The sequence below is a fragment of the Oncorhynchus clarkii genome, chromosome 12 (genome assembly GCF_045791955.1).
Source record: "Oncorhynchus clarkii lewisi isolate Uvic-CL-2024 chromosome 12, UVic_Ocla_1.0, whole genome shotgun sequence".
NCBI lineage: Eukaryota > Metazoa > Chordata > Actinopteri > Salmoniformes > Salmonidae > Oncorhynchus > Oncorhynchus clarkii.
In genome coordinates this window covers 4,798,102-5,086,459 of record NC_092158.1, presented here as the reverse complement: position 1 = coordinate 5,086,459, position 288,358 = coordinate 4,798,102, and the positions used below count along the sequence as shown (strand labels likewise).

Here is a 288,358-nt window from a genome sequence, read left to right as displayed (position 1 = left end):
CTGATGAGAAGGTGAGGTAATGACTGATGAGAAGGTGAGGTAATGACTGATGAGAAGGTTAGGTAATGGCTGATGAGAAGGTTAGGTAATGACTGATGAGAAGGTTAGGTAATGACTGATGAGAAGGTGAGGTAATGACTGATGAGAAGGTTAGGTAATGACTGATGAGAAGGTTAGGTAATGACTGATGAAAAGGTGAGGTAATGACTGATGAGAAGGTTAGGTAATGACTGATGAGAAGGTTAGGTAATGACTGATGAGAAGGTGAGGTAATGACTGATGAAAAGGTTAGGTAATGACTGATGAAAAGGTTAGGTAAAGACTGAGGTGGATTGCCCACATTGAGCGATACATCATCTACATGCATAGGCACAAGACATTTACCAAAAGTATGTGGACACCTGCTCGTCCTACATCTCATTCCAAAATCATGGCCATTAATATGGAGTTGGTCCCCCCCTTTGCTGATATAACAGCCTCCACTCTTCTGGGAAGGCTTTCCACTAGATGTTGTAACATTGCTGCGGGGACTTGCTTCCATTCAGCCATAGGAGCATTAGTGAAGTCGGGCACCTATGTTGGGCGATTAGGCATGGCTCACAGTCGGTGTTCCAATTCATTGATGAGGTTGAGGTCAGGGCTCTGTACAGGCCGGTCAAGTTCTTCCACATCGATCTCAACAAATTTCTGTATGTACTTCACTTTGTTGGATGCACAGAATCGTTGAGAATGTCATTGAATGCTGTAGCGTTAAGATTTCCCTTCACTGGAACTAAGGGGCCTAGTCCAAACCATGAAAAACAGCCCCAGACCATTTTTCCTCCTCTACCAAATTTTACAGTTGGCACTACGCATTGGGGCAGGTAGCGTTCTCTTGGCATCTGCCAAACCCAGATTCGTCCAGATGGTAAAGCTTGTGTGCGGCTGCTCGGCCATGAAAACCCCTTTCATGACGCTCCAGATGAACAGTTATTGTGCTGACGTTGCTTCCTGTGGCAGTTTGGAACTCGGTAGTGAGTGTTGCGACCCAGGAAAGACAATGTTTACTCAGTCATTGGCCTTGTTCTGTGAGCTTCTGTGGCCTTCTGTGGCCTACCACTTTGCGGCTGAGCCGTTGTTGCTCCTAGACGTTTCCACTTCATAACAACAGCACTTACAGTTGACCAGGAAGGTGGCTCTAGCAGGATCGAAATTTGACAAATTGACTTGTTGGAAAGGTGCTTTCCTAAGACAGTGCCACTCTGAATGTCACTGAACTCTTCAGTAAGGACATTCTACTGCCAATGTTTGTCTATGGAGATTGCATGGCTGTGTGCTCGATTTAATACACTTGTCAGAAAACAGTGTGGCCGAAATGGACGAATCACCTAATTTGAAGATGTGTCCACATATTGCTGTATATGTAGTGTAGGTGATGGTCTGTGCCAAGTACAGTAATGGGATGATGATGATGTGACTGTCGGACCGCTTGCACACGTTTGGGTTGTTTATTTAAGTTCCATCAGAGTAATAGCGAGTAATATGGGGTAATAAGGAGTAATAGAGAGTAATAGGAGGTAATAGGGAGTAATAGGGGGTAATAGGGAGTAATAGGAGGTAATAGGAGGTAATAGGGGGTAATAGGGAGTAATAGGGGGTAATAGGGAGTAATAGGGGGTAATAGGGGGTAATAGGGGGTAATAGGGAGTAATAGGGGGTAATAGGGGGTAATAGGGAGTAATAGGAGGTAATAGGGGGTAATAGGGGGTAATAGGGAGTAATAGGGGGTAATAGGGGGTAATAGGGAGTAATAGGAGGTAATAGGGGGTAATAGGGGGTAATAGGGAGTAATAGGGGGTAATATGGGGTAATAGGCAGTAATAGGGGGTAATAGGGGGTAATAGGGGGTAATAGGGGGTAATAGGGAGTAATAGGGAGTAATAGGGGGTAATAGGGGGTAATAGGGAGTAATAGGGGGTAATAGGGAGTAATAGGAGGTAATAGGGAGTAATAGGGGGTAATAGGGGGTAATAGGGGGTAATAGGGAGTAATAGGGGGTAATAGGGAGTAATATGGGGTAATAGGGGGTAATAGGGAGTAATAGGAGGTAATAGGGAGTAATAGGGGGTAATAGGGGGTAATAGGGGGTAATAGGGGGTAATAGGGAGTAATAGGGGGTAATAAGTGGTAATAGGGAGTAATAGGGGGTAATAGGCAGTAATAGGCAGTAATATGGGGTAATAGGGGGTAATAGGGAGTAATAGGGGGTAATAGGGGGTAATAGGGAGTAATAGGGGGTAATAGGCAGTAATAGGCAGTAATAGGGGGTAATAGGGGGTAATAGGGAGTAATAGGGGGTAATAGGGGGTAATAGGGAGTAATATGGGGTAATAGGCAGTAATAGGGGGTAATAGGGCAGTAATAGGGAGTAATAAGGAGTAATAGGCAGTAATAGGCAGTAATAGGCAGTAATAGGGGGTAATAGGGCAGTAATAGGCAGTAATAGGGGGTAACAGGCAGTAATAGGGGGTAATAGGGGGTAATAGGCAGTAATAGGGGTAATAGGGGGTAATAGGGGGTAATAGGCAGTAATAGGGAGTAATAGGGGTAATAGGGCAGTAATAGGCAGTAATAGGGGGTCATAGGGGTATTAGGGGTAATAGGGCAGTAATAGGCAGTAATAGGGGGTAATAGGGGGTAATAGGCAGTAATAGGGGGTAATAGGGGTAATAGGGGTAATAGGGCAGTAATAGGCAGTAATAAGGGGCAATAGGGTTGTAATAGACAGTAATAGGGGGTAATAGGGGTAATAGGGCAGTAATAGGCAGTAATAGGGGGTAATAGGGGGTAATAGGCAGTAATAGGGGGTAATAGGGAGTAATAGGGGTAATAGGGGTAATAGGGCAGTAATAGGCAGTAATAGGGGGTAATAGGGGTAATAGGGGTAATAGGGCAGTAATAGGCAGTAATATGGGGTAACAGACAGTAATAGGGGGTAATAGGGGGAAATAGGCAGTAATAGGGGTAATAGGGGGTAATAGGGGGTAATAGGCAGTAATAGGGGGTAATAGGCAGTAATTGGGGGAAATAGGGAGTAATTGTGGGCAATAGGCAGTAATAGGGGGTAATAGGGGTATAGGCAGTAATAGGGGGTAAGAGGGGGTAAGAGGCAGTAATAGGGGGTGATAGAAAAGACATTCATGAGAAACGTGTAGGAGTAGAGGTGACATTCATGATAAACGTGTAGGAGAGCAAGGATATATTATATTTAGCTAATGTAATGAGCCAGTATTATATTTAGCTAATGTAATGAGCCAGTACTGGCTTACGCTAATGAAATTAGCCTGTTTGTAAAGCTATGTATGTAGATAGGAAGCTTTCTGCTGTTTATAATCATTTTTTAATAGCTGTTTTAATTTCACTATTAATACACCCATGCATGGTCCTGCCTGCCTCTGCTGCTGATGAGGGCCTTGGGTCCATTTGATTTCATTACAGCAGTTTACAGTACAGTCAGAACCGTGAACTGTTTGATAACATGGAGGTGGATCTTTCATATATAATGGGGATAGTTTGTTTGAACTGGTCCTGTGGCCCTTGTTAATGTCAACGGCATCATGATCTTTACCCAGTACCAGGACATTTTTTAGCCCAAATCCTGGTTGCCTCTGCCAGGAGGCTGAAACGTGGCCTCTAGTGAATCTTTCAGGAAGACAATTACCCAAAGCACACATCAAAATCTACAAAGAAATGGTTAATTGGCCACAAAATGAACATTTTGTAATGGCCATCTCAGTCTCCGGACTTGAAACCTGTTGAAAACCAGCAGTCCATAGCACAGATGAAGGATCTGGAAGGATTCTAGATGGAGGAATGATCTATGATCCCTCCCAATGTGTACTCCAGCTCGTTATACTCGCAAGGTGAGGTATTAAAAGGTATTGAAAATAAGGGTTGTCAATAACTTTGACCCCTACGTTTTTTAGATTTGTATTTATTACTTGTTATATATCAACTCTCTTTCTCCCGCACAATTATATCAGTATAAAATAATACAATTTCCCAAATGTTTTGTGAATACACTATACAGTGCATTGGGAAAGGATTCCGATTTGTCCCGAAGCCACTCCTGCGTTGTCTTGGCTCTGTATTTAGGGTCGTTGTTCTGTTGCAAGGTGAACCTTCGCCCCCAGTCTGAGGTCCTGAGCGCTCTGGAGCAGGTTTTCATCAAGGATCTCTCTCTGTACTTTAATCCGTTTATCTTTCCCTCGATCCTGACTAGTCTCCCAGCCCCCTGCCGCTGAAAAACATCCCCACAGCATGATGCTGCCACCACCATGCTTCACTGTAGGGATGGTGCTTAGGTCCCCTCCAGATGTGACTCTTGGTATTCAGGCCAAAGAGTTCAATATTCGTTTTATCAGACCAGAGAATCTTGTTTCTCATGGTCTGAGAGTCCTTTAGGTGCCTTTTGGCAAACTCCAAGTGGGCTGTCATGCCTTTTACTGAGGAGTGGCTTCCGTCTGGCCACTCTACCAGAAAGGCCTGATTGTTGGAGTGCTACAGAGATGGTTGTCCTTCTGGAAGGTTCTTCCATCTCCACAGAGGAACTCTGGAACTCTGGAGCACTGACCAAGGCCCTTCTCCCCCGATTGCTCAGTTTGACCAGGCGGCCGGCTCTAGGAAGAGTCTTGGTGGTTCCAAACTTCTTCTATTTTAGAATGATGGAGGCCACTGTGTTCTTGGGGACCTTCAATGCTGCAGAAAGGTTTTGGTACCCTTCCCCAGATCTGTGCCTCGACACAATCCTGTCTTCCAGACACAAACGAGAGAACACCTCACTCTGACCATTTTACTCTCCCTAGCAGAGCTGGTTAGGCTGTTTTCATGTTATCCAGAGCGTTGGTGACTGTAACTGCTGGCTTTTCTTTTGCCGACATTTACTGACACCGGCCATATTCAGCAGGTGTTGAGCGTTCGTAAATTCGTCAGTTATTCTGCGCTCTTGCAACCTCAGACCTATAGTGTTCTGAAAACGGAGTAGATAGCCAGAATGAATTCACGAGTGCACCCTTAAATCCATTTTAGAATAAGGCTGTAATGTAACAAGAAACGTGTGAGAAAAAAGAAAGGGTCTGAATACTTTCCGAATGCCCTGTGTGGCAGTATTTTTAAGTTTTATTTTATACAGTTATTTTTTTTAGCTCCTCTTTTATCAAACAGTGTCAATAATTTCAGATCCAACTGTACATTGTGTATTTTAATAAACTGCCAGAAACTTCCTTTGTACCCAATTGCTCGGTAGATAATAGTTTATAAAAAAGGATGAAAAATCTATTTCATCCAGAGCGATAACATCCAAAAAAATATTCCCGCTGATGAAGCATGCAGACTACTGGAAGAACTGCAGAGAAAGAACATTTTTACCCCCCCCCCCAAAAAAAAACGTCTGGCTTCATTAATTACACAGTAGCGCTTTAAAAGTTGTGTTAGTGTTTGTATCCACAATCAATAACCTGAGATGTTGTGTTCTCTCTCTCCATTAACTTCCTCAATTCAGCCATTCTTCTCCAATCGTACTTTTAAACGTCCCGCTTATACATGACACTAGTAACTGAACAAAACAAAGCCTCTGACTGAGTGTGTCTGATTGTATCTAGATAACAAAGTAGAACCTTTTAAATGAAGATGCTTTTTTCCTAAAACCTCCAACGGGAGAACAGGCGATCTCTAAAGAAGGCCCAAAAAGATTTTCGATTATTTCAGTCACCCGAGCAACGTATTGATCACTCTGTTACCATCTGGCAAGCGGTATTGGAGTATCGGGTCTCGGACCGACAGGCTCCGTTGCAAATCAAATCAAGTTGATTGGTTAGCAGATGTTATAGTGGGTGCAGCGAAATGCTTATGTTATTGGCTCCTGAAAACGCAGTAAAATGTCAATCAAGTACCCAATTAATGATAAAAAAACAACAGAATTATAGAAACGTTGGAATAAATCGAATTGACAACACAAATAGCATTAATCCACATAGCACTGTAACATTAATCCACATAGCACAGTAACATTAATCCCTTTAGCACTGTAACATTAATCCACATAGCACTGTAACATTAATCCACATAGCACTGTAACGTTAATCCACATAGCACTGTAACGTTAATCCACATAGCACTGTAACGTTAATCCACACAGCACAGTAACATTAATCCACATAGCACTGTAACATTAATCCACATAGCACTGTAACTTTAATCCACATAGCACTGTAACATTAATCCCCATAGCACAGTAACGTTAATCCACATAGCACTGTAACGTTAATCCACATAGCACAGTAACATTAATCCACATAGCACAGTAACGTTAATCCACATAGCACAGTAACATTAATCCACATAGCACTGTAACGTTAATCCACATAGCACAGTAACATTAATCCACATAGCACTGTAACGTTAATCCACATAGCACAGTAACATTAATCCACATAGCACTGTAACATTAATCCACATAGCACTGTAACATTAATCCACATAGCACTGTAACTTTAATCCACATAGCACAGTAACATTAATCCACATAGCACTGTAACGTTAATCCACATAGCACAGTAACATTAATCCACATAGCACTGTAATGTTAATCCACATAGCACAGTAACATTAATCCACATAGCACTGTAACATTAATCCACATAGCACTGTAACGTTAATCCACATAGCACAGTAACATTAATCCACATAGCACAGTAACATTAATCCCCATAGCACTGTAACATTAATCCACATAGCACTGTAGCATTAATCCACATAGCACTGTAATGCTAATCCACATAGCACTGTAACATTAATCCACATAGCACTGTAATGTTAATCCACATAGCACTGTAACATTTATCCACATAGCACTGTAACGTTAATCCACATAGCACAGCATATTAATCCACATAGCACTGTAACATTAATCCACATAGCACTGTAACTTTAATCCACATAGCACTGTAATGTTAATCCACATAGCACTGTAACATTAATCCACATAGCACTGTAATGTTAATCCACATAGCACTGTAACATTAATCCACATAGCACTGTAACGTTAATCCACATAGCACAGCAACATTAATCCACATAGCACTGTAACATTAATCCACATAGCACTGTAACTTTAATCCACATAGCACTGTAACATTAATCCACATAGCACTGTAACTTTAATCCACATAGCACAGTAACATTAATCCACATAGCACTGTAACGTTAATCCACATAGCACAGTAACATTAATCCACATAGCACTGTAATGTTAATCCACATAGCACAGTAACATTAATCCACATAGCACTGTAACATTAATCCACATAGCACTGTAACGTTAATCCACATAGCACAGTAACATTAATCCACATAGCACAGTAACATTAATCCCCATAGCACTGTAACATTAATCCACATAGCACTGTAGCATTAATCCACATAGCACTGTAATGCTAATCCACATAGCACTGTAACATTAATCCACATAGCACTGTAATGTTAATCCACATAGCACTGTAACATTTATCCACATAGCACTGTAACGTTAATCCACATAGCACAGCATATTAATCCACATAGCACTGTAACATTAATCCACATAGCACTGTAACTTTAATCCACATAGCACTGTAATGTTAATCCACATAGCACTGTAACATTAATCCACATAGCACTGTAATGTTAATCCACATAGCACTGTAACATTAATCCACATAGCACTGTAACGTTAATCCACATAGCACAGCAACATTAATCCACATAGCACTGTAACATTAATCCACATAGCACTGTAACTTTAATCCACATAGCACTGTAATGTTAATTCACATAGCACTGTAACATTAATCCACATAGCACTGTAATGTTAATCCACATAGCACTGTAACATTAATCCACATAGCACTGTAATGTTAATCCACATAGCACTGTAACTTTAATCCACATAGCACTGTAATGTTAATTCACATAGCACTGTAACATTAATCCACATAGCACTGTAACATTAATCCACATAGCACTGTAATGTTAATTCACATAGCACTGTAACATTAATCCACATAGCACATAACCAATCACTACCCTGGGGCATGAGTTTATTTTGTTTTAGAGCAGAGGAAAGACTGGCCCTCCAACACCACTTCCAGCAGCATCTGGTCTCTCATCTAGGGACCGACCAGGACCAACCCTGCATAGCTTCAGAAGCAAGCCAGCAGTGGTATCCAGGGTGGTATGCTGCTGGCTCTTTAAAAGCTGTTCAACAGTCTGATGGTGATAGAAGCTGTTCAACAGTCTGGTGGTGATAGAAGCTGTTCAACAGTCTGATGGTGATAGAAGCTGTTCAACAGTCTGATGGTGATAGAAGCTGTTTAACAGTCTGATGGTGATAGAAGCTGTTCAACAGTCTGATGGTAATAGAAGCTGTTCAACAGTCTGATGGTCTGGTAATAGAAGCTGTTCAACAGTCTGATGGTGATAGAAGCTGTTCAACAGTCTGATGGTGATAGAAGCTGTTCAACAGTCTGATGGTGATAGAAGCTGTTCAACAGTCTGGTGGTGATAGAAGCTGTTCAACAGTCTGATGGTAATAGAAGCTGTTCAACAGTCTGATGGTAATAGAAGCTGTTCAACAGTCTGATGGTGATAGAAGCTGTTCAACAGTCTGATGGTGATAGAAGCTGTTCAACAGTCTGATGGTGATAGAAGCTGTTCAACAGTCTGATGGTAATAGAAGCTGTTCAACAGTCTGATGGTAATAGAAGCTGTTCAACAGTCTGATGGTGATAGAAGCTGTTCAACAGTCTGATGGTAATAGAAGCTGTTCAACAGTCTGATGGTGATAGAAGCTGTTCAACAGTCTGATGGTCTGGTAATAGAAGCTGTTCAACAGTCTGATGGTCTGGTGATAGAAGCTGTTCAACAGTCTGATGGTAATAGAAGCTGTTCAACAGTCTGATGGTAATAGAAGCTGTTCAACAGTCTGATGGTAATAGAAGCTGTTCAACAGTCTGATGGTCTGGTAATAGAAGCTGTTCAACAGTCTGATGGTAATAGAAGCTGTTTAACAGTCTGATGGTAATAGAAGCTGTTCAACAGTCTGATGGTCTTGTGATAGAAGCTGTTTTTAAGTCTCTCTGTCTTGTCTCTGATGCACCTGTACTGTCTTGGTTTTCAGATGGTAGCCGTGTGAACAGACCCTCTCTGCTGAGGTTCCTTCGAAGTGGGTTGGGGTGCTCTCTTCTTCTGTCTCCTGTAGTCCACGATCAGCTCCTTCGTTTTGTTGAGGGAGAGGCTATTTTCCTGGCACCAGTCTGCCGGGGCTTTCACCTCCTCCCTGTGGGCTGTCTCGTTATTGTTGTCGATCAGTAGTGGTGTGCAGTTCACGAGCGAATCATTCTTTTTAAGTATTATTTTTACTGACCAGAGTAATGATTTTTTTTTAAAGTGATGATTTGTTTTTCTGAGTGACTCGTTAATTTTAGTTGATCGTTTGACCTGCTAGTACAGAATAATTAATACTTGCTCCTCCAGATTAGCGATGCATCTGCAGGAAGCAGATTAAAGCGTGATTGAAGCAGTGTAAACTCAGTACAGTGGCTAGTGAAAGTATTCACCCCCCTTGGCATTTTTCCTTATTAAAACCTTATTAAAACCTGGAATTAAAATGGATTTTTCGGGGGTTTGTATCATTTGATTTACACAACATGCCTACCACTTTGAAGATGCAAAATATTTTTTGTTGTGAAACAAACAAGAAATAAGACAAAAAACAGAATACTTGAGCGTACTTAACTATTCACCCCCCCAAAAGTCAATACTTTGTAGAGACACATTTTGCAGCAATTACAGCTGCAAGTTTCTTGGGGTATGTCTCTATAAGCTTGGCACATCTAGCCACTGGGATTTTTGCCCATTCTTCTTGGCAAAACTGCTCCAGGTCCTTCAAGTTGGATGAGTTTCGCTGGTGTACAACAATCATAGCACAGATTTTCCTTGATGACCAAAAAGCTACATTTTAGTCTCATCTGACCAGAGTACCTTCTTCCATATGTTGGGGGGAGTCTCCCACATGCCTTTTGGCGAACACCAAAGGTGTTTGCTTATTTTTTTCTTTAAGCAATGGGTCTTTCTGGCCACTCTTCCATAAAGCCCTGCTCCTTGGAATGTAGACAGATACTCCAATCTTCGCTGTGGAGCTTTGCAGCTCCTTCAGGGTTATCTTTGGTCTCTTTGTTGCCTCTCTGTTGCCTCCTTGCCTGGTCTGTGAGTTTTGGTGGGGGCGGTCCTATCTTGGCAAGTTTGCTGGGGTGCCATATTCTTTCCATTTTGTTCAAAGTTTCTGATATTTGTTTATAACCAAACACTGATCTGTACTTCTCCACACTTTTGTCGCTGACCTGCACACAGGTGGACTTTACTTAACTAATTATGTGACTTTAGTGGGTGAATACATATGCACGCACCACTTTTATGTTGAAAATATTACATGAAATCCAAATAAAAATCCATTTAAAATCCAGGTTGTAATGCAAAAAAAAAGGAAAAATGCCAAGAGGGGTGAATTATTTTGCAAGGCACTGTATACTTAAAATTAAGGTACAAAATAAAATAAAAAATATCTATATTGGTCCATTTTTAAGATAGTTCTCAGTTACAATGACTATGGCGCTCCAGTAGGTGGCGGTAATGCACCATACTGTTGGATGCCAACCACTGATAAACCCCACAGAAAAAGACATAGGGACAACAACGGTAGCTAGCTACAACAACGGTAAATAGTGTCTTTCGGACCATGCCTGTCAGCACTGTTTTTCATTAGTTCTGTTAACGAGGGCAAGGGCAGTTTTCCGGCAGGCGTTTAGGACACTGGGTGCTAGCTAGTTAGCAAGCTAGGACTCTGGTACAGAGCAGGCGGGAGCGAAGGACACTGTGTGCTAGCTTGTTAACTAGTTACCCAGGAGGACTCTGGTACAGAGCAGGCGGGAGGCGGGGGTAACACTGGTTTCTTGCTAGCTAGGACGCTGGTACAGAGCAGGTGGGAGGCGGGGGTAACACTGGTTTCTTGCTAGCTAGGACTCCGATACAGAGCAGGCGGGAGTGAAGGACACTGTGTGCTAGCTTGTTACTAGTTAACTAGGAGGACTCTGGTACAGAGCAGGTGGGAGGCGGGGGTAACACTGGTTTCTTGCTAGCTAGGACTCCGATACAGAGCAGGCGGGAGTGAAGGACACTGTGTGCTAGCTTGTTACTAGTTAACTAGGAGGACTCTGGTACAGAGCAGGTGGGAGGCGGGGGTAACACTGGTTTCTTGCTAGCTAGGACTCCGATACAGAGCAGGCGGGAGTGAAGGACACTGTGTGCTAGCTTGTTACTAGTTAACTAGGAGGACTCTGGTACAGAGCAGGTGAGAGGCGGGGGTAACACTGGTTTCTTGCTAGCTAGGAGGGTAACACTGGTTTCTTGCTAGCTAGGACACCGGTAGACGAAGTTCTTCAACCCTGAAAAAAAGTCAGATAATACTTGTATTTCCTCTTTGACTCACATTTTAAATCACATAAAGCTGGGTTTCCCCCCAAAGTTTTATGAGCAAAATAAATCAAATATATATCGATTTTCTTTTGTGATTTTGTTTGAACGAGTCTAAACGAGACAAACTTCCCATTACCAGTGTTCAGGTCTACCACTGTCGTGTAGTCAGCAAACCTGATGATTGAGTTGGAGTTGTACGCAGTCCAGGTTACAGCTTCTATTACCAGTCCATCAGACTGCTGAAAAGCTGAACCTAGCTATCTCTGTGTTTGTAAATTATGTCTGAGTGTTGGAGTGTGCCCCTGGCTCTCCGTCAATAAAACAAATAAGAAAATGGTGCCGTCTACTTAGCTTAATGTAAGGAATAAGAAATGGTTTATACTATAACTTTTAAGTACATTTTAGCTATCCCATTTACTTTTGTTACATTAATATATTTAAAACCATTTTCTATTAAAGTATCTTTACTTCTACTCAAGTATGGCAATTGAGTTATTTTTCCACCACTACTTTTTATACCTGCTGTAAACCGTGTGAGAAATACACTTGATTTGGTTTAATGGTTTAATCAATGCTTATTCCACTACAGTGGCAAGTCTTCTGAATAAGATACGGCTCAATGCTCCCCAGACCTGACGTAGTTTTTACCCAGAATGCTCCCCAGACCTGACATAGTATTTTCCCAGAATGCTCCCCAGACCTGACATAGTTTTTACCCAGAATGCTCCCCAGACCTGATATAGTTTTTACCCAGAATGCTCCCCAGACCTGACATAGTATTTTCTGGCAAGTTCATTTCTGTATTAGAATGTGACTGTATATTGTTGCTGAATTGTCAGGTACGTCGAGAGACGACGACTGTAGTCTGCCCCATCAGGAGCATCACACCTTAAACAGATCAGTGTGTGTGCGTGTGTGTGTGTGTGTGTGTGTGCGTGTGTGTGTGTGTGCGTGCGTGCGTGCGTGTGTGTGTGTGAGTGTGTGTGAGTGTGTGTGTGTGCGTGCGTGTATCGTGGATATTAACCATGAATTCCCAAACAGAGCTGCTATTTCCAGACAGTAATCACCATTGAACAGCATACGTGTAAAGCCAGCCCTATCTAATGAGCTTTCAAGCAGCAAAGAGAACATCTTTATAAAGTCTAAATTATTCCACTATTGTACAAAAACGGAGGTAATTGCTTTTGACAGGTCTTGAATAACACCCTTGTCAGGATGAAATGTGTCAGTCCAGGTGTGCATCCCAAATGGTACCTTATTCCTTTTATAGCGCACTATTTTTCTATCAGGGCCCATGGGTCTCTGTTCAAAATAGTGCACTATATTCTTTCAGCTCCATTTACAGAGATCTCTCTTTCATCCAGAGCCTATATCCAGGTACATCTACAGAGATTACATTTTTTATTTAACTAGGCCAAGTCAGTTAAGAACAAATTCTTATTTACAATGACGGCCTAACCCCCGGCCAAACCCTCCCCTAACCCGGAAGGTGCAGGGACAATTCGCGCGCCGCCCTATGGGACCTTGTGATACAGCCCGGCATCGAACCCGGGTCTGTAGTGAAGCCTTTAGGACTGAGATGCAGTGCCTCAGACCGCTGCGTCACTCGGAAGTCCCTCTCTTTCTCTGTCCTCTGTCCCCTCTTCGTTTATAAAAGAAGAATGTTGTTCCCTCTGTCAGCGTTAACATGAAAGGCAGCGATGGTCAGAGAGGGAAATTAAATGCTGATTCTTTCTGTCTAAATGAAGGGAAAATTGCACACTGAGTCACATGTATAAAACATTATGAAAATGCAACGGTGCCTCTGAACAGTAGCACTTCTTAAAGCATCGTTACACTGTAGCTATTTACCATAAATTCTCTTCAGAGGAAAATGCCACAGAACCTTTGAAAGGAAACAGGAAGACCGGTTGGCTGTGTCATTACCTGATCCTTTAATAAACAAGGGGTCTCCTCAGCCTATAGCCAAGCCTATCACCTCTCGCTGGTGATATTGAGGCTTTGTATTAGCAGGCAGGTCTCATAAGAAGCAGCAAACAATGTTGTACTGAGAGCTAGGAGGGTTGGGGCTGTATGTTAGGAGGGTTGGGGCTGTATGGTTAGGAGGGTTGGGGCTGTATGGTTAGGAGGGTTGGGACTGTATGGTTAGGAGGGTTGGGGCTGTATGTTTAGGAGGGTTGGAGCTGTGTGGTTAGGAGGGTTGGGGCTGTATGGTTAGGAGGGTTGGGGCTGTATGGTTAGGAGGGTTGGGGCTGTATGGTTGGAGGGTTGGGGCTGTATGGTTAGGAGGATTGGGGTTGTATGATTAGGAGGGTTGGGGCTGAATGGTTAGGAGGGTTGGGGCTGTATGGTTAGGAGGTTTGGGGCTGAATGGTTAGGAAGGTTGGGGCTGTATGGTTAGGAGGGTTGGGGCTGTATGGTTGGAGAGTTGGAGCTGTAAGGTTAGGAGGGTTGGGGCTGTAAGGTTTGAAGGGTTGGGGCTGTAAGGTTAGGAGGGTTGGAGCTGTGTGGTTGGAGGGTTGGAGCTGCAAGGTTAGGAGGGTTGGGACTGTATGGTTAGGAGGGTTGGGGCTGTATGGTTAGGAGGGTTGGAGCTGTATGGTTAGGAGGTTTTTGGCTGTATGGTTAGGAGGGTTGGGGCTGTATGGTTAGGAGGGTTGGGGCTGAATGGTTAGGAGGGTTGGGGCTGTGTGGTTAGGAGGGTTGGAGCTGTATGGTTAGGAGGGTTGGAGCTGTATGGTTGGAGGGTTGGAGCTGTATGGTTAGGAGGGTTGGAGCTGTATGTTTAGGAGGGTTGGGGATGTATGGTTGGAGGGTTGGAGCTGTATGGTTGGAGGGTTGGAGCTGTATGGTTGGAGGGTTGGAGCTGTATGGTTAGGAGGGTTGGAGCTGTAGGTTTAGGAGGGTTGGAGCTGTATGGTTGGAGGTTTGGCGCTGTATGGTTAGTAGGGTTGGAGCTGTATGGTTGGAGGGTTGGAGCTGTAGGTTTAGGAGGGTTGGAGCTGTATGGTTGGAGGGTTGGAGCTGTATGGTTAGGAGGGTTGGGGCTGTATGGTTGGAGGGTTGGAGCTGTATGGTTAGGAGGGTTGGAGCTGTATGGTTAGGAGGGTTGGGGCTGTATGGTTGGAGGGTTGTGACTGAATGGTTAGGAGGGTTGGGGCTGTATGGTTAGGAGGGTTGGGGCTGTATACATGGGGCTATATGGCTGTGAGGGTTGGGTTTATTTTGTTGGAGGGTTGGGGCTGTGTGGTTAGGAGGGTTGGGGCTGAATGGTTAGGAGGGTTGGGGCTGAATGGTTAGGAGGGTTGGGGCTGTATGGCTGTATGAATGGGGCTGTATAGTTGGGGGTTTGTGGCTGAGGCTGTAGGGCTGTAGGGCTGGGGAAGGATGGCTGTATGGTTGGGGCTGTATGGACAGGGATGTATTGTTGTGGCTGTATGGTTGGGGCTGTATAATTGGGGCTGTATGGCTATGTGGTTGGGGCTGTATAGTTGGGGCTGTATGGCTGTGTGGTTGGGGCTGTATAGTTGGGGCTGTATGGCTGTGTGGTTGGGGCTGTATAGTTGGGGCTGTATGGCTGTGTGCTTGGGGCTGTATGGCTGTGTGGTTGGGGCTGTATAGTTGGGACTGTATGGCTGTGTAGTTGGGGCTGTATGGCTGTGTGGTTGGGGCTGTATGGCTTTAAGGCTGTGTAGTTGGGGCTGTATAGTTGGGGCTGTATGGCTGTATGGCTGTGCGGTTGGGGCTGTATAGTTGGGGCTGTATGGCTGTAAGGCTGTGTGGTTGGGGCTGTATAGTTGGGGCTGTATGGCTGTGTGGTTGGGGCTGTATAGTTGGGGCTGTATGGCTGTGTGGTTGGGGCTGTATAGTTGGGGCTGTATGGCTGTGTGGTTGGGGCTGTATAGTTGGGGCTGTATGGCTGTGTAGTTAGGGCTGTATGGCTGTGTGGTTGGGGCTGTATAGTTGGGACTGTATGGCTGTGTAGTTGGGGCTGTATGGCTGTGTGGTTGGGGCTGTATGGCTGTAAGGCTATGTGGTTGGGGCTGTATTGTTGGGACTGTATGGCTGTATTGCTGTGTGGTTGGGGCTGTATAGTTGGGGCTGTATGGCTGTGTGGTTGGGGCTGTATAGTTGGGGCTGTATGGCTGTGTGGTTGGGGCTGTATAGTTGGGGCTGTATGGCTGTGTGGTTGGGGCTGTATAGTTGGGGCTGTATGGCTGTGTGGTTGGGGCTGTATAGTTGGGGCTGTATGGCTGTGTGGTTGGGGCTGTATAGTTGGGGCTGTATGGCTGTGTGGTTGGGGCTGTATAGTTGGGACTGTATGGCTGTGTAGTTGGGGCTGTATGGCTGTGTGGTTGGGGCTGTATGGCTGTAAGGCTGTGTGGTTGGGGCTGTATAGTTGGGGCTGTATGGCTGTATGGCTGTGCGGTTGGGGCTGTATAGTTGGGGCTGTATGGCTGTAAGGCTGTGTGGTTGGGGCTGTATTGTTGGGACTGTATGGCTGTATTGCTGTGTGGTTGGGGCTGTATAGTTGTGGCTGTATGGCTGTGTGGTTGTGGCTGTATGGCTGTGTGGTTGGGGCTGTATAGTTGGGGCTGTATGGCTGTGTAGTTGGGGCTGTATGGCTGTGTGGTTGGGGCTGTATGGCTGTAAGGCTGTGTGGTTGGGGCTGTATAGTTGGGGCTGTATAGTTGGGGCTGTATGGCTGAAAGGCTGTGTGGTTGGGACTGTAATAAAATGCTTACGTTACTAGCTCTCTAGCTGTTATATCTGCTCCTGCCACGCTCTCTCTACTGCTCATCCTTTGTCTCCTTGACCTGCTGCCACTCCACCAGTACCCTCTCCCTCTGTGTGTGTGCGTGTGTGTGTGTGCGTGTGTGTGTGTGTGTGTGTGTGTGTGTGTGTGTGTGTGTGTGTGTGTGTGTGTGTGCGATTGTGTTGGCAGAGACAGGTGTGCTAGAATCAGAGCAGATCCCCACCAGCTGCAACCTGTTCCATAATCAAGAACTCTACAAATACTCAGCCCTGCCACTTCCACGCTGCCAGATCGTAGCCTCTGCTCAGTCTGTCTTGCGTCATGCATAGATCCTGTTTTCATGTTGTGCCCAGTTTTCCTTGCCTGCCGCTGTTTTTTCTCCGCTACAGTTCCTTCAGCTCAGCTTCAGTCAGAGTCCTGAACTTAACCCGATAAAAATGCTATGGCATTTTATTTTTATTTCACCTTTATTTAACCAGGTTGGCCAGTTGAGAACAAGTTCTCATTTACAACTGCGACCTGGCCAAGATAAAGAAAAGCAGTTTGACACAAACAACAACACAGAGTTACACATGGAATAAACAAACATACAGTCAATAGCACAATAGAAAAGTCTATATACAGTGCATATGCAATAAATAGGCCGTAGTGGTGAAGAAATGACAATTTATAAATTAAACACTGGAGTGATAGATGTGCAGAAGATGAATGTGTAAGTAGAGATACTGGGGTGCAAAGGAGCAAAAAATAAGTAATAACAATATGGGGATGAGGTATTTGGATGGGCTGTTTACAGATGGGCTATATACAGGTGCAATGATCTGTAAGCTGCGTACAGGCAATAACACAATAGTTATCGTGACCAGTGAGCTGAGATAAGGTGGGGCTTTACCTAGCATAGACTTATAGATGACCTGGAGCCAGTGGGTCTGGCGACGAATATGTAGCGAGGGCCAGCCGACTAGAGCGTACAGGTCGCAGTGGTGGGTGGTATAAGGGGCTTTGGTGACAAAAAGGATGGCACTGTAATAGACTGCACCCAGTTTGCTGAGTAGAGTATTTAAAGCAATTTTGTAGATGACATCGCCAAAGTCGAGGATCGGTAGGATAGTCAGTTTTACTAGTGTAAGTTTGGCGGCGTGAGTGAAGGAGGCTTTATTGCAAAATAGAAAGCCAATTCTAGATTTGATTTTGGATTGGAGATGTTTAATATGAGTCTGGAGGGTGAGTTTACAGTCTAGCCAGACATCTAGGTATTTGTAGTTGTCCACATATTCTAGATCAGAACCGTCCAGGGTGGTGGTGCTAGTTGGGCGGGCGGGTGCGGGCAGCGAACGGTTGAAAAGCATGCATTTGGTTTTACTCGCGTTTAAGAGCAGTTGGAGGCCACGGAAGGAGTGTTGTATGACAATGAAAGCTGTTTGGAGGTTAGTTAACACAGCGTCTGAAGAAGGGCCAGATGTATACAGAATGGTGTCGTCTGCGTAGAGGTGGATCAGGGAATCACCCGCAGCAAGAGCGACATCATTGATATGTAAACAGAGAAAAGATTCGAACCCGAGAATTGAACCCTGTGGTACCCCCATAGAGACTGCCAGAGGTCTGGACAGGCCCTCCGATTTGACACACTGAACTCTGTCTGCGAAATAGTTGGTGAACCAGGCGAGGCAGTCATTCGAGAAACCAAGGCTATTGAGTCTGCCGAAAAGAATACTGCGATTGACAGAGTCGAAAGCCTTGGCCAGGTCGATGAAGACGGGTGCACAGTACTGTCTTTTATCAATGGCAGTTATGATATCGTTTAGTACCTAAATAGATGGGGAGAAGTCTGTCCGTAATAAAGAGATGCACTGCTTTTATGATACCTTACTCCACAAAGTAAGTTCTGCAGGATCTAGTTTTATCTGATCTTGATTATTGTCCAGTCATCTAGTCCAGTGCTGCAAGGAAAGACCTAGTTAAACTGCAGCTGGTCCAGAACAGAGCGGCACATTTTGGTCTTCATTGTAATCAGAGGGCTGATATAAATACTATGCTGCCCAGTCTCTCATGGCTCAGAGTTGATGAGAGACTGACTGCATCACATGTGTTGAAAATCCCAGATTGAATTCCACCTTCATTCATCTTTGCTTTGTTTAGAAACAGGAGGAGAGCTCCTATCTTTTGTTTGCATAATCAACTTACACACAGCTCTGACACACACTCACCCCACCAGACATGCCATCAAGGGTCTTTTCATAGTCCCCAATTCCAGAACAAATTCGAGAAAGCGTACAGTATTATATAGAGCCATTACAGCATGAAACTCCGTTCCATCATCATATTGTTCAGATGAACAACAAACCTGGTTTCAGAAAACAGATAAAGCAACACCACACGGCACAACGCCTCTCCCCTATTTGACCTAGATAGTTTGTGTGTATGCATTGGTATTGATATGTAAGCTACTACCATTTTTTCAAATACATTTATTTTATTTTTTATTTTATTTCACCTTTATTTAACCAGGTAGGCTAGTTGAGAACACCTTTATTTAACCAGGTTGGCAAGTTGAGAACAAGTTCTCATTTACAACTGCGACCTGGCCAAGATAAAGCAAAGCAGTTCGACACAAACAACAACACAGAGTTACACATGGAGTAAAACAAACATACAGTCAATAACACCGTAGAGAAAACAAATCTATATACATTGTGTGCAAATGAGGTAAGATTAAGGGAGGTAAGGCAATAAATAGGTCGTAGCGGCGAAATAACTACAATTTAGCAATTAACCACTGGAGTAACTATTGATGTTGAGCTGTTCTTGTCTATTAATGTTCTTTATTATTTAATTCTGTATTATGTTTTGTGTATTAATGTTCTGTATTATGTCATGTTTCATGTTTAGTGTGGAACCCCAGGAAGAGTAGCTGCTACTTTCACAACATAGCTAACGAGGATCCTAGTAAAATATAAAATACCAAAAATACAGTATAACCTTGTTCTATACTGTTATTAAATGTACTATCAAAGGCTCATTAAGATTTTTTCAATTAGCCACCGTCACCTAATTAATTATAACCATAATATGTAGCACCATAACAGTCAGCTAAATTAGACAACACTGGGCCGTATGATGGTAGGCTGCCTGCCTCTGTCTGCTTATCACACAGTCAAGTCGCACTGGTGCCTTCGATCCGAACCCATGTAAATACCTAATCAATGACCGCTGGCGGCCGGGGGGAAACCTGAGATGAATACAAAACACATGGTTGCCAGCCTCCTTCTGAGCCATTGCTTGGCCATGTGAATCCGATGCCATTAAATATGGGCTTACATTTTGATTTCATAACGGCTTTATATTCGTTTAGACTTCAGTGATTGACTTCTGTTTGTTGTTGTCGTGGATGAATTAATGAAGCGTTTATCAAATCAAGTGTACGGTGTATTGGATCCAGGCCCTGCTAGTCTACTAACTAGGATGAATAATAGCCTACAGTCAACGTGCAACCTGAAGAGGAAAATAAACATTTGGGCTAATGGAGTTTGTGGTCGTGTGGAGCATTTCAAACATTTTCCTTTCACGTACAAAATGTGGAGTAGGTTCGTGTTGATCGACAGGAAAAACAAGGGTACATTTTATCCCTTTTTAGGTTGAATTCTACGGCAGCCGACTGTGCGTGTGGACTTTCACTACTTTCACTGCGAGCTGTCTCTCTCGCCAGGCAGCATATGCCCACATTTTTTATTATTTTTTTCACCTTTATTTAACCAGGTATTTATATATATATATATAACTCTAACCCTTTATTTAACCAGGTATTTATATATATATATATATATAACTCTAACCCTTTATTTAACCAGGTAGACCAGTTGAGAACACCTTTATTTAAACAGGTAGACTAGTTGAGAACAAGTTCTCATTTACAACTGGCCAAGATAAAGCAAAGCAGTTCAACACAAACAACAACACAGAGTTACACATGGAATAAACAAACGTACAGTCAATAACACAATAGAAAAGTCTATATACAGGGTGTGCAAATGAGGTAAGGAGGTAAGCAATAAATAGGCCATAGTGGCTAAGAAATGACAATGTATCAATTAAACACTGGAGTGATAGATGTGCAGAAGATGAATGTGCAAGTAGAGATACTGGGGCGCAAAGGAGCAAAAAAATAAATAACAATATGGGGATGAGGTATTTGGGTGGGCTGTTTACAGATGGGCTGTGTACAGGTGCAATGATCTGTAAGATGCTCTGACAGCTGATGCTTAAAGTTAGTGAGGGAGACATGAGTCTCCAGCTTCAGGCATTTTAGCAATTCGTTCCAGTCATTGGCAGCAGATAACTGGAAGGAAAGGGGGCCAAAGTAGGAATTGGCTTTGGGGATGACCAGTGAGATATACCTGCTGGAGAGCGTGCTATGGGGGGGGGGCTGCTATGGTGACCAGTGAGCTGAGATAAGGTGGGGCTTTACCTAGCAAAGACTTATAGATGACCTGGAGCCAGTGGGTTTGGCGATGAAAATGAAGCGAGGGCCAGCCAACGAGAGCATACAGGTCGCAGTGGTGGGTAGTATACGGGGCTTTGGTGACAAAACGGATGGCACTGTGATAGACTACATCCAATTTGCTGAGTAGAGTGTTGGAGGCTATTTTGTAAATTGAGAAGCCTTTTTGTCCTACACTTGGCACTCTGGTACCGCTTGCCATGCGGTAGTAGAGAGAACAGTCTATGACTGGGGTCTATGACTGGGGTCTTTGACAATTTCTAGAGCCTTCCTCGGACACCGCCTGGTGTAGAGGTCCTGGATGGCAGGCAGCTCAGCCCCAGTGATGTACTGGGCCATACGCACTACCCTCTGTAGTGCCTTGCGGTCAGAGACCGAGCAATTGCCGTACCAGGCAGTGATGCAACAAGTCAGGATGCTCTCGATGTAGAAGCTGTAGAACCTTTTGAGGATTTAAGGACCCATGCCAAATCTTTTTAGTTTCCTGAGGGGGAATAGGCTTTGTCGTGCCCTCTTCATGACTGTCTTGGTGTGTTTGGACCATTCTAGTTTGTTGTTGATGTGGATGTAACGGATGTGAAATAGCTAGCTAGTTAGCGGTGGTGCGCACTAAATAGCGTTTCAATCGGTGACGTCACTTGCTCTGAGACCTTGAAGTAGTGGTTCCCCTTGCTCTGCAAGGGCCGTGGCTTTTGTGGAGTGATGGGTAACGATGCTTCGTGGGTGACTGTTGATGATGTGTGCAGAGGGTCCCTGGTTCGCGCCCAGGTATGGGCGAGGGGACGGTCTAAAGTTATACTGTTACATGGACACCAAGGAACTTGAAGCTCTCAACCTGCTCCACTACAGCCCCGTCGATGAGAATGGGGGCGTGCTCGGTCCTCCTTTTCCTGTAGTCCACAATAATCTCCTTAGTCTTGGTTACGTTGAGGGATAGGTTGTTATTCTGGCGTGGGTGAACAGGGAGTACAGGTGCTGTGGGCAGCTGGGAGGAGGAGATCCTATTCTACATGGACTTTACAGAACTTTTTGGAGTTTGTCCTCCAGGATGCAAATCTCTGTTTGAAAAAGCCTTTGCTTTCCTAACTGCCTGTGTATATTAGTTCCTAACCTCCCTGAATAGTTGCATATCGTGGGGGCAATTTGATGCTAATGCAGTACGCCACAGGGTGTTTTGTGCTGGTCAAGGGCAGTCAGGTCTGGAGTAAACCAAATCTGAACGGGCACGTGCCCTTGTGCCCTCGATGGGCATGAAGCCTCAGGGTCCTTGTAAAAAGTAGTGCACAACATAGAGATCTTAGCCCCGGACAAATGTAGCACAGTATAGGGTGCTATTTGGGACTCATGGCCAAGGGAAGCCAGGCACCCCCCCCAAAAAAAAATAATAATAATAATATTAATTTTCCTTCAATTCCCAAGAGGCTGAATGTAATTTCACAGGAGAAAGCGAAACAGCAACCATCTGTCTCTCTATGTGTAGGCCATCTATCTGATGCTGTCTGGTCCAAACGAGTAGGACATTGTTGCCGCCCATAGCATTGAAGCCAGCGAGCATCTGGTATAAAACAAAAATTGCCAATCAGCGTTGAGCTAAACTGAGCAAGCTCAACTGTGAATGTTCCTGGCGCACCAAAAACAAGAGTCAAGGTGAAGTCAGCTAGGATTTGGCATCACTCCTGAGAGAATACGTCATTGACTGAAAAACTTGAATTGTTGCATGTCATTGTGTTAGCCAAGGATAGAGATAGGAATTTGGACTTGCTTTTACTTAATTCTCCGTACTGGCCAATGATTATAACGATGATTCTGATCCAACCATTGATTTATACATTGTTGTGCCCCTGGCCTGAGAGGATGGAAGTTTAATATGTAGCTAGATGTAGAAGGCTAATGTTAAACTAGCTAACGTTGCCCATGAATGGAAGTTAGGCTAGCGAGCAAGCATTTTAGCCAGGTAGCCTGGGACATCAAAAACTAAAAGCTTGTACTGTATGACAGAGTCATAGACCGTTTAGTCAACATGAAAGAGAGGAGGAAGGCATTGACGTTTCTCTAGGGTGAGTCAACATGTTTTTCTGCTTGGATGAATGCACACGCACACACGCACACACACACACACACACACACACACACACACACACACACACACACACACACACACACACACACACACACACACACAGAAACCAGAACTATTGACAGCCACATCATTAGCTTATGTTGATTGGACTAAATTGTTTTTGGAATCTTTTAGTTGTATTAGACTAAACAAGTGATGTTGAAATGTTGAAGTTGAAATGGTGCTGGAATAGTGGAGGAGCTCCTGTTGTCTTTGGGTCATGAGTTAACTCTCTGTGGTTATAAATCAATAGTTGTTTAGTGGTCTGAAAATGTTGGAAACACAAACTTTCTTGACCCCTGCAGCAGGTCATGTAGCTGTTTGTTATATTCAATATTTGCTTTGTGGACTTCATCAGACAGATTGTTGTTCTCTGGTTTTGTAATGAAACAAAGGTGTGGTTGAATTTATTCTACCACTGTGTCTGTCTTCTTGTCTCTGCTTTTAGGCCTCTATATCACGGTGGCAAGGCATATGAACTGAGAGGTTAAAGAGCAAACACACTTATCACAACACATCGGTTGTAATAGGTCCCCAGTGATTTTACCCACGCACTGCTACTGGTCCAAAGTAGCGCACAATGTAGGGAACAGTGTGCTATTTGGGACACAAGCACATGCCATTTTTCTTTGGTTTAACTGCACTTAGACCTACGTAAATGTGCCCTGACTCGCCGTTATCACGACTCCACTCGTTCCACATACAGTAGCATTCAGAAAGTATTCAGACCTCTTGACTTTTATAGTATATTACTATATATATATATGTATAGTATCTATTATATAGTATTTTGACTTTTTCCAAGTTGTTGTTACGTTCCAGCTTTATTCTAAACTTGATTAAATAGTTTTTTCCCCCCTCATCAAATTTACACAATTACACAATAACTCATAATGACAATGCAAAAAACAGGTTTGCAAATGTATTAAAAATGAAAAACTGCGATATCAACGTAGCTCCTCATATTTCTACTACTGTACATTGTATTTACACACCACATATTTATAACATACTGGATCTTTGACATACAGTTGAAGTCGGATGTTTACATAAACCTTACGCAAGTACATTTAAACTCTGTTTTTCACAATTTCAATTAATCGTAGTAATAATTCCCTGTTTTAGGTCAGTTAGGTATTCAGCTACTGTGTACTCTCTGTTTAGGGCCAAATAGCATTCTAGTTTGCTTGCTTTCTCTTCCTCCAGCATCTTCACAAGGTCCTTTGCTGTTGCTCTGGAATTGACTTGCACTTCTGGGATTGACTTGCACATCTCTAGGAGACAGAACGTGTCTCCATACTGAGCGGTTTGACAATTGCGTGGTCCCATGGTGTATATACTTGGGTACTGTTGCTTGTACAGATGAACGTGGTACCTTCAGGTGTTTGGAAATTGCTCCCAAGGATGAACCAGACTTGTGGAGGTTTATAATTTTGTTCTGAGCTCTTGGCTGAATTATTTTGATTTTCCAATAATGTCAAGCAAAGAGGCACTGAGTTTGAAGGTAGGCCTTGAAATATATCCACAGGTGCACCTCCAATTGTCTCAAATGATGTCAATTAACCTATCAGAAGCTTCTAAAGCCATGACATAATTTTCTGTAATTTTCCAAGCTGTTTAAAGGCACAGTCAACTTAGTGTATGTAAACTTCTAACCCACTGGAATTATGATACAGTGTGATACAATTATAGGTGAAATAATCTGTCTGTAAACAATTGTTGTAAAAATGACTTGTGTCATGCACAAAGCAGATGTCCTAACCAACTTGCCAAAACAATAGTTTGTTATCAAGAAATGTGTGGAGTGGTTGAAAAACGAGTTTTAATGACTCCAACCTAAGTGTTTGTAAACCCCCGACATCAACTGTACATAAGCATTCAGACCCTTTATTCAGTAATGTGTTGAAGCACCTTAGTGAGTACAGCCTCGAGTCGTCTTAGGTGTGACGCTACAAGCTTGGCACACCTGTATTTGGGGAGTTTCTCCCATTATTCCCTGCTGATCCTCTCAAGCTCTGTCAGGTTGGATGGGGAGCGTCGCTGCACAGATATTTTCAGCTTTTTCCAGAGATGTTCAATCGGGTTCGAGTCCGGGCTCTGGCTGGACAACTCAAGGACATTCAGAGACTTGTCCCGAAGCCACTCCTGCGTTTCTTGGCTTGGTGCTTAGGGTCGCTGTCCTGTTGGTTTCGTCCCAGTCTGAAGTCCTGAGCTCTCTGGAGCAGGTTTTCTTCATGAATCTATCTGTACTTTGCTCCGCTCATCTTTCCCTCGATCCTGACTAGTCTCCTAGTCCCTAAAAATCCCCACAGCATCCCCACAGCATGATGCTGCCACCACCATGCTTCACCGTAGAGATGGTACCATGTCAGAGTGACCATCTGGTGCTCCTTCACCTCCTTGACCAAGGTCCATCTTCACGATTGCTCAGTTTGGCCGTGGGGCCAGTTCAAGGAAGAATCTTGGTGGTTCCAAACTTCTTCAATTTAAGAATGATGGAAGCCAGTGTGTTCTTGGGGACCTTCAATGCTGCAGATAAGAGGGCAGCATTTTGGGGGGGTCTTGCCTAAGGCTGCATATTGTCCTGGACTGGGCCTGATCAGCTTTGAATTATACCAAACTATACCAAATAATATTTGCACATTATAGGCCTCAGATACAGAATAACTTTATCTACAGTGTCCCCTATCCAGGTTTTGCAACACCTTGGGCTCGTGCGGTGGATGAGATCTTCGTGGGCTATACACAGCATTGTCTCAGGGTAGTAAGTCGGTGGTCTGTTGATATCCCTCTAGGGTTGTGGGGGCTGTGCTTTGGCAAAGTGGGTGGAGTAATATCCTGCCTGGTTGTCCCTGTCCGGGGGTATCGTCGGACATGGCCACAGTGTCCCCCGTGTCTCAGTCTCCAGTATCTATGCGGCAATAGTCTATGTGCCGGGGGGCTAAGGTCAGTCTGTCCTATCTGGTGCAATTATTCTGTCTTATCTGGTGTCCTGTGGGAATTTACAGTAAGTCTGCTCCCTCTAATTCTCTCTCTCTCTCTCTCTTTCTCTCCCCTCCCGGAGGACCTGAGCCCTAGAACCATTCCTCAGGACTACCTGTTCACGTCCCCCTGTTCACCTGGTCGTGCTGCTGATCCAGTTTCAACATTTCTGCCTATGGCTAAGGAACCCTGACCTGTTCACCGGATATACTAACTTGTTTCAGACCTGCTGTTTTCGACCCTCTCTCTGTCTCTCTTTCTCTCTTTCTCTCTCTCTCCCGCACCTGCTGTCTCAACCTCTGAATGCTCGACTATGAAAAGCCAACTGACATTTACTCTTGAGCGGCTGACCTGTTGCACCCTCTACAACCACTGTGATTATTATTTGACCCTGCTGGTCATCTATAAACGTTTTAACATATTGAAGAACGATCTGGTCTTATTAGGCATGTACTCTTATAATCTCTACCAGGCACAGCCAGAAGAGGACTGGCCACCACTCAGAGCCAGCTCCTCTCTAGATTTATTCTCTTGTTTATCTTAGCCTCCGCGCTTCTACATCTGCAGTGCTTGGTCTTTGGGGATTTAGGCTGCGTTTCTGTATAAGCACTTTGTGACATCTGCTGATGTAAAAAGGGGTATATAAATAAATTAGATTTGATTTGATACTGCTGTTGAATAAATAATGGTCAGAAACATCTATCCCTTTTTTAAAGGAAAACCAATTTATTGATTTACAGAAATGAATACATGTATAAAAGAAAGTCCACATATCAAACAATTTGTTTCCGGAAGTGTCTATAGCGCTCTACACCCCCAACGCACATAGAGGGTAGCTGCTGGAGCACCAAACTAAACCCCCTACGCATCTAGAGGGTAGCTGCTGGAGCACCAAACTACACCCCCTATGCATCTAGCGGGTAGCTGCTGGAGCACCAAACTACACCCCCTACGCATCTAGAGGGTAGCTGCTGGAGCGTCAAACTACACCCCCTACGCACCTAGCGGGTAGCTGCTGGAGCACCAAACTACACCCCCTACGCATCTAGCGGGTAGCTGCTGGAGCTTCAAACTACACCCCCTATGCATCTAGAGGGTAGCTGCTGGAGAACCAAACTACACCCCCTATGCATCTAGCGGGTAGCTGCTGGAGCACCAAACTACACCCCCTACGCATCTAGAGGGTAGCTGCTGGAGCGTCAAACTACACCCCCTATGCATCTAGCGGGTAGCTGCTGGAGCGTCAAACTACACCCCCTACGCACCTAGCGGGTAGCTGCTGGAGCACCAAACTACACCCCCTACGCATCTAGCGGGTAGCTGCTGGAGCATCATAGGACAGTAGGCAAGAGGAGAGGAGATGTAGAACGTTTAATAGACAGACATAGTTAGCAAAACAATTACATCATATTACATTATTACACAAACTACATATCTACAAACTACATATCTACAAAATATACAACAGTATGACAATGTATGTGTGTGTAGAGTGCGAGCGTTTCTGTGTGTCTCTTCACAGTCCCCGCTGTTCCAGTGTATTTTATCTGTTTTTTTTTAATGGAATTGAGTTCCATGTAGTCATGGCTCTATGCAGTACTGTGGAATAGAGTTCCATTTAGTCATGTCTCTATGTAGTACTGTGGAATAGAGTTCCATGTAGTCATGGCTCTATATAGTACTGTGGAATAGAGTTCCATGTAGTCATGGCTCTATGTAGTGCTGTGGAATAGAGTTCCATGTAGTCATGGCTCTATGTAGTACTGTGGAATAGAGTTCCATGTAGTCATGGCTCTATGTAGTACTGTGGAATAGACTTCCATGTAGTCATGGCTCTATGTAGTACTGTGGAATAGAGTTCCATGTAGTCATGGCTCTATGTAGTACTGTGGAATAGAGTTCCATGTAGTCATGGCTCTATGAAGTACTGTGGAATAGAGTTCCATGTAGTCATGGCTCTATGTAGTACTGTGGAATAGAGTTCCATGTAATCATGGCTCTATGTAGTACTGTGGAATAGAGTTCCATGTAGTCATGGCTCTATGTAGTACTGTGGAATAGAGTTCCATGTAGTCATGGCTCTATGTAGTACTGTGGAATAGAGTTCCATGTAGTCATGGCTCTATGAAGTACTGTGGAATAGAGTTCCATTTAGTCATGGCTCTATGTAGTACTGTGGAATAGAGTTCCATGTAGTCATGGCTCTATGTAGTACTGTGGAATAGAGTTCCATGTAGTCATGGCTCTATGTAGTACTGTGGAATAGACTTCCATGTAGTCATGGCTCTATGTAGTACTGTGGAATAGAGTTCCATGTAGTCATGGCTCTATGTAGTACTGTGGAATAGAGTTCCATGTAATCATGGCTCTATGTAGTACTGTGGAATAGAGTTCCATGTAGTCATGGCTCTATGTAGTACTGTGGAATAGAGTTCCATGTAGTCATGGCTCTATGTAGTACTGTGGAATAGAGTTCCATGTAGTCATGGCTCTATGAAGTACTGTGGAATAGAGTTCCATTTAGTCATGGCTCTATGTAGTACTGTGGAATAGAGTTCCATGTAGTCAGGCTCTATGTAGTAATGTGGAACAGAGTTCCATGTAGTCATGGCTCTATGAAGTACTGTGCACCTCCCATAGTCTGTTCTGGACTTGAGGATTGTGAAGAGACCTTTGGTGGCATGTCTTGTGGGATAGGCATGGGTGTCCGAGCTGTGTGCTAGTAGTTTAAACAGGCTGCTCGGTGCATTCAGCTTGTCAACACAAAAACAAGTAATGATGAAGTCAATCTCTCCTACACTTCGAGCCATGAGAGATTGACATGCATATTATTAATATTAGCTCTCTGTGTACTTTAAGGGCCAGCTGTGCTGCCCTGTTCTGAGCCAATTGTAACTTTCCTAAATCCCTCTTTGTGGTACCTTACCAGACGACTGGACAGTAGTCAAGGTGAGACAAAACTAGGCCCTGTAGGACCGGCCTTGTTTATAGTGTTGTTAAGAAGGCAGAGTAACGCATTATTATGGACAGATTTCTCCCCAACTCAAATACAATCAAATGTTGTTTGTCACATGCGCCGAATACAACAAGTGTAGACCTTACAGTGAAATACTTACTTATTTGTCCCAAATAAAATGCTTTTGGTTTTTGAAATATTTAGGACTAATTTATTCCTTGCCACCCACTCTGAAACTAACTGCAGCTCTTTGTTGAGTGTTGCAGTCATTTCAGTCGCTGTAGTTGCTGACGTGTTTAGTGTTGAGTCATCCGCATACATAGACACTCTGGCTTTACTCAAAGTCAGTGGTATGTCGTTACTTAATAAGATTGGAAAAAGTAAGGGGCCTAGACAGCTGCCCTGGGGAATTCCTGATTCTACCTGTATTATGTTGGAGAGGCTTCCATTAAAGAACACCCTCTGTCTTCTGTTAGACAGGTAACTCTTTATCCACAATATAGCAGGGGGTGTAAAACCATTACACATGGTTTTCCAGCAGCAGACTATGATCGATAATGTCAAAAGCCACATTGAAGTCCAACAAAACAGCCCCCACAACCTTTCCATCATCAATTTCTATCAGCCAATCATCAGACATTTGTGTACATGTAAGCATGCCTAAAGTCTGTTGTCAATTTGTTTTCTGTAAAAGGGCATTGTATCTGGTCAAACCCAATTATTTCCAATTTTTGGAACTTTGGTTTTCATAGACACGCCTACTATGTTGTGATCACTGCTTCCAATGGATCTGGATATGATGCTTTTCAAGCTAATTTCTGCAGCATTAGAAAAAGATGTGATCAATACATGTTGATGATTTCATTCCTGTGCTTTTCGTAACTGATAACCTGAACCAGGTTTTGACAAATAGTTTATTTTCTTCATCCAAAAATGTCAGTTACACATTTATTCAAATGACCGTCACAGCCCCAGTTGGGATTGTAGTTTCACTGTGTGCCAGCTGTGGTCCATACATTTAACTGAGAACCCTAAGGGGAAGCGGTATGACCTGGAACTATTCTTACGAATCCCACTGTAAAGATCAATGTATATTAGGACTGTGTGTGTGTGTGTGTGTAGGCCGATACACACACAATACAATGCCTTCGGAAAGTATTCACATCCTTGTCTTATTACACATTTTGTTACAACCTGAATTCAATATGGATTAAAAAAATAAACACATCTACACACGTTACCCCCATAATGACAAATTGAAAGCATGTTTTTAGACATTTTTGCTCATTTACATAAGTATTCACACCCCTGAGTCAATACATTTTAGAATCACCTTTGACAGTGATTACAGTGATTACAGTGATTACAGTGATTACAGTCTCTCTACAGTCTCTCTAAGAGCACACATGGATTGTAGAATATTTGTCCATTATTCTTTTCAAAATTCTTTGAGCTCTGTCAAATTGGTTGTTGATCATTGATAGACAACCTTTTTCAAGTCTTGCCATATATTTTCAAGCAGATTTAAGTCAAAACTATAACTCGGCCAATTAGGAACATCCATGGTCTTCTTGGTAAACAACTCCCGTGTAGATTTGGCCTTGTGTTTTAGGTTATTGTCCTGCTGAAAGTTGAATTGGTCTCCCAGTGTCTGTTGGAGAGTAGACTGAACCAGGTTTTCCTCTAGGATTCTGTCTGTGGTTAGCTCATTACATTTCTTTTTTTATCCTGAAAAACTCCAGTCCTTATCGAGTACTAGCATACCCATAACATGATGCAGTCACATTATGCTTGAAAATATGAAATGCTACTCATTAATTTGTTGTATTGTATTTTCCCCAAACATAACACTTTGTATTTAGGACAAAAAGTGAATTGCCTTTCCGCATTTCTTTCAGTTTTACTTTAGTGTCTTGTTGCAAACAGGAAGCATGTTTTGGAACATTTTTAATTCTGTACAGACTTCTTTCTTTTCACTCTGTCATTTCGGTTCGTATTGTGGAGTAACTACACTGTTGTTGATCCATCCTCAGTTTTCTCCTATCACAGCCAATAAACTCTATAACTGATTTTAAAGTCAACATTGACCTCATGGTGAAATCCCTGAGCGGTTTCCTTCCTCTCCAGCAACTGAGTTAGGAAGGACGCCTGTATCTTTGTAGTGACTGGGTGTATTGATACACCATACAAAGTTTAATTAATAACTTCACCATGCTCAAAGGGATATTCAATATCTACTTTTTTATTTTTAATCATCTGCCAATAAGTGCCCTTGTTTGCGAGGTATTCGGAAAACCTCCCTGGTCTTTGTGGTTGAATCTGTGTTTGAAAATCACTGCTCGACTGAGGGACCTTCCAGATAGTGACAGGTAGTCATTCAAAAATCAACTTAAAATCATTAATTTATTAACATTTATTTATTCAGAGTAGCCCAATTGAGACCAGTGTCTCAGTCCCAATGATTCCCTGAGTACAGTTGTTCTCACAAAAGGAAGCACAATTTACATTACAATTAAAACAAGAATAATAAAAACATCCACAAGGTGCAACCTCAGCATCACAATTTCAAAAAATAAACCATAAATCGAAACAATGACAATCCTCAATTAATTAATTCATCACCAGAGCCCTAATCAACATGCAAATAATTTTGTAGGTTATTCCAACAATGGGGGGGGGCACTAAAACTAAAGAAAGATTTACCTTAATTGGTCGAAATCAGAGGGTCTCAAAAGTTAACCAATCCTGAGAGCGGGTTTGGTTGCTCATTCTTTTAAACTTCAACAACAAAGTTGGAAGCTTGTGTAGTAGATGCTTTGTAAACAAAAAGAGAATAATTAAATGTTTTATAGGACTTTAATGAGGACCAGCCAACCTTTTGATACAAGATGCAGTGGTGAATTTTAAGATTATGATTTATTTTTTGGGGGATATTCTGCAACGTTGTTTGCCGGCAGCCCACTAAATATTTCCATTGATTGGAGGATTGGAGGCACCAATAGCCTGTGTAAAGTCTGTCTCAATAGACTACTAGTTGTAAAGTCTGTTTCAATAGACTACTAGTTGTAAAGTCTGTCTCAGTAGACTACCAATGTGACTGATCTGTATAAAAGTGGAAAGTGTCCAGACGACTTTGACCTGGTTGACCAGTAGACTAGGCGTGAATGTTCTGAAAGCTTATCATCTGAATATTGTCAGTGGGACAAAAGTCTTGCGGAATCTATGAGATTGTGTCCTACGAACAGCATCACCGCTCGATCAAATGTTCAGATTGAGATTTTAGGCCACTTCACAAAAACAGTACTTACAGTTGACCAGGGCAGAAATATCACAAACTGACTTGTTGGAAAGGTGGCATCCTATGACGGTGCCAAGTTGAAAGTCACTGAGCTCTTCAGTAAGGCCATTCTACTGCCAATGTTTGTCTATGGAGATTGCATGGCTGTGTGCTCAGTTTTATACACCTGTCAACAACGGGTGTGGCTGAAAAAGCCGAATCCACTAATTTGAAGACATGTCCACATACGTTTGTATTAATAGTGTATGTTTTGCCAATAATACATTATGGTCAATAAAATCAATGGCTGCACTGAAATCTAACAGTACAGCTCCCACAATCTTCTTATTATCAATTTCTTTCAACCAATCATCAGTCATTTGTGTCACTGCAGTACGTGTAGTGTGGCCTTCTCTATAAGCATGCTGAAAGTCCGAGAGAAATACCATTGTATCTGGTCAAACACCATTTTTTTCTCAGAAGTTTAAGCTAAGGGATGGCAGCAAGCTGATTGGTCGGCTGTTAGAACCAGGAAAAGGCCCTTTACCATTCTTAGGTAGCGGAATGACAGAACCTCCAGGTCTGAGGAAAAACACTCTTCTCCACGCTCAGATTTAAAAGAGGGGTAACATGAACCTCTACCATCCTCAGTAGCTTTTCATCTAGGTCATCAATACCAGGTGCCTTCTTATTATTGACGGAACACTAGTCACTTTAATATTGTTTACATACTGCTTTTGTCACGTTCTGACCTTTATTTCCTTTGTTTTGTATTTATTTAGTATGGTCAGGGCGTGAGTTGGGTGGGCAGTCTATGTTTGTTTTTCTATGTTTTGGGGCATTTCTATGTTTCGGCCTAGTATGGTTCTCAATCAGAGGCAGGTGTCATTAGTTGTCTCTGATTGAGAATCATCCTTAGGTAGCCTGGGTTGCACTGTTTGTTTGTGGGTGATTGTCTATGTTAGTGGCTTGTGTCAGCACAGGTCTCATTTTGTAGCTTCACGGTCGAAATTGGTTTATTGTTTTTGTTACTCTTTTGTATAGTGTTCAGTCTTTCTTTATTAAAGATTTACCATGGACACTTACCACGCCGCATATTGGTCCTCTGATCCTTTTCGCCTCTCCTCTTCGGATGAAGAGGAGGACAACTGTGACAGAATCACCCACCAACCAAGGACCAAGCGGCGTGGTAAAAGACAGCGACGACAGCAGCAGCAGCAGCAACAACAGCGGCCAGCATCACAGGACTCCTGGACATGGGAGGAGATACTGAACGGAGAGGGACCCTGGGCACAGGCTGGGGAATATCGCCGCCCAAAGCAGAGCTGGAGGCAGCGAAAGCTGAGCGGCGGCGATATGAGGAGGCAGTGCGACAGGTACGAGAGGCAGCCCCAAATGTTTTTTGGCGGGGGCACACGAGGGGTGGAGCTAAGCCAGGTAGCAGACCTTCGCTCACTCCTCATGCTTATTATAAGCAGCGCGTTACGGAGTCTCCCGCCTGTCCGGAGCCTCCCGCCTGTCCGGCGCCGCTGCCGAGCCTCCCGCCTGTCCGGCGCCGCTGCCGGAGCCGCCCCTCTGCCTAGAGCAGCTGCCCCTCTGTCCCGAGCAGCTGCCCCACCTCTGTCCCGAGCAGCTGCCCCACCTCTGTCCCGAGCAGCTGCCCCACCTCTGTCCCGAGCAGCTGCCCCACCTATCAACAAGGCAGGTCCTACAGGCCCTAGTTTCTACCTTCTTAACAACACTATCAACAAGGCAGGTCCTACAGGCCCTAGTTTCTACCTTCTAAACAACACTATCAACAAGGCAGGTCCTACAGGCCCTAGTTTCTACCTTCTTAACAACACTATCAACAAGACAGGTCCTACAGGCCCTAGTTTCTACCTTCTTAACAACACTATCAACAAGGCAGGTCCTACAGGCCCTAGTTTCTACCTTCTTAACAACACTATCAACAAGGCAGGTCCTACAGGCCCTAGTTTCTACCTTCTTAACAACACTATCAACAAGGCAGGCCGTACAGGCCCTAGTTTCTACCTTCTTAACAACACTATCAACAAGACAGGTCCTACAGGCCCTAGTTTCTACCTTCTTAACAACACTATCAACAAGGCAGGTCCTACAGGCCCTAGTTTCTACCTTCTTAACAGCACTATCAACAAGGCAGGTCCTACAGGCCCTAGTTTCTACCTTCTTAACAACACTATCAACAAGGCAGGTCCTACAGGCCCTAGTTTCTACCTTCTTAACAACACTATCAACAAGGCAGGTCCTACAGGCCCTAGTTTCTACCTTCTTAACAACACTATCAACAAGGCAGGTCCTACAGGCCCTAGTTTCTACCTTCTTAACAACACTATCAACAAGGCAGGTCCTACAGGCCCTAGTTTCTACCTTCTTAACAACACTATCAACAAGGCAGGTCCTACAGGCCCTAGTTTCTACCTTCTTAACAACACTATCAACAAGGCAGTTTCTACAGGCCCTAGTTTCTACCTTCTCAACAACACTATCAACAAGGCAGTTTCTACAGGCCCTAGTTTCTACCTTCTTAACAACACTATCAACAAGGCAGGTCCTACAGGCCCTAGTTTCTACCTTCTTAACAACACTATCAACAAGGCAGGTCCTACAGGCCCTAGTTTCTACCTTCTCAACAACACTATCAACAAGACAGGTCCTACAGGCCCTAGTTTCTACCTTCTTAACAACACTATCAACAAGGCAGGTCCTACAGGCCCTAGTTTCTACCTTCTTAACAACACTATCAACAAGGCAGGTCCTACAGGCCCTAGTTTCTACCTTCTTAACAGCACTATCAACAAGGCAGGTCCTACAGGCCCTAGTTTCTACCTTCTAAACAACACTATCAACAAGGCAGGTCCTACAGGCCCTAGTTTCTACCTTCTTAACAACACTATCAACAAGGCAGGTCCTACAGGCCCTAGTTTCTACCTTCTTAACAACACTATCACCAAGGCAGGTCCTACAGGCCCTAGTTTCTACCTTCTTAACAACACTATCAACAAGGCAGGTCCTACAGGCCCTAGTTTCTACCTTCTTAACAACACTATCAACAAGGCAGGTCCTACAGGCCCTAGTTTCTACCTTCTTAACAACACTATCAACAAGGCAGGTCCTACAGGCCCTAGTTTCTACCTTCTTAACAACACTATCAACAAGGCAGGTCCTACAGGCCCTAGTTTCTACCTTCTTAACAACACTATCAACAAGGCAGGTCCTACAGGCCCTAGTTTCTACCTTCTTAACAACACTATCAACAAGGCAGTTTCTACAGGCCCTAGTTTCTACCTTCTCAACAACACTATCAACAAGGCAGTTTCTACAGGCCCTAGTTTCTACCTTCTTAACAACACTATCAACAAGGCAGGTCCTACAGGCCCTAGTTTCTACCTTCTTAACAACACTATCAACAAGGCAGGTCCTACAGGCCCTAGTTTCTACCTTCTCAACAACACTATCAACAAGACAGGTCCTACAGGCCCTAGTTTCTACCTTCTTAACAACACTATCAACAAGGCAGGTCCTACAGGCCCTAGTTTCTACCTTCTTAACAACACTATCAACAAGGCAGGTCCTACAGGCCCTAGTTTCTACCTTCTTAACAACACTATCAACAAGGCAGGTCCTACAGGCCCTAGTTTCTACCTTCTAAACAACACTATCAACAAGCCAGGTCCTACAGGCCCTAGTTTCTACCTTCTTAACAACACTATCAACAAGGCAGGTCCTACAGGCCCTAGTTTCTACCTTCTTAACAACACTATCAACAAGACAGGTCCTACAGGCCCTAGTTTCTACCTTCTTAACAACACTATCAACAAGGCAGGTCCTACAGGCCATAGTTTCTACCTTCTTAACAACACTATCAACAAGACAGGTCCTACAGGCCCTAGTTTCTACCTTCTTAACAACACTATCAACAAGGCAGGTCCTACAGGCCCTAGTTTCTACCTTCTTAACAACACTATCACCAAGGCAGGTCCTACAGGCCCTAGTTTCTACCTTCTTAACAACACTATCAACAAGGCAGGTCCTACAGGCCCTAGTTTCTACCTTCTTAACAACACTATCAACAAGGCAGGTCCTACAGGCCCTAGTTTCTACCTTCTTAACAACACTATCAACAAGGCAGGTCCTACAGGCCCTAGTTTCTACCTTCTTAACAACACTATCAACAAGGCAGGTCCTACAGGCCCTAGTTTCTACCTTCTTAACAACACTATCAACAAGGCAGGTCCTACAGGCCCTAGTTTCTACCTTCTTAACAACACTATCAACAAGGCAGTTTCTACAGGCCCTAGTTTCTACCTTCTCAACAACACTATCAACAAGGCAGTTTCTACAGGCCCTAGTTTCTACCTTCTTAACAACACTATCAACAAGGCAGGTCCTACAGGCCCTAGTTTCTACCTTCTTAACAACACTATCAACAAGGCAGGTCCTACAGGCCCTAGTTTCTACCTTCTCAACAACACTATCAACAAGACAGGTCCTACAGGCCCTAGTTTCTACCTTCTTAACAACACTATCAACAAGGCAGGTCCTACAGGCCCTAGTTTCTACCTTCTTAACAACACTATCAACAAGGCAGATCCTACAGGCCCTAGTTTCTACCTTCTTAACAACACTATCAACAAGGCAGGTCCTACAGGCCCTAGTTTCTACCTTCTAAACAACACTATCAACAAGCCAGGTCCTACAGGCCCTAGTTTCTACCTTCTTAACAACACTATCAACAAGGCAGGTCCTACAGGCCCTAGTTTCTACCTTCTTAACAACACTATCAACAAGACAGGTCCTACAGGCCCTAGTTTCTACCTTCTTAACAACACTATCAACAAGGCAGGTCCTACAGGCCATAGTTTCTACCTTCTTAACAACACTATCAACAAGACAGGTCCTACAGGCCCTAGTTTCTACCTTCTTAACAACACTATCAACAAGGCAGGTCCTACAGGCCCTAGTTTCTACCTTCTTAACAACACTATCACCAAGGCAGGTCCTACAGGCCCTAGTTTCTACCTTCTTAACAACACTGTCAACAAGGCAGGTCCTACAGGCCCTAGTTTTGTCGCACCTTGACTACTGTTCAGTTGTGTGGTCAGGTGCCACAAAAAAAGGACTTAGAAAAATTGCAATTGGCTCAGAACAGGGCAGTATGGCTGGCCCTTGGATGTACACAGAGAGCTAATATTATATTAATAATATGCATGTCAATCTCTCCTGGCTCAGAGTGGAGGAGAGATTGACTTCATCACTACTTTTATTTATGAGAGGTATTGTTGAATGCACCGAGCTGTCTGTCTAAACTACCGAGCTGTCTGTCTAAACTACAGCCTGTCTAAACTACAGGCACACAGCTCAGACACCCATGCATACCCCACAAGACATGCCACAAGAGGTCTCTTCACAGTCCCGAAGTCCAGAACAGACTATGGGAGGCTCACAGTACTACATAGAGCCATGACTACATGGAACTCTATTCCACAGTACTACATAGAGCCATGACCACATGGAACTCTATTCCACAGTACTACATAGAGCCATGACTACATGGAACTCTATTCCACAGTAGTACATAGAGCCATGACTACATGGAACTCTATTCCACAGTACTACATAGAGCCATGACTACATGGAACTCTATTCCACAGTACTACATAGAGCCATGACTACATGGAACTCTATTCCACAGTACTACATAGAGACATGACTAAATGGAACTCTATTCCACAGTAGTACATAGAGCCATGACTACATGGAACTCTATTCCACAGTACTACATAGAGCCATGACTACATGGAACTCTATTCCACAGTACTACATAGAGCCATGACTACATGGAACTCTATTCCACAGTACTACATAGAGCCATGACTACATGGAACTCTATTCCACAGTAATACATAGAGCCATGACTACATGGAACTCTATTCTACAGTACTTCATAGAGCCATGACTACATGGAACTCTATTCCACAGTACTACATAGAGCCATGACTACATGGAACTCTATTCCACAGTACTACATAGAGACATGACTAAATGGAACTCTATTCCACAGTACTACATAGAGCCATGACTACATGGAACTCTATTCCACAGTACTACATAGAGACATGACTAAATGGAACTCTATTCCACAGTACTACATAGAGCCATGACTACATGGAACTCTATTCCACAGTACTACATAGAGCCATGACTACATGGAACTCTATTCCACAGTACTACATAGAGACATGACTAAATGGAACTCTATTCCACAGTACTACATAGAGCCATGACTACATGGAACTCTATTCCACAGTACTACATAGAGACATGACTAAATGGAACTCTATTCTACAGTACTACATAGAGCCATGATTACATGGAACTCTATTCCACAGTACTACATAGAGCCATGACTACATGGAACTCCATTCCACATCAAGTAACTGATGCAGAGGTAAAATTAGATTTAAAAAACAGAAGAAAGAAAAATACCTCATGGAACAGCGGGGACTGTGAAGCAACACAAACATTGGCACAGACACATGCATGCACACACACACGCACGCACACACAGACACACGCACGCACACACAGACACACACACGCACGCACACACAGACACACACACGCACGCACACACAGACACACGCACGCACACACAGACACACACACGCACGCACACACAGATACACACACACACACACACAGACACACACACACACACACACACACACACAATACATACACATGGATTTAGTACTGTAGATGTGTGGTAGTAGTGGACTAGGGGCCTGAGGGCACACAGTGTGTTGTGAAATCTGTGAATGTATTGTAATGTTTTAAAATGGTATAAACTGCCTTAATTTTGCTGGACCCCTGGAAGAGTAGCTGCTGCTTTGGCTATTGGGGATCCATAATATATGCAAATACAAATGCCTCTTATAGGACACATCACTGCACTCTATGCTCTTCTGTAAACTGGTCATCTCTGTATATCCCCGTCTCAAGACCCACTGGTTGATACTCATTTATTAAACCCTCTTAGGCCTCACTCCCCCTTATCTGAGATATCTACTGCAGCCCTCATCCTCCACATACAACACCCGTTCTGCCAATCTCATTCTGTTAAAGGTCCCCAAAGCACACACATCCCTGGGTCGCTCGTCTTTTCAGTTCCCTGCAGCTAGCGACTGGAACGAGCTGCAACAAACACTCAAGCTGGACAGTTTTATCTCCATCTCTACATTCAAAGACTCAATCATGGACACTCTTACTGACAGTTGTGGCTGATTTGTCTCTACCTTCTTGCCCATTGTCGTGTTGTCTGTGCCCAATAACGTTTGTACCATGTTTTGTGCTTCTACCATGTTGTGTTGCTACCATGTTGTGTTGCTACCATGTTGTGTTGCTACCATGTTGTGTTGCTACCATGTTGTGTTGCTACCATGTTGTGTTTGCACCATGTTGGGCTGCTACCATGTTGTGCTGCTGCCATGTTGTGTTGCTACCATGTTGTGCTGCTACCATGTTGTGCTGCTACCATGTTGTGCTGCTGCCATGTTGTGCTGCTGCCATGTTGTGTTGCTACCATGTTGTGTTGCTACCATGTTGTGCTGCTACCATGTTGTGTTGCTACCATGTTGTTGTCATGTTTTGTTGCTACCATGTTGTGTCGCTACCATCTTGTTGTCATGTTTTGTTGCTACCATGCCATGTTGTCATGTGTTGCTGCCATGCTATGTTGTTGTCTTTAGGTCTCTCTTTATGTAGTGTTGTCTCTCTTGTCACGATGTTTGTTTTGTCCTATATTTCTATTTAATTTTAATCCCAGCCTCCGGTCCCCACAGGAGGCCTTTTGGTAGACCTGTCATAGTAAATCAGAATGAGTTCTTTAACTGACTTGTCTAGTTAAATAAAAGTTCAAGGACTCCCAAGACCACTGGTCATATCCCTGGTTCCCTGGGGGTGAGGACTCCCAGGACCACTGGTCATATCCCTGGTTCCCTGGGGGTGAGGACTCCCAGGACCACTGGTTGCCTTCATTTAGGTCATTGATGACATGAATGACCTGCTATTGATTGGTTGTGTAGTCGTGTTGTGAAACACCATTCTAAGCTATAGGCCTGAAGGGACTCTCAAATAACCGAGCTATTATCAGAGTATTCAGATGCTTGTCTTTGCTAAAGCATGGACACAGACACAGATATGGTGGGTTCAAAATATTATTTGAAATCATTTAAAAACCTTTAAATATGTACAGTGGGGAGAACAAGTATTTGATACACTGCCGATTTTGCAGGTTTTCCTACTTACAAAGCATGTAGAGGTCTATTTTTTTTATCATAGGTACATTTCAACTGTGAGAGACGGAATCTAAAACAGAAATCCAGAAAATCACATTGTATGATTTTTAAGTAATTAATTCACAGCCTAGATGTCTATACCCCCTAACAGCCCACATGTCGGTACCCCCTAACAGCCCAGATGTCGGTACCCCCTAACAGCCCAGATGTCAGTACCCCCTAACAGCCCCAGATGTCTATACCCCCTAACAGCCCAGATGTCGGTACCCCCTAACAGCCCAGATGTCTATACCCCCTAACAGCCTAGATGTCGGTACCCCCTAACAGCCCTAGATGTCTATACCCCCTAACAGCCTAGATGTCTATACCCCCTAACAGCCTAGATGTCGGTACCCCCTAACAGCCCAGATGTCGGTACCCCCTAACAGCCCTAGATGTCGGTACCCCCTAACAGCCCTAGATGTCTATACCCCCTAACAGCCTAGATGTCTATACCCCCTAACAGCCTAGATGTCGGTACCCCCTAACAGCCCAGATGTCTATACCCCCTAACAGCCCAGATGTCGGTACCCCCTAACAGCCCTAGATGTCTATACCCCCTAACAGCCCAGATGTCTATACCCCCTAACAGCCCAGATGTCTATACCCCCTAACAGCCTAGATGTCGGTACCCCCTAACAGCCCAGATGTCTATACCCCCTAACAGCCTAGATGTCTATACCCCCTAACAGCCTAGATGTCTATACCCCCTAACAGCCCCAGATGTCGGTACCCCCTAACAGCCTAGATGTCTATACCCCCTAACAGCCTAGATGTCGGTACCCCCTAACAGCCCAGATGTCTATACCCCCTAACAGCCCCAGATGTCGGTACCCCCTAACAGCCTAGATGTCTTTACCCCCTAACAGCCCCAGATGTCGGTACCCCATAACAGCCCCAGATGTCTGTACCCCCTAACAGCCTAGATGTCTATACCCCCTAACAGCCTAGATGTCTATACCCCCTAACAGCCTAGATGTCGGTACCCCCTAACAGCCCAGATGTCGGTACCCCCTAACAGCCCCAGATGTCTATACCCCCTAACAGCCCAGATGTCGGTACCCCCTAACAGCCCAGATGTCTATACCCCCTAACAGCCCCAGATGTCGGTACCCCCTAACAGCCTAGATGTCTTTACCCCCTAACAGCCCCAGATGTCGGTACCCCATAACAGCCCCAGATGTCGGTACCCCCTAACAGCCTAGATGTCTATACCCCCTAACAGCCTAGATGTCTGTATCCCCTAACAGCCTAGATGTCGGTACCCCCTAACAGCCCAGATGTCTATACCCCCTAACAGCCTAGATGTCGGTACCCCCTAACAGCCCTAGATGTCTATACCCCCTAACAGCCTAGATGTCTATACCCCCTAACAGCCTAGATGTCGGTACCCCCTAACAGCCCAGATGTCTATACCCCCTAACAGCCTAGATGTCGGTACCCCCTAACAGCCCTAGATGTCTATACCCCCTAACAGCCTAGATGTCTATACCCCCTAACAGCCTAGATGTCGGTACCCCCTAACAGCCCAGATGTCTATACCCCCTAACAGCCCAGATGTCGGTACCCCCTAACAGCCCTAGATGTCTATACCCCCTAACAGCCCAGATGTCTATACCCCCTAACAGCCCAGATGTCTATACCCCCTAACAGCCCAGATGTCTATACCCCCTAACAGCCTAGATGTCTATACCCCCTAACAGCCTAGATGTCTATACCCCCTAACAGCCCCAGATGTCGGTACCCCCTAACAGCCTAGATGTCTATACCCCCTAACAGCCTAGATGTCGGTACCCCCTAACAGCCCAGATGTCTATACCCCCTAACAGCCCCAGATGTCGGTACATCTGGGCTGTTAGGGGGTACCGACATCTGGGCTGTTAGGGGGTATAGACATCTAGGCTGTTAGGGGGTACCGACATCTGGGGCTGTTAGGGGGTATAGACATCTGGGCTGTTAGGGGGTACCGACATCTGGGCTGTTAGGGGGTACCGACATCTGGGGCTGTTAGGGGTATAGACATCTGGGGCTGTTAGGGGGTACCGACATCTGGGGCTGTTAGGGGTATAGACATCTGGGGCTGTTAGGGGGTATAGACCTCTGGGGCTGTTAGGGGGTATAGACATCTGGGGCTGTTAGGGGGTATAGACATCTAGGCTGTTAGGGGGTATAGACATCTGGGCTGTTAGGGGGTATAGACATCTGGGCTGTTAGGGGGTATAGACATCTGGGGCTGTTAGGGGGTAAAAACATCTGGGCTGTTAGGGGGTATAGACATCTGGGCTGTTAGGGGGTATAGACATCTGGGGCTGTTAGGGGGTATAGACATCTGGGCTGTTAGGGGGTATAGACATCTGGGGCTGTTAGGGGGTATAGACATCTGGGGCTTTTAGGGGGTATAGACATCTAGGCTGTTAGGGGGTATAGACATCTAGGCTGTTAGGGGGTAAAGACATCTGGGGCTGTTAGGGGGTACAGACAACTGGGCTGTTAGGGGATACCGACATCTGGGGCTGTTAGGGGGTACCGACATCTGGGGCTGTTAGGGGGTACCGACATCTGGGGCTGTTAGGGGGTATTGTTGTCTGTACCCCCTAACAGCCCCAGATGTCTTTACCCCCTAACAGCCTAGATGTCTATACCCCCTAACAGCCTAGATGTCTATACCCCCTAAAAGCCCCAGATGTCTATACCCCCTAACAGCCCCAGATGTCTATACCCCCTAACAGCCCAGATGTCTATACCCCCTAACAGCCCCAGATGTCTATACCCCCTAACAGCCCAGATGTCTATACCCCCTAACAGCCCAGATGTTTTTACCCCCTAACAGCCCCAGATGTCTATACCCCCTAACAGCCCATATGTCGGTACCCCTTAACAGCCTAGATGTCTATACCCCCTAACAGCCCAGATGTCTATACCCCCTAACAGCCCAGATGTCTGTACCCCCTAACAGCCCCAGATGTCTAAACCCCTAACAGCCTAGATGTCTATACCCCCTAACAGCCCCAGATGTCTTTACCCCCTAACAGCCCCAGATGTCTTTACCCCCTAACAGCCCCAGATGTCTATACCCCCTAACAGCCCAGATGTCTATACCCCCTAACAGCCCAGATGTCTATACCCCCTAACAGCCCAGATGTCTATACCCCCTAACAGCCCATATGTCTATACCCCCTAACAGCCCAGATGTCTATACCCCCTAACAGCCCAGATGTCTATATCCCCTAACAGCCCATATGTCTATACCCCCTAACAGCCCAGATGTCGGTACCCCCTAACAGCCCAGATGTTTTTACCCACTAACAGCCCAGATGTTTTTACCCCCTAACAGCCCAGATGTCTATACCCCCTAACAGCCTATATGTCGGTACCCCTTAACAGCCCATATGTCTATACCCCCTAACAGCCCAGATGTCTATACCCCCTAACAGCCCAGATGTCTATACCCCCTAACAGCCCAGATGTCTATACCCCCTAACAGCCCCAGATGTCTTTACCCCCTAACAGCCCCAGATGTCTATACCCCCTAACAGCCCAGATGTCTGTACCCCCTAACAGCCCAGTTGTCTGTACCCCCTAACAGCCCAGTTGTCTGTACCCCCTAACAGCCCCAGATGTCGGTACCCCTTAACAGCCCCAGATGTCGGTACCCCCTAACAGCCCAGATGTCGGTACCCCCTAACAGCCCAGATGTTTTTACCCCCTAACAGCCCAGATGTTTTTACCCCCTAACAGCCTAGATGTCGGTAACCCCTAACAGCCCAGATGTCTATACCCCCTAACAGCCTAGATGTCTATACCCCCTAACAGCCCAGATGTCTATACCCCCTAACAGCCCAGATGTCGGTACCCCTTAACAGCCTAGATGTCGGTACCCCCTAACAGCAAAGATGTCTATACCCCCTAACAGCCCAGATGTCTATACCCCCTAACAGCCCAGTTGTCTGTACCCCCTAACAGCCCCAGTTGTCTGTACCCCCTAACAGCCCCAGTTGTCTGTACCCCCTAACAGCCCCAGATGTCTATACCCCCTATCAGCCCCAGATGTCTATACCCCCTATCAGCCCCAGATGTCTATACCCCCTAACAGCCCCAGATGTCGGTACCCCCTAACAGCCCCAGATGTCGGTACCCCCTAACAGCCCCAGATGTCGGTATCCCCTAACAGCCCAGTTGTCTGTACCCCCTAACAGCCCCAGATGTCTTTACCCCCTAACAGCCTAGATGTCTATACCCCCTAACAGCCTAGATGTCTATACCCCCTAAAAGCCCCAGATGTCTATACCCCCTAACAGCCCCAGATGTCTATACCCCCTAACAGCCCAGATGTCTATACCCCCTAACAGCCCCAGATGTCTATACCCCCTAACCGCCCAGATGTCTATACCCCCTAACAGCCCAGATGTCTATACCCCCTAACAGCCCCAGATGTCTATACCCCCTAACAGCCCAGATGTCTATACCCCCTAACAGCCCAGATGTCTATACCCCCTAACAGCCTAGATGTCTATACCCCCTAACAGCCCCAGATGTCTATACCCCCTAACAGCCCCAGATGTCTATACCCCCTAACAGCCCCAGATGTCTATACCCCTAACAGCCCCAGATGTCGGTACCCCCTAACAGCCCCGATGTCGGTACCCCCTAACAGCCCCAGATGTCGGTACCCCCTAACAGCCCAGATGTCGGTACCCCCTAACAGCCCAGATGTCTATACCCCCTAACAGCCCCAGATGTCGGTACCCCCTAACAGCCTAGATGTCTATACCCCCTAACAGCCCCAGATGTCGGTACCCCCTAACAGCCCCAGATGTCTATACCCCCTAACAGCCCCAGATGTCTATACCCCCTAACAGCCCCAGATGTCTATACCCCTAACAGCCCCAGATGTCTATACCCCCTAACAGCCCCAGATGTCTATACCCCCTAACAGCCCCAGATGTCTATACCCCTAACAGCCCCAGATGTCGGTACCCCCTAACAGCCCCGATGTCGGTACCCCCTAACAGCCCCAGATGTCGGTACCCCCTAACAGCCCAGATGTCGGTACCCCCTAACAGCCCAGATGTCTATACCCCCTAACAGCCCCAGATGTCGGTACCCCCTAACAGCCTAGATGTCTATACCCCCTAACAGCCCCAGATGTCGGTACCCCCTAACAGCCTAGATGTCTATACCCCCTAACAGCCCCAGATGTCTATACCCCCTAACAGCCCCAGATGTCGGTACCCCCTAACAGCCCCAGATGTCGGTACCCCCTAACAGCCCCAGATGTCGGTACCCCCTAACAGCCCCAGATGTCGGTACCCCCTAACAGCCCCAGATGTCGGTACCCCCTAACAGCCCCAGATGTATATACCCCCTAACAGCCCCGATGTCGGTACCCCCTAACAGCCCAGATGTTTTTACCCACTAACAGCCCAGATGTTTTTACCCCCTAACAGCCCAGATGTCTATACCCCCTAACAGCCTATATGTCGGTACCCCTTAACAGCCTAGATGTCTATACCCCCTAACAGCCCAGATGTCTATACCCCCTAACAGCCCAGATGTCTGTACCCCCTAACAGCCCCAGATGTCTAAACCCCTAACAGCCTAGATGTCTATACCCCCTAACAGCCCCAGATGTCTTTACCCCCTAACAGCCCCAGATGTCTATACCCCCTAACAGCCTAGATGTCTATACCCCCTAACAGCCTAGATGTCTATACCCCCTAACAGCCCCAGATGTCTATACCCCCTAACAGCCTAGATGTCTATACCCCCTAACAGCCTAGATGTCTATACCCCCTAACAGCCCCAGTTGTCTATACCCCCTAACAGCCCCAGTTGTCTATACCCCCTAACAGCCCCAGTTGTCTATACCCCCTAACAGCCCCAGTTGTCTATACCCCCTAACAGCCCAGATGTCTATACCCCCTAACAGCCCCAGATGTCTATACCCCCTAACAGCCCAGATGTCTATACCCCCTAACAGCCCAGATGTCTGTACCCCCTAACAGCCCAGATGTCGGTACCCCTTAACAGCCCCAGATGTATATACCCCCTAACAGCCCAGATGTCGGTACCCCTTAACAGCCCCAGATGTCGGTACCCCCTAACAGCCCAGATGTCGGTACCCCCTAACAGCCCAGATGTTTTTACCCCCTAACAGCCCAGATGTTTTTACCCCCTAACAGCCTAGATGTCGGTAACCCCTAACAGCCCAGATGTCTATACCCCCTAACAGCCTAGATGTCTATACCCCCTAACAGCCCAGATGTCTATACCCCCTAACAGCCCAGATGTCGGTACCCCTTAACAGCCTAGATGTCGGTACACCCTAACAGCAAAGATGTCTATACCCCCTAACAGCCCAGATGTCTATACCCCCTAACAGCCCAGTTGTCTGTACCCCCTAACAGCCCCAGATGTCTATACCCCCTAACAGCCCAGATGTCTATACCCCCTAACAGCCCCAGATGTCTATACCCCCTAACAGCCCAGATGTTTTTACCCCCTAACAGCCCCAGATGTCTATACCCCCTAACAGCCTAGATGTCTATACCCCCTAACAGCCCCAGATGTCTATACCCCCTAACAGCCCCAGATGTCTATACCCCCTAACAGCCCCAGATGTCTATACCCCCTAACAGCCCCAGATGTCTATACCCCCTAACAGCCCCAGATGTCTATACCCCCTAACAGCCCCAGATGTCTATACCCCCTAACAGCCCCAGATGTCTATACCCCCTAACAGCCCCAGATGTCTGTACCCCCTAACAGCCCCAGATGTCTGTACCCCCTAACAGCCCCGATGTCGGTACCCCCTAACAGCCCCGATGTCGGTACCCCCTAACAGCCCAGATGTCGGTACCCCCTAACAGCCCAGATGTCGGTACCCCCTAACAGCCCAGATGTCTATACCCCCTAACAGCCCCAGATGTCTATACCCCCTAACAGCCCCAGATGTCGGTACCCCCTAACAGCCCCAGATGTCGGTACCCCCTAACAGCCTAGATGTCTATACCCCCTAACAGCCCCAGATGTCTATACCCCCTAACAGCCCCAGATGTCGGTACCCCCTAACAGCCCCAGATGTCGGTACCCCCTAACAGCCCCAGATGTCGGTACCCCCTAACAGCCCCAGATGTCGGTACCCCCTAACAGCCCCAGATGTCGGTACCCCCTAACAGCCCCAGATGTATATACCCCCTAACAGCCCCGATGTCGGTACCCCCTAACAGCCCAGATGTTTTTACCCACTAACAGCCCAGATGTTTTTACCCCCTAACAGCCCAGATGTCTATACCCCCTAACAGCCTATATGTCGGTACCCCTTAACAGCCTAGATGTCTATACCCCCTAACAGCCCAGATGTCTATACCCCCTAACAGCCCAGTTGTCTGTACCCCCTAACAGCCCCAGATGTCTATACCCCCTAACAGCCCCAGATGTCTATACCCCCTAACAGCCCAGATGTCTATACCCCCTAACAGCCCAGATGTCTATACCCCCTAACAGCCCAGATGTCTATACCCCCTAACAGCCCAGATGTCTATACCCCCTAACAGCCCAGATGTCTATACCCCCTAACAGCCCATATGTCTATACCCCCTAACAGCCCAGATGTCTATACCCCCTAACAGCCCCAGATGTCTATACCCCCTAACAGCCCCAGATGTCTATACCCCCTAACAGCCCAGATGTCTATACCCCCTAACAGCCCAGATGTCTATACCCCCTAACAGCCCAGATGTTTTTACCCCCTAACAGCCCCAGATGTCTATACCCCCTAACAGCCCCAGATGTCTTTACCCCCTAACAGCCCCAGATGTCTATACCCCCTAACAGCCCAGATGTCTGTACCCCCTAACAGCCCAGTTGTCTGTACCCCCTAACAGCCCAGATGTCGGTACCCCTTAACAGCCCCAGATGTCGGTACCCCTTAACAGCCCAGATGTCGGTACCCCTTAACAGCCCCAGATGTCGGTACCCCCTAACAGCCCAGATGTCGGTACCCCCTAACAGCCAAGATGTTTTTACCCCCTAACAGCCTAGATGTTTTTACCCCCTAACAGCCTAGATGTCGGTAACCCCTAACAGCCTAGATGTCTATACCCCCTAACAGCCAAGATGTTTTTACGCCCTAACAGCCTAGATGTTTTTACCCCCTAACAGCCTAGATGTCGGTAACCCCTAACAGCCTAGATGTCTATACCCCCTAACAGCCCAGATGTCTATACCCCCTAACAGCCTAGATGTCTATACCCCCTAACAGCCCAGATGTCTATACCCCCTAACAGCCCAGATGTTTTTACCCCCTAACAGCCTAGATGTCGGTACCCCTTAACAGCCTAGATGTCGGTACCCCCTAACAGCAAAGATGTCTATACCCCCTAACAGCCCAGATGTCTATACCCCCTAACAGCCCAGTTGTCTGTACCCCTTAACAGCCCCAGATGTCTATACACCCTAACAGCCTAGATGTCTATACCCCCTAACAGCCTAGATGTCTATACCCCCTAAAAGCCCCAGATGTCTATACCCCCTAACAGCCCCAGATGTCTATACCCCCTAACAGCCCAGATGTTTTTACCCCCTAACAGCCCCAGATGTCTATACCCCCTAAAAGCCCAGATGTCTATACCCCCTAACAGCCCAGATGTTTTTACCCCTAACAGCCCATATGTCTATACCCCCTAACAGCCCAGATGTCTATACCCCCTAACAGCCCAGATGTTTTTACCCCCTAACAGCCCCAGATGTCTATACCCCCTAACAGCCCCAGATGTCTATACCCCCTAAAATCCCCAGATGTCTATACCCCCTAACAGCCCCAGATGCCTGTACCCCCTAACAGCCCCAGATGTCTGTACCCCCTAACAGCCCCAGATGTCGGTACCCCCTAACAGCCCCAGATGTCGGTACCCCCTAACAGCCCCAGATGTCGGTACCCCCTAACAGCCTAGATGCCGGTACCCCCTAACAGCCTAGATGTCGGTACCCCCTAACAGCCAAGATGTTTTTACCCCCTAACAGCCTAGATGTTTTTACCCCCTAACAGCCTAGATGTCGGTAACCCCTAACAGCCTAGATGTCTATACCCCCTAACAGCCCAGATGTCTATACCCCCTAACAGCCCAGATGTCTATACCCCCTAACAGCCTAGATGTCTATACCCCCTAACAGCCCAGATGTTTTTACCCCCTAACAGCCTAGATGTCGGTACCCCTTAACAGCCTAGATGTCGGTACCCCCTAACAGCAAAGATGTCTATACCCCCTAACAGCCCAGATGTCTATACCCCCTAACAGCCCAGTTGTCTATACCCCCTAACAGCCCCAGATGTCTATACACCCTAACAGCCTAGATGTCTATACCCCCTAACAGCCTAGATGTCTATACCCCCTAAAAGCCCCAGATGTCTATACCCCCTAACAGCCCCAGATGTCTATACCCCCTAACAGCCCCAGATGTCTATACCCCCTAACAGCCCCAGATGTCTATACCCCCTAAAAGCCCAGATGTCTATACCCCCTAACAGCCCAGATGTTTTTACCCCTAACAGCCCATATGTCTATACCCCCTAACAGCCCAGATGTCTATACCCCCTAACAGCCCAGATGTTTTTACCCCCTAACAGCCCCAGATGTCTATACCCCCTAACAGCCCCAGATGTCTATACCCCCTAAAATCCCCAGATGTCTATACCCCCTAACAGCCCCAGATGCCTATACCCCCTAACAGCCCCAGATGTCTGTACCCCCTAACAGCCCCAGATGTCTGTACCCCCTAACAGCCCCAGATGTCGGTACCCCCTAACAGCCCCAGATGTCGGTACCCCCTAACAGCCTAGATGCCGGTACCCCCTAACAGCCTAGATGCCGGTACCCCCTAACAGCCTAGATGCCGGTACCCCCTAACAGCCTAGATGCCGGTACCCCCTAACAGCCTAGATGCCGGTACCCCCTAACAGCCTAGATGCCGGTACCCCCTAACAGCCCCAGATGTCTTTACCCCCTAACAGCCCCAGATGTCTTTACCCCCTAACAGCCCCAGATGTCTATACCCCCTAACAGCCCCAGATGTCGGTACCCCCTAACAGCCCCAGATGTCGGTACCCCCTAACAGCCCCAGATGTCGGTACCCCCTAACAGCCCCAGATGTCGGTACCCCCTAACAGCCCCGATGTCTATACCCCCTAACAGCCCAGATGTTTTTACCCCCTAACAGCCCAGATGTTTTTACCCCCTAACAGCCCAGATGTTTTTACCCCCTAACAGCCCAGATGTTTTTACCCCCTAACAGCCTAGATGTCGGTACCCCTTAACAGCCTAGATGTCTATACCCCCTAACAGCCCAGATGTCTATACCCCCTAACAGCCCAGTTGTCTGTACCCCCTAACAGCCCCAGATGTCTATACCCCCTAACAGCCTAGATGTCTATACCCCCTAACAGCCTAGATGTCTATACCCCCTAAAAGCCCCAGATGTCTATACCCCCTAAAAGCCCCAGATGTCTATACCCCCTAACAGCCCCAGATGTCTATACCCCCTAACAGCCCCAGATGTCTATACCCCCTAACAGCCCAGATGTTTTTACCCCCTAACAGCCCCAGATGTCTATACCCCCTAACAGCCCATATGTCTATACCCCCTAACAGCCCATATGTCTATACCCCCTAACAGCCCAGATGTCTATACCCCCTAACAGCCCAGATGTTTTTACCCCCTAACAGCCCCAGATGTCTATACCCCCTAACAGCCCCAGATGTCTATACCCCCTAACAGCCCCAGATGTCTATACCCCCTAACAGCCCCAGATGTCTATACCCCCTAACAGCCCCAGATGTCTGTACCCCCTAACAGCCCCAGATGTCGGTACCCCCTAACAGCCCCAGATGTCGGTACCCCCTAACAGCCCCGATGTCTATACCCCCTAACAGCCCAGATGTTTTTACCCCCTAACAGCCCAGATGTTTTTACCCCCTAACAGCCCAGATGTTTTTACCCCCTAACAGCCCAGATGTTTTTACCCCCTAACAGCCTAGATGTCGGTACCCCTTAACAGCCTAGATGTCTATACCCCCTAACAGCCCAGATGTCTATACCCCCTAACAGCCCAGTTGTCTGTACCCCCTAACAGCCCCAGATGTCTATACCCCCTAACAGCCTAGATGTCTATACCCCCTAACAGCCTAGATGTCTATACCCCCTAAAAGCCCCAGATGTCTATACCCCCTAAAAGCCCCAGATGTCTATACCCCCTAACAGCCCCAGATGTCTATACCCCCTAACAGCCCAGATGTTTTTACCCCCTAACAGCCCCAGATGTCTATACCCCCTAACAGCCCATATGTCTATACCCCCTAACAGCCCATATGTCTATACCCCCTAACAGCCCAGATGTCTATACCCCCTAACAGCCCAGATGTTTTTACCCCCTAACAGCCCCAGATGTCTATACCCCCTAACAGCCCCAGATGTCTATACCCCCTAACAGCCCCAGATGTCTATACCCCCTAACAGCCCCAGATGTCTATACCCCTAACAGCCCCAGATGTCTGTACCCCCTAACAGCCCCAGATGTCGGTACCCCCTAACAGCCCCAGATGTCGGTACCCCCTAACAGCCCCAGATGTCGGTACCCCCTAACAGCCCCAGATGTCGGTACCCCCTAACAGCCCCAGATGTCGGTACCCCCTAACAGCCCCAGATGTCGGTACCCCCTAACAGCCTAGATGCCGGTACCCCCTAACAGCCTAGATGCCGGTACCCCCTAACAGCCTAGATGCCGGTACCCCCTAACAGCCCCAGATGTCGGTACCCCCTAACAGCCCCAGATGTCTATACCCCCTAACAGCCCCAGATGTCGGTACCCCCTAACAGCCCCAGATGTCGGTACCCCCTAACAGCCCCAGATGTCGGTACCCCCTAACAGCCCCAGATGTCTGTACCCCCTAACAGCCCCAGATGTCTATACCCCCTAACAGCCCCAGATGTTTTTACCCCCTAACAGCCCCAGATGTCTATACCCCCTAACAGCCCAGATGTCTTTACCCCCTAACAGCCCCAGATGTCGGTACCCCCTAACAGCCTAGATGTCACTACCACCTCTCTCTTCAACGTACCGTAGCCAATCTGTCTGAGAGAGATGGTAGGTGGTGTTATCGCAGAGACGAAGCATCAAAGCTAGAGTCAGCCAAAAGTTAATTTCTCAGAAGGATATTTTTAATTCATCTAGCTGGAGTCTTGTCAAACATCTTAAAGAATGTATGATTATAGTAGAGATGGTGGCGGAAGAAATGAGGGAGACCAGACCAAGCCGTACAGTACTGGAGAAGTTTGACTGGATCTGAGTGATCTCATCATCACAGAAAAGACTTGGGATCTCTCTCTCGATCTCGATCTCGATCTCTCTCTCTCTCTCTCTCTCTCTCTCTCTCTCTCTCTCTCTTTCTCTCTTTCTCTCTTTCTCTCTCTCTCGACTGCAGTAGTGACAGAACAACGTTCAGGGAGTTCATATCTAGGATCAGGTCCATATAATCATATATACACTTTATGAATACATGCTCCTGTGACCATGCAGATTGCAGTGGTGAGGGATCGCAGCGGTCAGCTCGGTGATTATGGCCAGACGTCACACCGAGTGTCACCCTGGATATCCCCACCTAATATTGTCTGTCACAACGTGGCGAATACTGTAAGTGTCACATGTGTTTGTCATGAATTTAGCAGCAACAAATTCCAGTTGGAAGAATCTTGAGGACAATCAATTAGCAGTAGTCTCTTCTCCATTCCTGTCCTGACAGGAGTGATCAATCAACACGCTACACCCCTGCATCACCTCGTAGGCTTGGTAGTCAACGCAGCCCGCCACGCCATTACACCCTAGCTAGGCTGCTACATAGTTAGACAGTTACACCCTAGCTAGGCTGCTACATCATTAGACAGTTACACCCCTAGCTAGGCTGCTACATCATTACACAGTTACACCCTAGCTAGGCTGCTACATAGTTAGACAGTTACACCCTAGCTAGGCTGCTACATCATTAGACAGTTACACCCTAGCTAGGCTGCTACATCATTAGACAGTTACACCCTAGCTAGGCTGCTACATAGTTAGACAGGTACACCCTAGCTAGGCTGCTACATAGTTAGACAGGTACACCCTAGCTAGGCTGCTACATCATTACAAGGTTAAACCCCTAGCTAGGCTGCTACATCATTAGACAGTTACACCCTAGCTAGGCTGCTACATAGTTAGACAGTTACACCCTAGCTAGGCTGCTACATCATTAGGCAGTTACACCCCAGCTAGGCTGCTACATAGTTAGACAGTTACACCTTAGCTAGGCTGCTACATCATTAGACAGTTACACCCTAGCTAGGCTGCTACATCATTAGACAGTTACACCCTAGCTAGGCTGCTACATAGTTACACAGTTACACCCTAGCTAGGCTGCTACATCATTCGACAGTTACACCCTAGCTAGGCTGCTACATCATTAGACAGTTACACCCTAGCTAGGCTGCTACATAGTTACACAGTTACACCCTAGCTAGGCTGCTACATCATTAGACAGTTACACCCTAGCTAGGCTGCTACATCATTAGACAGTTACACCCTAGCTAGGCTGCTACATAGTTACACAGTTACACCTTAGCTAGGCTGCTACATCATTAGACAGTTACACCCTAGCTAGGCTGCTACATCATTAGGCAGTTACACACTAGCTAGGCTGCTACATCATTAGACAGTACACCTTAGCTAGGCTGCTACATCATTACACAGTTACACCCTAGCTAGGCTGCTACATAGTTACACAGTTACACACTAGCTAGGCTGCTACATCATTAGACAGTTACACCCTAGCTAGGCTGCTACATCATTCGACAGTACACCTTAGCTAGGCTGCTACATCATTAGACAGGTACATAGTTACATACATAGTTAGACAGTACCACACCAGACACTACCACACCAGACACTATACCACACCAGACACTACCATACCAGACATTACCAGACTAGACAATACCACACCAGACACTACCATACCAGACATTACCAGACTAGACAATACCACACCAGACACTACCACACCAGACACTATACCACACCAGACACTATACCACACCAGACACTATACCACACCAGACACTATACCACACCAGACACTACCACACCAGACACTATACCACCAGACACTATACCACACCAGACACTATACCACACCAGACACTAGCATACCAGACACTAGCATACCAGACACTACCATACCAGACACTACCATACCAGACACTACCATACCAGACACTACCACACCAGACACTATACCACACCAGACACTACCATACCAGACATTACCAGACTAGACAATACCACACCAGACACTACCATACCAGACATTACCAGACTAGACAATACCACACCAGACACTACCACACCAGACACTATACCACACCAGACACTATACCACACCAGACACTATACCACACCAGACACTATACCACACCAGACACTATACCACACCAGACACTACCACACCAGACACTATACCACCAGACACTATACCACACCAGACACTATACCACACCAGACACTAGCATACCAGACACTAGCATACCAGACACTAGCATACCAGACACTACCATACCAGACACTACCATACCAGACACTACCATACCAGACACTACCATACCAGACACTACCATACCAGACACTACCATACCAGACACTACCATACCAGACACTACCATACCAGACACTACCATACCAGACACTACCATACCAGACACTACCATACCAGACAGAGCACACCAGAAAATATCTCACCAGAAATTCCGTACATTTTCATACACTTGTCAAGAAAACACCTGATTTTCTTTACTGCCTCCGATCTGCTGGACTCGCTGAACACAAATTATTAGTTTGTAAATGATGTATTGGGGTAGGCCTCCCCACTCCGCTCTCCACTCCTCCTCCCCTGGGACTCAGAGAGAGCCATGGATCCAATCTAAATGCTGGATCATTCCCAAGGGCAGCCAGCCATTGAGTGGTTTGCACGCACACACACACACAAACACACACACAGGGGGAAAGCCATGCAGAAATGCATCACTATTTATGAAAATACAATTTCTGTATGGGTCTATGGGCCGGGTGTAAATTATGTAATATATGTTGTTTGCTTTCTATTTCTTTCTGTCCAGATGACAGGTTTGGTGTTTTAATGTTTCCTGTCTTTTGGTTGATAGGTGAGCAGCAGATGAGATGCTGACCGAGAGGGGGAAGATAGTAGAGAGTGAGAGACGGAACGAAAGGAGAGACCGATTGGAGAGAGAGAGAGTGTGTGAGAGAGAGAGAGAGAGAGATATAGACACTAAGGGTGAAATGTCAGTGCATGTTGATGGTGGTGAGGAGATTTAAAGCTCAGCAACGACTTCCCAGTGTCCTCACATGTCATTCTTAACAGATTGATGCGCTAGCTGGACACTAACGTGAGGTACGTGACATCCTAATGGTGATATCTCCCTCCATTTACACCATCTATATCAATTACACTTTCTATGCTTTGTAATGTTATCGGATGCCCCATGCATTCCATATTTCACAATGGATGGTCATTATTATACTGTAGGTGTTGCCTACGGCTGATATGAGACAACTTGTTCTGTAGCTACCTGGCTGGTACAAAATGGTGTCTAAAGTTTACCTGGCTGGGATTAAATGGTGCCTAGAGGTTACCTGGCTGGTATTAAATGGTGCCTAGAGGTTACTTGGCTGGGATTAAATGGTGCTGAGAGGTTACCTGGCTGGGATTAAATGGTGCCCAGAGGTTACCTGGCTGGGATTAAATGGTCTCTAAAGGTTACCTGGCTGGGATTAAATGGTGCCTAGAGGTTACCTGGCTGGGATTAAATGGTGCCTAGAGGTTTGAAACCCCCAAACAACTCAGTATTTCTTATGTTGTTACCGTGTAATTATATTTTGATCATAATTGACCTTCCAGCACAAAACTATCATAACAGAGCTATCATAAGAAAGCTATCATAACAAAGGTATAATACCAAATATATCATAACAGAGCTATCATCAGAAAGCTATCATAACAAAGGTATAATACCAAATCTATCATAACAGAGCTATCATAGTGTTGCTTTACCCTGCTGTACATCCTGTAAAAGCCATGTGGGGTGACTGCAGTCAACGGTTTGATTATGTGGTAATGACGCCATCTAGCATGGCTAGACTCACAAAGGATTAGGAAGTAAAACTGAACAGCAAACAAGAGGAAAGCCTTGGTTCTTCCACATGTTCCTATTATCAAAATATATGTAAATATAGTCAAATATAGTGTCACAATTTACATCGAGTAGGGGTACTATTCTCTGCCTTATCTCCTAAGTTTTGCCTTACTCAGTATGGACCAATCATCACCCACTCAATATATGTAACACATTGAAAACGGTTGTAATTGTGAAGTCCAATGACACACCCAAACACCAGTATTTAGAAATACCTCCGTGTCTCCGGGGCAGGAAACTTTTTCAAGAGTGGTCTAAACAAGGAATTCATAAACTTTCGGACATCATGAATGATGAAGGTTTATTATCCTTTCATGACCTAAAAAAAAAAATATATGTATAATTTACCTGGTTCGTAATTGTTTATTTATTTTCAGTTAAGAACCGCTATGCTCACTTATGGAGTACCGTGGAGTCAACCACTCCCACTCCATCTACTTACTGAGTCGTTAGGTAATCAGAACAGAAGTAGAGGTTTTGTATCCAATCTATATAAAAAACTACTAGAAGCCCTCCATAAACCAATGGGAATAGTTACTGTATGGAATATAGATATTAAAGACTACCAATAGAATACAGATTGGAAAAGATTCTGGAACAATATCTCAATGTCCTCTCAAAATGTGAATCATCAACTAATAAACCACATATGTTATTTGACGCCTTTGAAACGCTGTCAATTTAAACTTGCTCCTATTCCAAATTGTCTGTTGTGTTCTCAAATAAATATTGGAACCCACAGGGCATTCAGAAAGTATTCAGACCGATTTTTCCCACATTGTTACATTACAGCCTTATTCTAAAAAGAAATCATCAATCTACACAGAATACTCCATAATAACAAAGCAAAAACAGGTTTTTTGAATAGTTTTCAAAAACAGAAATATCTTATTTACATAAGTATTCTGACCCTTTGCTATGAGAATCAAAATGGAGCTCAGCTTTATCCTGTTTCCATTGATCATCTTTGAGATGTTTCTACAACTTGATTGGAGTCCACCTGTGGTAAATTACATTGATTGGACATGATTTGGAAAGGCACACACCTGTCTATGACAGTGCATGTCAGAGCAAAAATCAAACCATGAGGTCAAAGGAATTGTCCGTAGAGCTCCGAGAGAGGATAGTAACGAGGCACATCTGGGGAAGGGTACCAAAAAAATTCTGCAGCATTGAAGGTCCCCAAGAACACAGTGGCCTCCATCATTCTTATATGGAATAAGTTTGGAACCACCAAGACTCTTCCTAGAGCTGGCCACGAGCTGGCCAATGAGCAATCGGGGGAGAAGGGCCTTGATCAGGGAGGTGACCATGAACCCGATGGTCACTCTGACAGAGCTCCAGAGTTCCTCTGTGGAGATGGGAGAACAATCCAGAAGGACAGCCAGACGGAAGCCACTCCTCAGTAAAAGCCACATGACAGCCCGCTTAGAGTTTGCCAAAAGGCACCTAAAGGACTCTCAGACCATGATAAACAAGATTCTCTGGTCTGATGAAATAAAGATTGAACTCTTTGGCCTGAATGCCAAGTGTCACGTCTGGAGAAAACCTGGCACCATCTCTACGGTGAAGCATGGTGGTGGCAGCATCGTGCTGTGGAGATGTTTTTCAGCAGAGGGGGCTGGGAGACTAGTCAGGATCGAGGAAAGATGAGCGGAGCCAAGAACAGAGAGATCCTTGATGAAAACCTGCTCCAGAGCGCTCAGGACCTCAGACTGGGGTGAAGGTTCACCTTCTAAAAGGACAACGACCCAAAGCACGCAGCCAAGACAACGCAGGAGTGGCTTCGGGACAATTCTCGGAATGTCTTTGAGTGGCCCAGCCAGAGCACGCACTTGAACCCGATCAAACATCTCTGGAGAGACCTGAAAATAGCTTTGTAGCAACTCTCCCCACCCAACCTGTCAGAGATTGAGAGGATCTGCAGAGAAGAATGGTAGAAACTCCCTAAATACAGGTGTGTCAAGCTTGTAGCATCGTATCCAAGAAGACATCGTGGCTGTAATCTCTGCCAAAGGTGCTACAACAAGGTACTGAGTAAAGGGTCTGAATACTTATGTAAATGTCATATTTCAGTTTTTGCTTTGACATTATGGGGTATTGTGATGTCATTATGGGGTATTGTGATGTCATTATGGGGTATTGTGATGTCATTATGGGGCATTGTGATGTCATTATGGGGTATTGTGATGTCATTATGGGGTATTGTGTGTAGATTGATAGGGGGGAAAACAACGTAATAAATTACATTTATTGTAAATGTAATATTTCAGTTTTCATTTTAACACATTTGCAAAAATCTGTTTTTGCTTTGTCATTATGTGGTATTGTGTGTAGATATATATTTTTATCAATCTACTAAGGCTGTAATGTAACAACATGTGGAAAAAGTCAAGATGTTTTAAATACTATCCGAATGCACTGTATATAGATGATTTTAAAAAAGATGGATTCCCGAAGCTGGTCCTTTGATATGTTGATAATTTATCACACACGCGCGCTGCACACTTGTAGCCTATGCATAATCTGAGAGAGCGCACAGCCCTCAAACAACTAGTTGTTCTGTGGAGTTAAGACCGAAGGTTGGTAGTGGTAGGAAAGATGTTCTTAGTTAAGATCTTCCAGTAAATGCTAAGGTAAGAATGGGTATGCAAATCAGGTATTTAAAAAAAGTTCATAGTCTTGGTTTGAATATATGCGTCATCATGGAATAGTCAATTTTATTCATCAGACTAGGCTCTTTGGTCCTTGAAAAGTCACTGAAGTGACATTTTGGATGGATTTTTTTTTTATATAGGCGATTACAACAATTAAACATAAAATGTAGGTCCTTGAAAATTACATATAAGTGTTTGAAAAAAGTCCTTGAAGTCCTTGAATTTGACTTGCCAATGTCTGTATGAACCCTGTAGAGGCTATTTGCTAAGCCTGCAAATGAAAGATCAAATATCCTGCTATTGAAAGTATGCAAGCATCATTACTTTGCTGTCAGATCTTGACCAAGGACAGTATTTTTGTCCATTTGGGTGAGTAGCTTTCAGTTGGCACTGGCCTGGTGTGCCATTGGTAAATTTACGGGAATGTCGAGCCCTGCTTTGTGAGGTGTAAAGGCTTGATAACTAACAACGACGAGACGGCCTACAGGGAGGAGGTGAGGGCCCTCGGAGTGTGGTGTCAGGAAAATAACCTCACACTCAACGTCAACAAAACAAAGGAGATGATCATGGACTTCAGGAAACAGCAGAGGGAGCAGCACCCTATCCACATCGACGGGACAGTAGTGGAGAAGGTGGAAAGTTTTAAGTTCCTCAGCGTACACATCACTGATGATCTGAAATGCTCCACCCACACAGACAGCGCGGTGAAGAAGGCGTAACAGTGCCTCTTCAACCTCAGGAGGCTGAAGAAATTTGGCTTGTCACCAAAAACACTCAAACTTTTTCAGATGCACATTTGAGAGCATCTTGTCAGGCTGCATCACCGCCTGGTACGGCAACTGCTCCGCCCACAACCACAAGGCTCTCCAGAGGGTGGTGCGGTCTGCACAACGCATCACCGTGGGCAAACTACCTGCCCTCCAGGACACCTACACCACCAGATGTCACAGGAAGGCCAAAAAGATCATCAAGGACAACAACCACCTGAGCCCCTGTCTGTTCACCCCGCTATCATCCAGAAGGTGAGGTCAGTACAGGTGCATCAAAGATGGGACCGAGAGACTGAAAAACAGTTTCTATCTCAAGGCTCCCAACATACTGACTCAAATCTCTAGCCACTTTATTAATAATTGAATGTAATAAATGTATCACTAGTCACTTTAAACAATGCCACTTTATATAATTTATACATACCCTGAATTACTAATCTCATATGTATATACTGTACTCTATACCATCTACTGCATCTTGTCTATGCCGTTCGGCCATCGCTCATCCATATATTTATATGTACATATTCTTATTCATTCCTTTACATTGTGTGTATAAGGTAGTTGTTGGGGAATTGTTAGATTACTTGTTAGATATTACTGCACGGTCTGAACTAGAAGCACAAGCATTTCACTACACTCACATCTGCTAACCATGTGAATGTGACAAATAAAATGTGATTTTCCTTTTGAGATCATAATTATTACAATTTATATGGACCTGATCCTAGATCACCACACCTACTCTGAGATGCTTTGGGACCACCCTGGTGTAACGATTGTCTTTGGGTGAAAGAGAGGAGGACCAAAATGCAGCATGATGATAATCCATTATTTAATGGGATACTTAAACACCGAACAAAAACAACAAACCGACAGAAAGGCCCGAAGACGAAACAGTCCCGTAATGTGAACACTAACACATAGGAACACTGGTAACAGGAAAAAAAAAAAATAATCACCCACAGAATATGGCTGCCTAAATATGGTTCTCAATCAGAGACAACGATAGACAGCTGCCTCTAATTGAGAACCAATCTAGGCAACCATAGACGTACAAAAACACCTAGATAGAAAAACAGCCCCATAAACATACAAAAAAAACCTAGACAAGACAAAAAACACATACATCACCCATGTCACACCTTGACCTAACCAAAATAACAAAGAAATCAAAGAATACCAAGGTCAGGGTGTGACACCTAGAGAATGCCTTCAGATCAAGGTTATCATAGTCAACTTCAACTGAAACTAAAAAATGAACAAATCATGAAAATAATATTTAGTAAACTGAAATAAAATAATAAACCAACTTGTTTGGAAAACGAAAACAATTTCATGAAGCTCCCAACGAACAGTTATTGGACAGAGGCAGTTTGGAACTCGGTAGTGAGCGTTGCAACCGAGGAGAGACAATCTTTATGCGCTATGTGCTTCAGCACTCGGCGGTCCCGTTCTGTGAGTTTGTGTGGTTTACCACTTCACGGCGGAGCCATTGTTGCTCCTAAACGTATCCACTTCACAATAACAGCACTTACAGTTGACCGGGGCAGCTCTAGATGGGCAGAAATTTGACGAACTGACTTGTTGGAAAGATGGCATCCTATGACGGTGCCACTCCGAACGTCACTGAACTCTTCAGTAAGGTCATTCTACTGCCAATGTTTGTCTATGGAGATCGCATGGCTGTGTGCTCAATTTTATACACCTGTCAGCAATGGGTGTGACTGAAACATACTTGGTAAGTATTGTGAGGCTGGAATGTGATGTATTGTAATCCATCCATAACTGTTTTCTAATTGGCTCCTGTATTAGATCAATAATTTCTGGGTAGAAGATCCGTCAGAGCTGCCATGATTTCTTATTATAATAATTTATTTGAATATGAGTTATGAATAGTCTCATCAATAAAGTTTACAGTCTAATGTACTGACGGTGCATTGTGTCTGCTTCTTCAACCGCAAGACCAACAACCCCACCGCCTTACAATATCAAAAACAGAAGTGACATAATGAGGTTAGGGTGATGAAAACTTCAGCAGTGTGGCTCATTAGTTCCTCACACAGTAGAAAAGTTAGAAAAGTTAGAACAAGAAAGTATTTTAGATGAATAGTGAGACAAATTGAAAACATTGACATCAACATATTGAACCATTTAGTCCAGGGGTCTTCAACCATTTAAAGTGTGATCACTACTTTTAAATGATGAAACATGTTGTGTTATAATCTCCACCCGGCACAGCCAGAAGAGGACTGGCCATCCCACATATGCTGTCTCTAATTCTCTCTTTCTTTCTCTCTCTCGGAGGGCCTGAGCCCTAGGACCATGCCCCAGGAATACCTGACATGATGACTCCTTGCTGTCCCCAGTCCACCTGACCGTGCTGCTGCTCCAGTTTCAACTGTTCTGCCTTATTATTATTCGACCATGCTGGTCATTTATGAACATTTGAACATCTTGACCATGTTCTGTTATAATCTCCATCCGGCACAACCAGAAGAGGACTGGCCACCCCTCATAGCCTGGTTCCTCTCTAGGTTTCTTCCTAGGTTTTGGCCTTTCTAGGGAGTTTTTCCTAGCCACCGTGCTTCTACACCTGCATTGCTTGCTGTTTGGGGTTTTAGGCTGGGTTTCTGTACAGCACTTTGAGATATCAGCTGATGTACGAAGGGCTATATAAATAAGTTTGATTTGATTTGTGAGCAAATGAAACTTTTTTTTCCTACACTCCACGAAAAAAGGGTTTGGGGGAAAAAAAAAGGCGTTTTCGGCTGTCCCCATAGGAGAACCCTTTTTGGTTCCAGGTAGAAGCCTCTTTGGTTCGAGGAAGAACTGTTTTGGGTTCCATGTAGAACCCTCTGTGTAAAAGGTTCTACGTGGAACTAAAAAGGATTCTACTTGGAACCAAAAGGGTTCTTCAAAGGGTTCTCCTATGGGGACAGCCAAATAACATTTTTAGGTTCTAGAGAACACCTTTTTTTCTAAGGAGTGTAGCTTTCAAATAGGCCCTTTGTATTTTCCCAAATTCTTGCTTATCTTGGTTTTATTTGTTCCTGGTTTTTCACTCTCAAAATTAGAATTATTCTGCAAACGATGTGAACGCAACCAATAATATTTGATTTGATTTGATTAGCTGTCGAAGTGCTTTATAGGCAGATGGTCCTGGGGGTGAGCTCTGATCCTGACAGGCTGATCAGATTCAGTAGCAGCATCAGAGGCTGATGAATCATGATGCTGCCTTGTAGGCTGTTTCACAGGTGTGTCTCCTTGCAGAAAGCCTATAGGCAGCATCCTGACTTAATAGCTCTGAGGCTGCTATTGAATGTGACCAGCCTCTGAGTCTGCTGCTATTGAATGTGACCAGCCTCTGAGTCTGCTGCTATTGAATGTGACCAGCCTCTGAGTCTGCTGCTATTGAATGTGACCAGCCTCTGAGTCTGCTGCTATTGAATGTGACCAGCCTCTGAGTCTGCTGCTATTGAATGTGATCTAACTCTGAGGCTGCTATTGAATCTGACCAAACTCTGAGGCTGCTATTGAATCTGACCAAACTCTGAGGCTGCTAATTGAATGAATTGAATTGAATTGAATTGAATGAAGCCTGTCAGAATGGAGCACGCCACTCTTGATCATATGCATAATGCATTGACTTCTAATCTGCCTGCAAGGAGCTTTGCCTATGAAACAGCCTACAATGCAGAATATATAACAAGACTACCTAGCTCGCGAGCTCGCTCACTCACAAGACTTGCCAAGTTACCTGCATTGTTACTTGCATGCAATCGGCTGGTGGCCTTGGGGGTGACACACGGCCTGGGAGAGGCACACAGCCTGGGTGACAGGCCTGCCTATCAGGCATTGTTCAGGGCATAAATGCACCACGAGGGCTTGGCTGCCCCACCAGCTCTTAGCTCAAGGTAAGGGACGTTTAGCTCGATAACATTCAAACTTCTAAACTGATAATGAGCTTCAAACACAAATGGAAGCATGATGTCAGCGAGAAATGTACCATCCCTTTAGTGTAGCAATCAATAAAAACGTACCTGCTGATCCACCGTGGGCTCGGCCCACCTCAGCCATGCTGTCAATCTGTCATCAATACGTCACCTCCTATTTATAGAGTTCATCTCGTAATCTCGACAAAAAAAAAAAAAAAATTCTTATGTCGTCATCATGAGATTAATCAAATGTGATCTCAACGTTAACGAGGGAATATATTTTTTTTATTCTAAATGTCCTTCCTGGACTTCCGTAGTTTCAGAACATTAAATATGAATGATATTCATGTGTTGAAGAGAGGTGGTAGTAGAATTTTGGGGTGTGATAGAGAGGGGGAAAAAGGGCTTCGTGAAAGTAGTGACACAGAAGATCTAACTTAGAACTTCTACGCAGGGCTTCTGGAATGTTCCACAAAGAACGAGAGCAAGGTAGAACAAGACAGCAAGAGCCACACAGCAACATCCAGGATGCATCACATCCAGCCGTGAGTCCCATAGGGGCGGCGCACAACCGTTTGGCCGGGGTAGGCCGTCATTGTAAAATAAGAATTTGTTCTTAACCGACTTGCCCAGTTAAATAAAGGTTAAATTTAAACATTTTAAAAACAAATTGACACAGTCACTCTCTGGTCATGGAGATAACAATAAAGATGTGATGTAAAGACCACCAGCAGCTCAGATGGAGAGCTCCCAAATGGCACCTTATTCCCTATATAGTGCACTACTTGAGACCAGAACCCTATGGAACCATATTCCCTATATATAGTCCACGACTTTAGACCAGCACCCTATGGAACACTATTCCCTATATAGTGCACTACTTTAGACCAGACCCCTATGGAACCCTATTCCCTATATAGTGCACTACTTTAGACCAGACCCCTATGGAACCCTATTCCCTATATAGTGCACTACTTTAGACCAGAGCCCTATGGAACCCTATTCCCTATATAGTGCACTACTTTAGACTAGACCCTATGGAACCCTATTCCTTATATAGTGCACTACTTTAGACCAGAGCCCTATGGAACCCTATTCCCTATATAGTGCACTACTTTAGACCAGAGCCCTATGGAACCCTATTCCCTTTATAGTGCACTACTTTAGACTAGACCCCTATGGGTCCAAGTCAAAAAAAGGTGCACTATATAGGGATTTGGGTGCCATTTGGGACAAATTCAAAATAATGACCTTGTGTCCTCCACCAGAATCAGCTAGTCTCTCTGTTACCGAATTGCTAACTTCTCCTGGAACAGTGGTGGGAGTCAGGGAGGGCCCCCTCACACACACACACACTCAAACACACAGAGAATACTGTGTCATTTCATTGTAACTAGTAAAGTACAGAGGTAGAGACTCCCTCAGGAGTGTGTTCACCAGAAGATTGGTGTTTTGTTATCAACAGCACGGTGTCTGGGGACCTGCTGCTGTATTACACTCTAATTATTAAGCAGACCCAGTCCAGGACACTCAGACCCAGAACCATTCAGACCCAGAACCATTCATACCCAGCACCTCTAAGACCCAGAACCATTCAGACCCAGCACCATTCAGACCCAGTCCAGCACCATTCATACCCAGCACCATTCAGACCCAGCACCATTCAGACCCAGTCCAGCGTCACTCAGACCCAGAACCATTCAAACCCAGACCCAGCACCACTCAGACCCAGAACCATTCAGACACAGTCCAGAGCCACTCAGACCCAGAACCATTCAGACCCAGACCCAGCACCACTCAGACCCAGAACCATTCAGACCCAGCGCCACTCAGACACAGAACCATTCAGACCCAGTCCAGCGCCACTCAGACACACAACCATTCAGACCCAGCACTACTCAGACCCAGTTCAGCACCACTCAAACCCCGAACAATTCAGACTCAGCATCACACAGCCCCAGAACCATTCAGACCCAGTCCAGCACCACTCAAACCCAGACTCAGCACCACTCAGACACAGTCCAGCACCACCCAGACCAGAACAATTTGGACTCAGCATCACTCAGAACCAGAACCATTCAGACCCGGTCCAGCACCACTCAGACCCAGTCCAGCACCATTCAGACCCAGTCCAGCACCACTCAGACCCAGTCCAGCACCACTCAGACCCAGTCCAGCTCCATTCAGACCCAGTCGAGCACCACCCATACCCAGCCCAGCACCACTCAGACCCAGAACAGCACCACTCAGACCCAGTCCAGCACCACTCATACCCAGCACCACTCAGACCCAGTCCAACACCACTCAGCCCCAGTCCAGCTCCACTCAGACCCAGTCCAGCACCACTCAGACCCAGTCCAGCACCTTTCAGACCCAGTCCAACACCACTCAGACCCAGTCCAGCACCACTCAGACCCAGTCCGGCACCCCTCAGACCCAGTCCAGCACCACTCAGACCCAGTCCAGCACCACTCAGACCCAGCACCACTCAGACCCAGTCCAACACCACTCAGCCCCAGTCCAGCTCCATTCAGACCCAGTCCAACACCACTCAGACCCAGTCCAGCACCACTCAGACCCAGACCCAGTCCAACACCACTCAGACCCAGTCCAGCACCTTTCAGACCCAGTCCAACACCACTCAGACCCAGTCCATCACCACTCAGACCCAGTCCGGCACCACTCAGACCAAGTCCAGCTCCATTCAGACCAAGTCCAGCTCCATTCAGACCCAGTCCAGCACCACTCAGACCCAGACCAGCACAACGCAGACCCAGTCCAGCACCACTCAGACCCAGTCCAGCACCACTCAGACCCAGTCCAGCACCACCCAGACCCAGTCCAGCACGACCCAGACCCAGTCCAACATCACTCAGACCCAGTCCAACACCACTCAGACCCAGTCCAGCACCATCCAGACTCAGACTCAATCCAACACCACTCAGACCCAGTCCAGCACCACTTAGACCCAGTCCAGCACCACTCAGACCCAGTCCAACATCACTCAGACCCAGTCCAACACCACTCAGACCCAGTCCAGCACCACTCAGACCCAGTCCAGCAACACTCAGACCCAGTGCAGCTCCATTCAGACCCAGTCCAGCACCATTCAGACCCAGTCCAGCACCATTCAGACCCAGTCCAGCACCACTCAGACCCAGTCCAGCACCACTCAGACCCAGTCCAGCTCCATTCAGACCCAGTGCAGCACCACTCACTGTAAACAGTTAGACCCCCTTATAGCTACAGTGGGGCAAAAAAGTATTTAGTCAGCCACCAATTGTGCATGTTCTCCCACTTAAAAAGATGAGAGGCCTGTAATTTCCATCATAGGTACACTTCAACTATGATAGACAAAATGAGAGAAAAAATCCAGAAAATCACACTGTAGGATTTTTTAGGAATTTATTTGCAAATTGTGGTGTAAAATAAGTATTTGGTCACCTACAAACAAGCAAGATTTCTGGCTCTCACAGACCTGTAACTTTGTCTTTAAGAGGCTCCTCTGTCCTCCACTCGTTACCTGTATTAATGGCATCTGTTTTAACTTGTTATCAGTATAAAAGACACCTGTCCACAACCTCAAACAGTCACACTACAAACTCCACTATGGCCAAGACCAAAGAGCTGTCAAAGGACACCAGAAACAAAATTGTAGACCTGCACCAGGCTGGGAAGACTGAATCTGCAATAGGTAAGCAGCTTGGCTTGAAGAAATCAACTGTGGGAGCAATTATTAGGAAATGGAAGACATACAAGACCACTGATAATCTCTCTCGATCTGGGGCTCCACGCAAGATCTCACACCGTGGGGTCAAAATTATCATAATAACGATGAGCAAAAATCCCAGAACCACACGAGGGGATCTAGTGAATGACCTGCAGAGAGCTGGGACCAAAGTAACAAAGCCAACCATGAGTAACACACTACGCCGCCAGGGACTCAAATCCTGCAGTGCCAGACGTGTCCCCCTGCTTAAGCCGGTACAAGTCCAGGCCCATCTGAAGTTTGCTAGAGAGCATTTGGATGATCCAGAAGAAGATTGGGAGAATGTCATATGGTCAGATGAAACCAACTTTTTGGTAAAAACTCACCTCGTCGTGTTTGGATGACAAAGAATGCTGAGTTGCATCCAAAGAACACCATACCTACTGTGAAGCATGGGGGTGGAAACATCATGCTTTGGGTCTATTTTTCTGCAAAGGGACCAGGACGACTGATCCATGTAAAGGAAAGAATGAATGTGGCCATGTATCGTGAGATTTTGAGTGAAAACCTCCTTCCATCAGCAAGGGCATTGAAGATGAAATGTGGCTGGGTCTTTCAGCATGACAATGATCCCAAACACACCGCCCAGGCAACGAAGGAGTGCATTTCAAGCATTTCAAGGTCCTGGAGTGGCCTAGCCAGTCTTCCGATCTCAACCCCATAGAAATTCTTTGGAGGGAGTTGAAAGTCCGTGTTACCCAGCAACAGCCCCAAAACATCACTGCTCTAGAGGAGATCTGCATGGAGGAATGGGCCAAAATACCAGCAACAGTGTGTGAAAACCTTGTGAAGACTTACAGAAAACGTTTGACCTCTGTCATTGCCAACAAAGGGTATATAACAAAGTATTGAGATAAACTTTTGTTATTGACCAAATACTTATTTTCCACCATAATTTGCAAATAAATTCATTAAAAATCCTACAATGTGATTTTCTGGATTTTTTTTCTTCTCATTTTGTCTGTCATAGTTGAAGTGTACCTATGATGAAAAGTACAGGCCTCTCTCATCTTTTTAAGTGGGAGAACTTGCACAATTGGTGGCTGACTAAATACTTTTTTGCCCCACTGTAGCTGACCACCTATTTGCATTGCAAGTTAAGTTAGGGTTATACATTTTTTTTCAAAAAAGTAACATAAAAGTAAAATACACATGTTGTTGGACACGCTATATATTGTAAAATTTGACTGCACGACAGATCACACACACTTAAACAACACAATGTAACTCCAAGTCAATCACACTTCTGTGAAATCAAACTGTCCACTTGGGAAGCAACACTGAATGACAATAAATTTCGCATGCTGTTGTGCAAATGGAATAGACAACAGGTGGAAATTATAGGCAATTAGCTAGACACCCCCAATAAAGGAGTGGTTCTGCAGGTGGTGACCACAGACCACTTCTCAGTTCCTATGCTTCCTGGCTGATGTTTTGGTCACTTTTGAATGCTGGCGGTGCTTTCTCTCTAGTGGTAGCATGAGACGGAGTCTACAACCCACATAAGTGGCTCAGGTAGTGCAGCTCATCCAGGATGGCACATCAATGAGAGCTGTGGCAAGAAGGTTTGCTATGTCTGTCAGCGTAGTGTCCAGAGCATGGAGGCACTACCAGGAGACAGGCCAGTACATCAGGAGACGTGGAGGAGGCCGTAGGAGGGCAACAACCCAGCAGCAGGACCGCTACCTCCGCCTTTGTGCAAGGAGGAGCAGGAGGAGCACTGCCAGAGCCCTGCAAAATGACCTCAAGCAGGCCACAAATGTGCATGTGTCTGCTCAAACGGTCAGAAACAGACTCCATGAGGGTGGTATGAGGGCCCGACGTCCACAGGTGGGGGGTTGTGCTTACAGCCCAACACTGTGCAGGACGTTTGGCATTTGCCAGAGAACACCAAGATTGGCAAATTCGCCACTGGCGCCCTGTGCTCTTCACAGATGAAAGCAGGTTCACACTGAGCACATGCGACAGATGTGACAGAGTCTGGATACGCCGTGGAGAACGTTCTGCTGCCTGCAAAATCCTCCAGCATGACCGGTTTGGCCGTGGGTCAGTCATGGTGTGGGGTGGCATTTCTTTGGGGGGCCACATAGCCCTCCATGTGCTTGCCAGAGGTACCTGACTGCCATTAGGTACCGAGATGAGATCCTCAGACCCCTTGTGAGTACATATGCTGGTGCGGTTGGCCCTGGGTTCCTCCTAATGCAAGACAATGCTAGACCTCATGTGGCTGGAGTGTGTCAGCAGTTCCTGCAAGAGGAAGGCATTGATGCTATGGACTGGCCCGCCCGTTCCCCAGACCTGAATCCAATTGAGCACATCTGGGACATCATGTCTCGCTCCATCCACCAACAGACTGTCCAGGAGTTGGCGGATGCTTTAGTCCAGGTCTGGGAGGAAATCCCTCAGGAGACCATCCGCCACCTCATCAGGAGCATGCCCAGGCGTTGTAGGGAGGTCATACAGGCACGTGGAGGCCACACACACTACTGAGCCTCATTTTGACTTGTTTTAAAGGACATTACATTACATTACAAAGGACATTACATTACGTTACAAAGTGTGGTTTTCCACTTTAATTTTGAGTGTGACTCCAAATCCAGACCTCCATGGGTTGATACATTTGATTTCCATTGATAATTCTTGTGTGATTTTGTTGTCAGCACATTCAACTATGTAAAGAAAAAAAGTATTTAATAAGAATATTTCATTCATTCAGATCTAGGATGTGTTATTTTAGTGTTCCCTTTATTTTTTTGAGCAGTGTATTTCTTAAACGCTGTTGATTAATATGCCGATAAAACGAGGTGATACGCGATATATTTGAGATCAGATATCTCTGATTTGATTTGAGAATCACGCTAAGGGTGTTTAGTTTCCCTGTATATCAAGAGAGCACTCGACACTGGTGTCATCTCATATTTCCTCCATTAACCAGCGTGACCTGTGTGACCTTGACAACAGGTAGCTATGGGGGCACTGACTATACATCTTCCTAATTAGCCACAGCCCTGTCTGAGGGGTCCTCTGTGTCCTACACGTGTGTGTGTGTGTGTGTGTGTGTGTGTGTGTGTGTGTGTGTGTGTGTGTGTGCGCGCGTGTGCGTGCATGTACGCGTGCGCGTGCGTGTGCGTGTGTGTGGTCACCAGGTGAGAGTCTGAGAGGAAAAAAAACATGTGAATTGTTTTCACTTTAGCAGACACACTAAATCACGATGTGTCCTAAGAGGATACTATACAGTATGTATAGTACTGGGCTTCACCCAGTCCATCTCACTTCATTAAGTAAAAACCTTTACAATTCAGCGAGTTGCAGATTCAGGTAGTTTTCAGCTAGGTTTAAAAAGTCTGAATTCCTAACTGACACCGGCCAGTATGTCCTCAGTAACCTAAACCATTATGTGTCCCAGAATGGCCCCCTATTCCCTACGTAGTGCACTACTTTTGACCAGAGCCCTATGGAACCCTATTCCCTACGTAGTGCACTACTTTTGACCAGAGCCCTATGGAACCCTATTCCCTACGTAGTGCACTACTTTTGACCAGAGCCCTATGAGCCCTGTTTAAAAGTAGTGCACTACGTAGAGAATAAGGTGTCATTTGAGACACAACGTTATTACTTTAAGCCCCCCCTAGGGATTGGGGTTGATTTTTGATTTCCTACGTATGAGAGCATTTTAATCTCTTCTCTTTCCAGGAACTCATCTTTTCCTGCTCCTTGATCTTGAATATTCTCCCTCGCTTTAAAAAAATCAACAACAACAAAAAGTGTTTAGTAACATGTTCTCAGAACCCATATTTATAGTCAGAATAATGATGTAACCGACATTGTACTGATCACTCATGGCAGCTAGGTTACGACAACTGACATATGCTAGTCATAAAATAGAGCTGTTTTGTTTTGGCCAGCTAGACGGTGCAGTATGGAGACTTATATGTAGAACAGACAGTAGACTATCGGACCACCATTTTATTACATTTGCAATCGCAACAAATCATCTGCTCAGACCCCAACCAAGAAAAATCAGAAGTCGTGCTCTAAATTCTCTGACAACCCAAAGATTCCTCGATGCCCTTCCAGACTCACTAAGCCTGCCCAAGGACATCAGAGGACAAGAATCAGTTAACCACCTAACTGAGGAACTCAATTTAACCTTGCTCAATACCCTAGATGCAATTGCAACACTAAAAACTAAAAACATTTGTCATAAGAAACTTGCTCCCTGGTATCCAAAAATACCCGAGCTCTGAAGCAAGCTTCCAGAAAATTGGAACGGAAATGGCGCCACACCAAACTGGAAGTCTTCTGACTAGCTTGGAAAGACAGTACCGTGCTGTATCGAAGAGCCCTCACTGCTGCTCGATCATCCTATTTTTCCAACTTAATTGAGAAAAATAAGAACAATCCAAAATGAATTTCTGATACTGTCGCAAAGCTAACTAAAAAGCAGCATTCCCCAAGAGAGCATGGCTTTCACTTCAGCAGTAATACATTTATGAAATTCTTTGAGGAAAAGGTCATGATTATTAGCTATTTGGAAGCAAATTGTCTGCACAACTCTGCCAGGACCTAGGATCAAGGGAGACACTCAAGTGTTTTAGTACTTTATCTCTTGACACAATGATGAAAATAATCATGGCCTCTAAACCTTCAAGCTGCATACTGGACCCTATTCCAACTAAACTACTGAAAGAGCTGCTTCCTGTGCTGCTTCCTGTGCTTGGCCCTCCTATGTTGAACATAATAAACGGCTCTCTATCCACCGGATGTGTACCAAACTCACTAAAAGTGGCAGTAATAAAGCCTCTCTTGAAAAAGCCAAACCTTGACCCAGAAAATATAAAAAACTATCGGCCTATATCGAATCTTCCATTCCTCTCAAAAAAATATGAAAAAAGCTGTTGCGCAGCAACTCACTGCCTTCCTGAAGACAAACAATGTATGTTTTCACTATATATTTTACCTCTTGGGGATGTCATTCGAAAACATAATGTTAACTTTCACTGCTATGCGGATGAAACACAGCTGTACATTTTGATAAAACATGGTGAAACCCCAAAATTGCCCTCACTAGAAGCCTGTGTTTCAGACATAAGGAAGTGGATGGCTGCAAACGTTCTACTTTTAAACTCAGACAAAACAGAGATGCTTGTTCTAGGTCCCAAGAAACAAAGAGATCTTCTGTTGAATCTGACAATTAATCTTGATGGATGTAGAGTCGCCTCAAATAAAACTGTGAAGGACCTCGGCGTTACTCTGGGCCCTGATCCCTCATTTGACAAACATATCAAGACTGTTTCAAGGACAGCTTTTTTCCAGTTACGTAACATTCGCAAATCAGACATTTTCTGTCCAAAAATGATGCAGAAAAATTTGTCCATGCTTTTGTTACTTCTAGGTTAGACTACTGCAATGCTCTACTTTCCGGCTACCCGGATAAAGCACTAAATAAACTTCAGTTAGTGCTTAATACGGCTGCTAGAATCCTGACCAGAACCCCAAAATTGTATCATATTACTCCAGTGCCTCCCTACACTGGCATCCTGTTAAGGCAAGGGCTGATTTCAAGGTTTTACTGCTAACCTACAAAGCATTACATGGGCTTGCTCCTACCTATCTTTCCGATTTGGTCCTGCCGTACATACTTACACGTACGCTATGGTCACAACACGTACCTATGGTCACAACACGCAGGCCTCCTAATTGTCCCTAGCATTTCTAAGCAAACAGCTGGAGGCAGGGCTTTCTCCTATAGAGCTCCATTTTATTGGAATGGTCTGCCTACACATGTGAGAGACTCAGACTCAGTCTCAACCTTTAAGTCTTTATTGAAACTCATCTCTTCAGTAGGTCTTATGATTGAGTGTAGTCTGGCTCAGGAGTGGGAAGGTGAACGGAAAGGCTCTGGAGCAACGAACCACCCTTGCTGTCTCTGCCTGGCCGGTTCCCCTCTCTCCACTGGGATTCTCTGCCTCTAACCCTATTACAGGGGCTGAGTCACTGGCTTACTGGGGCTCTCTCATGCCGTCCCTGGAGGGGTGCGTCATTTGAGTGGGTTGAGTCACTGATGTGACTCGTCCTAGGGACAGCATGAAAGAGCACCAGTAAGCCAGTGACTCAGCCCCTGTAATCACCTTTATTTAACCAGGTAGGCCAGTTGAGATCAGGTTCTCATTTACAACTGCGACCTGGCCAAGATAAAGCAAAGCAGTGCGACACAAACAACAACACAGAGTTACACATGGAATAAACAAACGTACAGTCAATAACACAAAAGGAAAAAAAAATATATATACATTGTGTGCAAATGAGGTAAGATTAGGGAGGTAAGGCAAGAAATAGGCCGTAGTGGCGAAGTAATTACAATTTAGCAATTAAACACTGGAGTGATGTATGTGCAGAAGATTATTATATATTTGTTTAAATAACAGTATGGGGATGAGGTAGTTGGAAGTGCTATTTACAGATGAGCTATGTACAGGTGCAGTGATCTGTGAGCTGCTCTGACGGCTGATGCTTAAAGTTAGTGAGGGAGATATGAGTCTCCAGCTTCAGTGATTTTTGCAATTCGTTCCAGTCATGGGCAGCAGAGAACTGGAAGGAAAGATGACCAAAGGAGGAATAGGCTTTGGGGGTGACCAGTGAAATATACCTGCTGGAGCGCGTGCTACGGGTGGGTGCTGCTATGGTGACCAGTGATCCGAGATAAGGCGGAGCTTTACCTTGCAAAGACTTATAGATGACCTGGAGCCAGTGGGTTTGACGACGAGTATGCCAACGAGAGCATACAGGTCGCAGTGGCGGTTGGTATATGGTGATAGACTGCATCCAATTTGCCGACTAGAGTGTTTGAGGCTATTTTATAGATGACATCGCCGAAGTCGAGGATCGGTGGGATAGTCAGTTTTACGAGGGTATGTTTGGCAGCATGAGTGAAGGATGCTTTGTTGCGATATAGGAAGCTGATTCTAGATTTAATTTTGGATTGGAGATGCTTAATGTGAGTCTGGAAGGAGAGTGTACAGTCTAACCAGACACCTAGGTATTTGTAATTGTCCACATATAAGTCAGAACCTTCCAGAGTAGTGATGCTGGATGGGTGGGCAGGTGTGGGCAGCGATTGGTTGAAGAGCATGCATTTATTTTTACTTGTATTTAAGAGCAGTTGGAGGCCACGGAAGGAGTGTTGTATGGCATTGAAGCTCGTCTGGAGGTTAGTTACACAGTGTCCAAAGAATGGCCAGAACTATACAGAATGGTGTCGTCTGTGTAGAGGTCGATCAGAGAATCACCAGCAGCAAGAGCGACATCATTGATGTATACAGAGAAAAGAGTCGCCCCAAGAATTGAACCGTGTGGCACCCCCATAGAGACTGCCAGAGGTCCGGACAACAGGCCCTCCGATTTGACACACTGAACTCTGTCTGAGAAGTAGTTGGTGAACCAGGCGAGGCAGTCGTTTGAGAAACCAAGGCTGTTGAGTCTGCCGATAAGAATGTGGTGATTGAAAGAGTCTAAAGCCTTGGCCAGGTCGATGAATAAGGCTGCACAGTATTGTCTTTTATCGATGGTGGTTATGATATCATTTAGGACCTTGAGCTTGACTGAGGTGCACCCATGACCAGCTCGGAAACTGGATTGCATAGCAGAGAAGGTACGGTGGGATTCGAAATGGTCGGTGATCTGTTTGTTAACTTGGCCTTCAAAGACATTAGAAAGGCAGGATAGAATGATATAGTTCTGTAACAGTTTGGGTCTAGAGTGTCTCCCCCTTTGAAGAGGGGGATGACCGCTGCAGCTTTCCAATCTTTGGGGATCTGAGATGATACGAAAGAGAGGTTGAACAGGCTGGTAATAGGGTTTGCGACAATTACAGTGGATAATTACATTGGATAATTTTAGAAAGAGAGGGTCCAGGTTGTCTAGCCCAGCTGATTTGTAGAGGTCCAGATTTTGCAACTCTTTCAGAACATCAGCTATCTCGATTTGGGAGAAGGAGAAATGGGGGAGGTTTGGGCAAGTTGCTGTGGGGGGTGCAGGACTGATGACCGGGGTAGGGGTAGCCAGGTGGAAAGCATGGAGAAAAATGCTTCTGGAAATTCTCGATTATCGTGGATTTATCAGTGGTGACAGTGTTTCCTAGCCTCAGTGCAGTTCCTGGTTCTATTTTTTTTTTTAAATTGGAGCGGGTGTAGTATAGTAGTACAAAGCAACGAGGCGACTCCGGGATGCTGCCCAACAGTGAAGAGGCGACTCCGGGATGCAGCCCTTCTAGGCAGAGTTCCTCTGTCAAGTCTCAACATCAACAGTGAAGAGGTGACTCCGGGATGCAGCCCTTCTAGGCAGAGTTCCTCTGTCAAGTCTCAACGTCAACAGTGAAGAGGCGACTCCGGGATGCTGCCCTTCTAGACAGAGTTGCTCTGTCCAGTGTCTGTGTTCTTTTACCCATCTTAATCTTTTATTTTTGTTGGCCAGTCTGAGATATGGCTTTTTCTTTTCAACTCTGACTAGAAGGGCAGCATCCCGGCGTCGCCTCTTCACTGTTGACGTTGAGACTGGTGTTTTGCGGGTGACAATTAAAACTTCTTAGGGCTGAAATCCCGTTAACGGGATGATATGACAACAGCCAGTGAAAGTGCAGGGCACCAAATTCAAAACAACAGAAATCTCATAATTAAAATTTGTCAAACATACAGGTATCTTGTACCATTTTAAAGGTAATGTTGTTGTTAATCACACCACAGTGTCCGATTTCGCATATGCTTTACACCAAAAGCACCACAAATGATTATGTTAGCTCACCACTAAGCCACAGAAAAACACAGCCATTTTTCCAGCCAAAGATTTTCCAGCCAGAGTCACAAAAACCACAAATAGAGATAAAAATGAATCACTATCCTTTGATGATCTTCATCAGATGACACTCATAGGAGTTCATGTTACACAATACATGTATGTTTTGTTTGATAAAGTTCATATTTATATCAAAATCTGAGTTTACATTGGCGCGTTACATTCACTAGTTCCAAAAAACATCCAGTGATTTTGCATAGCCACATCGATTCAACAGAAATACTCATCATAAATGTAGATGATAATATAAATTATACACATGGAATTATAGATATATCTCTCCTTAATGCAACCGCTGTGTCAGATTTTGTAAAAACTTTACGGAAAAAGCAAACCATGCAATAATCTGAGACGGCGCTCAGAAAAATAATAAAATTAGCCGCCATGTTGGAGTCAACAGAAACCAGAAATTACATGATAAATATTCCCTTACCTTTGATGATATTTATAAGTATTGCACTCCCAGGAATCCCAGGTCCACAATAAATGTATGTTTTGTTCGATAATGTCCGTTATTTATGTCCAAATACCTCCGTTTGTTAGCGCGTTTGGAATACATATCCAAACACTTGTTCTGGTCGAGCGTTACTTTGGACAAAAACTTCAAAAAGTTACATTACAGGTCGAAGAAACATTTCAAACTGAGTACAGAATCAATCATTAGGATGTTTTTATCATATATCTTCAATAAAGTTCCAACCGGAGAATTCCTTTGTGTCTTGAGGAGCAACTGAACGCAAGTGGATATCATGTGGAATGCGCATGACCAGGAAATGGCTGACTGCCAGACACATGGCTCATTCTGCTCTTATTCAGTCCCACAACACAGTAGAAGCCTCATTCAAATTTCTATAGACGGTTGACATCTAGTGGAAGCCCTAGGAAGTGCAACTTCATTCATATCTCAATGGGATTTCAATTGGAACTGTGTTGAAAATCTAACAACCTCAGATTTCTCATTTCCTATTTGGATTTCTTCTCAGGTTTTTGCCTGCCATATGAGTTATGTTATACTCACAGACATCATTCAAACAGTTTTAGAAAATTCAGAGTGTTTTCTATCCAATATTAATAATAATATGCATATATTAGCAACTGTTACTGAGGAGCAGTCCGTTTACTCTGGGCACCTTATTCATTCAAGCTACTCAATACTGCCCCCCAGCCATAAGACGTTTTAATGAAGCTGCCAGTTGTGGACTTGTGAGGTGTCTGTTTCTCAAACTACACACTAATGTACTGTACAACTAATGTAGTTGTGCACTGGGGCCTCCCACTCCTCTTTCTATTCTGGTTAGAGCCAGTTTGCGCTGTTCTGTGAAGGGAGTAGTACACAGCGTTGTACGAGGTCTTCCGTTTCTTTGGCCATTTCTCGCATGGAATAGCGAATAAAACACGTACACAAAACACAGGGTTGAAACCCAAACAAAAGAGCGAGGAGTACCTTGAATAAATACACAAGCGCACAATGATTAATTGCCTACTGTCTGTAAACTGTTAGTGTCTTAACGACCGTTCCACAGGTGCATGTTCATTAATTGTCTATGGTTCATTGAACAAGCATGGGAAACATTGTTGAAACCCTTTACAATGAAGATCTGTGAAGTTATTTGGATTTTTACGAATTATCTTTGAAAGACACAGTCCTGAAAAGGGGTTTCTTTTTTTTGCTGAGTTTATATAGAAATACCGTATATATGTGGAATAGACAGTGTAGTATGTAGACCTATTGTGAAGTAGTGTTACTTGTTGCCAAATTGTCCTTTCACGAGTAAAAAACGAATATCCAAGAGTTGGCGCAGAGAAGAGTTAACAAAAACCTCTGAGTTTGAGAGAAATTGGAGCTGGCACTACAACATACTTTCCGTCCTACCGATTCTGACCTCCACCTGTGGGCAAAACAGTTCTGCACTGCTATCAGACCGGACCGCCAACATCTGGAAATCTCACTTAGAATTTTACCCGTGAAAAGAAAACAACCTAGTTTCATTATCAGAAGGTTATGTAAACGGCAGCCTGTGAGACTATGTCTGTCTTGGATGCTCTTAAAGGTCGGCTCCAGACCCTCAGGCTGTCTGTGTTATTCACAGGGTTTCCCAGGGTTAAACTGGGATTAACAAGGTTTCCCAGGGTTAAACTGGGATTAACAAGGTTTCCCAGGGTTAAACTGGGATTAACAAGGTTTCCCAGGGTTAAACTGGGATTAACAAGGTTTCCCAGGGTTTCCTAGGGTTAAACTGGGATTAACTAGGTTTCCCAGGGTTTCCCAGGGTTAAACTGGGATTAACAAGGTTTCCCAGGGTTTCCTAGGGTTAAACTGGGATTAACAAAGTTTCCCAGGGTTTCCTAGGGTTAAACTGGAATTAACAAGGTTTCCCAGGGTTTCCTAGGGTTAAACTGGGATTACTAGGTTTCCTAGGGTTGAACTGGGTTTAACAAGGTTTCCTAGGGTTAAACTGGGATTAACAAGGTTTCCTAGGGTTTCCTAGGGTTAAACTGGGATTAACAAGGTTTCCCAGGGTTTCCTAGGGTTAAACTGGGATTAACAAGGTTTCCTAGGGTTAAACTGGGATTAACAAGGTTTCCTATGGTTAAACTGGGATTAACAAGGTTTCCCAGGGTTTCCTAGGGTTAAACTGGGATTAACAAGGTTTCCTAGGGTTTCCTAGGGTTAAACTGGGATTAACAAAGTTTCCCAGGGTTTCCTAGGGTTAAACTGGGATTAACAAGGTTTCCTAGGGTTAAACTGGGATTAACAAGGTTTCCTAGGGTTAAACTGGGATTAACAAGGTTTCCCAGGGTTTTCTAGGGTTAAACTGGTATTAACTAGGTTTCCCAGGGTTTCCCAGGGTTAAACTGGGATTAACTAGGTTTCCCAGGGTTTCCCAGGGTTAAACTGGGATTAACAAGGTTTCCCAGGGTTTCATAGGGTTAAACTGGGATTAACAAGGTTTCCCAGGGTTTCCTAGGGTTAAACTGGAATTAACAAGGTTTCCCAGGGTTTCCTAGGGTTAAACTGGGATTACAAGGTTTCCTAGGGTTAAACTGGGTTAAACTGGGATTAACAAGGTTTCCCAGGGTTTCCTAGGGTTAAACTGGGATTAACAAGGTTTCCTAGGGTTAAACTGGGATTAACAAGGTTTCCTATGGTTAAACTGGGATTGACAAGGTTTCCTAGGGTTAAACTGGGATTAACAAGGTTTCCTAGGGTTTCCTAGGGTTAAACTGGGATGAACAAGGTTTCCTAGGGTTTCCTAGGGTTAAACTGGGATTAACAAGGTATCCCAGGGTTTCCCAGGGTTAAACTGGGATTAACAAGGTTTCCAAGGGTTCCCCAGGGTTAAACTGGGATTAACATGGTTTCCTAGGGTTTCCTAGGGTTTCTCATTAAGTGTATTAATTATTGAAAGCACCGCTAATTTCTCAATATCCGCATTTCAATTTTTGATTTCGGTAATGTCCTTACTTTGCCTTCCTTTTGAAAGCTTTGAGAGATCAAGGTTTTAATAAAGAAGAACAGAAATGGTAAAAATAAGCATGGAGGAATTACGTTGTGTTTGGGCCAGAAACATCTTTCGTTAAAGTCTAACACAGCTTGACAAGCCAACAACCCCCAAGGCTAGCCATGAAGTCAACACAAAACAGGAACATGAATTTGTTATAGAGTCTACTAAATCCATGATGCATCTGTAATCTGAAATGGCACTCTATTCCATATATAGTGCACTACAATGACACATCAGACTTCAGACAGGAAGAGGTAGAGAGATGACTGAATGTTATAGTGATACACAGAACAGCGTTAGTGACATGGTCAATCCAAAACAAGACCGTGTTAGTTATTTTAGACAGTAGGTGCTGTACGTGCTCAGAATGTCTGGTGATGTGCAGAGAAAACCAATAAGCTGTTTGTTTGCACCTTGCACACCCCAGGAGGTTGGTGGCACCTTAATTAGGGAGGACGGGCTCATAGTAATGGCTGGAACGGAATAAATGGAATGGTATCGAACTCATCAAACACATTGGTTTCCATGGTTTCCATGGTTTCCATGTGTTTGATGCCGTTCCGTTCACTCCATTCCAGCCATTATTATGAGCCCGTCCTCCCCTCAACTTCCTCCTGTGACAGGCACATGCGTGAACACACACACACACACACACACACACACAGATGCACACACACAGACAATGAAAACTGCAATTTCCAAAATCTCAAAAGTACACAATGCCAAACTGCTCTCCGATATCAATAATTTAATCTGTTTGGTTGGAGTGAAAATTGATTCTTAAATGGAACCCTATTCCCTATATAGTGCACTACTTTAGACCAGAACCTTATGGCACCCTATTCCCTATATAGTGCACTACTTTAGACCAGAGCCTTATTCCCTATATGGTGCACTACTTTAGACCAGAGCCCTATTCCCTATATAGTGCACTACTTTAGACCAGAACCCTATGGCACCCTATTCCCTATATAGTGCACTACTTTAGACCAGAGCCCTATGGCACCCTATTCCCTATATATAATGCACTACTTTAAACCAGAGCCCTATGGCACCCTATTCCCTATATATAATGCACTACTTTAAACCAGAGCCCTATGGCACCCTATTCCCTATATAATGCACTACTTTTGACCAGAAGTATATAGGCCCAGGTCAAAAGTATTGCCCTATATTCACCTTATGATGCCCCGCCCACTTTCCTGATGACACGTGATTGTTTTCCTTCTTCTGGCCCATTCGCAAAACAAGCAAAACGTTGTTAAATTATTGAATAACGTTCACCGAATTTTAAAGACATGTTCATTCTTTGTTGAGGAAAATTATTGAAAAAATTTTAACGTTTGTTTTCAGGTAGTACAAGCACTCGGTAGCAATATTAGTTAGCATTAGCATTCTCATAGAGAATAACTGGTGTTGTTAGCTAGATAGCAAAATAAACTGCATCTAATGGTTATTATCCATACAGGCTGTATCCCTTTCCAATCAAAGATCAATGTTTTAAATGATTTTAGACACAGAATACCAATGACCAAAGAAAGAAACCGTGCTTTAATGTTTTTTGCAGATAATATTAGGAAATGTGCAATCTTTTGTTTTGCAAAAGCTAACTAGCTAAGCTAACGGTCTTCCTCTACGAGAATTCCTTAAGCTAACAAACGTCGCTACCGACTGCTTATACCGCCTGAAAACTAGTTTTCATCAACATACAATGTTGGAATCTTTCAAATTCTGTGCACACTATCTAATAGATTTGATTAAATAAATTAATTTTTATTGACGTTTTGTTTGTTTGTGAATGGCCCTGATGGAGGAAAACAATTGCAACAAATTGGATGTGCCCTTGTCGCCAGGCATCATAAGGTGAGTAGGGAATAGGGTGTAATTTGGGACGTATCCAGGGCTCTCTGAACGCAGTATCACATTAGTGGAAACCAAGACTATTCTCAAGGCAGACCTAGATATATACACCGAGTGTAGAAAACATTAAGGTCACCTTCCTAATATTGAGTTGCACCCCGTTTTGCCCTCGGAACAGCCTCAATTCGTCAGAGCATGGACACTACAAGGTGTCGAAAGCGTTCAACAGGGATGCTGGTCCATTTTGACTCCAATGCTTCCCACAGTTGTGTCAAGTTGGCTGGATGTCCTTTGGGTGGTGGACCATCAGTCTATGTCATGGAAATAACATATGTTTTTAATGTTTTGTACAGTCAGTGTATTAAGTTATAGTCGCGTCAGGGAACATTTTTGCATTTTAGGCAACCCTAACCTTAACCTGATTATCCTAACTTGTCAAGTTAATACTCCTGCCACATTACTTCTCCTAACCTGCTCCGAAAAAGTCACTTCTGCTCGTCAACACCGACAGACCTGCCTTGAGAACAGTCTTGGGTTCCACTAATGCGATTTAGCTCTCTGAACACCGGAGATCATTTATATCTGTTTCTGATGCTAAATACCGACCCCACTACATGCACAGGGAAATCATGTGTGTTATTATCACAGCTGTATACATACTACCCCAACGAAACACCAAGGCAGCACTCAGAAAACTGTACAAGAACATTAGCTAGAAAATAATTCTCTCACTTTTTATTGTCGCGGTAGATTTTAACCAAGCAAATTGAAAACTCAACTCATGAGGGAGCCACCAACACAGAGAATAGTGAGGCGTTGGACAGAGGCAGACTGTAATTTCATTAGGGATGCAAAAAGACCATACGAACTCAAACTTAAATCGTTATTGGACAATTCACCGAGTGTACAAAACATTAAGAACACCTGATCTTTCCATGACATAGACTGACCAGGTGAATCCAGGTGAAAGCTATGATCCCTTATTGATGTCACCTGTTAAATCCACTTCAGTGTAGATGAGGAGCCCACCCACGGCTGCAGTCATGTCATGTGAAATCACTAGATTTTTTTTTTAACCTTTATTTAACTAGGCAAGTCAGTTATTAAAGAATAAATTCTTATTTTCAATGATGGCCTAGTGGGGTTAAACCGCCTGTTCAGGGGCAGAACGACAGATTTGTCAGCTTTGGGATTTGAACTTGCAACCTTTCGGTTACTAGTCCAACGCTCTAACCATTAGGCTACCCTGCGCCCCCAGATTAGGGCCTAATGAATTTATTTTAAAATGACTAATATCCTTCTATGAACTGTAACTCATTAAAATCATTGCATGTCGCGTTCTATATTTTTGTTCAGTGTACTATTCCTAATAGTGCACAATTGAAACACTTGTCCCCCAATCCCCCCACTTCCCTTATTCTTATAAACGGTACCTTCCTGTGTTATACTGATGCTAAAATTTTTATTCAATTCTACTGAGACATTTACGTTGGTATTCTTATATTTGACTATTTCTTATTGTTGTCATCGTCGAGAAGGAACCTGGAAGTAAGTGTGACAGTTTTGCTTCCGTCCCTGTCCTCAGCCCTACCTGGGCTCGAACCATGGACCCTCTGCACACGTAGACAACTGACACTCACGAAAGCATCGTTACCCATCGCTGCACAAAATCCTCGGGCCCTTGCAGAGCAAAGGGGGGAACGACTACTTCAAGGTCTCAGAGCGAGTGACGTCACCGATTGAAACGCTATTAGCGCGCACCACCGCTAACTAGCTAGCTATTTCACATCGGTTACATAAGCGTTTCATTAGACAGATATGACTAATAAAACTTGAAACTTTAAAAACTGAACCTCTTATTAATTTCCTGCTTTATACAGCTCTAATCCTCTCTGGCAATCGGACAACAGAGCAGAACTAATAGACATTGCATTCTGGGCACACAAACACTTCCTCACTAGAGGCCAGTTTAACACGTACTCTGCGGCAAGAGTCATTTAATTAACATTAAAGGAATATGTGTTACTGACGATTGATCTACTGAAATATAGACAGTGTAAGACATTGAAGGGTAGTGTAAAGAAACACCGGACTGACTGAACGAACTCTATCTGTAAAAGCTATTCTTGGCAAGGTTAGAGGTCAGAAGACATCCTAATTGTCAAGCAGATAGTAACTGAGTGGTGAATACATTGTATTATACATACACCTTAATTCATATCTGTCAGATCAGTTTCAAATGCATAACTAATTCTTCATAGCACATGTTTCCGATAGCTGCATATGTTGGTCCTCTATTCTAGGCAGCTTCCCACGTTACAGAGTCGATAGCACAGACTTTGTCGTTAATGATGCTGGTTAGGATCAGAGCCATATGCCGCTGTGGTGGTTTAGATGTAAGAAGAATTTCTGACTTTTAGATTTACTCAGTCAAGCCAGAGAAATTAGCTGATAGTTTCTGATTTAATCTGAGATGTTTATTATACATATGAACATAATCTAACATGGATTACTGGATTACTGTGTTGGGATTATGACACGTCATAGTAGCGTCATAGTAGTCCGTTGATCGATCGTTTATAAAAAAACAATTTTAAAGATTGCTTCTTTTCTTTGCATGTGTTATTATAGTACATGATCAAGCCAACTAATATTGTGGAATCAAAAATAAATCAACTTTGTTTGCGACCAACAACATGACATATCCATTTTAGACTGAAGACGTCAAAAAAAATATAAGGTTGATGTTTATATGAACCCCTTCTAAACAGAGCTTATTTATCACTTTCTTGTAGGTATATCCCTTTAAACATACAGTGCCTTGCGAAAGTATTCGGCCCCCTTGAACTTTGCGACCTTTTGCCACATTTCAGGCTTCAAACATAAAGATATAAAACTGTATTTTTTGTGAAGAATCAACAACAAGTGGGACACAATCATGAAGTGGAAGGACATTTATTGGATATTTCAAACTTTTTTAACAAATCAAAAACTGAAAAATTGTGTGTGCAAAATTATTCAGCCCCCTTAAGTTAATACTTTGTAGCGCCACCTTTTGCTGCGATTACAGCTGTAAGTCGCTTGGGGTATGTCTCTATCAGTTTTGCACATCGAGAGACTGACATTTTTTCCCATTCCTCCTTGCAAAACAGCTCGAGCTCAGTGAGGTTGGATGGAGAGCATTTGTGAACAGCAGTTTTCAGTTCTTTCCACAGATTCTCGATTGGATTCAGGTCTGGACTTTGACTTGGCCATTCTAACACCTGGATATGTTTATTTTTGAACCATTCCATTGTAGATTTTGCTTTATGTTTTGGATCATTGTCTTGATGGAAGACAAATCTCCGTCCCAGTCTCAGGTCTTTTGCAGACTCCATCAGGTTTTCTTCCAGAATGGTCCTGTATTTGGCTCCATCCATCTTCCCATCAATTTAACCATCTTCCCTGTCCCTGCTGAAGAAAAGCAGGCCCAAACCATGATGCTGCCACCACCATGTTTGACAGTGGGGATGGTGTGTTCAGCTGTGTTGCTTTTACGCCAAACATAACGTTTTGCATTGTTGCCAAAAAGTTCAATTTTGGTTTCATCTGACCAGAGCACCTTCTTCCACATGTTTGGTGTGTCTCCCAGGTGGCTTGTGGCAAACTTTAAACAACACTTTTTATGGATATCTTTAAGAAATGGCTTTCTTCTTGCCACTCTTCCATAAAGGCCAGATTTGTGCAATATACGACTGATTGTTGTCCTATGGACAGAGTCTCCCACCTCAGCTGTAGATCTCTGCAGTTCATCCAGAGTGATCATGGGCCTCTTGGCTGCATCTCTGATCAGTCTTCTCCTTGTATGAGCTGAAAGTTTAAAGGGACGGCCAGGTCTTGGTAGATTTGCAGTGGTCTGATACTCCTTCCATTTCAATATTATCGCTTGCACAGTGCTCCTTGGGATGTTTAAAGCTTGGGAAATCTTTTTGTATCCAAATCCGGCTTTAAACTTCTTCACAACAGTATCTCGGACCTGCCTGGTGTGTTCCTTGTTCTTCATGATGCTCTCTGCGCTTTTAATGGACCTCTGAGACTATCACAGTGCAGGTGCATTTATACGGAGACTTGATTACACACAGGTGGATTGTATTTATCATCATTAGTCATTTAGGTCAACATTGGATCATTCAGAGATCCTCACTGAACTTCTGGAGAGAGTTTGCTGCACTGAAAGTAAAGGGGCTGAATAATTTTGCACGCCCAATTTTTCAGTTTTTGATTTGTTAAAAAAGTTTGAAATATCCAATAAATGTCGTTCCACTTCATGATTGTGTCCCACTTGTTGTTGATTCTTCACAAAAAAATACAGTTTTATATCTTTATGTTTGAAGCCTGAAATGTGGCAAGAGGTCGCAAAGTTCATGGGGGCCGAATACTTTCGCAAGGCACTGTATCAGTGGGTAACTGGCAGACTGGGAGGGATGGGGAGAGTTGTTAAACCATGGGGGCTGTTTACATTTAAAGTTAGGGAGGGAGGTGTTAAACAATGGTGTTAATGAATTTCCAGACCAAAAAAAAAAAAGCAGAGAACCGTTCACCCAATACCTCTATTTTGAGTACAGGGTGTGTGAAAATGCATTCTTTAGTTGTCTTTAAATTGACCATGTTTTTTTTAACCCCCTGCACCTTTCAGATATACCAAAAAAGCAGGTGACAAAAAGAAGCAGGCATGGCAAAATTAGTGGGATTTTTGTGATCGATAGATCTACAGATGTCTGTGTATGGAAAGGGTAATATGTATGATTGAAGCCGGGGAGGATGCAGGAAGGATCCAAACACAGGCCCTCATCCCCATCGTTCGCAAGAGAAAGAAACAGCGATTTCGCGGAAGGAGATCGGGGTGCCTTGTGAGGATCAGGCAACAAGTGGCTAATCTGTCTTTGCCATCCGTACTGTCAGCTAACGTTCAATCGCTGAAAAATACATTTACGAACTAAAAGCACGTATATCCTACCAACGAGACATTAAAAACTGTAATGACTTATGTTTCACCAAGTCGTGGCTGAATGACGACATTAATAACAAACAGCTGGTGGGTTATACACTCTATCGGCAGGATAGACCAGCAAACTCTGCTAAGACATGGGGGTGGAGGCCTAAGTATATTTGTAAACAACAGCTAGTGCACGATATCTAAGGAAGTCTCGAGGTTTTGCTCACCTGAGGTGAAGTATCTCATGATAAGCTGTAGACCACATTATCTACCCAGAGAGTTTTCATCTGAATTTTTAGTAGATACATACCACCGCAGACCGATGATGACACTAAGACCGCACTCAATGAGCTGTTTAAGGCCATAAGCAAACAGGAAAACGCTCATCCAGAGGCGGCGCTCCTAGTGGCCGGGGACTTTAATGTAGGGAAACAAATCAGTTTTACCAAATTTCTATCAGCATGTTGAATGTGCAACCAGAGGGGAAAAAAACTCTAGACCACTTTTACTCCACACACAGAGACGTGTATAAAGTTCTCCCTCGCCCTCCATTTAGCAAATCTGACCATAATTATATCCTCCTGATTCCTGTATACAAGTAAAAAATTTAAGCAGGAAACACCAGTGTATCCGTCTATAAAAAAGTGGTCAGATGAAGCAGATGCTAAACTACACAACTGTTTTGCTATCACAGACTGGAGCATGTTCCTCCGATGGCATTGAGAAGTACACCACCACATCAGTCAATGGCTTCATCAATAAGTGCATCGATGATGTCGTCCCCACAGTGACTCTACGTACATACCCCAACAGGAAGCCATGGATTACAGGCAACATTCGCACTGAGCTAAAGGCTAGAGCTGCCGCTTTCAAGGAGCGGGACTCTAACCCAGAAGCTTATAAGAAATCCCGCAATGCCCTGCGATGAACCATCAAACAGGCAAAGCGTCAATACAGGACTAAGATCGAATCGTACTACACCGGCTCTGACGCTCGTCAGATGTGGCAGGGCTTGCAAACTATTACAGACTACAAAGGGAAGCACAGCCGCGAGCTGCCCAGTGACACAAGAATACCAGACAAGCTAAATTACTTCTATGCTCGCTTCAAGGCAAATAACACTGAAACATACATGAGAGCATCAGCTGTTCTGGACGACTGTGTGATCACACTCTCCGCAGCCGCTGTGAGTAAGACCTTTAAACAGGTCAACATTCACAAGGCCGCTGGGCCAGATGGATTACCAGGATGTGTACTCCAGGAACGCACTGACCAACTGGCAAGTGTCTTCACTGACATTTTCAACCTCTCCCTGTCTGAGTCTGTAATACCAACATGTTTCATGGGGTGTGTGCTCAGTCCCTTCCTGTGCTCCCTGTTCTCTCATGACTGCACGGCCAGGCACGACTCCACCACCATCATTAAGTTTGCCGATGACACAACAGTGGTAGACCTGATCACCGACAACGATGAGACAGCCTATAGGGAGGTCAGAGACCTGACCGTGTGGTGCAAAGACAACAACCTCTCCTTCAAAGTGATCAAGACAAAGGAGATGATTGTGGACTACAGGATAAAGAGGGCCGAACAGGTCCCCAGTCTCATCAATGGGGCTCTAGTAGAGCAGGTTGAGAGTTTCAAGTTCCTTGGCGTCCACATCTCCAACAAACTAACATGGTCCATGCACACCAAGACAGTCATGAAGAGGGCACGACAAAACCTATTCCACCTCAGGAGACAGGAGAAAATATTTGGCATGGGTCCTCAGATCCTCAAAAGGTTTTACATCTGCACCATCGAGACCATCCTGACGGGTTGCATCACTGCCTGGTATGCTCAGCCACCGACTGCAATGCACTACAGAGGATAGTGCGTACAGCCCAGTACATCAGCGAGGACAAGCTTCCTGCCATCCAGGACCTTTATACCATGCGGTGTCAGAGGAAAGCCCTGAAAATTGTCAAAGATTCCAGCCACCCTAGTCATAGACTGTTCTCTCCGCTCTCTCAAGCGGTACCGGAGAGCCAAGTCTAGGTCCAAGAGGCTTCTAACAACTTCTACCCCCAAGCCAAAAGACTCCTGAATATCTAATCAAATGGCTACCCAGAATATTTGCATTGCCCCCGACAACCTCCCACCTTCTTATACACTGCTGCTACTCTCTGTTATTATCTATGCATTGTCACTTTAATAACTCTACCTACATATACATATTACCTCAATTACTTCAACACCGGTACACCCTGTATATAGCCTCCACATTGACTCTGTACCGGTACCCCCTGTATATAGCCTCCACATTGACTCTGTACCGGTACCCCCTGTATATAGCCTCCACATTGACTCTGTACCGGTACCCCCTGTATATAGCCTCCACATTGACTCTGTACCGGTACCCCCTGTATATAGCCTCCACATTGACTCTGTACCGGTACCCCCTGTATATAGCCTCCACATTGACTCTGTACCGGTACACCCTGTATATAGCCTCCACATTGACTCTGTACCGGTACCCCCTGTATATAGCCTCCACATTGACTCTGTACCGGTACCCCCTGTATATAGCCTCCACATTGACTCTGTACCGGTACCCCCTGTATATAGCCTCCACATTGACTCTGTACCGGTACCCCCTGTATATAGCCTCCACATTGACTCTGTACCGGTACCCCCTGTATATAGCCTCCACATTGACTCTGTACCGGTACACCCTGTATATAGCCTCCACATTGACTCTGTACCGGTGCCCCCTGTATATAGCCTCCACATTGACTCTGTACCGGTACCCCCTGTATATAGCCTCCACATTGACTCTGTACCGGTACCCCCTGTATATAGCCTCCACATTGACTCTGTACCGGTACACCCTGTATATAGCCTCCACATTGACTCTGTACCGGTGCCCCCTGTATATAGCCTCCACATTGACTCTGTACCGGTGCCCCCTGTATATAGCCTCCACATTGACTCTGTACCGTAACACCCTGTATATTGTCTCACTGTTGTTATTTACTGCTCCTTTTTAAATATTTGTAAATCTTATCTCTTACTTTTTTGGTATTTTCTTAAAACTGCATTGTTGGTTAAGGATTTCACTACACCTGTTGTATTCGTCGCATGTGACAAATCAAATTTGATTTATAGTGCCTGTAGTAATGACTGTATAATGTCTCTATGATGTTTAATAACTGTATAATAATGACTGTATGTCTGTTTAAAGTCTGTATAATGTCGATATAATGACTCTATGTCTGTATAAAGTTTGTATGATGACTGTAGAATGACTGCATGTCTGAATAATGAATGTATAATGTCTATATAATGGCTTCATAATGTGGTAATATAATGTCTGTATAATGTCTATATAATGTCTTCATAATTTGGTAATATAATGTCTGTATAATGTCTGTATAATGTCTATAATAATGTTGTAATATAATGTCTGTATAATGTCTGTATAATGTCTATAATAATGTTGTAATATAATGTCTGTATAATGTCTGTATAATGTCTATAATAATGTTGTAATATAATGTCTGTATAATGTCTGTATAATGTCTATAATAATGTTGTAATATAATGTCTGTATAATGTCTGTATAATGTCTATAATAATGTTGTAATATAATGTCTGTATAATGTCTGTATAATGTCTATAATAATGTTGTAATATAATGTCTGTATAATGTCTGTATAATGTCTATAATAATGTTGTAATATAATGTCTGTATAATGTCTGTATAATGTCTATAATAATGTTGTAATATAATGTCTGTATAATGTCTGTATAATGTCTATAATAATGTTGTAATATAATGTCTGTATAATGTCTGTATAATGTCTATAATAATGTTGTAATATAATGTCTGTATAATGTCTGTATAATGTCTATAATAATGTTGTAATATAATGTCTGTATAATGTCTGTATAATGTCTATAATAATGTTGTAATATAATGTCTGTATAATGTCTGTATGTTATCTGTATAATGTCTATTTAATTCATCCTCCTTCCTCTAATTAAACATCTCCGACTGGCACATGACATCTCTTCTCACGTTTCTTTTTGGAAAATGTACATCAAGAAACCCCCTTTGACCGTTGTTCTGCGCGCCTGCTGATAACACGGTACAGTGGACTCCAGTGAGTTGTTCTGCGCGCCTGCTGATAACTCGGTACAGTGGACTCCTGTGAGTTGTTCTGCGTGCCTGCAGATAACACGGTACAGTGGACTCCGGTGAGTTGTTCTGCGCGCCTGCTGATAACACGGTACAGTGGACTCCGGTGAGTTGTTCTGCGCGCCTGCTGATAACCCGGTACAGTGGACTCCGGTGAGTTGTTCTGCGCTCCTGCTGATAACACAGTACAGTGGACTCCGGTGAGTTGTTCTGCACGCCTGCTGATAACGCGGTACAGTGGACTCCGGTGAGTTGTTCTACGCGCCTGCTGATAACACGGTACAGTGGACTCCGTGATAACACGGTACAGTGGACTCCGGTGAGTTGTGTTCTGCGCGCCTGCTGATAACACTGTACAGTGGACTCCGGTGAGTTGTTCTGCGCGCCTGCTGATAACACGGTACAGTGGACTCCGGTGAGTTGTTCTATGCGCCTGCTGATAACACGGTACAGTGGACTCCGGTGAGTTGTTCTGCGCGCCTGCTGATAACGCGGTACAGTGGACTCCGGTGAGTTGTTCTGCGCTCCTGCTGATAACACGGTACAGTGGACTCCGGTGAGTTGTTCTGCGCGCCTGCTGATAACGCGGTACAGTGGACTCCGGTGAGTTGTTCTGCGCGCCTGCTGATAACGCGGTACAGTGGACTCCGGTGAGTTGTTCTGCGCGCCTGCTGATAACACGGTACAGTGGACTCCGGTGAGTTGTTCTGCGCTCCTGCTTATAACACGGTACAGTGGACTCCGGTGAGTTGTTCTGCGCGCCTGCTGATAACGCGGTACAGTGGACTCCGGTGAGTTGTTCTGCGCGCCTGCTGATAACACGGTACAGTGGACTCCGGTGAGTTGTTCTATGCGCCTGCTGATAACACGGTACAGTGGACTCCGGTGAGTTGTTCTGCGCGCCTGCTGATAACGCGGTACAGTGGACTCCGGTGAGTTGCTCTGCGCTCCTGCTGATAACACGGTACAGTGGACTCCGGTGAGTTGTTCTGCGCGCCTGCTGATAACGCGGTACAGTGGACTCCGGTGAGTTGTTCTGCGCGCCTGCTGATAACACGGTACAGTGGACTCCGGTGAGTTGTTCTGCGCTCCTGCTGATAACACGGTACAGTGGACTCCGGTGAGTTGTTCTGCGCGCCTGCTGATAACGCGGTACAGTGGACTCAGGTGAGTTGTTCTGCGTGCCTGCTGATAACGCGGTACAGTGGACTCCGGTGAGTTGTTCTGCGCTCCTGCTGATAACACGGTACAGTGGACTCCGGTGAGTTGTTCTGCGCTCCTGCTGATAACACGGTACAGTGGACTCCGGTGAGTTGTTCTGCGCTCCTGCTGATAACACGGTACAGTGGACTCCGGTGAGTTGTTCTGCGCTCCTGCTGATAACACGGTACAGTGGACTCCGGTGAGTTGTTCTGCGCTCCTGCTGATAACACGGTACAGTGGACTCCGGTGAGTTGTTCTGCGCTCCTGCTGATAACGCGGTACAGTGGACTCCGGTGAGTTGTTCTGCGCTCCTGCTGATAACACGGTACAGTGGACTCCGGTGAGTTGTTCTGCTCTCCTGCTGATAACGCGGTACAGTGGACTCCGGTGAGTTGTTCTGCGCTCCTGCTGATAACGCGGTACAGTGGACTCCGGTGAGTTGTTCTGCGCGCCTGCTGATAACGCGGTACAGTGGACTCCGGTGAGTTGTTCTGCGCGCCTGCTGATAACACGGTACAGTGGACTCCGGTGAGTTGTTCTACGCGCCTGCTGATAACACGGTACAGTGGACTCCGGTGAGTTGTTCTGCGCGCCTGCTGATAACACGGTACAGTGGACTCCGGTGAGTTGTTCTGCGCTCCTGCTGATAACACGGTACAGTGGACTCCGGGGAGTTGTTCTGCGCGCCTGCTGATAACGCGGTACAGTGGACTCCGGTGAGTTGTTCTGCGCGCCTGCTGATAACGCGGTACAGTGGACTCCGGTGAGTTGTTCTGCGCGCCTGCTGATAACGCGGTACAGTGGACTCCGGTGAGTTGTTCTGCGCGCCTGCTGATAACACGGTACAGTGGACTCCGGTGAGTTGTTCTGCGCGCCTGCTGATAACGCGGTACAGTGGACTCCGGTGAGTTGTTCTGCACGCCTGCTGATAACGCGGTACAGTGGACTCCGGTGAGTTGTTCTGCGCGCCTGCTGATAACACGGTACAGTGGACTCCGGTGAGTTGTTCTGCGCGCCTGCTGATAACACGGTACAGTGGACTCCGGTGAGTTGTTCTACGCGCCTGCTGATAACACGGTACAGTGGACTCCGGTGAGTTGTTCTACGCGCCTGCTGATAACGCGGTACAGTGGACTCCGGTGAGTTGTTCTGCGCGCCTGCTGATAACGCGGTACAGTGGACTCCGGTGAGTTGTTCTGCGCGCCTGCTGATAACACGGTACAGTGGACTCCGGTGAGTTGTTCTACGCGCCTGCTGATAACACGGTACAGTGGACTCCGGTGAGTTGTTCTGCGCGCCTGCTGATAACGCGGTACAGTGGACTCCGGTGAGTTGTTCTGCGCGCCTGCTGATAACTCGGTACAGTGGACTCCGGTGAGTTGTTCTGCGCGCCTGCTGATAACGCGGTACAGTGGACTCCGGTGAGTTGTTCTGCGCGCCTGCTGATAACACGGTACAGTGGACTCCGGTGAGTTGTTCTGCGCGCCTGCTGATAACGCGGTACAGTGGACTCCGGTGAGTTGTTCTGCGCGCCTGCTGATAACGCGGTACAGTGGACTCCGGTGAGTTGTTCTACGCGCCTGCTGATAACGCGGTACAGTGGACTCCGGTGAGTTGTTCTGCGCGCCTGCTGATAACACGGTACAGTGGACTCCGGTGAGTTGTTCTGCGCGCTGCTGATAACACGGTACAGTGGACTCCGGTGAGTTGTTCTGCGCGCCTGCTGATAACGCGGTACAGTGGACTCCGGTGAGTTGTTCTGCGCGCCTGCTGATAACACGGTACAGTGGACTCCGGTGAGTTGTTCTGCGCGCCTGCTGATAACACGGTACAGTGGACTCCGGTGAGTTGTTCTGCGCGCCTGCTGATAACACGGTACAGTGGACTCCGGTGAGTTGTTCTGCGCGCCTGCTGATAACACGGTACAGTGGACTCCGGTGAGTTGTTCTGCGCGCCTGCTGATAACACGGTACAGTGGGCTCCGGTGAGTTGTTCTGCGCGCCTGCTGATAACACGGTACAGTGGACTCCGGTGAGTTGTTCTGCGCGCCTGCTGATAACGCGGTACAGTGGACTCCGGTGAGTTGTTCTGCGCGCCTGCTGATAACGCGGTACAGTGGACTCCGGTGAGTTGTTCTGCGCGCCTGCTGATAACACGGTACAGTGGACTCCGGTGAGTTGTTCTGCGCGCCTGCTGATAACACGGTACAGTGGACTCCGGTGAGTTGTTCTGCGCGCCTGCTGATAACGCGGTACAGTGGACTCCGGTGAGTTGTTCTGCGCGCCTGCTGATAACGGTACAGTGTACAGTGGGACTCCGGTGAGTTGTTCTGCGCGCCTGCTGATAACGCGGTACAGTGGACTCCGGTGAGTGGACTCTCCGGTGAGTTGTTCTGCGCGCCTGCTGATAACGCGGTACAGTGGACTCCGGTGAGTTGTTCTGCGCGCCTGCTGATAACACGGTACAGTGGACTCCGGTGAGTTGTTCTGCGCGCCTGCTGATAACACGGTACAGTGGACTCCGGTGAGTTGTTCTGCGCGCCTGCTGATAACGCGGTACAGTGGACTCCGGTGAGTTGTTCTGCATAACGCCTGCTGATAACGCGGTACAGTGGACTCCGGTGAGTTGTTCTGCGCGCCTGCTGATAACACGGTACAGTGGACTCCGGTGAGTTGTTCTGCGCGCCTGCTGATAACGCGGTACAGTGGACTCCGGTGAGTTGTTCTGCGCGCCTGCTGATAACACGGTACAGTGGACTCCGGTGAGTTGTTCTGCGCGCCTGCTGATAACACGGTACAGTGGACTCCGGTGAGTTGTTCTGCGCGCCTGCTGATAACACGGTACAGTGGACTCCGGTGAGTTGTTCTGCGCGCCTGCTGATAACTACGGTACAGTGGACTCCGGTGAGTTGTTCTGCGCGCCTGCTGATAACGCGGTACAGTGGACTCCGGTGAGTTGTTCTGCGCGCCTGCTGATAACACGGTACAGTGGACTCCGGTGAGTTGTTCTGCGCGCCTGCTGATAACGCGGTACAGTGGACTCCGGTGAGTTGTTCTGCGCGCCTGCTGATAACGCGGTACAGTGGACTCCGGTGAGTTGTTCTGCGCGCCTGCTGATAACGCGGTACAGTGGACTCCGGTGAGTTGTTCTGCGCGCCTGCTGATAACGCGGTACAGTGGACTCCGGTGAGTTGTTCTGCGCGCCTGCTGATAACACGGTACAGTGGACTCCGGTGAGTTGTTCTGCGCGCCTGCTGATAACGCGGTACAGTGGACTCCGGTGAGTTGTTCTGCGCGCCTGCTGATAACACGGTACAGTGGACTCCGGTGAGTTGTTCTGCGCGCCTGCTGATAACACGGTACAGTGGACTCCGGTGAGTTGTTCTGCGCGCCTGCTGATAACGCGGTACAGTGGACTCCGGTGAGTTGTTCTGCGCGCCTGCTGATAACGCGGTACAGTGGACTCCGGTGAGTTGTTCTGCGCGCCTGCTGATAACGCGGTACAGTGGACTCCGGTGAGTTGTTCTGCGCGCCTGCTGATAACACGGTACAGTGGACTCCGGTGAGTTGTTCTGCGCGCCTGCGCGCCTGCTGATAACACGGTACAGTGGACTCCGGTGAGTTGTTCTGCGCGCCTGCTGATAACGCGGTACAGTGGACTCCGGTGAGTTGTTCTGCGCGCCTGCTGATAACGCGGTACAGTGGACTCCGGTGAGTTGTTCTGCGCGCCTGCTGATAACACGGTACAGTGGACTCCGGTGAGTTGTTCTGCGCGCCTGCTGATAACGCGGTACAGTGGACTCCGGTGAGTTGTTCTGCGCGCCTGCTGATAACACGGTACAGTGGACTCCGGTGAGTTGTTCTGCGCGCCTGCTGATAACACGGTACAGTGGACTCCGGTGAGTTGTTCTGCGCGCCTGCTGATAACACGGTACAGTGGACTCCGGTGAGTTGTTCTGCGCGCCTGCTGATAACGCGGTACAGTGGACTCCGGTGAGTTGTTCTGCGCGCCTGCTGATAACGCGGTACAGTGGACTCCGGTGAGTTGTTCTGCGCGCCTGCTGATAACGCGGTACAGTGGACTCCGGTGAGTTGTTCTGCGCGCCTGCTGATAACGCGGTACAGTGGACTCCGGTGAGTTGTTCTGCGCGCCTGCTGATAACACGGTACAGTGGACTCCGGTGAGTTGTTCTGCGCGCCTGCTGATAACGCGGTACAGTGGACTCCGGTGAGTTGTTCTGCGCGCCTGCTGATAACGCGGTACAGTGGACTCCGGTGAGTTGTTCTGCGCGCCTGCTGATAACGCGGTACAGTGGACTCCGGTGAGTTGTTCTGCGCTCCTGCTGATAACACGGTACAGTGGACTCCGGTGAGTTGTTCTGCGTGCCTGCTGATAACACGGTACAGTGGACTCCGGTGAGTTGTTCTGCGCGCCTGCTGATAACACGGTACAGTGGACTCCGGTGAGTTGTTCTACGCGCCTGCTGATAACACGGTACAGTGGACTCCGGTGAGTTGTTCTGCGCGCCTGCTGATAACGCGGTACAGTGGACTCCGGTGAGTTGTTCTACGCGCCTGCTGATAACGCGGTACAGTGGACTCCGGTGAGTTGTTCTGCGCGCCTGCTGATAACGCGGTACAGTGGACTCCGGTGAGTTGTTCTGCGCGCCTGCTGATAACGCGGTACAGTGGACTCCGGTGAGTTGTTCTGCGCGCCTGCTGATAACACGGTACAGTGGACTCCGGTGAGTTGTTCTGCGCGCCTGCTGATAACACGGTACAGTGGACTCCGGTGAGTTGTTCTGCGCGCCTGCTGATAACACGGTACAGTGGACTCCGGTGAGTTGTTCTACGCGCCTGCTGATAACACGGTACAGTGGACTCCGGTGAGTTGTTCTGCGCGCCTGCTGATAACGCGGTACAGTGGACTCCGGTGAGTTGTTCTGCGCGCCTGCTGATAACGCGGTACAGTGGACTCCGGTGAGTTGTTCTGCGCGCCTGCTGATAACGCGGTACAGTGGACTCCGGTGAGTTGTTCTGCGCGCCTGCTGATAACACGGTACAGTGGACTCCGGTGAGTTGTTCTGCGCGCCTGCTGATAACGCGGTACAGTGGACTCCGGTGAGTTGTTCTGCGCGCCTGCTGATAACACGGTACAGTGGACTCCGGTGAGTTGTTCTGCGCGCCTGCTGATAACGCGGTACAGTGGACTCCGGTGAGTTGTTCTGCGCGCCTGCTGATAACGCGGTACAGTGGACTCCGGTGAGTTGTTCTGCGCGCCTGCTGATAACGCGGTACAGTGGACTCCGGTGAGTTGTTCTGCGCGCCTGCTGATAACGCGGTACAGTGGACTCCGGTGAGTTGTTCTGCGCGCCTGCTGATAACACGGTACAGTGGACTCCGGACTGCGCGCCTGCTGATAACGGTGAGGTGAGTTGTTCTGCGCGCCTGCTGATAACGCGGTACAGTGGACTCCGGTGAGTTGTTCTGCGCGCCTGCTGATAACGCGGTACAGTGGACTCCGGTGAGTTGTTCTGCGCGCCTGCTGATAACGCGGTACAGTGGACTCCGGTGAGTTGTTCTGCGCGCCTGCTGATAACGCGGTACAGTGGACTCCGGTGAGTTGTTCTGCGCGCCTGCTGATAACACGGTACAGTGGACTCCGGTGAGTTGTTCTGCGCGCCTGCTGATAACGCGGTACAGTGGACTCCGGTGAGTTGTTCTGCGCGCCTGCTGATAACACGGTACAGTGGACTCCGGTGAGTTGTTCTGCGCGCCTGCTGATAACGCGGTACAGTGGACTCCGGTGAGTTGTTCTGCGCGCCTGCTGATAACGCGGTACAGTGGACTCCGGTGAGTTGTTCTGCGCGCCTGCTGATAACGCGGTACAGTGGACTCCGGTGAGTTGTTCTGCGCGCCTGCTGATAACGCGGTACAGTGGACTCCGGTGAGTTGTTCTGCGCGCCTGCTGATAACGCGGTACAGTGGACTCCGGTGAGTTGTTCTGCGCGCCTGCTGATAACGCGGTACAGTGGACTCCGGTGAGTTGTTCTGCGCGCCTGCTGATAACACGGTACAGTGGACTCCGGTGAGTTGTTCTGCGCGCCTGCTGATAACACGGTACAGTGGACTCCGGTGAGTTGTTCTGCGCGCCTGCTGATAACACGGTACAGTGGACTCCGGTGAGTTGTTCTGCGCGCCTGCTGATAACGCGGTACAGTGGACTCCGGTGAGTTGTTCTGCGCGCCTGCTGATAACGCGGTACAGTGGACTCCGGTGAGTTGTTCTGCGCGCCTGCTGATAACGCGGTACAGTGGACTCCGGTGAGTTGTTCTGCGCGCCTGCTGATAACGCGGTACAGTGGACTCCGGTGAGTTGTTCTGCGCGCCTGCTGATAACACGGTACAGTGGACTCCGGTGAGTTGTTCTGCGCGCCTGCTGATAACGCGGTACAGTGGACTCCGGTGAGTTGTTCTGCGCGCCTGCTGATAACACGGTACAGTGGACTCCGGTGAGTTGTTCTGCGCGCCTGCTGATAACGCGGTACAGTGGACTCCGGTGAGTTGTTCTGCGCGCCTGCTGATAACGCGGTACAGTGGACTCCGGTGAGTTGTTCTGCGCGCCTGCTGATAACGCGGTACAGTGGACTCCGGTGAGTTGTTCTGCGCGCCTGCTGATAACACGGTACAGTGGACTCCGGTGAGTTGTTCTGCGCGCCTGCTGATAACGCGGTACAGTGGACTCCGGTGAGTTGTTCTACAGTGGACGCGCCTGCTGATAACACGGTACAGTGGACTCCGGTGAGTTGTTCTGCGCGCCTGCTGATAACGCGGTACAGTGGACTCCGGTGAGTTGTTCTGCGCGCCTGCTGATAACGCGGTACAGTGGACTCCGGTGAGTTGTTCTGCGCGCCTGCTGATAACGCGGTACAGTGGACTCCGGTGAGTTGTTCTGCGCGCCTGCTGATAACACGGTACAGTGGACTCCGGTGAGTTGTTCTGCGCGCCTGCTGATAACGCGGTACAGTGGACTCCGGTGAGTTGTTCTGCGCGCCTGCTGATAACACGGTACAGTGGACTCCGGTGAGTTGTTCTGCGCGCCTGCTGATAACACGGTACAGTGGACTCCGGTGAGTTGTTCTGCGCGCCTGCTGATAACACGGTACAGTGGACTCCGGTGAGTTGTTCTGCGCGCCTGCTGATAACACGGTACAGTGGACTCCGGTGAGTTGTTCTGCGCGCCTGCTGATAACACGGTACAGTGGACTCCGGTGAGTTGTTCTGCGCGCCTGCTGATAACACGGTACAGTGGACTCCGGTGAGTTGTTCTGCGCGCCTGCTGATAACACGGTACAGTGGACTCCGGTGAGTTGTTCTGCGCGCCTGCTGATAACACGGTACAGTGGACTCCGGTGAGTTGTTCTGCGCTCCTGCTGATAACACGGTACAGTGGACTCCGGTGAGTTGTTCTGCGCGCCTGCTGATAACGCGGTACGGTACAGTGGACTCCGGTGAGTTGTTCTGCGCGCCTGCTGATAACACGGTACAGTGGACTCCGGTGAGTTGTTCTGCGCGCCTGCTGATAACACGGTACAGTGGACTCCGGTGAGTTGTTCTGCGCGCCTGCTGATAACACGGTACAGTGGACTCCGGTGAGTTGTTCTGCGCGCCTGCTGATAACGCGGTACAGTGGACTCCGGTGAGTTGTTCTGCGCGCCTGCTGATAACACGGTACAGTGGACTCCGGTGAGTTGTTCTGCGCGCCTGCTGATAACGCGGTACAGTGGACTCCGGTGAGTTGTTCTGCGCGCCTGCTGATAACACGGTACAGTGGACTCCGGTGAGTTGTTCTGCGCGCCTGCTGATAACGCGGTACAGTGGACTCCGGTGAGTTGTTCTGCGGTACGCCTGCTGATAACACGGTACAGTGGACTCCGGTGAGTTGTTCTGCGCGCCTGCTGATAACACGGTACAGTGGACTCCGGTGAGTTGTTCTGCGCGCCTGCTGATAACACGGTACAGTGGACTCCGGTGAGTTGTTCTGCGCGCCTGCTGATAACACGGTACAGTGGACTCCGGTGAGTTGTTCTGCGCGCCTGCTGATAACACGGTACAGTGGACTCCGGTGAGTTGTTCTGCGCGCCTGCTGATAACACGGTACAGTGGACTCCGGTGAGTTGTTCTGCGCGCCTGCTGATAACACGGTACAGTGGACTCCGGTGAGTTGTTCTGCGCGCCTGCTGATAACACGGTACAGTGGACTCCGGTGAGTTGTTCTGCGCGCCTGCTGATAACACGGTACAGTGGACTCCGGTGAGTTGTTCTGCGCGCCTGCTGATAACACGGTACAGTGGACTCCGGTGAGTTGTTCTGCGCGCCTGCTGATAACACGGTACAGTGGACTCCGGTGAGTTGTTCTGCGCGCCTGCTGATAACACGGTACAGTGGACTCCGGTGAGTTGTTCTGCGCGCCTGCTGATAACGCGGTACAGTGGACTCCGGTGAGTTGTTCTGCGCGCCTGCTGATAACGCGGTACAGTGGACTCCGGTGAGTTGTTCTGCGCGCCTGCTGATAACACGGTACAGTGGACTCCGGTGAGTTGTTCTGCGCGCCTGCTGATAACGCGGTACAGTGGACTCCGGTGAGTTGTTCTGCGCGCCTGCTGATAACACGGTACAGTGGACTCCGGTGAGTTGTTCTGCGCGCCTGCTGATAACACGGTACAGTGGACTCCGGTGAGTTGTTCTGCGCGCCTGCTGATAACACGGTACAGTGGACTCCGGTGAGTTGTTCTGCGCGCCTGCTGATAACGCGGTACAGTGGACTCCGGTGAGTTGTTCTGCGCGCCTGCTGATAACACGGTACAGTGGACTCCGGTGAGTTGTTCTGCGCGCCTGCTGATAACACGGTACAGTGGACTCCGGTGAGTTGTTCTGCGCGCCTGCTGATAACACGGTACAGTGGACTCCGGTGAGTTGTTCTGCGCGCCTGCTGATAACACGGTACAGTGGACTCCGGTGAGTTGTTCTGCGCGCCTGCTGATAACGCGGTACAGTGGACTCCGGTGAGTTGTTCTGCGCGCCTGCTGATAACGCGGTACAGTGGACTCCGGTGAGTTGTTCTGCGCGCCTGCTGATAACACGGTACAGTGGACTCCGGTGAGTTGTTCTGCGCGCCTGCTGATAACACGGTACAGTGGACTCCGGTGAGTTGTTCTGCGCGCCTGCTGATAACACGGTACAGTGGACTCCGGTGAGTTGTTCTGCGCGCCTGCTGATAACGCGGTACAGTGGACTCCGGTGAGTTGTTCTGCGCGCCTGCTGATAACGCGGTACAGTGGACTCCGGTGAGTTGTTCTGCGCGCCTGCTGATAACGCGGTACAGTGGACTCCGGTGAGTTGTTCTGCGCGCCTGCTGATAACACGGTACAGTGGACTCCGGTGAGTTGTTCTGCGGTACAGTGGACTCTGAGTTGTTCTGATAACGCGGTACAGTGGACTCCGGTGAGTTGTTCTGCGCGCGCCTGCTGATAACGCGGTACAGTGGACTCCGGTGAGTTGTTCTGCGCGCCTGCTGATAACACGGTACAGTGGACTCCGGTGAGTTGTTCTGCGCGCCTGCTGATAACGCGGTACAGTGGACTCCGGTGAGTTGTTCTGCGCGCCTGCTGATAACACGGTACAGTGGACTCCGGTGAGTTGTTCTGCGCGCCTGCTGATAACACGGTACAGTGGACTCCGGTGAGTTGTTCTGCGCGCCTGCTGATAACACGGTACAGTGGACTCCGGTGAGTTGTTCTGCGCGCCTGCTGATAACACGGTACAGTGGACTCCGGTGAGTTGTTCTGCGCGCCTGCTGATAACGCGGTACAGTGGACTCCGGTGAGTTGTTCTGCGCGCCTGCTGATAACGCGGTACAGTGGACTCCGGTGAGTTGTTCTGCGCGCCTGCTGATAACGCGGTACAGTGGACTCCGGTGAGTTGTTCTGCGCGCCTGCTGATAACACGGTACAGTGGACTCCGGTGAGTTGTTCTGCGCGCCTGCTGATAACGCGGTACAGTGGACTCCGGTGAGTTGTTCTGCGCGCCTGCTGATAACGCGGTACAGTGGACTCCGGTGAGTTGTTCTGCGCGCCTGCTGATAACGCGGTACAGTGGACTCCGGTGAGTTGTTCTGCGCGCCTGCTGATAACACGGTACAGTGGACTCCGGTGAGTTGTTCTGCGCGCCTGCTGATAACACGGTACAGTGGACTCCGGTGAGTTGTTCTGCGCGCCTGCTGATAACACGGTACAGTGGACTCCGGTGAGTTGTTCTGCGCGCCTGCTGATAACACGGTACAGTGGACTCCGGTGAGTTGTTCTGCGCGCCTGCTGATAACGCGGTACAGTGGACTCCGGTGAGTTGTTCTGCGCGCCTGCTGATAACGCGGTACAGTGGACTCCGGTGAGTTGTTCTGCGCGCCTGCTGATAACGCGGTACAGTGGACTCCGGTGAGTTGTTCTGCGCGCCTGCTGATAACGCGGTACAGTGGACTCCGGTGAGTTGTTCTGCGCGCCTGCTGATAACACGGTACAGTGGACTCCGGTGAGTTGTTCTGCGCGCCTGCTGATAACACGGTACAGTGGACTCCGGTGAGTTGTTCTGCGCGCCTGCTGATAACACGGTACAGTGGACTCCGGTGAGTTGTTCTGCGCGCCTGCTGATAACACGGTACAGTGGACTCCGGTGAGTTGTTCTGCGCGCCTGCTGATAACGCGGTACAGTGGACTCCGGTGAGTTGTTCTGCGCGCCTGCTGATAACGCGGTACAGTGGACTCCGGTGAGTTGTTCTGCGCGCCTGCTGATAACGCGGTACAGTGGACTCCGGTGAGTTGTTCTGCGCGCCTGCTGATAACACGGTACAGTGGACTCCGGTGAGTTGTTCTATAACGCGCCTGCTGATAACACGGTACAGTGGACTCCGGTGAGTTGTTCTGCGCGCCTGCTGATAACGCGGTACAGTGGACCTGCTGATAACACGGTACAGTGGACTCCGGTGAGTTGTTCTGCGCGCCTGCTGATAACGCGGTACAGTGGACTCCGGTGAGTTGTTCTGTGCGCCTGCTGATAACGCGGTACAGTGGACTCCGGTGAGTTGTTCTGCTGATAACGCGGTACAGTGGACTCCGGTGAGTTGTTCTGCGCGCCTGCTGATAACACGGTACAGTGGACTCCGGTGAGTTGTTCTGCGCGCCTGCTGATAACACGGTACAGTGGACTCCGGTGAGTTGTTCTGCGCGCCTGCTGATAACACGGTACAGTGGACTCCGGTGAGTTGTTCTGCGCGCCTGCTGATAACGCGGTACAGTGGACTCCGGTGAGTTGTTCTGCGCGCCTGCTGATAACGCGGTACAGTGGACTCCGGTGAGTTGTTCTGCGCGCCTGCTGATAACACGGTACAGTGGACTCCGGTGAGTTGTTCTGCGCGCCTGCTGATAACGCGGTACAGTGGACTCCGGTGAGTTGTTCTGCGCGCCTGCTGATAACACGGTACAGTGGACTCCGGTGAGTTGTTCTGCGCGCCTGCTGATAACACGGTACAGTGGACTCCGGTGAGTTGTTCTGCGCGCCTGCTGATAACACGGTACAGTGGACTCCGGTGAGTTGTTCTGCGCGCCTGCTGATAACGCGGTACAGTGGACTCCGGTGAGTTGTTCTGCGCGCCTGCTGATAACGCGGTACAGTGGACTCCGGTGAGTTGTTCTGCGCGCCTGCTGATAACGCGGTACAGTGGACTCCGGTGAGTTGTTCTGCGCGCCTGCTGATAACGCGGTACAGTGGACTCCGGTGAGTTGTTCTGCGCGCCTGCTGATAACACGGTACAGTGGACTCCGGTGAGTTGTTCTGCGCGCCTGCTGATAACGCGGTACAGTGGACTCCGGTGAGTTGTTCTGCGCGCCTGCTGATAACGCGGTACAGTGGACTCCGGTGAGTTGTTCTGCGCGCCTGCTGATAACACGGTACAGTGGACTCCGGTGAGTTGTTCTGCGCGCCTGCTGATAACACGGTACAGTGGACTCCGGTGAGTTGTTCTGCGCGCCTGCTGATAACACGGTACAGTGGACTCCGGTGAGTTGTTCTGCGCGCCTGCTGATAACGCGGTACAGTGGACTCCGGTGAGTTGTTCTGCGCGCCTGCTGATAACGCGGTACAGTGGACTCCGGTGAGTTGTTCTGCGCGCCTGCTGATAACGCGGTACAGTGGACTCCGGTGAGTTGTTCTGCGCGCCTGCTGGTACAGTGGAACTGCGCGCCTGCTGATAACGGTACAGTGGACTCCGGTGAGTTGTTCTGCGCGCCTGCTGATAACGCGGTACAGTGGACTCCGGTGAGTTGTTCTGCGCGCCTGCTGATAACACGGTACAGTGGACTCCGGTGAGTTGTTCTGCGCGCCTGCTGATAACGCGGTACAGTGGACTCCGGTGAGTTGTTCTGCGCGCCTGCTGATAACGCGGTACAGTGGACTCCGGTGAGTTGTTCTGCGCGCCTGCTGATAACACGGTACAGTGGACTCCGGTGAGTTGTTCTGCGCGCCTGCTGATAACACGGTACAGTGGACTCCGGTGAGTTGTTCTGCGCGCCTGCTGATAACGCGGTACAGTGGACTCCGGTGAGTTGTTCTGCGCGCCTGCTGATAACGCGGTACAGTGGACTCCGGTGAGTTGTTCTGCGCGCCTGCTGATAACGCGGTACAGTGGACTCCGGTGAGTTGTTCTGCGCGCCTGCTGATAACGCGGTACAGTGGACTCCGGTGAGTTGTTCTGCGCGCCTGCTGATAACGCGGTACAGTGGACTCCGGTGAGTTGTTCTGCGCGCCTGCTGATAACGCGGTACAGTGGACTCCGGTGAGTTGTTCTGCGCGCCTGCTGATAACACGGTACAGTGGACTCCGGTGAGTTGTTCTGCGCGCCTGCTGATAACGCGGTACAGTGGACTCCGGTGAGTTGTTCTGCGCGCCTGCTGATAACACGGTACAGTGGACTCCGGTGAGTTGTTCTGCGCGCCTGCTGATAACACGGTACAGTGGACTCCGGTGAGTTGTTCTGCGCGCCTGCTGATAACGGTACAGTGGACTCCGGTGAGTTGTTCTGCGCGCCTGCTGATAACACGGTACAGTGGACTCCGGTGAGTTGTTCTGCGCGCCTGCTGATAACGCGGTACAGTGGACTCCGGTGAGTTGTTCTGCGCGCCTGCTGATAACACGGTACAGTGGACTCCGGTGAGTTGTTCTGCGCGCCTGCTGATAACGCGGTACAGTGGACTCCGGTGAGTTGTTCTGCGCGCCTGCTGATAACACGGTACAGTGGACTCCGGTGAGTTGTTCTGCGCGCCTGCTGATAACGCGGTACAGTGGACTCCGGTGAGTTGTTCTGCGCGCCTGCTGATAACACGGTACAGTGGACTCCGGTGAGTTGTTCTGCGCGCCTGCTGATAACACGGTACAGTGGACTCCGGTGAGTTGTTCTGCGCGCCTGCTGATAACGCGGTACAGTGGACTCCGGTGAGTTGTTCTGCGCGCCTGCTGATAACACGGTACAGTGGACTCCGGTGAGTTGTTCTGCGCGCCTGCTGATAACGCGGTACAGTGGACTCCGGTGAGTTGTTCTGCGCGCCTGCTGATAACACGGTACAGTGGACTCCGGTGAGTTGTTCTGCGCGCCTGCTGATAACGCGGTACAGTGGACTCCGGTGAGTTGTTCTGCGCGCCTGCTGATAACACGGTACAGTGGACTCCGGTGAGTTGTTCTGCGCGCCTGCTGATAACGCGGTACAGTGGACTCCGGTGAGTTGTTCTGCGCGCCTGCTGATAACACGGTACAGTGGACTCCGGTGAGTTGTTCTGCGCGCCTGCTGATAACGCGGTACAGTGGACTCCGGTGAGTTGTTCTGCGCGCCTGCTGATAACGCGGTACAGTGGACTCCGGTGAGTTGTTCTGCGCGCCTGCTGATAACACGGTACAGTGGACTCCGGTGAGTTGTTCTGCGCGCCTGCTGATAACACGGTACAGTGGACTCCGGTGAGTTGTTCTGCGCGCCTGCTGATAACACGGTACAGTGGACTCCGGTGAGTTGTTCTGCGCGCCTGCTGATAACGCGGTACAGTGGACTCCGGTGAGTTGTTCTGCGCGCCTGCTGATAACACGGTACAGTGGACTCCGGTGAGTTGTTCTGCGCGCCTGCTGATAACACGGTACAGTGGACTCCGGTGAGTTGTTCTGCGCGCCTGCTGATAACACGGTACAGTGGACTCCGGTGAGTTGTTCTGCGCGCCTGCTGATAACACGGTACAGTGGACTCCGGTGAGTTGTTCTGCGCGCCTGCTGATAACACGGTACAGTGGACTCCGGTGAGTTGTTCTGCGCGCCTGCTGATAACACGGTACAGTGGACTCCGGTGAGTTGTTCTGCGCGCCTGCTGATAACGCGGTACAGTGGACTCCGGTGAGTTGTTCTGCGCGCCTGCTGATAACACGGTACAGTGGACTCCGGTGAGTTGTTCTGCGCGCCTGCTGATAACGCGGTACAGTGGACTCCGGTGAGTTGTTCTGCGCGCCTGCTGATAACACGGTACAGTGGACTCCGGTGAGTTGTTCTGCGCGCCTGCTGATAACGCGGTACAGTGGACTCCGGTGAGTTGTTCTGCGCGCCTGCTGATAACACGGTACAGTGGACTCCGGTGAGTTGTTCTGCGCGCCTGCTGATAACACGGTACAGTGGACTCCGGTGAGTTGTTCTGCGCGCCTGCTGATAACACGGTACAGTGGACTCCGGTGAGTTGTTCTGCGCGCCTGCTGATAACACGGTACAGTGGACTCCGGTGAGTTGTTCTGCGCGCCTGCTGATAACACGGTACAGTGGACTCCGGTGAGTTGTTCTGCGCGCCTGCTGATAACACGGTACAGTGGACTCCGGTGAGTTGTTCTGCGCGCCTGCTGATAACACGGTACAGTGGACTCCGGTGAGTTGTTCTGCGCGCCTGCTGATAACACGGTACAGTGGACTCCGGTGAGTTGTTCTGCGCGCCTGCTGATAACACGGTACAGTGGACTCCGGTGAGTTGTTCTGCGCGCCTGCTGATAACACGGTACAGTGGACTCCGGTGAGTTGTTCTGCGCGCCTGCTGATAACACGGTACAGTGGACTCCGGTGAGTTGTTCTGCGCGCCTGCTGATAACGCGGTACAGTGGACTCCGGTGAGTTGTTCTGCGCGCCTGCTGATAACACGGTACAGTGGACTCCGGTGAGTTGTTCTGCGCGCCTGCTGATAACACGGTACAGTGGACTCCGGTGAGTTGTTCTGCGCGCCTGCTGATAACACGGTACAGTGGACTCCGGTGAGTTGTTCTGCGCGCCTGCTGATAACATAACGGTACAGTGGACTCCGGTGAGTTGTTCTGCGCGCCTGCTGATAACACGGTACAGTGGACTCCGGTGAGTTGTTCTGCGCGCCTGCTGATAACACGGTACAGTGGACTCCGGTGAGTTGTTCTGCGCGCCTGCTGATAACACGGTACAGTGGACTCCGGTGAGTTGTTCTGCGCGCCTGCTGATAACACGGTACAGTGGACTCCGGTGAGTTGTTCTGCGCGCCTGCTGATAACACGGTACAGTGGACTCCGGTGAGTTGTTCTGCGCGCCTGCTGATAACACGGTACAGTGGACTCCGGTGAGTTGTTCTGCGCGCCTGCTGATAACACGGTACAGTGGACTCCGGTGAGTTGTTCTGCGCGCCTGCTGATAACGCGGTACAGTGGACTCCGGTGAGTTGTTCTGCGCGCCTGCTGATAACGCGGTACAGTGGACTCCGGTGAGTTGTTCTGCGCGCCTGCTGATAACACGGTACAGTGGACTCCGGTGAGTTGTTCTGCGCGCCTGCTGATAACACGGTACAGTGGACTCCGGTGAGTTGTTCTGCGCGCCTGCTGATAACACGGTACAGTGGACTCCGGTGAGTTGTTCTGCGCGCCTGCTGATAACACGGTACAGTGGACTCCGGTGAGTTGTTCTGCGCGCCTGCTGATAACACGGTACAGTGGACTCCGGTGAGTTGTTCTGCGCGCCTGCTGATAACGCGGTACAGTGGACTCCGGTGAGTTGTTCTGCGCGCCTGCTGATAACACGGTACAGTGGACTCCGGTGAGTTGTTCTGCGCGCCTGCTGATAACACGGTACAGTGGACTCCGGTGAGTTGTTCTGCGCGCCTGCTGATAACACGGTACAGTGGACTCCGGTGAGTTGTTCTGCGCGCCTGCTGATAACGCGGTACAGTGGACTCCGGTGAGTTGTTCTGCGCGCCTGCTGATAACGCGGTACAGTGGACTCCGGTGAGTTGTTCTGCGCGCCTGCTGATAACGCGGTACAGTGGACTCCGGTGAGTTGTTCTGCGCGCCTGCTGATAACACGGTACAGTGGACTCCGGTGAGTTGTTCTGCGCGCCTGCTGATAACACGGTACAGTGGACTCCGGTGAGTTGTTCTGCGCGCCTGCTGATAACGCGGTACAGTGGACTCCGGTGAGTTGTTCTGCGCGCCTGCTGATAACACGGTACAGTGGACTCCGGTGAGTTGTTCTGCGCGCCTGCTGATAACACGGTACAGTGGACTCCGGTGAGTTGTTCTGCGCGCCTGCTGATAACACGGTACAGTGGACTCCGGTGAGTTGTTCTGCGCGCCTGCTGATAACACGGTACAGTGGACTCCGGTGAGTTGTTCTGCGCGCCTGCTGATAACACGGTACAGTGGACTCCGGTGAGTTGTTCTGCGCGCCTGCTGATAACGCGGTACAGTGGACTCCGGTGAGTTGTTCTGCGCGCCTGCTGATAACACGGTACAGTGGACTCCGGTGAGTTGTTCTGCGCGCCTGCTGATAACACGGTACAGTGGACTCCGGTGAGTTGTTCTGCGCGCCTGCTGATAACGCGGTACAGTGGACTCCGGTGAGTTGTTCTGCGCGCCTGCTGATAACACGGTACAGTGGACTCCGGTGAGTTGTTCTGCGCGCCTGCTGATAACGCGGTACAGTGGACTCCGGTGAGTTGTTCTGCGCGCCTGCTGATAACGCGGTACAGTGGACTCCGGTGAGTTGTTCTGCGCGCCTGCTGATAACACGGTACAGTGGACTCCGGTGAGTTGTTCTGCGCGCCTGCTGATAACACGGTACAGTGGACTCCGGTGAGTTGTTCTGCGCGCCTGCTGATAACGCGGTACAGTGGACTCCGGTGAGTTGTTCTGCGCGCCTGCTGATAACACGGTACAGTGGACTCCGGTGAGTTGTTCTGCGCGCCTGCTGATAACACGGTACAGTGGACTCCGGTGAGTTGTTCTGCGCGCCTGCTGATAACACGGTACAGTGGACTCCGGTGAGTTGTTCTGCGCGCCTGCTGATAACGCGGTACAGTGGACTCCGGTGAGTTGTTCTGCGCGCCTGCTGATAACACGGTACAGTGGACTCCGGTGAGTTGTTCTGCGCGCCTGCTGATAACACGGTACAGTGGACTCCGGTGAGTTGTTCTGCGCGCCTGCTGATAACACGGTACAGTGGACTCCGGTGAGTTGTTCTGCGCGCCTGCTGATAACGCGGTACAGTGGACTCCGGTGAGTTGTTCTGCGCGCCTGCTGATAACGCGGTACAGTGGACTCCGGTGAGTTGTTCTGCGCGCCTGCTGATAACACGGTACAGTGGACTCCGGTGAGTTGTTCTGCGCGCCTGCTGATAACGCGGTACAGTGGACTCCGGTGAGTTGTTCTGCGCGCCTGCTGATAACACGGTACAGTGGACTCCGGTGAGTTGTTCTGCGCGCCTGCTGATAACGCGGTACAGTGGACTCCGGTGAGTTGTTCTGCGCGCCTGCTGATAACACGGTACAGTGGACTCCGGTGAGTTGTTCTGCGCGCCTGCTGATAACACGGTACAGTGGACTCCGGTGAGTTGTTCTGCGCGCCTGCTGATAACACGGTACAGTGGACTCCGGTGAGTTGTTCTGCGCGCCTGCTGATAACACGGTACAGTGGACTCCGGTGAGTTGTTCTGCGCGCCTGCTGATAACGCGGTACAGTGGACTCCGGTGAGTTGTTCTGCGCGCCTGCTGATAACGCGGTACAGTGGACTCCGGTGAGTTGTTCTGCGCGCCTGCTGATAACGCGGTACAGTGGACTCCGGTGAGTTGTTCTGCGCGCCTGCTGATAACACGGTACAGTGGACTCCGGTGAGTTGTTCTGCGCGCCTGCTGATAACACGGTACAGTGGACTCCGGTGAGTTGTTCTGCGCGCCTGCTGATAACGCGGTACAGTGGACTCCGGTGAGTTGTTCTGCGCGCCTGCTGATAACGCGGTACAGTGGACTCCGGTGAGTTGTTCTGCGCGCCTGCTGATAACGCGGTACAGTGGACTCCGGTGAGTTGTTCTGCGCGCCTGCTGATAACACGGTACAGTGGACTCCGGTGAGTTGTTCTGCGCGCCTGCTGATAACGCGGTACAGTGGACTCCGGTGAGTTGTTCTGCGCGCCTGCTGATAACACGGTACGGTATAACACAGTGGACTCCGGTGAGTTGTTCTGCGCGCCTGCTGATAACGCGGTACAGTGGACTCCGGTGAGTTGTTCTGCGCGCCTGCTGATAACGCGGTACAGTGGACTCCGGTGAGTTGTTCTGCGCGCCTGCTGATAACACGGTACAGTGGACTCCGGTGAGTTGTTCTGCGCGCCTGCTGATAACGCGGTACAGTGGACTCCGGTGAGTTGTTCTGCGCGCCTGCTGATAACACGGTACAGTGGACTCCGGTGAGTTGTTCTGCGCGCCTGCTGATAACGCGGTACAGTGGACTCCGGTGAGTTGTTCTGCGCGCCTGCTGATAACGCGGTACAGTGGACTCCGGTGAGTTGTTCTGCGCGCCTGCTGATAACGCGGTACAGTGGACTCCGGTGAGTTGTTCTGCGCGCCTGCTGATAACACGGTACAGTGGACTCCGGTGAGTTGTTCTGCGCGCCTGCTGATAACACGGTACAGTGGACTCCGGTGAGTTGTTCTGCGCGCCTGCTGATAACGCGGTACAGTGGACTCCGGTGAGTTGTTCTGCGCGCCTGCTGATAACGCGGTACAGTGGACTCCGGTGAGTTGTTCTGCGCGCCTGCTGATAACACGGTACAGTGGACTCCGGTGAGTTGTTCTGCGCGCCTGCTGATAACGCGGTACAGTGGACTCCGGTGAGTTGTTCTGCGCGCCTGCTGATAACACGGTACAGTGGACTCCGGTGAGTTGTTCTGCGCGCCTGCTGATAACGCGGTACAGTGGACTCCGGTGAGTTGTTCTGCGCGCCTGCTGATAACGCGGTACAGTGGACTCCGGTGAGTTGTTCTGCGCGCCTGCTGATAACGCGGTACAGTGGACTCCGGTGAGTTGTTCTGCGCGCCTGCTGATAACACGGTACAGTGGACTCCGGTGAGTTGTTCTGCGCGCCTGCTGATAACACGGTACAGTGGACTCCGGTGAGTTGTTCTGCGCGCCTGCTGATAACGCGGTACAGTGGACTCCGGTGAGTTGTTCTGCGCGCCTGCTGATAACACGGTACAGTGGACTCCGGTGAGTTGTTCTGCGCGCCTGCTGATAACACGGTACAGTGGACTCCGGTGAGTTGTTCTGCGCGCCTGCTGATAACACGGTACAGTGGACTCCGGTGAGTTGTTCTGCGCGCCTGCTGATAACGCGGTACAGTGGACTCCGGTGAGTTGTTCTGCGCGCCTGCTGATAACGCGGTACAGTGGACTCCGGTGAGTTGTTCTGCGCGCCTGCTGATAACACGGTACAGTGGACTCCGGTGAGTTGTTCTACGCGCCTGCTGATAACACGGTACAGTGGACTCCGGTGAGTTGTTCTGCGCGCCTGCTGATAACACGGTACAGTGGACTCCGGTGAGTTGTTCTGCGCGCCTGCTGATAACACGGTACAGTGGACTCCGGTGAGTTGTTCTGCGCGCCTGCTGATAACACGGTACAGTGGACTCCGGTGAGTTGTTCTGCGCGCCTGCTGATAACGCGGTACAGTGGACTCCGGTGAGTTGTTCTGCGCGCCTGCTGATAACACGGTACAGTGGACTCCGGTGAGTTGTTCTGCGCGCCTGCTGATAACACGGTACAGTGGACTCCGGTGAGTTGTTCTGCGCGCCTGCTGATAACGCGGTACAGTGGACTCCGGTGAGTTGTTCTGCGCGCCTGCTGATAACACGGTACAGTGGACTCCGGTGAGTTGTTCTGCGCGCCTGCTGATAACGCGGTACAGTGGACTCCGGTGAGTTGTTCTGCGCGCCTGCTGATAACGCGGTACAGTGGACTCCGGTGAGTTGTTCTGCGCGCCTGCTGATAACGCGGTACAGTGGACTCCGGTGAGTTGTTCTGCGCGCCTGCTGATAACACGGTACAGTGGACTCCGGTGAGTTGTTCTGCGCGCCTGCTGATAACACGGTACAGTGGACTCCGGTGAGTTGTTCTGCGCGCCTGCTGATAACACGGTACAGTGGACTCCGGTGAGTTGTTCTGCGCGCCTGCTGATAACACGGTACAGTGGACTCCGGTGAGTTGTTCTGCGCGCCTGCTGATAACGCGGTACAGTGGACTCCGGTGAGTTGTTCTGCGCGCCTGCTGATAACGCGGTACAGTGGACTCCGGTGAGTTGTTCTGCGCGCCTGCTGATAACGCGGTACAGTGGACTCCGGTGAGTTGTTCTGCGCGCCTGCTGATAACACGGTACAGTGGACTCCGGTGAGTTGTTCTACGCGCCTGCTGATAACGCGGTACAGTGGACTCCGGTGAGTTGTTCTGCGCGCCTGCTGATAACACGGTACAGTGGACTCCGGTGAGTTGTTCTGCGCGCCTGCTGATAACGCGGTACAGTGGACTCCGGTGAGTTGTTCTGCGCGCCTGCTGATAACACGGTACAGTGGACTCCGGTGAGTTGTTCTGCGCGCCTGCTGATAACGCGGTACAGTGGACTCCGGTGAGTTGTTCTGCGCGCCTGCTGATAACACGGTACAGTGGACTCCGGTGAGTTGTTCTGCGCGCCTGCTGATAACGCGGTACAGTGGACTCCGGTGAGTTGTTCTGCGCGCCTGCTGATAACGCGGTACAGTGGACTCCGGTGAGTTGTTCTGCGCGCCTGCTGATAACGCGGTACAGTGGACTCCGGTGAGTTGTTCTGCGCGCCTGCTGATAACGCGGTACAGTGGACTCCGGTGAGTTGTTCTGCGCGCCTGCTGATAACGCGGTACAGTGGACTCCGGTGAGTTGTTCTGCGCGCCTGCTGATAACGCGGTACAGTGGACTCCGGTGAGTTGTTCTGCGCGCCTGCTGATAACGCGGTACAGTGGACTCCGGTGAGTTGTTCTGCGGGTACAGTGGACTCCGGTGATAACACGGTACAGTGGACTCCGGTGAGTTGTTCTGCGCGCCTGCTGATAACACGGTACAGTGGACTCCGGTGAGTTGTTCTGCGCGCCTGCTGATAACACGGTACAGTGGACTCCGGTGAGTTGTTCTGCGCGCCTGCTGATAACGCGGTACAGTGGACTCCGGTGAGTTGTTCTGCGCGCCTGCTGATAACACGGTACAGTGGACTCCGGTGAGTTGTTCTGCGCGCCTGCTGATAACGCGGTACAGTGGACTCCGGTGAGTTGTTCTGCGCGCCTGCTGATAACACGGTACAGTGGACTCCGGTGAGTTGTTCTGCGCGCCTGCTGATAACGCGGTACAGTGGACTCCGGTGAGTTGTTCTGCGCGCCTGCTGATAACACGGTACAGTGGACTCCGGTGAGTTGTTCTACGCGCCTGCTGATAACACGGTACAGTGGACTCCGGTGAGTTGTTCTGCGCGCCTGCTGATAACACGGTACAGTGGACTCCGGTGAGTTGTTCTGCGCGCCTGCTGATAACACGGTACAGTGGACTCCGGTGAGTTGTTCTGCGCGCCTGCTGATAACGCGGTACAGTGGACTCCGGTGAGTTGTTCTGCGCGCCTGCTGATAACGCGGTACAGTGGACTCCGGTGAGTTGTTCTGCGCGCCTGCTGATAACGCGGTACAGTGGACTCCGGTGAGTTGTTCTGCGCGCCTGCTGATAACACGGTACAGTGGACTCCGGTGAGTTGTTCTGCGCGCCTGCTGATAACGCGGTACAGTGGACTCCGGTGAGTTGTTCTGCGCGCCTGCTGATAACACGGTACAGTGGACTCCGGTGAGTTGTTCTACGCGCCTGCTGATAACGCGGTACAGTGGACTCCGGTGAGTTGTTCTGCGCGCCTGCTGATAACACGGTACAGTGGACTCCGGTGAGTTGTTCTGCGCGCCTGCTGATAACACGGTACAGTGGACTCCGGTGAGTTGTTCTGCGCGCCTGCTGATAACGCGGTACAGTGGACTCCGGTGAGTTGTTCTGCGCGCCTGCTGATAACACGGTACAGTGGACTCCGGTGAGTTGTTCTGCGCGCCTGCTGATAACACGGTACAGTGGACTCCGGTGAGTTGTTCTGCGCGCCTGCTGATAACACGGTACAGTGGACTCCGGTGAGTTGTTCTGCGCGCCTGCTGATAACGCGGTACAGTGGACTCCGGTGAGTTGTTCTGCGCGCCTGCTGATAACACGGTACAGTGGACTCCGGTGAGTTGTTCTGCGCGCCTGCTGATAACACGGTACAGTGGACTCCGGTGAGTTGTTCTGCGCGCCTGCTGATAACACGGTACAGTGGACTCCGGTGAGTTGTTCTGCGCGCCTGCTGATAACACGGTACAGTGGACTCCGGTGAGTTGTTCTGCGCGCCTGCTGATAACACGGTACAGTGGACTCCGGTGAGTTGTTCTGCGCGCCTGCTGATAACACGGTACAGTGGACTCCGGTGAGTTGTTCTGCGCGCCTGCTGATAACGCGGTACAGTGGACTCCGGTGAGTTGTTCTGCGCGCCTGCTGATAACACGGTACAGTGGACTCCGGTGAGTTGTTCTGCGCGCCTGCTGATAACACGGTACAGTGGACTCCGGTGAGTTGTTCTGCGCGCCTGCTGATAACACGGTACAGTGGACTCCGGTGAGTTGTTCTGCGCGCCTGCTGATAACGCGGTACAGTGGACTCCGGTGAGTTGTTCTGCGCGCCTGCTGATAACACGGTACAGTGGACTCCGGTGAGTTGTTCTGCGCGCCTGCTGATAACACGGTACAGTGGACTCCGGTGAGTTGTTCTGCGCGCCTGCTGATAACACGGTACAGTGGACTCCGGTGAGTTGTTCTGCGCGCCTGCTGATAACACGGTACAGTGGACTCCGGTGAGTTGTTCTGCGCGCCTGCTGATAACACGGTACAGTGGACTCCGGTGAGTTGTTCTGCGCGCCTGCTGATAACACGGTACAGTGGACTCCGGTGAGTTGTTCTGCGCTCCTGCTGATAACACGGTACAGTGGACTCCGGTGAGTTGTTCTGCGCGCCTGCTGATAACACGGTACAGTGGACTCCGGTGAGTTGTTCTGCGCGCCTGCTGATAACACGGTACAGTGGACTCCGGTGAGTTGTTCTGCGCGCCTGCTGATAACACGGTACAGTGGACTCCGGTGAGTTGTTCTGCGCTCCTGCTGATAACACGGTACAGTGGACTCCGGTGAGTTGTTCTGCGCGCCTGCTGATAACACGGTACAGTGGACTCCGGTGAGTTGTTCTGCGCGCCTGCTGATAACACGGTACAGTGGACTCCGGTGAGTTGTTCTGCGCGCCTGCTGATAACACGGTACAGTGGACTCCGGTGAGTTGTTCTGCGCTCCTGCTGATAACACGGTACAGTGGACTCCGGTGAGTTGTTCTGCGCGCCTGCTGATAACACGGTACAGTGGACTCCGGTGAGTTGTTCTGCGCGCCTGCTGATAACACGGTACAGTGGACTCCGGTGAGTTGTTCTGCGCGCCTGCTGATAACACGGTACAGTGGACTCCGGTGAGTTGTTCTGCGCGCCTGCTGATAACACGGTACAGTGGACTCCGGTGAGTTGTTCTGCGCGCCTGCTGATAACACGGTACAGTGGACTCCGGTGAGTTGTTCTGCGCTCCTGCTGATAACACGGTACAGTGGACTCCGGTGAGTTGTTCTGCGCGCCTGCTGATAACACGGTACAGTGGACTCCGGTGAGTTGTTCTGCGCGCCTGCTGATAACACGGTACAGTGGACTCCGGTGAGTTGTTCTGCGCGCCTGCTGATAACACGGTACAGTGGACTCCGGTGAGTTGTTCTGCGCTCCTGCTGATAACACGGTACAGTGGACTCCGGTGAGTTGTTCTGCGCGCCTGCTGATAACACGGTACAGTGGACTCCGGTGAGTTGTTCTGCGCTCCTGCTGATAACACGGTTCAGTGGACTCCGGTGAGTTGTTCTACGCGCCTGCTGATAACACGGTACAGTGGACTCCGGTGAGTTGTTCTGCGCGCCTGCTGATAACACGGTACAGTGGACTCCGGTGAGTTGTTCTGCGCGCCTGCTGATAACACGGTACAGTGGACTCCGGTGAGTTGTTCTGCGCGCCTGCTGATAACACGGTACAGTGGACTCCGCCTGCTGATAACACGGTACAGTGGACTCCGGTGAGTTGTTCTGCGCGCCTGCTGATAACACGGTACAGTGGACTCCGGTGAGTTGTTCTGCGCGCCTGCCTGCTGATAACACGGTACAGTGGACTCCGGTGAGTTGTTCTGCGCGCCTGCTGATAACGCGGTACAGTGGACTCCGGTGAGTTGTTCTGCGCGCCTGCTGATAACACGGTACAGTGGACTCCGGTGAGTTGTTCTGCGCGCCTGCTGATAACACGGTACAGTGGACTCCGGTGAGTTGTTCTGCGCGCCTGCTGATAACACGGTACAGTGGACTCCGGTGAGTTGTTCTGCGCGCCTGCTGATAACACGGTACAGTGGACTCCGGTGAGTTGTTCTGCGCTCCTGCTGATAACACGGTACAGTGGACTCCGGTGAGTTGTTCTGCGCGCCTGCTGATAACACGGTACAGTGGACTCCGGTGAGTTGTTCTGCGCGCCTGCTGATAACACGGTACAGTGGACTCCGGTGAGTTGTTCTGCGCGCCTGCTGATAACACGGTACAGTGGACTCCGGTGAGTTGTTCTGCGCGCCTGCTGATAACACGGTACAGTGGACTCCGGTGAGTTGTTCTGCGCCTGATAACACGGTGCTGATAACACGGTACAGTGGACTCCGGTGAGTTGTTCTGCGCGCCTGCTGATAACACGGTACAGTGGACTCCGGTGAGTTGTTCTGCGCGCCTGCTGATAACACGGTACAGTGGACTCCGGTGAGTTGTTCTGCGCGCCTGCTGATAACGCGGTACAGTGGACTCCGGTGAGTTGTTCTGCGCGCCTGCTGATAACACGGTACAGTGGACTCCGGTGAGTTGTTCTGCGCGCCTGCTGATAACACGGTACAGTGGACTCCGGTGAGTTGTTCTGCGCGCCTGCTGATAACACGGTACAGTGGACTCCGGTGAGTTGTTCTGCGCGCCTGCTGATAACACGGTACAGTGGACTCCGGTGAGTTGTTCTGCGCGCCTGCTGATAACACGGTACAGTGGACTCCGGTGAGTTGTTCTGCGCGCCTGCTGATAACACGGTACAGTGGACTCCGGTGAGTTGTTCTGCGCGCCTGCTGATAACACGGTACAGTGGACTCCGGTGAGTTGTTCTGCGCGCCTGCTGATAACACGGTACAGTGGACTCCGGTGAGTTGTTCTGCGCGCCTGCTGATAACACGGTACAGTGGACTCCGGTGAGTTGTTCTGCGCGCCTGCTGATAACACGGTACAGTGGACTCCGGTGAGTTGTTCTGCGCGCCTGCTGATAACACGGTACAGTGGACTCCGGTGAGTTGTTCTGCGCGCCTGCTGATAACACGGTACAGTGGACTCCGGTGAGTTGTTCTGCGCGCCTGCTGATAACACGGTACAGTGGACTCCGGTGAGTTGTTCTGCGCTCCTGCTGATAACACGGTACAGTGGACTCCGGTGAGTTGTTCTGCGCGCCTGCTGATAACACGGTACAGTGGACTCCGGTGAGTTGTTCTGCGCGCCTGCTGATAACACGGTACAGTGGACTCCGGTGAGTTGTTCTGCGCGCCTGCTGATAACACGGTACAGTGGACTCCGGTGAGTTGTTCTGCGCGCCTGCTGATAACACGGTACAGTGGACTCCGGTGAGTTGTTCTGCGCTCCTGCTGATAACACGGTACAGTGGACTCCGGTGAGTTGTTCTGCGCGCCTGCTGATAACACGGTACAGTGGACTCCGGTGAGTTGTTCTGCGCGCCTGCTGATAACACGGTACAGTGGACTCCGGTGAGTTGTTCTGCGCGCCTGCTGATAACACGGTACAGTGGACTCCGGTGAGTTGTTCTGCGCGCCTGCTGATAACACGGTACAGTGGACTCCGGTGAGTTGTTCTGCGCGCCTGCTGATAACACGGTACAGTGGACTCCGGTGAGTTGTTCTGCGCGCCTGCTGATAACACGGTACAGTGGACTCCGGTGAGTTGTTCTGCGCGCCTGCTGATAACACGGTACAGTGGACTCCGGTGAGTTGTTCTGCGCGCCTGCTGATAACACGGTACAGTGGACTCCGGTGAGTTGTTCTGCGCGCCTGCTGATAACACGGTACAGTGGACTCCGGTGAGTTGTTCTGCGCGCCTGCTGATAACACGGTACAGTGGACTCCGGTGAGTTGTTCTGCGCGCCTGCTGATAACACGGTACAGTGGACTCCGGTGTTCTGCGCGCCTGCTGATAACACGGTACAGTGGACTCTGAGTTGTTCTGCGCCCTGCTGATAACACGGTACAGTGGACTCCGGTGAGTTGTTCTGCGCGCCTGCTGATAACACGGTACAGTGGACTCCGGTGAGTTGTTCTGCGCGCCTGCTGATAACACGGTACAGTGGACTCCGGTGAGTTGTTCTGCGCGCCTGCTGATAACACGGTACAGTGGACTCCGGTGAGTTGTTCTGCGCGCCTGCTGATAACACGGTACAGTGGACTCCGGTGAGTTGTTCTGCGCGCCTGCTGATAACACGGTACAGTGGACTCCGGTGAGTTGTTCTGCGCGCCTGCTGATAACACGGTACAGTGGACTCCGGTGAGTTGTTCTGCGCGCCTGCTGATAACACGGTACAGTGGACTCCGGTGAGTTGTTCTGCGCGCCTGCTGATAACACGGTACAGTGGACTCCGGTGAGTTGTTCTGCGCGCCTGCTGATAACACGGTACAGTGGACTCCGGTGAGTTGTTCTGCGCGCCTGCTGATAACACGGTACAGTGGACTCCGGTGAGTTGTTCTGCGCGCCTGCTGATAACGCGGTACAGTGGACTCCGGTGAGTTGTTCTGCGCGCCTGCTGATAACACGGTACAGTGGACTCCGGGGAGTTGTTCTGCGCTCCTGCTGATAACACGGTTCAGTGGACTCCGGTGAGTTGTTCTACGCGCCTGCTGATAACACGGTACAGTGGACTCCGGTGAGTTGTTCTGCGCGCCTGCTGATAACACGGTACAGTGGACTCCGGTGAGTTGTTCTGCGCGCCTGCTGATAACACGGTACAGTGGACTCCGGTGAGTTGTTCTGCGCGCCTGCTGATAACACGGTACAGTGGACTCCGGTGAGTTGTTCTGCGCGCCTGCTGATAACACGGTACAGTGGACTCCGGTGAGTTGTTCTGCGCGCCTGCTGATAACACGGTACAGTGGACTCCGGTGAGTTGTTCTGCGCGCCTGCTGATAACACGGTACAGTGGACTCCGGTGAGTTGTTCTGCACGCCTGCTGATAACGCGGTACAGTGGACTCCGGTGAGTTGTTCTGCGCGCCTGCTGATAACACGGTACAGTGGACTCCGGTGAGTTGTTCTGCGCGCCTGCTGATAACACGGTACAGTGGACTCCGGGGAGTTGTTCTGCGCGCCTGCTGATAACACGGTACAGTGGACTCCGGTGAGTTGTTCTGCGCGCCTGCTGATAACACGGTACAGTGGACTCCGGTGAGTTGTTCTGCGCGCCTGCTGATAACGCGGTACAGTGGACTCCGGTGAGTTGTTCTGCGCGCCTGCTGATAACACGGTACAGTGGACTCCGGTGAGTTGTTCTGCGCGCCTGCTGATAACACGGTACAGTGGACTCCGGTGAGTTGTTCTGCGCGCCTGCTGATAACACGGTACAGTGGACTCCGGTGAGTTGTTCTGCGCGCCTGCTGATAACACGGTACAGTGGACTCCGGTAAGTTGTTCTGCGCGCCTGCTGATAACACGGTACAGTGGACTCCGGTGAGTTGTTCTGCGCTCCTGCTGATAACACGGTACAGTGGACTCCGGTGAGTTGTTCTGCGCGCCTGCTGATAACGCGGTACAGTGGACTCCGGTGAGTTGTTCTTCGCGCCTGCTGATAACACGGTACAGTGGACTCCGGTGAGTTGTTCTGCGCGCCTGCTGATAACACGGTACAGTGGACTCCGGTGAGTTGTTCTGCGCTCCTGCTGATAACACGGTACAGTGGACTCCGGTGAGTTGTTCTGCGCGCCTTCCTTTGAGTTGTTCTGCGCTCCTGCTGATAACGAGGTACAGTGGACTCCGGTGAGTTGTTCTGCGAGCCTGCTGATAACACGGTACACTGGACTCCGGGGAGTTGTTCTGCGCGCCTGCTGATAACACGGTACAGTGGACTCCGGTGAGTTGTTCTGCGCTCCTGCTGATAACACGGTACAGTGGACTCCGGTGAGTTGTTCTGCGCGCCTGCTGATAACACGGTACAGTGGACTCCGGTGAGTTGTTCTGCGCGCCTGCTGATAACACGGTACAGTGGACTCCGGTGAGTTGTTCTGCGCGCCTGCTGATAACGCGGTACAGTGGACTCCGGTGAGTTGTTCTGCGCGCCTGCTGATAACACGGTACAGTGGACTCCGGTGAGTTGTTCTGCGCGCCTGCTGATAACACGGTACAGTGGACTCCGGTGAGTTGTTCTGCGCTCCTGCTGATAACACGGTACAGTGGACTCCGGTGAGTTGTTCTGCGCGCCTGCTGATAACGCGGTACAGTGGACTCCGGTGAGTTGTTGCCTGCTGATAACACGGTACAGTGGACTCCGGTGAGTTGTTGCCTGCTGATAACACGGTACAGTGGACTCCGGTGAGTTGTTCTGCGCTCCTGCTCATAACACGGTACAGTGGACTCCGGTGAGTTGTTCTGCGCGCCTGCTGATAACACGGTACAGTGGACTCCGGTGAGTTGTTCTGCGCTCCTGCTGATAACACGGTACAGTGGACTCCGGTGAGGTGTTCTGCGCTCCTGCTGATAACACGGTACAGTGGACTCCGGTGAGTTGTTCTGCGCGCCTGCTGATAACACGGTACAGTGGACTCCGGTGAGTTGTTCTGCGCGCCTGCTGATAACACGGTACAGTGGACTCCGGTGAGTTGTTCTGCACGCCTGCTGATAACGCGGTACAGTGGACTCCGGTGAGTTGTTCTGCGCGCCTGCTGATAACACGGTACAGTGGACTCCGGTGAGTTGTTCTGCGCGCCTGCTGATAACACGGTACAGTGGACTCCGGGGAGTTGTTCTGCGCGCCTGCTGATAACACGGTACAGTGGACTCCGGTGAGTTGTTCTGCGCGCCTGCTGATAACACGGTACAGTGGACTCCGGTGAGTTGTTCTGCGCGCCTGCTGATAACGCGGTACAGTGGACTCCGGTGAGTTGTTCTGCGCGCCTGCTGATAACACGGTACAGTGGACTCCGGGGAGTTGTTCTGCGCGCCTGCTGATAACACGGTACAGTGGACTCCGGTGAGTTGTTCTGCGCGCCTGCTGATAACACGGTACAGTGGACTCCGGTGAGTTGTTCTGCGCGCCTGCTGATAACACGGTACAGTGGACTCCGGTAAGTTGTTCTGCGCGCCTGCTGATAACACGGTACAGTGGACTCCGGTGAGTTGTTCTGCGCTCCTGCTGATAACACGGTACAGTGGACTCCGGTGAGTTGTTCTGCGCTCCTGCTGATAACACGGTACAGTGGACTCCGGTGAGTTGTTCTGCGCGCCTGCTGATAACGCGGTACAGTGGACTCCGGTGAGTTGTTCTTCGCGCCTGCTGATAACACGGTACAGTGGACTCCGGTGAGTTGTTCTGCGCGCCTGCTGATAACACGGTACAGTGGACTCCGGTGAGTTGTTCTGCGCTCCTGCTGATAACACGGTACAGTGGACTCCGGTGAGTTGTTCTGCGCTCCTGCTGATAACACGGTACAGTGGACTCCGGTGAGTTGTTCTGCGCGCCTGCTGATAACACGGTACAGTGGACTCCGGTGAGTTGTTCTGCGCTCCTGCTGATAACACGGTACAGTGGACTCCGGTGAGTTGTTCTGCGCTCCTGCTGATAACACGGTACAGTGGACTCCGGTGAGTTGTTCTGCGCGCCTGCTGATAACGCGGTACAGTGGACTCCGGTGAGTTGTTCTTCGCGCCTGCTGATAACACGGTACAGTGGACTCCGGTGAGTTGTTCTGCGCGCCTGCTGATAACACGGTACAGTGGACTCCGGTGAGTTGTTCTGCGCTCCTGCTGATAACACGGTACAGTGGACTCCGGTGAGTTGTTCTGCGCTCCTGCTGATAACACGGTACAGTGGACTCCGGTGAGTTGTTCTGCGCGCCTGCTGATAACACGGTACAGTGGACACCGGTGAGTTGTTCTGCGCGCCTGCTGATAACACGGTACAGTGGACTCCGGTGAGTTGTTCTGCGCTCCTGCTGATAACACGGTACAGTGGACTCCGGTGAGTTGTTCTGCGCGCCTGCTGATAACACGGTACAGTGGACTCCGGTGAGTTGTTCTGCGCTCCTGCTGATAACACGGTACAGTGGACTCCGGTGAGTTGTTCTGCGCGCCTGCTGATAACACGGTACAGTGGACTCCGGTGAGTTGTTCTACGCGCCTGCTGATAACACGGTACAGTGGACTCCGGTGAGTTGTTCTGCGCGCCTGCTGATAACACGGTACAGTGGACTCCGGTGAGTTGTTCTGCGCGCCTGCTGATAACACGGTACAGTGGACTCCGGTGAGTTGTTCTGCGCTCCTGCTGATAACACGGTACAGTGGACTCCGGTGAGTTGTTCTGCGCTCCTGCTGATAACACGGTACAGTGGACTCCGGTGAGTTGTTCTGCGCTCCTGCTGATAACGAGGTACAGTGGACTCCGGTGAGTTGTTCTGCGAGCCTGCTGATAACACGGTACAGTGGACTCCGGGGAGTTGTTCTGCGCGCCTGCTGATAACACGGTACAGTGGACTCCGGTGAGTTGTTCTGCGCTCCTGCTGATAACACGGTACAGTGGACTCCGGTGAGTTGTTCTACGCGCCTGCTGATAACACGGTACAGTGGACTCCGGTGAGTTGTTCTGCGCGCCTGCTGATAACACGGTACAGTGGACTCCGGTGAGTTGTTCTGCGCGCCTGCTGATAACACGGTACAGTGGACTCCGGTGAGTTGTTCTATGCGCCTGCTGATAACACGGTACAGTGGACTCCGGTGAGTTGTTCTGCGCGCCTGCTGATAACACGGTACAGTGGACTCCGGTGAGTTGTTCTGCGCTCCTGCTGATAACACGGTACAGTGGACTCCGGTGAGTTGTTCTGCGCGCCTGCTGATAACGCGGTACAGTGGACTCCGGTGAGTTGTTGCCTGCTGATAACACGGTACAGTGGACTCCGGTGAGTTGTTGCCTGCTGATAACACGGTACAGTGGACTCCGGTGAGTTGTTCTGCGCTCCTGCTCATAACACGGTACAGTGGACTCCGGTGAGTTGTTCTGCGCGCCTGCTGATAACGCGGTACAGTGGACTCCGGTGAGTTGTTCTGCGCTCCTGCTGATAACACGGTACAGTGGACTCCGGTGAGTTGTTCTGCGCGCCTGCTGATAACGCGGTACAGTGGACTCCGGTGAGTTGTTCTGCGCTCCTGCTGATAACACGATACAGTGGACTCCGGTGAGTTGTTCTGCGCTCCTGCTGATAACACGGTACAGTGGACTCCGGTGAGTTGTTCCGCCTGCTGATAACACGGTACAGTGGACTCCGGTGAGTTGTTCTGCGCGCCTGCTGATAACACGGTACAGTGGACTCCGGTGAGTTGTTCTGCGCGCCTGCTGATAACACGGTACAGTGGACTCCGGTGAGTTGTTCTGCGCGCCTGCTGATAACACGGTACAGTGGACTCCGGTGAGTTGTTCTGCGCGCCTGCTGATAACGCGGTACAGTGGACTCCGGTGAGTTGTTCTGCGCGCCTGCTGATAACACGGTACAGTGGACTCCGGTGAGTTGTTCTGCGCGCCTGCTGATAACACGGTACAGTGGACTCCGGTGAGTTGTTCTGCGCGCCTGCTGATAACACGGTACAGTGGACTCCGGTGAGTTGTTCTGCGCGCCTGCTGATAACACGGTACAGTGGACTCCGGTGAGTTGTTCTGCGCGCCTGCTGATAACACGGTACAGTGGACTCCGGTGAGTTGTTCTGCGCGCCTGCTGATAACACGGTACAGTGGACTCCGGTGAGTTGTTCTGCGCTCCTGCTGATAACACGGTACAGTGGACTCCGGTGAGTTGTTCTGCGCTCCTGCTGATAACACGGTACAGTGGACTCCGGTGAGTTGTTCTGCGCTCCTGCTGATAACACGGTACAGTGGACTCCGGTGAGTTGTTCTGCGCGCCTGCTGATAACGCGGTACAGTGGACTCCGGTGAGTTGTTCTGCGCGCCTGCTGATAACACGGTACAGTGGACTCCGGTGAGTTGTTCTGCGCGCCTGCTGATAACGCGGTACAGTGGACTCCGGTGAGTTGTTCTGCGCGCCTGCTGATAACACGGTACAGTGGACTCCGGTGAGTTGTTCTGCGCGCCTGCTGATAACACGGTACAGTGGACGCGCGCCTGCTGATAACACGGTACAGTGGACTCCGGTGAGTTGTTCTACGCGCCTGCTGATAACACGGTACAGTGGACTCCGGTGAGTTGTTCTGCGCGCCTGCTGATAACACGGTACAGTGGACTCCGGTGAGTTGTTCTGCGCGCCTGCTGATAACACGGTACAGTGGACTCCGGTGAGTTGTTCTGCACGCCTGCTGATAACACGGTACAGTGGACTCCGGTGAGTTGTTCTGCGCGCCTGCTGATAACACGGTACAGTGGACTCCGGGGATAGAAACACACTGCTCCCTGTTGGTGACAGACGGCATTTAAAGAGTTTCATTGAGACGGCTTGTAGACTCGTAGGTTTAGTGGTGTGTCCATAGGAAAGATCCAGCCTTATTAGTCGTGTTGGTTTCCCGTACGGTGGGATTTCACGCACAGATTGGTATTTTGTAAAGACCTTCATCCACATCCAATCAAATCAAATCAAATTGCATTTGTCACATGGGCCGTCACATTTCACCTAACAGTGAAACGCTTCCTTTACTTACAAGCCCTGAACCAACAATGCAGTTTTAAGAAAAAAATACCTAAAAAATATAAAAGTAACAAATCATTAAAGAGCAGCAGTAAAATAACAATAGCGAGCCTATATACAGGGTATTACGGTACAGAGTCAATGTGGAGGCTATATACAGGGTATTACGGTACAGAGTCAATGTGGAGGCTATATACAGGGTATTACGGTACAGAGTCAATGTGGAGGCTATATACAGGGTATTACGGTACAGAGTCAATGTGGAGGCTATATACAGGGTATTACGGTACAGAGTCAATGTGGAGGCTATATACAGGGTATTACGGTACAGAGTCAATGTGGAGGCTTTATACAGGGTGTTACGGTACAGAGTCAATGTGGAGGCTATATACAGGGTATTACGGTACAGAGTCAATGTGGAGGCTTTATACAGGGTGTTACGGTACAGAGTCAATGTGGAGGCTATATACAGGGGGTACCGGTACAGAGTCAAAGTGGAGGCTATATACAGGGGGTACCGGTACAGAGTCAATGTGGAGGCTATATACAGGGGGTACCGGTACAGAGTCAATGTGGAGGCTATATACAGGGGGTACCGGTACAGAGTCAATGTGGAGGCTATATACAGGGGGTACCGGTACAGAGTCAATGTGGAGGCTTTATACAGGGTGTTACGGTACAGAGTCAATGTGGAGGCTATATACAGGGTATTACGGTACAGAGTCAATGTGGAGGCTATATACAGGGTGTACCGGTACAGAGTCAATGTGGAGGCTATATACAGGGGGTACCGGTACAGAGTCAATGTGGAGGCTATATACAGGGGGTACCGGTACAGAGTCAATGTGGAGGCTATATACAGGGGGTACCGGTACAGAGGCAATGTGGAGGATATATACAGGGGGTACCGGTACATAGGCAATGTGGAGGCTATATACAGGGGGTACCGGTACAGAGTCAATGTGGAGGCTATATACAGGGGGTACCGGTACAGAGTCAATGTGGAGGCTATATACAGGGGGTAACGGTACAGAGTCAATGTGGAGGCTATATACAGGGGGTACCGGTACAGAGTCAATGTGGAGGCTATATACAGGGGGTACCGGTACATAGGCAATGTGGAGGCTATATACAGGGGGTACCGGTACATAGGCAATGTGGAGGCTATATACAGGGGGTACCGGTACAGAGTCAATGTGGAGGCTATATACAGGGGGTACCGGCACATAGGCAATGTGGAGGCTATATACAGGGGGTACCGGTACATAGGCAATGTGGAGGCTATATACAGGGGGTACCGGTACAGAGTCAATGTGGAGGCTATATACAGGGGGTACCGGTACAGAGTCAATGTGGAGGCTATATACAGGGGGTACCGGTACAGAGTCAATGTGGAGGCTTTATACAGGGTGTTACGGTACAGAGTCAATGTGGAGGCTATATACAGGGTATTACGGTACAGAGTCAATGTGGAGGCTATATACAGGGTGTACCGGTACAGAGTCAATGTGGAGGCTATATACAGGGGGTACTGGTACAGAGTCAATGTGGAGGCTATATACAGGGGGTACCGGTACAGAGTCAATGTGGAGGCTATATACAGGGGGTACCGGTACAGAGGCAATGTGGAGGCTATATACAGGGGGTACCGGTACATAGGCAATGTGGAGGCTATATACAAGGGGTACCGGTACATAGGCAATGTGGAGGCTATATACAGGGGGTACCGGTACAGAGTCAATGTGGAGGCTATATACAGGGGGTACCGGTACAGAGTCAATGTGGAGGCTATATACAGGGGGTACCGGTACAGAGTCAATGTGGAGGCTATATACAGGGGGTACCGGTACATAGGCAATGTGGAGGCTATATACAGGGGGTACCGGTACAGAGTCAATGTGGAGGCTATATACAGGGGGTACCGGTACATAGGCAATGTGGAGGCTATATACAGGGGGTACCGGTACATAGGCAATGTGGAGGCTATATACAGGGGGTACCGGTACAGAGTCAATGTGGAGGCTATATACAGGGGGTACCGGTACATAGGCAATGTGGAGGCTATATACAGGGGGTACCGGTACAGAGTCAATGTGGAGGCTATATACAGGGGGTACCGGTACATAGGCAATGTGGAGGCTATATACAGGGGGTACCGGTACATAGGCAATGTGGAGGCTATATACAGGGGGTACCGGTACAGAGTCAATGTGGAGGCTATATACAGGGGGTACCGGTACATAGGCAATGTGGAGGCTATATACATGGTGTTACGGTACAGAGGCAATGTGGAGGCTATATACAGGGGGTACCGGTACAGAGGCAATGTGGGGAGGCATCGATTTAGTCGAGGCAATAGAGGGAATATGTACATGTACTAGGTAGAGTTATTATAGGGACTATGCATAGATAATAACAGAGAGTAGCAGCAGCGGAGGAGGAAGAGGAGGGGTTGGGGGGCGGGGGGGGGGGCAATGCAAATAGTCTGGGTAGCCATTTGATTAGATGTTCAGGAGTCTTATGGCTTGGGGGTGGAAACTGTTTAGAAGCCTCTTGGACCTGGCGCTCCGGTACCGCTTGCCGTGCGGTAGCAGAGAGAACAGTCTGTGACTCGGGGCATCGGTACCGCTTGCCGTGTGGTAGCAGAGAGAACAGTCTGTGACTCGGGGCATCGGTACCGCTTGCCGTGTGGTAGCAGAGAGAACAGTCTGTGACTAGGGGCATCGGTACCGCTTGCCGTGTGGTAGCAGAGAGAACAGTCTGTGACTCGGGGCATCGGTACCGCTTGCCGTGTGGTAGCAGAGAGAACAGTCTGTGACTAGGGGCATCGGTACCGCTTGCCGTGTGGTAGCAGAGAGAACAGTCTGTGACTCGGGGCATCGGTACCGCTTGCCGTGCGGTAGCAGAGAGAACAGTCTGTGACTAGGGGCATCGGTACCGCTTGCCGTGTGGTAGCAGAGAGAACAGTCTGTGACTCGGGGCATCGGTACCGCTTGCCGTGTGGTAGCAGAGAGAACAGTCTGTGACTAGGGGCATCGGTACCGCTTGCCGTGTGGTAGCAGAGAGAACAGTCTGTGACTAGTGGCATCGGTACCGCTTGCCGTGTGGTAGCAGAGAGAACAGTCTGTGACTAGGGGCATCGGTACCGCTTGCCGTGTGGTAGCAGAGAGAACAGTCTGTGACTCGGGGCATCGGTACCGCTTGCCGTGTGGTAGCAGAGAGAACAGTCTGTGACTAGGGGCATCGGTACCGCTTGCCGTGTGGTAGCAGAGAGAACAGTCTGTGACTCGGGGCATCGGTACCGCTTGCCGTGTGGTAGCAGAGAGAACAGTCTGTGACTCGGGGCATCGGTACCGCTTGCCGTGTGGTAGCAGAGAGAACAGTCTGTGACTCGGGGCATCGGTACCGCTTGCCGTGTGGTAGCAGAGAGAACAGTCTGTGACTAGGGGCATCGGTACCGCTTGCCGTGTGGTAGCAGAGAGAACAGTCTGTGACTAGGGGCATCGGTACCGCTTGCCGTGTGGTAGCAGAGAGAACAGTCTGTGACTAGGGGCATCGGTACCGCTTGCCGTGTGGTAGCAGAGAGAACAGTCTGTGACTCGGGGCATCGGTACCGCTTGCCGTGTGGTAGCAGAGAGAACAGTCTGTGACTAGGGGCATCGGTACCGCTTGCCGTGTGGTAGCAGAGAGAACAGTCTGTGACTAGGGTGCAACGTGGGTCCGTACCTCCTTAGTACAGTGTACAAATCATCATCTAGTCATCTAAGGACAATGGAGATGCAGTGTGTCCTCCATTGACAAAGACAGGTAGGCATGATTGACACTGCCTGACTGAAAGTTATTTTTAAAGGGATCATTCATTTAAGTCGTAAGAGCTACATGCACCTTTTTAACCTCGATACACAAGGTTTACCACGGAATATGACGAGAACACGTGTCAAGTGTTGATTTAAACATGAGCTCTACTCCAGGATTGGTTTGTTTCTTAATAATCTGACAATCCCAAATGGCACCCTATTCACTATTTAAAAAAGGGTGTTATTTAGAGCCTTAAAGGATTCTTTGGTTGTCCCCTTTTGGTTCCAGGTTAAACCCTTTTGGTTCCAGGTTAAACCCTTTTGGTTCCAGGTTAAACCCTTTAGGTTCCAGGTTAAACCCTTTTGGTTCCAGGTTAAACCCTTTTGGTTCCAGGTAGAACCCTTTAGGGGTCCATGTGGAACCCTTTCCACAGAACCAATGGGGACAGCCAAAAAAACATTTTGGAACCCTTTTTTCTTAGAGTTTAGTGCACTACTTTGAAAAGGGCCCTTTGAAGAGAGCCACATGGGCCCAGGTCAAAACTAGTGCACTATGTAGGGAATCGGGTGACATTTGAGACAAGGTCAGGGTGTTGAAGTTGACCTTGAGACAGCTCAACCCATGTTACTACCTACAGCTGAATCATCAGAGGTTTGATTCTTTAAAAACATTTGGATAACTACGTGTAGGCCTAACAGAGATGGTTTGGTGAACCTTGCCTGAGACTGAAGACCTGTGTTAGCTCCCCCATGCTAGTTCTTTAGCCTGAAGACTTGTGTTAGCTCTCCATGCTAGTTCTTTAGCCTGAAGACTTGTGTTAGCTCCCCCATGCTAGTTCTTTAGCCTGAAGACTTGTGTTAGCTCCCCATGCTAGTTCTTTAGCCTGAAGACTTGTGTTAGCTCCCCCATGCTAGTTCTTTAGCCTGAAGACTTGTGTTAGCTCCCCCATGCTAGTTCTTTAGCCTGAAGACGTGTGTTAGCTCCCCCATGCTAGTTATTTAGCCTGAAAACTTGTGTTAGCTCTCCATGCTAGTTCTTTAGCCTGAAGACTTGTGTTAGCTCCCCCATGCTAGTTCTTTAGCCTGAAGACTTGTGTTAGCTCACCCATGCTAGTTATTTAGCCTGAAGACTTGTGTTAGCTTTCCATGCTAGTTATTTAGCCTGAAGACTTGTGTTAGCTCCCCCATGCTAGTTCTTTAGCCTGAAGACTTGTGTTAGCTCCCCATGTTCGTTCTAATACAGTCTTATGGATCACAATAGATCAGGTTCGAACCCAGTCAGTAACATACAAATAAGAAATGTCAGCATTTGGTTCACAAACACACCTCATTGGTGAATACAATGCCTGAAGGAATCTACACTATGCAGTGAGTCCCCAAGCTAATACAATTACACACCATTGATTCAAAGACCTTACAGGAAGATCGAGTCGACCTAGTGGTCCTAATTATGTATTTTACAAGCTAATACATTTCCACACCATCGGTACCAAGGCCCTATTCCCACTACGAGAGATGAAGGACAGTCTGAGGAGGGGAATGGAAGCATGGGCAGATAGTAGCTTATATATATAGCTTTAATAATTTATATTTTATTTATTTATTTATCAGATCATTAACTTTTAGTAGCAGTCGCTCCCTCTGCTGGTTTACTTTAGATCGTTAACGAAACAACGAAACAATCTCACACTCAAACATTTGAATTTAAAATCATCATTAATATTTCACAAAAAGTCATTCAAAGCGGTTGTTAAAAATATTTATCAAACATGAAGAGGAATTGCTTCATTTAGGCTAACATTATTTAACATCAAAGTCATTTCCTGTAAAAAGCCCAATATGAGTGTATGTGTGTGTGTGTGTTAGTGGGCGCACCCATGAATGGTAGAGATTGAGGGGTTGTCTGAATGAGTGATAGAGATTGAGGGGTTGTCTGAATCAATGATAGAGATTGAGGGGTTGTCTGAATCAATGATAGAGATTGAGGGGTTGTCTGAATCAATGATAAAGATTGAAGTGTTGTCTGAATGAATGATAGAGATTGAGGGGTTGTCTGAATCAATGATAGAGATTGAAGGGTTGTCTGAATGAATGATAGAGATTGAAGGGTTGTCTGAATGAATGATAGAGATTGAAGGGTTGTCTGAATCAATGATAGAGATTGAAGGGTTGTCTGACTGAATGATAGAGATTGAGGGGTTGTCTGAATGAGTGATAGAGATTGAAGGGTTGTCTGAATGAATGATAGAGATTGAGGGGTTGTCTGAATGAATGATAGAGATTGAGGGGTTGTCTGAATCAATGATAGAGATTGAGGGGTTGTCTGAATGAATGATAGAGATTGAGGGGTTGTCTGAATGAATGATAGAGATTGAGGGGTTGTCTGAATGAATGATAGAGATTGAAGGGTTGTCTGAATGAATGATAGAGATTGAAGGGTTGTCTGACTGAATGATAGAGATTGAGGGGTTGTCTGAATGAGTGATAGAGATTGAAGGGTTGTCTGAATGAATGATAGAGATTGAGGGGTTGTCTGAATGAATGATAGAGATTGAGGGGTTGTCTGAATCAATGATAGAGATTGAGGGGTTGTCTGAATCAATGATAGAGATTGAGGGGTTGTCTGAATCAATGATAGAGATTGAGGGGTTGTCTGAATGAATGATAGGGGTTGAGGGGTTGTCTGAGTGTGTGATGTTTTCACAGTTCCCAGGCCATCTACATCTCCAACTGTGAAACAGACCGCTCTCCCTGGACTCATGAAACACACCGCTCAACCCTACTGCCTTCCCTTTCCATCAACCCTACCCCCTTCTCCATCAACCCTATTCCCTTCCCCTTCAACCCTACTCCCTTCTCCTTCAACCATACTCCCTTCTCCTTCAACCCTACTCCCTTCTCCTTCAACTCTACCCCTGTCTCCTTCAACCCTACTCCCTTCTCCTTCAACCATACTCCCTTCTCCTTCAACCCTACTCCCTTCTCCTTCAACTCTACTCCCGTCTCCTTCAACCCTACTCTCTTCTCCTTCAACTCTACTCCCGTCTCCTTCAACCCTACTCCCTTCTCCTTCAACCCTACTCCCTTCCCCTTCAACCCTACTCCCTTCCCCTTAAACCCTACTCTCTTCTCCTTCAACCCTATTCCCTTCTCCTTCAACCTTATTCCCTTCTCCTTCAACCCTATTCCCTTCTCCTTCAACACTACTCCCTTCTCCTTCAACCCTATTCCCTTCTCCTTCAACACTACTCCCTTCTCCTTCAACCTTATTCCCTTCTCCTTCAACCCTATTCCCTTCTCCTTCAACCATACTCCCTTCTCCTTCAACTCTACTCCCTTCTCCTTCAACTCTACTCCCTTCTCCTTCAACCCTACTCCCTTCCCCTTCAACCCTACTCCCTTCTCCTTCAACCATACTCCCTTCTCCTTCAACTCTACTCCCTTCTCCTTCAACCCTACTCCCTTCCCCTTCAACCCTACTCCCTTCTCCTTCAACCCTACTCCCTTCTCCTTCAACACTACTCCCTTCTCCTTCAACCTTATTCCCTTCTCCTTCAACCCTATTCCCTTCTCCTTCAACCATACTCCCTTCTCCTTCAACCCTACTCCCTTCCCCTTCAACCCTACTCCCTTCTCCTTCAACCATACTCCCTTCCCCTTCAACCCTACTCCCTTCCCCTTCAACCCTACTCCCTTCTCCTTCAACCCTACTCCCTCCCCCTTCAACCCTATTCCCTTCTCCTTCAACCCTATTCCCTTCTCCTTCAACACTACTCCCTTCTCCTTCAACACTACTCCCTTCTCCTTCAACCCTTTTCCTTCAACACTACTCCCTTCTCCTTCAACACTACTCCCCGCTGCCTCTTCAACCATATTTCAACTCTACTCCCTTCTCCTTCAACTCTACTCCCTGGCTCAGTGTTCTGTCACTCATTGGGACACTACGTCACCGCAAAATCTACGGGGAGAGCTTGAAAATTCAAGCCCCTTGGGTGCTGCCATAGATTTACATTATAAATGCCCATCCAAGAAGGCCCAAGGTCATTGGCCACAGATAAAATGATGTCATGATTTCAATGATGTCATGATTTGACCTTGTTTTTTCACAGTTGTCTTGAAAGCACCCTAAATCCAGAGAATGCCAGAGTTTGATGACAAAATTTGCCCAAAAATGACCGCCACACTACCATCCTGTTCAAGTGACACAACACAACAATGGTGAGTCCAAAAATGTCTTGTATGCTGCTACATAAATGATGTACTATGCCAGGGCAATGACTACTTTGAAGAATCTCAAATATAAAATATATTTTGATTTGTTTAACACTTTTTTAGTTACGACATGATTCCATATGTGTTATTTAATAGTTTGGATGCCTTCACTATTATTCTACAATGTAGAAATGGTAGTGCACATGTAGCCTATAGTCTGTTTTCGAGAAATATCATCATTGAATATTGAAAGAGCTTTCATTGTCTGCTTATATGCCCCCTTTATTTATCCTACGGTTCTGACTAGGTGTATAGGGAGAATACTGTAAGAATGGCCCGTGTTCTGAATTCTGTCGCTGTAAATTTCTAAAGTGCTTAACAAATAATTGGATTGACTACGTCCGTCCTAGCTCTCTCATTAATGTCTTAATCGAAATGATCAATTCCCTCTTGTCCACTCGTTGTCCCCTTATGCCGTAGTTTGTACATCTCAATTGTCAGTAGAAAAACCACATTTGTTTAAATAAGTCAGCGATATCAGCTATGTTTTTTTTTTAAGGCAGTAAATGAGGCTGAATGAACTATTTCACTGCCAGACAAGGCTCCACTGATAGCCAGGTGTAGCAGTGATAAGGTGTTGGGACTCTGCGTTGAGACTATGCTGTTGGGACAGCTTTTTATAGGCAGAGCTTGAGAGGATCTGCAGAGAAGAATGGGAGAAATTCCCCAAATACAGGTGTGCCAAGTTTGTAGCATCATACCCAAGAAGACTGGAGGCTGTAATCACTGCCAAAGGTGCTTCAACAAAGTACTGAGTAAAGGGCCTGAATACTTATGTAAATCTGATATTTATATTTTTAGATATATTTTTTAGAAGAAGGCTGAAACGTAACAAAATGTGGGAAAAGTCAAGGGGTCTGAATACTTTCTGAATGCACTGTACAGTTACTGTCAGCTGGCGTTCTAAAGCCAGTTACTGTCAGCTGGCGTTCTAAATCCTAGTGTTTGCTTTCCTCTTTAACTACAGTGGAAATTCCACTGAAAACCTAAACATGGCAGGAGCAGGACTATGATGTAAGGGGCCAAAACGTGTGCGGTTGTGGGTGAAGAGGGGGTGAAGAGGATGCCAGGATGACAAAACCACATAGATATAACCAACCAAACAGCATCAAACAGAGGATACTTTGTTGTTTTTTTTTAATTAGAAATACATTTCGTATTTATACTTTTTCATTTGCATTTATTTTTATTTAACTTTTATTTAACTACTTGTGGTATTTAAAGTGTACAATAGATACTAATTTCATTTTATATAGTTTTTATTATCATACATATTTAAAAATATATATATATTTTTTTTCTTTTTTTCATTTTAAGGAAGCTTAGTTAAATTATATGAGTAGTGGTGTACTGTTAAGGAATAGGTTAGGTAGTTTAGTCAGCACACTACAGCTCACTACCACTTCCGCTCCATTCCCCCAGGGGGCAGCAGGAACCTTGTCCAAGTGCTGAGCCTGGTTGATAAGGAGAAAGGTGCTGCCAATTATGGTGATGAACAGTCAATGTCCCAGCTGGCAGAGCGGTCAGGTGGCTGGGTTTGTTTGGTGGCCATGAGGCCTATTGTTTGCATCTGAGTATTTAGTTTGGGCCTCTTTGTATTTTCCCTTTATGGACATATTTATGTTTCCTCACCAGCTGAAAATAATCTGATTGGACTGGCTGACCCAGAGGTCAAGAAGGAGCTGGCCCATTGTTTAAGGTAAGGTCACCCACCGTCTGATGGATACATACAGTATATTCAACATTTAGTTGCACACACTTACTTCCTACATTTATGTACACATCCAATCAGGTTCCAGACCATGTAGCTGGGCTGCAGACCCCTAGACAGAACGAGTCAGGTTACAGACCATGTAGCTAGGACCCCTAGACATAACGAGTCAGGTTACAGACCATGTAGCTAGGACCCCTAGACATAATGAGTCAGGTTACAGACCATGTAGCTAGGACCCCTAGACATAATGAGTCAGGTTACAGACCATGTAGCTAGGACCACTAGACAGAACGAGTCAGGTTACAGACCATGTAGCTAGGACCCCTAGACATAATGAGTCAGGTTACAGACCATGTAGCTAGGACCCCTAGACATAATGAGTCAGGTTACAGACCATGTAGCTAGGACCCCTAGACAGCCAGGTTACAGACCATGTAGCTAGGACCCCTAGACATAACGAGTCAGGTTACAGACCATGTAGCTAGGACCCCTAGACATAATGAGTCAGGTTACAGACCATATAGCTAGGACCCCTAGACATAATGAGTCAGGTTACAGACCATGTAGCTAGGACCCCTAGACATAATGAGTCAGGTTACAGACCATGTAGCTAGGACACCTAGACAGTCAGGTTACAGACCATGTAGCTAGGACCCCTAGACATAACGAGTCAGGTTACAGACCATGTAGCTAGGACCCCTAGACATAATGAGTCAGGTTACAGACCATGTAGCTAGGACCCCTAGACATAATGAGTCAGGTTACAGACCATGTAGCTAGGACCCCTAGACATAACGAGTCAGGTTACAGACCATGTAGCTAGGACCCCTAGACATAATGAGTCAGGTTACAGACCATGTAGCTAGGACCCCTAGACATAATGAGTCAGGTTACAGACCATGTAGCTAGGACCCCTAGACATAATGAGTTAGGTTACAGACCATGTAGCTAGGACCCCTAGACATAATGAGTCAGTTTACAGACCATGTAGCTAGGACCCCTAGACATAATGACTCAGGTTACAGACCATGTAGCTTGGATCATTAGACATAATGAGTCAGGTTACAGACCATGTAGCTAGGACCCCTAGACATAATGAGTCAGGTTACAGACCATGTAGCTAGGACCCCTAGACAGTCAGGTTACAGACCATGTAGCTAGGTCCCCTAGACATAATGAGTCAGGTTACAGACCATGTAGCTAGGACCCCTAGACATAACGAGTCAGGTTACAGATCATGTAGCTAGGACCCCTAGACATAACGAGTCAGGTTACAGACCATGTAGCTAGGACCCCTAGACATAATGAGTGTAGCAGATACTAATAAGAATTCCCAGTTACACTTTACAATAAGGAACCCCCTGAGACAGTTATTGGTGGTGGTAACTGACCAGTTTCTACATCAATTTTTGGACTTATAAATAAATTGGTAGATACCGATTGATTCGTGAAGAATATAACTTATAAAGGAGCTTAGTTCAATTGTTGTACTCCATCAGAACACAACATATAATCTTGTTTTACTCCAATGTTTGGAAACAACATAAATGTAAACACTGTATAGCCTCAAAACATATCATGGATACTGGAGTGATGGAGGTAGATATGTACAGGGGGAAGGAGACAGGGATACTGGAGTGATGGAGGTAGATATGTATATGGGGAAGGAGACAGGGATACTGGGGGGATGGAGGTAGATATGTACAGGGGGAAGGAGACAGGGATACTGGAGTGATGGAGGTAGATATGTATAGGGGTAAGGAGACAGGGATACTGGAGTGATGGAGGTAGATATGTATAGGGGTAAGGTGACGACTATATACAGGGTCAGTTCCATATTAACAATGCACACACACACCCCCCTCCAGTTTCCTGTAGTCCACGATCAGTTCCTTGGTCTTACTGACGTTGAGCGCGAGGTTGTTGATCCAGCACCACACGGCCAGGTCTCTGGCCTCCTCCCTGTAGGCTGTCTCATCGGTGATCAGGCCTCCCACCGTAGTGTCGTCAGAAAACTTGACCTTGATGGTGTTGGAGTCGTGCTTGGCCACGTCGTGGGTGAACAGGGACTACAGGAGGGGACTGAGCACACACCCTTGAGGGGACCCCGTATTGAGGATCAGCGTGACAGAGGTGATGTTACCTACCCTCACCACCTGGGGAGCGGCCCCATCAGGAAGTCCAGGATCCAGTTGCAGAGGGAGGTGTTCAGTCCCAGGGTTCTAAGCTTGGTGACAAGCTTGGAGGTGACAATGCTGTTGAACGCTGAGATGTACTCAATGAACAGCATTCTAACATAGGTATTCCTCTTATCTAGGTGGGTGAGGGCAGTGTAGAGCGCAATTGAGAATGTGTCATCTATGGATCTGTTGGGGCGGTATGTAAATTGGACTGGGTCTAGGGTGTCTAGGATGGTGGAGTCGATGTGTGCCATAACCACTCTCTCAAAGCACTTCATGATGACAGATGTGAGTACTACAGGGTGGTAGTCATTGTGACAGGAAGCCTCAGAGTTTTTGGGAAACAGGAAATGATGGGGGTCATCATGGCGATTACAGACTGGAACCAGGAGAGGTTGAAAATAGCCGTTAATATGCCTGTCAGCTGTTCTACGCATGCTCTGAGAAAGCCCCCTGGAATACCGTCTGGCCTCGCGGCCTTGCGAGTGTTGACCGTGCTCACGTCGACCTTGGAGAGCGAGATCACCCGGCCCTCTGGGTCGGTGATGGCCACCCACACCGGCACGTAGTTGTTGTTGTCGAAGCGTGCATAAAATCTGCGGTACTTGTTCCTGTACTCAGCCGTAGCCTCAGGATTGTCTGCGATAGCCCTGTCCTTTAGTTTAGTGTCAACCTCTGTGCCAACCTTTTGATCAGCAAAATCTTTGATTCTGGTGACCATTTCTCAACAGAGCGAGTCACGGGTACTTCCTATTCGAGCTTCTGGTTGTAAACAGGAAGCAGAAGTAGGCAGTCATGATCTTATTTGATCTGATTTGCCGACCTTCTATGAGGACAGGAACTTCCAGGGTCGTTCCTATGAGTGCAACAGCAACTACAATGAAATGAGTTCCTACTTGAGCAGGTGCATATCCTGCAGGATTGAGAGCGGCTGTTGTATGATCTACGACCGAAACAAGTACATTAGGAAACCAGAACTTCATGAGGAGGGGCAAGTACCCTGACTAGTACTTTAAAATGAGTGACTGCATCTGGTCCCTCTTCCTGATCCTCATGTACAGAGGATATGAGGAGAGAGAGGACATTCGGAGGTCAGAAAGTATGAGATGATGGACGACTGTGACTCCATCTTGGATCGTTACCGCATGAAAAACTGCATGTCCTGCAGCGTGATGGATGGCCACTGGCTGATATATGAGCAACCATACATCAGAGGCAGGATTAGGCCTGGAGAGTACAGGAACTTGGGAACATGGGCATGGGAATGGGCATGGGAATGGGCACGGGAATGGGCATGGGCATGGGAATGGGAATGGGCATGGGCATGGACATGGGAATGGGCATGGACATGGGCACGGGAATGGGCATGGGAATGGGAATGGACATGGGAATGGGAATGGGAATGGACATGGGAATGGGCATGTGCATGGACATGGGCATGGGAATGGGCATGTGCATGGACATGGACATGGGAATGGACATGGGAATGGGAATGGGCATGTGCATGGACATGGACATGGGCATGGGAATGGGAATGGGCACGGGAATGGACATGGACATGGGCATGGGCATGGGCATGGGCATGGGCATGGGAATGGGCATGGGAATGGACATGGACATGGGCAAGGGAATGGGAATGGACATGGGCATGGGCATGGGCATGGGAATGGGAATGGGAATGGGCATGTGCATGGACATGGACATGGGCATGGGCATGGGAATGGGAATGGGCATGGACATGGGAATGGACATGGACATGGGCATGGGAATGGGCATGGACATGGGCACGGGAATGGGCATGGACATGGGCACGGGAATGGGCATGGGAATGGGAATGGGCATGGGCATGGGAATGGACATGGACATGGGCATGGGCATGGGAATGGGCATGTGCATGGACATGGACATGGGCATGGGCATGGGAATGGGAATGGGAATGGGCATGGACATGGACATGGGCATGTAGACCTTACAATGAAATGCATACTTAAGTCCTTAACCAACAGTACTTTAAGGAGTTAAGAAAAAATAAATAAAAATAAGTGTTAAGTGAAAAAAAAAAAAAGGATTTTTTTTTTTTTTAAAGTAACAAATAATTAAACAGCTGCAGTAAAATAACAAGCGAGGCTATATACAGGGTATTACGGTACAGAGTCAATGTGGAGGCTATATACAGGGTGTTACGGTACAGAGTCAATGTGGAGGCTATATACAGGGTGTTACGGTACAGAGTCAATGTGGAGGCTATATACAGGGTATTACGGTACAGAGTCAATGTGGAGGCTATATACAGGGGGTACCGGTACAGAGTCAATGTGGAGGCTATATACATGGTGTACCGGTACAGAGTCAATGTGGAGGCTATATACAGGGTATTACGGTACAGAGTCAATGTGGAGGCTATATACAGGGTATTACGGTACAGAGTCAATGTGGAGACTATATACAGGGTGTTACGGTACAGAGTCAATGTGGAGGCTATATACAGGGTATTACGGTACAGAGTCAATGTGGAGGCTATATACAGGGTGTTACGGTACAGAGTCAATGTGGAGGCTATATACAGGGTATTACGGTACAGAGTCAATGTGGAGGCTATATACAGGGTATTACGGTACAGAGTCAATGTGGAGGCTATATACAGGGTGTTACGGTACAGAGTCAATGTGGAGGCTATATACAGGGTATTACGGTACAGAGTCAATGTGGAGGCTATATACAGGGGGTACCGGTACAGAGTCAATGTGGAGGCTATATACAGGGTGTACCGGTACAGAGTCAATGTGGAGGCTATATACAGGGTGTTACGGTGCAGAGTCAATGTGGAGGCTATATACAGGGTGTTACGGTACAGAGTCAATGTGGAGACTATATACAGGGTATTACGGTACAGAGTCAATGTGGAGGCTATATACAGGGTATTACGGTACAGAGTCAATGTGGAGGCTATATACAGGGTATTACGGTACAGAGTCAATGTGGAGGCTATATACAGGGTATTACGGTACAGAGTCAATGTGGAGGCTATATACAGGGTATTACGGTACAGAGTCAATGTGGAGGCTATATACAGGGTATTACGGTACAGAGTCAATGTGGAGGCTATATACAGGGTATTACGGTACAGAGTCAATGTGGAGGCTATATACAGGGTATTACGGTACAGAGTCAATGTGGAGGCTATATACAGGGTATTACGGTACAGAGTCAATGTGGAGGCTATATACAGGGTATTACGGTACAGAGTCAGTGTGGAGGCTATATACAGGGGGTACCGGTACAGAGTCAGTGTGGAGGCTATATACAGGGTATTACGGTACAGAGTCAATGTGGAGGCTATATACAGGGTGTTACGGTACAGAGTCAATGTGGAGGCTATATACCGGGGGTACCGGTACAGAGTCAATGTGGAGGCTATATACAGGGTGTACCGGTACAGAGTCAATGTGGAGGCTATATACAGGGTGTACCGGTACAGAGTCAATGTGGAGGCTATATACAGGGGGTACCGGTACAGAGTCAATGTGGAGGCTATATACAGGGTGTACCGGTACAGAGTCAATGTGGAGGCTATATACAGGGGGTACCGGTACAGAGTCAATGTGGAGGCTATATACATGGTGTACCGGTACAGAGTCAATGTGGAGGCTATATACAGGGTATTACGGTACAGAGTCAATGTGGAGGCTATATACAGGGTATTACGGTACAGAGTCAATGTGGAGACTATATACAGGGTGTTACGGTACAGAGTCAATGTGGAGGCTATATACAGGGTATTACGGTACAGAGTCAATGTGGAGGCTATATACAGGGTGTTACGGTACAGAGTCAATGTGGAGGCTATATACAGGGTATTACGGTACAGAGTCAATGTGGAGGCTATATACAGGGTATTACGGTACAGAGTCAATGTGGAGGCTATATACAGGGTGTTACGGTACAGAGTCAATGTGGAGGCTATATACAGGGTATTACGGTACAGAGTCAATGTGGAGGCTATATACAGGGGGTACCGGTACAGAGTCAATGTGGAGGCTATATACAGGGTGTACCGGTACAGAGTCAATGTGGAGGCTATATACAGGGTGTTACGGTGCAGAGTCAATGTGGAGGCTATATACAGGGTGTTACGGTACAGAGTCAATGTGGAGACTATATACAGGGTATTACGGTACAGAGTCAATGTGGAGGCTATATACAGGGTATTACGGTACAGAGTCAATGTGGAGGCTATATACAGGGTATTACGGTACAGAGTCAATGTGGAGGCTATATACAGGGTGTTACGGTACAGAGTCAATGTGGAGGCTATATACAGGGTATTACGGTACAGAGTCAATGTGGAGGCTATATACAGGGTATTACGGTACAGAGTCAATGTGGAGGCTATATACAGGGGGTACCGGTACAGAGTCAGTGTGGAGGCTATATACAGGGTATTACGGTACAGAGTCAATGTGGAGGCTATATACAGGGTGTTACGGTACAGAGTCAATGTGGAGGCTATATACAGGGTATTACGGTACAGAGTCAGTGTGGAGGCTATATACCGGGGGTACCGGTACAGAGTCAATGTGGAGGCTATATACAGGGTGTACCGGTACAGAGTTAATGTGGAGGCTATATACAGGGGGTACCGGTACAGAGTCAATGTGGAGGCTATATACAGGGTGTACCGTTACAGAGTCAATGTGGAGGCTATATACAGGGTGTACCGGTACAGAGTCAATGTGGAGGCTATATACCGGGGGTACCGGTACAGAGTCAATGTGGAGGCTATATACAGGGTGTACCGGTACAGAGTCAATGTGGAGGCTATATACAGGGTGTACCAGTACAGAGTCAATGTGGAGGCTATATACAGGGGGTACCGGTACAGAGTCAATGTGGAGGCTATATACAGGGTGTACCGGTACAGAGTCAATGTGGAGGCTATATACAGGGTATTACGGTACAGAGTCAATGTGGAGGCTATATACAGGGTATTACGGTACAGAGTCAATGTGGAGGCTATATACAGGGTGTACCGGTACAGAGTCAATGTGGAGGCTATATACAGGGTGTTACGGTACAGAGTCAATGTGGAGGCTATATACAGGGTATTACGGTACAGAGTCAATGTGGAGGCTATATACAGGGTGTACCGGTACAGAGTCAGTGTGGAGGCTATATACAGGGTATTACGGTACAGAGTCAGTGTGGAGGCTATATACAGGGTATTACGGTACAGAGTCAGTGTGGAGGCTATATACCGGGTGTTACGGTACAGAGTCAATGTGAAGGCTATATACAGGGGGTACTGGTACAGAGTCAATGTGGAGACTATATACAGGGGGTACCGGTACAGAGTCAATGTGGAGGCTATATACAGGGTATTACGGTACAGAGTCAATGTGGAGACTATATACAGGGTGTTACGGTACAGAGTCAATGTGCAGGTAGTTGAGGTAATATGTACATGTAGGTAGAGTTAAAGTGACTATGCATAGATTATAAACAGAGATTAGCATCAGCGTAAAAGATGAGTCTGGGTTGCCATTTGATTCGCTGTTCAGGACTCTAATGGCTTGGGGGTGGAAGCTGTTAAGAAGCCAATCAATGACAGATATCAAGGCTTTGTTGACATATGACATAACTAGGCAAAACTCTCTTGACTTTAAAAAAAAATCATACTCTACCAATCTACTTTATCACAAAACAAGGTTAACTTTAGGACATATTTCCAGGTGTAAGAATCATTTGGGAAGAAAATGAATCTCTTTCAGAGACTGTTTTCAACCACTAGAGGGTGCTCCTACAGGTTCTATGGGTAATGGTCAGGGAGAAGTAGCTATTATAATCACTAATTTGGACCTTCAGGCAGGGTTGGGATCAATTCCATTTAAATTCCAGTCAATTCATGAAGTAAACCAAATTCCTAATTGAAAAATGTTGAAGGTAATTGGAATTTCAGTGCACTTCCTGAATAGATTGGAATTTAAACGGGATTCACCCCAAGCCTCCCTTTAGTAGTTGAGTGGATGGGAAATAGCGTTTAAAAAAAATAGTACTTTTTTTTTTTCATCACTAAAATAACGTATATTTCTATAGTTTTATACACGTTCAAATAAGCTTGTTTAAATCAATGAAAAATGTCAAAACACATTACCATTGAGTAGGCCTGCACACTAAAGCCCATTGTCTTGTCTATTGCCTAGTATTGCCAGACAACACAACAACTTATAGAACTATCGATTCCATTGTGTGTTGTGTCAGATTTATTTGCCAACAAACCAACTGTCTTCGTCTTTACTCAATATTTTCATTAACATTTTAACAGACGTATGTCTCTTTACTTTAGCCCTTATCAACACGTAGGCTATTAACTGAGCGTTGCGTTTAAGGGCAGGAAGAATGAATGAGAGCCCAACGGTGCCCTTGGCGGGTTTATTCTAATGGTAATAGCTGTTGGTTTGTAGGACATTATGGAACTACAGGAAATCCAACACCCGTCTGCCCTCCTCAATGGCTCCTCCGCTAATAGTCAACACAGCCCATTATCCTTACATGCCCACTCAATAAGGGACAATCAGTGACTTAACATTAGAATGAAAAAGCGTGTGATATTTCAAAATGTTTTCACAACAGGTTATCTGTCTACCTTAAATAGTAATCTACTAGTAATACAATTTGCTATTATAAAAGTTGTGGTATTTTTCTTATTGGTTCATATTTAAACATTTTGACTTAATAAAGTTTGTTTTGTTTGCTTGCCCTATTCTTAGTGTTCATTAATTGGTAGTCTACCGCTCTCACCCCTGCTGCTGTGAGGGCTCAACCACTCTCACACCTGCCACTGAGGGCTCAACCACTCTCACTCCTGCCGCTGAGGGCTCAACCACTCTCACTCCTGCCGCTGTGAGGGCTCAACCACTCTCACTCCTGCCGCTGTGAGGGCTCAACCACTCTCACTCCTGCCGCTGTGAGGGCTCAACCACTCTCACTCCTGCCGCTGTGAGGGCTCAACCACTCTCACTCTTGCCGCTGTGAGGGCACTGGAAAAGCCGAATCTTGTCGACTCCTGATAAAGTCCTGAGGAGCATATCAGACCATAGTCGGATTCTACTTTTGCAGTGAATGAGTGTACTACTCACTCCACGAACCGCGAAGGGGGGGGGGGTTAGATGTTAAATCAGATTATTGCACAGTGGGGAGGGGTGGAGGAGTGGAGAGAGAGGGTGGGGGCAGGGGGGTAGGTAGTGCCCCATGCATGAGCCTAACATAGAGATGCTTACACACTCCAGCAACACTGTGAGAGAAATGAGGGGAGTCTGGAGTTATGGAAACAAGGAGGACACGATAGAGAACGTTTCTTCGAGGATTTGGGAACGGTTGATGGCGCTTGGAATTGGACAGCCAATTCAGGAGAAAGTGTCGCTACGTTCGAATTCCGAACAGCACCGGTGAAATCATTTCTTTCTGCGGGCCTGTGTTTGGAAGTAGATAACAGCGGAGTAGTAACAACATCGCGGCGAGGAATTCCACCGCTCATTCCGGGAACCTGAGGACGCACGAAGTTTAGTTTAGAACCTGTTGCTTGCGTGCAATTTGGATACAAATTTACTGACTGTGCACAATCTGCTCGGTTCTAAGTGTGGCCTATCAAAGACTGGAAAGTTAGATTTGATTTCATCTCATTGAGGATTGTAGCCTAGCCTACTATCGCGGAGCAAGTTGTAAGCTTCCATCAAGGGCCATGCATGGCACCTTATTATCAAATATGAGGGAGAGGGAAAGTGTCAGATTCAAGACAACAGCATGAAGACATAGACACAAAATAACGTCAATGCTTTTACACAAGTGGGAAAAAAACATCACTCAAAGTATTGAATGCAATTTCACTCAAACATGAGTTCTTCCTGCGGCAGAAAGGTAGATAGGCTATATGTCGGCGTGTTTGATTTATTATTTCAATGGAACTGAAATTCGGAAAATAATTTTAAGTAATTTTCCCCAGGAAAGAATTGTTGTTGGGTAGCTTCATCTTGCGACACGTTGTAAAAATAGCGTGCACGTTGGGAGTTACGATGCTGGTCTCTTGGGTCACATTTATTCAAGCGTTCCTAATACTGCTGGTGAAAGGAGCCGACCAATGGAGCCTCCGGGAGTCCTCTAACTGCGAGCTAAAAAGGAAAGTAAGTCCGCTAATATCACGTCCAATTGAATATAATTCATGACTTAGCCAACATCTAAGTAAATTAGGCTTTTTTCATCATTTTTAAAATCTCCAATGGCACTGGGATTTGAGTATCTGAATGTCCACTGTTTAGTTTTAGCCTATACATATGTTAGCCTAAATGATTATTTCTTCACTTTTTATTTACAAAATGTGTTGTTCTAGGCTACTTCATTCATCCGCGAGTGTAGCCTAATCCACAAATAGGTGTAAACCTCAAAAGAATAGGTCTAGGTGTTTTCCTGTAAAGTTTCTCCGTCCTCTAAGAGAATTTCGGATGTTTATTGTGTGAGTCTAGTGCGCTGTGAAGTGTTCTGCTGATAAGACATTATCAGTCCATTACCGAGCATCAAATGGCCTATCGCGCGTAGAATCAAAAGTCTCGGTCAATTTAAATAGCTCCATGTTCACACTGTCTATTTGCAGTGGATGAAAACTAGTAGTCGTTTTTGTTTATTGCAAGTCTGTTTTTAGACCAGCCAGCTATTCAAATTGTTTGTTTGTCCATGTCTTTGTTTAACTTTAGTGACATATTTTGTGAATGACATAAAACAAACACACAGACAGACAGAGAGAGAGAGACAGAGGCAGGCAGGCAGGCAAGCACGCACACACACACACACACACACATGCATATTATGGACATAAGGTTTTGGGTTGACCAAAAATCATGAATTTGGTTTTATAGCCTGGTAATAATACTACAAATTCACTCATGTCTTCTTTCCTCTTTTCCGCATCGGTAGCAAAGTGATCTGAACTCTTTCCTGTGGACCATCAAACGTAACCCTCCGTCCTACTTCTACGGCACGATCCACGTCCCTTACACGCGCGTCTGGGACTTTATCCCAGAGAACTCCAAGAAGGCTTTCCAGGAGAGTAACATGGTTTACTTGGAGCTGGACCTGACTGACCCCTACACCATCTCAGCCCTGACCAGCTGCCAGCTCCTCCCCCAGGGGGGAACCCTACAGGACGTTCTACCCAGAGACATCTACAGACGCCTCAAGAGGCACTTGGAGTACGTCAAGCTCATGATGCCGTTCTGGATGACTCCTGACCAGAGGGGTAAAGGCCTCTACGCTGACTACCTGTTTAATGCGATAGCGGGGAACTGGGAGAGGAAGAGGCCTGTGTGGGTGATGTTGATGGTGAACTCGTTGACGGAGGCGGACATTAAGACGAGGGGGGTCCCGGTGTTGGATCTGTACCTGGCCCAGGAGGCAGAGAGGATGAGGAAGAGAACAGGAGCTGTGGAGAAGGTGGAGGAGCAGTGTCACCCGCTCAACGGTCTCAACTTCTCTCAGGTGAGTCCATCGCAAATGGCACCCTATTGCCTATATAGTGCACTACTTTAGACCAGAGCCCTATGGAACCCTATTCCCTATATAGTGCACTACTTTATACCAGAGCCCTATGGAACACTATTCCCTATATAGTGCACTACTTTATACCAGAACCCTATGGGACCCTATTGCCTATATAGTGCACTACTTTATACCAGAGCCCTATGGGACCCTATTGCCTATATAGTGCACTACTTTAGACCAGAGCCCTATGGAAGGAACCCTATTCCCTATATAGTGCACTACTTTATACCAGAGCCCTATGGAAACCTATTCCCTATATAGTGCACTACTTTAGACCAGAGCCCTATGGAACCCTATTGCCTATATAGTGCACTACTTTAGACCAGAGCCCTATGGAACCCTATTGCCTATATAGTGCACTACTTTAGACCAGTGACCATCCTAATCTATTAGATATGATTTTAAACCTTCCCAATTTCGCATAAATCAAGAACAATGTTTGGATTTCAAGAAAGACCTAAAAATCAAATGACATTTTATTCGTCACATGTTTCCTAAACAACAGGTCCTAACAGGGAAATGCTGACTGACAGGTCCTTTTTCAACAATGTAGAGTTAAAGTTTAAATGTTAAACTTGACACATGGAATAAATGCACAGAGAATAACGAATAACAATAAATCAAATCAAATCAAACCAAATTTTATTTGTCACATACACATGGTTAGCAGATGTTAATGCGAGTGTAGCGAAATGCTTGTGCTTCTAGTTCCGACAATGCAGTAATAACCAACAAGTAATCTAACTAACAATTCCAAAACTACTGTCTTATACACAGTGTGAGGGGATAAGGAATATGTACATAAGGATATATGAATAAGTGATGGTACAGAGCAGCATAGGCAGGATACAGTAGATGGTATCGAGTACAGTATATACATATGAGATGAGTATGTAAACAAAGTGGCATAGTTAAAGTGGCTAGTGATACATGTATTACATAAGGATGCAGTCGATGATATAGAGTACAGTATATACGTATGCATATGAGATGAATAATGTAGGGTAAGTAACATTATATAAGGTAGCATTGTTTAAAGTGGCTAGTGATATATTTACATCATTTCCCATCAATTCCCATTATTAAAGTGGTTGGAGTTGAGTCAGTGTGTTGGCAGCAGCCACTCAATGTTAGTGGTGGCTGTTTAACAGTCTGATGGCCTTGAGATAGAAGCTGTTTTTCAGTCTCTCGGTCCCAGCTTTGATGCACCTGTACTGACCTCGCCTTCTGGATGATAGCGGGGTGAACAGGCAGTGGCTCGGGTGGTTGATGTCCTTGATGATCTTTATGGCCTTCCTGTAACATCGGGTGGTGTAGGTGTCCTGGAGGGCAGGTAGTTTGCCCCCGGTGATGCGTTGTGCAGACCTCACTACCCTCTGGAGAGCCTTACGGTTGTGGGCGGAGCAGTTGCCGTACCAGGCGGTGATACAGCCCGCCAGGATGCTCTCGATTGTGCATCTGTAGAAGTTTGTGAGTGCTTTTGGTGACAAACCGAATTTCTTCAGCCTCCTGAGGTTGAAGAGGCGCTGCTGCGCCTTCTTCACGATGCTGTCTGTGTGAGTGGACCAATTCAGTTTGTCTGTGATGTGTATGCCGAGGAACTTAAAACTTGCTACCCTCTCCACTACTGTTCCATCAATGTGGATAGGGGGGTGTTCCCTCTGCTGTTTCCTGAAGTCCACAATCATCTCCTTAGTTTTGTTGACGTTGAGTGTGAGGTTATAACATGGCTATATACAGGAAGTACCAGGTAATAACATGGCTATATGGCTATATACAGGAAGTACCAGGTAATAACATGCCTATATACAGGTAGTACCAGGTAAAGACATGGCTATATACAGGGACTACCAGTACCGAGTCGATGTGCAGGGGTACCAGGTAAAGACATGGCTATATACAGGGACTACCAGTACCGAGTCGATGTGCATTGGTACCAGGTAATGACATGGCTATATACAGGGAGTATCAGGTAATAACATGGCTATATACAGGAAGTACCAGGTAATAACATGGCTATATACAGGGAGTACCAGGTAATAACATGGCTATATACAGGGAGTACCAGGTAATAACATGGCTATATACAGGGAGTACCAGGTAATAACATGGCTATATACAGGGAGTACCAGGTAATAACATGGCTATATACAGGGAGTACCAGGTAATAACATGGTTATATACAGGGAGTACCAGGTAAAGACATGGCTATATACAGAGACTACCAGTACCGAGTCGATGTGCAGGGCTACCAGGTAATTTAGGTAGCTACGGTGCCATCAGAAAGTATTCATACAACTTGACTTATTCCACATTTTGTTGGATTAAATGGTTTAAATTGATTTTTTTCTCAACCATCTACACACAATACCCCATAATGACATCACAATACCCCATAATGACATCACAATACCCCATAATGACATCACAATACCCCAGAATGACATCACAATACCCCAGAATGACATCACAATACCCCAGAATGACATCACAATACCCCAGAATGACATCACAATACCCCATAATGACATCACAATACCCCATAATGACATCTCAATACCCCATAATGACATCTCAATACCCCATAATGACATCACAATACCCCATAATGACATCTCAATACCCCATAATGACATCACAATACCCCATAATGACATCACAATACCCCATAATGACATCACAATACCCCATAATGACATCTCAATACCCCATAATGACATCACAATACCCCATAATGACATCTCAATACCCCATAATGACATCACAATACCCCATAATGACATCACAATACCCCATAATGATAAAGTGAAAACATGTTTTTAGACATTTTTCCACATTTCTTGAAAATGGAATACAGAAATAGGAGTGTTAATACTTATGAATATTCTATGAGTCAATACTTTGTTATTAGTATTATTTTAGGGGCGGATCAGCTTTAATATTGCATATATATTGTGGCTTCCATCATTGTAATTATCTGCATCATTTCCAATCCCCCATATATTTAAAAAAAATATATATATATATATACACAGTGGCAATAAAAAGTATTTGGAACTACCTGGATTTCTGCATACATTTGTCATCAGATTGGATCTGATCTTCCTCTAAGTCACAACAACAGACAAACACAGTGCTTTAACTAATAACACACAAGTATTGTATTTTTCTTGTCTACATTGAATACAATAGAGTGTCAGCTAAAGACTTACAGAAATCTCTGGAACATGCTAGCATCTCTGTTGACGTGTCTACGATACGTTAAACATTAAACAAGAATGATGTTCATGGGAGGACACCAAGGAAGAAGCCACTGCAGTCCAAAAAAAAAAAAATGCTGCACGTCTGAAGTTTGCAAAAGTGCCCCTGGATGTTCCACAGCGCTACTGGCAGAATATTCTGTGGACAGATGAAACTACAGTTGAGTTGTTTGGAAGGATGACACAACACTATGTGGAGAAAAAAGGCACAGCACACCAACATCAAAACCTCATCCCAACTGTAAAGTATGGTGGAGGGAGGATCATGGTTTACACAGAAGTAAATGAAGAAAATAATGTCTTCAACAGAAGAAAATACTTCTTCTGGAGTGGCCCAATCAGAGTCCTGAACTTAACCCGATTGAGATGCTGTGGCATGACCCCAAGAGAGCGGTTCACACCAATTATCCCAAGAATATTGCTGAACTAAGTATTTGAAGTATGTGAACCCCTCCCATCTATCTCTGAACACCATCCAGTCCCATCCTTTAGCTCCCCTCAACCCCTCCCATCTATCTCTGAACACCATCCAGTCCCATCCTTTAGCTCCCCTCAACCCCTCCCATTTATCTCTGAACACCATCCAGTCCCATCCTTTAGCTCCCCTCAACCCCTCCCATCTATCTCTGAACACCATCCAGTCCCATCCTTTAGCTCCCCTCAACCCCTCCCATCTATCTCTGAACACCATCCAGTCCCATCCTTTAGCTCCCCTCAACCCCTCCCATCTATCTCTGAACACCATCCAGTCCCATCCTTCAGCTCCCCTCAACCCTTCCCATCTATCTCTGAACACCATCCAGTCCCATCCTTCAGCTCCCCTCAACCCCTCCCATCTATCTCTGAACACCATCCAGTCCCATCCTTCAGCTCCCCTCAACCCCTCCCATCTATCTCTGAACACCATCCAGTTTTGATTTCTATTTGCCATATATTTTTCAAATGTGATGTGATGATTCACAAACGTTCTAAAACGTTCTATTCTCATAGTTTCTACAGATTGTTAATTCAAGATACACATTATTATATTATTGATCGATTGACTTTTCAGATTACCCAGCAGTGCTATCTGCAGAGTTAGCTCAAGGTAAATGTTTATATTCTTTAGCCATTCCTGAACCTGCGACCAAAAACAAGCTACATATGGACAGTACCAAAACAAGTGATCTAATGATTCTGTCTCTTTTGCAGAAAATTCTACAGAGCTGGGATGGTTGTATCCCCATAGAGTGCATTTGGAAAGTATTCAGACCCCTTGACTTTTTCCACATTTTGTTACATTAAAGCCTTATTCTAAACTCTATTAATATTCTAAAATGTATTACGTTGTTTTTCCCCTCTCATCAATCTACACACAATACCCCATAATGACATCACAATACCCCATAATGACATCACAATACCCCATAATGACATCACAATACCCCATAATGACATCACAATACCCCATAATGTCAAAGCAAAAACTTAAAATATGACATTTCCATAAGTATTCAGACCCTTTACTCAGTACTTTGTTGAAGCACCTTTGGCAGCGATTACAGCCTCGAGTCTTCTTGGGTATTAATTTGTTGTTGCCTACCCTCACCGCCTGGGGGTGACCCGTCAGGAAGTCCAGGATCCAGTTGCAGAGGGAGTCTCAGGGTCCTGAGTTTGGTAATGAGTCAGGGACCATGGTGTTGAATGCTGAGCTGTAGTCAATGAACAGCATTATCACATAGGTATTAATTTTGTCCAGGTGGGAGAAGGCCAGTGTGGAGTGCAATAGAGATCATGTCATCTGTGGATCTGTTGGGACGGTATGATAAGTGGATTGGATCCAGGATGATGGTGTTGATGTGAGCCATGACCAGCCTTTTCAAAGCATTTCACGGCTATAGATGTGAGTGCTACGTGGCGATATTCATTTAGGCAGGTTACCTTGGCGTCCTTGGGCAATGGGACTATGGTAGTCTGCTTGAAAATAAGTTAGTATTACAGACCAGGTCAGGGATAGGTTGAAAATGTCAGTGAAGACATTAGCCAATTGGTCAGCACATGGTCTGAGTATGCGTCCTGGTAATCCGTCTGGCCCAGCGGCCTTGTGAATGTTAACCTGTTTAAAGGTCTTACTCACCTCAGCTACAGAGAGCGAGATCACACAGTCATCCAAAAGTGTTACTTGACTCAAAGCATAGAATAGCATAGAAGGCATTTTGCTTGTCTGATAGGCTCACGTCGCTAGGTAGCTCTCGGCTGGGTTTCCCTTTGTAATCTGTAATAGTTTGCAGGCCCTGCCACATCCGTCGAGCACCAGAGCCGGCTTAGTAGGATTCAATCTTAGTCCTGTTTTTACACTTTGCCTGAGTGATGGCTTGCTGGAGGCCGTAACAGGATTTCTTATAAGCATATGGATTAGTGTCCTGCTTCTTGAAAGGGGCAGCTCTAGCCTTTAGCTCAATGCGGATGTTGCCTATAATCCATGGCTTCTGGTTGGGTATGTACGTACGGTCACTGTGGGAATGACGTCGTCGATTAATGAAGCTGGTGACTGGTCAACTCCTCAGTGTTATCGGACGAATCAAGGAACATATTTCAGTCTGTGCTTGCGAAACATTCCTGTAGCTTAGAGTCATCAAACCACTTCTGTATTGAGCGCATCACTGGTACTTCCTGTTTGAGTTTTTGCTTGTAAGCAGGAAGATAGAGTTATGGTCTGATTTGCCAAAGGGAGGACGAGGGAGGGCCTTGTCAGCGTTTCTGTGTGTGGATTAAAGGTGATCAAGAGTTTTGTCGCCTGTTGTTGCACAGATGGCATACTGGTAAAAATGAGATAAAACGGATTTCATTTAACCTGCATTAAAATCACCGGGCACGATTAAGTGTGTTCTCTTGTTGGCCCTTATACAACTCTATGGTTATTGCTCTACTGAGGAAGGTACACAGCAAATTACCTAGTGTTTATTTTTCAGTGTAACATTTCTAGTGTTGATTCTTTAAGTGTTAATTTTACACTTGTTGCTATAAAATAACCCTGGTGTTGGTTTTAATAACCAGTGTTAAACCAAAAACCACACCCATCATTATCATATTTCCCAGCATGCTCTATTGCAGGTTATATTTTTAGAATAGTTTGTTTCAATATTTATGTTTGTTTTTTTCATGTACATTGATCGATGAATTAACCTAATGCTGCTCAAATATAAATAACATTTCTCTAAACAAATCCAATCTGTTACTTGGATTTATTGCACCCATTACTGAGATGGTTGTTCCAGTTTAGATGTTTGAGGTAGTCTTGTACCTTAGGCTTTCCCAACCCGGCACTCCATCTGAACGCAAGATTACGGGTGAATAAAAATGGCAAATGCTAGATATCCCCACTCTGGCTGGATTCCAATAGGAATTACACAGTGCTTTGTAAGTGAACATAATGGAACCTGCAGGCCCGATGAGGCCTGTAAAATCATGAGTTTCAGGCCACTGTATTAGGCCGAATGAAATTAAATTGAACACTCTCAGTGTTTATTTAACAGCGGAGAATTTGCTGTGTAGGTGTGGTAAGACAGAGACAGCTGAGCAAATATGTTTCTATTCACTGTGTCTTCCGTTATTAAGACAAAAAAATGAAACCTTAATGGTTTTCGTCTGCATTTTGCTCAAAACTACAATTGTTCCATCCTGGGTCTCCGTCAGAGCAGATTTGACCCCGCAATTATATGTGTCCTTCGCAGCACACCGTTGCTACGAAATCATGTTAAGTATTGTGGATTTTCTGCTAATACTCCTTTGGAACTAAAGGGATTACACATGGCAATTTACCTTAACACCCAGAAGCCTATGCACAGTTTTTTTTTTTGCTGAAGCCCTAGTCCAGAATCCTCTGGGGATTTGTGTCGCCTCCCATGTTTTTCTTTCCCTTTAACAATAGTAATAATTGTAAGGCCATTAAATAATTGTAGGTACAAAGCTGCAGGTCTATAAAAAGCAGATGAATGAGTGGTGGGAAAAGGGCTGCCTAAGTATGGTTCTCAATCAGAGACAACGATAGACAGCTGCCGCTGATTGAGAACCATTCCCGGCCAACAAAGAAATAGAAGACATAGAATTTCTCACCCTAGTCACACCCTAACCAAACATAGAGCATAATATATAATGTATATTGTAGGTACAAAGCTGCAGGTCTATAAAAAGCAGATGAACAAGGTTACATAATGAATTCAACAGCCGTGCTTTACTGGAGATAATCCGGTGTGTAGGACACATTTACTGTAAATGTTTCCTCCCTGGAATTTGTCTGTTCTTCCGATTCACGTACCAGTTCAAAGAGGGGAGTCCAGAGGTGACACTTTGAGCCGTGGTTCATACTTATTGTAAAATAGCAGGGAAGTTAAATTGGTATTAGTAAAGATATAGTAGGCAGCAACAGACATTTTAGTTGGTTTTAGATATAGTAGAGACAGCAACATATCTATATTCTGGCTGGATGCCCACTCTAGCACGGCAAATGCGAGGAGCTGGCACAGAGTGCACAGGTCTGTGAATGCGCACTGGAGACACAGTGCGCATCACCGCATAACATGGTGACACGCTCCCCACGGTAAGCACGGGGAGTTGGCTCAGGTCTGAACCCTAACCCTGTCAATCTCCCCGTGTGCCCCCCCACATTTTTTGGAGCTGTCTCATTGGCTTCTGTTGTTGACCTAACTCCTCGTATCGTCTCTGGCTTCTGTTGTTGACCTAACTCCTCGTATCGTCTCTGGCTTCTGTTGTTGACCTAACTCCTCGTATCGTCTCTGGCTTCTGTTGTTGACCTAACTCCTCGTATCGTCTCTGGCTTCTGTTGTTGACCTAACTCCTCGTATCGTCTCTGGCTTCTGTTGTTGACCTAACTCCTCGTATTGTCTCTGGCTTCTGTTGTTGACCTAACTCCTCGTATCGTCTCTGGCTTCTGTTGTTGACCTAACTCCTCGTATCGTCTCTGGCTTCTGTTGTTGACCTAACTCCTCGTATCGTCGCCTTTCCGCTCTCGCTGCCTCTATCTGCTCCCTTGGACGGCGATACTCTCCGGCCCGCGTCCAGGGTCCTTCTCCATTCAGGATGTCTTCCCATGTCCACTCCTCCTGGCCACGCTGCTTGGTCCGTTTTTGGTGGGATCTTCTGTTACTTACTTCTGTTCGTTGGTGGTAGGAAGAGTGGACCAAAGTGCAGCGTGGAAAGTGTTCATGATTTTTTTTTTTTTTTTTTCAAAAACACAAAAAATAATAATAACGAAAGCGAAAACAAAAGCGCACAGGCTAAGACACTAAATAGAAAACAAGATCCCACAACCGAATGGTGGGAAAAGGGCTGCCTAAGTATGATCCCCAATCAGAGACAACGATAGACAGCTGCCTCTGATTGAGAACCACACTCGGCCAAAAACAAAGAAACAGAAGACATAGAATTTCCCACCCTAGTCACACCCTGACCTAACCAAACATAGAGAATAATAAGGATTTCTAAGGTCAGGACGTGACACCTGTATTGACGCTTTGCCTGTTTGATGATTCGTCGTAGGGCATAGCAGGATTTATTATAAGCTTCTAGATTAGATTCCCTCTCCTTGAAAGTGGCAGCTCTAGCCTTTAGCTCAGTGCGGATGTTGCCTGTAATCCATGGCTTCTGGTTGGGGTATGCACAGTCACTGTGGGGACGACGTCATCGATGCACTTATTGATGAAGCCATTGACGAATGTGGTACTCCTCAATGCCATCGGAGGAATCCCGGAACATATTCCAGTCTGTGATAGCAGAACAGTCCTGTAGTGTAGCATCTGCTTCATCTGACTACTTTTTTATTGATCTAGTCACTGGTACTTCCTGCTTTAATTTTTGTTTGTAAGCAGGAATCAGGAGGATGTAATTATTTTCCAAATGGAGGGCGAGGGAGAGCTTTGTACGTGTCTCTGTGTGTGGAGTAAAGGTGGTCCAGAGTTTTTTCTGGTTGCACATTTAACATGCTGATAGAAATTTGGTAGAACAGATTTAAGTTTCCCTGCATTAAAGTCTCCGGCTACTAGGAGCGCCGCCTCTGGGTGAGCGTTTTTTTGTTTGCTTATGGCGGAATACAGCTCATTCATTGCTGTCTTAGTGCCAGCTGCTGACTGCGGTGGTATGTAAAACAGCTACAAAAAATACAAATGAACACACTATCTACCTAGAGAGTTGTCTACAGCTTATCATGAGATACTCTACCTCAGGCGAGCAATAGCGCGAGACTTCCTTAGATATCGGCACCAGCTGTTATTTACAAAAATACATAGTCCGCCACCTCTGGTCTTATTAGACACCGCTGTTCTATCCTGCCGGTACAGCGTATAACCAGCCAGCTGTATGTTGGTTGACAGTCTCTTTCTAGTCGTGGGTTTAAATCTCACAGCATCTCTTTGTTGTATTGGTTGACAGTCTCTCTCTAGTCGTGGGTTTAAATCTCACAGCATCTCATTGTTGTATTGGTTGACAGTCTCTCTCTAGTCGTGGGTTTAAATCTCACAGCATCTCATTGTTGTATTGGTTGACAGTCTCTCTCTAGTCGTGGGTTTAAATCTCACAGCATCTCATTGTTGTATTGGTTGACAGTCTCTCTCTAGTCGTGGGTTTTAAATCTCACAGCATCTCATTGTTGTATTGGTTGACAGTCTCTCTCTAGTCGTGGGTTTAAATCTCACAGCATCTCATTGTTGTATTGGTTGACAGTCTCTCTCTAGTCGTGGGTTTAAATCTCACAGCATCTCATTGTTGTATTGGTTGACAGTCTCTCTCTAGTCGTGGGTTTTAAATCTCACAGCATCTCTTTGTTGTATTGGTTGACAGTCTCTCTCTAGTCGTGGGTTTAAATCTCACAGCATCTCATTGTTGTATTGGTTGACAGTCTCTCTCTAGTCGTGGATTTAAATCTCACAGCATCTCATTGTTGTATTGGTTGACAGTCTCTCTCTAGTCGTGGATTTAAATCTCACAGCATCTCTTTGTTGTATTGGTTGACAGTCTCTCTCTAGTCGTGGGTTTTAAATCTCACAGCATCTCTTTGTTGTATTGGTTGACAGTCTCTCTCTAGTCGTGGGTTTTAAATCTCACAGCATCTCTTTGTTGTATTGGTTGACAGTCTCTCTCTAGTCGTGGGTTTTAAATCTCACAGCATCTCATTGTTGTATTGGTTGACAGTCTCTCTCTAGTCGTGGGTTTTAAATCTCACAGCATCTCTTTGTTGTATTGGTTGACAGTCTCTCTCTAGTCGTGGATTTAAATCTCACAGCATCTCTTTGTTGTATTGGTTGACAGTCTCTCTCTAGTCGTGGGTTTTAAATCTCACAGCATCTCTTTGTTGTATTGGTTGACAGTCTCTCTCTAGTCGTGGGTTTTAAATCTCACAGCATCTCTTTGTTGTATTGGTTGACAGTCTCTCTCTAGTCGTGGGTTTTAAATCTCACAGCATCTCTTTGTTGTAGCTTTCCTTTATGTTGCTACTTTACTGCAGACACGGTAATCTGAGCCATCTGATTGGCCAGCGGTAAGCCTATAGTACACTTGATTTGCTCTCTGGGTCCACCGGGTTTGAACCTGCAGACACATGAAATGGTTCAAAATGGGAAAACTTCACCTTTATCATTGGGTTTTTTACAGAAATATTTGGCGATTGCCTAGAAATGCCTTCACGATCGACCGGTTGGTGAACACTGACATAGAAGGGAATAGGAAATCCCAGGACATAGTGTTTGTGATACTGTAATGAGCTCACATAGCCGTCACTAACTAGCTGGATATTCAATTTTGGATCAGATTCTTGCTTTGACAAACCTCATAATTCATGAAGTCACCTACAGTGCCTTGCGAAAGTATTCGGCCCCCTTGAACTTTGCGACCTTTTGCTACATTTCAGGCTTCAAACATAAAGATATAAAACTGTATTTTTTTGTGAAGAATCAACAACAAGTGGGACACAATCATGAAGTGGAACGACATTTATTGGATATTTCAAACTTTTTTAACAAATCAAAAACTGAAAAATTGGGCGTGCAAAGTCAACTGGTATGCTTGGAAAACAACAGGTGTAGACTAACAGTGAAATGCTTACTGACGGGTTGTTTTCCCAACAATGCAGAGATAAACCCAAATATAATAAAATAATTAAATTGAGATACCGACAGAAGGAATTAATACACAGTGAACACAGTGAATAACGAATAACAATTACAGCTATATACAGGAATTACCAGGTAATAGCATGGTTATATACAGGAAGCACCAGGTAATAACATGGCTATATACAGGAAGTACCAGGTAATAACATGGTTATATACAGGAAGTACCAGGTAATAACATGGTTATATACAGGGAGGTAATAACATGGCTATATATAGGGAGTACCAGGTAATAACATGGCTATATACAGGGAGTAACAGGTAATAACATGGCTATATACAGGAATTACCAGGTAATAACATGGCTATATACAGGAAGTACCAAGTAATAACATGGCTATATACAGGGAGTACCAGGTAATAACATGGCTATATACAGGAAGTACCAGGTAATAACATGGCTATATACAGGAAGTACCAAGTAATAACATGGCTATATACAGGGAGTACTAGGTAATAGCATGGTTATATACAGGAAGCACCAGGTAATAACATGGCTATATACAGGAAGTACCAGGTAATAACATGGTTATATACAGGAAGTACCAGGTAATAACATGGTTATATACAGGGAGGTAATAACATGGCTATATATAGGGAGTACCAGGTAATAACATGGCTATATACAGGGAGTAACAGGTAATAACATGGCTATATACAGGAATTACCAGGTAATAACATGGCTATATACAGGAAGTACCAAGTAATAACATGGCTATATACAGGGAGTACCAGGTAATAACATGGCTATATACAGGGAGTACCAGGTAATAACATGGTTATATACAGGGAGGTAATAACATGACTATATACAGGAATTACCAGGTAATAACATGGCTATATACAGGGAGTACCAGGTAATAACATGGCTATATACAGGAATTACCAGGTAATAACATGGCTATATACAGGAAGTACCAAGTAATAACATGGCTATATACAGGGAGTACCAGGTAATAACATGGCTATATACAGGAAGTACCAGGTAATAACATGGCTATATACAGGAAGTACCAGGTAATAACATGGGTAAAGTGTCTGGACAACAGGATGTGCATATAGTAACTGGTAGGGTAAAGTGACTATACAACAGGATGTACATATAGTAACTGGTAGGGTAAAGTGGCTGGACAACAGGATGTGCATATAGTAACTGGTAGGGGTAAAGTGTCTGGACAACAGTTCAAGATGTATATTCAGATCATTGGAACTCAACGTAATTTAATCTCTAATTCCCTTCATCATTTTCAAATGATTAACCTGCTATGGCCGCAATCCCGCTAACGGGATCGATATGACAACTACCAGTGAAAATAGAGGGCGCCAACATTGAAACCACAGAAATCTCATAATTACAATTCCTAAAAACCTACATGGGTTTTATATCATTTTAAAGCTATTCTCATTGTTAATCCCACCAAAGTGTCCGATTTCAAATAGGCTTTTCAGCGAAAGCACTACAAACGATTATGTTAGGTCTCCACCAAACCACAATAAGCACAGCCATTTTCCAGCAAAATTCACAAAAACCAGAAATAAAGATAAAATTAATCACTAACTTTTAATGATCTTCATCAGATGACACTCATAGGACTTCATGTTACACAATACATGTATGTTTTGTTTGATAAAGTTAATATTTATATTAAAAAAATCTGAGTTTACATTGGCGCGTTAGATTCACTAGTTCCAAAAACATCAAGTGATTTTGCATAGCCATCATTCAACAGAAATACTCATCATAAATATAGATGATAATACAAGTTATAAATATGGATTTATAGATATACCTCTCCTTAATGCAACCGCTGTGTCAGATTTCAAAAAAACTTTACGGAAAAAGAAAATGCACGCTATAATCTGAGACGGCGCTCAAAAGTAAAAACACCACAGCCGCAAAGATGGCATCAACATAAACAAGAAATTACATGATAAATATTTCCTTACCTTTGATCTACATCAGAAAGCACTCCAGGAATCCCAGGTCCACAATAAATGTTTGTTTTGTTTGTCCAAATACCTTCTTTTGTTAGCGCGTTTGGTATACATATCCAAACGCTAATTCTGGTCAGCGTTATATCGGACAAAAACTTCAAAAAGTGATATTACCGGTCGAAGAAACATTTCAAACTAAGTACAGAATCAATCATTAGGATGTTTTTAACATATAGCTTCAATAAAGTTCCAACCGGAGTATTCTTGTCTTCGTGAGCAATGGAACGCAAGTGACTACCATGAGGAAAAAGTGTGATCATAAAATGCAACATCATTCATATCTCAAGGGGATTTCATTGGGGACTCTGGTGAATACATACATATAAGCTCAGATTTCTGACTTCCTGTTTTGATTTCAACTCAGGATTTTGCCTGCCAATATGAGTTCTGTTATACTCACAGACATCATTCAAACAGTTTTAGAAACGTCAAGAGTGTTTTCTATCCAATACTAATAATAATATGCAAATATTAGCAACTATGACTGAGGAGCAGGCTGTTTGATATGGGCACCTTTCATCCAAGCTACTCAATACTGCCCCTGCAGCCATAAAAAGTTAACTTGCCTAGTTAAATAACTTACCTAGTTTACTTGCTTAGTTAAATAACTTGCCTAGTTAAATAACTTACCTAGTTAAATAACTTGCCTAGTTAAATAACTTACCTAGTTAAATAACTTACCTAGTTAAATAACTTACCTAGTTAAATAACGTGCCTAGTTAAATAACTTGCCTAGTTTACTTGCCTAGTTAAATAACTTGCCTAGTTAAATAACTTGCCTAGTTAAATAACTTACCTAGTTAAATAACTTGCCTAGTTAAATAACTTGCCTAGTTTACTTGCCTAGTTAAATAACTTGCCTAGTTAAATAACTTGCCTAGTTAAATAACTTACCTAGTTTACTTGCCTAGTTAAATAACTTGCCTAGTTAAATAACTTGCCTAGTTAAATAACTTACCTAGTTTATTTGCCTAGTTAAATAACTTGCCTAGTTAAATAACTTGCCTAGTTAAATAACTTGCCTAGTTAAATAACTTGCCTAGTTAAATAACTTACCTAGTTAAATAACTTGCCTAGTTAAATAACTTGCCTAGTTTACTTGCCTAGTTAAATAACTTGCCTAGTTTACTTGCCTAGTTAAATAACTTACCTAGTTTACTTGCCTAGTTAAATAACTTACCTAGTTTACTTGCCTAGTTAAATAACTTGCCTAGTTAAATAACTTACCTAGTTAAATAACTTACCTAGTTAAATAACTTGCCTATTTAAATAACTTGCCTAGTTAAATAACTTACCTAGTTAAATAACTTGCCTAGTTAAATAACTTGCCTAGTTAAATAACTTACCTAGTTTACTTGCCTAGTTAAATAACTTACCTAGTTTACTTGCCTAGTTAAATAACTTACCTAGTTTACTTGCCTAGTTAAATAACTTGCCTAGTTAAATAACTTGCCTAGTTAAATAACTTGCCTAGTTAAATAACTTACCTAGTTTACTTGCCTAGTTAAATAACTTGCCTAGTTTACTTGCCTAGTTAAATAACTTGCCTAGTCAAATAACTTGCCTAGTTAAATAACTTGCCTAGTTAAATAACTTGCTAGTTAAATAACTTGCCTAGTTAAATAACTTGCCTAGTTTACTTGCCTAGTTAAATAACTTACCTAGTTTACTTGCCTAGTTAAATAACTTGCCTAGTTTACTTGCCTAGTTAAATAACTTACCTAGTTTACTTGCCTAGTTAAATAACTTGCCTAGTTAACTTGCCTAGTTAAATAACTTACCTAGTTTACTTGCCTAGTTAAATAACTTACCTAGTTTACTTGCCTAGTTAAATAACTTACCTAGTTAAATAACTTACCTAGTTTACTTACCTAGTTAAATAACTTGCCTAGTTTACTTGCCTAGTTAAATAACTTGCCTAGTTTACTTGCCTAGTTAAATAAATTCCCTAGTTTAATTGCCTAGTTAAATAACTTGCCTAGTTTAATAAAGGTTAAATAAAATAAATACATATAATCTGAAGTATCCAAAGGGACCACTAGATGTCTTGTGATAAATTACATAAACTCCTTGAAAGTTACCAAAATGGTGGTAGTTTACTGGTAAACATAGAACGTTTCCAGTAATATCCCCTCCCTTTGCAACCATAGCTAGAGCACATGTACCAAGAACATAGTGGGCAGATTTACTATTTAAAGCAACAGTTTTTTTTGTGACAAAACCATCCGTAGAGTTGAAAATGTGACGGAAACACATTGGACTTTAGATTTTTATTTTAATACATGAAAACTAAATCGGAAAAAGTAAAAAAAAATTAAATGTGCACTACGTCATCACACAATGATTTTTATCACAACTAGTGAGTTTGGTGGAAACACACAACTAGTGAGTTTGGTGGAAACACACAACTAGTGAGTTTGGTGGAAACACACAACTAGTGAGTTTGGTGGAAACACACAACTAGTGAGTTTGGTGGAAACACACAACTAGTGAGTTTGGTGGAAACACACAACTAGTGAGTTTGGTGGAAACACACAACTAGTGAGTTTGGTGGAAACACACAACTAGTGAGTTTGGTGGAAACACACAACTAGTGAGTTTGGTGGAAACACACAACTGGCGGGAATATTTGCATATGTTCTTTATGCACATTTTTGAATAGTCACATGAAAATCTGTCACCAATTGGATGGCAGCTTAGCTAGTCTGCCATTTAAACAAGTTGACGCAACTAGAAGCATTAGGTGTTGTGTATCTGGATGGATGGATGTCAGAGAGATGTCGGAGAGACTATGTGTATCTGGATGGATGGACGTCAGAGAGATGTCGGAGAGACTACGTGTGGACGGATGGATGGACGTCAGAGAGATGTCAGAGAGACTACGTGTATCTGGATGGATGGATGGACGTCAGAGAGATGTCAGAGAGACTACGTGTGGACGGATGGATGGACGTCAGAGAGATGTCAGAGAGACTACGTGTGGACGGATGGATGGACATCAGAGAGATGTCAGAGAGACTACGTGTGGACGGATGGATGGACGTCAGAGAGACTATGTGTGGACGGATGGATGGACATCGGAGAGAGTATGTGTATCTGGACGGATGGACGGACGTCGGAGAGACTATGTGTGGACGGATGGATGGACGTCAGAGAGACTATGTGTGGACGGATGGACGGACGTCGGAGAGACTATGTGTGGACGGATGGACGGACGTCGGAGAGACTATGTGTGGACGGATGGATGGACGTCGGAGAGACTATATGTGGACGGATGTAGTATATTCATTCAGTCACCGTTCTGATTCCTCAAATTTACCACTACTATCAGATGCGGCTTCATAATTTGTAGTGTCTTGGTGTCATTTTAACAGGTAACTGACAAGCAAGTATAGCCTTGTCCAGCCAGAATGGCCCACAGGGCAGGAGCCTGTCTTATTTTTCTGTAGTGTGTGACAGCTTGATTTATAAGTACACCCCCTGGACAGGACAGGTAATTAGATATTGTCCACCTGTTGCAAAGAATATATTTTTTTGTTCTCAGACTCCACAGTGGATAACTAAGGCTTGGCTGAACTAATGGTTGAAAACGTATCCTAAACACGGGCTCCTCTTCCCTATACTGCCCTGGGCCTTTTCAGCTTGTTGAGCTCAGATCAGGACTTAATAGCTTGCCTCTGTATTAACGTTAGGTCATGAAAAGCTGCGTGGGGAAGCTGGCTCAGCGCTTATGCTACTGCAGTACTGCAGGGAGCAGGCATTGATCAACATCACAACATCAGTCCTGTTAGACAGGGAGGGAGAGAGAGAGAGGGGGGGGGGGGATAGGGAGAGAAAGAGAGATGGAGAGTTAGACAGGGGGAGAGAGATAGGGAGAGATATGTGGGGAGATAGGGAGAGAGATAGGGAGAGAAAGAGAGATGGAGAGTTAGACAGGGGGAGAGAGTTAGGGAGAGAGATGGGGGGGGGATAGGGAGAGAGATAGGGAGAGATGGAGAGTTAGACAGGGAGGGAGAGTGAGAGGGGGGAGATAGGGAGAGAAAGAGAGATGGAGAGTTAGACAGGGGGAGAGAGATAGGGAGAGAGATGGGGGTCGGTAGGGAGAGAGATGGAGAGTTAGACAGGGAGAGAGAGGAACGTGTTAATGCCTACAGGACTAGTATAATTACAATACATGCTTACTTACTTAGGCCTGTCCATGCCAGGTGCTGGGAAGTCAAGTCTTGTTGCTCAGCTACGTGTGAGAAAAGATCAGCGGGGGAAAGTCTGCAAGTCTTTTGGATTCAATACAGTCACCAAAATAGTGCATATAATTGATATAACTAGCTGCAGTAACTAGATCAAACATCTGATTACGAGCAGATGAAAGAACAGGGGATTTACACTATAGTGCACTACTTTTGACCAGAGAGCCCAGAGGGCCCCTATGTAGTGCACTACTTTTGACCAGAGCCAACAGAGCCCAGAGGGCCCTACGTAGTGCACTACTTTTGACCAGAGCCAACAGAGCCCAGAGGGCCTTATGTAGTGCACTACTTTTGACCAGAGCCAACAGAGCCCAGAGGGCCCTATGTAGTGCACTACTTTTGACCAGAGCCCAGAGGGCCCCTATGTAGTGCACTACTTTTGACCAGAGCCCAGAGGGCCCCTATGTAGTGCACTACTTTTGACCAGAGCCAACAGAGCCCAGAGGGCCCTACGTAGTGCACTACTTTTGACCAGAGCCCAGAGGGCCCTACGTAGTGCACTACTTTTGACCAGAGCCCAGAGGGCCCCTACGTAGTGCACTACTTTTGACCAGAGCCAACAGAGCCCAGAGGGCCCTATGTAGTGCACTACTTTTGACCAGAGCCCAGAGGGCCCCTATGTAGTGCACTACTTTTGACCAGAGCCCAGAGGGCCCCTATGTAGTGCACTACTTTTGACCAGAGCCCAGAGGGCCCCTATGTAGTGCATTACTTTTGACCAGAGCCCTACGGTCATAAGGGTGTCGTTTGACACACTGCCAATGATTGTAATGACGCTGAACTAAACAGCGACACTAAAGAGTGGAAATGCAGATGTCCTTATAGATATATATCGCTATCTTGATTATTTTCAACTATAATACACATTAGGGACAACAGTTTTTTTTTTTGTTGCGTTCAGTAGTTCTGCGTTTGATGATTTCATCAGAGTTAAAAATGAACTATTTTTTTATCATGGAATTGAGCCTTTTTTGTATTTATGGTACATTTTAAGTTATAACTTCTATTGAATATTATTGAATATATTGAATTATATTATATAATATATATTGAATATTATTGAATATCTTCTCAATCAGGTTTTAACCTCTATATTTGTTAGTCAATATTGATTCATGTGGTATTTTCTAGATGGTCCATGTGTTCCACTTAATAGCGAATACTGTAAATACAACCTTTTACATCCCATAATTCACTATGTTATTTTACTGCTCCTGGGTGATCTTAACACTCTTTTAGGGATTTATTCTCAGTGATCTATAGCCTTATAGCCTCCATTAGCGCGCGCGCGCGTGTGTGTGTGTGTGTGTGTGTGTGTGTGTGTGTGTGTGTGTGTGTGTGTGTGTGTGTGTGTGTGTGTGTGTGTGTGTGTGTGTGTGTGTGTGTGTGTGTGTGTGTGTGTGTGTGTGTGTGCGTGTGTGTGTGTGTGTGTGTGTGTAATAGCCATCAGCCGGCCCGTTACAGAGTCACTTTTCTTAACAGTCCTATTGCACCAGTAAGAAGGACATGTTCAATAAATCAGACTGAATGTTTAGTAGCTAATCACAAATGTTAGCCAACCGCACCCTTAGTATAAATGTTATATTTAATGATTCAATTGAATTCTTGTCATTACTGCCAGTGATTGTAATGACTACTGAACGAGTTGTGCAAACAGCAGCCGACTCTCTCCTCATAGTGAATTCCAGGGGATTATATTTGGATGGTAATGAGGAGTTAGAATAGTCTGCCATAAGTCTTTATTTCCACCTACATATCATATACTCCTCTCTGTTGCTGTCAATCTTTCCAGGGTTTGTAGAGACACTATTCATGGTCTCAACACACATGAGATTCTGCTCCCTATTACCTATATAGTGCACTATAGGCCCTGGTCTAAAGTAGTGCACTATAGGCCCTGGTCTAAAGTAGTGCACTATAGGCCCTGGTCTAAAGTAGTGCACTATAGGCCCTGGTCTAAAGCAACATATCTTAGACATACCAGTATCCATAGCAACATATCTTACACATACCAGTATCCATAGCAACATATCTTACACATACCAGTATCCATAGAAAATATCTTACACATACCAGTATCCATAGCAACATATCTTACACATACCAGTATCCATAGAAACATATCTTACACATACCAGTATCCATAGAAACATATCTTACACATACCAGTATCCATAGCAACATATGTTACGCATACCAGTATCCATAGCAACATATGTTACACATACCAGTATCCATAGCAACATATCTTATACCGGTATCCATAGAAACATATCTTACACATACCAGTATCCATAGCAACATATGTTACGCATACCAGTATCCATAGCAACATATGTTACACATACCAGTATCCATAGCAACATATGTTACACATACCAGTATCCATAGCAACATCTCTTATACCGGTATCCATAGTAACATATCTTACACATACCAGTATCCATAGAAACATAGCTTACACATACCAGTATCCATAGCAACATATCTTATACCAGTATCCATGGTAACATATCTTACACATGCCAGTATCCATTGTAACATATCTTACACATACCCGTATCCATAGTAACATACTGTGTCTTACACATACCAGTATCCATAGTAACGTACTGTATTTCACACATACCAGTATATATAGTAACATACTGTATTTAACGCATACCAGTATCCATAGTAAGACTGTAATATATCTTACATGTACCAGTAGCCATAGCAACATATCTTACACATACCAGTATCTATAGAAACATATCTTACACATAATAGTATGCATAGCAACATATCTTACACATACCAGTATCCATAGTAACATATCTTACACATACCAGTATCCATAGTAAGACTGTAATATATCTTACATGTACCAGTAGCCATTGCAACATATCTTACACATACCAGTATCCAAAGTAAGACTGTAATATATCTTACACATACCAGTATCCATAGTAACATATCTTACACATACCAGTATCCAAAGAAACATATCTTACGCGTACCAGTATCCAAAGTAAGACTGTAATATATCTTACACATACCAGTATCCATAGCAACATATCTTACACATACCAGTATCCATAGAAACATATCTTACACATGCCAGTATCCATGGTAACATAGCTTATACCAGTATCCATAGAAACATACCTTACCAGTATCCATGGTAACATATCTTACACATACCAGTATCCAAAGTAAGACTGTAATATATCTTACACATACCAGTATCCAAAGTAAGACTGTAATATATCTTACACATACCAGTATCCATAGTAACATATCTTACACATACCAGTATCCAAAGTAAGACTCTAATATATCTTACACATACCAGTATCCAAAGTAAGACTCTAATATATCTTACACATACCAGTATCCAAAGTAAGACTCTAATATATCTTACACATACCAGTATCCATAGTAACATATCTTACACATACCAGTATCCATAGAAACATATCTTACGCGTACCAGTATCCAAAGAAACATATCTTACACATGCCAGTATCCATGGTAACATAGCTTATACCAGTATCCATAGAAACATATCTTACCAGTATCCATGGTAACATATCTTACACATGCCAGTATCCATTGTAACATATCTTACACATACCAGTATCCATAGTAACGTACTGTATTTCACACATACCAGTATATATAGTAAGACTGTAACATATCTTACACATACCAGTATCCATAGTAACATATCTTACACATACCAGTATCATAGCAACATATCTTACACGTACCAGTATCCAAAGTAAGACTGTAATATATCTTACATGTACCAGTAGCCATAGCAACATATCTTACACATACCAGTATCCATAGTAAGACTGTAATATATCTTACACATACCAGTATCCATAGTAACATATCTTACACATACCAGTATCCAAAGTAAGACTGTAATATATCTTACATGTACCAGTAGCCATAGTAACATATCTTACACATACCAGTATCCATAGCAACATATCTTACACATACCAGTATCCAAAGTAAGACTGTAATATATCTTACCAGTTGTTTAAAACATAGGAGGAATTTGGGCCTTTTTTCCTACCACCCAGGGGACATTTGTAAATACTCCACTTGCTATGTGACATTAGGCCTACATTTATTTATCCACAGAGTGTGTGTGTGTGTGTGTGTGTGTGTGTGCACATTCTACTATACTTGTGAGTACCAGAAGTCCTCACTAGAATAGTTAACCAACTAATATTCAGAGAAGGGAAGACATTTTGCCAGTCTTCACTTGTAAAAAAGCAATTTTAAGCTTAGAGGTTAAGTTTAGGGTTAGAGTTACTATGTAGTCTATTCATTCCTCCTTGATCAATAAATTCAACCAACAATGTGTGGTTGTTTCTCTGTAACACTAGCTGCCTAGGAATTTGATGAAATTGGATTTAGCTAGCCAGCCAGATATGTTCCCAATCTCCCATCCTCATAACTAGAAACCAAGCCATTCTAGGCTATCAATCAAGTTAGAGTAGCGTGTCTAACTATGTTAGCTGGCATGCCTGCTGGTAAGGGTTGCTAGACTTTAGAAAAGTAAGCAATTACTAAATGTACTGAATAAGACTCACATTCCTTTCAGATTTTAGCAGAGATGCAGAGGAGCATATTTAGTTCAATGTAACCACGGTGAAATTCATAGACAGAGTACTGCCTGGCAAGATTGACAGACATTTACATTGTTTTTTTCAAAACTCAAATGACAATGAATAGATACACAATAGTGTTGTCACCAGAAATTTGACTTCGATACCCGGTACCAGGTTTACTATCACAATACTCGATACCAAAACAATACCTCGGCAAAACAATTAAGACAGTCATGTATGCATTAATGAATCATTATTCAATCAAACAATGATAGCAACATAATGGTAATAATTTATTTAAATGGTAAATCTCTATCGACAATACAGGTTAATGCATTTTTAGTAGAAGTTTGAGCAAGCATGAAGTTATTGAGCTTGTTTTAGCCGATTTCATGGGGCTAAAGATGACCATCTGGTTCACTTTCCATTTGGGTCTTATTTTATTGTACTGATCATTTGCATAGAAGAAGCTTCTTGTATGAAAATGATTTCTTACATTGTTACCCCAGGAAATCTGAAGTCGGATTGTAACGGCTGTCGTGGGTGTAACGGTTTTCTAGGTGAGAAGGAGAGTCGGACCAAAATGCGGCGTGTAGATTGCGATCCATGTTTATTGTGACTATAGCAACACGAATCTAAATACAAACAGTGCAAAATAATAAACGTAATGAAAACCGAAACAGCCTAAACTGGTGCAAACTAACACTAAGGACAATCACCCACAAACACACAGTGAAACACAGGCTACCTAAATATGGTTCCCAATCAGAGACAATGACTAACACCTGCCTCTGATTGAGAACCATATCAGGCCAGACATAGAAATAGACAAACAAGACATCCAACATAGAATGCCCACCCAGTTCACGTCCTGACCAACACTAAAACAAGGAAAACACACACGAACGATGGTCAGAACGTGACAGTACCCCCCCTCCAAGGTGCGGACTCCGGACGCACAACTTAAACCTATGGGGGAGGGTGTGGGTGGGCATCTGTCCGCGGTGGCGGCTCTGGCGCTGGACGTGGACCCCACTCCATAACAGTTTTAGTCCACCTCCTTAGCGTCCCTAGATAGGTTACCCTCCTTAAAGACCGCTCGGGACAGAGGGGCAGCTCGGGACAGAGGTAGCTCAGGACTGATGGGTAGCTCAGCACTGAGAGGAAGCTCAGCACTGAGAGGAAGCTCAGCACTGAGAGGAAGCTCAGGCAGGTGGTTGGATCCGGCAGATCCTGGCTGGCTGGCGGTTCTGGAAGATCCTGGCTGACTGGCGGATCCGGAAGAGTCTGGTCGACTGGCGGATCTGGAAGAGTCTGGTCGACTGGCGGATCTGGAAGAGTCTGGTCGACTGGCAGATCTGGAAGAGTCTGGTCGACTGGCAGATCTGGAAGAGTCTGGTCGACTGGCAGATCTGGAAGAGTCTGGTCGACTGGCAGATCTGGAAGAGTCTGGTCGACTGGCAGATCTGGAAGAGTCTGGTCGACTGGCAGATCTGGAAGAGTCTGGTCGACTGGCAGATCTGGAAGAGTCTGGTCGACTGGCAGATCTGGAAGAGTCTGGTCGACTGGCTGCTCTGGCTGCTCCATGCTGACTGGCTGCTCCATGATGACTGGCAGCTCTGGCTGCTCCATGCTGACTGGCTGCTCCATGCTGACTGGCAGCTCTGGCTGCTCCATGCTGACTGGCTGCTCTAGCTGCTCCATGCTGACTGGCTGCTCCATGCTGACTGGCGGCCCTGGCTGCTCCATGCTGACTGGCGGCCCTGGCTGCTCCATGCTGACTGGCGGCCCTGGCTGCTCCATGCTGACTGGCGGCCCTGGCTGCTCCATGCTAACTGGCAGCTCTGGCGGCTCCTTGCAGACTGGCAGCTCTGGCGGCTCCTTGCAGACTGGCAGCTTTGGCGGCATCCTGCAGAAAGGCAGCTCTGGCGGCTCCTTGCAGACTGGCAGCTCCTTGCAGACTGGCAGCTCTATGCAGACTGGCAGCTCCTTGCAGACTGGCAGCTCCTTGCAGACTGGCAGCTCCTTGCAGACTGGCAGCTCTATGCAGACTGGCAGCTCCTTGCAGACTGGCAGCTCTATGCAGACTGGCAGTTCTGAACAGGCGGGAGACTCCGGCAGCGCTGTAGAGAAGGAAGGCTCTAACAGCGCTAAACAGGCGGGAGACTCCGACAGCGCTGGAGAGGAGGAAGGCTCTGGCAGCGCTGGACAGGCGAGGCGCACTGTAGGCCTGATGCGTGGTGCTGGCACTGGTGGTACTGGGCCGAGGACACGCACAGGAAGCCTGGTGCGGGGAGCTGCTACCGGAGGGCTGGGGTGTGGAGGTGGTACTGGAAAAACCGGACCGTGCAGGCGCACTGGAGCTCTTGAGCACCGAGCCTGCCCAACCTTACCTGGTTGAATGCTCACGGTCGCCCTGCCAGTGCGGCGAGGTGGAATAGCCCGCACTGGGCTATGCAGGCGAACCGGAGACACCGAGCGCAAGGCTGGTGCCATGTAAGCCGGCCCAAGGAGACGCACTGGGGACCAGCTGCGTAGAGCCGGCTTCATGGCATTAGGCTCGACGCTCAATCTAGCCCGGCCGACACGCGGAGCTGGAATATACCGCACCGGGCTATGCACCCGCACTGGAGACACAGTGCGCACCACTGCATAACACGGTGCCTGTCCGGTCTCTCTAGCCCCCCGGTAAGCACAGGGAGTCTGCCCAGGTCTCCTACCTGACGTAGCCATACTCCCTGTTAGCCCCCCCCCAAGAAATTTTTGGGGCTGCCTCTCAGGCTTCCATCCGCTACGTCGTGCTGCCTCCTCATATCTGCGCCTCTCAGCTTTCGCCGCCTCCAGTTCTTCTTTGGGGCGGCGATATTCTCCTGGCTGAGCCCAGGGTCCTCTTCCTTCTAATTCGTCCTCCCATGTCCATACCTCCTCTTTGGGCTGCTCCTGTTGCCTCTTCTCCTGCTGCACCTTTGGGCGGCTACACTCCCCTGGTTTAGCCCAGGGTCCTCTCCCGTCGAGGATTTCCTCCCATGTCCAGAAATCCTTATTGCGCGTCTCCTCGCGCTGCTCCTGCCTGTTGACACGCTGCTTGGTCCTTTTGTGGTGGGTGATTCTGTAACGGTTTTCTAGGTGAGAAGGAGAGTCGGACCAAAATGCGGCGTGTAGATTGCGATCCATGTTTATTGTGACTATAGCAACACGAATCTAAATACAAACAGTGCAAAATAATAAACGTAATGAAAACCGAAACAGCCTAAACTGGTGCAAACTAACACTAAGGACAATCACCCACAAACACACAGTGAAACCCAGGCTACCTAAATATGGTTCCCAATCAGAGACAATGACTAACACCTGCCTCTGATTGAGAACCATATCAGGCCAGACATAGAAATAGACAAACAAGACATCCAACATAGAATGCCCACCCAGTTCACGTCCTGACCAACACTAAAACAAGGAAAACACACACGAACGATGGTCAGAACGTGACAGTGGGTTGAAGAAGGTGAAGAGGACCAAAGTGCAGCGTGGTACGCGTTCATGATGCATATTTATTTTAACTCAGAACACTACGATCAAAATAACAAAAATAGACCAACACGAAATAGTTCTGTCTGGTGCAGACACAGAGACAGAAAACAACTACCCACACCCATAGTGGGAAAACAGGCTGCCTAAGTATGGTTCTCAATCAGAGACAACGATAACCAGCTGCCTCTGATTGGGAACCATACCAGGCCTAAACATAGAAACACAACACCTAGACATACAACATAGAATACCCTCCCACATCACAACCTGACGATAAATAGAAACATACAAAGCAATCTAGGGTCAGGGCGTGACACTTATTACATACAGCCGGGAATAACTATTGGATATAAGAGCAACGTCAACATTACCAACATTACGACCAGGAATACGACTTTCCCGAAGCAGATCCTCTGTTCAGACCACCACCCAGGATAACGAATCTAATCCCAGAAGCCGACCCAAAACAACGGCGTTGCAGAAGGGGCAGACGGAGTGGCCTCCTGGTCAGCTCCGTAGACGTGCACATCGCCAACCACTCCCGAGTAAACTACTCGCCAATGTCCAGTCTCTTGACAACAAGGTAGATGAAATTCAAACAAGGGTTGCTTTCCAGAGAGACATCAGAGATTGTAACATCCTCTGTTTCACGGAAACATGGCTCTCTTGGGATATGCTGTCGGAATCAGTTCAGCCACCGGGCTTCTCCATGCATCACGCCGACAGAGATAAACACCTCTCTGGGAAGAGTAAGGGCGGGGGTGTATGCTTCATGATTAACGACTCATGGTGTAATCATAACAACATATAGGAACTCAAGTCCTTCTGCTCACCCGACTTAGATTTCCTTACAATCAAATGCCGGCCATATTACCTCCCAGGACAATTCTCGTCAGTTATCGTCACAGCTGTGTACATTCCCCCTCAAGCAGACACCAAGATGGTCCTCAGGGAACTTCACTGGACTCTATGTAAACTGGAAACCATATATCCTAAGGCTGCATTTATTGCAGCTGGGGATTTTAACAAAGCAAATTTGAGATCAAGGCTACCTAAATTCTATCAGCATATTGATTGCAGTACTCGCAGGGGTAATACACTCAATCACTGCTAACTCACTGCATACAAGGCCCTCCCCCGCCATCCCTTCGGCAAATCTGACCACAAAGTCATCTTGCTCCTACCGTCTTATAGGCAGAAACTCAAAACAGGATGTACCCGTGACTAGAACCATTCAACGCTGGTCTGACCAATCGGAATCCACACTTCAAGATTGTTTTGATCACGTGGACTGGGATATGTTCCAGTCAGCCTCAGAGAACAACATCGATCTATACGCCTACTCAGTGAGTGAGTTTATAAGGAAGTGCATTAGAGATGTTGTACCCACTGTTACAATTAAAACATACCCTAACCAGAAACCAAGGTTGGATGGCGGCATTCGCGCAAAACTGAAAGCGCGAACCATCGTATTTAACGCATTTAACCAGCTGAATATAAACAGTTTAGTTATTCCCTCCGCAAGGCAATCAAGCAAGCGAAATGCCAGTACAGGGACAAAGTGGAGTCGCAATTCAACGACTCAGACACAAGATGTATGTGGCAGGGTCTACAGGAAATGACAGACTACAAAAAAAATAAAAAAAGGCCGCATCACAGACAACAACGTCACGCTTCCAGACAAACTAAACACCATCTTTTCCCGCTTTGGGATAATGCAGTGCCACCGTCGCGGCCCGATAACAAGGACTGCGCCCCTTCTTCTCTGTGAGTAAAACATTTAAGAGTGTTAACTCTCTCAAGGCTACTGGCCGAGACGGCATCCTTAGCCGCGTCCCCAGAGCTTGCGCAGACCAGCTGGCTGGTGTATTCAATTGACATATTCAATTGTTCCCTATCCCAGTCTGCTGTCCCCACATGCTTCAAGATGGCTACCATTGTTCCTGTACCCAAGAAGGCAAAGGTAGTTGAACTAAATGACTAACAGTAGCACTCACTTCAGTCATGATGAAGTGCTTTGAGAGACTAGTCAACGATCATATCACCTCCACCCTACCGGACAACCTAGACCCACTTCAGTTTGCATACCGCCCCAACAGGTCCACAGACGATGCAATCGCCATCTCACTGCACACTGCCCTATCCAATCTGGACAAGAGGAATGCTGTTCATTGACTACAGCTCAGCATTCAACACCATAGTACCTTCCAAGCTCATCATCAAGTTGGAGGCCCTGGTTCTCAACCCTGCCCTGTGCAACTGGGTCCAGGACTTTCTGACGGGCCACCCCCAGGTGGTGAAGGTAGGAAATACCATCTCCAATTCGCTGACCCTCAACACTGGGGCCCCACAAGGGTGCGTGCTCAGCCCCCTCCTGTACTCCCTGTTCACCCACGACTGTGGCCATGCACGACTCCCAACTCAATCATCAAGTTTGCAGACGACACAACAGTAGTTGGCTTGATTACCAACAACGACGAGACAGCCTACAGGGAGGAGGTGAGGGCACTCGGAGTGTGGTGTCAGGAAAACAACCTCTCACTCAACGCCAACAAAACAAAAGAGATGATCATAGACTTCAGGAAACAGCAGAGGGAGCACCCCCCTATCCATATCGAAGGGACAGCAGTAGAGAAGGGGAAAAGATTTAAGTTCCTCGGCGTACATATCACAGACAAACTGAAATAGTCCACCCACAAAGACAGCGTGGTGAAGAAGACACAACAGTGCTTCTTCAACCTTAGGAGGCTGAAGAAATGTGTCTTGTCACCTAAAACACTGACAAACTTTTACAGATGCACTATCGAGAGCATCTCGTCGGGCTGAATCACCGCCTGGTACGGCAACTGCACCGCCCTCAACCGCAAGGCTCTCCAGAGGGTGGTGCGGTCTACACAACGCATCACCGGGGGCAAACTACCTGCCCTCCAGGACACCTACACCACCCAATGTCACAGGAAGGCCAAAAAGATCATCAAGGGCAACAAACTCCCGAGCCACTGTGTGTTCACACCACAATCATCCAGAAGGCGAGGTCAGTACAGGTGCATCAAAGCTGGGAACGAGAGACTGAAAACAGCTATCTATTGTCCATCAGACTGTTAAACAGCAATCACTAACTCAGAGCGGCTGCTGTCTACCTTGAGACCCAATCACTGGCCACTTTAATAAATTGATCACTAGTCACTTTAAACAATGCCACTTTAATAATATTTAAATATCTAACAATACTCATATCATATGTTTATACTGTATTTTGTACCATCTATTGCAGATTAACAGGATGCCGCTCGGCCATCGCTCATCCATATATGAATTAAGTGTTTGGTGGCAATCAGTTTTGCGTTACGGGTAGTGAATTGATGTTAGCTTTAGCTGTCAGCTAGCTAGGAAAGTTAGCCTACAAAACTGGAAGCTATCGGTATCTTCTTCCATTGTAAGCTGTTCTAGCCTGTTTGGACATTGTTCTGCATTTCTTGCTTCATGCCGTGTCATATTATTCAAGTGTTAACTTATGTGCAGAAGAAGAGGGGAGCTAACATGATACAGCCCAGTCTCCCAGTGCAGGCTAGCAGTGTAGCAGGAGCTAACATGATACAGCCCAGTCTCCCAGTGCAGGCTAGCAGGGGAACAGGAGCTAACATGATGCAGCCCAGACTCCCAGTGCAGGCTAGCAGGGGAACAGGAGCTAACATGATACAGCCCAGTCTCCCAGTGCAGGCTAGCAGTGGAGCAGGAGCTAACATGATACAGCCCAGTCTCCCAGTGCAGGCTAGCAGGGGAACAGGAGCTAACATGATACAGCCCAGTCTCCCAGTGCAGGCTAGCAGTGGAGCAGGAGCTAACATGATGCATCCCAGTCTCCCAGTGCAGGCTAGCAGTGGAGCAGGAGCTAACATGATACAGCCCAGTCTCCCAGTGCAGGCTAGCAGTGGAGCAGGAGCTAACATGATGCATCCCAGACTCCCAGTGCAGGCTAGCAGGGGAACAGGAGCTAACATGATACAGCCCAGACTCCCAGTGCAGGCTAGCAGGGGAACAGGAGCTAACATGATGCATCCCAGACTCCCATTGCAGTCTAGCAGTGGAGCAGGAGCTAACATGATGCAGCCCAGATTCCCAGTGCAGGCTAGCAGTGAGTTAGTGGAGTAGGCAGGGAGCTCTATAATAAGGGGTAGCATTGACTTAGTGGAACAGGAACGGTGCTCTATAATAAGGGGTAGCATTGACTTAGTGGAACAGGAACGGTGCTCTATAATAAGGGGTAGCATTGACTTAGTGGAACATGAACGGTGCTCTATAATAAGGGGTAGCATTGACTTAGTGGAACAGGAACGGTGCTCTATAATAAGGGGTAGCATTGACTTAGTGGAACAGGAACGGTGCTCTATAATAAGGGGTAGCATTGACTTAGTGGAACAGGAACGGTGCTCTATAATAAGGGGTAGCATTGACTTAGTGGAACAGGAACGGTGCTCTATAATAAGGGTTAGCAGTGAGTTAGTGGAGCAGGCATGGAGCTCTATAATAAGGGGTAGCACTGACTTAGTGGAACAGGAACGGTGCTCATTGAGTTAGGTGGGGTGTTCAGCAAGGCCCGGGCCACGTCGCTTCCGCCGCACCGACCCTATGACTGCGGGACTGACCTTCTCCCTAGCACCATGCCGCCCCGGGGACGTCTGTACTCTCTGTCGGGACCGAAGACCAAGGTTATGGAGACTTACATTAGGGACTCCGTAGTTGTTGGATTTATCCATCCTTCTTCCTCTCCCGCCGGCACAGGCTTCTTCTTCGTGGAGAAAAAGGACAAGACCCTGCGCCCGTACATTGTCTAATTTCAAATCAAATCAAATTTATTTATATAGCCCTTCGTACATCAGCTGATATCTCAAAGTGCTGTACAGAAACCCAGCCTAAAACCCCAAACAGCAAGCAATGCAGGTGTAGAAGCACGGTGGCTAGGAAAAACTCCCTAGAAAGGCCAAAACCTAGGAAGAAACCTAGAGAGGAACCAGGCTATGTGGGGTGGCCAGTCCTCTTCTGGCTGTGCCGGGTGAAGATTATAACAGAACATGGCCAAGATGTTCAAATGTTCATAAATGACCAGCATGGTCGAATAATAATAAGGCAGTTGAACAGTTGAAACTGGAGCAGCAGCACGGCCAGGTGGACTGGGGACAGCAAGGAGTCATCATGTCAGGTAGTCCTGGGGCATGGTCCTATGGCTCAGGTCCTCCGAGAGAGAGAAGGAAAGAGAGAAAGAAAGAGAGAATTAGAGAGAGCACACTTAAATTCACACAGGACACTGAATAGGACAGGAGAAGTACTTCAGATATAACAAACTGACCCTAGCCCCCCGACACATAAACTACTGCAGCATAAATACTGGAGGCTGAGACAGGGACTCATTTCCTCGGCCTTCAAGCCACTCCAGGGGGCCACTGTGTTTTCCAAACTGGATCTACAGAATGCCTACCAGCTGGTGCGGATACGAGAGGGGGACGAGTGGAAGATCACCTTCAACATGGCAAGTGGCCACTACGAGTATCTGGTCATGCCCTTTGGTCTCACCAACGTCCCTGCTGTGTTCCAAGTTCTGGTGAAGGATGTTCCCCGCCACATGTTGAACCGGTTCATCTTCATCTACATTGATAACATCCTCATCTTCCCCCGCTCCCCTCAAGAACACGTGCTGCACGTCTAGCAGGTCCTTTAACACCTTCTGGTGAATGAGCTGTTTGTGAAGGCGGAGAAGTGCGAGTCCCATCGCTCCACCATCCCCTTTCTGGGTTACATCATCTCTGCTGGGAGTGTCCAGATGGATCCTGGGAAGGTGAGAGCAGTGATGGATTGGCCTCAGCCTACATCCAGGGTGCAGCTGCAACGTTTCCTGGGGTTCGGCCATTTCTATCGACGCTTTATCCGGGGTTACAGCACCCTGGCTTCCACTGGCTTCCACCCTGTCAGCACTCACCTCACCCAAGGTTCCGTTCACGTGGTCCCCAGCTGCTGACCGGGCCAGGACCTCAAACACCACTTCACCACAGCTCCCATCCTGGTTCATCCTGACCCATCTCGTCAGTTCGTAGTGGAGGCCGATGCTTCGGACGTCGAAGTGGGGGTTGTCCTATCCCGACGTTCTGCCCTTGCCCTCAAGCGACATCACTGCGCCTTCTTCTCCCATCGCCTGAACGCCACGGAAAGGAACTACGATGTGGAGGAATCGGGAGCTTCTCGCAGTGAAGATGGCGTTGGAGGAATGGAGGCACTGGCTGGAGGGGGGCGACACGTCCGTTCATCGTGTGGACTGACCACAGGAACCTGGAGTATCTCCGCACCTCCAAGTGCCTCAACTCCGGGCAAGCCAGATGGGCGCTGCTGTTCACACGGTTCAACTTCTCCCTCCTGTACCGACCCGGAATCCAAGAATGTCAAGCCGGATGCACTGTCCCGCGGCTACACCGCCCGGAAGCCCAGACCTTTCCCCCCCCAGCTCCAAAACCAATAGCCCCTCTGCTGTTCGTCCTCTGTTGCCCCGTACCCTCCGTATACTTCCTACTTATCATGTGTCTAGATGTAAACCCTTTGTCTCACAGCCCTTTGTCTCCTGTTTCCTGTGTTTTCTGTCTGTCTGTGCCAGTTCGTCTTGTTTGTCAAGCTTACCAGCGTTTGTCCTGTCGGCTCCTGTCTTTTCCCATGCTCTCTTTTTCTCGCCCTCCTGGTTTTTGACGCTTGCAAGTCCTGGCCCCCGAACCCGCCCGCCTGACCGCTCTGCCTGTCCCTGAGCCGTCCTGCCATCCTGTACCTTTGCCCCAATCTGGATTTACGACCTCTGCCTGATCTGACCCTGAGCCTGCCTGCCATCCTGTACCTTTGCCTCTGTTGCTGTAATAAACTGTGTTACTTCGACACAGTCTGCATCTGGGTCTTACCTTTATCCTGATAGGCAGGCTTTTTTCAGGGAGAACTCCTCCCTCTCAGATGAAACTGCAGGCTGGGTTTTCAGGGAGAACTCCTCCCTCTCAGATGAAACTGCAGGCTGAGTTTTCAGGATAATTTTGCTGTTGGTCTTTGTCTGGCTTTGGTAGCTGATATCATAAAAGCTGTGGACAACAAGCCCACTTTTCCTCTCTGCCCTAAATTCATTACATCTTTCTCTTCTCTATCTCTCTCTCTCTCTCGCTCTGTCGCTCTCTCTGTCTCTCACTCTCGCTGTCTGTTGCTCGATCTCTCTCTCTCCATCTTCTGTAAAAGACCCTCATGTCGTCCATTCTAAACTGGTCTTCTGCATAGAAAGACGGAAAATTGATAGAACCCTGTCTGGAAATAATCTAGAACTCTGGATTGGATTCTCTCTCCTAATATGGTGCTATACAAACCTCCATGTGTGGTATTTACAATCAGAGACGCATCGTTTCACATGGTTCCTCAACGATGTGACAAACACTGTTCATTGGAAGAGTTTAAGAAAGAAAATGTTTACGTGACCTCTGGGCACATGTGGTTCAAATAGGAAGTGTATTAGTGACCTTACGGCTGTGCAGATGTAGAAGGGTTGTAGCCTGGGCACCTAAACACTGGGTAGTGTCCCTATTCCCTGTAGGGCACTATTAGGGTGCCATTTAGGACTCGGACTCCATCTATCTACACTACAGAGAGACAGGATGATGGTTATAAAAGAGTTCAGGATAATGGATCTGAGATCGGTTGATTGATTGAGATGGACTGACAAAGTGTTTGTCTTACAATATTGGGTTTTCACAATGTTGTGCCTATGGAACCACTAAAGTGATTCAGGAAATAATTTTTATTTTACTTAACTAGGCAAGTCAGTTTAGAACAAATTCTTATTTACAGTGACGGCCCTTATTCAGGGAACAACAGATTTTTACCATGTCAAGCTCAGGGATTCGATCCAGCAACCTTGCGGTTACTGGCCCAATGCAATAACCACTAGACTAGCTACCGCCCCGAAGAGTAAACAATGTTAACATTTACAACAACATGTATTGTTGGCCCCTATATAATGACTCTTTCTTTATAACGACTCTCACAGAGATCAGTGGATAAAGTCAGTGCTCTGGTCTGTTGCTATGTTGTGTTTAACACATGCTGTCCTCTAGATTAACATGATGTCTCTGGGTCAGATTATAATGATGTCCCTGGGTCAGATTATAATGATGTCCCTGGGTCAGATTAACATGATGCCCCTGGGTCAGATTAACATGATGCCCCTGGGTCAGATTAACATGATGTCCCTGGGTCAGATAAACATGATGTCCCTGGGTCAATGGCCAGCCCCCAGATTGATGTGTGTTTTGGTTCTGCTTGTATTTTTACCCTCACAATCCCGTTTATTTCTCAATGGACTTCTGAATTGAGTCCCACCCTTATTTTGTTGTCGTAATGAAAGACCCTGTGAGTTCTGTAACGGACCCTCTGTTTGCATTCTAAATGGCCCCCTATTCCCAATGCAGTGCACTGCTTTTGACCAGGGCCCATAAGGAAACCCAGTAGTGTGCTAGATAGTGAATAGGGAGCCATTTCGGACCTACTGTACAAGGGGGGCACGCAGGGGACAAGGGGGGGCCGCAGGGGACAAGGGGGGGCCGCAGGTGGTTTGAGTAAAAACATTTTTTTTAATCTAAACTGTAGAAATGATAATGGACCTACATTCATACAGTATCTTGACTGTGTCCAGTTCGCTAATAATCACCAAAATGAAAGCTAGACAGTCAGGGAGCATTGGAAATTCCCCCCAAAATGGACGAAAGACTGTGTTTAGGGAGGAAATATAACCCATTTTTCAGTGCGACCCCTCTGTACCTGGTTGAAGACCGAATGCGCCCCCCCCCAGGGGAAAATCAGTTTGACACCTCTGATCTAAACAGTCTCAGCCCGTCCCGTTGCCTGGCCACCCAGACTCCTTGCTCTTGCCCAACGACGTTATCTTCTCCCCCGCCAATGAGTCGTCTGTCTGGATCTGAGTTCCTCCCTGACACGACACTTCACCGAATGCAAACACATTCTAGACTATCCGATTGGTCCAGAAACCTGTTGGTTCTGTTGGTTCTGTTGGTTCTGAGCCAGAGCCAGAACTCACGTGGGTAAAGCGTCAGTTAGAAAATGTGTCTTTGGCTTCACCACAAATGACTATAATGATGGCTGTCTCTGACTGAAGTATGTGGAGAACAACAGAGCAACGGTGGAATTTAGTGTGAGTCATCAGGCTTGTCCACCCGCGAACACAATGTTTGTTTATTTTCCCCATAACATGACAGAAAACCATTCTCTCATTCCTATAAATACAAAACAGGTTACTCTCTCTCATTTCCCATACATGAAAACAGGTTACTCTCTCATTTCCCATACATACAAACAGGTTACTCTCCAATTTAAAACCTTGGTTGATTGTCAATCTGCATTTTATTTATTTGTGTATGTGTGTAATGTATTTATAGAACGGACAGATGTAGGATCTTAATTTGATCCCTCTTTTGCTGCTGAGAATGTGTAGCGTATTTGAGTTTTAAAAAGGCTTCTAAAGTATGTAATGTCCACTTTGACATTTCAGACTTGATTTTCCCTAGTGAAAAATGTATCAACCCCTTACAAAAACGCCCATGATTTATAGTCGACATAATACTTAACATTTCCTGATGCTGCAGGATTGCCTTCCTGCTGTAACAAACTGGCTCAAATTAAGATCCTACATCTGTACAGGGCTGGTTTTGTAGCTGTACTGACAAAGCAGGTCTCCCAAAATAGACCAACATTTTCTGTGTCAAAGTTCTACAAAAGTTGTTTTCTGTACAGTTGCTAGAGACTTCAGTTACATTGTAAATGACTGAACACATCTATTGACTGACTCTTTTAGTACTTTTTCATGAATGAAGTTGTGAAATAAGGGAAACCTACTATACTTTCCTGTTGTCATATAGGAAGTCTGTGGACTAGCACCCCATACTACTCTTCCCTTTGTCCCAGGATTGGAAAGTTAATAAAGAACCATCAAAGGCATGCCTGAGTCAGACTTGAGTAATCCGTAATGAGGATTTAGTCCCTGCTACTTGCTGATCCCTCTACTCATTAGCCCCCCCCTCCCTCCATAGGAATGCAGGGGTCAAATGTGAAGCCATGGACTGTTGCTGGAGTCTCTGATTGAGCCTCTGAGGGGCTTGTGGGATCCAGTAGGAAGGTGTGGAGAGCAGAGAAGAGCAGCTAGACGACAGACTGCAGAGATAATGTCAGCGGGCTTTAAACAAGAGATTTACCGGCCTGTCCAACCATCATGCCTTGCTGTAGTCTGGTCCAGACCTGGGTTCAAGTAGAATTTTAAATATTTTCAAATGCTTAAGATGTGTTTGATTGAGATTGCCTGAGTGGCGCAGTGGTCTAAGGCACTGCATCTCAGTGCAAGAGGCATCACTACAGTCCCTGGTTCAAATCCAGGCTGAATCACATCCGACGGTGATGAGGAGTCCCATAGGGTGGAACACAATTGGACCAGCATTGTCTGGGTTTGACCGGGGTAGGCCATCATTGTACATGAAGTGTGGCGGCAGGTATCCTAGTGGGTAGAGTGTTGGACTTGTAACCGAAATGTTTCAAGATCAACTCCCCGAGCTGACAAGGTAAAAATCTGTTGTTCTGCCCCCTGAACAGGCAGTTAACCCACTGTTCCTAGGCCGTCATTGAAAATAAGAATTTGTTCTTAACTGACTTGCCTGGTTAAACAAATATAAAATGAACCTACAGATGTGTGGTTTGGATCTTAATTTGATCACTCTGTTGCAGTGTATTTGAGGCTTAATGTGTGATTTCATACTTGATTTTCCCGTAAAAGATTTTAAATTAACCCCTACAAAAATGTCCATTAATTATAATCCACATAATAGTTCACATTTCCTGATGCTGCAGGATTCAAACTGGCTCAAATTATAATCCTACCTTTGTAGGAATAGTCCCCAAAATGTAAAAAACCTACCCATCTGGCACTCCAGGCAAGGCTAGAGAAAAAGGATTTGAAAGATCTTAAGCAGGATTTGAACACAGGTGTGGTCTTGTCTTCCTGCTGGAGAATTTTCCCTCTGTTGAACAGAACACAGAACACTGTAAGTGTTCTGGAACAAGAGTTGACAGACTGGTGACAGGCCGTGTTGTTCAGGGTATAGGGGAAAGCAGAGAACACTCAAGCTGTGGTGAGGGTTTTATTCCTCCTCAGGATCACTCCTCAGTACAAACAGAAGAGCAGAGCAGAGCAGGACAGGCTCATTCAGGATCACTCCTCAGTACAAACAGAAGAGCAGAGCAGAGCAGGACAGGCTCATTCAGGATCACTCCTCAGTACAGACAGCAGAGCAGAGGAGGACAGGCTCATTCAGGATCACTCCTCAGTACAAACAGAAGAGGAGAGCAGGACAGGCTCATTCAGGATCACTCCTCAGTACAGACAGCAGAGCAGAGGAGGACAGGCTCATTCAGGATCACTCCTCAGTACAAACAGAAGAGCAGAGCAGGACAGGCTCATTCAGGATCACTCCTCAGTACAGACAGAAGAGCAGAGCAGGACAGGCTCATTCAGGATCACTCCTCAGTACAGACAGAAGAGCAGAGCAGGACAGGCTCATTCAGGATCACTACTCAGTACAGACAGCAGAGCAGAGCAGGACAGGCTCATTCAGGATCACTCCTCAGTACAGACAGCAGAGCAGAGCAGGACAAGCTCATTCAGGATCACTCCTCAGTACAGACAGAAGAGCAGAGCAGGACAGGCTCATTCAGGATCACTCCTCAGTACAGACAGCAGAGCAGGACAAGCTCATTCAGGATCACTCCTCAGTACAGACAGAAGAGCAGAGCAGGACAGGCTCATTCAGGATCACTCCTCAGTACAGACAGCAGAGCAGGACAATCTCATTCAGGATCACTCCTCAGTACAGACAGCAGACCAAGACAGGCTCATTATGGATCAACCCTCAGTACAGACAGAAGAGCAGAGCAGGACAGGCTCATTCAGGATCACTCCTCAGTACAGACAGAAGAGCAGAGCAGGACAGGCTCATTCAGGATCAAACCTCAGAATTTGTAGTGAGGTTGTAAAAATGGGTTAGTAATTGACAGTGGGAAAGTGAAGTATCTTTTGACTTCCAGAAAGTCTCTTTAGTTGAGTGCAAAACGGGTCACGGAGGTCTCAGAGGAAGTGGCTTCAGAGCACTAGAAGTTGAGGAGAGCCAACCGCTGCACAGTGTGGTCAAACTGTGGTCAAACTCCTCTACCTTGCTCCACTAAACCGTCTCGTCAAATAATCCCGTCTAACTTGCTCTGACTGCTACAGTGTTCTTGTAAAAGGGATTCTGTCGTCAACCACAGGTCAAACAGGATATGGCTGATGCCAGGTCAAACCACAGGATATGACTGATGCCAGGCTAAACTACAGGACATGCCTGATGCCAGGTCAAACAGGACATGGCTGATGCAAGGTCAAACAGGATATGACTGATGCCAGGCTAAACTACAGGACATGACTGATGCCAGGCTAAACAACAGGACATGGCTGATGCCAGGCTAAACTACAGGACATGGCCGATGCCAGGCTAAACTACAGGACATGGCCGATGCCAGGCTAAACTACAGGACATGACTTATGCCAGGCTAAACAACAGGACATGGCTGATGCCAGGCTAAACAACAGGACATGGCCGATGCCAGGCTAAACTACAGGACATGGCTGATGCCAGGCTAAACTACAGGACATGACTGATGCCAGGCTAAACTACAGGACATGGCTGATGCCAGGCTAAACTACAGGACACGACTGATGCCAGGCTAAACTACAGGACATGACTGATGACAGGCTAAACTACAGGATATGGCTGATGCCAGGCTAAACTACAGGACATGGCCGATGCCAGGCTAAACTACAGGATATGGCTGATGCCAGGCTAAACTACAGGACATGACTGATGCCAGGCTAAACTACAGGACACGACTGATGCCAGGCTAGACATGGCTGATTCCAGGCTAAACTACCCTACATGGCTGATGCCAGGCTAAACTACAGGACATGGCTGATGCCAGGCTAAACTACAGGACATGGCTGATGCCAGGCTAAACTACAGGACACGACTGATGCCAGGCTAAACTACAGGACATGACTGATGCCAGGCTAAACTACAGGACACGGCTGATTCCAGGCTAAACTACAGGACATGGCTGATGCCAGGCTAAACTACAGGACACGGCTTATTCCAGGCTAAACTACAGGACATGGATGATGCCAGGCTAAACTACAGGACATAACTGATGCCAGGCTAAACTACAGGACATGGCTGATGCCAGGCTAAACTACAGGACATGGCTGATGCCAGGCTAAACTACAGGACATGGCCGATGCCAGGCTAAACTAAAGGACATGGCCGATGCCAGGTTAAACTACTGGACATGGCTGATGCCAGGCTAAACTACAGGACATGGCTGATGCCAGGCTAAACTACAGGACATGGCTGATGCCAGGCTAAACTAAAGGACATGGCCGATGCCAGGCTAAACTACAGGCTGTGTACTTAAAATCTCTCCAAGACCAACCAGCTACTGACTTACCTGACTCAAGCCCTTGGCTCCTGTGAGGAGCGTAAGGCCATTGGCTCCTGTGAGGAGAGTAGGCCATTGGCTCCTGTGAGGAGCGTAGGCCATTGGCTCCTGTGAGGAGCGTAGGCCATTGGCTCCTGTGAGGAGCGTAGGCCATTGGCTCCTGTGAGGAGTGTAGGCCATTGGCTCCTGTGAGGAGCAAAGTCCATTGGCTCCTGTGAGGAGCGTAGGCCATTGGCTCCTGTGAGGAGCGTAGGCCATTGACGAGTTACTGCTGCTACCACTACCCAATGCGGCCCTTTCTTCTGAGTATAGGTTCGGTTATTTTACCGTAAAGACCAGTTTAGTAGAACAAAATACCTTTTTTTTATGAGTGACAGACTGAATTTAAAGCTGCAGTTTGTAACTTTTTTGGGGGGACCTGACCAAATTCACTTAGAAATGTGAGTTATAGATCTGTCATTCTCATTGAACGCAACTTTAAGAAGTGGTAGATCTGTTCTACGTCGCTATTTCTATGCTTCCCGTTCTTTAGTTTAGTTTTTTTCGTGTCTTTTTTATTTGGGTTTTGTACAGTAGCTTCAAACAGCTGAAAATACAATACATTTGACAGTGGTTTAGATGGTATAAGGATTCCCTATACTTGCTTGTCTTGTCACAAAATTTAAATTAGGGCGAACTGTTATAATTTTAGCCAACCTCTAAACCATCGTGCAGTAACCTCTCTACCACTCCACTCTAATCCTGTCATTTGGGACAAAGCTACAGTGTTCTCTTCAACTAACAGGTCGTCTGTTTAGAATTATTCTGCTCCTATTCTCATCTTTCCTCACTTAATCGCTTAGCTTTCGTAGCTGTGTTTAACACTCGGCTGTTAAAGCAGTACTTTGAATCTCAGTACAGGAAGCACACTCGTTTCTTATATCACCCCGGAGATATGTAGCTGTGGCAGTCATTGAATACAGGTATGTCTACTCATATCACCCCGGAAATATACACCTAGGAAAAAAAGGTGCTAATCTAGATCCTAAAAGGGTTGTGGAGCTGTCCCCATAGGAGAACCCTTTAAAGAACCATTTTTGATTCCAGGTAGAATTATTTTGATTCCAGGTAGAATTATTTTGATTCCAGGTAGAATTATTTTGATTCCAGGTAGAATTATTTTGATTCCAGGTAGAATTATTTTGATTTCAGGTAGAATTATTTTGATTCCAGGTAGAATTATTTTGATTCCAGGTAGAATTATTTTGATTCCAGGTAGAATTATTTTGATTCCAGGTAGAATTATTTTGATTCCAGGTAGAATTATTTTGATTCCAGGTAGAACCTTTTTGAGTTCCATGTAGAACCCTTTTCACAGAGGGGGGGGGGGGGGGTGTAAAATGGAACCCAAAAGAGTTCTACCTGGGACCAAAAAGGGTTCCTCTATGAGGACAGCTGAACGGCCCCTTTTGGAATAACATTTTCTAAGAGTGTACAGCTGTAGCAGTCATTAAACATGCCTACGCTAGAACGTCTTTGCCGAGACATTTCTTATTTCTGTCTGCATTTTCTGTAAAGCTTCTGTGAGTTTAATTCTACCTGATCAGAAGAGTTATTTTGGGGTGGCAGGAAGCCTAGTGGTTAAGAGCGTCGGGGCCAGTAACTGAAAGGTTGCTGGATCGAATCCTCGAGTTGACAAGTAAAAACATTTAAAAATCTGTCGTTCTGCCCCGGAACAAGGCAGTTTAACCCACTGTTCCCCGGTTACACGTCATTGTATATAAGAATTTGTTCTTAACTGGCTTGCCTTGTTAAATAAAATAACATTTAATAGAAAGAAAGGATCTGACAGACCATAAAGTTGAGGGTTTCTTTGTCATATGTAACATGGGGGAAATAAGACAAACAGTTGGACTAACAGGAAGTCTTCATTTGTCCTCGGGTTCTGGCCAAGAGACAGTTCTGGCTGGCTGGCTGCTGGAATCATCATGATTGTCTCAAATAGAACCCTATTCCCTACATAGTGCACTACTTTGGACTATAGGCTCTGGTCAAAAAGATGGCACTACGTAGGGAATAGAGATCCATTAAGGATGAAGCCATAGTGAGAGGAGGCTTGTCAGCTAGAAGCAAATAGCACCCTATTCCCTACATAGTTCCATTAAGGATGAAGCCATAGTGAGAGGAGGCTTGTCAGCTAGAAGCAAATAGCACCCTATTCCCTACATAGTTCCATTAAGGATGAAGCCATAGTGAGAGGAGGCTTGTCAGGTAGAAGCAAATAGCACCCTATTCCCTACATAGTTCCATTAAGGATGAAGCCATAGTGAAAGGAGGCTTGTCAGGTAGAAGCAAATAGCACCCTATTCCCTACATAGTTCCATTAAGGATGAAGCCATAGTGAAAGGAGGCTTGTCAGGTAGAAGCAAATAGCACCCTATTCCCTACATAGTTCCATTAAGGATGAAGCCATAGTGAAAGGAGGCTTGTCAGGTAGAAGCAAATAGCACCCTATTCCCTACATAGTTCCATTAAGGATGAAGCCATAGTGAGAGGAGGCTTGTCAGCTAGAAGCAAATAGCACCCTATTCCCTACATAGTTCCATTAAGGATGAAGCCATAGTGAAAGGAGGCTTGTCAGGTAGAAGCAAATAGCACCCTATTCCCTACATAGTTCCATTAAGGATGAAGCCATAGTGAAAGGAGGCTTGTCAGGTAGAAGCAAATAGCACCCTATTCCCTACATAGTTCCATTAAGGATGAAGCCATAGTGAAAGGAGGCTTGTCAGCTAGAAGAGCGTCTCCAATATCCTGTAGTATCACCCGCTACAGAAAGACTATTTGCTCATTGATTTTAGAAATAGTAAGCTTGAGTAATTAAACTACTGCTATGTTTATTAATTGAGTAGTTAATAGTCATGTCATCAAGGACTGATACTAGCAAACTAACCTCCGTATCTATTGCTTGCTTTCGTGCAGTCCTTCGAGAGGTAAACCGGAAGGTAGACTAGTGGTTAGAGTGTTGGGCCTGTAACTGAAAGGTTGCAAGATCAAATCCCTGAGCTGACAAGGGTAAAAAAAAATAAAAAATCTGTTGATCTGCCCCCGAACAAGGCAGTTAACCTGCTGTCATTGTAAATAAGAATTTGTTCTTAACTGACTTGCCTAGTTAAATTTTTTTTAAAAATAAACCCAGCTCATCCTAGTCTCTGATCTCAGTGTTTATGAACATTTTTGCCTGCTTGTTTTCTGTGAATCCTGTTGAACACCTTTTGTATCACCATGGAGTCCTCCTGTGTTTTCCCCAGTGGCTCTTGCTAGCCCAGATCACTACACTCTAGGTCCCCCAAAAGCTCTTCATCAACCCCCACCATTGATCTCTCACAATGGCTCTCCCCTCACAACAAAAAATATATAACTCCTTTATTTGTTTCTCAACAAGGAAAGTCAATCAAGCAGCCAGGCATAGCGGGTGAATCCACAGCCACAGCTATGTGATGTGTGCAGGGATACGCCTGGATAGATGGGGGGGGGCACATGAATATATATTTATATGCACACCCCTACACCGGGACCTCTTTTATGTGTTGTTTTCTACAGTGCTCAGATGACACATTTCTTCCTCTGGCGGTCATTGTAGTCGGGGGATGGTATAGGAGAAGAAGGCAGAGCTCAGCAGATGCCTTCTTGTCTGCTACAAAGGCCCCCCCCCCCCCTGTCAACCTCTCCACTCCCCAGACTTTCATCAGCTCTTGATCAAAGCTTGCACTCTGCATATGAAAAGGGTCCGGCTTTATGCTGCTCAAATTAGACTATCGCCACCCCGCCAGCCTCCCAAGTCCTCAACAAAACCCATCTGTTCTGTCCAGACTTCATCTTCAGAGGCTTTTCTCAGCCCTCGCCTCACAGGCCTTTCAGCTCATTGCATTACGGTTGTGGAGTGGGGAGCGCAGATCGCTCACACAGAAAAATAAGGAGGGAGGATAGCAACACAATTAGACTGAACCAAATCGTGACAAAACAAAAAAAGATAATTACTTGACATATTGGAAAGAATTTACAAAAAAAAAAGACAATTACTTGACATATTGGAAAGAATTTACAAAAAAAAAAGATAATTACTTGACATATTGGAAAGAATTTACAAAAAAAAAGACAATTACTTGACATATTGGAAAGAATTTACAAAAAAAAAAAAAGTGTGCAAACTAGAATGCCATTTGTCCCTAAACAGAGAGTACACAGCGGCAGAATACCTGACCACAGTGGCAGAATACCTGACCACTGTGACTGACCCAAACTTAAGGAAAGCTTTGACTATGTACAAACTTAGTGAGCATAGCCTTGCTATTGAGAAAGGCCGCCATAGGCAGACATGGCTCTCAAGAGAAGACAGGCTATGTGCACACTGCCCACAAAATGAGGTGGAAACTGATCTGCACTTCCTAACCTGACAAATGTATGGCCATATTAGAGACACATATTTCCCTCAGATTACAGAGACCCACAAAGAATTTGAAAACAAATCCAATCTTGATAAACTCCCATATCTACTGGGTGAAACACCCACGGTGTGACATCACAGCAGCAAGATGTGTGACCTGTTGCCACAAGAAAAGGGCAACCAGTGAAGAACAAACACCATTGTAAATACAACCCATATTTATGTTGATTTATTTTCCCTTTTGTACTTTAACCATTTCCACATCAGTACAACACTATATATACATAATATTACATTTGTAATGTCTTCATTATTTTGGAACTTTTGTGAGTGTAATGTTTACTGTTAACTTTAAATTGTTTATTTCACTTTTGTTTATTATCTACTTCACTTGCTTTGGCAATGTTAACACATGTTCACCATGCCAATAAAGTGAATGAAAATTGAATTGAGAGAGAGAGAGAGAGAGAGAGAGAGAGAGAGAGAGAGAGAGAGAGAGAGAGAGAGAGAGAGAGAGAGAGAGAGAGAGAGAGAGAGAGAGAGAGAGAGAGGTGAGAGTTGAACGAATGACAGTTCCTCCTGTGATCCTTTCTCTGTTGGGGTCATGCTGTGGGTCAGTGGGTGCGTTTTCCTCTTATTTTCCCTCTCTCTCTCTCGCTCGCTCTTTCTCTCTCATTACGTTTCTCTCTCTACTCTCCTCTCTCTATTCTCTCTCTCTCTCTCTCTCTCGCTCGCTCTTTCTCTCTCATTACGTTTCTCTCTCTACTCTCCTCTCTATTCTCTCTCTCTCTCTCTCTCTCTCTCTCGCTCGCTCTTTCTCTCTCATTACGTTTCTCTCTCTACTCTCCTCTCTCTATTCTCTCTCTCTCTCTCTCTCTCTCTCTCTCTCTCTCTCTCGCTCGCTCTTTCTCTCTCATTACGTTTCTCTCTCTACTCTCCTCTCTCTATTCTCTCTCTATCTCTCTCTCTCTCTCTCTCTCTCTCTCTCTCTCTCAATTCAATGTTCAATTTAAGGGCTTTATTGGCATGGTAAACACATGTTAACATTGCCAAAGAAAGTGAAGTAGACAATAAACAAAATAGAAATAAATAATAAAAATGAACAGTAAACATTACACTCACACAAGTTCCAAAAGATTAAAGACATTATAAATATCATACTATGTGCAAATAGTTAAAGTACAAAAGGGAAAATAAATCAACATAAATATGGGTTGTATTTACAATGGTGTTTGTTCTTCACTGGTTGCCCCTTTCTTTGTGGCAACAGGTCACACATATTGCTGTTGTGATGGCACACTGTGGAATTTCACAGTGTGCCATCAAAATTCGATTTGCTTTCAAAAAACATTGTGGGTCTGTGTAATCTGAGGGAAATATGTGTCTCTAATATGGTCATACATTGGGCAGGAGGTTAGGAAGTGCAGATCAGTTTCCACCTCATTTTGTGGGCAGTGAGCACATAGCCTGTCTTCTCTTGAGAGCCAGGTCTGCCTACGACGACCTTTCTCAATAGCAAGGCTATGCTCACTGAGTCTGTACATAGTCGAAGCTTTCCTTAATTTTGGGTCAGTCACAGTGGTCAGGTATTCTGCCGCTGTGTACTCTCTGTTTAGGGCCAAATAGCATTCTAGTTTGCTCTGTTTTTTTGTTAATTCTTTCCAACATGTCAAGTAATTATCTTTTTGTTTTCTCATGATTTGGTTGGGTCTAATTGTGCTGCTGTCCTGGGGCTCTATAGGGTGTGTTTGTGTTTGTGAACAGAGCCCCAGGACCAGCTTCTCCAGGTTCATCTCTCTGTAGGTGATGGCTTTGTTATGGAAGGTTTGGGAATCACTTCCTTTTAGGTGGTTGTTGATTTAACGGCTCTTTTCTGGATTTTGATAATTAGTGGGTATCGGCCTAATTCTACTCTGCATGCATTACTGGGTGTTTTACATTGTACACTGTTGATATTCTTGCAAAATTCTGCATGCAGAGTCTCACTTTGGTGTTTGTCCCATTTTGTGAGTTCTTGGTTGGTGAGCGGACCCCAGACCTCACAAACGTAAAGGGCAATGGGTTCTATAACTGATTAAAGTATTTTTAGCCAGATCCTAATTGGCATGTCAAATTTTATGTTTCTTTTGATGGCATAGAATGCTCTTCTTGCCTTGTCTCTCAGATGGTTCACAGCTTTGTGGAAGTTACCTGTGGCGCTGATGTTTAGGCCAAGGTATGTATAGCTTTTTTGTGTGCTCTAGGGCAACGGTATCTAGATGGAATTTGTATTTGTGGTCCTGGCGACTGGACCTTTTTTGGAACACCATTATTTTTGTCTTACTGAGATTTACTGTCAGGTTAACCCCCTAAGAGTCGATTGACACACAGAAGTTGGCACTTTTTTTAGGTAGTTTAAGTGGAGCGAAAGGATCCCATGAGGGCAGAAAAATAAATGTATTTTATATATATATATATACACTACAGTATGTGGACACCTGCTCGTCAAACATCTCATTCCAAAATCATGGGCATTAGTATGGAGATGGTTCCCCCTTTGCTGCTATAACAGCCTCCACTCTTTTAGGAAGGCTTTCCACTAGATGTTGGAACATTGCTGCAGGGACTTGCTTCCATTCAGTCACAAGAGTATTAGTGAGGTCAGGCACTGATGTTGGGCGATTAGGCCTGCCTCGCAGTCGGCTTTCCAATTCATCCCAAAGGTGTTCAATGGGGTTGAGGTCAGGGCTTTGTGCAGGCTAGTCAAGTTCTTCCACACCAATCTCGACAAACTATTTCTGTATGGACCTCGCTTTGTGCACGAGGGCATTGCCTTGCTGAAACAGGAAAGGGCCTTCCTAAAACTGTTTCCACAAAGTTGGAAGCACAGAATCTTCTAGAATGACATTGTATGCTGTAGCATTAAGATTTCCCTTCACTGGAACTAAGGGCCCTAGCTCGAACCATGAAAGACAGCCCCAGACCATTATTCCTCCTCCACCAAACTTTACAGTTGGCACTGTGCATTGGGGCAGGTAGTGTTCTCCTGACATCCGCCAAACCCAGATTCGTCTTCAGCTCACTCCACAGGTTTTCAGTGGGGTTTAGGTCAGGGGACTGGGATGGTCATTGCAAAAGCTTGATTCTATGGTCAGTGAACCATTTTTGTGTGGATTTGGAGGTGTGCTTTGGATCGTTGTCCTGATGGAAAATCCAACAGGTTTTAGCCTAAACTCTCCTGGTACTTGATGGAGCCCATGATGCCATTTATCCTGACAGGGTTCCCAGGGCATTTGGAAGTAAAACATCCCCATAACATCACAGATCCACCACTATACTACACAGATCCACCACTATACTACACAGATCCACTATACTACACAGATCCACTATACTACACAGATCCACCACTATACTACACAGATCCACTATACTACACAGATCCACTATACTACACAGATCCACTATACTACACATATCCACTATACTACACAGATCCACCACTATACTACACAGATCCACTATACTACACAGATCCACTATACTACACAGATCCACCACTATACTACACAGATCCACTATACTACACAGATCCACTATACAACACAGATCCACCACTATACTACACAGATCCACCACTATACTACACAGATCCAACACTATACTACACAGATCCACTATAATACACAGATCCACTATAGTACACAGATCCACTATACTACACAGATCCACCACTATACTACACAGATCCGCTTCTATACTACACATATCCACTATACTACACAGATCCACTATACTACACATATCCACTATACTACACAGATCCACTATACTACACATATCCACCACTATACTACACAGATCCACTATACTACACAGATCCACCACTATACTACACAGATCCACTATACTACACATATCCACCACTATACTACACAGATCCACTATACTACACGGATCCACCACTATACTACACAGATCCACCACTATACTACATAGATCCGCCACTATACTACACCGATCCACCACTATACTACACATATCACCTATACTACACAGATCCACTATACTACACATATCCACTATACTACACAGATCCACCACTATACTACACATATCCACTATACTACACAGATCCATCACTATACTTCACAGATGCACCACTATACTACACCGATCCACTATACTACACAGATCCACCACTATACTACACAGATCCACTATACTACCCAGATCCACTATACTACCCAGATCCACTATACTACACAGATCCACTATACTACACAGATCCACTATACTACACATATCCACTATACTAGACAGATCCACTATACTACACAGATCCACTAAACTAGACAGATCCACTATACTACACAGATCCACTATACTAGACAGATCCACTATGCTCGACAGATCCACTATACTACACAGATCCACTATACCAGACAGATCCACTATACTACCCAGATCCACTATACTACACAGATCCACTATACTACACAGATCCACCATACTACACAGATCCACTATACTAGACAGATCCACTATACCACACAGATCCACTATACTAGACAGATCCACTATACTACCCAGATCCACTATACTAGACAGATCCACTATACTACCCAGATCCACTATACTAGACAGATCCACTATACTACACAGATCCACTATACTAGACAGATCCACTATACTAGACAGATCCACTATACTCCACAGATCCACTATACTACACAGATCCACCACTATACTACACAGATCCACCACTATACTACACAGATCCACTATACTACACAGATCCACTATACTACACAGATCCACTATACTACACAGACCCACTATACTACACAGACCATACTCATAACCCACCTCTGGTGTCTGTTGCCAATAAGCTATAATTTAGTCTTATCAGACCATAGCACCTGGTTCCAATGACATTTACCAAACTCCAGGCACTTACGTTTGTGTTCTGGTGAAAGCAGAGGTCGTCTTCTGGCAACCCTTCCAAATAACTTGTTGGCATTGAGTTTTTTCGTATTTTTTATTTATTTAACCTTTATTTAACTAGGCAAGTCAGTTAAGAACAAATTCTTATGTACAATGACGGCCTACAGAGGTGGCGTGTAATGATATTTTTGGAGTCTTGGTGTCCGTCACGTTCTGACCTTAGTTCTTTTGTTGTGTTTTTTGTTTTAGTATGGTCAGGGCGTGAGTTGGGGTGGGCAGTCTATGTTCGTTTTTCTATGTTGTGTTTATGTGTTTGGCCTGGTATGGTTCTCAATCAGAGGCAGGTGTCGTTAGTTGTCTCTGATTGAGAATCATACTTAGGTTGCCTTTCCCCACCTGTGTGATGTGGGTGATTGTTTTACTGTTTTGTTGTTTGTGTCACCATTCAGGACTGTTTCGGGTTTCGTTTTCATTCACTTTGTTATTTTTGTATCGAGTCGTGTTCAGTTATTATTAAAGTATCATGGACACTTACCACGCTGCGTATTGGTCCGATCCTTGCTACTCTTCCTCAGAAGAAGAGGAGGAATGCCGTTACAGTGTCCTCAAGATGTAACCAGCTTATTCAATTATACAACTGTGATCCTTGACGTTTTTCAATTCAAACTTTGAGTTTTTCACTTTTCAATTATTATACAAAATTCTTGCAGCCAATAAAATGTTATATATAAATATATATATATTGGGGAAACCAACCATTCAAACTGCAGATTTTGCTGCAAAGAGACAGAGTCATTAGTTCACTTGTATTGGTACTGTCCATATGTAGCTTGTTTTTGGTCGCAGGTTCAGGAATGGCTAAAGAATATAAACATTTACCGTGAGCTAACTCTGCAGATAGCACTGCTGGGTGATCTGAAAAGTCAATCGATCTACAATATAATAATACTCTTAGCAAAATAAATGTATATCTTGAATTAGAAACTATAAGCATGGAAACATCACAGCACAGTTGAAGAGAAACTGGATGGTGTTCAGAGATAGATGGGGAGCGGTTGAGGGGAGCTGAAGGACTGGATGGTGTTCAGAGATAGATGGGAGGGGTTGAGGGGAGCTGAAGGACTGGATGGTGTTCAGAGATAGATGGGAGGGGTTGAGGGGAGCTGAAGGACTGGATGGTGTTCAGAGATAGATGGGGAGGGGTTGAGGGGAGCTGAAGGATGGGACTGGATGGTGTTCAGAGATAGATGGGAGGGGTTGAGGGGAGCTGAAGGACTGGATGGTGTTCAGAGATAGATGGGAGGGGTTGAGGGGAGCTGAAAGACTGGATGGTGTTCAGAGATAGATGGGGAGGGGTTGAGGGGAGCTGAAGGATGGGACTGGATGGTGTTCAGAGATAGATGGGAGGGGTTGAGGGGAGCTTAAGGATGGGACTGGATGGTGTTCAGAGATGAAAAGATAACTATTGTAAATATACTGTGTCCATACATGTATATAGTATGTATCAATTTGAAGGAGAGGCCTAAGTGTTATTGTCCACTAGTGGGGGGGGGGGGGGGGGGGGGGGGGGGGTGTAAGTGTTAGGGGAGGGGGGGTAGTGTTAGGGGGGGGGGGGGGGGGGGGTGTTAGGGGAGTGTTAGGGGAGTGGGGGAAGTGTTAGGGGAGTGTTAGGAGAGTGGGGGAAGTGTTAGGGGAGGGGGGGTAGTGTTACGTTAGGGAAGGTAGTGTTAGTGGAGGGGGGGTAGTGTTAGGGGAGGGGGGTAGTGTTAGGGGGGGTAGTGTTATGGGGGGGTAGTGTTAGGGGAGGGGGGTAGTGTTAGGGGAGGGGGGGCAGTGTTAGGGTAGGGGTGTAGTGTTAGGGGAGGGGGTAGTGTTAGGGGAGGGGGGTAGTGTTATAGAGGGGGGTAGTGTTATAGAGGGGGGTAGTGTTATAGAGGGGGGTAATGTTATAGAGGGGGGTAGTGTTATGGGGGGTAGTGTTAGGGGAGGGGGGTAGTGTTAGGGGAGGGGGGGCAGTGTTAGGGGAGGGGGGTAGTGTTAGGGGAGGGGGGGCAGTGTTAGGGGAGGGGGGGCAGTGTTAGAGGGGGGGGGGGGCAGTGTTAGGGGAGGGGGGTAGTGTTAGGGGAGGGGGGGCAGTGTTAGGGGAGGGGGGGCAGTGTTAGAGGGGGGGGGTAGTGTTAGGGGAGGGGGGTAGTGTTATGGGGGGGGTAGTGTTAGGAAAGCCTTTTTTATTGATTAATGTAGTCAATGTGATTCACTACCTCTTATTATTGATTCATGTAGTCATTGTGATTCCCTACCTCTTATTATTGATTCATGTAGTCATTGTGATTCACTACCTCTTATTATTGATTCATGTAGTCATTGTGATTCCCTACCTCTTATTATTGATTCATGTAGTCAATGGGCATATCTTCCTCATCTCCAGGTGATCTTTGCCCTGAACCAGACCCTTGTACAGCAGGAGAGTGTGAGAGCAGGCAGTTTGCAGGGCTCCTATACCACTGAGGACCTCATCAAGCACTACAACTGTGGAGACCTCAACTCCATCATCTTTAACCACGACACCTCTCAGGTCAGTTACGACCACCCTGACCCCGTTACTCCTAACCCCTAACACTAACAACCCCTAACACTAATGACCCCTAACACCAATGACCCCTAACACTAATGACCCCTAACACTAACAACCCCTAACACTAATGTCCCCTAACACTAATGACCCCTAACACTAATGACCCCTAACAATAACAACTCCTAACACTAATGACCCCTAACACTAACGACCCCTAGCACTAACGACCCCGAACACTAACGACCCCGAACACTAACGACCCCGAACACTAATGACCCCCTAACACTAATGACCCCTAACACTACAATTGTGGAGACCTCAACTCCATCATCTTCAACCACGACACCTCTCTGGTCAGTTACAACCACCCTGACCCCAACCTCTGACCTCTGACCCTTTAATTCAGACCTCTAACCATGTCCTTACCTCTGACCCCTAACCTCTATCCCTGACCCCAACCCCTGACCCATAACCCCAAACCCTGAGCTCTAACCCTTATCCTGTCATAACCCTGTCCTTACCCTGTCCTAACACTGTCCCAACCCTGTCCTAGCCCTGTCCTAACCCTGTCCAACCCTGTCCTAACCCTGTCCTAACGTTGTCCTCACCCTGTCCCCACCCTGTCCGGCCTTGTCCTAACACTGTCCTAACCCTGCCTTTACCCTGTCCTAACCCTGCCCTTACCCTGTCCCTACCCTGTCCCTAACCCTGTCCTATAACCCTGTCCCTAACCCTGTCCCTACCCTGTCCTAACCCTGTCCTAACCCTGTCCCTAACCCTGTCCCTACCCTGTCCTAACCCTGTCCTAACCCTGTCCCTACCCTGTCCCTAACCCTGTCCTAACCCTGTCCCCACCCTGTCCCTACCCTGTTCCTACCCTGTCCTAACCCTGTCCGACCTTGTCCTAACCCTGCCTTACCCTGTCCTAACCCTGTCCTAACCCTGTCCCCACCCTGTCCTACCCTGTCCCCACCCTGTCCCTATCCTGTCCTAACCCTGTCCCTATCCTGTCCTAACCCTGTCCCTACCCTGTCCTAACCCTGTCCCTACCCTGTCCCTAACCCTGTCCTAACCCTGTCCCCACCCTGTCCCTACCCTGTTCCTACCCTGTCCTAACCCTGTCCGACCTTGTCCTAACCCTGCCTTACCCTGTCCTAACCCTGTCCTAACCCTGTCCCCACCCTGTCCTACCCTGTCCCCACCCTGTCCCTAACCCTGCCTTACCCTGTCCTAACCCTGTCCTAACCCTGTCCCCACCCTGTCCTACCCTGTCCCCACCCTGTCCCTATCCTGTCCTAACCCTGTCCCTACCCTGTCCTAACCCTGTCCGACCTTGTCCTAACCCTGCCTTACCCTGTCCTAACCCTGTCCTAACCCTGTCCCCACCCTGTCCTACCCTGTCCCCACCCTGTCCCTATCCTGTCCTAACCCTGTCCCTACCCTGTCCTAACCCTGTCCCAACCCTGTCTGACTTTGTCCTAACCCTGCCTTTACCCTGTCCTAACCCTGTCCTAACCCTGTCCCCATCCTGTCCTACCCTGTCTTCACCCTGTCCCTACCCTGTCCCTACCCTGTCCCTACCCTGTCCCAACCCTGTCCCCACCCTGTCCTACCCTGTCCCCACCCCGTCCCTACCCTGTCCAAACCCTGTACCTACCCTGTCCCTACCCTGTCCTTACCCTGTCCCTACCCTGTCCCTACCCTGTCCCTAACCCTGTCCCCACCCTGTCCCCACCCTGTCCTAACCCTGTCCCTACCCTGTCCCCACCCTGTCCCTACCCTGTCCTAACCCTGACCCTACCCTGTCCCTACCCTTTCCCTACCCTGTCCTAACCCTGTCCCTACCCTGTCCCACCCTGTCCCCACCCTGGCCTAACCCTGTCCCTACCCTGTCCCCACCCTGTCCCTACCCTGTCCCTACCCTGTCCCTACCCTGAGCAGCTAAAATGTAATCATTACGTTGTGCTTACTGGAGTGTAATATGTCCATTATGACAATGCAAATCATCCCTCTGTAGGTCCCCAACTTCAACAACGTGACCCTGCGCCCCAGCGAGCAGATAACGGCCCAGGAGATAGACAGCTACTTCAGACAGGAACTGATCTACAAGAGGAACGACAGGATGGGGAACAGGGTTAAGACTCTGATGGAAGAACACCCTGACAACAGCTTCTTCTTCGCCTTCGGAGCAGGTCAGTGATGATGATGATGATAGGCTATTATCTGCTGGACCCCAGGAAGAGTAGCTGCTGCCTTGGTGCAGGAACTAATGGGGATCCATAATAAACCCCAGGAAGAGTAGCTGCTGCCTTGGCAGGAACTAATGGGGATCCTTAATAAACCCCAGGAAGAGTAGCTGCTGTCTTGACAGGAACTAATGGGGATCCATAATAAACCCCAGGAAGAGTAGCTGCTGCCTTGGCAGGAACTTATGGGGATCCATAATAAACCCCAGGAAGAGTAGCTGCTGACTTGGCAGGAACTAATGGGGTTCCATAATAAACCCCAGGAAGAGTAGCTGCTGCCTTGGCAGGAACTAATGGGGATCCATAATAAACCCCAGGAAGAGTAGCTGCTGCCTTGGCAGGAACTAATGGGGATCCTTAATAAATACAAAAACAAATGGGGATGTTGATTGCACCCTGAGTTCTACTACCCTCTTCTAAATGTCAGATATGATGGGAAAGGATCATGATTTCTAGGTTGGTGTGTTTAAGCCTACAACAATGTAGTGGTTTGCCTTTCTAATGACTGGGCCCACTTGACCCTTGATTGATTCAGTATAGAGCTATGAAAAGTGAATCATCTTTACATGAGCAGACTGTATATCTCCTCTCTTTATCCTCCCTTCATTCCTTCACTCCTTCACTCCCTGGGGCGGTGGTAAAACACTTCTCCAAGGCCTGAAGTCATACATCTACACCCCAAATCGCAACCTACTCCCTATGTGCTCTGGTGTAAAGTAGTGCACCATATATAGGGAACAGGGTTCCATAGGGCTCTGGTTAAAAGTAGTGTAATGTAGTCCTTCTCTTTGACCTGCGACCTCTGTTGGCTGGATGTATTGTAGTCCTTCTCTTTGACCTGCCGACCTCTGTTGGCTGGATGTATTGTAGTTCTTCTCTTTGACCTGCCGACCTCTGTTGGCTGGATGTAATGTAGTCCTTCTCTTTGACCTGCGACCTCTGTTGGCTGGATGTAATGTAGTCCTTCTCTTTGACCTGCGACCTCTGTTGGCTGGATGTAATGTAGTCCTTCTCTTTGACCTGCGACCTCTGTTGGCTGGATGTATTGTAGTCCTTCTCTTTGACCTGCGACCTCTGTTGGCTGGATGTATTGTAGTCCTTCTCTTTGACCTGCGACCTCTGTTGGCTGGATGTATTGTAGTTCTTCTCTTTGAACTCTGTTGGCTGGATGTATTGTAGTCCTTCTCTTTGACCTGCGACCTCTGTTGGCTGGATGTATTGTAGTCCTTCTCTTTGACCTGCGACCTCTGTTGGCTGGATGTATTGTAGTCCTTCTCTTTGACCTGCGACCTCTGTTGGCTGGATGTATTGTAGTCCTTCTCTTTGACCTGCCGACCTCTGTTGGCTGGATGTATTGTAGTTCTTCTCTTTGACCTGCCGACCTCTGTTGGCTGGATGTAATGTAGTCCTTCTCTTTGACCTGCGACCTCTGTTGGCTGGATGTAATGTAGTCCTTCTCTTTGACCTGCGACCTCTGTTGGCTGGATGTAATGTAGTCCTTCTCTTTGACCTGCGACCTCTGTTGGCTGGATGTGTTGTAGTCCTTCTCTTTGACCTCTGTTGGCTGGATGTAATGTAGTCCTTCTCTTTGACCTCTGTTGGCTGGATGTATTGTAGTCCTTCTCTTTGACCTCTGTTGGCTGGATGTAATGTAGTCCTTCTCTTTGACCTCTGTTGGCTGGATGTAATGTAGTCCTTCTCTTTGACCTCTGTTGGCTGGATGTAATGTAGTCCTTCTCTTTGACCTGCAACCTCTGTTGGCTGGATGTATTGTAGTCCTTCTCTTTGACCTGCGACCTCTGTTGGCTGGATGTAATGTAGTCCTTCTCTTTGACCTGCAACCTCTGTTGGCTGGATGTATTGTAGTCCTTCTCTTTGACCTCTGTTGGCTGGATGTAATGTAGTCCTTCTCTTTGACCTGCCGACCTCTGTTGGCTGGATGTAATGTAGTCCTTCTCTTTGACCTGCGACCTCTGTTGGCTGGATGTATTGTAGTCCTTCTCTTTGACCTGCGACCTCTGTTGGCTGGATGTAATGTAGTCCTTCTCTTTGACCTGCAACCTCTGTTGGCTGGATGTATTGTAGTCCTTCTCTTTGACCTGCGACCTCTGTTGGCTGGATGTATTGTAGTTCTTCTCTTTGACCTGCGACCTCTGTTGGCTGGATGTATTGTAGTCCTTCTCTTTGACCTGCGACCTCTGTTGGCTGGATGTATTGTAGTCCTTCTCTTTGACCTGCGACCTCTGTTGGCTGGATGTATTGTAGTCCTTCTCTTTGACCTGCCGACCTCTGTTGGCTGGATGTAATGTAGTCCTTCTCTTTGACCTGCGACCTCTGTTGGCTGGATGTATTGTAGTTCTTCTCCTTGATCTCTGTTGGCTGGATGTATTGTAGTCCTTCTCTTTGACCTGCGACCTCTGTTGGCTGGGATTCGTACAGCAATGTTCTCAGTTTTAGGGGTGAAATTCACTTGTTGCCACATTGTTTGGTTCATTTAACTGAGACTTGGAAGCTGAGCAGGTTTAAAGAGGGTGTGAACTTTGGAGAGTTCATGTTGAAGGAGCTACGAGAGCAGAGGGTCGAGGGCTGAGAGCTGAGGGCTGAGAGCGGAGTGCCGGGGGCTGAGAGCTGGGGGCTAAGGGCTGAGATCTGAGGGCTGGGGGCTGAGAACGGAGGGCCTGGGGCTGAGAGCTGAGGGCTGAGAGCTGAGGGCTGAGAGCGGAGGGCCGGGGGCTGAGAGCTGAGGGCCTGTGGGGCTGAGGGCTGTGGCTACTCCTGCCAAGTCTCATTCTGGAGAGTTAGGACCCTCTCTCTGCCACTCTTACCACACACTACCTCCTCCCCTCCACTACCCCCTGCCCACCTCCTCCCCTCCACTACCCCCCGCCCACCTCCTCTCCTCCACTACCCCCTGCCCACCTCCTCCCCTCCACTACCCCCTGCCCACCTCCTCTCCTCTACTACCCCCTGCCCACCTCCTCCCCTCCACTACCCCCTGCCCACCTCCCCACCTCCTCTCCTCCACTACCCCCTGCCCACCTACTCTCCTCCACTACCCCCTGCCCACCTCCTCTCCTCCACTACCTCCTGCCCACCTCCTCTCCTCCACTACCCCCCGCCCACCTCCTCTCCTCCACTACCCCCTGCCCACCTCCTCTCCTCCACTACCCCCTGCCCACCTCCTCCCCTCCACTACCCCGCGCCCACCTCCTCTCCTCCAACTACCCCCTGCCCACCTCCTCTCCTCCACTACCCCCTGCCCACCTCCTCTCCTCCACTACCCCCTGCCCACCTCCCCTCCTCCACTATCCCCTGCCCACCTCCTCTCCTCCACTACCCCCTGCCCACTTCCTCTCCTCCACTACACCCTGCCCACCTCCTCCCCTCCACTACCCCCTGCCCACCTCCTCCCCTCCACTACCCCCTGCCCACCTCCTCCCCTCCATTACCCCCTGCCCACCTCCTCTCCTCCACTACCCCCTGCCCACCTCCTCTCCTCCACTACCCCCTGCCCACCTCCTTCCCTCCACTACCCCCTGCCCACCTCCTCTCCTCCACAACCCCCTGCCCACCTCCTCTCCTCCACTACCCCCTGCCCACCTCCTCTCCTCCACTACCCCCTGCCCACCTCCTTCCCTCCACTACCCCCTGCCCACCTCCTCTCCTCCACTACCCACTGCCCACCTCCTCTCCTCCACTACCCCCTGCCCACTTCCTCTCCTCCACTACCCCCTGCCCACCTCCTCCACTACCCCCTGCCCACCTCCTCCACTACCCCCTGCTCACCTCCTTCACTACCCCCTGCCCACCTCCTCTCCTCCACTACCCCCTGCCCACCTCCTCCACTACCCCCTGCCCACCTCCTCTCCTCCACTACCCCCTGCCCACCTCCTCCACTACCCCCTGCTCACCTCCTCCACTACCCCCTGCCCACCTGCCCACCTCCTCTCCTCCACTACCCCCTGCCCACCTCCTCCACTACCCCCTGCCCACCTCCTCTCCTCCACTACCCCCTGCCCACCTCCTCTCCTCCACTACCCCCTGCCCACCTCCTCCACGACCCCCTGCTCACTTCCTCCACTACCCCCTGCCCACCTGCCCACCTCCTCTCCTCCACTACCCCCTGCCCACCTCCTCCACTACCCCCTGCCCACCTCCTCCACTACCCCCTGCCCACCTCCTCTCCTCCACTACCCCCTGCCCACCTCCTCCACTACCCCCCGCCCACCTCCTCTCCTCCAACTACCACCTCACCATTTTGTGTATCTGTAATCATGTTTTACAGCTGCATATAAAGTGCTGCTTCCCAGAGGTGTGAACTGAGGCCTTGAGAGGATGTCGTCACTTTTAGTTAATGATGACCAGCACCAGCCAAAGTGTGTGTGTGTGTGTGTGTGTGTGTGTGTGTGTGTGTGTGTGTGTGTGTGTGTGTGTGTGTGTGTGTGTGTGTGTGTGTGTGTGTGTGTGTGTGTGTGTGTGTGTGCGTGTGTGTGTTGAGTTCTGAGAAGGTTTTAAAGGGACACTGCACCCGCTGATTTGGCCTGCTCCTCAAGAAATGCTGGTTGCCATGACAAAAGTTAAACGTGAGTTGGCTTGGGGGTGTGGTTCGATATGGGGTGTTTTTTGGGTGTGTCCTTGCCACCGCTAAGACACACCCATCTGTCAGAAGCTTGCCCGCAGCTGTTTCCTCCCGCTCCATCACAACATGGGGCGACAGGTAACCTAGTGGTTTAGAGTGTTGGAAGATCTGTTGCAAGAAATGTTGCAAGATCTTATCTCCGAGCTGACAAGGTAAAAATCTGTTGCTCTGCCCCTGAACAAGGCAGTTAACCCACTGTTCTTAGGCCGTCATTGTCGAAAATAATTTGTTCTTAAATGAATTGCCAAGTGAAATAAAAATCCAAATAAAAACTCTTGCAGGTTGAGTTCAATAACTACAGGCAGATGTATGGTGAGGTCTTCGCAATCAAATCAAATTGTATTGGTCACATACACATGGTTAGCAGATGTTAATGCAAGTGTAGCGAAATGCTTGTGCTTCTAGTTCCGACTATGCAGTAATATCTAACAATGAATCTAACAAATATACAATATATACAGTCGTGGCCAAAAGTTTTGAGAATGACACAAATATTAATTTTCACAAAGTCTGCTGCCTCAGTTTGTATGATGGCAATTTGCATATACTCCAGATTGTTATGAAGAGTGATCAGATTAATTGCAATTAATTGCAAAGTCCCTCTTTGCCATGCAAATGAACTGAATCCCCAAAAAACATTTCCACTGCATTTCATCCCTGCCACAAAAGGACCAGCTGACATCATGTCAGTGATTCTCTTGTTAACACAGGTGTGAGTGTTGATGAGGACAAGGCTGGAGATCACTCTGTCATGCTGATTGAGTTCGAATAACAGACTGGAAGCTTCAAAAGGAGGGGGGTGCTTGGAATCATTGTCCTTCCTCTGTCAACCATGGTTACCTGCAAGGAAAAACGTGCCGTCATTATTGCTTTACACAAAAAGGGCTTCACAGGCAAGGATAATGCTGCCAGTAAGATTGCACCCAAATCAACCATTTATCAGATCATCAAGAATTTCAAGGAGAGCGGTTCAATTGTTGTAAAGAAGGCTTCAGCGAGCCACTTCTCTCCAGGAAACACATCAGGGACGGACTGATATTCTGCAAAAGGTACAGGGATTGGACTTCTGAGGACTGGGGTAAAGTCATTTTCTCTGATGAATCCCCTTCCGATTGTTTGGGGCATCCGGAAAAAAGCTTGTCTAGAGAAGACAAGGTGAACGCTACCATCAGTCCTGTGTCATACCAACTGTAAAGCATCCTGAGACAATTCATGTGTGGGGTTGCTTCTCAGCCAAGGGAGTGGGCTCACTCACAATTTTGCCTAAGAACACAACCATGAATAAAGAATGGTACCAACACATGCTCCGAGAGCAACTTCTCCCAACCATCCAGGAACAGTTTGGTGACGAACAATGCCTTTTCCAGCATGATGGAGCACCTTGCCATAAGGCAAAAGTGATAACTAAGTGGCTCGGGGAACAAAACATCGATATTTTGGGTCCATGGCCAGGAAACTCCCCAGACCTTAATCCCATTGAGAACTTGTGGTCAATCCTCAAGAGGCGAGTGGACAAACAAAACCCCACAAATTGTGACAAACTCCAAGCGTTGATTATGCAAGAATGGGCTGCCATCAGTCAGGATGTTAATTGACAGCATGCCAGGGGAAGGTTGCAGAGGTCTTGTTTTGTGTTGGATCCCAGGAAGAGTAGCTGCTGCTTTTTGCAACAGCTAATGAGGATCCTAATAAAATGTGACCGACCGGCTCGATTCGGGTCTTATGTAATAAACATTTGTAATTGTATTTTTTACATTGGATAAAGCAAGAAAATGTTATAACTACAGACCCTGGTTCGATCCCGGCCGTGCTCGGGAGTCCCATAGGGCGGCACACTGTTTTTATGTTATCCAGGGCGTTGGTGACTGCAGCTGAGTTCCTGGCAACAATTTAATTAGGATTTTTTTTTTGTCAACGTTTACTGCCACCGGCCACATTCAACGGGTGTTGAGCGTTCGTAAATTCGTCAGTTATTCTGTGCTCTGTCACACTCAGACGAGAGTGCTCTGAAATCAGAGTAGATAGACAGAGCGAATGACCAGCTACATAAACATAAACATTCTATTGAAATAGTTACTTGCACAGTGGAGTCTTTTGTTTAGACATGTAGCTAGCTAGCTAAACAACGAACCATAATCTCAACTCGTAACGTTACTACTCTGCATGAATCTGCAGGTAGCTAACCAACCAGGTTCCATGTTAGCTTGCTAATATTAGTCTATAACTAGCAATGCAAATGGCTCTGAGATACGAATCATATTACTACACAACCAGCTAACGTTAGCTAGCGAGCCAACCAGCTAATGTTAGCTCACGAGCCAACCAGCTAAAGTTTGCTAGCGAGCCAACCAGCTAACGTTAGCTAGCGAGCCAACCAGCTAACGTTAGCTAGCGAGCCAACCAGCTAACGTTAGCTAGCTAACAGTACACTTTCACTTGAAATGAAAATGACTTTCTGACAAAAGTAGACGTGTAATATCTGAACATGTAGCTAGTTAGACTCTCTTACCTGTATACATGGATGGACGCTTCTCCCTCTCTGTCACGGATGCCATGGTTACCCTTAGTTTAAAGATATAATCCAGAGCCTTCTTTGTTCTCTTTTCGACTCTGTCTGCATATTTGCAATCAAACACCAGAATTTTCCCCGAATCATACTCTAGTTCCACTGATTTCAAAACTCGGTCCTCCAGAAAGTGGAGAGCAACACTGATGCAGTTCTACTACATTATATATTTCAAGAAATCTGTGTTAGAATGGATTACCTTTCACATACTGAGCAGCTCATGTTATAGACAGAAAGGTGCTACGTGGCAGACCAGTCCGAACTCATCTCTCGGCATGTCCAGCCCACTCATTATCTCAGCCAATCATGGCTAGCGCGAAGGTTGCTGACTTTTTCCATGGCTAAAACAACTAGGCCCATCAGTTAACAATTGTATTCATATTTACAAATGGCATACAAGTTTGTTATTAAGGCAGATGAAAATTCACATATTCCAGAATGCATTTCTGCAACAACAAAAAAACGAAGTAGTGATGTGCATCATATGCCTAGTTTCCTGAAATTAGTCACAAATATCGAACATGGTATATGTCTGGCTTAACGGAGTCTTGATGGATCTGGAGTTCTGTTGGTGATGGAATGAGGCTCCTTTTTCAAATCACCTGGGCTGTCCACACCGCAGATTGATGGAATGAGGCTCCTTTTTCAAATCACCTGGGCCGTCCACTCCGCAGATTGATTAATTAGTTGATGGAATGATTAGCCCTAACTCTTCAGTATGATCAAGCATTAGAGGTGTTGTGTTAATGGAGCTCAGATAAGAGGATGAAAATATATTGTTTCCATACGTTTTAGTTCCATAATGTCTTTTGCTGTTGCTGAACATTTACACATGGCTGTTTAATTAACCCTGCCCATGTCGTGTTGAGTTGAACAACTGTCTCTGTTTCTGTGAAGAATGTAGAGAAGCAAAGGGGGCTGGTTGAGGCCTTCGAGGTCTTCACAGTCTGGTGACTGTGGAGCCTACAGGAAGTCTGGAAGTGAAAGCAGAGACGAACTAATAGGTCTGCCTGTCGGACCGCTGGCTTTGCACGTCTAACAAGGACTACGTTTAGTTACCCCCCTTGTCCCAGAGGGTTATTTACAAGGGTCTTGTCCACTAAGGTGAGTGAAACTGATCTGCTTGTTCCGTTCAGCCCAGGAGGCTGCTAAGAGGCACCCCCCTTTGACTCCGAGAGAGATGAAGAGACAGAGTTACCCCTCAGACTGCAGGCTCACTATTTCACAGGGAGTGTGTGGAGTAGAGTGAGAAAGAGAGATAGGAGGAAGGAGGGGAGATGGGGAGAAAGAAAGAAAGAGACAGGGGGAGGGACAGAGAGATGGAGAGGGGGGGTATAGAGATTGTGAGAGGGTGGAGATGGAGAGAGTGAGGGAAAGAGATGGAGAGAGGGGGAGGGAGAGAGAGATTTCGAGAGAGAGGAGGGGAGGGATCTGTTCCTAATGACTCCCCAGAGGAGAGGGTGAGAAGTAAAGTGAGAGTCAAGGTTAGGAACGGGGTCTTGGGAGGGTCCACAGGGCCACAATGGACCCCTTCATTACGAAGCAGAGGCCCCTCAAGGCTCTTCACTGCTCAGGAACATCAGCTGTAGGAACAGGCCTTATGAGACCCTCATCGCTTGTCCAACTTGTCTTGTAACAGAGAGAAATCAACCACACCAGCACTAAAGTCAGTCCTATTTTGAGACCATCTACAGCCCTGGCTGACAGAGGGTATTTTAACACGTTGTTTAAAGTACACTGAGAATTTTAAAAGCTTTTTTTTTGTTTTATTAGTCACCATTGAACTGTGCCTTCTCCGGTTGCTACTGAGAGTTGAGCTTTGCCCTTTAAAAAAAAAAATTCTGACACGATCTCTTGTTGTAGTTCAGTTCAACCTAACAAATACATGTCTACTTTAACTTATGTAAATGTCATCAGGAACATTTGGAAAACAAGAGCCGCAGCTATTATGTTTACATGCAGCCAGAGACAACATCCAACTCCCAAAATGGCACCCTATTCCCTACCTAGTGCCCTATGGGCCCTGGTGCAGTGTAGTGCACTATGACGGGAATAGGGTGCCATTTGGGACACAAAAAAGAGTGCTTGGCTGCGGCTCTCTGCCTGAGTGAATAATGTGGAAACTGGCGTGTGTTTATCTCAGCCAGTGGTGTGAGAAATGTGCCCTAATGTTGTTTGGGTTTCAGAGCTTTGAATCTTGGAGCCCATTTAGTTACGTCTGTAGAATGACAGTTGGACGCAGCCCATTTAGTTACGTCTGTAGAATGACAGTTGGACGCAGCCCATTTAGTTACGTCTGTAGAATGACAATTGGATGGAGCCCATTTAGTTACGTCTGTAGAATGACAGTTGGATGGAGCCCATTTAGTTACGTCTGTAGAATGGCAGTTGGATGGAGCCCATTTAGTTACGTCTGTAGAATGACAGTTGGAAGCAGCCCATTTAGTTACGTCTGTAGAATGACAATTGGATGGAGCCCATTTAGTTACGTCTGTAGAATGACAGTTGGATGGAGCCCATTTAGTTACGTCTGTAGAATGACAGTTGGATGGAACCCATTTAGTTACGTCTGTAGAATGACAGTTGGATGGAGCCCATTTAGTTACGTCTGTAGAATGACAGTTGGACGCAGCCCATTTAGTTACGTCTGTAGAATGACAGTTGGAAGCAGCCCATTTAGTTACGTCTGTAGAATGACAATTGGATGGAGCCCATTTAGTTACGTCTGTAGAATGACAGTTGGATGGAGCCCATTTAGTTACGTCTGTAGAATGACAGTTGGATGGAGCCCATTTAGTTACGTCTGTAGAATGACAGTTGGATGCAGCCCATTTAGTTACGTCTGTAGAATGACAGTTGGATGGAGCCCATTTTGTTACGTCTGTAGAATGACAGTTGGAAGCAGCCCATTTAGTTACGTCTGTAGAATGACAGTTGGATGCAGCCCATTTAGTTACGTCTGTAGAATGACAGTTGGACGCAGCCCATTTAGTTACGTCTGTAGAATGACAGTTGGACGCAGCCCATTTAGTTACGTCTGTAGAATGACAATTGGATGGAGCCCATTTAGTTACGTCTGTAGAATGACAGTTGGATGGAGCCCATTTAGTTACGTCTGTAGAATGGCAGTTGGATGGAGCCCATTTAGTTACGTCTGTAGAATGACAGTTGGATGGAACCCATTTAGTTACGTCTGTAGAATGACAGTTGGATGGAGCCCATTTAGTTACGTCTGTAGAATGACAGTTGGACGCAGCCCATTTAGTTACGTCTGTAGAATGACAGTTGGAAGCAGCCCATTTAGTTACGTCTGTAGAATGACAATTGGATGGAGCCCATTTAGTTACGTCTGTAGAATGACAGTTGGATGGAGCCCATTTAGTTACGTCTGTAGAATGACAGTTGGATGGAGCCCATTTAGTTACGTCTGTAGAATGACAGTTGGATGCAGCCCATTTAGTTACGTCTGTAGAATGACAGTTGGATGGAGCCCATTTTGTTACGTCTGTAGAATGACAGTTGGAAGCAGCCCATTTAGTTACGTCTGTAGAATGATAGTTGGATGCAGCCCATTTAGTTACGTCTGTAGAATGACAGTTGGAAGCAGCCCATTTAGTTACGTCTGTAGAATGACAGTTGGAAGCAGCCCATTTAGTTACGTCTGTAGAATGACAGTTGGAAGCAGCCCATTTAGTTACGTCTGTAGAATGACAGTTGGATGGAGCCCATTTAGTTACGTTTCCCGACTCTCTGTGGTCACTAAAGATTCCGTGGCACTTATTGTAAGAGTAGGGGTGTTAACCACGTTGTCTTGGATAAATTCCCAATCTGGCCCTCATACCATCATGGCCACCTAATCAAATCAAATCGTATTTGTCACACGCGCCAAATGTAACAGGTGTTGACCTTACAGTGAAATGCTTACTTACAAGCCCTTAACTAACAATGCAGTTCAAGAAATAGAGTTAAGAAAATATTTACTAAATAAACTAAAGTTTTTAAAAAATTGATCAAAAAGTAACACAAGAAAATTACATAACAATAACAGGGGGTCTATACAGGGGGTACCGGTACCGAGTCAATGTGCAGGGGTACAGGTTAGTCGGTAATTTTGTAAAGTGACTATGCATAGATAATAAACAGTGAGTAGCAGCAGTGTAAAAACAGGGGGGGAGGGTGTCAATGTAAATAGTCCAGGTGGCCATTTTATTAATTTTTCAGCAGTCTGCTGGCTTGGGGGTAGAAGCTGTTAAGTAAGGAGCGTTTTGGACCTAGACTTGGTGCTCTGGTACCGCTTGCCGTGCGGTAGCAGAGAGAACAGTCGGGAGTCTTTGACAATATTTGGGGCTTCCTCTGACACCGCCTAGTATATAGGTCCTGGAAGGCAGGGAACTCGGCCCCAGCGATGTACTGTGCTGTACGCACTACCCTCTGTAGCGCCTTACAGTCAGATGCCAAGCAGTTGCCATACCAGGTGGTGATGCAACCAGGCAGTATGCTCTCGATGGTGCAGCTGTATAACTTTTTTAGGATCTGAGGACCCATTCCAAATCTTTTCAGTCTCCTGAGGGCGAAAAGGTGATGTTGTGCCCTCTTCAAAACTGTTGTCTTGGTGTGTTTGGACCATGATAGTTTGTTGGTGATGTGGACACCAAGGAACTTGAAACTATCGACCCGCTCCACTACAGCCTCATCGATGTTAATGGCGGCTTGTTTGGCCCTCCTTTTCCTGTAGTCCACGATCGTCTCCTATAGTCCCTGAGCTCTAAACCTTTGTTCCCCTGGCTTTAACCCCTGACTATAACCCATGGTACCCCTGGCCTGATGCCCTGGCTCGAACCCCTGGCTAATAGCCCGGGGACTATAGGGGTTACTGGATTGTAGCTTGTTGTAGAATACATTTAACTAGTTGGCAATAAATCCAAATACCGTTCAGCTATCTAAAGAAATGTTGAAATGCAGGTATATTAAGCTGTGTGTGTCAGTTTGAACTGGGCCCAGTGAATCAACTTAATATCTCTGAGAGAAGCACTTATAGGGCCTCAAGGTTATGATTTTAATAATATAAGGAACTCTGTACTTGCAATGATCTCTTAGCTACATACTGAATATGATTAAACCTACAAAGCTACAGCTTTGTAGGCCTGATTTACCTTCTCTCCTAAACTGCTTTGACTTTAATGTAATTCCATATGAATTTAATGAATCAATTAAAGTTGATTGAATTAATTTAGATGAGCAGTGTTTGGCAGGGGCAGTCAACAGACAGAGGTATGGTGAAGAGACAGACCTCATGTTCTCTAGTTGTTGTTTAGTTCATTAGCAAATGAGATAATACATTTTTTTTTGTCTTTGTTTAATTGAAATTAAATGTCATTGTTAAATTAGATTCCAATTCAATGTATTTATGTTTGCCAATCATGTTTTTTTTTCAAAACTTAACACTCATGGAATGAATTGGAGCTTTTTATATTTTTGACAAGAAACTCAAGTATCAAATTGGTTAATTCACATGAATTAATATCTTGTTTCGTATTGCACTGTGTTCAATACATAGAATTTATACCACAGCATTGTTAAATACTCGTTTCTGATTGGCTAGAAGGGCATTCTAGAATGGACGTTAAAACCAGATAATGGGACAGTTAAAAAGGTATAGGACCATTTGCAATCATGACGCAGTAAGTACGTACACATGTAGACCGTACTTACTACAAAGTTACAGAAAGCTAAACCAACAACCACACAAAAAAAATACATTTAATCTATTGTAAATGTAAAAGTCCAACAAGGAAAAACTTTGCTGGCTAAATAGCTAGAATTGATTTGTTTTTTGCAGAGACATATTTTTTTGGAGCATCTGATGACCTCATTTTGTGATGTACATTTTTCTAGTTCCTATTAGTCATGACACAAGTGGCGCTATGCTGTCAAATCCTCCCTCGTGTTTCTAGTTTAGTGGGGCTATGCTGTCAAATCCTCCCTCGTGTTTCTAGTTTAGTGGGGCTATGCTGTCAAATCCTCCCTCATGTTTCTAGTTTAGTGGGGCTATGCTGTCAAATCCTCCCTCATGTTTCTAGTTTAGTGGGGCTATGCTGTCAAATCCTCCCTCGTGTTTCTAGTTTAGTGGGGCTATGCTGTCAAATCTTCCCTCGTGTTTCTAGTTTAGTGGGGCTATGCTGTCAAATCCTCCCTCATGTTTCTAGTTTAGTGGGGCTATGCTGTCAAATCCTCCCTCATGTTTCTAGTTTAGTCGGGCTATGCTGTCAAATCCTCCCTCATGTTTCTAGTTTAGTGTCACTATGCTGTCAAATCCTCCCTCGTGTTTCTAGTTTAGTGGGGCTATGCTGTCAAATCTTCCCTCGTGTTTCTAGTTTAGTGTCACTATGCTGTCAAATCTTCCCTCATGTTTCTAGTTTAGTGGGGCTATGCTGTCAAATCCTCCCTCGTGTTTCTAGTTTAGTGGGGCTATGCTGTCAAATCCTCCCTCATGTTTCTAGTTTAGTGGGGCTATGCTGTCAAATCCTCCCTCATGTTTCTAGTTTAGTGGGGCTATGCTGTCAAATCCTCCCTCGTGTTTCTAGTTTAGTGTCACTATGCTGTCAAATCCTCCCTCGTGTTTCTAGTTTAGTGGGGCTATGCTGTCAAATCTTCCCTCATGTTTCTAGTTTAGTGTCACTATGCTGTCAAATCCTCCCTCATGTTTCTAGTTTAGTGTCACTATGCTGTCAAATCCTCCCTCATGTTTCTAGTTTAGCGGGGCTATGCTGTCAAATCCTCCCTCATGTTTCTAGTTTAGTGTCACTATGCTGTCAAATCCTCCCTCATGTTTCTAGTTTAGTGGGGCTATGCTGTCAAATCCTCCCTCGTGTTTCTAGTTTAGTGTCACTATGCTGTCAAATCTTCCCTCATGTTTCTAGTTTAGTGGGGCTATGCTGTCAAATCCTCCCTCGTGTTTCTAGTTTAGTGTCGCTATGCTGTCAAATCCTCCCTCATGTTTCTAGTTTAGTGTCTCTATGCTGTCAAATCCTCCCTCGTGTTTCTAGTTTAGTGGGGCTATGCTGTCAAATCCTCCCTCGTGTTTCTAGTTTAGTGTCGCTATGCTGTCAAATCCTCCCTCATGTTTCTAGTTTAGTGTCTCTATGCTGTCAAATCCTCCCTCGTGTTTCTAGTTTAGTGTCGCTATGCTGTCAAATCCTCCCTCATGTTTCTAGTTTAGTGTCGCTATGCTGTCAAATCCTCCCTCATGTTTCTAGTTTAGTGTCGCTATGCTGTCAAATCCTCCCTCGTGTTTCTAGTTTGACCAGCTGTTTTCAGCAACTGATATGTTTGAATTTATTTGTCATAGCGGCAGGTTTCCTAGCAACAAACTATTTAGCTAGCTTCTAGCCTAGTGTTTTGAAATGCGGTCCAATCTCCTCCGTAATGAACAGTGTCCAGTGTGCTGACGAAAAGGCAAACGTTTCTAGCTATGCCAGGCAAAATCAGGCATCATCAGCTCATAGTTATGGGCGTATCCAAATGAATGTCAATGGAAAACAGCTACTTGGCTGATATTCTGGCTGCAGCAGTCATGACTGTGTTAGCCGTAGCTAGTTGGCTAGCTAGAAAACACAGGATAAAAATGTTGCCAACGAACATAGCAATGGAACATAAAGCATGAACGACTGGGTCTCGTCCATACATTTCAAACTAATCAATCAAACGACTGGGTCTCGTCTATAAATATCAAACTAATCAATCAAACGACTGGGTCTCGTCTATAAATATCAAACTAATCAATCAAACGACTGGGTCTCGTCCATAAATATCAAACTAATCAATCAAACGACTGGGTCTCGTCTATAAATATCAAACTAATCAATCAAACGACTGGGTCTCGTCCATAAATATCAAACTAATCAATCAAACGACTGGGTCTCGTCTATAAATATCAAACTAATCAATCAAACGACTGGGTCTCGTCTATAAATATCAAACTAATCAATCAAACGACTGGGTCTCGTCTATAAATATCAAACTAATCAATCAAACGAGTGAGAAACTATGAATTTGCTTATAAAAATAAAAAATATTGAAGAAAAAAAACATTTATACCAGTAAATGTGTGCTTTTCATATTGTTTTCTTTGGCAGTTGTGGTAAAAGCGGGATAAACACCGACCTTGAAAAATACTCTGCCTCATCCCGCTACGCCGTCCATTATTTCAACAGCAATCCATTTATCCCTTACTTATACCATATAGAATTCATATAGGGTTAAACACCAACAATCTGTACATGGGAACCAGGGGAGCCAGGGGAGACAGGGGGACCAGCAGAACCAGGGGAGACAGGGGAACCAGCAGAACCAGGGGAGACAGGGGAACCAGCAGAACCAGGGGAGACAGGGGAACAAGGGGAGACAGGGGGACCAGCAGAACCAGGGGACACAGGGGAACCAGCAGAACCAGGGGAACCAGCAGAACCAGAGGAGCCAGCAGAACCAGGGGAGACAGGGGAACCAGCAGAACCTGGGGAGACAGGGGGACCAGCAGAACAAGGGGAACCAGCAGAACCAGGGGAGACAGGGGGACCAGCAGGACCAGGGGAACCAGCAGAACCAGGGGAACCAGGGGAGACAGGGAAACCAGGGGAGACAGGGGGACCAGGGGAGACAGGGGGACCAGCAGAACCAGGGGAGACAGTTGAGACTGGGGAACCAGGGGAGACAGGGGGACCAGGGGAGACAGGGGGACCAGGGGAGACAGGGGAGACAGGGGAGACAGGGGGACCAGGGGAACCAGTGGAGACAGGGGAACCAGGGGAGACAGGGGAACCAGGGGAGACAGGGGGACCAGGGGAGACAGGGGGAGATAGGGGAACCAGTGGAGACAGGGGAACCAGGGGGGACAGGGGAGACAAGGGGACCAGGGGAGATAGGGGGACCAGGGGAGACAGGGGGACCAGGGGAGACAGGGGAACCAGGGGAGACAGGGGGACCAGTGGAGACAGGGGAACCAGGGGAGATAGGGGGACCAGGGGAGACAGGGGGACCAGGGGAGACAGGGGAGATAGGGGGACCAGGGGAGACATGGGAACCAGGGGAGACAGGGGGACCAGGGGAACAAGGGGAGACAGGGGGACCAGGGGAGACAGGGGAACCAGGGGAGACATGGGAACCAGGGGGACCAGGGGAGACAGGGCGACCAGGGGAGACAGGTGGACCAGGGGAACCAGGGGAGACAGGGGGACCAGCAGAACCAGGGAGACAGGGAACCAGTGGTTGTATCTCTACTGGCATCACTACTTCATCCTCCTCAAATATATGTATTTCGTTTTTCTCTTTAGAGCAACCTAACTGTACAACCTATCTACCTAACCTAACTATACAGCCTAACTATACAACCTATACAACCTAACTACCTAACCTAACTATACAACCGAACTGTACAACCTAACTGTACAACCTAACAACCTAACTATACAACCTAACTGTACAACCTAACTGTACAACCTAACTATACAACCTAACTGTACAACCTAACTGTGCAACCTAACTATACAACCTAACTGTACAACCTAACAACCTAACTGTACAACCTAACTGTACAACCTAAAAACATAACTGTACAACCTAACTGTACAACCTAACAACCTAACCTAACTATACAACCTAACTGTACAACCTAACAACCTAGCTGTACAACCTAACTATACAACCTAACTGTACAACCTAACTATACAACCTAACAACCTAACTATACAACCTAACTATACAACCTAACTGTACAACCTAGCTATACAACCTAACAACCTAACCGTACAACCTAACAACCTAACTGTACAACCTAACTGTACAACCTAACAACCTAACTGTACAACCTAACAACCTAACTGTACAACCTAACTATACAACCTAACTGTACAACCTAACTATACAACCTAACTATACAACCTAACTATACAACCTAACTGTACAACCTAGCTATACAACCTAACAACCTAACCGTACAACCTAACAACCTAACTGTACAACCTAACTGTAAAACCTAACAACCTAACTGTACAACCTAACTGTACAACCTAACAACCTAACTGTACAACCTAACTGTACAACCTAACAACCTAACTGTACAACCTAACTGTGCAACCTAACTATACAACCTAACTGTACAACCTAACTGTACAACCTAACTGTACAACCTAAAAACATAACTGTACAACCTAACTGTACAACCTAACAACCTAACCTAACTATACAACCTAACTGTACAACCTAACAACCTAGCTGTACAACCTAACTATACAACCTAACTATACAACCTAACTGTACAACCTAACTATACAACCTAACAACCTAACTATACAACCTAACTATACAACCTAACTGTACAACCTAGCTATACAACCTAACAACCTAACCGTACAACCTAACAACCTAACTGTACAACCTAACTGTACAACCTAACAACCTAACTGTACAACCTAACAACCTAACTGTACAACCTAACTATACAACCTAACTATACAACCTAACTGTACAACCTAGCTATACAACCTAACAACCTAACCGTACAACCTAACAACCTAACTGTACAACCTAACTGTACAACCTAACAACCTAACTGTACAACCTAACTGTACAACCTAACAACCTAACTGTACAACCTAACTGTACAACCTAACAACCTAACTGTACAACCTAACTGTACAACCTAAAAACCTAACTGTACAACCTAACTGTACAACCTAACAACCTAACTGCAACATACAGTATTTTTCCGGACACTAAAGAAAAATGTATAGAACAAACATGCTGGCATTTCCGCTCCCCCTCTGTCTCATAAACTGGTGTTATAAACTGGTTTTATAAACTGGTGTTTTACAACCGTTTGGTGTGAAACAGGAGTAGAGAAACCAGACCAGTAATGCCGTAGCCATAGAATTATTGGGAATGTCCGGTTTCGATGGCCCTGTGAACATGGCCACCACATAGAACAGGAGAGACAGTGACAGAGCCCGAGAGACTCGTCTGCTCATAGATTTGTGTTGCGTTTGCCTGCCAATGGAACCACGTCAACCAATGGAACCACGTCAACCAAAGGAACCACGTGTCATACTTCCAGATTATAGTTTAAATTGCGATTTTCCACAAACTTGACAGTCTGTAGTGTGTAGTTTATAGTTTATACGGCTCCCGAGTGGCACAGCGATCTAAGGAACTGCATCTCAGTGTTAGAGCCGTCACTACAGTCCCTGGTTCGAATCCAGGCTGTATCACATCCGGCCGTGATTGGCAGTCCCATAGGGTGGTGCACAATTGGCCAAGCGTCATCCAGGTTTGGCCGGGGTAGGCTGTCATTGTAAATAATAATTTGTTCTTAACTGACTTGTCAAGTTAAATAAAGATTAAAATAAATACTTCTAATAATAAAATATATTCAAATATATATATATATATAAATAGCTTTCAACATGTCTATGTCGCTTTTCACCCTCTCCTGCTTGAGGTCTGGTTTTCAATTTCCACGTTCGGAGTATCATACAACTATGTAGTAGGAACTTGTCACAACATCCTCAGTGATTTATGAAAAGAGTTGAACTCACCTGAACTGTCCCATTCGACCCTGAAGCCCAGAGCTGTGGTTGGTGCACCTGGAATTAGGCTTTATGTCTTCGTCCGGGGCCAACTCTCATTTGACCGACAAATGCCTCAGCACTATGAAAGGATAGAACACGACATATCTAGGGCTTCAACTGATCATCATCTACAGGAACTTTTCTGAGAAGCTGTCCTTGTCATTTAGAACTACAAACACACTGAACTAAGGGTGCCCGGAGGAGACAGATCTAAGGGTGCCCGGAGGGGACAGAACTAAGGGTGCCCGGAGGGGACAGAACTAAGTGTGCCCGGAGGGGACAGAACTAAGGGTGCCCGGAGGGGACAGATCTAAGGGTGCCCGGAGGGGACAGAACTAAGGGTGCCCGGAGGGGACAGAACTAAGGGTGCCCGGAGGGGACAGAACTAAGGGTGCCCGGAGGGGACAGAACTAAGGGTGCCCGGAGGGGACAGAACTAAGTGTGCCCGGAGGGGACAGAACTAAGGGTGCCCGGAGGGGACAGAACTAAGGGTGCCCGGAGGGGACAGAACTAAGGGTGCCCGGAGGGGACAGAACTAAGGGTGCCTGGAGGGGACAGATCTAAGGGTGCCCGGAGGGGACAGAACTAAGGGTGCCCGGAGGGGACAGATCTAAGGGTGCCCGGAGGGGACAGAACTAAGGGTGCCCGGAGGGGACAGAACTAAGTGTGCCCGGAGGGAACAGAACTAAGGGTGCCTAGAGGGGACAGACACAGGATGAGTATCATATAGAAAACTCTTACGACCAAAAGTTGAAAGTTGATTTTAAATATTTCTGTTTTGTTAGGGTTTCTCTCTCTCTCTCCTTCTAGTCTTTGTGTCTGCTGTTTTGTTGGGGTTTCTCTCTCTCTCTCCTTCTAGTCTTTGTGTCTGCTGTTTTGTTAGGGTTTCTCTCTCTCTCTCCTTCTAGTCTTTGTGTCTGCTGTTTTGTTAGGGTTTCTCTCTCTCTCTCCTTCTAGTCTTTGTGTCTGCTGTTTTGTTGGGGTTTCTCTCTCTCTCTCCTTCTAGTCTTTGTGTCTGCTGTTTTGTTAGGGTTTCTCTCTCTCTCTCCTTCTAGTCTTTGTGTCTGCTGTTTTGTTAGGGTTTCTCTCTCTCTCTCCTTCTAGTCTTTGTGTCTGCTGTTTTGTTAGGGTTTCTCTCTCTCTCTCCTTCTAGTCTTTGTGTCTGCTGTTTTGTTAGGGTTTCTCTCTCTCTCTCCTTCTAGTCTTTGTGTCTGCTGTTTTGTTAGGGTTTCTCTCTCTCTCTCCTTCTAGTCTTTGTGTCTGCTGTTTTGTTGGGGTTTCTCTCTCTCTCTCCTTCTAGTCTTTGTGTCTGCTGTTTTGTTGGGGTTTCTCTCTCTCTCTCCTTCTAGTCTTTGTGTCTGCTGTTTTGTTAGGGTTTCTCTCTCTCTCTCCTTCTAGTCTTTGTGTCTGCTGTTTTGTTAGGGTTTCTCTCTCTCTCTCCTTCTAGTCTTTGTGTCTGCTGTTTTGTTAGGGTTTCTCTCTCTCTCTCCTTCTAGTCTTTGTGTCTGCTGTTTTGTTAGGGTTTCTCTCTCTCTCTCCTTCTAGTCTTTGTGTCTGCTGTTTTGTTAGGGTTTCTCTCTCTCCTTCTAGTCTTTGTGTCTGCTGTTTTGTTAGGGTTTCTCTCTCTCTCTCCTTCTAGTCTTTGTGTCTGCTGTTTTGTTAGGGTTTCTCTCTCTCTCTCCTTCTAGTCTTTGTGTCTGCTGTTTTGTTAGGGTTTCTCTCTCTCTCTCCTTCTAGTCTTTGTGTCTGCTGTTTTGTTAGGGTTTCTCTCTCTCTCTCCTTCTAGTCTTTGTGTCTGCTGTTTTGTTAGGGTTTCTCTCTCTCTCTCCTTCTAGTCTTTGTGTCTGCTGTTTTGTTAGGGTTTCTCTCTCTCTCTCCTTCTAGTCTTTGTGTCTGCTGTTTTGTTAGGGTTTCTCTCTCTCTCTCCTTCTAGTCTTTGTGTCTGCTGTTTTGTTAGGGTTTCTCTCTCTCTCTCCTTCTAGTCTTTGTGTCTGCTGTTTTGTTAGGGTTTCTCTCTCTCTCTCCTTCTAGTCTTTGTGTCTGCTGTTTTGTTAGGGTTTCTCTCTCTCTCTCCTTCTAGTCTTTGTGTCTGCTGTTTTGTTAGGGTTTCTCTCTCTCTCTCCTTCTAGTCTTTGTGTCTGCTGTTTTGTTAGGGTTTCTCTCTCTCTCTCCTTCTAGTCTTTGTGTCTGCTGTTTTGTTAGGGTTTCTCTCTCTCTCTCCTTCTAGTCTTTGTGTCTGCTGTTTTGTTAGGGTTTCTCTCTCTCTCTCCTTCTAGTCTTTGTGTCTGCTGTTTTGTTAGGGTTTCTCTCTCTCTCCTTCTAGTCTTTGTGTCTGCTGTTTTGTTAGGGTTTCTCTCTCTCTCTCCTTCTAGTCTTTGTGTCTGCTGTTTTGTTAGGGTTTCTCTCTCTCTCTCCTTCTAGTCTTTGTGTCTGCTGTTTTGTTGGGGTTTCTCTCTCTCTCTCCTTCTAGTCTTTGTGTCTGCTGTTTTGTTGGGGTTTCTCTCTCTCTCTCCTTCTAGTCTTTGTGTCTGCTGTTTTGTTAGGGTTTCTCTCTCTCTCTCCTTCTAGTCTTTGTGTCTGCTGTTTTGTTAGGGTTTCTCTCTCTCTCTCCTTCTAGTCTTTGTGTCTGCTGTTTTGTTAGGGTTTCTCTCTCTCTCTCCTTCTAGTCTTTGTGTCTGCTGTTTTGTTGGGGTTTCTCTCTCTCTCTCCTTCTAGTCTTTGTGTCTGCTGTTTTGTTAGGGTTTCTCTCTCTCTCTCCTTCTAGTCTTTGTGTCTGCTGTTTTGTTAGGGTTTCTCTCTCTCTCTCCTTCTAGTCTTTGTGTCTGCTGTTTTGTTAGGGTTTCTCTCTCTCTCTCCTTCTAGTCTTTGTGTCTGCTGTTTTGTTAGGGTTTCTCTCTCTCTCTCCTTCTAGTCTTTGTGTCTGCTGTTTTGTTAGGGTTTCTCTCTCTCTCTCCTTCTAGTCTTTGTGTCTGCTGTTTTGTTAAGGTTTCTCTCTCTCTCTCCTTCTAGTCTTTGTGTCTGCTGTTTTGTTAGGGTTTCTCTCTCTCTCTCCTTCTAGTCTTTGTGTCTGCTGTTTTGTTAGGGTTTCTCTCTCTCTCTCCTTCTAGTCTTTGTGTCTGCTGTTTTGTTAGGGTTTCTCTCTCTCTCTCCTTCTAGTCTTTGTGTCTGCTGTTTTGTTAAGGTTTCTCTCTCTCTCTCCTTCTAGTCTTTGTGTCTGCTGTTTTGTTAGGGTTTCTCTCTCTCTCTCCTTCTAGTCTTTGTGTCTGCTGTTTTGTTAGGGTTTCTCTCTCTCTCTCCTTCTAGTCTTTGTGTCTGCTGTTTTGTTAGGGTTTCTCTCTCTCTCTCCTTCTAGTCTTTGTGTCTGCTGTTTTGTTAAGGTTTCTCTCTCTCTCTCCTTCTAGTCTTTGTGTCTGCTGTTTTGTTAGGGTTTCTCTCTCTCTCTCCTTCTAGTCTTTGTGTCTGCTGTTTTGTTAGGGTTTCTCTCTCTCTCTCCTTCTAGTCTTTGTGTCTGCTGTTTTGTTAGGGTTTCTCTCTCTCTCTCCTTCTAGTCTTTGTGTCTGCTGTTTTGTTAGGGTTTCTCTCTCTCTCTCCTTCTAGTCTTTGTGTCTGCTGTTTTGTTAGGGTTTCTCTCTCTCTCTCCTTCTAGTCTTTGTGTCTGCTGTTTTGTTAGGGTTTCTCTCTCTCTCTCCTTCTAGTCTTTGTGTCTGCTGTTTTGTTAGGGTTTCTCTCTCTCTCTCCTTCTAGTCTTTGTGTCTGCTGTTTTGTTGGGGTTTCTCTCTCTCTCTCCTTCTAGTCTTTGTGTCTGCTGTTTTGTTGGGGTTTCTCTCTCTCTCTCCTTCTAGTCTTTGTGTCTGCTGTTTTGGAGCTATGAGGTTTATATACTAGGACCTCCTCATCCTTTTAAAACAGAAAGTATTCATACCCTTTGACTTCCTACACATTTTATTATGTTATAGCCTGAATTCAAAATGGATTACATTGATTTATTTTCTCACCGATCTACAAAACAATACCCCATAATGACAAAGTGAAAACATGTTTTTTAAATATTTTAGCAATTTTTTCTGAAAATGAAATACAGAATTCTCTCATTTACAAAAGTATTCACACCCCTGAATTAATACTTTGTAGAAGTACCTTTGATTACAGCTGTGAATCTCTAAGAGCTTTCCACACCTGGGTTTTGCAACATTTCCCCATTATTATTTTCTAAATTCTTTAAGATATTTCAAATCAGTCATTTCTAGACAACCATTTTCAGGTCTTGCTATAGGTTTTTCAAGTAAATTTAAGTCAAAAAACTGTAACTCGACCACTCAGGAACATTCACTGTCTTCTTGGTAAGCAACTCCAGTGTAGATTTGGCCTTGTGTTTTAGGTTATTGTCCTGCTGAAAGGTGAATTCACCTCCCAGTGTCTGGTGGAAAACAGACTGAACCAGGTATTCCTCCCCAGTCTTTAACAATGACAAGCATACCCATAACATGATGCAGCCACAACTATGCTTGAACATATGGAGAGTGGTTCTCAGTAATGTGTTGTATTGGATTTACCCCAAACATAACACGTTGTATTCAGGACAAAACATGAATTGCTTTGCCACATTTTTTGCAGTATTACTTTAGTGCCTTGTTGCAAACAGGATGCATGTTTTGGAATGTTTTCATTCTGTACAGACTTCCTTCTTTTCACTCTGTCCATTAGGTTTGTATTGTGGAGTAACTACACTGTTGTTGATCCATCCTCAGTTATTTCCTATCACAGCCATTAAGCTCTGTAACTATTTTAAAGTTACTATTGGCCTCATGGTGAAATCACCGAGTGGTTTCTTTCCTCTCCAGCAACTGAGTTAGGAAGGACGCCTGTATCTTTGTAGTGACTGGGTGTATCGATACACCATCCAAAGTGTAATTAATATCTTGCTCAAAGGGATATTCAATGTCTGTTTTTTTTTTACAAATAGGTACCCTCTTCTTTGTGAGAAATTGAAAAACCTCCCTGGTTTTTGAGGTTGAATCTGTGTTTGAAATTCACTGCTCGACTGAGGGACCTTACAATTATCTGTATGTGTGGGGTACAGAGGTGAGGTAGTCTTTCAAAAATCATGTTAAACACTATTATGGCACACAAAGTGAGTCCATGTAACTTATTATGTGACTTGTTTAAAGCACATTTTTACTCCTGAACTTATTTAGGCTCCTTGCCATAACTAAATGTTGAAGACTTATTGACTTAGGACATTTCAGCTTTTCATATTTTTATTAATTTGTAAACATTTCTAAAACTAATAATACTAATAATTCCTCTTTGACATTATGGGGTATTGTGTGTAGGCCAGTGACACAAATAATCTCTAATTAATCCATTATAAATTCGGGCTGTAACATTTAAACAGTGAAGGTGTGTGAGGGCGCCGGAAACTTCTGTTTCGATGTGAACTTTATTGATATACTTCTGTTTCGATGTGAACTTTATTGATATACTTCTGTTTCGATGTGAACTTTATTGATATACTTCTGTTTCGATGTGAACTTTATTGATATACTTCTGTTTCGATGTGAACTTTATTGATATACTTCTGTTTCGATGTGAACTTTATTGATATACTTCTGTTTCGATGTGAACTTTATTGATATACTTCTGTATATAATACTAATACTCAACTTTTGTTTATTTAGTATACAGCACATTGCTTCTTTCTTCGGAGCCCTGCGTTGTATAGTACTGGATGTACCTGCGGATTTGGACATGATTCACGAACGCTAACGGCAAACCTGAAGACTGATGGAGGGATTATATTATATTATATATATATATTTAAAAGTTTTCTTCATTTTAACGATCACATGTTTCGTTGGAATTGGTCTGCCTGTGCTATAGGACAATCGTTGAAATGATAGAATGTAGAAAATGCAGAGTATACTCTGGTATAGAGAGGAGAGAGGCGCGGTATAGAGAGGAGAGAGGGGTGGTATAGAGAGGAGGGAGGGGTGGTATAGAGAGGAGAGAGGGGTGGTATAGAGAGGAGAGAGGGGTGGTATAGAGAGAAGTAGGGAGGGTGGTATAGAGAGGAGAGAGGGATGGTATAGAGAGGAGAGAGATGTGGTATAGAGAGGAGAGAGGGGTGGTATAGAGAGGAGAGAGGGGTGGTATAGAGAGGAGAGAGGGGTGGTATAGAGGGGTGGTATAGAGAGGAGGGAGGGGTGGTATAGAGAGGAGAGAGGGGTGATATAGAGAGGAGAGAGGGGTGATATAGAGAGAAGTAGGGAGGGTGGTATAGAGAGGAGAGAGGGATGGTATAGAGAGGAGAGAGGGGTGGTATAGAGAGGAGAGAGGGGTGGTATAGAGAGGAGAGAGGGGTGGTATAGAGAGGAGAGAGGGGTGGTATAGAGAGGAGAGAGGGGTGGTATAGAGAGGAGAGAGGGGTGGTATAGAGAGGAGAGAGGGGTGGTATAGAGAGGAGGGAGGGGTGGTATAGAGAGGGGTGGTATAGAGAGGAGAGAGGGGTGGTATAGAGAGGAGAGAGGGGTGGTATAGAGAGGAGAGAGGGGTGGTATAGAGAGGAGAGAGGGGTGGTATAGAAAGGAGAGAGGGGTGGTGGAGAGAGGAGAGAGGGGTGGTATAGAGAGGAGAGAGGGGTGGTATAGAGAGGAGAGAGGGGTGGTATAGAGAGGAGAGAGGGGTGGTATAGAGAGGAGAGAGGGGTGGTATAGAGAGGAGAGAGGGGTGGTATAGAGAGGAGGGAGGAGTGGTATAGAGAGGAGAGGGTTGGTATAGAGAGGAGAGAGGGTGGTATAGAGAGGAGAGAGGGGTGGTATAGAGAGGAGAGAGGGTTGGTATAGAGAGGAGAGAGGGTGGTATAGAGAGGAGAGAGGGTGGTATAGAGAGGAGAGAGGGGTGGTATAGAGAAGAGAGAGGGGTGGTATAGAGAGGAGAGAGGGGTGGTATAGACAGGAGAGAGGGGTGGTATAGACAGGAGAGAGGGGTGGTATAGACAGGAGAGAGGGGTGGTATAGACAGGAGAGAGGCGTGGTATAGAGAGGAGAGAGGGGTGGTATAGAGAGGAGAGAGGGGTGGTATAGAGAGGAGAGAGGGGTGGTATAGAGAGGAGAGAGGGGTGGTATAGACAGGAGAGAGGGGTGGTATAGAGAGGAGAGAGGGGTGGTATAGACAGGAGAGAGGGGTGGTATAGAAAGAAGGAGTGATTGGATGGAAGGATGAGATAGGGAGTGGATGGGATGGAGGGACACAGAGAGATGAGTTGTGGAGTTCTGAGAAGTAACAGACCTACAGACTGTCTGCTTGTCTTCTGATAGAGTCCAGCCACCCTCAGGGGGTATTCTAGCCTGGTCCCAGAACTGTTTATGCTGTCGAGCCAACTGTCGTGACAACCATAGAAGTTGGCTATACAATACAAAACAGATCGGACACTAAGCCAAAACCTTATTCCACACGTCTCTAGGTATAAAAACTCTCATGGAGGATCTGCAATCAGTACAACTACTAGTGCTGCTGCTAGAAAACTTTGAGCTCATGTTCCCTGGTGTTCCTGTTTCTTCTTTAAGAGATTATTTTCACGAAATCAAATAAGACTAAGACATAACATGGCAAAGACTCTGAAAAAGGAATCTGACTTTAAAATGCAATGTGATGTGCTGTTACTTCAGCTGGTTTGTGTTCAACGGTCATAATTCCTCTTTGCTTTGCTTGGCAGTGTGAGAGAACCTATAACTCTAGCAGCCAGCGATATGTAATCCCTGAACCAACGCCTGCCTCCGTAAAGTCTCCATCCCGAAATGGCACGCTATTCCCTATGGACCTTAGTCAAATGTAGTGCCAACTATATAGGGAATAGGGTGCAATTTGGGACAAAACTCTGCAGGTTTATTTAAGGAATGGCTTCGCGCCCTCCTGTTCGTCATGTAGCACTCTGAGTTTCATTGTTCATAGCAGACGTCTAAAAAGCTGTTGGACGTAAACAACGGCGGCTCGGGTTGCTTGCAGGACCTCGTCTTGACGGTGAGGTTTGTTGAAGTTTTGTCGGAAGATGTTGAGTCGATGGAGGAAAGTTGTGAACATTATGTGTGAGCATTTGGTATTTTTCTTACTTTAGCCTGGATTACTTCTTATGGAAGTATCGTATGGAAGTACCCCCCCCCCCCCCCCCCCAACATGGCGGTTGAAGGACTGGTTTGTTGTATGGCTGAGGGTCACGAATGGAACCCTGGAATCTCTGCACGAATGGAATCCTGGAATCTCTGCACGAATGGAACCCTGGAATCTCTGCACAAATGGAACCCTGGAATCTCTGCACGAATGGAACCCTGGAATCTCTGAACGAATGGAACCCTGGAATCTCTGCACAAATGGAACCCTGGAATCTCTGCACGAATGGAACCCTGGAATCTCTGAACGAATGGAACCCTGGAATCTCTGCACAAATGGAACCCTGGAATCTCTGCACGAATAGAACCCTGGAATCTCTGAACGAATGGAACCCTGGAATCTCTGCACGAATGGAATCCTGGAATCTCTGCACGAATGGAACCCTGGAATCTGCACGAATGGAACCCTGGAATCTCTGCACAAATGGAACCCTGGAATCTCTGAACGAATGGAACCCTGGAATCTCTGCACAAATGGAACCCTGGAATCTCTGCACGAATGGAATCCTGGAATCTCTGCACGAATGGAACCCTGGAATCTCTGCACGAATGGAATCCTGGAATCTCTGCACGAATGGAACCCTGGAATCTCTGCACTACTGTTGACAAAGGGCTGCAGAGATGCTCTGGTCAAACGTAGTGAACTACACAAGGAATAGGCCTTTCAGATGTTCTCCTGTCTGTTCTTTAGGAATTGAAAGAATATTATTGACTTGTGTTATTGAAGAAGGAAAAAAAAACGAACTACAGGCCAACCAGAGACTAGGGAACTGTACAAACTAAATTATATTTTGGGTGGAAATCTAAGATCGGGAATAGGTTATTTGGTTACCAAAGGGAAAAACCTCCTTGGCTGAGACCAAGACATTTAGTTTGTGTCTTGAGACTTATAATTTGTTCATACATTTCACCAGAACAGTCATGTGTTAAACCTATCTATTCCTGATCTTAACCGATTACTTTCATTTCCGGTGAATGTTCATTTTCAGTTTCCTTTAAGGTGGTCAACAAACACTTCTGTGCCCTAAAGCAGACTTTACACAGGCCCGTTGTCAAGCCACAGTCTATGTGGTCTTTCTTTGTGGTTTGATGTTAAGCCTGATCTCTCTGGCTGTTTTCACATCCCTCTCCTATCATACCTTTAGCATCAAAGGACTTCAAATTCCTATATTTTGTTCGACGTGCCTTTTTCCCCAGTTCTTTATTATTTAATCCATTGAATTTAAATCACATAATCTTTATTGCTCTCTCTCTCTCTCTCTCTCTCTCTCTCTCTCTCTCTCTCTCTCTCTCTCTCTCTCTCTCTCTCTCTCTCTCTCTCTCTCTCTGTCTCTCTCTCTATCTCTGTCTCTCTCTCTCTCTCTCTGTCTCTCTCTCTCTGTCTCTCTCTCTCTCTCTCTCTGTCTGTCTGTCTCTCTCTCTCTCTCTCTCTCTCTCTCTGTCTCTCTCTCTCTCTCTCTCTCTGTCTCTCTCTCTCTCTCTCTCTGTCTCTCTCTCTCTCTGTCTCTCTGTCTCTCTCTCTCTCTCTCTCTCTCTTTCTCCTCTTTGAGAGATGTTAAAAGGTTATCGTTAGACCCATAGAAAATGAGAACACATTCGTCTCTGCTCCCTCTAGCATGGGATGTCAGGAATGGAAAGAGATTTTTTAATGTTTAACCTTTTAAACTTTGGAATAGGGTCTCTCTCTGGTGAGTGAGAGATTTCTGTCTGGGTTTGTTGTTTGGTCTGGTCTCACCTGTTTTACCATACAACCATACCACTGGTCTCACCTGTTTTACCATACAACCATACCACTGGTCTCACCTGTTTTACCATACAACCATACCACTGGTCTCACCTGTTTTACCATACAACCATACCACTGGTCTCACCTGTTTTACCATACAACCATACCACTGGTCTCACCTGTTTTACCATACAACCATACCACTGGTCTCACCTGTTTTACCATACAACCATACCACTGGTCTCACCTGTTTTACCATACCACTGGTCTCACCTGTTTTACCATACCACTGGTCTCACCTGTTTTACCATACAGCCATACCACTGGTCTCACCTGTTTTACCTTACAGCCATACCACTGGTCTCACCTGTTTTACCATACCACTGGTCTCACCTGTTTTACCATACAGCCATGCCACTGGTCTCACCTGTTTTACCATACCACTGGTCTCACCTGTTTTACCATACCACTGGTCTCATCTGTTTTACCATACCACTGGTCTCACCTGTTTTACCATACCACTGGTCTCACCTGTTTTACCATACCACTGGTCTCACCTGTTTTACCTTACAGCCATACCACTGGTCTCACCTGTTTTACCATACCACTGGTCTCACCTGTTTTACCATACCACTGGTCTCACCTGTTTTACCATACAGCCATGCCACTGGTCTCACCTGTTTTACCATACCACTGGTCTCACCTGTTTTACCATACCACTGGTCTCATCTGTTTTACCATACCACTGGTCTCACCTGTTTTACCATACCACTGGTCTCACCTGTTTTACCATACCACTGGTCTCACCTGTTTTACCTTACAGCCATACCACTGGTCTCACCTGTTTTACCATACCACTGGTCTCACCTGTTTTACCATACCACTGGTCTCACCTGTTTTACCATACAGCCATGCCACTGGTCTCACCTGTTTTACCATACCACTGGTCTCACCTGTTTTACCATACCACTGGTCTCATCTGTTTTACCATACCACTGGTCTCACCTGTTTTACCATACCACTGGTCTCACCTGTTTTACCATACCACTGGTCTCACCTGTTTTACCATACAGCCATACCACTGGTCTCACCTGTTTTACCATACAGCCATACCAATGGTCTCACCTGTTTTACCATACAACCATACCACTGGTCTCACCTGTTTTACCATATAACCATACCACTGGTCTCACCTGTTTTACCATACAACCATACCACTGGTCTCACCTGTTTTACCATACAGCCATACCACTGGTCTCACCTGTTTTACCATACCACTGGTCTCATCTGTTTTACTATACCACTGGTCTCACCTGTTTTACCATACCACTGGTCTCACCTGTTTACCATACAGCCATACCACTGGTCTCACCTGTTTTACCATACAGCCATACCACTGGTCTCACCTGTTTACCATACCACTGGTCTCACCTGTTTACCATACCACTGGTCTCACCTGTTTACCATACCACTGGTCTCACCTGTTTTACCATACAACCATACCACTGGTCTCACCTGTTTACCATACCACTGGTCTCACCTGTTTTACCATACCACTGGTCTCACCTGTTTTACCATACAACCATGCCACTGGTCTCACCTGTTTTACCATACAACCATACCACTGGTCTCACCTGTTTTACCATACCACTGGTCTCACCTGTTTTACCATACCACTGGTCTCTCCTGTTTTACCATACAGCCATACCACTGGTCTCACCTGTTTACCATACAGCCATACCACTGGTCTCACCTGTTTTACCATACCACTGGTCTCACCTGTTTTACCATACCACTGGTCTCTCCTGTTTTACCATACCACTGGTCTCACCTGTTTTACCATAACACTGGTCTCACCTGTTTTACCATACAACCATACCACTGTCATATCAGCTGTCAATTCAATTCAAGGGGCTTTATTGGCATGGGAAACATGTTTTTAACATTGTCAAAGCAAGTGAGGTAGATAATATACAAAAGTGAAATAAACCATAACAATGAACAGTAAACATTACACATACAGAAGTTGTCTTTCCATGGTTTGATAGAGACTGCATCTAGATGATTATAATGGCTGCATGTTTAATGTTGTTGTACGTATTTTCAAGCTAAAACATTCCACTCTATTCTGTCTGGAAGAGAGAACACCTAAGCGGAGAAGTAATGAAAGAACGAATGAATGAAATCAGATTTTAAAAAATTATCGTGAAACTCTTTGTTATTACCAGCTACTGTTACAGTGCCTATTACAGCACCCTGGCTCACACTTATACACACACACACTTATACACACACTTATACACACACACACACACACACACACACACACACACACACACACACACAAACACTGCTGTTACAGTGTGTATTACAGCACCCACGCTCTCTGTCAATCCTTTCCTCCCTCTTAATTACCAAGGCTTTCAGGTTGTGTGTTTGTGTTGGAGAAATGACATTGCCTTTTTAACTTCCCCCAGTTACTGAGGGAATCATGGCTTGAAGTCATTAACGACTACAGACTAGAAACGCTGTAACAACATGTCGAGGTTGTGTTTGGCTCAGTCCTGAGCTTCACTCCTTTAGCTGGTCTTTATATAGGATCTACAGTATGTCAATCCACACAGTAAGCCAAGGAAACAGACCAGAGAGCGTTTTGGTGTCAGAGTTGGTGCCTTTTATTCTGAGTGTGACACACACACACAAAAAAAGTCCTGATGAAGACGAAGGGCTGAAACGTGTTGAAGTCCTGATGAAGACGAAGGGCTGAAACATGTTGATTTGACGAGTTGATTAAACCATAAAAAGCACTTGTACATCCGGTGCCGACAGAGATGGCCGCCTCGCTTCGCGTTCTTAGGAAACTATGCAGTATTTATATATATATATATATTTTTTACGTATTATTTCTTACACTGTTACCCCAGGAAATCTTAAGTTTTATTACATACAGCCGGGAGGAACTATTGGATATAAGAGCAACGTCAACATTACCAACATTACGACCAGGAATACGACTTTCCCGAAGCGGATCCTCTATTTGGGCCACCACCCAGGACAATGGATTTGTTCTTAGATGACTTGCCTAGTTAAATAAAGGTAAAATGTAAAAAATTAAAAAAGGGAATGACCAGACTGGGGCAGCCACTGGCAATGTGTGTGTGTGTCCCAAACGGCACTCTTATTCCCTACATAGTGCACTACTTTTGACCAGGCTGGGGACGGTGGATGAGGTCTTCCCAGGGGCCTACATCTATCTATACATATGCTTTATATATGCGTGTATACAGTACCAGTCAAAAGATTGGACACCTACACTCATTCAATGTTTTTTTCTTTATTTATACAATGTTATACATTGTAGAATAGTAGTGAAGACATCAAAACTATGAAATAACACGTATGTAATTATGAAGTAACCCCCCCCCAAAATGTGAAATATATTTTAGATTCTTCAAAGTATCCGCCCTTTGACTTGATGACAGCTTTGCACACTCTAGGCATTCTCTCAACCAGCTTCATGAGGTAGTCACCTGGAATGCATTTCAATTAACAGGTGTGGTTTGTTGAGTTGTGGAATTTCATTCCTGAATGTGTTTCTCTCAATGCTTTTCCAACATATTCTGAGCACTTGTTGGCTGCTTTTCCTTCACTCCCAATCACAGCCGGATGTGACACAGCCTGGATTTGAACCAGGGACTGTAGTGATGCCTCTTGCACTGAGATGCTGTGCCTTAGATCGCTGCTCCTCTCAGGAGCACATTAGTAGTGGTTTCTTTCAAACAATTCAACCATGAAGGCCAGATTCACGCAGTCTCCTCTGAACAGTTGATGTTGAGATGTGTCTGTTACTTGAACTCCGTGAAGCATTTATTTAGGCTACATTCTGAGGTGCAGTTAACTCTAATAAACGTATCCTCTGCAGCAGAGGTAACTCTGGGTCTTCCTTTCCTGTGGCGGTCCTCATGAGAGCCAGTTTCATCATAGCGTTTGATGGTTTGTGCAACTGCACTTGAAGAAACTTTCGAAGTTCTTGAAATGTTCCGCATTGACTGACTTTCATGTCTTAAAGTAACGATGGACTGTTGTTTCTCTTTGCTTATTTGAGCTGTTCTTTCCATAATATGGACTTGGTATTTTACCAAATAGGGCTATCTTCTGTATACCACCCCTACCTTGTCACAACACAACTGATTGGTTCAAATGCATTTCAGAAGGAAAGACATTTCACAAATTAACTTTTAACAAGGCACACCTGTTAATTGAAATGCATTCCTGGTGACTACCTCATGAAGCTGGTTGAGAGAATGCCAAGAAAGCTGTGCAAAGCTGTCATCAAGGTGGCTACTTTGAAGAATCTGAAATATACAATATATGTTGATTTGTGTAACACTTTTTTGGTTACTACATGACTCCATATGTGTTATTTCATAGTTTTGATGTCTTCACTATTATTCTACAACGTAGAAAATAGTAAAAAATAAAGAAAACCCTGGAATGAGTAGGTGTCCAAACTGTTGACTGGTACTGATTATATACTGTATATACACTCTACCATTCAAAAGTTTGGGGTCACTTAGAAATGTCCTTGTTTTCCATGAAAACATACATGAAATGAGTTGCAAAAGGAATAGGAAATATAGTCAAGACGTTATAAATACTTATTTTTAATTGAAATAATAATTGTGTCCTTCAAACTTTTGTTTTCGTCAAAGAATCCTCCATTTGCAGCAATTACAGCCTTGCAGAATATTTGGCATTCTAGTTGTCAGTTTGATGAGGTAATCTGCAGAGATTTCACCCCATGCTTCCTGAAGCACCTCCCACAAGTTGGATTGGCTTGATGGGCACTTCTTACGGTCAAGTTGCTACCACAACAGCTCAATAGGATTGAGATCCGGTGACTGTGCTGGCCACTCCATTATAGACAGAATACCAGCTGACTGCTTCTTCCCTAAGTAGTTCTTGCATAGTTTGGAGCTGTGCTTTGGGTCATTGTTCTGTTGTAGCAGGAAATTCATCCACAGGGTATGGCATGGAGTTGCAAAATGAGGTAATAGCCTTCCCTCTTCGAGATCCCTTTTACCCTGTACAAATCTCCCACTTCACCACCACCAAAGCACCCCAGACATCACATTGCCTCCACCATGCTTGACAGATGGCATCAAACACGCCTCCATCATCTTTTTCAGTTTTTCTGCATCTCGCGAATGTTCTTCTTTGTGATCCAAACACCTCAAACTTAGATTAATCTGTCCATAACACTTTTTTCTAATCTTCCTCTGTCCAGTGTCTGTGTTCTGTGCCCATCTTAATATTTTTTTTTTTGGGGAGGGGGCAGTCTGAAATATGGCTTTTTCTTTGCAACTCTGCCTAGAAGGCCAGCATCCCGGAGTCGCCTCTTCACTGTTGACGTTGAAGCTGCCAGTAATGCAGCTGCCAGTTGAGGACTTGTGAGGCGTCTGTTTCTCAACCTAGACACTCTAATGTACTTGTCCTCTTGCTCAGTTGTGCACCGGGGCCTCCCACTCCTCTGTATATTCTGGTTAGAGACAGTTTGCGCTGTTCTGTGAAGGGAGTAGTACACAGTGTTGTTCGAGATCTTCAGTTTCTTGGCAATTTCTCGCATGGAACAGCCTTCCTTTCTCAGAACAAGAATAGACTCACGAGTTTCAGATTAGAGTTATTTGTTTCTGGCCATTTTGAGCCTGTAATCGAACCCACAAATGCTAATGCTCCAGATACTCAACTAGTCTAAAGAAGGCCAGTTTTATTGCTTCTTTAATCAGGACAACAGTAAGTGACCACAAACTTTTGAATGGTAGTGTATATACGTATATATACACACACACACACACACACACACACACACACACACACACACACACACACACACACAAAAAAAATGTTTCGCTGGTGGCCACAATGCAACATTAGCTGCTACTAAATGCACATGGGGAAACACTGGTGCTAGTACTAACGCTGTCACCCTAAGCTGACTTCGTAGATAGACTGGATTCCTCTGGCCAATGGCTACCGTATCCCATTAGCTAGTACCCTGAGACAGACCAGGAAGGGCCTGCAGTGGTCCAGACCAGAGGGGCCTAGAAAGGACTTATGAGGTAGGTTGGGGGAGCAGATAGGCGGGCAGGCAGACAGACAGACAGGCCCTCCCAGCCGACAGTATCCCATTAGGCTGTGTGACTGAAAAGCCTGGAGGGGCCAAGCCTCCCCATGCCTTCACCTCTCATCCCCCGGGGTCATCTAAAGGTCAGGCAGGGAGCCAGCCAGTCCAGGGGAGCTCAACTGAAGCTGCTAAATATCATAGGAGAAACATTTAGACAGGCAAAGCTAGGAGAAACCTTTAGACAGGCACAGCTAGGAGAAACCTTTAGACAGGCACAGCTAGGAGAAACCTTTAGACAGGCACAGCTAGGAGAAACCTTTAGACAGGCACAGCTAGGAGAAACCTTTAGACAGGCACAGCTAGGAGAAACCTTTAGACAGGCACAGCTAGGAGAAACCTTTAGACAGGCACAGCTAGGAGAAACCTTTAGACAGGCACAGCTAGGAGAAACCTTTAGACAGGCACAGCTAGGAGAAACCTTTAGACAGGCACAGCTAGGAGAAACCTTTCAGACAGGCACAGCTAGGAGAAACCTTTAGACAGGCACAGCTAGGAGAAACCTTTAGACAGGCACAGCTAGGAGAAACCTTTAGACAGGCACAGCTAGGAGAAACCTTTAGACAGGCAAAGCTAGGAGAAACCTTTAGACAGGCACAGCTAGGAGAAACCTTTAGACAGGCACAGCTAGGAGAAACCTTTCAGACAGGCACAGCTAGGAGAAACCTTTCAGACAGGCACAGCTAGGAGAAACCTTTCAGACAGGCAAAGCAAGGAGAAACCTTTCAGACAGGCAAAGCAAGGAGAAACATTTCAGACAGGCAAAGCAAGGAGAAACCTTTCAGACAGGCACAGCTAGGAGAAACCTTTCAGACAGGCAAAGCAAGGAGAAACCTTTCAGACAGGCAAAGCTAGGAGAAACATTTAGACAGACAAAGCTAGGAGAAACATTTAGACAGACAAAGCTAGGAGAAACATTTAGACAGACAAAGCTAGGAGAAACATTTAGACAGGCAAAGCTAGGAGAAACATTTAGACAGACAAAGCTAGGAGAAACATTTAGACAGACAAAGCTAGGAGAAACCTTTCAGACAGGCAAAGCTAGGAGAAACATTTCAGACAGGCAAAGCTAGGAGAAACCTTTCAGACAGGCAAAGCTAGGAGAAACCTTTTAGACAGGCAAAGCAAGGAGAAACCTTTCAGACAGGCAAAGCAAGGAGAAACATTTTAGCCAGGCAAAGCTAGGAGAAACATTTAGACAGGCAAAGCTAGGAGAAACATTTAGACAGGCAAAGCTAGGAGAAACATTTAGACAGGCAAAGCTAGGAGAAACATTTAGACAGGCAAAACTAGGAGAAACATTTAGACAGGCAAAGCTAGGAGAAACATTTAGACAGGCAAAGCTATGAGAAACCTTTTAGACAGGCAAAGCTAGGAGAAACATTTAGACAGGCAAAGCTAGGAGAAACATTTAGACAGGCAAAGCTAGGAGAAACCATTTAGACAGGCAAAGCTAGGAGAAACCATTTAGACAGGCAAAGCTAGGAGAAACCATTTAGACAGGCAAAGCAAGGAGAAACCTTTTAGACAGGCAAAGCTAGGAGAAACCATTTAGACAGGCAATGCTAGGAGAAACATTTAGACAGGCAAAGCTAGGAGAAACATTTAGACAGGCAAAGCTAGGAGAAACATTTAGACAGGCAAAACTAGGAGAAACATTTAGACAGGCAAAGCTAGGAGAAACATTTAGACAGGCAAAGCTATGAGAAACATTTAGACAGGCAAATCTAGGAGAAACATTTAGACAGGCAAAGCTAGGAGAAACATTTAGACAGGCAAAGCTAGGAGAAACCATTTAGACAGGCAAAGCTAGGAGAAACCATTTAGACAGGCAAAGCTAGGAGAAACCATTTAGACAGGCAAAGCAAGGAGAAACCTTTTAGACAGGCAAAGCTAGGAGAAACCATTTAGACAGGCAATGCTAGGAGAAACATTTAGACAGACAAAGCTAGGAGAAACATTTAGACAGACAAAGCTAGAAGAAACATTTAGACAGACAAAGCTAGGAGAAACATTTAGACAGACAAAGCTAGGAGAAACATTTAGACAGGCAAAGCTAGGATAAACATTTAGACAGACACAGCTAGGAGAACCATTTAGACAGACACAGCTAGGAGAAACCTTTCAGACAGTCAAAGCTAGGAGAAACATTTCATACAGGCAAAGCTAGGAGAAACCTTTTAGACAGGCAAAGCTAGGAGAAACCTTTTAGACAGGCAAAGCTAGGAGAAACCTTTCAGACAGGCAAAGCAAGGAGAAACCTTTTAGACAGGCAAAGCTAGGAGAAGCCTTTTAGACAGGCAAAGCAAGGAGAAACCTTTTAGACAGGCAAAGCTAGGAGAAGCCTTTTAGACAGGCAAAGCTAGGAGAAACATTTAGACAGGCAAAGCTATGAGAAACATTTAGACAGGCAAAGCTAGGAGAAACCATTTAGACAGGCAAAGCTAGGAGAAACCATTTAGACAGGCAAAGCTATGAGAAACATTTAGACAGGCAAAGCTAGGAGAAACCATTTAGACAGGCAAAGCTAGGAGAAACATTTAGACAGGCAAAGCTATGAGAAACATTTAGACAGGCAAAGCTAGGAGAAACCATTTAGACAGGCAAAGCTAGGAGAAACATTTAAACAGGCAAAGCTAGGAGAAACCATTTAGACAGGCAAAGCTAGGAGAAACCATTTAGACAGGCAAAGCTATGAGAAACATTTAGACAGGCAAAGCTAGGAGAAACCATTTAGACAGGCAAAGCTAGGAGAAACCATTTAGACAGGCAACGCTAGGAGAAACCATTTAGACAGGCAAAGCTAGGAGAAACCATTTAGACAGGCAAAGCAAGGAGAAACCATTTAGACAGGCAAAGCAAGGAGAAACCATTTAGACAGGCAAAGCAAGGAGAAACCATTTAGATAGGCAAAGCAAGGAGAAACATTTTAGACAGGCAACGCTAGGCAACACACTGTAAAACATTTAGACAGGCAAAGCCAGGCAAAACCTTTTAGACAGGCAAAGCAAGCTCATACACATCACCCACACCAGGTTCCTTTCCTTAGGTCACACTGTAGCAAAATGTTTTGCAACGGATTAGGAAACATTGAGTTTCTTATTCCATATGTTCAGTTCCTTTTTTTAGTCCGTTTTGTTCCATTTGGTGCCTAATTAAAATACAAGCCGGCTCTCCACTGACTTACACAGCCAGGTACTCTGTCCTAGAGGTATAGTGACCAGGCCCAGCATGACAGGCCAGCCATACAAACTGGCTAGATGGAAAAGGAAAAATATTGAATCATATACATTTCATGTCAATGGTCATTGACAATGTATAATCACAGTGTTTGTTTGGTCTGAAGGTTTATTTCTGAATGTTAAAAAGCAGATTGTAGTCCTCAGTAAGTAAAAGCTGAGTTTAGTTTAGAGGCGGGGAGAGACTGCCCATTAGGGGAACGAAAATGTAACTGAGGGGTTTTAAAAGGGGCAATCTGGGATTCAACAATAAAACAGTAACCCTGCCACTTTTTTTTCTATAAAGGGCTGATGGAATGTAACCAGAGTCAAATGAATAGATGGAGCTGTGGATGCAAGGACTTGTACCAATCCCAGATTGTCTCTTTAAAGAGTCAGATACACCGAGAATGTAGCATAATAAATGAATCAGTTTAAGCATAGAGAGATCTGTTTTCTTGTTCGGGCTGCGTCTCAATCCACCACATCCTACTACATCTCCTTTCCTTCTCTTGCGGGGGAAAGTGGCAGAGCTACAGCGTTGTTTTGTCAGACCAGGAGACGTCCTTGAAAATCAGTCTTCTCATGAAAACATCTGTAGCATCCAAACGGTTTGGCCTAAAAACTAGTATGAAAAGGTGAGACTCACGAACACGATGGTGTTCTTCGTTTTGCCCCACAAGCCCCACCTGACTTATATAAAAGTAACCCATACGAATGAATGGAAGTAATGAGGTCGTTTTGTGCCAACAAAAATAAGGTGTTGAATACGTGTAAAATATATATATATATATATATATATACATTTACTGAGCTTTCTTATATATATCATTGATATAGGACTGACTCTTCACTTCAACCTTAACCTTTATGATTTGTGTTTTTGACTGGCTTTTTTTTGTTGCCATTTACGAATGTGTTATATTTTATCAAATGATACCTAAAGGGGTCCTAAAAAATTCAAAATCAAATAGCTAAATGATCCATAGTATGACCTTCTTAAAACAATTCCAGATGTCAGCTTAGAACCCCGCCCTAACAGCTTAGACTTTTAAGAATTACATCACAATGGATGTGGCGGCAGAGGTTAGAGCGTTGGACTAGTAACCAGAGGGTTGCAAGTTCAAGACCCCCGAGCTGACAAGGTCTGTCGTTCTGCCCCTGAACAGGCAGTTAACCACTGTTCCTAGGCCGTCATTGAAAATAAGAATTTGTTCTTAACTGACTTGCCTAGTTAAATAAAGGTACAAAAAATTGATTGATTTTTAATAAAGCTGTCAAAAGTCAGTGGAGTAGCTAGTTAGCTAATATTTCGCTAGCTTTAGCTAGTAAGTGAACTGGCACTGGCAGTATGTGATAATAAAGAATGGATTAAATAATTTCTCCATCATCTTGCTACATAGCTAGCTCGGTAAAGCATTTAGTGTTGTGTGCATTGTGCTGCACTTACCACCCCATTTGTTTCATATGAAGTGTCTCAGTTCAGCTCAGTTAGGAAGCTAACGCTAGCTTTCGGTAGCTAAATAACTAATGAGCACATGCACATTATCAAACTGAAATCTGACACACAAAAAAATCCTTCTTCAAGAACAAAACTCCTTAGCTAGTGGTGTAAAAGATGTGAAGACCAGGGAACCAATTTTGATTATGCAGTTGTATTGTTTTAGTTAAAACAATTGTGATGAAAAGGGGGTGATTACACCAGGAGAAGGGGGTGATTATACCAGGAGAAGAGGGGGTGATTACACCAGGAGAAGGGGGTGATTATACCAGGAGAAGAGGGGGTGATTACACCAGGAGAAGGGGGTGATTATACCAGGAGAAGGGGGTGATTACACCAGGAGAAGAGGGGGTGATTACACCAGGAGAAGAGGGGGTGATTACACCAGGAGAAGGGGGTGATTATACCAGGAGAAGAGGGGGTGATTACACCAGGAGAAGGGGGTGATTACACCAGGAGAAGAGGGGGTGATTACACCAGGAGAAGGGGGTGATTATACCAGGAGAAGGGGGTGATTACACCAGGAGAAGAGGGGGTGATTACACCAGGAGAAGGGGGTGATTACACCAGGAGAAGAGGGGGTGATTACACCAGGAGAAGGGGGTGATTACATCGGGAGAAGGGGGTGATTACACCAGGAGAAGAGAGGGTGATTACACAGGAAGAGGGGGGAGATTACACCAGGAGAAGAGGGTGATTACACAGGGAGAGGGGGTGATTACACCAGGAGAAGAGAGGGTGATTACACCAGGAGAAGAGAGGGTGATTACACCAGGAGAAGAGGGGGTGATTACACAGGGAGAAGGGGGCGATTACACCAGGAGAAGAGGATGATTACACCAGGAGAAGAGGGTGATTACACCAGGATAAGAGGGGGTGATTACACCAGGAGAAGAGGGGGTGAAACACCAGGAGAAGAGGGGGTGATTACACCAGGAGAAGAGGGGGTGATTACACCAGGAGAAGAGGGTGATTACACCAGGAGAAGAGAGGGTGATTACACCAGGAGAAGAGAGGGTGATTACTCCAGGAGAAGAGGGTGATTACACCAGGAGAAGAGGGTGATTACACCAGGAGAAGAGGGTGATTACACCAGGAGAAGGGCCCTCTTTTTCCCTTTTCCTCATCACTCCTGTTGTCTCCCCCATGTGGAGGTTTGTGCAGTCAGAGTGCCACGGTAAAACCATGGTTGTGTTAATTACCAAGGCCGCAGGTTGTCGGAGACTTGACATGTGTATTAATGACAGATTGGCACTGTTTTATACTGCCCATGTCGTCAATGTGGGTGGCAGCGCCAGCGTGTAAAAACTGTTACTTTCTTTATGCGTGTGCCAACGGTCTGTCATTGCAGTGAACGGCAACTGCTGCCTAACAGGGTCAGACGTAGAGTTACCCGCTGTCTCGGCCTCATGGACGCAAGCAATGATTTTCCCAATTACAACTTTTGATAAAAAAAATTCTCCCCCCCCCCCCCCTCATAACTTGGTTCTCTGCTAATGTCAAATGATGACTCCGGCAGTTTAAATTCAGCGTGATGATTCTCTCTCTAGAAGTTAGAGCTCAGTAGAAAACTGCTGAGTGTGAAAATAAAATTTAAAAAAAGTTAGAGGTGGTCTTCCTGGTCACCTTTGACCTATTTCATTCCTCTCTCACACACGCACGCACGCACGCACGCACGCACACACACACACACACACACACACACACACACACACACACACACACACACGCGCGCGCGAGCCAGTGGGCTCTCAGTTTAGATAGCCTGTAGTATGGACGTCGTTAGAGTTGTTTACTCAGTTGTCAGGAGACGCCGAGGCTGAGGGAGAGCTTATGTTGACATTTTGACCCAGCCAACAGCGTTATCCTTTGGACATCAAAAAACACCTCGGGCCTGGTCTGGGAAATGGCTCCAGCTGCCTGATGTGTCTGGATCTGAGCGCCTGTCTAGGTTTTGGTCTGGGAGCAGTGAGAGAATGAGACATAAAAATAAAAAATGGGATCTATACCCATGGACATTGTGTTCGTTCATTTGGTTTTAACAGCACAAATACCTGACTCAACTATCTATACCCATGGACATACATTGTGTTCGTTCATTTGCCTCGTTCTGACGGGCTGTTTTTCCATTTTAGTAATTATATTTCTAGGGTTTAACAGCACAAATACCTGACTCAACTACCCAGTACTGTGAAGCCAGTGTCCGACCTGGCTGGTGATACACTACCGTAGAGATAATCATCAAGCTGGACATGCTCCCAGCTCTGCTCTCCACCTCCACTGTAAATAAACTAAAAACTGGTTCTTCACCTTTAAAAGTTCCTTTGGAGAACTCTGGCCCGATTAAAGAACCTTTGAGTGAAGTGTGGGGTTCTTGTCGTGGCATCTACAGTTCTGTAGAATTCTCTAAGGTTCCTGACGTGTATGGAAGCCTACAGATGTGTCCATTTCATAGCACACTGACCAGTGTTGTTGTTGTTGTTGTTGTCGTCCCCCCAGTGTAATATTTCTACTGTTGATTCAAGAGTTAAATTCACACTGCGAAAAGAAAACCCAGCCAATGAGATGTAGAATGGGTAGCTAGGGGGGAAAAAATGTCCCTAGGAAGAATCCCAAAGGCCAGTCCTGTTCTGGCTGTGCTGGGTGGAGATTATAAAGACTAGGTGAACATTAAGGCCAGATCCTTCTTCAAGATGCTCATAGTTCGTAGATGTCAGTTGGCTTTTCGTCGCCAAGCATACAGAGGTTTAGAGAGAGAAACAGAGAGAGAGGGATAAGATTTTTTTTAATTTATGTACTATTCCAATCTGTCACCCGTTACTGAAATGGTTGTTCCAATGTAGATGTTTAAGGTAATCTCTTACCTTAGTCTTCCCAACCCTGGCAGTCATTCTGAATAGAGTTTGAAAGGAAATAGAAGTAGATGGCCAAGTTAAAAGGTGCAAAATGCAATATGTACTCATTTTCGTTGGTCATTTCAGTGAATAACCCTTTGGCTGAGAAATGAAGGATTGTGTCTTAAATCGCCAGCTGGCTGCAGTGATTATGGTCTGACACTGTGTGTGGAATACCTAGCTATGAAGGATGACAGTACACATAAACAGCTGCACTGGCTTGTAGGATGAACACATCCACACACACACACACACACACACACACACACACACACACACACACCAGCACACACACACACACACACACAGTGCCTGGCGTTTATTTATTTAGTTACTGTGTAATGTTTTGGGAACTGCTACTCAGCCCCGGTTACCATTGGTAATATATATATTGCTGCGCTGTATGGAAAGGAACTATATTTAAGGCTTACCATATGTTATATTAATTGGTAGGAAGGATTGGTGACGACGGCTGCGTTTTTAGGGAACACGTAGCAGAGTGACTGGTTGGGGGAACTAGTAGCAGGGTGACTGGTTGGGGAACATGTAGCAGAGTGACTGGTTGGGGAACACGTAGCAGAGTGACTGTTTGGGGAACACGTAGCAGAGTGACTGGTTGGGGAACACGTAGCAGAGTGACTGGTTAGGGAACACGTAGCAGAGTGACTGGTTGGGGAACACGTAGCAGAGTGACTGGTTGGGGAACACGTAGCAGAGTGACTGGTTAGGGAACACGTAGCAGAGTGACTGGTTGGGGAACACGTAGCAGAGTGACTGGTTGGGGAGCACGTAGCAGAGTGACTGGTTGGGGAACACGTAGCAGAGTGACTGGTTAGGGAACACGTAGCAAAGTGACTGGTTGGGGAACACGTAGCAGAGTGACTGGTTAGGGAACACGTAGCAGAGTGACTGGTTAGGGCACACGTAGCAGTGTGACTGGTTAGGGAACACGTAGCAGAGTGACTGGTTAGGGAACATGTAGCAGAGTGACTGGTTGGGGGAACTAGTAGCAGAGTGACTGGTTGGGGAACACGTAGCAGAGTGACTGGTTAGGGAACACGTAGCAGAGTGACTGGTTGGGGAACACGTAGCAGAGTGACTGGTTGGGGAACACGTAGCAGAGTGACTGGTTAGGGAACACGTAGCAGAGTGACTGGTTGGGGAACACGTAGCAGAGTGACTGGTTGGGGAACACGTAGCAGAGTGACTGGTTGGGGAACACGTAGCAGAGTGACTGGTTGTGTCAGTACTTGGATATTACATACTCTCAGAAAAAAAGGTGCTATCTAGAACCTAAAAGGGGTTTGGGGTTAGGGTTAAGGTTTAGGGTTGGGGGTTAGGTTTAGGATTAGGGTTAGGGTTGGGGGTTAGGTTTAGGGTTAGGGGTTAAGGGTTAGGTTTAGGGGTTAGAGTTAGGTTTAGGGGTTAAGGTTTAGGGGTTAGGTTTAGGTTTAGGGATTAGGGTTAGGTTTAGGGATTAGGGTTAGGTTTAGGGATTAGGGTTAGGTTTAGGGGTTAGGGTTAAGGTTTAGGGGTTAGGTTTAAGGGTTAGGTTTAGGGGTTAGGGTTATCTGTCCCCAATAGGAGAAGCATTTGAAGTAACCCGTTTGTGTTGTTTCAGGGGACTATAGTGGGATGTTGGAACTTAACTGTGTTGTTTCAGGGGACTATAGTGGGATGTTGGAACTTAACTGTGTTGTTTCAGGGGACTATAGTGGGATGTTGGAACTTAACTGTGTTGTTTCAGGGGACTATAGGGGGATGTTGGAACTTAACTGTGTTGTTTCAGGGGACTATAGGGGGATGTTGGAACTTAACTGTGTTGTTTCAGGGGACTATAGGGGGATGTTGGAACTTAACTGTGTTGTTTCAGGGGACTATAGGGGGATGTTGGAAATTAACTGTGTTGTTTCAGGGGACTATAGGGGGATGTTGGAACTTAACTGTGTTGTTTCAGGGGACTATAGGGGGATGTTGGAACTTAACTGTGTTGTTCTTCACTTGTCACATAGTAGTTAGGCTGTGGTAGTTAGGACCTACAGGCCTGTGGTAGTTAGGCTGTGTTAGTTAGGGCCTACAGCCCTGTGGTAGTTAGGCTGTGGTATTTAGGACCTACAGGCCTGTGGTTAGTTAGGCTGTGGTATTTAGGTCCTACAGGCCTGTGGTAGTTAGGCTGTGGTATTTAGGTCCTACAGGCCTGTGGTAGTTAGGCTGTGGTATTTAGGACCTACAGGTCTGTTGGTAGTTAGGCTGTGGTATTTAGGACCTACAGGCCTGTGGTAGTTAGGCTGTGATATTTAGGACCTACAGGCCTGTGGTAGTTAGGCTGTGGTATTTAGGACCTACAGGCCTGTGGTAGTTAGGCTGTGGTATTTAGGACCTACATGCCTGTGGTAGTTAGGCTGTGGTATTTAGGACCTACAGGCCTGTAGTAGTTAGGCTGTGGTATTTAGGACCTACAGGCCTGTGGTAGTTAGGCTGTGGTATTTAGGACCTACATGCCTGTGGTAGTTAGGCTGTGGTATTTAGGACCTACAGGCCTGTAGTAGTTAGGCTGTGGTATTTAGGACCTACATGCCTGTGGTAGTTAGGCTGTGGTATTTAGGACCTACAGGCCTGTGGTAGTTAGGGCCTACAGCCCTGTGGTAGTTAGGCTGTGTTAGTTAGGACCTACAGGCCTGTGGTAGTTAGGGCCTACAGCCCTGTGGTAGTTAGGCTCCATGAAAGGCTCTGACTTTGTTGACACACTGCCAGGCTACATGGCTTAGTTTGTGAGGACAAGGAGAGACTCCTTCCTTTTGCGACGTGCCGCAACCTGAACCAACAATGCTTCACTTCACCTAGAGAGTGGGGGGAGAAGAAGAAGGAAGGAGAGGGGTGGGGAAGGAGAGAGGAAGAAGAGGGGTGGGAGGAGAGAAGGGGGAGAAGAGTAGAGAAGAAGAGAAGAGGAGAGCTGGAGAGAGGAGGATCCACTCTGTTTCCTTCTCTTCCTACTACACTGAAGCTGATCCACTTGTTTCCTTCTCTTCCTACCTCACTGAAGCTGATCCACTTGTTTCCTTCTCTTCCTACTTCACTGAAGCTGATCTACTCTCTGTTTCCTTCTCTTCCTACTTCACTGAAGCTGATCCACTTGTTTCCTTCTCTTCCTACTTCACTGAAGCTGATCTACTTACTCTCTGTTTCCTTCTCTTCCTACTTCACTGAAGCTGATCTACTCTCTGTTTCCTTCTCTTTCTACTTCACTGAAGCTGATCCACTCTCTGTTTCTATAATTTACCAGTGGCCATAGTCAGTTAGTTGTTAAAACACTAAAAGTGCACATTAAGCTAAAAGCTCCCAGGCAGCGACTGACTCGATGACCCTTTATGTGTTTTTTTAACTTAATGAGAATCAATAAAACCCGAGTAATTGTGAAATAACCAGAGTAATGGTGGAATAACCAGAGTAACAGTGAAATACCTAGAGTAATGGTGAAATAACCAGATTTATGGTGAAATAACCAGATTTATGGTGAAATAACCAGAGTAATGGCAGAATAACCAGAGTAACGGTGAAATAAGTAGAGTAATGGTGAAATAACCCGCGTAATAGTGAAATAACCGGAGTAACGGTGAAATAACCAGAGTAACGGTGAAATAACTGGAGTAACGGTGAAATAACCAGAGTAAAGGTGAAATAACCAGAGTAATTGTGAAATAACCGGAGTAATGGTAAAATAACCTGAGTAATGGTGAAATAACCAGAGTAATGGTGAAATAACCAGATTAATTGTGAAATAACCAGATGTATGGTGAAATAACCAGAGTAACGGTGGAATAACTAGAGTATGCAATCTCAACCACACTGCACACTGCCCTAACCCATCTGGACAAGAGGAATACCTATGTGAGAATGCTGTTCATCGACTACAGCTCGGCATTCAACACAACCAGAGTAAAGGTGAAATAACCAGAGTAATTGTGAAATAGCCAGAGTAATGGTGAAATAACCAAAGTAATTGTGAAATAACCAGAGTAATGGTGAAATAACCAGAGTAATTGTGAAATAACCAGAGTAGTGGTGAAATAACCAGAGTAATTGTGAAATAACCAGATGTATGGTGGAATAACCAGAGTAACGGTGAAATAACCAGAGTAATGGTGAAATAACCAGATTAGTGGTGCAATAACCCGAGTAATGGTGAAATAACCAGATCAATGGTGAAATAACCAGAGTAATGGTGAAATAACCAGATTAGTGGTGCAATAACCAGAGTAATGGTGAAATAACCAGATCAATGGTGAAATAACTAGAGTAATGGTGAAATAACCAGATTACCGGTGAAATACCCAGAGTAATGGTGAAATAACCAGAGTAATGGTGAAATAACCAGATTAACGGTGAAATAACCAGAGTAATGGTGAAATATCTCTCCTGGTTTGTTTTATTTCACTTGGACTACTCTGTGGGAGCTGAGCTAGATATAGTGTTACAGTGAGTTAGCCGGCGCTGCCATTCCCACGGCTCTGAGAGGGCTGGCTGGCAAGTGTTTCCAGACCTAGTTTGCTTTAGCCTGATCCTGGAGTACCAGGTGGGCAGGGGTTGAACATTCAGGACTTTACTTTTGTTTCATTGCAACAGGCAAGCTCAATCGAGCACAGTTTTAAGTATTTGAAAAGATTTCGAATAGTATTCGAACCCAGGTCTGGTTGGCTAAGTGGCACGGCCTTGGTCCTGTTGACTTGCAGCGTCTCTGAAACAGAGAGACTGAAACAGAGACTGAAACAGAGACACCTGACCCTAACACGAGAACTGTGTTTTTATTGCAGGTCACTTCCTGGGCAACAACACAGTGATTGATGTGCTGAGGAGTCAGGGCTATGAAGTGGAGCACACTCCTGCAGGGCAGCCCATTAACAGGTAATAATACACCTCTCGCTGTCCTCACCAACACATAACCACTACCCACCCTCCCTCTCTCTATCTGACTACCCACAATCCCACCTCCTCTCTAAACCTCCCACCACACCCTCTCTATCTGACTACCCACAATCCCACTTCCACTCTACCTCCCCCACCGCACCCTCTCTATCTGACTACCCACAATCCCACTTCCACTCTAACCCCCCACCACACCCTCTCTATCTGACTACCCACAATCCCACCTCCACTCTAACCCCTCACCGTAACTCTCTGACAACCCACAATCCCACCTCCACTCTAACCCCCCTACCGCACCCTCTCTATCTGACTACCCACAACCCCACCTCCACTCTAACCCCCCTACCGCACCCTCTCTATCTGACTACCCACAATCCACCTCCACTCTAACCCTCCACCGTACCTCTCTATCTGACTACCCACAATCCCACCTCCACTCTAACCCTCCACCGTACCCTCTCTATCTGACTACCCACAATCCCACTTCTAATCCCACTCTACCCCCCCCTCCCTCTCTATCTGACTACCCACAATCCCACCTCCACTCTAACCCTCCACCGTACCTCTCTATCTGACTACCCACAATCCCACCTCCACTCTAACCCTCCACCGTACCCTCTCTATCTGACTACCCACAATCCCACTTCTAATCCCACTCTACCCCCCCACCCTCTCTATCTGACTACCCACAATCCCACCTCCACTCTAACCCTCCACCGTACCTCTCTATCTGACTACCCACAATCCCACCTCCACTCTAACCCTCCACCGTACCCTCTCTATCTGACTACCCACAATCCCACTTCCACTCTAACCCCCCCACCGTACCCTATGTATCTGACTACCCTCCAATGTCTTCTAAAGACTCAATCTCTCCTCAAAGATGAATGTCTACAGATTGTTAATACCATTAATATGCCCTGAAGTAGACATGAGGGGCATTTTGTTATGGATGTTTGGCAAATTGAAAAATAAACAAACTAGCCCAGTGTGTCAGAGTTAGTGTAGTGTGTTACTGTGTGTTACTGTGAGGTCAGTGATATTAGCGATGCTCGTAGTATCGTAGACACAGTGCTAACCTCATCAGGCCTTGTTGTCCTCACACCGGCCAACGTCACGCTGTCTTATTTATTTATTTTATCAGTTATTTTATCAGGTAAGTTGACTGAGAACATATTCTCATTTACAGCAACGACCTGGGGAATAGTTACAGGGGAGAGGAGGGGGATGAATGAGCCAATTGTCTTAAGACTGGTTTTACAGTTGGTCTGTCGATATGTCAGTAGACAGTTGTCGCGGTGACCATTGTGAACATTCTATTGTCGTCCGACATCCAACTTGTCGTTGCCGTTATGAAAAACTATAGAAACACAAAGAACGACGCGCTGCATGACATCAGCAGCACGGTGGTAAAAAATAGCAATAATGTTGTGTTTTAACTCCAATAAACCCATCTGTTTAAAAATGTATTTTAGTATATGTTAATCTAGCAAACCAGGCAACTAAAACTTTCTAAACTATGTTTTGGTTCGTTTCTGGCTTGTTAGTTAGCTAGCTAGCTTTAAGTTAGCTGGCTAGCCAGTTCAAATAATGGCCACATCATAACTGACAACAGCAGCTTGTTAGCTAGCTAGCGTTAAGTTATCTGGCTAGCCAGTTCAAATAATTACCATATCATAACTGACAACGGCAGGTGGTAGCTAGCTAGCTAGCGTTAAGTTAGCTGGCTAGCCAGTTCAAATAATGGCCACATCATAACCGACAACATCAGCTTGTTAGCTAGCTAGCTAGCGTTAAGTTATCTGGCTTGCTGGCTAGCCAGTTCAAATAATGGCCACATCATAACTGACAACATCAGCTTGTTAGCTAGCTAGCGTTAAGTTATCTGGCTAGCTAGCTAGCGTTAAGTTAGCTGGCTAGCCAGTTCAAATAATGGTCACATCATAACTGACAACGTCAGCTTGTTAGCTAGTTAGCTGGCTAGCCAGTTCAAATAATGGCCATATCATAACTGACAACGTCTTAACTTAAGCTAATTTTAATTCATTATTACAAGAAAATAAACTCACAATAAGATCATTATTTACAAGTTAACGGCGAGCTAATTACAGAAAATGGTTTTACGGTTGTGAGTGTGATGAAATAAAAGCAGGGCATTCTATCAAAGAATTTTAGACCTCTCATTGCTCTCGTCAGTCAGGTAACCACAACATCGGACACAGCGACAGGGTCAAAGTTGAACTTTTTAAATCTGTCTGCCAGAAGGGTGAAGCGACAGTCGCAGCGACGGTCTACGGACAGTCCCCCGGAGTATACATTGAATGATGTTTTGACCAGCGGCACTTGTCAAGTTCTAAATGTCTACAGACAAAGTATAAATCAGCCTTCAGACCTGACTGCTACTATACATTATACACATTATAGATGATAGTATACACATTATACATGTTAGTATACAGCATGGTAGTATACACATTATACATGGTAGTATACACATTATAGATGATAGTATACACATTATACATGTTAGTATACAGCATGGTAGTATACACATTATAGATGATAGTATACACATTATACATGTTAGTATACAGCATGGTAGTATACACATTATAGATGATAGTATACACATGATACATGTTAGTATACAGCATGGTAGTATACACATTATAGATGACAGTATACACATTATACATGTTAGTATACAGCATGGTAGTATACACATTATACATGTTAGTATACAGCATGGTAGTATACACATTATAGCTGATAGTATACACATTATACATGTTAGTATACAGCATGGTAGTATACACATTATACATGGTAGTATACACATTATAAATGTTAGTATACAGCATGGTAGTATACACATTATACATGGTAGTATACATATTATACATGTTTGTATACAGCATGGTAGTATACACATTATAGATGATAGTATACACATTATACATGTTAGTATACAGCATGGTAGTATACACATTATAGATGGTAGAATAAACATTATACATGGTAGTATACACATTGTCATGTTGGTATACACATGATACAAATAGTATACAGCATGGTAGTATACACATTATACATGTTAGTATACAGCATGGTAGTATACACATTATATAGTATACAGCATGGTAGTATACACATAATAATGTTAGTATACAGCATGGTAGTATACACATTATACATGTTAGTATACAGCATGGTAGTATACACATTATACATGGTAGTATACAACATGATAGTGTACACATTATACATGTTAATATACAACATGATAGTATACACATTATACATGATAGTATACACATTATACATGATAGTATACACATTATACATGGTAGTATACACATTATACATGGTAGTATACACATTGTCATGTTGGTATACACATACAAATAGTATAAACATTGTACATGGTAGTATACACATTATACATGTTAGTATACACATTATACAAATAGTATAAACATTGTACATGGTAGTATGCACATTATACATGGTAGTATACATGTTATATATGTTAGAATACACATTATACAAATAGTATACACATTATACATGTTAGTATACACATACAAATAGAATACACATTGTACATGGTAGTATACACATTATACAAATAGAATACACATTGTACATGGTAGTATACACATTATACATGTTAGAATACACATTATACAAATAGTATATACATTATACAAATAGCATACACATAGTACATGTTATTATTATACACAATACATAATTTCAGAAACTAAATAATTACTGCAAATTATACACACTGCAAATATATGATACATATTAAACACATTATAACAAAGGGTTACACTGTGACCTCCATCCTTCACTGGTCATTGTAAAATATTTGACTATTTGGACGTTCTGTTGTTTCAGGGCATGAGAATGTCTTCCTGTGGGCGAAGTGACCATAAAGCCCCAAATGCCACACAGCCTGAATACAATCTGAGTACATAGAATGAACAGGCCCTATCCCACTATCCACATGATCAGCTACAGAACATCCCAAGGGTTCTTGTAAATTCAAACGTTCACAAGCCGAATGGACTCTTTGTGTTTTCAGAGCAGTAGTCTAGGCTACACACAGTTCCTCCACTCCACACATGGAGTTTGAATGTTGATTTGTGCCGCTCTTACTCTGTTGTAATTGACTACATGTTTTTAGTGGTGTAGGTCCCCTGTCAGACTGGGGGTACAGCAGGATACCAGTGTCTGGTGGTACAGTGTGATACCAGTGTCTGGTGGTACAGTGGGATACCAGTGTCTGGTTGTACAGTGGGATACCAGTGTCTGGTGGTACAGCGGGATACCAGTGTCTGGTGATACCAGTATCTGGGGGTACAGCAGGATACCAGTGTCTGGGGGTACAGCAGGATACCAGTGTCTGGGGGTACAGCAGGATACCAGTGTCTGGGGGTACAGTGTGATACCAGTGTCTGGTGGTACAGCAGGATACCAGTGTCTGGTGGTACAGTGGGATACCAGTGTCTGGTGGTACCAGTGTCTGGTGGTACAGTGGGATACCAGTGTCTGGTGGTACTAGTGTCTGGTGGTACAGCGGGATACCAGTGTCTGGTGGTACAGCGGGATACCAGTGTATGGGGGTACAGCGGGATACCAGTGTCTGGGGGTACAGCAGGATACCAGTGTCTGGTGGTAGAGCAGGATACCAGTGTCTGGTGGTACAGCAGGATACCAGTGTCTGGTGGTACAGCAGGATACCAGTGTCTGGTGGTACAGTGTGATACCAGTGTCTGGTGGTACAGTGGGATACCAGTGTCTGGTGGTACAGTGTGATACCAGTGTCTGGTGGTACAGCAGGATACCAGTGTCTGGGGGTACAGTGTGATACCAGTGTCTGGTGGTACATCAGGATACCAGTGTCTGGGGGTACAGTGTGATACCAGTGTCTGGTGGTACAGCGTGATACCAGTGTCTGGGGGTACAGCAGGATACCAGTGTCTGGGGGTACAGTGTGATACCAGTGTCTGGTGGTACAGCGGGATACCAGTGTCTGGTGGTACAGCGTGATACCAGTGTCTGGTGGTACAGCAGGATTCCAGTGTCTGGTGATACCAGTGTCTGGTGGTACAGCGTGATACCAGTGTCTGGGGGTACAGCAGGATACCAGTGTCTGGTGATACCAGTGTCTGGTGGTACAGCGTGATACCAGTGTCTGGTGATACCAGTGTCTGGTGGTACAGCGTGATACCAGTGTCTGGGGGTACAGCAGGATACCAGTGTCTGGTGGTACAGCAGGATACCAGTGTCTGGTGGTACAGTGGGATACCAGTGTCTGGTGGTACAGCAGGATACCAGTGTCTGGTGGTACAGTGTGATACCAGTGTCTGGTGGTACAGTGTGATATCAGTGTCTGGTGGTACAGCAGGATACCAGTGTCTGGTGGTACAGTGTGATACCAGTGTCTGGTGGTACAGTGTGATATCAGTGTCTGGTGGTACAGCAGGATACCAGTGTCTGGTGGTACAGTGGGATACCAGTGTCTGGGGGTACAGTGGGATACCAGTGTCTGGTGGTACAGCAGGATACCAGTGTCTGGTGGTACAGTGTGATACCAGTGTCTGGTGGTACAGTGTGATATCAGTGTCTGGTGGTACAGCAGGATACCAGTGTCTGGTGGTACAGTGGGATACCAGTGTCTGGGGGTACAGTGGGATACCAGTAGCTGGTGGTACAGCGTGATACCAGTGTCTGGGGGTACAGCAGGATACCAGTGTCTGGGGGTACAGTGTGATACCAGTGTCTGGTGGTACAGCGGGATACCAGTGTCTGGTGGTACAGCGTGATACTAGTGTCTGGTGGTACAGCAGGATACCAGTGTCTGGGGGTACAGCAGGATACCAGTGTCTGGTGATACCAGTGTCTGGTGGTACAGTGTGATACCAGTGTCTGGTGATACCAGCGTCTGGTGGTACAGCGTGATACCAGTGTCTGGGGGTACAGCAGGATACCAGTGTCTTGTGGTACAGCAGGATACCAGTGTCTGGTGGTACAGCAGGATACCAGTGTCTGGTGATACCAGTGTCTGGTGGTACAGCGTTATACCAGTGTCTGGTGATACCAGTGTCTGGTGGTACAGCGTGATACCAGTGTCTGGGGGTACAGCAGGATACCAGTGTCTGGTGGTACAGTGGGATACCAGTGTCTGGTGGTACAGTGTGATACCAGTGTCTGGTGGTACAGCGGGATACCAGTGTCTGGGGGGTACAGTGGGATACCAGTGTCTGGTGGTACAGCGTGATACCAGTGTCTGGGGGTACAGCAGGATACCAGTGTCTGGGGGTACAGCGGGATACCAGTGTCTGGGGGTACATTGGGATACCAGTGTCTGGTGGTACAGTGGGATACCAGTGTCTGGTGGTACAGCAGGATACCAGTGTCTGGTGGTACAGCGTGATACCAGTGTCTGGTGTTACAGCGGGATACCAGTGTCTGGTGGTACAGCGTGATACCAGTGTCTGGTGGTACAGCAGGATACCAGTGTCTGGGGGTACAGCAGGATACCATTGTCTGGTGATACCAGTGTCTGGTGGTACAGCGTGATACCAGTGTCTGGTGATACCAGTGTCTGGTGGTACAGCGTGATACCAGTGTCTGGGGGTACAGCAGGATACCAGTGTCTTGTGGTACAGCAGGATACCAGTGTCTGGTGGTACAGCAGGATACCAGTGTCTGGTGATACCAGTGTCTGGTGGTACAGCGTGATCCCAGTGTCTGGTGATACCAGTGTCTGGTGGTACAGCGTGATACCAGTGTCTGGGGGTACAGCAGGATACCAGTGTCTGGGGGTACAGCAGGATACCAGTGTCTGGTGGTACAGTGGGATACCAGTGTCTGGTGGTACAGTGTGATACCAGTGTCTGGTGGTACAGCGGGATACCAGTGTCTGGGGGTACAGTGGGATACCAGTGTCTGGTGGTACAGCGTGATACCAGTGTCTGGGGGTACAGCAGGACACCAGTGTCTGGGGGTACAGTGGGATACCAGTATCTGGTGGTACAGTGGGATACCAGTGTCTGGTGGTACAGCAGGATACCAGTGTCTGGTGGTACAGCGTGATACCAGTGTGTGGTGGTACAGCGGGATACCAGTGTCTGGTGGTACAGCGTGATAACAGTGTCTGGTGGTACAGCAGGATACCAGTGACTGGGGGTACAGCAGGATACCAGTGTCTGGTGATACCAGTGTCTGGTGGTACAGCGTGATACCAGTGTCTGGTGATACCAGTGTCTGGTGGTACAGCGTGATACCAGTGTCTGGTGATACCAGTGTCTGGTGGTACAGCGTGATACCAGTGTCTGGTGGTACAGTGGGATACCAGTGTCTGGTGGTACAGCGGGATACCAGTGTCTGGTGGTACAGCGGGATACTAGTGTCTGGTGGTACAGTGGGATACCAGCGTTCTATGTAACTTAACATAAACACATAATGGAACAATCATGGGCTCCCAAGTGGCACTGCGGTCTGAGGCACTGCATCTCAGTGCTAGAGGCGTCACTACAGACCCTGGTTCGATTCCAGGCTGTTTCACAACCGGCCGTGATTAGGAGTCTTAAAGGGCGGCGCACAATTGGCCCGGGGTAGGCTGTGATTGCAAATAAGAATTTGTTCTTAACAGACTTGCCTAGTTAAATTAAGGTAATAAATTAAAACTAAGCTTGCTAAATGTTAGTTAGTCACTCACTCCAACAATGAAATATGGCAAATCTGCCCACATTAAGAATATATTATCTTACTACCCAGTAATCACACAATGAACAGATGAATGTAAGTTCACTCATTCATTTTACACACAAAATATTCCGTATAAGATGAAGGCCTCTATTTGATCAAACCTAGTGGTAAATCTAAATGCTGGCAGTATCGCTATTGGTCTAGGGGTGTGATCGCTATTGGTCTAGGGGTGTGATCGCTATTGGTCTAGGGGTGTGATCGCTATTGGTCTAGGGGTGTGATCGCTATTGGTCTAGGGGTGTGATCGCTATTGGTCTAGGGGTGTGATCGCTATTGGTCTAGGGGTGTGATCGCTATTGGTCTAGGGGTGTGATCGCTATTGGTCTATGGGTGTGATCGCTATTGGTCTAGGGGTGTGATCGCTATTGGTCTAGGGGTGGGATCGCTACTGGTCTAGGGGTGTGATCGCTCTTGGTCTAGGGGTGTGATAGAAATAGTTTTGCCATTTTTCTACAGCCGGAATTATGAGCGCAAGAGTTGGCGGTGACACGAAATGGCTGGGTTTAAAAGAATAAACAACTTGTAGGTATGACGAGAGCTTGGCCACTCACTGGCCAATGAACGCATTCTATGGCTAAATACGGCATGTCTCAAGACGGTGTTTACGTTGTCATCAACTCCCTTCCAAGATGGTGCAGCAGTAAGATGTGTTTGTTTTTGTTCAGTGTAAATATTCAGTCTTTAATTATTTTTTTTTTTAAGTTTCATTATATTTCATTCTCTTTATTCCATTTTCAAATTAAATATACCTTCTTGCAACCCGCCTCACCCAATGTGGTACGGATCTAGACCTTATACCTGGAACCTCCATCAGAAGTTAGCCATCAGAAGCTAGCCAGCTAATTAGCTACTAGCTATTTAGTCATTGTTAGCCACTGCTAGCGGTTTTTACCTTTAGCTCAGACACCAGCCGCTTTATCCCTGATAGCCCGGATAATACCTGTCAGTCTGCACAGCACGACATCAGCCCTGAGCATGTCGGACTGCTTTTTCCCCCCACTTCATCACCGGATTCCTGCCGCAAGCACTGGACCATTACACCAGATCCTCGCAGCTAGCTAGCTGCTACCGAGTGGCTATTGTGGCTATTGTACAGATGCATGCACCAGTTAGCCTCAAGCTAGCCTCGAGCTAGGCCCATCTCCCAGCTAGCAAACAAAGTACACCAACTACAATACCTCTCTTGCCAATTGGCCTGGACCCTTTGTCGACACGGAGCCCCGCCATCACGACTTGTCTGCTGGTCTGCTGACATAATTCGGCAAATGTGCTCACAACCGGCCTCTGCGTCGTGGATGTTGGTGATGATCCATCTGCTAGCCCCGGCCCGCTAGCTTCCTGAACACCGTGTCTCCTGCTCATCTAGCATAGTCATCACTACCGAACGGCTCCTTGTTTCATCTATTGCTGCTCATTGGATCCTATGATCACTCAGCTACTAAGCTGATGCCTGGTGGACTGTTCATTAACACAGTACTTAATTTTTTTTATCTGTCGGCCCCAGCCTCGAACTCAGGCCATGTGTGTAGCTAACTGACCCTCTCTGCCCATTCATCGCCATTTACCCGTTGTTGTTGTCCTCGCTGTTTGCCCATTGTTGTCTCACCCGTTGTTGTCTTAGCTCTCCCAATCAACACCTGTGCTTGCTTTATGCCTTTCTCTAATGTCAATATGTGTACTGTAGTTAGGGCAGCTGTCATTGTTTTATTTTACTGCGGAGCCCCTAGTCCTGCTCAACATGCCTCAGATAGCTTGTCCCACATGCGGAAGACCGCACCTAGCTTAACTGGTGCCTCTGTAGCAGTATAGCTTCCGTCCCTCTCCTCGCCCCTACCTGGGCTCAAACCAGGGACCCTCTGCACACATCAACAACAGCCACCCTGGAAGCATCGTTACCCATCGCTACACAAAATCCGCTGCTCTTGCAGACAAGGGGAACAACTACTTCAGGTCTCAGAGCGAGTTGACGTCATCGATTGAAACGCTATTAGCGCGCACCACCGCTAACTAGCTAGCCATTTCACAAAGGTTACACCTCCAGAGATGCAACCTCTCTCATCATCACTCAATGCCTAGGTTTACCACCACTATACTCGCACCCTACCATACCCTTGTCTGTACACTATGGCCTGAATCTATCCTACCACGCCCAGAAATATGCTTCTTTTATTCTCTGTTCCCAAAGCACTAGACAACCAGTTCTTATAGCCTTTAGCCATACCCTAATCCTACTCCTCCTCTGTTCCTCTGGGGATGTAGAGGTTAACACAGGACCTGTGTGTCCCCAGGCACTCTCATTTGTTGACTTCTGCAACAGTAATAGCCTTGGGTTCATGCGTGTTAACATCAGAAGCCTCCACCCAAAGTTTGCTTTATTCACTGCTTTAGTACACTCTGATGCCGTGTCTGAATCCTGGCTTAGGAAGGCCACCAAAAATTCTGAAAATTCCATCCCCAATTTCAACATTTTCCGTCAAGACAGAACTGCTAAAGGTGGCGGAATTGCAATCTACTGCAGAGATAACCTGCAGAGTTCTGTCATACTATCCAGGTCTATGCCCAAACAGTTCGAGCTTCTACTTTTAAAATCTCTCCAGAAATAAATCCCTCACTGTTGCCACTTGTTATAGACCCCCCTCAGCTCCCAGCTGTGCCCTGAACACCATATGTGAATTGATTTCCCCCCATCTATCGTCAGAGTTCATACTGCTAGGTGAACTAAATTGGGATTTGCTTAACACCCTGGACGTCCTACAATCTAAACTAGATGCCCTCAATATCACACAAATTATCAAGGAACCTACCAGGTACAACCCCAAATCCGTAAACATGGGCACCCTCAAAGATATCATCCTGACCAACTGTCCCTCTAAATACACATATGCTGTTTTCAACCAGGATATCAGCGATCACTGCCTCATTGCCTGCATCCGTTAAGGGTCCGCGGTCAAACGACCACCCTTCATCACTGTCAACCGCTCCCTAAAACACTTCTGCGAGCAGGCCTTTCTAATCGACCTGGCCCGGGTATCCTGGAAGGATATTGACCTCATCCCTTCAGTAGACCTCATCTCTTCAGTTCTCATCAATACTCAATGCCTAGGTTTACCTCCAATGTACTCACATCCTACCTTACCTTTGTCTGTACACTATGCCTTGAATCTATGCTATCGTGCCCAGAAACCTGCTCCTTTTTCTCTCTGTTCCGAACGTGCTAGACGGCCAGTTCATATAGCATTTAGCCGTACCCTTATCCTACTCCTCCTCTGTTCCTATGGTGATATAGAGGTAAATCCAGGTCCTGCAGTGCCTAGCTCCACTCCCACTCCCCAGGTGCTCTCATTTGTTGACTTCTGTAACCGTAAAAGCCTTAGTTTCATGCATGTTAACATTAGAAGCCTCCTCCCTAAGTTTGTTTTACTCACTGCTTTAGCACACTCTGCCAACCCGGATGTCTTAGCCGTGTCTGAATCCTGGCTTAGAAAATCCACCAAAAACCTTGAAATCTCCATCGCTAACTATTACATTTTTCCGCCAAGATAGAACTGCCAAAGGGGGCAGTGTTGCAATCTACTGCAAAGATAGCCTGCAGAGCTCTGTATTACTATCCAAGTCTGTACCCAAACAATTCTCCTTCTAAAAATTCACCTTTCCAGAAACAAGTTGCCGCTTGTTATAGACCTCCCTCTGCCCCACGCTGTGCCCTCGATACCAGATGTGAATTGATTGCCCCCCATCTTTCTTCTGAGCTTGTGCTACTAGGTGACCTAAACTGGGACATGCTTAACACCCCGGCCATCCTACAATCCAAGCTTGATGCCCTCAATCTCACACAAATTATCAATGAACCTACCAGGTACAACTCCAAATCCGTAAACACGGGCACCCTCATAGATGTCATCCTAACTAACTCGCCCTCCAAATACACCTCTGCTGTCTTCAATCAAGATCTCAGCGATCACTGCCTCATTGCCTGCATCCGTAATGGGTCTGCGACCAAACGACCACACCTCATCACTGTCAAACGCTCCCTAAAACACTTCTGCGAGCAGGCCTTTCTAATCGACCTGGCCGGGGTATCCTGGAATGACATTGACCTCATCCCGTCAGTAGATGATTCCTGGCTATTCTTTAAAAGTGCCTTCCTCACCATCTTAAATAAGCATGCCCCATTCAAAAAAATTACAACTAGGAATAGATTTAGTCCTTGGTTCACTCCAGACCTGTCGGCTCTTGACCAGCACAAAAACATCCTGTGGCGTGCTGCATTAGCATCAAATAGCCCCCGTGATATGCAACTTTTCAGGGAAGTTAGGAACAAATATACACAGGCAGTTAGGAAAGCTAAGGCTAGCTTTTTCAAACAGAAATTTGCATCCTGTAGTACTAACTCAAAAATGTTCTGGGACACTGTAAAGTCCATGGAGAATAAGAGCACCTCCTCCCAGCTTCCCACTGCTCTGAGACTAGGAAACACTGTCACCATCGATAAATCCACTATAATTGAGAATTTCACTTAGCATTTTTCTACGGCTGGCCATGCTTTGTTGCAATCCCTATTACAAGCCTGTTCAACCTCTCTTTCGTATCGTCTGAGATTCCCAAAGATTGGAAAGCTGCCGCGGTCATCCCCCCCTTTCTAAGGTCTTCGAAAGCCAAGTAAACAAACAGATTACCAACCATTTCGAATCCCGCCATACCTTCTCCGCTATGCAATCTGGTTTCAGAGCTGGTCATGGGTGCACCTCAGCCACCTCAAGGTCCTAAATGACTTAAATAAGTATGCCCCTTTCAAAAAATATTGAACTAAGGATCATCGACCATTTCGAATCCCGCCATACCTTCTCCGCTATGCAATCTGGTTTCAGAGCTGGTCACGGGTGTACCTCAGCCACGCTCAAGGTCCTAAATGATATCATAACCGCCATCGATAAAAGACAGTACTGTGCAGCCATCTTCATCGACCTGGCCAAGGCTTTCGACTCTGTCAATCACCATATTTTTATTGGGGAAGGATACTTGTACAAGCTAAATTAAGTATGCTGGTTGCCATATGTGTATGTTTTTTAAATTCAAGGGACTTCGAAGAATATAACTTTTTGAAACACCTTTTATGGATAACCTACATTGCAAGGCCAGGATAAACGATGCATTGCTGTTGAACCAGACTTCATTATAGTAGCCTAGGGCAGGGTTCCACAATTGGTGGCCCGCGGGCCGAATTTGACCAGCGGGTGCCCACCATAATTTGACCAGCGGGTGCCCACCATAATAGAGAGACGCATGTGATTGTATACAAATGTAAACAAGGTTTGACGTCATTATGTCTTCGTCAAATATTATATCTGTTTGGGCTTCATTCGGTCAATTTGCAGTCTACAAATTATTTGTAATTATGTCCCACGCATTGACATTATGGGTTGGGTATGTAGGCTTGTTCTAACCCGTTACATTATGGGTTGGGTATGTAGGCTTCTTCTAACCCGTTGCATTATGGGTTGGGTATGTAGGCTTCTTCTAACCCGTTGCATTATGGGTTGGGTATGTAGGCTTCTTCTAACCCGTTGCATTATGGGTTGGTAGGCTTCTTCTAACCCATTGCATTATGGGTTGGGTATGTAGGCTTCTTCTAACCCGTTGCATTATGGGTTGGGTATGTAGGCTTCTTCTAACCCGTTGCATTATGGGTTGGGTATGTAGTTTTCTTCTAACCCGTTGCATTATGGGTTGGGTATGTAGGCTTCTTCTAACCCGTTGCATTATGGGTTGGGTATGTAGGCTTCTTCTAACCCGTTGCATTATGGGTTGGGTATGTAGTTTTCTTCTAACCCGTTGCATTATGGGTTGGGTATGTAGGCTTCTTCTAACCCGTTGCATTATGGGTTGGGTATGTAGGCTTCTTCTAACCCGTTGCATTATGGGTTGGGTATGTAGGCTTCTTCTAACCCGTTGCATTATGGGTTGGGTATGTAGGCTTCTTCTAACCCGTTGCATTATGGGTTGGGTATGTAGTTTTCTTCTAACCCGTTGCATTATGGGTTGGGTATGTAGGCTTCTTCTAACCCGTTGCATTATGGGTTGGGTATGTAGGCTTCTTCTAACCCGTTGCATTATGGGTTGGGTATGTAGGCTTGTTCTAACCTGTTGCATTATGGGTTGGGTATGTAGGCTTGTTCTAACCTGTTGCATTATGGGTTGGGTATGTAGGCTTCTTCTAACCCGTTGCATTATTGGTTGGGTATGTAGGCTTCTTCTAACCCGTTGCATTATGGGTTGGGTATGTAGTTTTCTTCTAACCCGTTGCATTATGGGTTGGGTATGTAGGCTTCTTCTAACCCGTTGCATTATGGGTTGGGTATGTAGGCTTCTTCTAACCCGTTGCATTATGGGTTGGGTATGTAGGCTTCTTCTAACCCGTTGCATTATGGGTTGGGTATGTAGGCTTCTTCTAACCCGTTGCATTATGGGTTGGGTATGTAGTTTTCTTCTAACCCGTTGCATTATGGGTTGGGTATGTAGGCTTCTTCTAACCCGTTGCATTATGGGTTGGGTATGTAGTTTTCTTCTAACCCGTTGCATTATGGGTTGGGTATGTAGGCTTCTTCTAACCCGTTGCATTATGGGTTGGGTATGTAGGCTTCTTCTAACCCATTGCATTATGGGTTGGGTTTGTAGGCTTGTTCTTACCCATTGCATTATTGTAATACAGCTAATATTATGATTAGTGTCACGTCCGCTTCTCCCCCCTCCCCCGCGCAGCGCTTGGAGGCGCCAGGCTGCCCTGCATCACGCACTCCCATCATCCATTGCGCACACCTGCCTTCCCTCATCACGCCCATCAGCGATATCTCACCTGGACTCACTCATCACCTGTTTATTACCTCCCCTATATTAGTCAGTACCCTGCTCTGTTCCCTGCTGCTGCATTGATAGTTTTTTGTCTGTATTACTCGTGTGCTGACGCTGTTCCTGTCTCGTTCCATGTCCGTTCCTTATTAAACGTTTGACTCCCCCGTACCTGCTTCGTCTCTCCAGCGTCATCCCATGTGACGATTAGGCCCTGTCTTTACATTGAAAACCAAGTCTATCAGAATTACAGTAATTCCAATTAATTTAATAACCTTTTGATCTTCTAGAATAGGACTTGAAAATATAGAAATATTATTATTATCCAAATTGTTTTACCTGAGCATAACCCCAAAAAACTAAGGACTTATCAGCCTACTCTGTTGTTTATGATTGTGTTGTCATGGAGGACTGATTGTTGTTTATGATTGTGTCGTCATGGACGACTGATTGTTGTTTATGATTTTGTTGTCATGGACGACTGATTGGGCTCATTGATTCCAGTTGGAAAATAAATGCATGAAACGGCATTCACCATATGCCGCATTTGCTACAGGAATATATTGTTTACCTTTTAGTTGGTGACTCTTTGATATCTTGATAATATGCAGCTGATTAAGTCTATCAAAGTGGGTGAGTTTGTGTCTGTGTCTTGTGTCTTTTTCCCCGGATCAGCAAGAAATAGATTGAGCAGTAAAAGCCCCATTCGTGGTCTTCTTAAAACCAACAGTTAGTTTTTTTGACCGTGTGGAGCACAAAACCACGGAGGAGTTTCGAAGGGATGAACTCTCTCAAACGGTTACTCCATGCTGGATTTGTACCATACAGCTGTTGCAAGAGAGCATTTTTCACTGACTGTCCACTGGTCGCAAAAACAATGATTGATTATGCGGCTAAAAACATCTTCAATTCGACCATTACTGGGTTCAAATACACATACTGTAAACAAAAACATACGGAATACAATACTAATATTGAGTTGCACCCACGTTTGCCCTCAGAACAGCCTCAATTCCACAGGGATGCTGGCCCATGTTGACTCCAATACTTTCCACAGAGTTGGCTGGATGATTCACACAGGAAACTGTTGAGCGTGAAAAACCCAGCTGCGTTGCAGATCTTGACACTCAAACCGTTCAAAGGCACTTCAATCTTTTGTCTTGTCCATTCAACCTCTGAATGGCACACATACTCAATCCATGTCTCATTTGTCTCAAGGCTTAAAAATATTTTTTTTAACCCCGTCTCCTCCCCTTCATCTACACTGATTGAAGTGGATTTAACAAGTGACATCAATAAGGGATCATATCTTTCACCTGGATTCACATGGTCAGTCTGTCATGGAAAGAGCAGGTGTTCTTAATGTTTTGTACACTCAGTGTACAACAGCCATCCACAACGAACACAATCCGTAAGGCACAAATAGCTAAATGAGAGAACAGCAGTGTGATTCACATCAATGCACTATGTAGATATCAATAATAAGTGATATACAGTGGGAAGAACAAGTATTTGATACACTGCCCATTTTGCAGGTTTTCCTACTTACAAAGCATGTAGAGGTCTGTCATTTTTATCATAGGTACACTTCAACTGTGAGAGACGGAATCTAAAACAAAAATCCAGAAAATCACATTGTATGATTTTTAAGTAATTAATTTGCACGTATCGCCCGTAGACTACACCACTGCTGTCATCCTTACCTCCAAAAGTTGGATAATCTTTGGATGCCGACAGCAGTCGCACCATTGGAAGACAGGACAGTAGCCTTCAATTCCTGCTCTTTTCCAGCAATTCATCAAACACATTTGGTCTGTCATCATAGTGGTTGGTCTCTGATTGGTGGTCATCGTTTTTTGTGTCATCATAGTGGTTGGTCTCTGATTGGTGGTCATCATTTGTTGTGTCATCATAGTGGTTGGTCTGTGATTGGTGGTCATCATTTGTTGTATCATCATAGTGGTTGGTCTCTGATTGATGGTCATCATTTGGTGTGTCATCATAGTGGTTTCTGATTGGTGGTCATCATTTGTTGTGTCATCATAGTGGTTTCTGATTGGTGGTCATCATTTGGTGTGTCATCATAGTGGTCTCCGATTGGTGGTCATCAGTTGGTGTGTCATCATAGTGGTCACTTGTGGGAAGTTGTTACCAACAAAATTGAATTTGCTTCTTTTTTTAAATGCTGATTTTGATTATCATTGACAAAACAGAAAGGTGTCCAAAAAATATTTTTCTCAAACATCCTTACGGAATTTAAAAGTAATTCTAGAAGTAATAATCTACTTTTTCAAAAGTATCTGTAGTCTGATTACAATATCTTTGCTGGTAATTTAACAGTTACAGTTAGTTATAGTTACAGTTTTTTGGGATCTGTTACATCTCATCAGTTTAAATCCAAGGTATTTTAATAACTGTTCTCTATTTCTAACATTACTCTCTCCATCACCACAGTCGATCGATATCGGCCCCCGACCAGACGGGTCATTCTCTGGGTCAGAACCTGGATGAGTCCCCTTACCTGGAGCCGTTCCTCCACGAGCTTCATGATGAGGAGCAACAGCACCCTCTGCAGGACAACCCACTACCCAACATACCTCGTCACTCCCCCAGCTTGGAGCTGATGGACAAGATGGACCGCAAGCTGAAGAAGAAACGACGTAACAAACAGAGGAAACATCAGAGAAACGGACAGTTTAATGACCTCTGGGTCCGCATCGAGGAGAGGTGAGATGGTTGTGTTACTGATCTAGTGAGAAAAACACTAAAGATTTTAGGACTACAATGATATAAGTGTACTTCAGTTGGGTCGTAGGTTCAATTCCCACAGAGATCGCTTTGGATAAAAGCATCTGCTAAATGGTATATATTAAATAGCTATGGGTGGTGATTAGCATACCAGCATCTTATTGGGTCGGCAGGTAGCCTAGTGGTTAGAGCATTGGGTCGGTAACCAAAAGGTTGCTAGATCGAATCCCTGAGCAGACAAGGTAAAAATCTGTCGTTCTGCCCCTGAACAAGGCAGTTAACCCACTGTTCCCTGGTAGGCTGTCATTGTAAATAAGAATTTGTTCTTAACTGACTTGCCTGGTTAAATAAAGGTTCAATATGATGTTATGTTCCTTAGAATGTGACATCACAGGTATTACACTCACCTCATCTAGATGTTGAGAAGCAGATCTTGTCCTAGGTAGCTATCACTTTACGGCTTAAAGTCTGGCCAATCTTGTCCTAGGTAGCTATCACTTTACGGCTTAAAGTCTGGCCAGACTTTAAGCCGTAAAGTGATAGCTACCTAGGACAAGATCTGCTTCTCAACATCTAGATGAGGTGAGTGTAATACCTGTGATGTCACATTCTAAGGAACATAACATCATATTGAACCTTTATTTAACCAGGCAAGTCAGTTAAGAACAAATTCTTATTTACAATGACAGCCTACCAGGGAACAGTGCTTGTCAGTACTGGGTGTTACTGCTCTGTCAAGGGGGATCTAACCTTTAACTGACACTTCCTGTTAGAGACCATGGCAGGCACAACCACCAATCATATCACATCACAACCACCAATCACATCACATCATAAGTTTCCCCCACAACATACATGTTATTTATACATACATTTATATTTATTTGTCAAGACTGGGTTCTCTACTGGTTCAATGTTATGGAAAGGAAATACGTCCACGAAGATTGTAGCTGCAGGCAAGATAACTTTGTGACAAAAACATGATCCTATTTTCAGAAATTTGACTGAGATCACAAAGAGAGCATTGTTAAATTTGCTATGAAGAATAACCACACAATTGTTAACATGGTTGATTCTCTGACTGGTTATATTTAAATATAGGGTCAGTTTCCTAAACATGGTTGATTCTCTGACTGGTTATATATAAATATAGGGTCAGTTTCCTAAACATGGTTGATTCTCTGACTGGTTATATATAAATATAGAGTCAGTTTCCTAAACCCGGGACTGAAAAGCTCAGTGGAAAATGTCAATTGAAAGGGAAACCAGCCTTTAGTTTAATATAAAATATCCATGAATTATCATAGACATAAGTCGTGTTATAGCTTAACCGAGTTCGCTGTTTAACTGTCAAGCCTGACAAAAGGATGAATGCTAAATTCAAAATAATCCTTTTAGTAATTTTAATTGAACAAGTACATCCAGTTGTCTTCCTCCACACGGCCAATAGTAGTTGTCAAATCTATCCTGAGGCAATGGGCGAATGGGTGGAAACTGTCTCCAGATTCAAACCGGCCAGCCGTTTGTTGAGCCAGCCGTTGATCCTCCAGCATGTTGACACAGATGGAGGGTATGAATGTAATTTATCATTTCAAACACTGAAACAAATTATCCCAACTTCCATTTCTGTGTTTCTGCCTGCTGAAAGTCCAGGATCTGTCAGACGGACGGCTCGCTCCAGTCCTCGAAGGTCTCCTGGCAGCCAGAAACCGCCTGTTTCCAGACTTTATTTATTTATTCTCCATGGCAAATAAAGCTGAACATTTAGAATGGCACCCTATTCCCTATGGGCGCTGGTCAGCAGTATTGCACCCTATTCCCTATGGGTGCTGGTCAACAGTAGTTCACCCTATTCCCTATGGGCGCTGGTCAACAGTAGTGTACCCTATTCCCTATGGGCGCTGGTCAACAGTATTGCACCCTATTCCCTATGGGCGCTGGTCAACAGTAGTGTACCCTATTCCCTATGGGCGCTGGTCAACAGTAGTGCACCCTATTCCCTATGGGCGCTGGTCAACAGTAGTGCACCCTATTCCCTATGGGCGCTGGTCAACAGTAGTGCACTCTATTCCCTATGGGCGCTGGTCAACAGTAGTGCACCCTATTCCCTATGGCCGCTGGTCAACAGTAGTGCACCCTATTCCCTATAGGCCTCTGGTCAACAGTAGTGCATCCTATTCCCTATAGGCCTCTGGTCAACAGTAGTGCACCCTATTCCCTATGGCCGCTGGTCAACAGTAGTGCACCCTATTCCCTATAGGCCTCTGGTCAACAGTAGTGCATCCTATTCCCTATGGGCGCTGGTCAACAGTAGTGCACCCTATTCCCTATAGGCCTCTGGTCAACAGTAGTGCACCCTATTCCCTATGGGCGCTGGTCAGCAGTAGTGCATCCTATTCCCTATGGGTATGGGGACAGAGCCACAGACAATCCCAGTCCTGAAATGAAAATCTCCTGATGTTTCGGTCGACCGCTTATGATTTTTCAACGCCGATACCGATAATTGGAGGACCAAAAAAGCTGATACCGATTAATCGGCCGATATCTTTATTTATTTATTTGTAATAATGACAATTACAACAATACTGAATGAACACTTATTTTAACTTAATATAATACATCAATAAAGTCAATTTAGCCTCAAATAAATAATGAAACATGTTCAATTTGGTTTAAATAATGCAAAAACAAAGTGTTGGAGAAGAAAGTAAAAGTGCAATATGTGCCATGTAAGAAAGCTAACGTTTCAGTTCCTTGCTCAGAACATGAGAACATATGAAAGCAGGTGGTTCCTTTTAACACGAGTCTTCAATATTCCCAGGTAAGAAGTTTTAGGTTGTAGTTATTATAGGAATTATAGGACTATTTCTCTCTATGCCATTTGTATTTCATTAACCTTTGACTATTGGATGTTCTTATAGGCACTTTAGTATTGCCAGTGTAACAGTACAGCTTCTGTCCCTCTCCTCGCTCCTCCCTGGGCTCGAACCAGCAACACAACGACAACAGCCACCATCGAAGCAGCGTTACCCATGCAGAGCAAGGGGAACAACTACTAGAAGGCTCAGAGCGAGTGACGTTTGAAACGCTATTAGCGTGCGCTAACTAGCTAGCCATTTCACTTATGTTAAACCAGCCTCATCTCGGGAGTTGATAGGCTTGAAGTCATAAACAGCGCAATGCTTGACGCACAACGAAGAGCTGCTGGCAAAACGCACGAAAGTGCTGTTTGAATGAATGTTTACGCGCCTGCTTCTGCCTACCACCGCTCAGTCAGATACTTGTATGCTCAGTCAGATTATATGCAACGCAGGACATGCTAGATAATATCTAGTAATATCATCAACCATGTGTAGTTAACTAGTGATTATGATTGATTGTTTTTTTTACAAGATAAGTTTAATGCTAGCTAGCAATTTACCTTGGCTAACTGCATTCGCGTAACAGGCAGTCTCCTTGTGGAGTGCAACAAGAGAGATGCAGGTCGCTATTGCGTTGGACTAGTAAGATTGCAAGATTTGGGTCCCCCGGGCTGACAAGGTGAAAATCTGTCATTCTGCCCCTGAATGAGGCAGTTAACCCACCGTTCCTAGTCCATCATTGAAAATAAGAAGTCTTAACTGACTTGCCTAGTTAAATAAAGATTAAATAAAGATGTAAAAACAAAAAAATTGGCACATCGGCGCCCAAAAATACCGATTTCCGATTGTTATGAAAACTTGAAATTGGCCCTAATAAATCGGCCATTCCGATTAATCGGTCGACCTCTAGTTTCTAGACACATGTAGTCTACTTCAGGTCTGCGAAATGTTTTAATTTGGAACATTTTCATTAATATTCTGGACTTTGATCAAGGAACGGTAGCCTGCAGAGTTTTCCTCTAAATATATGGCAGTTTGTTCCAAATGGCACCCTATATAGTGCACTACTTTAGACCAGAGCCCTATTCCCTATATAGTGCACTACTTTAGACCAGAGCCCTATGGAACCCTATTCCCTATATATATAGTGCACTACTTTAGACCAGGGCCATACGGCACCCTATAATGGTCATGCACTATACAGGGAAATGGTTCCATTTGAGATGGACTCAGGTTTATTTTAGTTAGACCTGCATCACAAAGTGTTGCCTGTGGACAGAGAATGGTGCTTGCCACGCCAGGGTTGTGGGTTCGATTCCCACAGAGGACCAGCATGAAAATATCTCACTAAACTGTAAGACGCTGTGGGTAAGAGCGTCTGCTAAATGACTGGACTGTAAACGTCTGCATGTGGCCACGCATCACATCAACTAGTGAGACATTCCTCTCTACTGGAAACACACTGTTCTGGACACCAGCTAGAGGGAGGTTTGTTTCTGTCCCAACTGGCACACAATTCCCTATATCTATATGGTGCTGGTCTAAAGTAGTGCACTATATAGGGAATAGGGTGCCATAGGGCTCTGGTCTAAAGTAGTGCACTATATAGGGAATAGGGTTCCATAGGGCTCTGGTGTAAAGTAGTGCACTACATAGGGAATAGGGTTCCATAGGGCTCTGGTCTAAAGTAGTGCACTATATAGGGAATAGGGTTCCATAGGGCTCTGGTCTAAAGTAGTGCACTATATAGGGAATAGGGTTCCATAGGACTCTGGTCTAAAGTAGTGCACTATATAGGGAATAGGGTTCCATAGGGCTCTGGTCTAAAGTAGTGCACTATATATAGGGAATAGGGTTCCATAGGGCTCTGGTGTAAAGTAGTGCACTATATATAGGGAATAGGGTTCCATAGGGTTCTGGTCTAAAGTAGTGCACTATATAGGGAATAGGGTTCCATAGGGCTCTGGTCTAAAGTAGTGCACTATATAGGGAATAGGGTTCCATAGGACTCTGGTCTAAAGTAGTGCACTATATAGGGAATAGGGTGTCGTTTGGGATGCACCCACCTGCTTAAAGGCTCAGCCAGAACTTCAGGTAATAAAACAGAATAAAATGGATACCTATTGTGAATGTACCTTTCTAAAAGGAACAGGCGTAGGCTATATCCAAGAAAGCTGCTGCCTGCCTGCTGTTGCCAAGGCCCTGTTGCCAAGACCAATCAATGAGAAGGAAATAATATTAAGTACAAGCATATGCCCAGTGATGAAAAGAGTTCCAGACTGATTTAATATGCTGGGTAATTTGGACCTCTGGTCAGTCCAATGTGAGTCTGAAAAGGCACCCTATTCCCTATATAGTGCACTACTTTACACCAGAGCCCTATGGAACCCTATTCCCTATATAGTGCACTACTTTAGACCAGAGCCCTATGGAACCCTATTCCCTATATAGTGCACTACTTTACACCAGAGCCCTATGGAACCCTATTCCCTATATAGTGCACAATTTTAGACCAGAGCCCTATGGAACCCTATTCCCTATATATAGTGCACTACTTTAGACCAGAGCCCTATGGAACCCTATTCCCTATATAGTGCACAATTTTAGACCAGAGCCCTATGGAACCCTATTCCCTATATATAGTGCACTACTTTAGACCAGAGCCCTATGGAACCCTATTCCCTATATAGTGCACAATTTTAGACCAGAGCCCTATGGAACCCTATTCCCTATATATAGTGCACTACTTTAGACCAGAGCCCTATGGAACCCTATTCCCTATATAGTGCACAATTTTAGACCAGAGCCCTATGGAACCCTATTCCCTATATATAGTGCACTACTTTAGACCAGAGCCCTATGGAACCCTATTCCCTATATAGTGCACTACTTTACACCAGAGCCCTATGGAACCCTATTCCCTATATAGTGCACTACTTTAGACCAGAGCCCTATGGAACCCTATTCCCTATATAGTGCACTACTTTAGACTAGACCCCTATGGAACCCTATTCCCTATATAGTGCACTACTTTACACCAGAGCCCTATGGAACCCTATTCCCTATATAGTGCACTACTTTAGACCAGAGCCCTATGGAACCCTATTCCCTATATAGTGCACAATTTTAGACCAGAGCCCTATGGGCCCTGATGCACTATTTAGGGAATATGGTTCCGTTTTGAATGCTCCATAGTCATCACCGGTGACTTCTGGACCATTATACATTCACCAGGGTTCAGTCCTTTCCTTTCAAGTCGAAATATGTGGCAATTACAACTTCAATTGAACATTATATAATGAATTTAATTTGATTTTTAGAATTTCTGCATATTTGTATTTTCTTTAGTAATGGGAGTTAGTTACTGGGTTGGCTTTTCTCTCAACCAATGACAGCAAGGCAGGGAAACCGGTCTGTTTGTTGTGATTGGCTGAGACCCAGTCAGCCCATCCCCAGTTCCTGGTTCTAACAGGCATGGCTACATTAAACAGGACACACTCTTTTCAAGCCTTTTCGCCTGGTGGGCGGTGCTATGGATTGGCCATAGATTGTAGCACACATACTGGTGAGTCAGTCAGTGTCGATATCTAGCTGAGTACTCGCTCGTGTCCGGATTGTGTAATCTATTCAACACATCGCTAAACCGTAGAGTACAGACTGGCTAGAGCTCAGCAATGGACGATACTGATTCGTCAGGGAGCCACAAAGATGAAACAAACCAATGGAATCGCTGAATTCACGTTGTGCGGCCACAGAATAGAAAGAAGCTAAACAAATGATTTTGGGTTCCAATTTCACATTGTTTAAAGTTGGGGTAGCCTAGTGGTTAGAGTGTAGAGGCGGCAGGGTAGCCTAGTGGTTAGAGTGTAGAGGCGGCAGGGTAGCCTAGTGGTTAGAGTGTAGAGGCGGCAGGGTAGCCTAGTGGTTAGAGTGTAGAGGCGGCAGGGTAGCCTAGTGGTTAGAGTGTAGAGATGGAGGCGGCAGGGTAGCCTAGTTAGAGTGTAGAGTGTAGAGGCGGCAGTTAGCCTAGTGGTTAGAGTGTAGAAGCGGCAGGGTAGCCTAGTGGTTAGAGTGTGGAGGCGGCAGGGTAGCCTAGTGGTTAGAGCGTTGGACTAGTAACCGGAAGGTTGCAAGTTCAAATCCCGAGCTGACAAGGTACAAATCTGTCGTTCTGCCCCCTGAACAGGCAGTTAACCCACTGTTCCTAGGCCGTCATTGAAAATAAGAATTTGTTCTTAACTGACTTGCCTAGTTAAATAAAGGTAAAATACAAATTCATACAAAGTAATGAGACTGGGTGTGTAAAATTGGTCTCATGTATCGAACACATAAACCAAGTAAAACTAAAACCATCAGATGAACAGTTTATAATGAAGCCAGCAACGCAAATAATGAATCTCAGTGATTGACAGGTATCCTATATACAATACATTACCGAAAGTATGTGGACACCTGCTCGTCGAACATCTCATTCCATAATCATGGGCATTAATATGGAGTTAGTCCCCCCCTTTGCTGATATAACAGCCTCCACTCTTCTGGGAAGGCTTTCCACCAGAATGTCATTGTATGTTGTAGCGTTAAGATTTCCCTTCACTGGAACTAAGGGGCCTAGCCCGAACCATGAAAAACACCCCCCCTCCCGGGTGGCGCAGTGGTTAAGGGCGCTGTACTGCAGCGCCAGCTGTGCCATCAGAGTTCTGGGTTCGCGCCCAGGCTCTGTCGTAACCGACCGGGAGGTCCGTGGGGCGACGCACAATTGGCCTAGCGTCGCCCGGGTTAGGGCTTGGTCGGTAGGGGTGTCCTTGTCTCATCGCGCACCAGCGACTCCTGTGGCGGGCTGGGCGCAGTGTACGCTAGCCAAGGTGGCCAGGTGCACGGTGTTTCCTCCGGCGCATTGGTGCGGCTGGCTTCCGGGTTGGATGTGCGCTGTGTTAAAGAAGCAGCGGCTTGGTTGGTTGTGTATCGGAGGACGCATGACTTTCAACCTTCGTCTCTCCCGAGCCCGTACGGGAGTTGTAGCGATGAGACAAGATAGTAGCTACTACAACAATTGGATACTACGAAATTGGGGAGAAAAAGGGGTAAAATTCACAAAAAAAAACAGCCCCAGACCATTATTCCTCCTCCACCAAACTTTACGGTTGGCATTATGCATTGGGGCAGGTAGCTTTCTCCTGGCATCTGCCAAACCCAGATTCGTCCGTCGGACTGCCGGATGATGAAGAGAACGTGTTTCCACTGCTCCAGAGTCCAATAGTGGCGAGCTTTACAACACTTGGCATTCAGCATTGTGATCTTACGCTTGAGTGCGGCTTCTCCGCCATGGAAACCCATTTCATGAAGCTTCCTACAAACAGTTATTGTGCTGACGTTGTTGCTTCCAGAGGCAGTTTGGAACTTGGTAGTGAGTGTTGCAACCGAGGACATACGATTTTTACACACTATACGCTTCAACACTCTGCAGTCCCGTTCTGTGAGCTTCTGTGGCCTACCACTTCGTGGCTGAGCCGTGGTTGCTCCTAGACGTTTCCACTTTACAATAACAGCACTTACAGTTGACCGGGCGGAAGCTCTAGCAGGGCAGAAATTTGACAAACCTACTAGTTGGAAAGGTGGAATCCTATGACGGTGCCAAGTTGAAAGTCATTGAGCTCTTCAGTAAGGTAATTCTACTGCCAATGTTATTTATTGTTGTTTATACACCTGTCAGCAGCGGGTGTGGCTGAAAAAGCTGAATCCATTAATTTGAAGGGGAGTCCACATACTTTTATATACAGGGTATATATTATACATCGTTCACTTTTGGGAAAGCTACCAAGTGGCTGGACCAGTTATCTATTGTTAATTTGAACACATCTAAATTATGTTCTTATAAGAAAGATTGTCAACTATAAAGTATAAACCCACTAGAGTTGAATTTACCAATGAGGTCCCAGGCAGAGGGTTCACAGTTGAACGTGGACGCGCATTGAATCCCACACCGACAGTCCCACACCGACCTGACAACAGTCCACTACCTGACAGCGGTCCACTACCTGACAGCGGTCCACTACCTGACAACAGTCCAAGGTTCTCGGGTTCTGGAGTTCTCTGTTTGTTATCTTCATGTGGTATTAGCAGTTAAAGGTAGACTCAGTGAGCAGCACCACAGATATTGAGATGAGTGAGATGCAACACTTCGCTCTCACACAGTCACACACAGTATCTGCTCATGTGTTCAGGTTCACTTCACACTGTTACAGCGAGGTAGCCAGGACACCAAAACAGCGAAAAAGATTGAGCCTCACGCATCAACGCTATTAGTTGTTGCGGAAATGTGCACACTATGATGTTTACTTTTTGCATCTACATCATATTGCTGAGTCTACCTTTCAACTAGGAACAGTATCAGTGTTAGGGATCATGTAGAAACAGTTCAACAAGGAACAGTATTGGGATCATGTAGAAACAGTTAAACTAGGAACTGAATCAATGTTAGGGATCATGTATAAACAGTTAAACTAGGAACATAATCAATGTTAGTGATCATGTAGAAACATTTCTACTAGGAACAGTATCAATGTTAGGGATCATGTAGAAACAGTTAAACTAGGAACAACGTAGAACAGATCCTCTGTGAGTGACAGGTTCTGTTGATAGAACATACAACAGTGATGCTGTTTTGTTTAGGAAAGTCATATTGAGATGACATAATATTTTCTTCAAGGGAGAGTCTGAGACCATGTGTTGGCAGGGAATGTGTGCCCTCATCATCTCTCAACCCACAGATGGACATAACACACTGATTACTATCCAAGATGAATCTAACATGCAATCCTCTTGTCTCTCTTGTCTCTCAGCACCACAGTCGAGTCCCCTCCTCCTCCGCTGATCCGTCTTATTAATGGTTACATCACCGTACGGCCTCACCACCACGACCACGAGAGAGGCCACGCCCACGGCAGAGCCAATTACAACAGGTTGTTTTCAGGCTCCTCCGCCTCTACGCCCTTGTGTGTCTTCTGGTTACTTTTTACAGTGTTGGGTCATATCTGGACTCTCTAGTAGCAGGTCTGTACAGGAGGTTACTGGTTCAAAACCCTCCTGCTAACATCTGGACTCTCTAGTAGCAGGTCTGTACAGGAAGTTACTGGTTCAAAACCCTCCTGCTAACATCTGGACTCTCTAGTAGCAGGTCTGTACAGGAGGTTACTGGTTCAAAACCCTCCTGCTAACATCTGGACTCTCTAGTAGCAGGTCTGTACAGGAGGTTACTGGTTCAAAACCCTCCTGCTAATATCTGGACTCTCTAGTAGCAGGTCTGTACAGGAGGTTGTTGGTTTAAAATCCTCCTGCTAACATCTGGACTCTAGTAGCAGCTCTAGTCTAAAGCACGAGGTTATTGGTTCAAATCCATCCTGCTCACAATGAATCATCTATTTCAACACACATTGGGGGCGAATCCAAACTTTCCCTTACGTCAAATTTTCAGTTAATCATGCATTGATGTCGAGTGACAATGTGACTTAAAGGAATACTTCAGGATTTTGGCAATTAAGCCATTTATGTACTTTCCCAGAGTCAGATAAACTCATGGATACAATTTGTATGTCTCTGCATCTAGTATGAAGAAATGTACAGGTAGTTTCGCAAGCCAATGCTAACTAGCATTAGCGCAATGACTGGAAGTCTATGTTATCTACTAGCGTGAAATTGCGCTGACGCTAATTAGCGACTTCCTTCAAACTTCCCTCAGGGGCATGAAAATGGTGTCCACAAGTTCATCTGACTCTGGAGAAGTAGATAAAGGGCTTCTTTGCCAAAATCCTGCAGCATCCCTTTAATGGAAGTTAGGATTTGTCCAAATCCATCTCGACTGGATCTTTTCCGTGTATATTATTTCAAATGTTTTTTGTTTGTTTTTGTTTTACAGCAGCAAATGTATTATAAATAACCCAAACGGCTCTTACTCTGACAAGATTGTTTTCTTCCAACTCCCTTAATTAATTAATTTATTCTTCACTTTTTGAAGAATGCGTTTTGTATCGCATAATACTGTGGGAATTGTACATATCTACATATTATAGATTGTATTTTTAGAAATATGACATTTTGAATGGTTGAATGTGTTTTGTTTATTGTTGTTGTTTATAAATAGATACAGTATATTTTCTAGACTAAAGCTGGTACTAACCACCATAACCCGTATTTGACAGCCTGGTTCCCGATCTGTTTGTGCTGTCTTGGCATTGACCATCGGGCAGGGGTATTGAAATCCGAGCCTGGAGGTCCATAATAATGCTGGTTTTATGTTCCACCTGAACATTTATTTAATCCACCTGGTGCCCCAGGTCTAAATCGGTCCTTGATTTAGAGGCAATCAGCAGTGGAACTGGCTTCAAGGTCAATGTTTTGAATTGGCTATGTTATAGGAGTTGGCAAGACAGCACAAATACAGTGCCTTGCGAAAGTATTCGGCCCCCTTGAACTTTGCGACCTTTTGCCACATTTCAGGCTTCAAACATAAAGATATAAAACTGTATTTTTTTGTGAAGAATCAACAACAAGTGGGACACAATCATGAAGTGGAACGACATTTATTGGATATTTCAAACTTTTTTAACAAATCAAAAACTGAAAAATTGGGCGTGCAAAATTATTCAGCCCCCTTAAGTTAATACTTTGTAGCGCCACCTTTTGCTGCGATTACAGCTGTAAGTCGCTTGGGGTATGTCTCTATCAGTTTTGCACATCGAGAGACTGAAATTTTTTCCCATTCCTCCTTGCAAAACAGCTCGAGCTCAGTGAGGTTGGATGGAGAGCATTTGTGAACAGCAGTTTTCAGTTCTTTCCACAGATTCTCGATTGGATTCAGGTCTGGACTTTGACTTGGCCATTCTAACACCTGGATATGTTTATTTTTGAACCATTCCATTGTAGATTTTGCTTTATGTTTTGGATCATTGTCTTGTTGGAAGACAAATCTCCGTCCCAGTCTCAGGTCTTTTGCAGACTCCATCAGGTTTTCTTCCAGAATGGTCCTGTATTTGGCTCCATCCATCTTCCCATCAATTTTAACCATCTTCCCTGTCCCTGCTGAAGAAAAGCAGGCCCAAACCATGATGCTGCCACCACCATGTTTGACAGTGGGGATGGTGTGTTCAGCTGTGTTGCTTTTACGCCAAACATAACGTTTTGCATTGTTGCCAAAAAGTTCAATTTTGGTTTCATCTGACCAGAGCACCTTCTTCCACATGTTTGGTGTGTCTCCCAAGTGGCTTGTGGCAAACTTTAAACAACACTTTTTATGGATATCTTTAAGAAATGGCTTTCTTCTTGCCACTCTTCCATAAAGGCCAGATTTGTGCAATATACGACTGATTGTTGTCCTATGGACAGAGTCTCCCACCTCAGCTGTAGATCTCTGCAGTTCATCCAGACTGATCATGAGCCTCTTGGCTGCATCTCTGATCAGTCTTCTCCTTGTATGAGCTGAAAGTTTAGAGGGACGGCCAGGTCTTGGTAGATTTGCAGTGGTCTGATACTCCTTCCATTTCAATATTATCGCTTGCACAGTGCTCCTTGGGATGTTTAAAGCTTGGGAAATCTTTTTGTATCCAAATCCGGCTTTAAACTTCTTCACAACAGTATCTCGGACCTGCCTGGTGTGTTCCTTGTTCTTCATGATGCTCTCTGCGCTTTTAACGGACCTCTGAGACTATCACAGTGCAGGTGCATTTATACGGAGACTTGATTACACACAGGTGGATTGTATTTATCATCATTAGTCATTTAGGTCAACATTGGATCATTACGAGATCCTCACTGAACTTCTGGAGAGAGTTTGCTGCACTGAAAGTAAAGGGGCTGAATAGTTTTGCACGCCCAATTTTTCAGTTTTTGATTTGTTAAAAAAGTTTGAAATATCCAATAAATGTCGTTCCACTTCATGATTGTGTCTCACTTGTTGTTGATTCTTCACAAAAAAAGGCAGTTTTATATCTTTATGTTTGAAGCATGAAATGTGGCAAAAGGTCGCAAAGTTCAAGGGGGCCGAATACTTTCGCAAGGCACTGTATACCTGGAACCAGGCTACATATCTCTTCTAGGTTGTAATGTGACGTTTGAGAGAAACGATCCAAACCAGTGTTATCTACAGCTTGTTGTCTGGGAGAAACGATCCAAACCAATGTTATCTATGGCTGGTTGTCTGGGAGAAACGATCCAAACCAGTGTTATCTACGGCTTGTAGTCAGAGAGAAACGATCCAAACCAGTGTTATCTACGGCTTGTTGTCTGGGAGAAACCATCCAAACCAGTGTTATCTACGGCTTGTAGTCTGGGAGAAATGATCCAAACCAGTGTTATCTACGGCTTGTTGTCTGGGAGAAACGATCCAAACCAGTGTTATCTACGGCTTGTTGTCTGAGAGAAACGATCCAAACCAGTGTTATCTACGGCTTGTTGTCTGGGAGAAACGATCCAAACCAGTGTTATCTACGGCTTGTTGTCTGGGAGAAACGATCCAAACCAGTGTTATCTACAGCTTGTTGTCTGGGAGAAACGATCCAAACCAGTGTTATCTACGGCTTGTTGTCTGGGAGAAACGATCCAAACCAGTGTTATCTACAGCTTGTTGTCTGAGAGAAACGATCCAAACCAGTGTTATCTACGGCTTGTTGTCTGGGAGAAACGATCCAAACCAGTGTTATCTACGGCTTGTTGTCTGGGAGAAACGATCCAAACCAGTGTTATCTATGGCTGGTTGTCTGGGAGAAACGATCCAAACCAGTGTTATCTACGGCTTGTTGTCTGGGAGAAACGATCCAAACCAGTGTTATCTACGGCTTGTTGTCTGGGAGAAACGATCCAAACCAGTGTTATCTATGGCTTGTAGTCGGAGAGAAACGATCCAAACCAGTGCTATCTACGGCTTGTTGTCTGGGAGAAACGATCCAAACCAGTGTTATCTATGGCTGGTTGTCTGGGAGAAACGATCCAAACCAGTGTTATCTACGGCTTGTTGTCTGGGAGAAACGATCCAAACCAGTGTTATCTACGGCTTGTAGTCGGAGAGAAACAATCCAAACCAGTGTTATCTACGGCTGGTTGATTGTCTATCGTATGCTGAGAGAATTATGTATTAATATTTTTACATAATGTGTTTAATTTATTTAACTTTACAGTTGTAGGTAATCTAAACATGTCTTGTGATTGTTGTTGTTCAACCCCAATTTGATTTTGTTCATTCTCTCTCCAGCCTCCCAGTTAGCCTAAAGGCTGGTTTACATTCGATCAAACAACATGTCTGTAGACTACTAGAATGTGACGTGTCCACAGACCGTCTTTAGACCAACAGTAAATCAACCTTAAGTTTGGATCATGTACTACTGTATAGCAGCAGATTGATGAAATGAGTTGTATCCTGTTGTAGCTCACTGAAATGAGTTGTATCCTGTTGTAGCTCACTGAAATGAGTTGTTTCCTGTTGTAGCTCACTGAAATGAGTTGTATATGGTTGTAGCTCACTGAAATGAGCTCTATAAGGTTGTAGCTCACTGAAATGAGTTGTATCCTGTTGTAGCTCACTGAAATGAGTTGTATCCTGTTGTAGCTCACTGAAATGAGTTGTATCCTGTTGTAGCTCACTGAAATGAGTTGTATCCTGTTGTAGCTCACTGAAATGAGTTGTTTCCTGTTGTAGCTCACTGAAATGAGTTGTATAAGGTTGTAGCTCACTGAAATGAGTTGTATCCTGTTGTAGCTCACTGAAATGAGCTCTATAAGGTTGTAGCTCACTGAAATGAGTTGTATAAGGTTGTAGCTCACTGAAATTAGCTATATAAGGTTGTAGCTCACTGAAGTGAGTTGTATAAGGTTGTAGCTCACTGAAATGAGTTGTATAAGGTTGTAGCTCACTGAAATTAGCTCTATAAGGTTGTAGCTCACTGAAATTAGCTCTATAAGGTTGTAGCTCACTGAAGTGAGTTGTATAAGGTTGTAGCTCACTGAAATGAGTTGTATCCTGTTGTAGCTCACTGAAATGAGTTGTATCCTGTTGTAGCTCACTGACATGAGTTGTATCCTGTTGTAGCTCACTGAAATGAGTTGTATTCTGTTGTAGCTCACTGAAATGAGTTGTATCCTGTTGTAGCTCACTGACATGAGTTGTATCCTGTTGTAGCTCACTGAAATGAGTTGTATCCTGTTGTAGCTCACTGAAATGAGTTGTAACCTGTTGTAGCTCACTGAAATGAGTTGTAACCTGTTGTAGCTCACTGAAATGAGTTGTAACCTGTTGTAGCTCACTGAAATGAGTTGTAACCTGTTGTAGCTCACTGAAATGAGTTGTTTCCTGTTGTAGCTCACTGAAATGAGTTGTATCCTGTTGTAGCTCACTGAAATGAGTTGTATCCTGTTGTAGCTCACTGAAATGAGTTGTATCCTGTTGTAGCTCACTGAAATGAGTTGTATAAGGTTGTAGCTCACTGAAATGAGTTGTTTCCTGTTGTAGCTCACTGAAATGAGTTGTATCCTGTTGTAGCTCACTGAAATGAGTTGTATCCTGTTGTAGCTCACTGAAATGAGTTGTAACCTGTTGTAGCTCACTGAAATGAGTTGTACCCTGTTGTAGCTCACTGAAATGAGTTGTATCCTGTTGTAGCTCACTGACATTTCAGTTGTGAGGCATGAGATGATTTAAATATTTTTGCAAACATTTTGAGAACAATAAAATATTTATCCAATTAAACGTTTGAGTCAGATGACTTTGTTAGAACCTTCCCCCACCAATGATTAGCCAAATCACTCAGAGGAGAACGTCAGAAGAGTCATTGATGTCATGTCTAATAAGATGAACCGGGTACGTTAGTAATCACATTTTGTGGTTCCTGGTATATTACTGTAATATACAACACTGGCATCTCTGCAGATTATTTTACTTTTATCTAAGCAGGTCAAAAGGCCTCTATCACAAGGGGACGTCTTCTGTTGTAGCACATTTAACGGATGGTCTCTGAGCTCCACACGACATGAGTGACGCGGTATTTAACCCCTGGGGCCGTTAGAGTACGATGCAGGCCCAAATGTTCCAGAATAATCCTTTCCCGACCTCAAATGATCCAGAGACATGACACCTGGCAGATTTGCTTCTTAATATTTCATTGCTTATTGCCCCTTTAAAAGATCAGGGAGGTTTTCATCTTTGGACAGCAGAATGGTGATAAAGAAAGAGAGGCGTTAAATGATGTTTAGTGACTGTTTTCAGTCTGTTGCTGCCCTACAAGCTATTGACCTTAACTATGGCTGGCATTGGTAACTGTTGGAAAATATTCCTCTTGTACAGCACTAAAAAAGAAGGGTGCTTTATGGTAGAGCCTTTCTTTAGGACCCTTTTTAACCGCACAGTGTAAGCTATACACTACGACCTCTATACCAGGCCGTGTCAGAGGAAAGCCCTAAAAATTGTCAAAGACTCCAACCACCCTAGTCATTTAGACTGTTCTCTCTGCTACCACACGGCAAGCGGTACCGGAGCGCCAAGTCTAGGTCCGAAATACTTCTAAACAGCTTCCACCCCCAAGCCATAAGATTCCTGAACATCTAGTCAAATGGCTACCCAGACTATTTGCATTACCCCCCCCCCCCCCCCCCCTCTCCACACCACTGCCACTCTCTGTTGTCATCTATGCATAGTCACTTTAATTAACTACCTACATGTACATACTACCTCAACTAACCCCCCATTGACTCTGTACCGGCACCCCCCCACATTGACTCTGTACCGACACCCCCCCACATTGACTCTGTACCCCCCCCCCCCCACATTGACTCTGTACCGACACCCCCCACATTGACTCTGTACCGGCAACCCCCTGTATATATTGTTATTTTACTGCTGCTCTTTAATTACCTGTTACTTTTATCTCTTATTCTTATCCGTATTTTTTGAAACTGCACTGTCAGTTAAGGGCTCATAAGTAAGCATTTCAGTGCATGTGACTAGTAAAATTTGATTTGATTTGATTTGAATATGCAACGGTATCAGCAATGATAGGTAGACAGCAATGGAGGTTCCTCAGAGGAGGAACGGCAAGACTGTCCTCAGTTAATCTTATTAAAACAAAAATAGTGAAACATTTAAAAAGTTATCCTTTTTAGATTAACTATACTAAATATATTCACGTCACCAAATAACTCATTAAAACACACTGTTTGGCAGTGAAGGACTACAACATACTCAACAGCACCCTCTAGGGACAATGATTTTCCATCCTCCTCTGGGTTCATTGACTTAAATACAAAATCTAGAAGGCTAGTGGTTCTCACCCCATTCCATAGACTTACACAGTAATTACGATGACTTCCGGAGGATGTCCTCCAACCTATCAGAGCTCTTGCAGCATGAACTGACATGTTGTCCGTCCAATCAAAGGATTGGATAATGAATCTAGTACTGAAAGCATAAGCCACAGCTAGCTAGCACTGCAGAGCATAACATGATGAATCTAGTACTGAAAGCATAAGCTACAGCTAGCTAGCACTGCAGAGCATAACATGATGAATCTAGTACTAAAAGCATAAGCTACAGCTAGCTAGCACTGCAGAGCATAACATGATGAATCTAGTACTGAAAGCATAAGCTACAGCTAGCTAGCACTGCAGAGCATAACATGATGAATCTAGTACTGAAAGCATAAGCTACAGCTAGCTAGCACTGCAGAGCATAACATGATGAATCTAGTACTGAAAGCATAAGCTACAGCTAGCTAGCACTGCAGAGCATAACATGATGAATCTAGTACTGAAAGCATAAGCTACAGCTAGCTAGCACTGCAGAGCATAACATGATGAATCTAGTACTAAAAGCATAAGCTACAGCTAGCTAGCACTGCAGAGCATAACATGATGAATCTAGTACTGAAAGCACAAGCTACAGCTAGCTAGCACTGCAGAGCATAACATGATGAATCTAGTACTAAAAGCATAAGCTACAGCTAGCTAGCACTGCAGAGCATAACATGATGAATCTAGTACTGAAAGCATAAGCTACAGCTAGCTAGCACTGCAGAGCATAACATGATGAATCTAGTACTGAAAGCACAAGCTACAGCTAGCTAGCACTGCAGAGCATAACATGATGAATCTAGTACTGAAAGCACAAGCTACAGCTAGCTAGCACTGCAGAGCATAACATGATGAATCTAGTACTGAAAGCATAAGCTACAGCTAGCTAGCACTGCAGAGCATAACATGTGGTGAGTAGTTGACCCAAAAAGAAAGACAATAGTTGAATAGTTTTGAACAAATTAATTTCTTCAAAAATTCAGGAGAAGTAGCAGAGAGAGAGAGAGAGATATATTTTGTTGTATTTTTTTCTTCTTAGTTTTCCTTTCACTAAGCTAGCTAATTAATCTAATTTAGCCAACTCAACAACTTGACTCAGACGCTTATTCTGCTTTTTTGTCCAGGGAAACGCGGCAGCGAGAGGTCCAATGTTACAGAGCCCTCAGCCCACTTGTTTAACATAATTTTTGAATGACTACCTCATCTCTGTTCCACACACATACAATTATCTGTAAAGTCCCTCAGTCAAGCAGTGGCGTTTCAAACACAACGATACAGGTGTCCTTCCTGACTCAGTTGCCGGAGAGGAAAGAAACCGCTCAGGGATTTCACCATGACACCAATGGTGACTTTAAAATAGTTATAGAGTTTAATGGCTGTGATAGGAGAAAACTAAGAACGGATCAACAACATTGTAGTTATTACTTCACAATACTAACCTAATGGACAGAGTGAAAAGAAGGAAGTCTGTACAGAATTTGTTTTATTCCAAAACACTCATCCTGTTTGCAACAAGGCACTAAAGTAATACACAAGCAATGAGGCAAAGCTATTCACTTTTTGTCCTGTATACAAAAAGTTATGTTTGGGGTAAATCCAATACAACACATTACTGAGAACCACTCTCCATATTTTCAAGCATAGTGGTGGCTGCATCATGTTATGGGTATGCTTGTAATCGATAAGGACAGGGGAGTTTTTCAGGATAAAAACTAAACTGAATGGAGCTAAGCACAGGCAAAATCCTAGAGGAATAACTGGTTCAGTCTGCTTTCCACCAGACACTGGGAGATGAATTCACCCCAATAACCTAAAACACAAGGCCAATTCGACACTGGAGTTGATTACCAAGAAGACAGTGAATGTTCCTGAGTGGCCGAGTTACAGTTTTGACTTCAATCTACTTGAAAATCTATGACAAGACCTGAAAATGGTTGTCTAGTAATGATTAACAATTTTACAATGCTTGAAGAATTTTTAAAATAATAGTAGGCTAGTATTTCACAATCCAGCTGTAGAAAGCTCTTAGAGATTTGCCCAGAAATACTCACAGCTGTAATCACTGCCAAAGGTTCTTCTACAAAGTATTGACTCAGGGGTGTAAATACTTATGTAAATTAAATAATTATGTATTTCATTTTCAATAAATTTGGAGACAAAAAAAAAAAAAAAAAAAAAAAAAAAACATTTCACTTTGTCCTTAAAAAAAATTTCATCCATTGTGAATTCAGGCTGTAACACAATAACATTTGGAATAAGTCAAGGGGTATGAATACTTTCTGAAGGTACTGTACTATCTACCTCAATTACCTCATACCCCTCCACATCGGTTCGGTACTAGTATCCTGTGTATATAGCCAAGTTATCATTACTCATTGTGTATTTATTACTCGTATTATGTTTTCTATATTTTTCTCTCTGCATTGTGGGTAAGGACCTGTAAGTAAGCATTTCACTGTTAGTCCACACCTGTTGTTTACCAACCATGTGACAAATAACATTTGATTTGATTTTCTTCATGCCATTTTAATCCATGTTTATCAAGTTAGTTCTCAGTTTGTTTCCCTAAGATCCGAACTCTTACCCAGTAAGCAAAATTAAGTTTAAAAGACATAATTTTAGGTTCTGAATGAAAGGTGAAAATACGTATTTTAAGGACATTTTAAATATGTATTTTCCAGACATTTGAAAATACATTTTATTCTGGATGTTGAAAATAGGTATTTTACAGACGTTGAAATTAGGATTTTTTTCGGGTTCTGAAAGAAAAGTCTTTAACTACTATTTTTTTTACTGTATTGTAATGTACCTGCGGTGCTCCACTGCAGTGGTTCTCAAACCTCTCCTCAGGGACCAATCAAAATGTAGCTGTAGCTCTGAACTTCAACCCTATTCAACTTTGGATTTCATAGCTAACTAAAACCGTTGCCTAGCAAAAAACATCTTCAGAAGATTTGTAAGAAGATATTTGAGAAATTCGAAAAAGAAAATCATTAAATCTTAAGATATTGTTAAGGAATTGCACTTATGAACTTCTTTTTTTTCTTTCTTAAGAAGCTTATAATTTTTTTTTGTGTGACTCTGGGCCCTTGAGAATTACAGTGCCTTGCGAAAGTATTCGGCCCCCTTGAACTTTGCGACCTTTTGCCACATTTTAAGCTTCAAACATAAAGATGTAAAATTGTATTTTTTTGTGAAGAATCAACAACAAGTGGGACACAATCATGAAGTGGAACGACATTTATTGGATATTTCAAACTTTTTTAACAAATCAAAAACTGAAAAATTGGGCGTGCAAAATATTCAGCCCCTTTACTTTCAGTGCAGCAAACTCTCTCCAGAAGTTCAGTGAGGATCTCTGAATGATCCAATGTTGACCTAAATGACTAATGATGATAAATACAATCCACCTGTGTGTAATCAAGTCTCCGTATAAATGCACCTGCACTGTGATAGTCTCAGAGGTCCGTCAAAAGCGCAGAGAGCATCATGAAGAACAAGGAACACACCAGGCAGGTCCGAGATACTGTTGTGAAGAAGTTTAAAGCCGGATTTGGATACAAAAAGATTTCCCAAGCTTTAAACATCCCAAGGAGCACTTTGCAAGCGATAATATTGAAATGGAAGGAGTATCAGACCACTGCAAATCTACCAAGACCTGGCCGTCCCTCTAAACTTTCAGCTCATACAAGGAGAAGACTGATCAGAGATGCAGCCAAGAGGCCCATGATCACTCTGGATGAACTGCAGAGATCTACAGCTGAGGTGGGAGACTCTGTCCATAGGACAACAATCGTCGTAAACAGTCGTATATTGCACAAATCTGGCCTTTATGGAAGAGTGGCAAGAAGAAAGCCATTTCTTAAAGATATCCACAAAAAGTGTTGTTTAAAGTTTGCCACAAGCCACCTGGGAGACACACCAAACATGTGGAAGGTGCTCTGGTCAGATGAAACCAAAATTGAACTTTTTGGCAACAATGCAAAACGTTATGTTTGGCGTAAAAGCAACACAGCTGAACACACCATCCCCACTGTCAAACATGGTGGTGGCAGCATCATGGTTTGGGCCTGCTTTTCTTCAGCAGGGACAGGGAAGATGGTTAAAATTGATGGGAAGATGGATGGAGCCAAATACAGGACCTTTCTGGAAGAAAACCTGATGGAGTCTGCAAAAGACCTGAGACTGGGACGGAGATTTGTCTTCCAACAAGACAATGATCCAAAACATAAAGCAAAATCTACAATGGAATGGTTCAAAAATAAACATATCCAGGTGTTAGAATGGCCAAGTCAAAGTCCAGACCTGAATCCAATCGAGAATCTGTGGAAAGAACTGAAAACTGCTGTTCACAAATGCTCTCCATCCAACCTCACTGAGCTCGAGCTGTTTTGCAAGGAGGAATGGGAAAAAATTTCAGTCTCTCGATGTGCAAAACTGATAGAGACATACCCCAAGCGACTTACAGCTGTAATCGCAGCAAAAGGTGGCGCTACAAAGTATTAACTTAAGGGGGCTGAATAATTTTGCACGCCCAATTTTTCAGTTTTTGATTTGTTAAAAAAGTTTGAAATATCCAATAAATGTCGTTCCACTTCATGATTGTGTCCCACTTGTTGTTGATTCTTCACAAAAGTTGAAACAAGTTGAACAAGTTGAATCAGGTGTGATAGCTCTGGAATAGATGACATGGAACTACCTAAGGTCCCCATAGAGAGGTTGGAGAACCACTACTCTAATGTATTGTGCTGTCCAAAACTTGTGAAAACAATAGATGTCTATGATTGGTTCAGATTTTGGTCCGAACCAGACCTACAGTCTACGCCCGTGGATGAGATTCCATAAAAAGCCACTTTGATACAGCTACGACTGATTGAAGTGTTAAATCCACTCCAATCAGTGTAGATGAAGGGGAGGAGACGGGTTAAATAAGGATTTTTAAGCCCTGAGACAATGGAGACATGGATTGTGTATGTTTGCCATTCAGAGGGTGATTGGACAAGACAAAATATTTAAGTGCCTTTGAACGGGGTATGGTAGTAGGTACCAGGTGTACTGGTTTGAGTGTCAAGAACTGCAACGCTGCTGGGTTTTTCACACTCAACAGTTTCCCGATGTGTATCAAGAATGGTCCACCACCCAAAAAGGACATCCAGCCAACTTGACACAACTGTTGGAGGCATTGGAGTCAACAAGGGCCAACATCCCTGTGGAATGCTTT

At 46.1% G+C, this 288,358-nt stretch overlaps 2 protein-coding genes across 2 annotated transcripts; both read left to right on the top strand.

Annotated features, from left to right (window-relative positions):
* Positions 1 to 139,234: 139,234 nt before the first annotated feature.
* LOC139421814 (uncharacterized) lies at positions 139,235 to 139,948 on the top strand. The gene has a single exon (XM_071172934.1). The coding sequence runs from the start codon at positions 139,235 to 139,237 to the stop codon at positions 139,946 to 139,948; it is 714 nt and encodes a 237-aa protein (XP_071029035.1).
* A 6,103-nt stretch (positions 139,949 to 146,051) lies between these two features.
* On the top strand, positions 146,052 to 275,856 carry LOC139421844 (TraB domain containing 2A). Its single transcript, XM_071172969.1, has 7 exons — positions 146,052 to 146,159; positions 146,947 to 147,507; positions 198,746 to 198,892; positions 200,910 to 201,084; positions 248,461 to 248,551; positions 265,655 to 265,927; positions 275,652 to 275,856. Exons 1-7 carry the CDS (start codon positions 146,052 to 146,054, stop codon positions 275,854 to 275,856), a joined length of 1,560 nt encoding a protein of 519 aa, XP_071029070.1.
* The last annotated feature ends 12,502 nt before the right edge of the window (positions 275,857 to 288,358 follow it).

Excerpts from the sequence above, each read along its gene's own strand:
- LOC139421844 (XM_071172969.1), top strand. The coding sequence starts at position 146,052 with ATGCTGGTCTCTTGGGTCACATTTATTCAAGCGTTCCTAATACTGCTG. Across the intron at positions 147,508-198,745 it reads ACGGTCTCAACTTCTCTCAG|GTGATCTTTGCCCTGAACCA; the intron begins GTGAGTCCATCG and ends CCTCATCTCCAG. Across the intron at positions 265,928-275,651 it reads TGGGTCCGCATCGAGGAGAG|CACCACAGTCGAGTCCCCTC; the intron begins GTGAGATGGTTG and ends CTTGTCTCTCAG.
- LOC139421814 (XM_071172934.1), top strand. The coding sequence starts at position 139,235 with ATGGGCATGGGAATGGGCATGGGAATGGGCACGGGAATGGGCATGGGC.